At 39.2% G+C, this 288,358-nt stretch overlaps 2 protein-coding genes and 1 non-coding gene across 9 annotated transcripts; 2 read left to right on the top strand and 1 right to left on the bottom strand.

Moving 5' to 3' along the window:
* Nucleotides 1–8,392: 8,392 nt before the first annotated feature.
* Nucleotides 8,393–8,464, top strand: TRNAQ-CUG (transfer RNA glutamine (anticodon CUG)). Its single transcript has one exon. It is a non-coding gene; the product is annotated as a tRNA-Gln (tRNA).
* Nucleotides 8,465–67,407: 58,943 nt separating this feature from the next.
* On the bottom strand, nucleotides 67,408–79,157 carry TIGD4 (tigger transposable element derived 4). 5 transcript variants are annotated; one of them, XM_049852756.1, is made up of 3 exons: nucleotides 78,723–79,157; nucleotides 70,265–70,355; nucleotides 67,408–70,096 (listed from the first exon to the last, which is right to left on the bottom strand). In XM_049852756.1, exon 3 carries the CDS (start codon nucleotides 69,547–69,549, stop codon nucleotides 68,011–68,013), a length of 1,539 nt encoding a protein of 512 aa, XP_049708713.1. In that variant the 5' UTR covers nucleotides 69,550–70,096; nucleotides 70,265–70,355; nucleotides 78,723–79,157; the 3' UTR covers nucleotides 67,408–68,010. The 5 variants fall into 5 exon arrangements, with proteins under 5 accessions (XP_049708713.1, XP_049708715.1, XP_049708712.1 ...); XM_049852758.1 differs by having other exon boundaries at nucleotides 78,823–79,157; XM_049852755.1 differs by having other exon boundaries at nucleotides 70,265–79,157.
* An 81-nt stretch (nucleotides 79,158–79,238) lies between these two features.
* ARFIP1 (ADP ribosylation factor interacting protein 1) lies at nucleotides 79,239–283,432 on the top strand. 3 transcript variants are annotated; one of them, XM_049852760.1, is made up of 10 exons: nucleotides 79,239–79,479; nucleotides 108,893–108,972; nucleotides 150,300–150,401; nucleotides 198,578–198,686; nucleotides 202,261–202,356; nucleotides 203,933–204,045; nucleotides 213,064–213,285; nucleotides 225,729–225,886; nucleotides 233,137–233,311; nucleotides 281,585–283,432. In XM_049852760.1, exons 2-10 carry the CDS (start codon nucleotides 108,895–108,897, stop codon nucleotides 281,738–281,740), a joined length of 1,209 nt encoding a protein of 402 aa, XP_049708717.1. In that variant the 5' UTR covers nucleotides 79,239–79,479; nucleotides 108,893–108,894; the 3' UTR covers nucleotides 281,741–283,432. The 3 variants fall into 3 exon arrangements, with proteins under 3 accessions (XP_049708717.1, XP_049708718.1, XP_049708719.1); XM_049852761.1 differs by lacking the exon at nucleotides 108,893–108,972; XM_049852762.1 differs by lacking the exons at nucleotides 79,239–79,479; nucleotides 108,893–108,972 and adding an exon at nucleotides 183,419–183,544 and having other exon boundaries at nucleotides 150,326–150,401.
* Nucleotides 283,433–288,358: the final 4,926 nt, after the last annotated feature.

Here is a 288,358-nt window from a genome sequence, read left to right as displayed (position 1 = left end):
TTCAAGGTTGTCATTTGCCTCTCAATATTGTCAGTAGTGTTTTTTATATGCAGACATTTTTCAATTTTATTGATCTTTTCCTTTATGTTCTATCTTTAATGCCGTGCTTAGACTTTCCCTACCCCAAGAAAAGATAAATATTCACTTATATTTCAGCTCTTTCCAAACAAAGTCATTTAATGACTTTCCAATCAAGTGAGGGAGATTGCAGAAGATCATGACAACATATTCAATGACTTGATTGCTTGCTCAGGCATTATGGCATAGTGGTTAAGTGCTACAGCTGCTTACCAAAGGTCAGCAGTTCAAATCTGCCAGGTGCTCCTTGGAAACTCTATGGGGCAGTTCTACTCTGTCCTATAGGGTCTCTATGAGTCGGAATCAACTCAACGGCCCTGGGTTTGGTTTTGTTTTTTTCAGCCATTAAAAAAAAGTCCCCCTTGGGGGAAGGTTGAACTCAGTGCCATTTTGTGTGTCTCCTGGGATCAGCCTACCAGTCCCACTCAGAAGCTTTCATTGCTGGCATTCCCCTGAGGCTTGAATTCCTGTCTCAGAGGTTGCCTGCTTTAGTCAAAATGATATTTTCCTGCTGCTGACGGAAGCTGTGGCTTTACCATCTGTGTGCACTTGGGCCACTTTCTTTTTCTCTTCAGGCTTCCCCAAAGAATGTGGTTAGAAAAAACAAACACCTGGAGCTTCCAAAGACATTAGAAAATTGGCCCAAGGACTTCAACATTTAGGTTTTTTTTTTTTTTTAAAAGGATAATTGCTTTTATAAAAGTTCACTAATCCATGTCTCTCTGGGAACAACCCCACCCAGGGGACCACCCTCTCCCTGGCTGTGATCCTAACACAAAAGGGCTGTTTGCCAAGCCCCATCAGGGGTTCTTGCTGAGTGACAGGAAGGCTCAAGATACTGAGCTGCATTTTCTCAGCAATCGCTGGAAGAAAGAAAACATCACTCAAGTGCACAAGAGCCACGTACTGCTAGTATTTTTCTAGGCAAACATTAAAAAAAGATCACTCAAGTGCACAAGAGCCACGTACTGCTAGCTTAGAGTATTTTTCTAGGCAAACATTACCAGGTGGGAAATGAATGACATACCTCATAATGCCTGAGCAAGAATTCAACTGAAGCAGATGGAGCTGCTGGTTAGTTACGAAAAAAAAAAAAAAAAAATTTTTTTTTTTTTTAAAGAGCCTGTGAATTCCCTCTTCTTCCAATACTTCTCTCTCCCCATTCTGAGGAAAAGTAAAGAAAAATGTTTCCTCTGCATAATTTATCTTCATGCCCTAACCTTACTCTCATTTGTTTTTTTCTATTTAAAGTACAACCAAGGTCTTTCAAGAGGGTCCGCCCAGAGAACTTGCAATGACACAGGTACAAATGAAAGGAGCTTCTCCTGAGGTAGGACAGGAGGGACTAGGCCCAACCAGTTGCAGTACTTGTATTCTTAGGGAACTTTATTGTGTTGATGTAACAGTGTCCTCCCTACCTTTCCTGGCCAGGAGATGCGGGCCTGCCAATTCTTCAGTGTCTCTGCAACCCTGAGGTAGAAACTGTGTATGTGGAGTTAGCAGCTCCCTGTTCCTTCAGACTTAGAAGGAGAGGTTGCTTCAGCCACTTTCAGCTTCTTCCATTTACCAGTCTTTCTCATACAAACATACTTAAAGCTGTCTTTATGTAAGCAGTGAGGGATTGCTTGGAGGGAAAGAATAGAAGTAAAAGTAAGAAGTCCTGAGATCCTCAGAATGTCATCTATACCCATTAACCAATAGTTTTTATGATAATCTTTTTAAAATTTTAGAAGAGTTTTAGATTTACAGAATTATTGTGAAGGTAGTACAGGGTTCTCATATACCCCACACCTAGTTTCCCCTATGATTAACATATTACATCAGTGTGGTGTGTTTCTCATAATTAATGAACCAGCATTGGCTCGTTATTTTTAACTCAATCAAAACCAAACCCATTGCCGTCAATTCCTACTCATAGTGACCCTATAGGACAGAGTAGAACTGCCCCATAGGGTTTCCAAGGAACAGCTGGTAGATTCAAACTGTGGACCTTTTGGTTAGTAGTCAAGCTCTTAATCACTGTGCCACCAGGGCTCCATTATTAACTTAAGTCCATACTTTATTCAGAGTTCCTCAGTTTTTGTCTGATGTCCTTTATCTTTTCCAGGATCCAGGGCACCACATTACATTTACTCATCATGTCTCCTTAGGCTCCTCTTTGTTGTGACAGTCCTCAGACTTTCCTTAGTTTCAGTGATCTGGGTAGTTTTGAAGAAGTACTGGTCAGGTATTTTGTAGAACACCCCTCAAGTGGGCTTGTCTGATGTTTTTCTCACGACTAGACTGGGGTTACGTGTTTTGGGGAGGAAGGCCATCCTTTTCATGTTTTATCTAGGATACATACTATCAACATGACATCACTGCTGATGTTGACCTTGATCATCTAGCTGAGGTAGTGTTGGTCAGGTTTCTCCACTGCAATGTGACTCTCTTTTCCCCCCTCCACACTGTGCTCTTTGGGAGGAAGTCACTATGCCCAGCCCACACGTAAGGAGTGGGGAGTTATTCTCTGAGGATGGAGTATCTACACGAATTATCTGGAATTCTGAATGAGAGAGTTCTCTCTTCTCCTCCATTTATTGATTTATTCAATCATTTATTTACATCAGTGTGAACTCATGGGTATTTATTTTATACTTTGGGTTATAATCTACTATGTAGCCAATAGGTTCAAAACTTTATTACGATGAATTTGATCGTACACTAAAGTAGGCAAAATAGTGTAATGAACCCTCATGTATCAATCTCCTAGTCCCAATACCTGCTATGTCATGGATGCCCCTCTCCAACATCATATCATGGCATCCCCAAATATTCTGAATGTGTTTCTAAAAGATAAGGATTTTTAAAAATAATCATAATACAATGATCACAGCTAAAGCAGTTAACAATAATTCATTAAGAGCGAATATTCAGTAAATGTTCAAATTTCCAATTGTCTCATACTTGTATATCGTACGGCATTTCTTTTAAACCAGGATCCAAATGAGATCCACACATTGTTGTTGGTTGATGTGTCCTTTAAAACTCTTTGGTCCGTAAATCTTTCACTTTTTCTTTTTTCGAGTCTTCCAATTTATTTGTTGAAGGAATCAGTTGTGTGTCTTGAGAGTTTCCCCATCTGGGTTTTGCTGGTTGCATCCCTGTGGTATAGTTTAATATTCCTCTGACCTCTATTTTTCCTTTGCATTTGTAGTTGGACTTAGAATCACTAAGACTTTTTAAAGCATACATCATTTGTCAGCGAATAATGCAAAGCAAAATTATCTGTACTTGTTTATGTGACAAATGACACAAGAAGCTGATTTTGGCAGAGCCGTATTCAATCCTTGGACCTGCGTTGTACTGAGATGGGTGAGTGTTGTGTGCAGGACTCCAGAATGGTTCGTTCTGGTTTGAACCTCTGCTGAGAATTTGCATTTCCACCCCAGATATACTGAATCAGAATCTACAGTTTAACAAGATCCCCAGGTGATTCTTATGTATAATAAATTTTGAGAACGACTGCGGGGAGATTGGAACTCTTATGCACTGCTGATGTGAATGTAAAAAGCTATATCCACTGTGGAAAATGATATAACACTCCCTTAAAAAGCTGGAAATAGAAATACCATACAGTCCAGCAATCCCACTCCTAGGAATGTATCTTAGAGAAGTAAGAGCCGTCACATGAATAGACACATGCACACCCATATTCACTGCAGCATTAGTCACAATAGCAAAAACATGGAAACAACCTAAGTGCCCAACAACAGACGAATGGATAAATTATGGTACATACACACAGTGAATATTACGAAACATTAAAGAACAATGATGAGTTTGTGAAACATCTCATGACATGGATGAATCTGGAGGGCATTATGCTGAGTGAAATAAGTCAATCACAAAAAGGCAAATATTGTATAAGGCCACTATAATAAAAACCCAAGAAAAAATTTACACACAGAAAAAAACAATCTTTGATGGTTATGAGGGAGAGGAGGGGTTGAGACAGGAAACCAGTAACTAGATAGTAGGCAAGTGTCAACATTGGTGAAGGGGAAGACAACACATAACATAGGGGACGTCAGCACAGCTTGACCAAGGCAAAGTCAGAGAAGCTTGCTAGACACATGCAAATACCTTGAGGGACCTAGTTACTGGGGCTGAGGGCTAGGGATCAGGGTCTCAGGGACCGCTAGGTCAACTGGCATAACACAGTTTATGAACAAAATGTTCTACATTCTACTTTGGTGAGTAGCATCTGGGGTCTTAAGAGCTTGCAAGCACCCATGTAAGATACATCTACTGGTCTTATTCCATCCAGAGCAAAGGAGAATGAAATAAGTGAAAGACACACGGAAAATATTAGTCCAAAGGACTAACTGACCACATGAACCACAACCTCCACCAGCCTGAGCCCAGAAGAACTACTACCAACCACTCTGGCTACTACTACCAACCATTCTGACAGGGATCACAACAGAGCGTCCCAGACAGAGCAGGAGAAAAGTGTAGAACAGAATTCAAATTCACACACTCACAAAAAGAAGACCAGACTTACTGGTCTGACAGAGACTTTGGCCCCTGGACATCCTGTTAACTCAGAACCGAAGCCACTCCCAAAGTCCACCTTTCAGCCAAAGTTTAGACAGACCTATAAAACAAACAATAACCCACAGGAGAAATGTGCTTCTTAGTTCAGTCAGTGTACGAGACCAAATGGGCAATACCTGCCCTAAAGCAAAGATAAGAAGGCAGGAAGGGACAGGAAAACAGGATGAATGGACACAGAGAACACAAAGGGAAAGGGGGAGAGTGATGACACGTTGCGGAAATGGCAACATACGTCACAAAATATTTTGGTATACATTTTTGAACGAGAACTTAATTTGTGCTGTAAACTTTCACTTAATGTGCAATAAAATTAAAAAAAAAAGATTTCAACCTTGGAAACCCTGTGGGGCAGTTCTACCCTGTCCAATAGCGTCTCTCTGAATCAGAATTGATGGCAATGGGTTTGGCTTGGTTTGACTTGGCTCTACCAGTGGTTGTCAGAATTGGTCCCTAACCAGCAGTATTAGCATTGCCTGGGAATTTGTTCAGAACAGCATCCTAACCTGAAGCAGCTGAAGATGCTGGAAGGGCAGCTCTTAAGTGGTATCGTACAAACTTGGCGCACTCCGACAACATCCTTACCAGCGCCAGTTGCTGGTAAGTCCATTCTGACTCATGTTGACCATTGTGTGTCAGATAGAACTGTGCTTCATAGGGTTTTCAACAGCTGATTTCTAAGATGTAGGTAGCCAGGCCTTTCTTCTGTGGCACCTCTGGATGACTCGAACCCCAAACCTTTTGGCTAACAGCAAAACATGGCAACCATTTATACGGCCCTGGGATTCTTCTGACAACATAATCCCCACAAAATTCCAGGTTCAAAGTAGTATGGGTAGGTCACATTCTCCTGTTTTTATTAAGTTCAAAATATTTTGGGGGTTTTCCATAAGCAGCTGTTGTTATAAAAATGTGTTTCTTAACTATTAAAATCCCTGTGCCCTGTGATCAGAACTGTCAGCATAACTTTCAGGACCTACCGCAAAATGAAAATGCAGGGTCCCTTACCCAAAATTGTTCAGAATTTCAAGATGGCGACAGCTGAGCATTGAACCAAACACAGGGCCTTTCCAAGTGTGGGACCCTGTGTGACTGCACAGTCATGCACCCTGGAAGCCAGCCCTGCCTGTGACACTTCCTTAGCAGTTACACAGGGAGATGGGCGCTCTTATTATCGCCACCATTTACATAAACTGAAGTACAGAGTGCTTCTGTAGTGGGCTGACTGGTGGACCTGAAGATAACAAGTCCTAATCCCTGGATATGTAAGTGTAAGTTTGCTTGGTCTATTGTGATGAATTAAAAAAAAAAGTTCCGTCAAGTCGATTCTGACTTGTAGCAACCCTAAATGACAGAGTAGAACTGCCCCATAGGGTTCCCAAGGAGCAGCTGGTGGATTTGAACTGCCCACCTTTTGGTAAGCAGCTAAGCTATTAGTCACTGTGCCACCAGGGCTCCTCTGTAGCTGTAGATGTGAATAAACAGAATATTTAAAAGGATATCTCCCCAACAGTTGCATTGTACAAATTCAGAAAAATACTTCTAAACAAAATGTGACTATATTCATAAGCACAAATATTTACCTGAAAAAAAAGCTCTTTGTCCATTTCCTGGTGTTTCCAGTAATAGTGATATGCTCCATATTTATTTGCTTTGTTTGTTGGTGTTCACAAGCAGATAAACAATAGCAAATGTCAAAGGTTTGAGAAAAATTTATAGGAGAGTACGAAAGAATACCAGCTGATCAATGTAGAAGTGATATGTAAAAGAATATCCCCATTTGCAGACATCAATTGATTCTGCTAAGGATCAACAATGGATGCCAAACCATGTGAAAGACGGTTGAAGAACGGAATATTCACATGGTTTCAAGTATCATCCCACAGATTAGTTAGTAATTACAATGGGAAAGTCATTTCTTTACATCGGCAAAATCTGGTTGACACCACCTAAGCCAAGTAATCAAGCTTATCATCGTCAATAATGGGAGGAATCGACATTAAGGACTTCCTAGTATGATGAGCCACTGTTCATCTGTCAGTTTGTTGCACTGTGGTGGCTTGCAGGTTGCTGTGATGCTGGAAGCTATGCCAATGATATTTCAAATACCAGCAGGGTCACCCATGGTGAACAGGTTTCAGCAGAGCTTCCAGACTAAGTCAGACTAGGAAGGAGGACCTGGTAGTCAGGGAAAAAGAAGAAGACTTTCAAAGAGATGGATCGATGAAGTGGCTGCAACAATTGGCTCAAACATAACAATGATTGTGAGGATGGCACACGACCAGGCAGGGTTTTGTTCTGTTGTACATGGGTCGCTGTGAGTCAGAATTGACTTGACAACACCTAACAACAACAACAAGCATGATGTGAGGTCCCTGGGAGGCACAAATGGTTTGCTGTTGGCTACTAATTGAAAGGTTGGCGGCTTGTTCGGTTGGCAGTTCAAACCCAGAGGTGCCACAGAAGAAAGGCCTGGCAATCTGCTCTGTAACAATTATAGCCAAGAAGACCTTATGGAGCAGTTCTACTCTGTAACACATGTGTCACCATGAATCGACATCAACGAATTTTTTTTTTTAATATGAGATGGGAAGTGTACAATATCACCTGTGTAATATTCTTGCCAAAATGTTTAATCTGAATTTAATCATTGGGGATATAAACAGCAAATCCAGATTATGGGACATTCAATAAAACAATTGGCTTGAACTCTTAGAAAACGCCAGTGTCATGAAGGGGAAAAAAAAACCTACAGGCTTGCTCTAGATTAAAGAAGAAAGAAGAGACATGTAATCAAATGAAACGTGTGATCCTTGGTTGAATCCTGGGGCAGGAAAAAACCCCAGCAAAAATCCTGTAAAGAGTACTCGAGACAATTAGAAAAAATTGAGTAAGGACTTTATATGAGATCACTTAGTTGTATCGATTTTTAAATTTCTTGTGTGTGAAAATATTATTGTGGTTATGTAGAAAATTTTCTTGTTCTTTGGAGATACATGCTTAAATATTTTGAGATGGAGCACCATAATGCCTGCAACTTATTTTCAGATGGCTCGGAAATAGGTAGGTAGGTAGTAGATATGCAGATAGGTAGGTAGGTAGGTGAGTAGGTAGGTAGGCAGATAGATATGTAGATAGGTAGGTGAGTAGGTACGTAGGCAGATAGATATGTAGATAGGTAGCTAGGTAGGTAGATAAACAAATGTGAAAATTTGTTAAATAATTGGTGACTCTGGATGAAGGATATTGTATGATCATTGTACTATTCTTAAATGTTTTTTCCTGAACGTTTGAGATTTTTCAAAATGAAAAGTTGAGGAAAAAGATTAATATGAAAAGTTTATAGGCGAAAACCTTTAAAATGAGAAAATTCTATCCATTAATTTTATCTTTCCTGAAAATCAGGAAAGCACCACCTTTGTTCATTTTTAACTGTGGGATCCCTTGCTGGAAGAAGCATAATTTTTGAGGACCACAAAATGACAACAAATACAATGAGAAAGTTAGAAATCAAGTGTGTAAAATCCCAAAGGAGTTTAGGGTCCTGGACTCAGCACGTAGACTCCCTCTCCCCCACGGTCCCTGGCAGTGTGAACAGGTTGACCTACATAAATACTTTGTAAATTGGGGCCACCCATTTATGAAAATGTCAGTATGAAAAACAGACAAATTAAATTGTGATGATTTCTTTATTAGGTACATGCTTAGAATCTGAGATGGTTCCATGGTGTAATGATGAGCACTCTGGACTCTGAATCCAGTGATCTGAGTTCAAATCTCAGTGGAAACTTAGTGTTTCCTTTGGAAACCCTGGTGGAGCAGTGGTTAAGTGCTACGGCTGCTAACCAAAGGGTTGGCAGTTTGAATTCGCCAAGCTCTCCTTGGAAACTCTGTGGGGCAGTTCTACTCTGTACTATAGGGTTGCTATGAGTTGGAATCGACTTGATGGCACTGGGTTTTTTGGGTTAGAATCTGAGTCTTAAACTCTGTGACACAGAAAATCCTCTAAAACATCTCTGACAATGGCCATCCAACTGTTTGAATACTTAAGGTAAAGTGATTTACTTTGAAAGTAAATTCCTCTTGTTTGTTTAAAATGCTTACATAATTGTATTTATGAAAAATTACAACTTCTCAGACATGTCGTTTAAGTCATTACACGAACACTTGCTGAGCACTGACTGAGTGCTAGGCACTGTTTTAGCTGCTTGGGAGACAGCAGTAAACAAAACAGATGTACTTCCTGCCCATCATGGAACTTATATTTTTGTTAAATAAATAATTGAATTAAAGTAAATAATATAGCATGTGAGAAGGTGGTAAGTGCTATAGAGAGAAATAATGCAAGTTAGGAGGTGAGGGGTTGCAATTCTAAATAGAGTAGTCAAGGAAGACCTCTCAAAGAAAGTGATATTTGAGCAAAGACTTGGAGGGGGTCTTGGAAGACTTGTAGGGGAAGAGCGTTCCTGACAGAGGGAAGCTCAGGAGGAAATCCTCCAGGCAGGAGTATGTCCACTGTGCCCTAGGAACAGCAAGGCAGCCAGCGTGGCAGACCTTAAATCTAAATTTTGGGTTCCAAAACTGGACAGGTGTCCCTAACAGATTGAATTTTATTCCATTGTAACATTTATCACCATATGAACTTATCGTGTAATTTGTTTGATTTTTTGTTTATTAGAACCTGTGATGGTTAAGATTGTGTGTCTCCCTGGCTGGGCCGTGAGTCTCAGTGGTTTGGCAGTCATGATGTAGTTTGGCAGTTGTATGATGATGTGATCCACGATGAGATTTGATATAATGTGACCGCCTCCATGATGGGAACTGCTGTGAGTAGCCAGTCAGTTGAAAGGGAATTTCCTTGGGTGTGTGGCCTATAGTCCATATAAGTGGATTTTCTGGCAAGGCTCAAGGGCTTTTGCTCACTCTGGATCCTGCAGCGGCTCCTGTTTGTCTGACCTCCTGTTCTTGGGACTTGAGCTAGCAGCTTACCTGCAGTCTTGCCTACCGATCTGGGGATTCATAGATCTTCAAAGCCTGTGAGCAAGAGCCGTGCTCTCTGACCTGCTGATCTTGGGTTCCCCAGCCCCTGTGGCCATGTGAATCAGGAGAAGGCTCCAGCCTGATCCATGGACTTGGAACGTTTCAGCCTCTACAACCACGTAAGCCATTTCCTTGATATAAATCTCTCTATATATTTATATGCTTTACTGGTTTTGCTCCTCTAAAGAACCCAGCCTAAGACAAAACCTACTTTCCATTAGAGAAAGAACCCCGTTTTTCTTTTCACCTCTCTACCGCTGTATCCCAGGCTCCCAGAACAGTGCTACAGTAGTAGGTGCTCAACAAATACTTGTTGGCTTACTAACTGACTGACAAGGTATGCATAAATGGGCAAAATGGTCATATAAATCAAGACTGTCTCCAGAACTTCTTATAGTTGTTCTACCACATCCTGCTGGCCTGAGGGGATTTCAAAAAGGCATCAATAATGCCAATCACATTGATGTCCAGAGGCAGTTTCCCAGGAGTATGGGGCATTTCAGAGAAAGCAAGGGGAGAGGATGGTGCTACAAGCAGAACTGCAAACATCTGTGGAAGAGACAACTGGGGTGGGCAGAAGAGGACAAAAGAGGGGAACTTTCCTGCGGAAGGTGGGGTAGTTGCTGCTGGGTATTATTTCATCTTTGGTCAGCAGCCCTCTGTTATCAGAAACAGAAATTCAGAGGTCTACGGGTTAAAATACCACTAAGACCCTTCACCAGTCTCCCCAGCGGGCTTCCCAGCCTGTTGGAATTAATCTCCTAATGGTTAGGCATCACCTGCCTACTAATTTTATTATTATTTTTTTTCAGTCAGGAAATACACAGTAGCAGGACTGATTTAAAGGGAGATTTACATTGACCTGCTTAGAATGTTGATGACCTGGCAGAACACAATGGAATCCGGGACCATAATTTTTCATCATTTATAGCAGACAGGCCTATTCTGGTGCCAAGAAAAAAAAAAAAAAATGAAGACAAGTGGGTGGAAGTTAAATAAAAGGATAATTCCAGACCAAAAGAATCAGAGTGGGATCTACGCCACAGGGCTTAGCACTCCTGTCTAACATGTTTCAGGAACAGCAGTTCCTTAAGCACACCACCACATGCGGTGTTGGCAAACCTGCGAGGTTGCCTCCTGGCCTTGTGAAAATGTGTGCCTTTAATTCCACTTAAAACACCTTGAGACTATCACACGTTAAAAAGTAAAAATATGAGCAACTGCATCATATAAATAGGATTTATGACCCAAGTATGACTTCTTTGCCAGAGAGCAAAAACACTGGAAGCATCAAAGGAGCTGGAAGCTTGGAAATCTAAAGAGGTTTTTATATGATTCCCCAAAGCCAAGAAAACAAAATAAAAATGATGCCAAATTATTCCAAAGCTTCTCTTTGCCAGTGAGTTTAAAATCTTTCTAGGGAAAAGCTCAACAATTTAGACAAAAGTACATCAGTCCGTTGGCCTTGACACAGGTAAAACTTCTTAAAAGATTTGGTTCTTTGCCTCACATAAAAGCTAGACATGCCAAGTCCACAGATATATCAAAAGTGGAGGTGCTTCCCTTCCAGCAACAAATATTAGTCTAGGCATTTGGCAAATGAATAGGTAGGCGTCCTGTTGGCAGGCAGATAAAAATGGAAGCAAACAGACAGCTTGAACATCTCTGTAGCTTCCCTCACAATCAAAGAAACAGAAAGTTGGTCATACCAGCCAGCTTAATTTGGACTAGAAAAACTAGCATCAAATATGATAGCTTGTATCCTATAAATTGGAGAAAAAATTCAAGTTGTCAATAATTTCATTCTACTTGGATCAATAATCAATGTCCATGGAAGCAGCAGTCAAGAAATCAAACGACGCATTCCATTGGCAAAATCTGCTGCAAAAGACCTCTATAAAGTTCTAAAAAGCAAACATGTCACTTTGATGACTAAGGCGAGCCTGACCCAAGCCATGGTATTTTCAATCAGCCTTAGAACAAATACAACCAGAATGTTCCTTAGAAGTGAGGATGGCAAGACTAACTTGCTTACTTTGCACATGTCATCAGGAAAGACCAATGGCTAGAAAAGGGCATTAGCTTTGGAAAAGTATAGGGTCAGTGAAAGGGAAGGAAAACCTCGATGAGATAGATTGACACAATAGCCACAACAATGAACTGAAACATACCAAAAATCGTGAAGATGGCCCAGCACCAGGCAACGTTTTGTTCTGTTACAAGTAAAGTCACCGTGAGTTGGAACCAGCTTGACCACAACTAACAACATCATACAAATGACCAAACAATAAATACACACCCACTTTAGAAGAACGGTCACAGAGCAAACTTAAAGCTATTAGCAAGGTAAATCAAATAATTTGAGGTGGTAAACAAGTGTCTAAAGACGACCTTAGGAAATACAGATGTAAGAAAAGGCTGAGTTCATTTTCGTTTTTCTTTAGGTCTTTACATTTGTTTCTTTTGTTTCCAGACTGGGGCAAGTCCCTTCTAAATGACACCCAATTAACGTGTTAGAAACTAAGCAACAGGTAAGAACAGATACAAGGACATATACAAAAAGTTCAGATGTCGTCCAAAATATATGAGTTAAATAAAAGCATTTCTTAAAAATAGTTGGAAATCTGAAACTATTTTCTGAGACACAGGCCTAAACATGACTGTCAGACAACTTTTTAAAAGACCAGAATTTCATGCATTCACTTGAGAGATGTTTGAGACACATGTATGTTGGAATCAAGACATCTTTAATTTTTAATCTTCTTTATTCATACAAACTGAAAAGTAAATTCCGTTTTATTGTTCGTGCTGGAGAGAAAAAAATGCCCCCACACTAAAATTCTCAGCAGAGAGGTCAGGATCCACAGCCCCCAAGGTGTTCAGTGACAACATTTGGGGTCCATGAACTTGAATGGGGAAAAAACTACATTTTATCTCTACTAATCTCTAACTGGAGCTCTTGTGGTTCAGTGGTTAAGAGCTCAGCTGCTAACCAAAATGTTTGCAATTCGAATCTACCATCGACTCCTTGGAAACCCTATGGGGCAGTTCTACTCTGTCCTAGTGGGTCGCTATTAGTTGGAATCGACTCAATGGCAACAGGTTTGGGTTTTTTGTTTTTTTAATCTCTAACTTAAAACCAGCATTTCTTTTAACTGTGAACCTAGGTAACAAACCACAGTAGTGTTAGTAATGTGTTTGTTACCTGTGATTTGTCACAAATAGAAATCACAGGTATCTTCATGTTATATGACAATTGTTGAGGATATCTCAAAATATCATTTAGGCTCATCTCTACTTTGAAATTATGGTAGTTATTAGACCTGCCACTAGAGTTATTAATGTGTTAATAAAAAGCATATTATTACTATGTTAATATTTTATTTTTTAATATATTGATAATTGTATTGCGATATGATTTTGTTTGTAATCTTATGCATTCTATTTTATACATTTAAAAATATTGTGCGGAAAAGGGGTCTGTAGGCTTAGGAAACTGCCAAAGGGATTCATGACACCAAGAGATTAAAAACCACTTAAAAACCTCAAAGATGTTTTTCAGTTTTGAAATTCTATACTTCTCTGAAATGCAAAAGGAAGCAAGAGAAAAATAGATGTTTTATAAAATGGATAATACAGTAGGGATATTCAAGCCTTCAATTATATATTCACATTTTTTTCTAATAAAAAATTTTAACTGGTTTCGGAAATACTAAAAATGTTCTCTAAAGCCCAAGGAAGAACCACAGTATTATAAGCTCTTTGCTGCCCTTGCCTTCAAATGGTCACCTTGGCAGTCTGGCCAGGTGCCCTAAGAATGGTCTTAATTGTTGTTTATAGTTAATCAAACCAGATTTTTTTTCCCCCAACATTTATCAAGATACCATAGCAGACTAAGAACAAGGACTTGTATTGGATATCATTTCCATGTAGGAAGAAAGTGGAAAAGACCGTCCATCACTGTTTTGATATCTTGGCTTAAATTCAAATGGGAAGAAGAAAACAGCTCAAGTTAAGGCTGTTTATCTGTTCCAGCACTACAGGACGGAAACTGGAATACCAGCTTGACCCAGCCTTCTGGTGAGGTTTGGAAATTGTCCATTGCCTGCCCCAGCTGGTCCTGACACAGGAGACATGGGGAAGTTTTAGCAAAAAGCCAAAAGGGATTTTGCAGTGCAATGGATGGCTTTTGTATGGCCTTTCATGCCAAGTGATTGGGTGGGACTATGCAAATAAGGTCATTGTGGTCCACCAAGGGGATTGGTCAATTTTGCCATCCGCTAGGCTTAAAAGAGAGCCAGTTCCAGAGCAGAGGGAGGACCCACCACCACCAAGGAAGAAGGGCCAAGAGCAGAGCGTGTCCTTTGAACCTGGTATCTCTGAGCTGAGAAGCTCCTGGAACAAGGAGACTGAGAGAGAGAGCTGTAACACTGAAGACAGCAAGAAGCAATAGCAGAGACCTGGCAGCAGAGACCCAGCAGCAGGAGACGGCGTGGTGGGTTTCCCAGGCCAAGGAGCAAGAAAGCTGAGTGGTCTCGGGCAGGACGTTTGTGGGAGAAGTAGGGTGCCTCTGGGCACTTGGTGGAGCTAGGTTTGCTGACCCACTGAGCTAGAGCTGAGCGACTTTGGGCCGAGGCTTACTGGCAGAGCGGGGTGTCTCTGCATACTTATCAGCGGAGCTAAAAGAGTTTTGTAACACTTGCCCGAGCAGGGCAGAGGCTAAGGGCCAGGGAGAGGCGTGTCTGTGAGCACAGCTGGGAAAAGGCTGTCCTGATGGAAGAACTGTATCCTGAGTGTTCCTCAACCTGAATTGTAACCTGTTACTTCCCTAATAAACACCATAATCATCAGTATTGTCTGAGTTCTGTGTGGCCGTTGCAATGAATTATCGAACCCAGCAGAGAAGTAGAGAGCGCCATGGAAGGGAAGGTTGGTGTCGGAATTGGTAAAAGCAGCAGAGAGAACAGCCATGTCTGACCTGTGCCTCATAGCAATCAGCCTTAGGCTGTTGATTTTGATTCTCCTTCCGCCTTGAGAAGTTAGAGGAGGCCAGACATCGCTGTCACCACACCATTTTTAAAAAATTTCCTTCAGGAAAGACCTCTTTATCAATTCTGCTTCCCCTACCTGATCCCTAAAAAAACACACACAAAACCAGTTGCTGTCAATGCTGACTCATGGTGACCCTGTGTATCAGAGTAGAATTGTGCTCTGTAGGATTTCCAACAGCTGATTTTTTGGAAGTAGACCGCCAGGCCTTTCTTCCAAGGTATCTCTGGGTGGACTTGAACTTTCAACATTTCTGTTAGCAGCCAAGCACGTTAACTATTTATACTACCTTAAGGTTTTCTCTAACTATGTAAGCGATAAACACATCACTTTTAGTTCTAAAGGGTTTTTATATAAACTGCTAAATAATATTTCATTTGCGTGAGCTTTGTGTTCTACAGAATGCTTTTATATCCCTTATCTTAGTGGTTCTCACCCAGGAGAGATTTTGCCTCCCAGGGAGCATTTGGCAATGTATGGAGACATTTCGGGTTGTCATGACTGAGGAGAGGTAGGTAGAGGCCAGGGACACTGCTAAACATCCTACAATGCACAGGACAGCCTCCACAACAAAGAATTATCCAGTACAAAATGTCAATAGTGCCAAGATTGAGATTGAGACGTCTCTTAAGAGTCGTCCTGGGTGAGGGAAGGTGGACCAGGGAGAAAATATAATCATATTGGGCACTTTAGGCTTTGCTTGTGAATGCCTTTAGTGCTCACCACAACCATGTGTTTTATTTTACTTGTTTGTAAATGAGAACACAGGCGCCATGAACTTACGTCATTGTCTGGTTGTAAAGTAACGTCTACAATGAGCCTGGGTCAGTGTGGCACAAAAGCCTATGCACTGTCTATCACTTGTGCTGTAAATACTGAGAATTCAGGTAGGCTATTATAGAATGAAAGAACCTCAGAAGCAGTAGCCCATAATCTTTATTGAACCCTACCATGCCCTGGAGGGAGTCCCTGGGTGGTGCAAGCGCTTGACTACTAACCAAATGGTTGGTCGTTCAAACCCACTCAAAGGCACCTTGGAAGAAGGGCCTGGTGATCTGCTCCCAAAACATTACAGCCTTGAAAGCTCTATAGAGCACAGCTCTACTCCGACATGTGGTTGTCATGAGTTAAAGTCACCTTGACAACCACTGGTGTTTTTTTTTACCATGCCATGGACAGAAATCTAAGATTTTACATAACGTTCAGTCTAGCCTAACCCTTTGTTGCCAAGGTTATATATAAAAGAAATATGAGACTGTTTTAAAGTAGAAGTGAACTGAGAAGCAAAATGAATCTGTTATTAGCTGCTGTCAACAGAACGAAATGCTGACCACTGCCTGGTCCTGAATCATCCCTGTGATCAATTGTGCATCAAACAATCATGATCTGTAGGGTTTTCATTGGCTGACTTTTGGAAGTAGATTGCCAGGCCTTTCTTCCTAGTCTGTCTTGGTCTGGAAGCACCGCTGAAACCTGCTTAGCATCATAGCAACATGCAACATAGCAACATGCAGTCACCACCTGATAGACCATGCAGCCACCACCTGACAGACAGGTGGTGGCTGCACATGAGGTACACTGAGGAAGAATCAAACCTAGGTCTCTCACATGGAAGGCGAGAATTCTACCACTGAACCACCATTGTCTCCATGAAATTATTAAACAACAACACAAGACCGTATATTGGTAACTGTTGAATTACCTGGCATTGATAGTAAGTGCTCTAGGAGTTGAGAAGACCATTCAGGGTGCACTGGAATAGACAGGAGGGCTTCATGGAGAAAGTGAGACTTGGGCTTTAAGAGAGCCCTGGAGGGGTGGGGCCAAGATGGCAGAATGATTTGTGTCATCCCTCTTACAACAAAGACCCCAAAAAACAAGTGAACTGGATATATACGACAAGCTAGGAAACCTATGGACTAGAGGCAGAGCTAAAGAGTTGGTCTGAGCAACAGTTAGAAGGAAAGATAGTTCAAACACAGCAGAAATGGGGAATTATGGCTCACCGGTTTGCTGGCATCCTGCTAGCTAAACCTGTACAGCGCAGACATATTGAGGCAAACAACAGCATTCCAAGCCAAAACCCACTGTATCTGGTGAAGCTAAGCAGCACCAACTCTGAACTCACCTCCAGAACCAAACAGGAGTGACACCAGTGCTGCAAAAGCTAAGTGCAAGCTCCAAACTCACCATGCACCATACCCCTGACCCCACCAGAGCTCCACAGCCAAGAAGTATTCTCTCCTTCTTATCCATCCCCCTACCCACTCTGACACCAGTCCAGCATCATTCAACACTGCCACACTCCATAAGCCAGGAACTCACAGCCTGGTCAGGGGGTGCCTGCCCCTTCATCTAGCCACAGGCATGGGGGTCCATGGACTTGCAGAGCCCTTCACCCCTGTCAATCACTCATACCAGTACTTTGCTGACAGACCCACCATGGCATGCTCTCATTAGGACAAAGCGGGCAGGGCTTCCAGATGAAGCCCATTTTCACCTGCAGCAGCCAAGTGGGAGTTGCAGGTTTGTGGCATTCAACACTGCCCTAAGAAGGGGCCTGACCCACCCACACTGGAGGACTGAGTATCAGCAGTTTCACCCACTCCATCTAGCCACCCACGACAGGGGCCTGAGAACCAGTGGAGCTCCCTAGTCCCTCCAGCCAATGGCACCAGATGCCCAAGGACTGGCTGCACTACCCTCCCTCTATGCGCCCTAACAGACAGGGGCACACCCTCCATCCAGGGATCTGGGGGCAGCCAACAAACCCCTGCCTTGCCCTCACATCACCCCCTACTGAAACCAGAGAACTGTGCCTTCTCCAAACACCCCCATGCAGCACTGCCTGCCCAGGACTATAGGTAAGAGTCTCTACACCAAACACTCAGTGACTAATGATCCAGGCACCTGCACCCTGACCAACTGGTATGCAGCAGAGTGCACATACAACACCCAGACCAACAACCAAGGAGATCACCCCCTGTACCCATGGCCAGGTGACCAGCAGGACAGATTCATCACTTCACCAAAAATGCCACCTACATCTTCAGCAGCCCCACAGAACAGGCTCACACACCTAGTAGCTGCTCCAACCACCAGGAGACAGGAGGTGAGAGTTTCAACAAGGCCAGATTAATGACCAGAGCAGCACACACACCCAGCCTACTTGGATATATATAAACAAAACAAAACTTCAGGATGCAGTAAACAAAAATAAAGTAAATAAATGTAATAGCTTATTGATGCTTCAGTGACAATAGTCAATGTCAATATCAAATCACATAAGGAAATAGGACAAGATGGCTCCAGCAAGCAACCAAAATAAAGAACCAGAAAACCTTCCAGAGGCAGATAAGGCAATGAGACTACCTGATAAAGAATTCAAAAGACTAATATATAGAGCTGTCCAAGAGATCGAGGAGATCAGGCAAAACACAAACAACACCAAGGAACACACACAAAAGCAATAGAAGAATTCAGGAAAACAAAATGACAGAATAAACAGGCTGTTGGGAACCATACGAAAACAGCAAGTAGAAATCCAAAAGATTAACAATAAAATTTTAGAATTAAAAACTCAATAGAAGGACATAGGAGCAGAATTGAGACAATGGAAGTCAGAATTGGTGAGATTGAAGATAAATCCCTTGACACCAATTTGTTTGAGGAAAAATCAGAAAAAGAATGAAGAAAAGTGAAGAAAGTCTAAGAATTATGTGGGATACTATCAAAAAGAAAAACCTATAAGTGATTAGAGTACAAGAACAGGGAGGGATAATGGAAAACACAGAGAGAACTGTCAAAGATTTCCTGGCAGAAAACTTCCCTAATATCACGAAAGACAAGAAGATATCTATCCAAGAAGCTTAACGAACCCCATATAGGACAGACCCCAAAAGATAGTCACAAGACATATCATAATCAAACTTGCCAAAACCAAAGAATCCTGAGAGAAGCTAGGGATAAATAAAAAAGTCACCTCAAAGGAGAACCAATAAGACTAAGCTCTGATTACTCAGCAGAAACCATGCAGTCAAGAAGGCAATGGGAAGACATACATAAAGCCTTAAAGGAAAAAAATTGCCAGCCAAGAATTATATATCCAGCAAAATTGTCTCTCAAATACAAAGGCTAAATTAGGTTATTTCCAGATAACAGAAATTAAGGAAATAGGCAAAAAACAGACCAAATTACAAGAAATATTAAATGGAGTCCTTCAGTTAGAGAACCGACAACATCAACAACCACAACAAGACTAGGACACAGGACAGATCAACGAGATACCAGCCCATAGAGGGAATTCACAAAAACAAAACAAAGCTAAAAGACTGAAAATAGAGAACCAGAGACGTCAATATGTAAACAATGACAACATCAAAACAAAAAACAGGGGCTAAGCGGTATAGTCATAAAACTTCCATATGGAGAAAAAGTCAAGGCAAGATCAAGAAATAAAAGACTGGTGTAAACTTAGAAAAATAAAGGTAAATTTCAAGGTAACCACAAAGAAAGCTAACAAACCTACCCAACAAAAGAAAAAAAAAAAAAAATCTCAGCAAGCACAAAATCAACAGTAATGAAAGAGATGAAAAGAAAATCCATAAACAAAAAGGACTCAGCACAGAAAATTACGTAGGACAAAGAAACGGTAAACACCACAAAAAAAAAGCAAAAAAAAAAAAAAAGTCAGCAATAAACTCATACCCATCAATAACTACAATGAATGTAAGTGGCCTAAATGCACCAGTAAAGAGACAGAGTGGCAGAATAAATTGAAAACACACAATCCATCTATATGCTGTCTACAAGAAACACACCTTAGACACAAAAGCATAAACAAACTAAAACTCAAAGGTTGGAAAAAAATATATCGACCAAACAATAACCAAAAAACAGCAGGAGTGGCAATATTAATTTCTGATAAAATAGACTTTAAAGCAAAATCCACCAAAAAGGGTAAGGAAGGACAGTACACAATGATTAAAAAGTCAATACGCCAGGAAGACATAACCATAATAAATACATATGCACCCAAAGACAGGGCTCCAAAATACATAAAACAAATTCTAACAGCCTTAAAAAGAGAAATAGCAGTTCCACAATAATAGCAGGAGACTTCAACACACCACTTTTGGTGAAGGACAGAACATCCAGAAAGAAACTCATTAAAGATACAGAAGAGCTAACTGCCACAATCAACCAAGTCAACCTCATAGATATATAAAGAACACTCCACCCAACAGCAGCAAAGTATACATTCTTTTCCAGTGCACATGGAATATTCTCCAAAATAGACCATATTTTAGGCCACAAAGCAAGCCTTAACAAAATCCAAAATATCAAAATAATACAAAGCATTTTCTCTGATCATAATGCCGTAAGAGTAGAAATCAATAATAGAAACAGGAAGAAAAAAAAATACATGGAAACTAAACAATACCTTGTTTAAACTATTGGGTAATAGAAGAAATCAATGAAGGAATAAAAAAAATTCACAGACTCAAATGAGAATGAAATCACATCTTACCAAAACCTTTGGGACACAGCAAAAGCAGTGCTAAGAGGTCAATTTATAGCAATGAACACACATATCAAAAAAGAAGAAAAGGCCAAAATCAAAACATTAATCCTACAACTGGAACAAATAGAAAGAGAGCAGCAAAAGGAGCCCTCAGGCACCAGAAGAAAGGGAATAATAAAGATCAGAGCAGAAATAAATAAAATAGAGAACAGAAAAACAACAGAAAGAATCAATAAGACGAAAAGTTGGTTCTTTGAAAAGATCAAAAAAATGACAAACCACTGGCCAAACTGACAAAAGAAAAACAAGAGTGGAAACAAATAACCTGAATAAGAAATGAGACAGGTGAAATCACAACAGACCCAAATGAAATAAAAAGGATCATAACAGAATATTATGAAAAATTCTACTCCAACAAATTTGAGAATCTAGAGAAAATGGACAAATTTCTAGAAATTCACTACCTACCTAAACGAACACAAACTGAGGTGGAAAAATGAAACAGATCTATAACAAAAGAAGAGATTAAAGAGGTAATTAAAAAAAACTTGCAACAAAAAAACCCAGGCCCGGACAGCATCTAGAAAATTCTATTAAACTTTCAGAGAAGACTCACATCAATACTACTCAAACTATTTCAGAGCATAGAAAAACAAGGGACAATCCCAAATTCATTCTATGAAGCCAGCATAACCCTGATACTAAAGCCAATCAAAGATACCACAAAAAAAGAAAGCTACCGACCAAAATCCCTCATGACCATAGATGCAAAAATCCTCAACAACATTCTAGCCAATAGAAATCAACAATATACCAGGTATGCAGGGATGGTTCAACATTAGAAAATCAATCAATGTAATTCACCACACAAATAAAACACAAGAAAGAATCCCATGACCCTATCAATCGATGCAGAAAAAGCATTTGACAAAGTCTGACACCCATTCCTGATTAAAAAAAAAAAAAAAACTCTCAGCAAAACAGGAATAGAAGGGAAATTCCTACACATAATAAAAGGAATTTATACAAAACCAACAGCCAACATCATTCTAAACAGAGGAAGACTGAAACCATTCCTCTTCAGAATGGGAATGAGACAAGGATGCCCTGTACCACCACTCTTATTCAACATCATGCTGGAAATTCTACCTAGAGCAATAAGGTAAGAAGAATAAATAAAAGACATCCAAATTGGTAAGGAAAAAGTAAAACTATTCTTATTCGAAGATCAGATGATCTTATACAGAGAAAATCCCAGAGAATCCACAAGAATGCTACTGGAACTAATAGAAGATTTCAGCAGAATAGCAGGATACAAGATTAACACGCAAAAATCAGTTAGATTCCTCTACACCAACAAAGAGAACATCGAAAAGGAAATCACCAAATCAATACCGTTTACAATAGCTCCCAAGAAGGTAAAGTACTTACGAATAAATCTAACTAGGGATGTAGGAGACCTATACCAATAAAACTACAAAACACTACTGCAAGAAACCAAAAGAGACCTCTCTAAGTGGAAAAACATACCATACTCATGGATAGGAAGACTCAACATTGTGAAAACATCTATTCTACTCAAAGCAATCTACAAATACGGTGCAATCCCGATCCAACCTTCAATGGCCTGAGGGCTTCATAGGGAAAGGAAAGAGACCCTGGATAAGTAAAAATTACTGAAGAAGAACAAAGTCGGAGCCCTCACACTCCCTGATTTTAGAACCTATTATATAGCCACTGTATTTTACTAGTCAAAACAGACTGGTACTAGTACAACAAGAGACATGTAGACCAACAGAACAGAATTGAGAACCCTGACGTAAATCCGTCCATCTATGAGCAGTTGATATTTCACAAAGAGCCGAAATCTGTTAAATAGGGAAAATACAGTCACTTTACCAAATGGTGCTGGCATAACTGGATGTCCATCTGTAAAAAAATGAAAAGAGATCCATACCCTCACCATACACAAAAACTAACTCAAAATGAATCAAAGACCTAAAAATAAAATCTAAGACAATAAAGATCATGGAAGAAAAAAAGAGGGACAATGCTAGGCACCTAAATACATGGCAAAAATAGAATATAAACCATAACTAACAATGCGCAAACACCAGAAGAGAAACTAGATAACTGGATGCTCCTAAAATTAAAAACTTATGCTCATCAAAAGACTTCACCAAAAGAGTAAAAAGAGAACCTGCAGACTGGGAAAATATTTGGCTATGACATATCCTACAAGGATCTAATCTCTAAAATCTACAAATTACTTCAACACTGCAATAACAAAAAGACAAATAATCCAATTAAAAAATGAGCAAAGGATATGACAGACATTTCACCAAAGAAGGCATTCAAGTGGCTAACAGACACATGCTCACTATCATTAGCCATTAGAGATATCAAACCTACAATGAGAGTCCATCTTGTGACCGATGATATGGCAGTAATTTAAAAAAACAGAAAATAACAAATGTTGGAGAGGCTGTGGGGAGATTGGAACTCTTATGCATTGCTGGTGGGAATGTATAATGGTACAACCACTTTGAAAAATGATACAGTGCTTACCTACAAAGCTAGAAATAGAAGTACCATACCATCCAGCAATCTTGCTCCGAGGAATGTATCTTAGAGAAATAAGAGCCCTCACATAAATAGACATATGCACACCCATGTTCATTGCAGCACTATTCACAATAGCAAAAAGATGGAAACAACCTAAATGCACATGAGCAGATGAATGGATAAACAAATTATGGTACGTACACACGATGGAATACTACGAAACATTAAAGAACGATGATGAATCCGTGAGACATTTCAAAACATGGATGAATCTGGAGGGCATAATGCCAAGTTAAATAAGTCAGTCGCAAAAGGACAAATATTGTATGAGACCACTATTATAAGAACTCAGTTAAAGGTTTACACACAGAAACAAAAAACATTCTTTGATGGTCATGTGGGTGGGGAGGGAGGGACAGGGGAAACGACTAACTAGATAATAGACAAGTCTCAACTTTGGTGTAGGGAAAGACAATACATGATATAGGGGAAGTCAGTACAACTTGACCAAAGCAAAGGCATAGTAGTTTCCTAGATACATCCAAACACTTTGAGGGACCAAGCTGATGGGTCTGGGAGCTGGGGACCATAGTCTCAGGGGACATGTAGGTCAACTGGCATAACATAGGTCATAAAGAAAATGTTCTACATCCCACTTTGGTGAGTAGCATCTGGGGTCTTAAAAGCTTTCAAGTAGCTAAGATATATCTATTGGTCCCATCTTGTCCAGAGCAAAGGAGAATGAAGAAAACCAAAGACATAAGGAAAATAGCCCAAAGGACTAAAGGACCACATGAACCAGAACCTCTACCAGCCTAAGCCCAGAAGAACTAGATGGTGCTACTACTAACGATCACTCTGTTGGGGGTCACAACAGAAAGTCCCAGACAGAATGGGAGAAAAATGTAGAACAGAATTCAAATTCATGAAAAAAGACCAGACTTACTGGTCTGACAGAGACTGGAGGAACCCCCGAGATTGTGGCCCCCATTCACCCTGCTAACTCAGAACTGAAGCCACTCCTGAAGCCCCCTTTTCAGACAAAGGCTAGGCAGGCCTTAGAAGCAAGGTTGGTGAGACTACCTCTCATATACTTTGAATATGTTATCAGGAAGGACCAGTGCCTGGAGAAGGATACCATGCTTGATAAAGTCAAGGGCCAGTGAAAAAGGGGAGGATCCTCAACAAGATGGATTGACTCAGTGGCTGCAACAATGGGCTCAAGCATAACAACAATTGTGAGGATGGTGCAGGACTGGGCAGTGTTTCGTCCTGTAGTACGTGTGGATGCTTTGATTCAGAGCCGACTTAACGGTACTTAACAACAACATAAAACAACCACTAACACACATAAAGAACGTTCTTCTTAGTTCAATCAAATATATGAAATCAAATGGGCAACTCCTCCCCGAAAGCAAGACAAGAAGGCAGGAAGGAACAGGAACTGGACAAATGGACATGGGGAACCCCGGATAGAAAGGGGGAGCATGCTGTCACATTGTGGGGATTGCAACCAATGTCACAAAACAATATATGCAGAAATTTTTGAATAAGAAATTAACTTGAGCTGTAAACTTACACCTAAAGCACAATTAAACAACAACAACAACAACACGACAGAGAGCATAGGATTTGAAGGGGCAGAGTTCAATTCAGGAAAACAAGGCTACATATTGCCATGGGAAGGGTGTGCTCTGGAGTCAGATTCCCCAGGGTTTAAACACTGTCCCTAGCACCTCGCAAGCTGTGTGACCTTGGCAAAGCATATAACCGCTTTGTGTTTGTTTCTTCACCTGTAGAATGAAAATAGTACATTTTTCCTTGGTTGATTCCAGAAGTAATAAAATGCACATGAAATCTTAGCATAGTGCTTAAAAAAAAAAAAATTTTTTTTTTTTTTAGCCCATAGTAAATGTTCATTAAATGTTAAATTAAAAAAAAGAAGGCGGGTGTGCGTGTGTATGTGTGTGTATTTTATGTCAGTCAAAGTTTTTGTTTGAAAGCAATAGAAGTCTAGTTAACTTAAGCAGAAAACATTTTCTTGGAAGGCTACAGCCCAGGTAGCTCACAGAATTGACAGCAGGGAGGAAAGCCAGGAAGAAGAAATCAAGCATGAGCTAAGGGCAAGTGGGTAGCAGGAACTACAGCCACAGTCACATGGTGGCAGGTCAGTCCTGTCTTCCACCAAGACTCACACGATGGTGAAGTCTCCCAAGAAGGAAGGAGATTAAGATACTGGTAGCTCCTAGATTAGCAATTGTCTACTAAAGTGTATGTTACGTTACGGGGGAGTAACAATAGATTCTAGAGGTCTGAGTTCGATGGTGAGTACCACTGTTATTCCAATTTTACAAAAGAAAAAAATACTCAAAAAGAAAAGTAAATAAAATCAACAGGACTTGATGAATGAATGTTGCAGGGCAAGGCTTCCCAGCTCGGGACTAAACCCTGCCTGGTTTCTTACCTTCTTCTGACCAAGAATGACCAGGAGAGGCTCAGAGGTTCCACATGAACAAAGGTTTACTAGAGGCAGAAAGAAAGTGAAAGCCTCGCTAGGGAGAGAGGGAGAGGGGTTTCCACCTACACTAGCCTCCAGTCTCTCACTGAACAAAGGATTCCCTAGGGCTTAGAAAAGTTTTTTTTTGGGGGGGGGGGGAGGCATTATCTTTATTCATTAGATGGGTGGAGATTTCCAGGAGAAGGGGAGGGATTATGAAAATAAAATGCGCGTGCAGTTAGAATTCAAGATGGATTTCCTTCCAGAGGTTGCTGGAACTAAGATGGAGTCTGTCACAAAAGCTGCCAGGTCGTCGAACAGGACTTATTCTGGGATGTTGTGCATGCATGATGCCTCTGGATCTTGGTTTGAGCCCCAGCGACGTGTCCCTGTTCATGTTTGTCTCATGTGGAAGGTCATTCATAGGCCATGTTGGTCTTTACTGCGCACGCTCTGCACCTGGTGAGGCCTTGAAAAACAACTCAGGAGGATTATCAGTAATTTATAGCTGGTCGAGCGCGCGGGGCCTTGAAATGGAGCCCCTTATTTACTTCAGCCAGCCCTATCTCTTCCCTTTCTCGTGAAGACCTTAAATTGCAGGCTGGATTGGGTCTCATTCACCAATAAAGAAATTGAGATAGGAGTCTTTTCGGGTGTGGAAGCAGAGGGAAAGAAGGGACTGGGAAGTTGATTCTGATTTAATCTGTTGAATTTAAACTGTGGAAAGTGGTTGGAAATAGAGAACTGGGCTTGTTGGAGGTGTCAGAGCTGGGGAAGCTGATTGGGAAGTCAGCAGTACAAGCTGGAGCAGGTTTTTCAGCCCCAGGTCTCCCTCCACCGGTCTTACCACCACCAGGAGGATGGAATTATTTTCTAGGTCTGAGAAACAAGAAGAGATGAGAAGTGAATTTCAATTTAAGAACTTGGTCAAATCCCAGCTGTTGCCCTCAAACTACCTGGAGAATATCTTTTCACTCACAGTGTTCTGAAGTATGCTTTCTCAATTTTATCGCCTGAAATATTGCTTTAACAGTGACCTCTAGTGTTATAAATAGATCTCTGCTAACTGACGAGGCGGTCCGAAAGCTAAAATTCCCGTTACCGGCGAGCCCTTGCCTGGATTCACACTGCCAGAAGGTACCTTAATAAATTATTCAGTCTGCCTTTCTGCCTTTAGAGAGGGTCTCACTTGAACAATTCCAGGTCACTTCCCTTCAAGGAAGATGTAATGGAGCTTGAGAAAGTTCAGAAGATCAACAAGGAGGGAGATGTGCTTTCCTGCTAGAAGAAATGAAAAAAAAAAAAAAAGAGAGAGAAGACACTACAGACTAGAAAGTCGAGTATATAACATTGAAGCCATAGAACAAACAAATCTCCAAGCAGTAAATGTAAGAGGCACCCCTTTGAAACTATGAAGGGTGGTTTAGCTGCCACTTTTGAGCGTTTGCTTCAAGCCAGGAATTCTGACAACCTATAAGGTTTTTTTTTTTCCCCACAGTTGCCATCAAGTAGACCCCAACTCACGTGTGTCAGAGTAGACCTGTGATCCACAGGGTTTTCGATGCCTAATTTTTCATAAGTAGATGGTCAAGCCTTTCTTCCAAGGCACCTCTGAGTGGACTCGAACTGCCAACCTTTAGGTTAGTAGTGGAACTCTTAACCGATTGCACCACACTTATCTCCATTTTACAGATAAGGAAACCAAGGGGTAGCAATCAATTAATTAGCCAAGGTGACACAGCTATAAGCGGGCAAAACTCTAATTAGAACCCAGGCTATTTGACTTGCAATTCTGTGCTCCTAATCTCAATGGAACAACCCTTTAATAAACGGGAATGCCAATTTCTATAGCAATAAAAACAAATCATTAAATTGGGCAAAGGCTAAAAATATATACTTCTTCAAGATGCATTCAGGTGTGGACATGGCAGTGTGGGGAAGTCTGGGATAATTTCAGACATGGGTGGCTTCCCTTTCTCTTACCCAGAGTTCTTCAGTCCTAGAAAATCCCCTGATCTGACCTCACATGCTAGTTCTCATGACCATGTTATATATCAAATCCACAGACATTCAGAGGAGATACCTCATGCAGACTGAGCAGCGCATTTCAGTTTTTTAAAAAATCTCACTGGCAGAAAAAATTTTCACATCTGATCTAAATCCCTCCTGTTGACCCCCATTTTCTTTCATTCTGTTATCAGTGAAGGTGGGAAAGAGCTGGGCATAACCCTCTCCCACCTTTTCTGTATGAACACTATTGATAAGTTATTCTTGAACCTTCTAGTCTGTCTTCAAAATACAGAGCCTTCTATCCTTTTGATTATCTCCGTGGATCTTGTTGTCTATCTTGTGGCCACAACAATAGGCTCAATCATAGCAACGATGTGAGGATGGTGCAGGACCAGGCAGAGTTTCATTCTGTTGTACATAGGATCACTATTGAGTTGGTACCGATTTGATAGCTCCTAACAACAGTAATAACAACATGGGAGTGTTAAGGAGCCCTGATGGTGCAATGGTTTAAGTGCATTCCTGCCAACCAGAAGGTCGGCGGTTCAAACCCGCCAGCTACTCAGAAAGAGAAAGATGTGGCAGTCTACTTCAGTAAAGATTATAGCTTTGGAAATCCTATGGGGCAGTTCTACTCTGTCCTATATGATCACTATGAGTTGGAATCGACTTGACGGCAGTGGTTCTGGTTTGGTGGTGCAGTGGTTAAAGTGCTCAACTTCTAACCAGATTACAGCCTTAGAAACCCTATGAAGCAGTTCTACTCTGTCCTATAAGGTCACTATGAGTCGGAATCAACTCCATGGTAATTTTCTTTTTAATGGGAACATTTCCAATCCTAAAGAGACGTTTATGCTTATGTAATGAATAAATTATAAACATGTTCTTCTCTATAATATTTGCACAAAGCTTCTCATTTTCAAAATATTTTCATTTACCTCATTTTGCTTGATTCTCATGTTTGTCTCTGTTTTATAGAAGAGCAAGTGAGGCTCAAGGAAGGGAGGCGATTTGCCCAAGGTCGAAGAAGGAAATAGCGGGAAGAGAGCAAGATTGTCAGGAAAAGAGAGGGCAAAATATGGGATGACTCAGAATAGCAGAAAAAAAATTTTAGAAGGTGGTAAGGGCTGAAAAAGAATCCATTTTGTCTTTTCTGTTTGTATTTGTTAGCTATCAGCATCTGCAAATAGAAATATCCAGCAAACAAACCAAAAGGACAGCCTCCCCTGCCAGTCACCCTGGGGGCTTTCATCTTCATGACTGGAGCTCAGAGCATCTCCCTCAACTTACAGAGCTAGATTGTTGCCACCTCAGTGCCATCTAATTATTATTATGGTAGCAGGCACAGTTCTAACCATGCTATATATATTAAATCCTGTAATCTTTACAACAAGACTTTCAGGTAGGTGTTATCTCTCATTTTACAAACGAGGAAACAGGTACAGAGAGGCTAAATAATTTGCTCAAGGTCATGCAGATAGTGCTGGCAAATACAACGGGAAAGTTTAAGTAAAAGCCACTAAGTTCTGCTTTATGCAGTAAGTATTCAAGCTCCATAGAAGCAAGGATAGAGAGACTTTGTCTCACTTTGGACATGCCATCAGGAAAGACCAATTGCTGGAGAAGGACATCATGTTTGGTAAAGGAGAGGGTTAGTGAAAATGAAAAAACTCAATGACAGGAACTGACACAAAAACCTCAACAATGGGCTCAAATATACCAAAGGTCGTGGAGGTGATACGGGACCAGGCAACATTTTGTTCTGTTGTACATAACGTTGCCACGAGTCGGATCTGACTCGATGACACCTAGCAAAAATATTCACTGCAGAGTATGACCTGTTTTAATGTTGTAAGGTTGTTGTTGTTGTTGTTAGGTGCCATCAAGTCGGTTTTAGCTCATAGCAAGCCCATGTACAGCAGAACGAAACACTGCCTGGTCCTGCGCCATCCTCACAATCATTGTTATGCTTGAGCCCATTGTTGTACCCACTGTGTCAGTCCATCTCATCAAGGGTTTTCCTCTTTTTCACTAACCCTCTACTTTACCAAGCATGATGTCCTTCTCCAGGGACTGGTCCCTACTGATAACATGTCCAAAGTATGTGAGACATAGTCCTTGCTTCTAAGGAGCATTCTGGTTGTACTTCTTCCAAGACAGATTTGTTCATTCTTCTGGTAGTCCATGGTATATTCAATAATCTTTGCCAACACCACAATTCAAAGGTGTCAATTCTTTTTTGGTCTTCCTTATTCATTGTCCAGCTTTCTCATGCATATGATAAGATTGAAAATACCATGGCTTGGATAAGGTTCACCCTAGTCTTCAAGGGGACATCTTTGCTTTTCAAAACTTTAAAGAAGTCTTTTTTTTTTTTTGCAGCAGATTTGCCCAATGCAATGCATCACTTGATTTCTTGACGGCTGCTTCCATGGGTGTTGATTTTGGATCCAAGTAAAATGAAATCTTTGACAACTTCAATCTTTTATCCATTTGTCATGATGTGGCTTATTGGTCCAGTTGTGAGGATTTTTGTTTTCTTTATGTTGAGGTGTAACCCATAGTGAGGGCAGTGGTCTTTGATCTTCATCAGTAAGTGCTTCAAGTCCTCTTCACTTTCAGCAAGTACGGTTGTGTCAACTGTATAATGCAGGTTGTTAATAAGTCTTCCTCCAATCCTGTTGCCCATTCTTCTTCATACAGTCCATCTTCTCGGATTATTTGCTCAGTATACAGATTAAATAAGTATGGTGAAAGGATACAACCCTAATAAACACCTTTCCTGATTTTAAACCTTGTTCTGTTCCATCAACTGCCTATGGACCTATGTACAGAGTTCTAATGAGCACAATTAAGTGTTCTGGAATTCCCATTCTTTACAATGTTAGCCATAATTTGTTATGATTCACATAGTTGAATGCCTTTGCATAATTAATGAAACACAGGTAAGCATCTTCCTGGTATCCTCTGCTTTCAGCCAGGATCCATCTGACATCAGCAATTATATCCCTCGTTCCACATCCTCTTCTGAATCCAGCTTCAATTTCTGACAGTTCCCTGTTGATGTACTGCTGCAGCTGCTTTTGAATGGTCTTCAGCAAAATTTTACTTGTGTATGATATTAATGGTATTGTTTGATAATTTCCCCATTTTGCTGGATCACCTTTCCTTGGAATAGGCATAAATATGGATCTCTTCCAGTCAGTTGGCCAGATAGCTAGCTGTCTTCCAAATTTCTTGGCATAGACAAATGAGCACTTCCAGCTCAAGAGGTCTTGTGGACTTGTTTTAATTTTCTTCAGCTTCAACTTGAACTTGCATACGAGCAATTGATGGTCTGTCCCGCAGTCATCCCCTGGCCTTGTTGTGACTGATGATATTAAGCTTTTTCCAACACGTCTTTCCACAGACGTGGTCAGTTTGATTCCTGTGATTCTATTTGGTGAAGTCCATGTGTAGAGTTACTGCTTATGTTGTTGAAAAAAGCTATTTGCAATGAAGAAGTCACTGGTCTTGCAAAATTCTGTCATGTGATCTCCAGCATCATTTCTATCACCAAGGCCATATTTTCCAGCTACTGATCCTTCTTCTTTGCTTCCGACTTTCACATTCTGATCACCAATAATTATCAATGAATCCTAATTGCATGTCCAATCAATTTCAGACTGCTGAAGTTGGTAAAAATCTTCAATTTCTTCATCTCTGGCCTTAGGGATTGGTGCATAGATTTGAATAATAGTATTAACTGGTCTTCCTTATAGGCTTATGGATATTATCCTACCACTGACAGTGTTGTAAGGTAGACAGGACAAACATGATTCCTTTGACACTGAGGCAACTGGATCTCAGCAAGGCTAAGTCATTCAGTGTTTGCCACACAGTTAGGCTAGGCTAATGCCAGTTGGTACACACCAGTACGGGCATAACGGTTGTTAAAATGTTAAATATTTCTGTGCGGGTTGGCAATCACTGCTGCTCCAAGCCCTCCAAGTGCCGCCCACCCTCATTGAACAGCCCCCTCCCCTGCAAACCCTCCAAAGCTCGCATAGCTGGCCAACTCCAGGGGTGCCTGCTCCCATGATGACTGTGCTCAGCCCTGGCAGGCTCCCTGTAGGAACTGGGTAGAGGAGTGCAGATGCAGAGGAAGTACAGGGTAGGGGGCCAGGGCACAGAGGGAAGCCCAGGACAGGAGACTTGATGGGGCATGTGTACAGGCACCGTGTCTGCTGCACAACTGGTTTTCACTTTTCCCCTCTGCAGTAAGGAGCCCTGGTGGCACAGTGGTTAAGTGCTTGGTTGCCAACCAAAAGGTCAGTTTGAACCCATCAGCTGCTCCAAGGGAAAAAGATGTGGCAGTCTGCTTCTGTAAAGATTACAGCCTTGGAAACACTAGGGGGCTCTTTCTAATAGGGTCACTCTGAGTCAGAATCAACTAGATGACAATGGTTTTCCTCTGCAATGTTACCCAAAAGTCAACACTAGGGCTTAGGAACAGCAGAGAGAGTATCTTCTCCTTTGTTTTCACATTAGCTGGAGAAACTCTAGGTGTCTGAGCAAGTAAACAGTCCTTTTTCTGTGTGGTCGTGCCTTGGGGAGATTTAGAGAAGAGTGGGCTTGCGTTTGGGGAGAGACAGAAGGTTGGGAATGAAGGCTCAGGGATCTCTCTCCTTCCTATATGGTGCAGACATGATGATGCATGCGCGTGAAACCCTCCTATATGGTGCCGACCCTTACCTGGCGATGGTTAAGTGTGTTATGTGAGCTGTTCGAAACAGAGCAGTGGTGGTCTGCTTTAAGCCTTAGATTTAGTAGAGAATTGCTATAGCATCAGAGCACACCAGCAAGGGCCAGGGAGAGGTTGCCAAACAAGGGAACATTGTTTTAGTAAAAAAGAGTCTCTGAAATGGGCCAGTGGCTATAAAGATCTATGAGAAGTGCCTGGACACTGATATAAGAAGGCAAAGAGTAAAACCATGACTGTTTTAGAAAAGACCTGAGCATAACCGATTCTTCCATGTGTGAAATCACTGAGTAAGTTCTGAATCTACTTAGGCATCCATGGGGAAGAGGACCACAGGAAAGACACCCATCTAACTGCTCAAACACTCTTCTAGAGCCTATCAGGGCACAAGGAAGGGGCACACAGAAGCAAAAAGAGAATAAACTCTACATGGTGAGAAGTCAAGCTGATGAAAGACAGCTAACAGCCTGAAAAACAGGAGATAGTGAAGTGAAAAGTGTTACTTAGTCAACAAAGAGACTCCACAAAGAATCTTCAGTTTAGTAACCTCATTTTTCAAAGGATATAGCAGAAAGAGAGCCAATTCATAAAAAGAAAAAGACTTTTCCCGGGACCTAATTTTTCTAGGACTGCCGTGATAACGAGCACAAACTTGGTGGCTTAAAACAACAGAAATTTATTTGCTCACAGTTCCAGAGGTCAGCCACGCTCCCTCTGAAGGCTCTAGGGGAGAATGCGTCCTTGCCTCTTCTAGCTTCTGGTGGTTCCTGGCATTCTGTGGTTTGTGGGAGCACAACCCTGATCTCTCCCTTTGTTGTCATATCGCTTTCTTCCCTGTGTGGCTCTGTGTCCTCTCCTCTTCCTCTAAGGACAGCGGACACTGGATCTAGGGTCCACTCTAAATCCGGATGGTTTTAGTTTATGATCCTTGACTAATTACATCCGCAAAAACCCTATTTCCAATAAGGTCACTTTCTGAAGTTCTGAGTGACATGAATTTTGGGGGGACATGAATTTAATTACACTGTGTGACTACGCCACTCCATTGTGACTCATTGCATAAAATGGATGAAAGGGGGAAGATTTTGCATTTACAAAACAAAGGAAATTGGTTTACTCTTTGCAATTAACTTGTTATTCTTATTAAGGCTAGCCATCTAATGGTTGGTAATAATCAAAAGCAAATTTGACCTTTATCTATATCCCATAAAACCAAACCAAACCTGTTGCCATTGAATCGATTCCGACACTGTAGGACAGATCAGAACTGCCCCAAAGGGTTTCCAAGGAGCACCTGGTGGATTTGAACAGCCAATCTTTTTGTTAGCAGCTGTAGAACTTCACCACTATGCACCAGGGTTTCCTCCTATAGGACAGTGGTTCTTAAATGATGGACAATGGAACAGCGCTGGTGTGAGGGGAAGTTTTCACAGGCCAACACACCCTTTCCAATAAACCTTGCCTGCTGTAGTTGAGGAGTCCCTGGGTGGTGCAAACAATTAACACATTCTGCTGCTAACCTCGAGGTTGGACATTTGAATTCTCCCGGAGGTGACTCAAAAGAAAGGCCTAGTGATCTACTTTGGAAAATTCAGCTATTGAAAACCCTATGAGTCAGAACTGACAGCACCTGGTTGCTGGTTTTGACTCTGGTTGAGGCCCTAGAGTCTTCAGCTGCCCACTCTCAGCTAAGGAGAGTCACTGAGTGAGGAGCTTCCTACAGGCACCTGAGCTCCATCTCCCAGATTCTTCAGGGCCCGACAAAGAATAAGAGGAGTATCAGAGCTGTTGTCAGTGAGCATCTTCTTGTTTGCATAGAATATTCCAAACTGAAAGAAATGCCATTAAGAGTGTTACTTCCATTTTTGTTAACAAACCTATGGAAAAACAAATTCAATAGTGGATGATACAGGATAAGAACAAATTGAGTATTTATGTCTCACTCCTTGGTGTCCTACCGAATATATATAATTACAAGCTGATAAAAGAGTATCACTAACAATTCATACAATGCAATATTGTAAAGTAAAACTTCATACTGCAATTCTTCTAAACTCAAAAATTATGTATTATTTGTAAAAATATATCTATGTTATCAACTGTCCTTCTTTATGCTATGTCCTTTTTACTTTTTGGATGCCAAGGTGTTATTTCTTTCATGAAATAATGGTAAAAATAGGCTTTTACCACACAAAATATGAAGAGGGCAACTTTTTGTTGGTTCCCTGCCTTTTTTTCTCATTCAACAAAACTTTATTGCATACTTCTTCTTTCCTTTTTTTATTGTGGTGAAAACATGCACAGGCCATCTCAACAATTTCCCGTGTACATTTCAGCGTGATGGATTACGTTCTTCAAGTTGTGCCATCATTCTCATCACCCTTTTCCAAATCATTCCACCACCATTAACGTAAACTCAATGCCCCCTAAGCAAAGACTCCCTCTTTTCCCCTTTCTTCTGCCCTTGGTAACCACCAATAATCTTTGGTTTCTATATATTTGCTTATTTCATGTAAGTGAGATCATATGGTATTTGTCCTTTTGCGACTGACTTGATGTTTTCAAACTTCATCTATGCTATGGGATGCATTAGAACTTCATTTCTCTTTATGGCTGAGTAGTATTCCATTGTGCATATATACCATATTTTATGTATCCATTCATCTGTTGATGGATATTTCGGTTGTTTCTGCATTTTGGCTATTGTGAAAAGTGCTGTGGTGAACACTGGTGTACAGGTTTCTGTTTGCATTCCAGCATTCACTTCTTCTGGGTATATAGCTAGGATTGGAATGTCTGGGTCATATGATAGTTCTTTGTCAAACTTTTTGAGGAACCACCAAATTGTTTTCCACAGTGACTGTACCATTTTATATTCCCGCCAGCAATGGATGAGAGTTCTACTTTTTCCACAACCTCCCCAACATTTATTATTATTATTATTTTAATTATTGCCATTCTAACAGGGGTTGAAATCTCATACTATTATTGTGGAACTGTCACTTTCTCTTTTCAGCACTGTTAGAGTTTGCTTTATGTATTTTGGAGCCCTGTCATTGGGCGCATAGATATTTATTATGTTTATGTCTTCATGCTGGATTGTCCCTTTAATTATTACATAATGTCCTTCCTTGTCTTTTACGGTGGGTTTTGTTTTAAAGTCTATTTTATCTGAGATTAGTATTGCCACTTTTTGGGTTGCCGTTTGCTAGATATATTTTTGTCCATCTTTTGATTTTAAATATATTTATGTCTGTTTCTAAGATGTGTCTCTTATAGACAGCTCATTGATGGGTCCTGTTTTTCAATCCATTCTGTCACTCTCTGTATCTTTATGGATGTATTAAAGTCATTTATTTTCAGTGTCATTATTGATAGGTGTGAGTTTATTGCTATAATTTTGTACTGCTTTTTGTGTGTGTGTGGTGCTGATGTTTTCTTTGTTCCTCTTACTCTCTTGTACTGAATTCCTTTTGTTTGTGAATTTTTTTGTTTGTTTCTTTCGTTTCTGTAGATTTTGTGTTTACCGAGACTTTATGTTTTTCTTCTTTATTTTGATGAGTAGGTTCATTAACTTTCTTTGTGGTTGCCTTGAAACTTACCCCTTTCTTCCTAAGTTTGAACCAGTCTTTTATTATTTGATATCACTTTGATTTCCTCTCCATTTGAAACTTCTATACCTATACTATTTATTCCCTCTTTTGTTCCTCTGACATTGTTGGCATTTACAGATTTACCTCTGTTTCCCCATTGTAAATCTTTTAGTTTTGCTTTATCCCTGAGAGTTCATTACCTAGGTTGTTATCTACCTGGCTGATGCGGTTTTGCGTCCCAGATTCAGGATTTTGCCTCATGTTGTTGGTTCTCTAACCAAAGGACTCCCTTTAATAATTCTTGTAAGTTTTGCTTGGTTTTCATTATTCCCTTAATTTCTGTTTATCTGGAAATGTCGTAATTTTGCCATCATATTTGAGCAAGGGAAACCCTGGTGGCATAGAAGTTAAGTGCTATGGCTGCTAACCAAAGATTTAACCAGGTCAAATCTGCCAGGCGCTCCTTGGAAACTCTATGGGGCAGTTCTACTCTGTCCTATAGGGTCACTATGAGTCGGAATCGACTCGACAGCACTGAGTTTGGTTGCGGTTTATTTGAGCGAGAATTTTGCAGGATACATTATTCTTTTTCCATCAAGATTTTACATATGTCATCCCATTGCCTTCTTGCCTGCATGGTTTCTGCCAAGTAAGCAGAGCTTCATCTTATTGTTTCCCCTCTGTATGTGACTTTTTTACTTTTTCTCAAGCTGCTTTCAGGATTCTTTCTTTGTCTTGGTTTTAGCAAGTGGGATTTTGATTTGTCTTGGTGATTTTCTTTTGAGGTCTGTCTTACGTGGGGTTTGTTGAGCTTGGATGGTCAACTTTTCAGCACTCCTGATATTAGAGAAGTTTTCTGTCAGCAAATCTTCAATGATCTTCTCTGTTTTCCATTTTCTGCCCCTGTTTTGGAACTCCAATCACATGCAAATCTTTGCTTTTGATTGTATCCCACATTGTTCTCAGGGTTTCTCCATTTTTTTCTCTGATTTTCCTCAAAATGGTATCCAAGAATTTGTCTTCAATTTTGCTGATCCTGTCTTCTATTGTTTCAAATTTGCTTCTAAAACCTTCTATGGCACTCTCCATTTCTGAAATATTGTTGTGTATCTTTTGGATTTGTAATTGCAGTTTTGTATGATTTCTAGTTGTTTGCTTATTTTGACATTTTGTTCCTGTATTATTTTTCTGATTTATTCCATTGTTTTGTCTGTCCTTTCCATGATTTTGTCTATTTTTTCCTTGTTTTTTTGTGTGTTTTCCTTTATCTCTTGGAAAGCCCTGAATATTAGAGTTTTGAATTCTCTATCGGGTAGTTCCAGTTCCTTTTCTTCTACTGGAAGGTCATCTGGTGTTTTATTTTGGACACTTTCTGGAGCCTTCCTGTCCTGTGTTTTTATGTTTTGATATCGTCTGCTGTCTTTAGGACATTCAAGAATTATTTTCTCAGTTTATTGATTGTAAGTTTATTTGTTTCATCCTGCTTTTTTGTTTTATTTGATTATATCTGGGCAGGAGAGCTGGGCATTCTTTGTTGTCTGCTCGTCTATGGGCACAATACTTCTCAGCACCTTGTCCAGGTGGGCAGGGTAGGTGGCTCAACCATGGTGCAGCAGGGCAGGTCTAGCAGGGGGAGAGGCAGGGATGGGTTGTTTACAGCATGTACTAGGGCCAACGGGACAGAGCGGGGGGACAGTGCAGGGCAGGGTCTGATGGTCTGCACCTGTGCCACTCAGGGGTGCAGTACTCAACATGTGGTGCAGATAGGCAGGAGGGAAGGGGGAGGATGTGCTGTGTGGAGCGAAGTGAGGATGTGCTGTGTGGAGCTAAGAGCTAAGTTGGTAAGAAGAGAAAGAAGAGAGAGAAACAGAAGCAAAAAAAAGAAGAAGGAAGTGGTGCTGAGGGAGCCTGTCAGTGGAGTAGCATGGACCCAGGGAAGCTGTGTGCTGATGGCTTTCTAGCTGGACAGTGTGGCACATCCCATCAAGAAGGGGTGGTGACAGCACATGCAGCTAGGTGGGTGATAGGAAAGGAAGGAGGGGAGAGAGAGAAGACCTGAGAAAAAGATTAAAAAAGAAAAGAAAAAAAAATGCCCCAAGGGAGCTCACCAGCATGGCAGCACAGACCGGGGAAGCCACATGCTGTTGGATCCCCAGCTGAGTGGTGTGGCATACCCCATCAAAAAGCAGCGGGGATGGCACATGCAGCCAGGTAGCTGGGAGAAAGGAAAGGAAGGAAGGTGAAGTCAGTTTAGAAACTAAGGGGAAAAAAATGTCCTGAGGGAGCCCACCTGTGTGGCAGCATGGACCAGGGAAGTTGTGTGCTGGTAGCTCCCCAGCAATCAAAAAGTGGCAGGGACAGCACATGTGGCCAGGTGGTCAGGAGAAAGGAAAGGAAGGAAGGCGGAGGGAGACAAGAAATGGAGAAAAATAGTGCCTCGAGGGAGCCCACCAGCATGGAGGCAAGGACTGGGGAAGTGGCTCCCTAGCCAAGCAGTGTGGCACAGCACATCAAAAGGAGCAAAGACAGCACACGGCACCAACTGGGTGGGAGAAAGGAAAGGAAGGAAAGCAAAAAGAAGCCAAACAACAACAACAACAGAAAAATGGCACTGAAGGAGATGGCCAGTGGGGGCAAGGCGAATCCAAGTGGCAAGGAGCCAAGCGACTGTGGCCTGCCAGGAAGCAGCAGAGGCTGCACAGAAGGAAGAAGAGTGGGGGTAGAAAAGCATGTATGCCTATTTACCAGGCGCTCTCTCTTCTGCTGGGAGCTCCATGAAGTTGCCTTCCTGTACTCTCTGTTTGCCATTCTTGGTGGCTGAGGGGTCTAAAATGGCGTGTCTGTGCAGAGTTAGCTGGTAGAGGACCTCCATCTGTAGCTGTCCTCATTCTTTGCTCTCTATCAGTTTCTTATTCCATTCAGTGGTTGGTTGAGTTCATTATCCCTTCATTTGATGCTTAGTGTTCCAGGATTGATGTTTGTATCTGTTTTACTTAGTTTTTTGGGTCTTTGCTGTAGAGGGATGGCATGGTACTTCTGTCTGCAGTGCCATATGGACTCAGCCTCTACCATTCTAATAGAGGTGAAGTGGTTTCTCATTGTAGTTTTGATTTGCATCTCTTTAATGCACTGGGCTGCTAGCTGAAAGGTCTGTGGTTCAAACTCATGAACCACTCTGTGGGAGAAAATGCGGCAATCTGCTTCTGTAAAGATTACGGTCTTGGGAACCCTGTGAGGCAGCTGCCTTCTACTCTGGATCACTGTAGGTTGGAATTGACTTGATGGCAATGGATTTAGTTTGGAATGGCTAATGACTTTGAGCATCTTCCCATGTGCTTGTTGGCCACTGGAATATCCTCTTTGGTGAAATATCTGTTCAATCCTTTACCCATTTTTTTTATTGGGTTGCTTGTCTTTTTGTTAAGCTGTAGAAGTATTTTATGTATTTTGGAAATTAGACCCTTATCAGACATATTGTTCTCAAAATTTTTCTCCCAATCTGTAACTTGTCTTTTCACTGTTTTTTGATAAAGTCCTTTGATGCACAAAAGTATTTAATTTTTTATGGGGTCTCATTTATCTATGTTGTCTTTTGCTGCTTGTGCTTTTGTTGTTATATTAGACAATCCATTGTTAAACATTGGTCTTCACAGCCATGCTCCTATATTTTCTAAGAATTGTATTATTTTAGATTTCACATTTAGGTCCTTGGTCCATTTTGAAGTAAGTGTGTGTGTGTATGTGTGTGGTAAGGCATGGATCCTCATTCATTCTGCATATGGTAATCCAATTTTCCCAGCACCATTTATTGAAGAGACTCTTCCTTCCCGCATTGAATTGAGTTATTAGCACCCCTGCTGGAAATCAGCTGACCATAGATGGCCCCATGCTTTGTTTTTTTATGTTTTACTGAATATTTTTTGTATTTCAATGAGTTATTATTCTACTGTTCTGGAGTACAGGATAATTATAGAATTCAGAAAATAAAGGCATTTCACCATAAGAAAACCTGCTGTTTAAAAGTCAAACTGAAAGGACGTATTGGATAAAATACGAATACTTGTTTCGCTTTATAGTAAAAGCGTCTGCACTTAAAAGAAGGTACACCATGGGTTTTCTTTACACTCTAAACTTCTAAAGTGCATTTATAATATGATCCCATTTTATATTTAGACCCCAAATATTAAGAGTATAGACACCTTGCAAAGCAAATGTGATGGTTAAGGCTGTGTGTCAACTTGGCTGGACCATGATTATCAGTGGTTTGTAAGTTATGTAATGATGTCATTTGGCAGTTATGTGATGATATAGTTTGGCAGTTATGTAATGATGTAGTTATCTTTCATTTTGTGATGTAATCACCTCCATGATGTGATCTGATATGATTAGCCAATCAGTTGTAAGGGGAGTTTCCTTAGAGATGTGGCCTACATCCAATACATATGGATGTTCTGGCAAAGCTTGCCAGCTTTTTCTTGCTCCAAATCCATCATCAGGCTCATTATCAACTGACCTCTGGTTCTTGGGACTTGAGCCAGCAGCCTGCCACATTGCCTGCTGATCTTGAGATTTATCGGCTTCCACAGTCTGAGAACTAGCAGCCTGCAATCTTACCTGCTGATCTTAGATGAATCAGCCTCCACAGCCTGTAAGCCAGCACCCTGCCGTCTGATCTGCCACTCTGGGATTCATCAGCCCCTGCAGCTACATAGTCAGGAGAAGCCTCCAGCCTGACTATGCCTGACTCATGAACTTGCCAGCACCCACAACCGCATGAGTCATTTCCTTGAGATATTCATATACATACACACACACACATATATATGCTTATATACATACCCAGTCCCAGTGCCATCGAGTCGATTCCGATACATACACATAAATATATATATACACTTCTATATATTCTGTGTGCACTTCTGGTGGCGCAGTAGTTAAGAGCTTGACTGCTAACCAAAAGGTCAGCAGTTCAAATCTACCAGCTGCTCCTTGGAAACCTTATGGGGCAGTTCTAGTCTATCCTGTAGGGCTGCTATGAGTCAGAATTGACTCAACAACGATAGTTTTTTTTTTTTTTGGTTTATATATAAGCTTCACTGGTTTTGCTTCTCTAGAGAACCCAGCCTAAGACAACTAAGGTGCACCTGATCCAAGCCATGGTATATTCAATGGCCTCATATGCATGTAAAACCTGGACAGTGAAAAAGGAAATCGAAGAATAATTTACACATTTGAATTGTGGTGACGATGAAGAATACTGAATATACCATAGACTGCCAGAGGAATGAAGAAATCTGTCTTGGAGGAAGTACAGCCAGAATGCTTCTTGGACTTGAGAATGGCAAGACTTTGTCTTGCTTACTTTGGACATGTTATCAAGAAGGAACCTCCCCAAAGGGCAGTGATGAAGGGAAATCCTCCCAATGGGAAGAACTTTCAGCAGTGCACCTGGTTGTTCACTTTGCTTGGAAGGAGAAATGACCAGATGTGCAATTGTATACTGATTCATGGCTTGCAGCCAATGGTTTGGATGAATGGTCAGGGGCTTGGAAGGAACATGGCTGGAAAACTGGAGACAAAGAGGTATGAGGAAGAGGTATGTGCATCCTAAACCGGCTCACTGCTGTCGAGTCGATTCCTACTCATAGCGACCCTATAAAACAGAGTAGAACTGTCCTCATAGAGTTTCCAAGGAGCGCCTGGTAGATTCGAACTGCCAAACTTTGGTTAGCAGCAGTAGTACTTAACCACTATGCCACTAGGGTTTCCAGTATGTGGATATACCTTTCTGAATGGGCCAAAGAAGCGAAGATATTTGTGTCTCACGTGAATGCTCACTAAGAGATGACCTTGGCAGAGGATAATTTTAACAATCAAGTGGATAAGCTGATGTGTTATGTGGAAACCAGCCATCATCTATCCCCAGGCACTCCTGTCATTGCCCAATGGGCTCATGAACAAAGTAGCCACTGTGATAGGGATGGAGGTTATGCATGGGCTCAGCAACATGAACTTCCACTCACCAAGGCCAGCTTGGCTACAGTTACTGCTGAGTACCCAATCTGCCAGCAACAGAAACCAACACTGAATCCTCAGTATGGCACCATTCCTTGAGGTGATCAGCCAGAATCTGGTGGCAGGTTGATTACATTGGACCACTTCCATCATGCAAAAAGCAACATTTTTTTATTACTGGAATTGACACTTACTCTGGCTATGAATTTGCCTTCTCTGCACGCAATTATTATGCCAAAACTACCATCGGTGGACATACAGAATGTTTTATCCACTATCATGGTATTCAACACAGCATCGCCTCGGATCAAGAGACTCACTTCACAGCAAACAAAGTAGGGCAATGGGCCTATGCTCATAGAATTCACTGGTCTTACCATGTTCCCCATCATCCTAAAGTCACTGGCTTGATAGAATGATGAAATGGCCTTCTAAAAACACAATTATGTTGCCAAGAGGTTGTATATGATCTAAACCAGCGTCCACTATATGATGCTGCCCATAGCCCATGTCAAGGAATCAAGTGATGGAAATGGGAGTGGCACCACCTCACAAAATTTTTGCTTCCTGTCCCCACATCCCTATGCTTTGTGGGTCTAGAGGCCTTAGTTCCAAAGGGAGGAATGCTCCCAGCTTAAGACACAACACTAATTCCATTGAACTGCAAGTTAAGAGTGCCACCTGGCCACTTTGGGCTCTTTAGGCCTCTGGATCAACAGGCAAAGAAGGCAGTTATGTTGCTATATTGGCTACTGTGATTGATTCTGATATCTACATAATGGAGATAAAAAAGAGTATGTCTGGAATACAGGAAACCCCTTAGGGCATCTCTTAGTTTTACCATACCCATGATTAAAGTCAATGGAAAACTATAGCAATCCAATTCCGACATGTCTACTAATGACCGAGATCCTTCAGGAAAGAAGGTTTGGGTCGCCTCACCACGCAAAGAACCATGACCAGCTGAGGCGCTTGTTGAGGGCAGAAGGAATATGGAATGGGTGGTGGAAGAAGGTTACAACCACATGACTAGTTGCAGAAACAAGGACTGTAATTGTTATGTGTATAGGTTCCTTGTATGTGCATCAAATATTTCTGTTTTCTTCACTTATAATATGTAAGATGTAAATGGGGCTACTGAGATTTCAGTTTTATACATGTTAGTTTTATCATGTTAGGCACAAGTATGACTTTGTAATTGTTTTTATTTAGAGATTGTGTATAGTTTAAGGAGATGCCTGCAGGTGCCAAGCTGACAAGGGGTGGACTGTGATGGGTAAGGTTGTGTATCAACTTGACTAGACCATGTTTCTCAGTGGCTTGCCAGTTATATAATGATATAACTTGGCATTTCTGTAATGATGTAATTATCCTCCATTTTAGATTATAATGTAATCACCTCTATGATGTGATCTGGCCAATCAGTTGTAAGGGAAATTTCCTCAGGGATGTGGTCTGCATCCAATATATAAGAACATTCTTGCACAGCGCACTCTGGATCTTGCATCCAGCCCATCACCATCTGACCTCCAGTTCTTGGGACTTAAGCCAGCGGCCCACCACATAGCCTACTGATCTTGGGATTCATTAGCCTCTGTGGCCTGTGAGCTAGCAGCCTGCTATCTGATCTGCTGATCATGGGTTCGTCAGCCCCTGCAGCTATGTGAGTCAGGAGAAGCTTCCAGCCTGATGCCTGACCAATGGGCTTGGGACTTGCCATCCTCTACAACCATGTGAGCCATTTCCTTGAGATAAATCTGTGTGTGTGTGTATATATCTATATATATATATCTATATATGTATCTATATATCTATCTATCTATCTACATATGTATATAGTTGACTGGTATTGCTTCTTTTAAGTCTAAGTCTAAGACAGCAAGTTACACCTCCTTGTATTTTTTCTACCAGGCACATTGAGTCATGCAGGCAGACAGCAGCAGGGCAAAGAATGACTAAAGCACTGGGAGCTATACCCAGACTGGACATGGCCATTCTGCCCAGAACACTGGCTTTTCTCTTCTTTGGGCCTCTAATCTGACCACTGTTTGACAAAATCTGACAGCAATGGCAGGGTCACTAGGCAGTTACTACAATTGCTTTCAAATATCAGAAGACCTCCATCTTCCTTCCGATGGAAACTCTCACCCCTGTCATTTAGGGGAAGTAGTGAGCACCTATCTTGTCCAAGGTGTTCCAAGAGGTGTGGCTGACAATCCACTTGCATTTTGTCTCTAAATGAATAATTTCTTTTATAAGGATCAGCACAAAGCTGGTTCCTATGAGGTACGAGGCAGAGGTTAAAGATGTTACAAATGTGCAACTTCCCCAAACTGCTGTACCACTCCATCATTGTCAGCATCAAGTGCTCTTCCATGCACCTTATTTGTATTATCAGCAAGCTGTCCAATCCCCTTGGTGGGCCACAAGCACCTTATTTGCCTATCCCCACCCAATCATTGTGTGGCAGTCACAAAGACTACGCCTAGAAGGGCCTTATTAAGTAATTCACTGCACCATAGTTTCCATTAGCTCCTTGTTGTTCCTTTTGTGCAATTGGTTCTGGGCTACCTTCTCTATATACTTAGGAAGAAGGGAAAAAATTTCACGTGCCTTCATAGAAATCATTTTTTTACCTGCTTATGATTAGAAAAGCACTTTACCACATTGTCTTTTAGTCTTTCTGGAGATTTCAAGCTTCTAGAAGCCTGAGTCTTATTCATTTTTGTATTTTAAATGTTGTTTGAATTATAACAAGAGGCATTATTTACCAACATCCAGTATAAAGTCATGTTCTAAGAGAGGCCTATGCAATATGACTGACTTGCTTTCTAATTGTCGTGGAACAGTGATCATATACTTACATATATGAATGTAGGCTTATGCATATCTACGGCTGATATCTACGGCTGATATCTACGGCTGATTCCAATGGAAATCTCTTATTCCTCCATGGAGATCCACAGTCCAGCTTGATTCTTCAAAACTGCCTGTGTTCTGCCTTCAAGAGAAGGAGCTGGCACAGACACAAGGATGACAGGAGTCTGAAAAAGATGAAAAGCACTTATCAATTTCTTCTTGGTCTTTCTTGTGATTCTGCAATTCATACATAAAATATATTACATCCTTGGAAATGGCCTTCCTCTCCCCCTCTTCCCTCCCACTATGGTGTCAGAGTCTAATATATCATACTCTAAGCCAGATATAAGCATCCCTTTGAACTGAGCTGGCCAGTACATTAACTTATGCTAAATGGCTGTCTGCCCATGACTCAACTCTATCATCCTCGTCTGTCTGCTTTTCCCTTTCCCAGGCATTTCATTTCACTGTGGCTGATATTTCATTTCATTCTCAATGCCATTTCATCTCCTTGCAATGTATGAAATTTTCAGTGAACAGGATAGTCACAGATCCTTCTGAAACAACAAGGATACCTCTGTGCCCCAAATAAGCTAAAAAACACAACACCGCTTGGTTTTCCTTCCAGTCTCTTCCGAACTGGTCCACACTTCAGAGGCTGCGTTCTTTAAAGAGAGAGCCTGTCCCACCTGTACTCGAATCCCAAAACTGCCTTCCTTATAGTCACACAATATCAAGAATAAACTGTCACGTGGAGGTCCTTAATGGGCGCAGGTCATCTGGGAATCAACAGATATTTTCTGAGCACTTGCAACGTGACCTTGGGTGCTGGGCTGGTTTCAGGTCACCTTAGCAGTACATTTTTAAAAATAAGAAGAGATACATATTCCTAGTACAGCAACTTTCTGGAAGTCCTTTCTAAATATACTAAATATAAGGAGCCCTGGTGGCACAGCGGAAACCCTGGTGGCGTAGTGGTTAAGTGTTGTGGCTGCTAACCAAAGAGTCAGCAGCTCGGATCCGCCAGGTACTCCTTGGAAACTCTATGGGGCAGTTCTACTCTGTCCTATAGGGTTGCTATGAGTCGGAATTGACTCGACGGCACTGGGTTTGGTTTTTGGTGGCACAGTGGTTAAGAGCTTAGCTGCTAATCAAAAGGTTGCCAGTTCAAATCTACCAGCCGCTCCTTGGAAACCCTATGGGGCAGTTCTATCCTGTCCTATAGGGTCTTTAGAAGTCCAAATCAACTTGACAGCAATGGATTTGATTAGGTTACTGTGGTAATTACTCTCACACACCCACCATTCTAAACTAACTATAATTGATGACTTAATAGTTCCTGTTCTTCTGAAACTTGAGATGTAGTTTCTGGTCCTATCGCCCAGCCTTTCCAGCTCAGGTTTGTCCACGTTCTCTCTAGTCATCATAGATCTGGAACTCCAAGGGGAGGAATGCCTAACTCTTTTGTAGAGCAACAATTACCAAAATGACAGTCCTTCAACTGGCTAGCAGCGTGAACCTCAGTTCTATCATTTGTAATGTTGTTGTTGCTATGTGCTGTCAAGTAGATTCCGACTCATAGTGACCCCACAGGACAGAGTAGAATTGCCCCTTACAGTTGCCTAGGCTGTAATCTTTACAGAAGCAGATCCCAGGTCTTTCCTGTGGAGCGGCTGGTGGGTTCAAACCACAGACCTTTCAGTCAGCAGCCAAATCCTTAACCCTTGTGACAGCAGCGCTCCTTATGCTTGTAATAATGGGGCTAATAAACCCTCTTTAGAGGATTATTTTGATGAGGGACTTTGATTTGCTCCCTGCTGTATCCCTGAGGCCTAGAACAGTGCCTGGCAATGGTAGGTGCTCAATAAACATTTGTTGAATGAATGAATAAAATGAAAATTATGAAACTGTCTAACCTACCACCTGGTTCATAATAGATGCTTCATTTTCTTCCTGGGGAGGTGAGTCAAATGGATGGCGACAGAAAATGCTTTTGGAGAGGTATTAGAGTGAAATAGTAGTAATAGTGTACACTTAAATACTCTATGTGCTATGTGTTTTACCCCTATTTAGTCCTTAAATCCTGGAGACTTCACCAATTTCCTAACTTGTGACCTTAGGAAAGTTATTTAACATCTCTGTACTTCAGTTTCCACATCTATAAAATGGAGATAGTATTGACCACATAGCTTTGTTGAAGGAATTAAATTAGTTTATCTATATAAAATTCTTAGAACAATTTCTCTTGCATACTAAGCACTCAATACACTTTAACTGTTACAGGTAGTCCCCAATAGTTATGGAATAGTTGTGGCATATTCGACTTAATATTGAACCACACTTATGACCGTCATTTTTTTTTGCATCCTATCATTAGTAATATGCACTACCTACAATGTTACAGCGTGTAATTTGCTGATGTTATCAGTCTCAAATGTAATGTTGCCAACCCCCAAAAGACATATAGAGATCTGTTTATAAAGATACTGATAATAAAAGGCAATAATGAAAACCAAAAAAAAAAAAAAAAAAAGAAGAAGAGAGAGAGAGCTATTCAACTTATATCAGAATCGACTTACAACAGAGTAGTCATCAGAATGGAACCCCGTCATTAAGTCAAGGACTACTTGTATTAGGCTGTGGAATCTCTACTATTCCATGTTTTACAATGTGCTGATCTTCTGAGTTAAATTAAGAAAGGTTTTAGGAGTTTAGAGACTGAAGAAGTCAATGTAGACAGTAGAAACATCACTAGAAGACTCAGGATTTAGGCTTGGCTTTCAATAAATTTCAATGGGCAGAGTGGAGTGGGAAGGGCATTCCAGAAATGGCAGATACATAGCTAAGAATGGACTTACAGGCATCCTCCAAAGACTATGAACCCTAGCTCGACCATTTACTGTTTTCCCCACTTACAAAACTGGGAAAATTACATCTGCCTCACAGGGTTACTGCTATGGGAGTGTTACATGAAATAATAAACATAAAGAGCTTGGCACAGTACCTGGTACATTGTAAGCACCTGACATAGGTAGATAGCACTACTATTACTATTAAGAGCAGAAAGAGGTTTGTGAGACAATGAGAAAACTAGTCATTTCCATACAAAAATCAAGCTACCCCTGGCTCCTCAGGGATAACTCAATGATTTTTTTTTCTTACATAAAACCTTATTAATAACACAATTTGTTGTTGTTAGGTGCCATTGAGTCGATTTTCAACTCATAGCAACCCAGTTTCAATGGAGCTTTAAGTCCCTGAGTGGTGCAAATGGTTGATGCACTTGACCATGTTGGAGGGTTTTAGTCCACCCAGAGGCGCCTTGAAAGACAGCATTCTGTGTAAGAAGTTCTAATTTAATAGCCATCTACTTCTGAAAAATCAGCCACTGAAAACCCTACAGAGTACAGTTCTACTCGGATGCACGTGAGGTTTGCATGAGTTGAAAATGACTTGACAACAACTGGTTATGAGGCACTGGTGGTTCGTTGGTAGAATTCTTGCTTCCCATGTGGCAGAACTTGGTTCAGTTCCAGACCAACGCACCTCATGTGCATCCCTCGCCCATCTGTCGCTGGAGGTTTGCATGTTGTTATGATGCTGAACAAGTTGCAGTCGAGCCTCCAAACTGAGATAGACAAGGAAGAAATGCCTGGTGATCGACTTCCAATAATCAGTTAATAAAAAGCCTACGGATCACAATGGTCTCACCCTCGAATGCGCAGCATGTTGTTCCGTTGTGCATGGGGTGGGTTTGCTGTGCGTTAGGGCCGATTCGATGGCAATTAACCACAACAACAAAGTGTTAGTGGTTTGGATTTGTGGGGAGGAGTGTGGACTACTTTGAAGACAGACACTATTTAAAATAACTTTTATATTAAAGTTGGTTAAAGTTACTACGAAACTGAATTACTGGAAAGTAAACCAAAAATTAGGTTTAGCAGAGAGGAGGTTTGCTCTTTCTTCAAACCCTGTGGTGCAGACAGAAGTGTGCTCTTTTTGAGCCAACTTGCTGCCGCTGTGGCAAGAAACAAGAAGTAACATGAGCCAAGTGTCTTTCCAACCACTCCTTAGAATGCTTACTATAAACTTCTAACTCCCAAAATAATTCTCTTGACCTCAGTGCTCTTTTGGACTCTGGTATTTCCTACTTGTTCCTTTCATCCAACCCCACCCTAGATATCTTATAGAAGTATGAGCTCAGTCTTGTCTAACATTTCCTTTTGTATTTATGGAAGGAATCACTAAGAAAAAGCTTCTATAATTATCACCACCATCAAGAAGAAGCAGTGATTTGGACCACATGTTGGTGGAAGCACAAAGCAAACTGAAAAGAGAAACATTCTAAAAGCTGTGTGATTAGATTAACTGGAAAAATACCAGAAAAATTCTCCACCAGAGTAGCTCAGGATCCCTGGTGGTGCAGTGGTTAAGAGCTCAGCTGCTAACCAAAAATGTCAGCAGTTGGAATCCACCAGCTGCTCCTTGGAAAACCTATGGGGCAGTTCTACTCTGTCCTTTAAGGTCACTATGAGTCCACATCGACTCGGCCACAACAATTTTGGTTTTTTTTAGACTAGCTTATTTAGGATAAATTCTGAAGACAGAGCTGGGGCTCCTAGTGGAGAACAGGAAGGTGCATTTTCTCATGGGCGCTCTATGCGAGCAAGGGTGGAGTTTTGCAGTTTTATCTCCAACACACACGATCCCTTGGGGAATCCACGGACTCATCTTCTACAATCTACATTTGGAAATATTGTAAATGTACACTTATTTCTTCCTTACATGCAGCACATAAAATATCACATTAAAAAGCCTCTAGAAACTTTTTTCAAAATGCCTAGTTCTCACCTCAGTTCCTTTGCTGGTTTTCCGTGCCTGGTGTTTGTTCCTGTGCTTCACCTGTCTGGGCCTGGGGCCTCTTCAGGCAGAGTTCCCTGAATACAGCAGCTCACATCAACCTCTTTATTCTCTGAACTCCTGGAATTCTTCGGTCACAGTGATTTGAAACTTAGTGTATAATGGCTTCTATCGTCAGTATGTTTATCTTGACTTCCCAAACCAAACCTATTGCTGTTGAGTGAATACCAACTCATAGTGACCCTGTAGGCTGGAGTTGAACTGCCCCATAGAGTTTCCAAGGAGCACCTGGTGGATTTGAACTGCCAGCCTTTCGGTTAGCAGCCGTAGTGCTTAACCACTACCCCACAAGGGTTTCCTGGCTTCCCAACTAGGTGGTAAAATCCCAGATGGAAGCAGGTCTTTAACCCCTGAGTATCCTCTCTCAGTACCTAACAATACATTAGCGGAGAGGTCCCTCAAAATAACATTCTACCTTTATGTGACAGTTCTGTTCCCAGTTCAGAGACAGCTTGACCGATAGTGATTGTACAACTGAATTATTATTTTCTATGCTTCAAAACCAAAAAACATGTCATTGCTTAGAGGTTAGATTAGGTTGGATCTGTAGTCTTTAGTTTTTAGATTCATGTTTCTAATGCTTCATTGGGTCATAATATCAAATAGTGGCAAAGAGGGAGTCCTGGTTATGGGGTTTCGGCCTGTTGCTAATTCCAGTCTCTGTGTTCAGCTTCCAGAGCACCAAGCCTCAGAGAACTGAGTTCTATTTATTAATTGGATTTGGCAAGGGGAGTTAATTCCTTACAAGAATACACAAGGTGTTAAAAATAACATGCAAAGGCGAAAGTTAAAAATAATGTGCCACAGAAGCGCAAAGGAAGACTAAATTGCTTAAACCTGTATGTAACACAGCTAATTTAAATATAAATTTAGAAAACAAATTCTATTAAACATTCCTGAAGTATTTGATAACACTGAAGCACTTTAAAAAAAGGGGGTGGGGGAGTGTGGAAATATGAGATGCTGCCTAAATCTTCCCAGACACTGAGATTTTTTTTCTTTTCAGCATTTTGTACAACTTCTAATAATGAAGACTTTAAAAGCGGTAGCTAAATGAAGCAGAGGCTTTTAATCAGTGAATCTCCTGGAATTTTAAGTAGACGTTGCATGCATGTTCTTTTTCTGGAAAAAATCCAAATCTTTATTTGAATACTCAAAATTTTGAGATGAGAAAGCATGGCATTTCCGTTGGCTGTTGTTGTTAGCTGCCCTCAAGTGAGCCCCAACTCATGGCAACCCATGGGCAATGAAGCCAGGTCATTGTGATCCATGGGTTTCCATTGCCTGCTTTACTTCTCCCATCCACTGTTGTCGCTGTGTGCCTTTGTCGATCCTGACTCATGGCGACCCTGTAGGACAGAGTAGAACTGCCCCATAGGGTTCCCAAGGCTCTAATTTTCACAGAAACAGACTGTCACATCTTTCTCCCCCAGAGTGACTGGTCGGTTCAAAATGCTGACCTTTTGGTTAGCAGCAGAGTGCTTTAACCACTGTGCCCCCAGGGCTTCTTTCCCACCCACTACCCTTAGTTTAATAAGAGATGGAGACACTTCCAAATTATATTTATTCCAAGTACATGTCTCATGTTTCCATACACTTTTTTAATGTATTTCAAAGTAAACAATCAAATAAAAAAATCTCTACCTTTAACAATCTCAAAGTTAAAAAGAAATTGAAAAAAAAGAAAAACCACACAGGCTAAACTTAAATAATGATCTCAGGGGTCTATGAAAACTTGACAAGGATTTCTAGAGTTGCTCTTGAGAGCTTTGAACATCTGGAGTCCTCTAAGGAGGGGGGCTGCTAAGTCATTAAAACGTGTTAGCTTTCTAGTTTGCCCAATTGGTATCATTTCCCTCAGTCCCCACAAAACCCACTAGAAGCACTTAACTGATTGCCGCACAGTGAAGCCATTCTCTGGGCAGTTAATTAGGAACGGTACCTTTCTCACACTCAACGAAGTTTTCACCTGTTCAGTAGGTTTGTGTCTACCACACAAATGATTGAAAAAAAAGTTATCTGAGTTTGTGGGTGGGAAAATTTCTTACAGAAATAAAAATGAAAAGAACTGTCTTCTAACCTGGAGCATTATGTGGGGAAAAAGTCAATTTTTTTAAATCCTGGCTTCTTGCTAATTAAATCAGGTGGGGATGGAGCAGGGTGAAATGGAAAAAGCAAGTTTTGAATAAAAGTAATTAGGGTCACTGGGAGTCAGAATCGACTCAAGGGCAATGGGTTTTGTTGTCTTTTTTGTTTTGTTTTGCCCCTATTTAATATGCCTATAAAGCAGAGAAGAACACTCTATCTGAGAAAGTGATAACAGGATTTGGAGGGGTTGCTAATAATTCTGAAATATATTTTCTATTTTTTATGCTAAAGATAGTTGCAGAATATGATTAAAACATCAAAGAAAATATCCAAAATAAAAAAATTAAAGGAACTTATCTGTTGGGCTTCACTTCCTAAAATATAAAGGATTTTATGTTACTTTTCCTTCTTGACACCTAACCCCCAGCCTTGTCATTATGCTAGATAAGAAGGAAACCTTCCTAAAAATTTCTCTAGCCTTTTGTTTCCCCTTCTCCCCCAGCTGTGTTTTGAGGCTCAAATCTTAAAATGCATAGCTTTCAGGTAGCTTATTTTTACCTATTTTCTAATAGCATTGAGGGTGCTTTACTCTCCAGGTAGGGTGCTAATTCCCAAGAGGTCATTTGAGAGCCTTGGCCTGACATAATTCAAGCTCCCCAGGAAAACCACACTTCAAAGCAGAGAATCAGGAGAACTCTGATGGTTGTTCAGTCTGTGCTTCCTTATTACACACTATATTAATAAACATTTATAGAGAAGTGGCAGAAAGGGAATCAAGAATATTAACACAAGACTGTTAAAAATCTATTTTAGTGTTTTGTAAAGATATATGGCTTAGAGTATGACCTTATTTGGAGTCCCTGGTGCTACTGGATTACCAGCCCTAAAGGTTGGTGGTGCGAACTCACCTGGAGGTGCCTTGGAAGACAGGCCTGACAATCTGCATTCAAAAGGTGACAGCCTTGAAAACCCTATGGAGCAGCGCTAGTTTGCACACATGGGAGTTGACTCAACAGCAATTAACAACAAGACCTTTTCTCTTTTTTCTATATATACTCTCATTTCTTCTAGGTTATAATTTACATTATTAGCCTAAAGGAAATAATTTCACCACTGAGTGTGCGTGGTGGGTGGGGCAGTTACAGGATCCTTAAATGGGCATGGTTCAGATCCTGCTCCAAGTTCAGGTATAGCAGGATACCCCTCTCACCCCCAGGTCTCCAGGGCCCCACCATTATTCTCTTAGATAAAAGTAGGTTGCCCACATGGGGTAAGTGGAGATGATCCTCCAAGGTCTTGGGGCCAAGGCTGGAATCATTTCTGCAAGGTGGTCACCCAGAAAATTACTGGCTACTATTAAAGGAGGTCCTCCCACAGATCCTTGAGGAGGGAGGTGCACTGATGCAAGCCCCAGGCTGGGGCAACAGACACTGCTCATTTCAGTGCGGCTGGACCACCTGCAGAACCAACTCAGCTGCCATGCCTTGACCTTCAAATAATTTCCCTCTCAGTGACCTTGACTGTAATCTTCCTCATTACTGTGGGCCCCACTGATCTCTTTTCTCCTCACGGCCTTTCTTTCTCTACCTTTTTTCTCCCCACACTTGGGGAGGATCTTTTTTAATTTGGGGAGGAAACTCCACTTTCCCCAAACTCTACTTTCTAATTTTTTGCCTATGTCCTGAGTCCACTATTTAGCCAGTGGCCCAGGTCTTTGGAAAATGAAGATGGGAAGACTTTTTCCTTTCCTCCTGTGTTTTTCCCCTATAAATAAAATAGCTAATGCTTACCGAGAGAAGCCCTGGTGGCACGGTGGTTAAGAGCTTGGCTGCTAACCAAAAGGTCAGCAGTATGAACCCACCAGCTACTCCATGGGAGAAAGAAGTGACAGTCTGATTCTGTAAAGAGTACAACCTTGGGAACCTTATGGGACAGTTTTACTCTGCTGTATAGGGTCGCTATAAGTTGGACTCGACAGCAATGGGTTTGTGTGTGTGTGTTTAATTCTTACCCTACCCTAATTATGGGCCAGTCCACGCAAGGCTTGGCCTCTACTTATATCAGCACACTCTCCCTCACCCTAGGTGCTTTCTTTCAGTTTCTTAACTCATTCAGTCTCCCTTCTTCTCAAAGCCTTTGCCCAGATTGTCTCCTCCCCCTGCCTTTCTTGCCTAGTTAACTGCTATTTATCATTCAAATCTCAGGTCTCAGCTCCTGATATTTCTTCAGTGACTCCTTCCCTGGCCTTGTAACTAGGTCAAATTCCCCATGTTATACAATTTTATGGAAGCAGGTACGACTCCTTCAGAGTATTTATCGCAGTTCCATTTTAATTTGAGTCACTAGGCTGTCAATTCCATGTGTGCAGGGATGATTTTTTCACTGTCACCAGTAAATGTTCAGTGTCCAGGGTAAACAGCTAAGTAGACCCTTGCTGGATAAACAGTCATTTGTTCTCACTACAGCCTTTAGAGTCACTGAGCTTGGATCAGCTCTATTTGTGTAAGCCCCCTGAGTGACTAAATGAACTGGCTAAGACCAGTGTGGACTGCCTAGGCTTTGGTATGATTTCTTTAACAAAATAATTGATTCTGGAGGACAATGATCAAATCTGGAAGAAAAAGACTCAAAGCTGAAATTCCACACACTAAGTAGGTACTGTAAAAGGTGATTAGCCTTACAGAAGATTTAAATTTTACACAATACAATTTAGGAGTGCAGAAACATACTTTTTTTCCCCCAAAATTTAAATTTTACTTGTCCACAAGCTGCCATTTCCATTTCCATTAAGCAACAGAAAAACAAATAAAAACCTTAATCTTTTCATTTCAATGCAAGTGCTGTTTGCTTTAAAACAAATTCTTCTTGGTAATTACTCAGACATTGTATATTTGAACTTTTTCCCAGCACTGCCTCTGGGTGCAGGTACAGGAACTTGTATAATAGAAAAGGTATTTCAGAACAGTAAATTGGTCAATATATGGTGTGGATTTTCCCTATAGGAAAAATAAGATTAAAGCCTGGCTTAACACCACACACAAAAATAAATTTAAATATAAAAACAAAACTTTTAAACTAGTAGAAGAAAATATAGAGGAATATTTTCACGGTCTTCAGGTAGGCACAAGAATAATAAAACAATGGGAATAAAGAAAAGGAACAAAAAGATTAACTTATCTCTATTTGCAGATGATATGATTGTATACTAGAAAACGTACTTGAATTAATAATAAACTTTGGTGATGTGATTAGATACAAAACAAAGTCAAAGCCACAAACTTTTCTCTATAGTAAAAATCAGGAAATTAAAAAGGGAAAATATCCCATTTATTGCAGTAACTAAACATAAACTACTTAGGAATAAACTAAGAAAAGCAAAGGAGATACACATATACAGAAATCTGAAGCAGATAAAGTAACACTAACATTAACTATGTGAGTAGGTAGACAGATATTTCTTAGTATGTCTTTTCCGGCACTTTTTAATTAAAATTTTAAAGTTAGAGTAGGACTAATTAATGATTACTGTCTTGTGGTATTACTTACACATGAGTCTTCTTTTCCCAACCAGTAGTTTATGATTTTCTAACTTTACAGTAATTATAAGCAATTAATACGGCTGCAGTACACAGGTCTGAGTCTTTTTGTTGTTTTATTTGTTTTATTTCCTTACTTATTTAGTAACCAATTATTATGTGAGCTGTATGAAATTTTCTTAGCTATTCTGTTTACAGTGTAGGAGCAGAGCAAAAATCTCTGCAAACTACTCCAAGAGTTGACAGATAAAATTCTGGATCTTTTTTTGGTGTTTCCTCATTGGAGTAGGGAATGACATGGAAACAGCTCTTAACTGTATGCTGTTATCTTTTTTTTTTTTTTTTTTAATAATTTTTATTGGGCTTTAAGTGAAAGTTTACAAATCAAGTCAGTCTCTCACACAAAAACTTATATACACCTTGCTACATTTTTTTTTTACATACTCCCAATTACTCTCCCCCTAATTAAAAAAAAAAAAAATCTTTTTTTTTTTTAATGAGACAGCCTGCTCTCTCCCTCCACTCTCTCTTTTAGTGTCTATTCCTCCAGCTTTAACCCCCTCCACCCTCCCATCTCCCCTCCAGGCAGGAGATGCCAACATGGTCTCAAGTGTCCACCTGATCCAAGAAGCTCACTCCTCACCAGCATCCCTCTCCAACCCATTGTCCACACCAATCCATGTCTGAAGAGTTGGCTTTGGGAATGGTTCATGTCCTGGGCCAACAGAGGGTCTGGGGGCCATGACCACCAGGGTCCTTCTTGGCTCAGTCAGACCATTAAGTCTGGTCTTTTTATGAGAATTTGGGGTCTGCATCCCACTGCTCTCCTGCTCCCTCAGGGGTTCGCTGTTGTGTTCCCTGTCATGGCAGTCATTGGTAGTAGCCGGGCACCATCTAGTTCTCCTGGTCTCAGGGTGATGTAGTCTCTGGTTTATGTGGCCCTTTCTGTCCCTTGGGCTCGTAATTGCCTTCTGTCCTTGGTGTTCTTCATTCTCCTTTGATCCAGGTGGGCTGAAATCAATTGATGCATCTGAGATGGCTGCTTGCTAGCGTTTAAGACCCCAGACACCACTCTTCAAAGTGGGATACAGAATGTTTTCTTAATAGATTTTATTATGCCAACTGACTTAGATGTCCCCTGAAACCATGGTCCCCAAACCCCTGCCCCTGCTACACTGGCCTTTGAAGCATTCAGTTTATTCAGGAAACTTCTTTGCTTTCGGTTTAGTTCAGTTGTGCTGACCTCCCCTGTATTGTGTGTTGTCTTTCCCTTCACCTAAAGGAGTTCTTAACTACTATCTAATTAGTGAATATTCTTCTCCCACTCTTCCTCCCTCCCCCCTCTTGTAACCACAAAAGAATGGTTTCTTCTCAGTTTAAACTGTTTCTCAAGTTCTTATAATAGTGGTCTTATACAATATTTGTCCGTTTGCAACTGACTGATTTCACTCAGCATAATGCCTTGCAGATTTCTCCATGTTATGAAATGTTTCACAGATTCCTCACTGTTCTTTATTGATGCTTAGTAAGTATTCCATTGTGTGAATATACCATAATTTATTTATCCATTCATCCATTGATGGGCACCTTGGTTGCTTCCATCTTTTTGCTATTCTAAACAGTGCTGCAATAAACATTGGCGTGCATATATCTGTTCATGTAAAGGCTCTTATTTCTCTAGGATATATTTCAAGGAGTGGGATTGCTGGATTGTATGGTAGTTCTATTTCTAGCTTTTTTTAAAAAAAAAAAAGGAAGCGCCAAATCAATTTCCAAAGTGGTTGTACCATTTTACATTCCCACCAGCGGTGTATAAGTATTCCAATCTTTCCACAGTCTCTCCAACATTTATTATTTTGTGTGTTTTGGATTTATGCCAGCCTTGTTGGAGTGAGATGAAATCTCATTGTAGTTTTGATCTGCATTTCTCTAATGGCTAACGATCATGAACATTTCCTCATGTATCTGTTAGCTACCTGAATTCCTTCTTAGTGAAGCATATATTCATACCTTTTGCCCATTTTGTAATTGGGTTGTCTTTTTGTAGTTGAGTTTTTGCAGCATCATGTAGATTTTAGAGATCAGGCGCTGATCGGAAACGTCATAGCTAAAAACTTTTTCCCAGTCAGTGGGTAGTCTTTTTACTCTTTTGGTGAAGTCTTTGGATGAGCATAGGTGTTTGATTTTTAGGAGCTTCCAGTTATCTAGTTTTTCTTCTACATTTCTTTATATGTTTATGCCATGTATTAGAGCTCCTAACGTTGTCCCTATTTTTTCTTCCATGATCTTTATCGTTTTAGATTTTATATTTAGGCCTTTGATCCATTTTGAGTTAGTTTTTGTGCATGGAGTGAGGTATGGGTCTTGTTTCATTTTTTTGCAGATGGCTATCCAGTTATACCAGCGCCATTTGTTAAAAAGACTGTCTTTTCCCCATTTCACTGTTTTGGGGCCTTTGTCAAATATCAACTGCTCATATGTGGATGGCTTTATGTCTGGATTCTCAATCCTGTTCCACTGGTCTATGTATCTGTTGTTGTACCAGTACCAGGCTGTTTTGACAACTGTGGTGGTATAATAGGTTCTAAAATCAGGTAAAGCAAGGCCTCCCACTTTGTTCTTCTTTTCAGTAATGCCTTATTTATCCGGGGCCTCTTTCCCTTCCATATGAAGTTGGTGATTTGTTTCTCCATCTCATTAAAGAATGTCGTTGGGATTTGGATCGGAATTGCACTAAATGTATAGATCGCTTTTGGTAGAATAGACATTTTTATAATGTTAAGTCTTCCTATCCATGAGCAAGGTATGTTTTTCCACTTATGTAAGTCTCTTTTGGTGTCTTGCAGAAGTGTGCTGTAGTTTTCTTTGTATAAGCCTTTTACATTTCTGGTAAGATTTATTTCTAAGTATTTTATCTTCTTGGGGGCTACTGTAAATGGCATTGATTTGGTGATTTCCTCTTCAATGTTCTTTTTGTTGGTGTAGAGGAATCCAACTGATTCAATACTCTGCTGAACTCTTCTATTAGTTTCAGTAGTTTTCTTGAGGATTCCATAGGGTTTTCTGTGTATAAGATCATGTCATCTGCAAATGGAGATACTTTTACTTCTTCCTTGCCAATCTGGATGCCCTTTATTTACCTAGCCTAATTGCTCTGGCTAGGACCTCCAGCACAATGTTGAATAAGAGCAGTGATAAAGGGCATTCTTGTCTGGTTCCCGATCTCAAGAGGAATGCTTTCAGGCTCTCTCCATTTAGGGTGATGTTGGCTGCTGTTGGCTTTGTATAAATGCCTTTTATTATGTTGAGGAATTTTCCTTCTATTCCTATTTTGCTGAGAGTTTTTATCATGAATGGGTGTTGAACTTTATCAAATGCCTTTTCTGCATCGATTGATAAAATCATGTGATTCTTGCCTTTTGTTTTATTTATGTGGTGGATTGCATTAGCTGTTTTTCTAGTGTTGAACCATCCCTGCATACCTGGTATGAATCCCACTTGGTCATGGTGAATTATTTTTTTGATATATTGTTGAATTCTATTGGCTAGAATTTTGTTGAGGATTTTTGCATCTATGTTCATGAGGGATATAGGTCTATAATTTTCTTTTTTTGTGGTGTCCCTACTTGGTTTTGGTATCAGAGATACGGTGGCTTCATAGAATGAGTTTGGTAGTATTCCGTCCTTTTCTACACTCTGAAATACCTTTAGTAGTAGTGTTAACTACTTAACTCTTAGTAGTAGTGTTAACTCTTCTCTGAAAGTTTGGTAGAACTCTGTAGCGAAGCCGTCCTGACCAGGGCTTTTTTTTGTTGGGATTTTTTTGATTACCTTTTCAGTCTCCTTTTGCTATGGGTCTATTTAGTTGTTCTACCTCTGCTTTTTTTGTTTGTGTTACCTCTGCTTGTGTTAGTTTAGGTAGGTAGTGTGTTTCTAGGAATTCATCCATTTCTTCTAGGTTTTCAAATTTGTTGGAGTACAATTTTTCATAGTAATCTGCTATGATTCTTTTAATTTCATTTGGATCTGTTGTAATATCGCCCATCTCATTTCTTATTTGGGTTATTTGCTTCCTCTCCTGTTTTTCTTTTGTCAGTTTGGCCAGTGGTTTATCAATGTTGTTGAATTTAAAAAAAAACCAGCTTTTGGTCTTGTTAATTCTTTCAGTTGTTTTGTGTTTTCTATTTCATTTAGTTCGGGTCTAATTTTTATTATTTGTTTTCTTCTGGTGCCTGAGGGTTTCTTTTTTTGCTCTCTTTCTATTTGTTCAAGTTATAGGGATAATTCTTTGATTTTTGGCCCTTCCTTCTTTTTGGATGTGTGCATTTATTGATATAAATTGGCCTCTGAGCACAGCTTTTGCTGTGTCCCAAAGGTTCTGACAGGAAGTGTTTTCATTCTCATTGGATTCTCTGAATTTCTTTATTCCATTCTTAACGTCTTCTATAACTCAGTCTTTTTTGAGCAGGGTATTGTTCAGTTTCATGTTATCTGTTTTACAACACAGAAAACAAGGTGTGGTACCAGCCAGTAATGCAGGAGAGTTTAGTGGCTTACAAAGAGAAAGTGAGGAGAAAACAAAACAAAGGCCTGGTCTTTATTCCTAATACAAGAAACAAGACTACCTGCAACTTTTCAGTTAGTTCTTCAATTGAGCAAATATTTAACCATATCAACAGCCTGCTATGTATTTAACAGGTCAAAAGGTCGGCAGTTCGAATCCACCAGCTGCTCCTTGGAAACACTATGGGGTACTGCTCTATCATATACAGTCACCATGGAGTCGCCAGGAGTCGGAACTGACTTGACAGCAGTGGGTTTGGTTTTTTTAGCTTATTGGGGAGAGACATAGGGATTATACAACAGTCCCACTTTAAGAAATAAAAAACAAACTGCAATCTGTTGGCATTTGATAGCTAAGTACAAGTGGACTGAACAGGAACTTCTGTCTTCTCCCCTTTTGATTTTCTCCCTGACATATTGGCTAAGAGTTCTCTGACCAAGGAAGCTGGCTCCTTTGGATTTAGATTGGCCTAATGCATGAAGATGAACTTGTAAATGAGTAGTATGTTAAACCAGCAAGTCTAGTTTTTCACCAATTTGATACTATGTCATCGTTCCTGTTTTACTTGGCAGGAAATTTTCTAGCCCTGTAAGTTAGATACGCAACAAGGAGAATTACAAGAAGTAGAAATTTTAATTTAGACTTCATTTCAAATTTACAAAATATCCACTTCAGTTCAGGCAAGCAAATTAGTATACATACCCAAGTAAAAGAAGTAAAAAAATTTTGAGTCTGCATGTTTTATTTAATAAAAACATGTGTATTTAACCAATTCTCAAGTAAAAACATTAAATCTTTTTCAGTCTTTTGTTTTAGGCTATGATAAGACCAGAATCTTTTATCTGTAGTTCCGAAATACAAACATTCTGAAATTTTTTTTGTAATCCATTTGCAGGCAAACGCTGACCCAACACGTACTTATTTGTCAATACAGCCTATAACACTACCAAATGATTTATAATCTTCATTTATTTAATTTAGTGTAAATATTTGTTTCACTGCAAAATGATTGATGAGGGAATGCTGTTCTAGTACTCCTTGGCAGTGTTATATAATAAAGAGTATATGCATATACTATCTTTTTCAAATCCCAGGATTATAGATAAGGGACCATCAACTGCAATAATTTATAGTTAACATCTTTGTTTTGTTAGAATAAATTTATAAAATGTATACATAACTTTATGTCCTTGAGTCAGACATTTTGGGTTTGGCTACTAGTTGTCATTTACCGGCTATAACCAAAAACAGAAACAAAAAAACCCAAACCCATTGCCGTACAGTCGCTTCTGACTCATAGCAACCCTATAGGACAGAGTAGTACTGCTGCATAGTTTCCAAGAAGTGCCTGGGGGATACGAACTGCTGATCTTTTGGTTAGCAGTGGTAGCTCTTAACCACTACGCCACCAGGGTTTCCTTACCAGTTGTAGCTGTGCTTAAATTTCATCATTGGTAAAATGGGGATGCTAATAGTTAATTTTTTTTTTTTTTTTTAATAGTTAGAGTTATCCTGAGGATTAAATGAGGCAACACATGCGAAATTCTTAGAACAAGGCCTGGCAATTAGTAAGTTCTCCAGTACATGTCAGCTACAATTACAGTAACAGAGTGTACCAATTTGTACTTTCAACAACAGTGCACCCATTTCCCTGTTCTCTTGTTTACATTTAGTATTATCATTCTTTTTAATCTTGACCAGTAAGACAGGCCAAAAAATATATTTCACTGTTTTGCTTGCATTTGATTTCTGTTGTTGTTAGGTGCTGTTGAGTTGGTTCCGACTCACAGCGACCCAATGCACAACAGAATGAAACACTGCCCGGTCCTGTGCCATCCTTACAATCGTTGTTATGCTTGAGCTCATTGCTGCAGCCACTGTGTCAATCCACCTCATTGAGGGTCTTCCTTTTTTCGCTGACCCTGTACTCTGCCAAGCATGATGTCCTTCTCTAGGGACTGATCCCTCCTGACAACACGTCCAAAGTATGTAAGACGCAGTCTTGCCATCCTTGCTTCTAAGGAGCATTCTGGTTGTACTTCTTCTAAGACAGATTTGTTCGTTCTTTTGGCAGTCCATGGTATATTCCATATTCTTCGCCAACACCACAATTCAAAGGCGTCAATTCTTCTTTGGTCTTCCTTATTCATTGTCCAGCTTTCACATGTGTATGATGCGATTGAAAATACCATGGCTTGGATCAGGCACACCTTAGTCTTCAGGGTGACATCTTTGCTCTTCAACACTTTGAAGAGGTCCTTTTCAGCAGATTTACCCAATGCAGTGCGCTATTTGATTTCTTGACTGCTGCTTCCATGGCTGTTGATTGTGGATCCAAGTAAAATGAAATCCTTGACAACCTCTATCTTTTCTCCGTTTATCATGATGTTGCTCATTGGTCCCGTTGTGAGGATTTTTGTTTTCTTTATGTTGAGGCACAATCCATACTGAAGGCTGTGGTCTTTGATCTTCATCAGTAAGTGCTTCAAGTCCTCGTCACTTTCAGCAAGCAAGGTTGTGTCATCTGCATAAGGCAGATTGCTAATGAGTCTTCCTCCAATCCTGATGCCCCATTCTTCTTCATATAGTCCAGCTTCTTGTATTATTTGCTTAGCATACAGATTGAATAGGTATGGTGAAAGAATACAACCCTGATGCACACCTTTCCTGACTTTAAACCAATCATTATCCCTTTGTTCTGTCTGAACAACTGCCTCTTGATCTATGTAAAGGTTCCTCATGAGCACAATTAAGTGTTCTGGAATTCCCATTCTTCGCAGTGTTATCCATAGTTTGTTCTGATCCACACAGTCAAATGCCTTTGCATAGTCAATAATTTGATTTCTAGTGATGTTGAAAATACTTACATACTTTGAATAACCTTTAGTATTTTTATATACTCTGTTTTTCCTGAGTATTTTACTTATACTGTCCTATAGGGTCGCTATGAGTTGGAATCCACTTGACAGGAGTAGGTATTATACTTTTAAAAAGACAAGTTCTATTTATTAACTGGACTTGGGAAGGGGAGACAATTCCTTCTGAAAATACAAGGATTATTATTTACATTTACTTATATTTCCTCTTAGTACTTACAAGTTCCTTTGTTCCTTCATTGCTTTCTTTCCATTTTCCTTTTGCTTCATTTCCACCTTCCTTCCCTTCTTCCTGGCATCCCTCATTCCTTCCTTCCTTCCTTTTAAGAGTTAATCTTTTACAATTCATTTTGGTGTATGACTTGTTTTTTTTTTTTAGTCTCATATTGTTATCCAGTTGCCTTAACACCAGTTACTGAATAATCCACCTTTTCACTACTTTTAGTTTATAGCAAATTGAAAACTAAATTGATTAGTATGTCTTTTATTAACTTTTATTCGTACTAAATCAGGTGCCTTTGAGTTGATTTCAACTCATGGCAACCTCAAGTGTGCGGAATGGAACTGCACCTGCGTAGGGTTTTCAAGGCTGCGATCTTTTAGATCACCAGGCCTTTTGTCTGAAGTGTCTCTGGTTGGATTTTAACCACCAACTTTTTGGTTAGTAAACAAAAAACCATGCCATCGAGTCGATTTGGACTCACAGCAACCCTATAGGACACAATGGAACTGTCCCATAGTTTCCAAGGCTGCAAATCTTTTAATTTTTTATTGTACTTTAGATGGTTTACAGAACAAACTAGTTTCTCATTAAAGTCAGTACACACATTGTTCTATGACATTGGTTACCAACTGCACGACACGTCAACACTCCCTTCTCAACCCTGGGCTCTCTATTACCAGCTTTCTTGTTGCCTCCTGCCTTCTAGTCCCTGCCCCGGGTTGGTGTGCCCCTTTAGCCTCGTTTTATTTCACGGGCCTGTCCAATTTTTGGCTAAAGGGGGAACCTCAGGAGTGACTTTATTACTGAGCTTAAAGAGTGTCCGGGCGCCATACTCTCAGGGTTTCTCCAGTCTCTGTCAGCCCAGCAAGTCAGGTCTTTCTTTTTGAATTAGGTATTTGTTCCACATTTTCTCCAGCTCTGTCCAGGGCCCTCTATCGTGATTTTTTTTTTAGTCCCATATTGTTAGCCAATTGCCCTAATACCAGTTACTGAATAATCCATGTTTTCACTACTTTTAGTTGTCATAACAGTCAGTGGTGGTACCCGGGCACCATCTAGTTGTAGTGAACTCAATCTGGTGGAGGCTGTGGTAAATGTGGTCCATTAATCCTTTGGACTAGTCTTTCCATAGTATCTTTAGTTTTCTTCATTCTTCCTTGCTCCTGAACGGGTGAGACCAGTGGAGTATCCTAGATAGCTGTGCACAGGCTTTTAAGACCCCATACGCTACTCACCAAAGTAGAACGTAGGACATATTCTTCATAAGCTATGTTATGCTAATTGAGCTAGATGTTCCCTGAGACCATGGTCCCCACAGACCTCAGCCCAACAATACAGCCCTTCAGGGAGTTTGGATGTGTCTATGGAGCTTCCATGATCTTGCCAAGGTTGCAAATCTTTATGGAAGCAGACCACCACATCCTTCTCCTGTGGACCTGTTGGGTGATTATGAACCGCCAACCTTTTGGTTAGCAGCCGAGTTATTAACCATTGTGCCACACCAGGGCTCCTCTTTGAGCCACTGAGGGACTCCTTTATTGGTACTAGGTAGTGTATTTTTTCATTTAGCCTTGTTCTGGACTCTGGGTTATCCTAGGCTTCACAAGTTAATCACAGCCCAATAAAAACTGGACAATCAAATCAGTCAGTGTGGCAACAGAAAGGGCTACTTGGTGATGAGCACTTACTGCATTGCTTTGCATAAGAATCAATTCAGGAAAATTAAAAGTTTTTAAGTCACCTTATTCCCTCATTCAAAATGAAAAGTTTTTGATCTTTACAGATAAAATTGCATCACACTGCTTTCTCTTCACGTTGTCACTCAGCAATTCATACGCTTCCGCCAACTGGGAGAGCTTCTTCTTGGCTTTGGGACCATGCTTATTTGTGCTGGGTGTTGGCTTCCCTATTTTACTGGACAGAAGAGTGTCAATGAGAATTGTCACTGATGTTTAGTGACCACAGCATTAATATCTGGGCATATTTGGGAAGTAGTAAAAAAAAAAAAAAAAAAAATTTTTTTTTTTTTTTTTAGTAACATACAGGCACCTTTCCAATGACATAGTTGTGCTAAATACGCTCGCGTGTAAAATCTTATCCTCAAAATAAATTCAGATGAAGTATTATTAATCTTATTTTAAGGACAAGGAAAACTGAAATTCAGAGAAATTGAATGTCAGGTTAGCATAGACATAGGGCTAGATTTCATTTATTCCATCGAAAGTTTTTGAGAACACATTGTGTGGGGCTCTATGGCCCTCAACCTAGGCCTCTCTCTTCTGAGGTGATACAAGCTCCTCTCAGCAACCCAGTACAACTTCCTGACTGCCTTATGTCATTCTGTACTTAGCTTAGGCAGCAACTAATGCCCCAAAGACACAGTCCAACAGTGGACTCTGAACCTGAGTGCAGGTGTGTGGTGCAGCCTCTCCTAAGAGGCAAAACTCTCTGCTGGGTCCCTACTGGACCAGCAGCTGAAATGGGCCTCTTTTGGCAAGTGAAGTAGTTGCTTGGGAAGCTCTTCCCCAACTCCCACTCCCTTCCCACCCTCCCCCTCCCAATTATTCTGCTTTGTATACAGTGAGAGAGAGGTTGTCGACTTGATCTCAGGTGCAAATAAGAAGCCAGGCAGGCAACATGAAACCCATAGGCCTCGATTTACTTTGTCCTACTTTATTCTGAACCAAACCTTTCACTAGTAGTTCAGTAGCCATTCATAGTGAAACAATGTCCAAATTCAATATAAGATTTGTTGTTTGATGAAGTAGAAAGAAGCAAAAACATTGTTTAAACAGTAAGAATTTATAAGGAAAGAACAAGGTGGAAAGCCACATTTAATTGAAAAAAGGGCAAACTGTAAATCAAGTTGTATTTTGAAAAGACAAGTGACATTCAGTCCCAACTCTGTATTGACCATGCACAGAGACGAAAAATCGGCAGCAGTGATTGTCTATGTCCTAGGAAAAGGAAATTTTACAATTTTTGTTCAAAAAATTGTTTAAATGTATGTGTCTTGCAAACTACACAGAAGAGTGCACAATATCAACTTAAAGTTTATTTTGAATTTAAATGTGCAGGCATCTTCTTCATATACTTATTTAATAGTAGCCTTGTTTTATTATCTTTAGATTTATTATGCCTCATGAATACTTATAATAAGAAATGGATCATATCATCCAGGGGGAAGAAGAGTGGGTGTTTTCAACATTTTGGAAATATTAAAGTTGTTTTTTAATATTTTCAGTAGAACTAAACTGGAACGTCTGAGTTACCAAATCAGATGGTATTCCAGTGTTTCAGCAGTAACTGTGGTCTAAGAAGAGATCGTGTAGACAGTGCTATCAGTGTGGGCCCAGCATACTATCTGCAATACTTTGTCCTTGGACCCCTAAACCCAAGGGGAAAAACAACAGAATTCTCTTTTATCCTCTACGGTATACATAAGAAGCATTGTGGCATACAGTTAAGAGGAATGCAGGACTAGGTGGCGACCAGGGAACTACTGCGTTTTAGGTCTGGCTCTAAGATTTTAACCAGATCATTTAATCTTGCATGGTTTTAATATCCTCATTTGTAAAAATGGAGATAATCATGGAATATCTGGAAAATTAAAGAAAAAATACTGGATAGCAAAATGGCATATAAGAGGAGAAAGAAAGAAAAAGGATTTATTGAGGTTTCAATATATACCAGGTATTACAGTTACAGGTGAGGCTCTCTTAAGCTCCTTTAGGTCCATGAGTCTACCAAACTAAAATTTTAAGTTATCAGTAAATTAGTAATAAAATACCTTTAATTAATCTAACTAACTCTAAATGAAGTTTTCTTAATTTTAGTGCATTATTTAAGGCATACTATTATTAAATCTCGAAAGCTGACTAAATCAAGAGCGGAAAATAAAAATGCTTTCTACGAACATTCCCTCCAAATGTGTCTCCCGTAGGCAGACTAATAATACTTCATTAGTAAATAATCTGCATGAAGTCTTCCACTTTTTCAAAATCCTTTTCAAAGGGACCTAAATTAGTTGTAATAAGATAAACAAACATACATTTCATTTAACAATGAAAAAGTCTCATTTTTATGTTTTTCTACTGCTTAACTACTATACTTCATAGATAAAGATTAAATAATTTCATACAGTATTTTAAAACATTCTATAGGTAAAATTTCCTCAAAGAGAAATCTAATCCAAAATGTTACCTTAAAAAAAAAAAAAAAGGATTAAGTATATCAAAATGTGCTAAAAGGATATTCTGCTTCTCCTGAAAAAGATTCAGTAAAATCAAGAAAATAAACTTTGTAGATTAAAAGCTTAAGCTGGTAAAATTAGAAAATATCTAAGGACCACTTAAGATGTTTAATTTTAATAATTGCATATGTATTTTATATTTACCTTTAAAGAGTAATCTTATTAAAATATAAATATCATAAGCATTTAATAAGTATTTTAGTAATGTATTTTTCTATTAAACACACACATAGACACAAAAAAAATACTTAGGAAGAATCCATACATTCTTATGACAAAAAAAAAAAAGATACGGTTATGGTCTTCCATTTAACCTTACAAAGAAACAACTTTAAAGCAGTGAGACATATTTTTATCATTTTGGTATATTGTTAGGCCAGATTTTATTTTCAGTAGGTTTTGATAATTTCTTATTAGGAAGATGAGCTAGCTATGAAAACAAATAATTTAAAATTACTTTATTAATACTTGATACTTGAGAGTCTAGTTAGAATCTACCTGGCATAGATATGTCTTTATAAACATTTAAGCTATATATAGATGTTTTGTTTCTTAGCCCAGGTAGATAAATTAAAATATTCTAGAACATGATCTGAATTTAAGAAAACAATAGAAAAGAGCAATCACCAATTAGATCTGTATGAATCAAATATTTGGGGAATTCTTTTTATTTTTTACATATAACCCCTATGTTTCAAGTACAAGGCCTCTGAAATATATTTTTTCACTCCCCAAAAGTTAGCTAAACAGAAATTAATACTTTTTCATTTACTTAATCATTATTTAATTTAATCTACCTAGAAAAAAAAAAAAAAAAAAACTACCTAGGGAGCTTTGTTATTCAGACCAAAAACTTTTGCAATGAGACCAAAGACTACAAGTTTTTCATTTTTTATGTTTAAGTGGTATTTTCCCTTTACATACCTTATAGAATAAAACACATCAGGAAGACCTAGTACACTTCAGATGTTGTTCACTAAATAATTATTTAGATGATAAAGAGTTAATAAAATTCTCAAGGTCTGCTAAAGAATCATGAAGCAGATCATTCATATCTTCACTCCTGAGAAATTTTTTCAGGGTATCTAAAGCAGTTAGTGCCTCATTTTTTGAAGGCAACGGGAGTTCAGTTCCTGCAGATCCACTGTCATCCTCTTCGTCAGAAGTACAAAATCCGGTTTCGTCCGATTTACTGTCTTCTGTGCCTACTGACTCGTCATTTGCTGCAGCTTCACACGTCTCCACATCATCATCCAGGGCAGCATACTCCTCCAGAGATAAACCTTCAGGAAACTCCACCCCTGCCGCCAGAGCATGGGCAACCAAATCAAGACCACTATCTGTCTCTGCATTTGATGTGTCACCTTCTCCCTTTTGGGATTTGAATCCTGCCTCTTCATAGCTCTTAATAATAGTCTCTGGGGTTACAGTCCTCCAACAGAGGTGCAATGTATCAACTGCATCTAGTAGGGAAAACATAAATTCTTTGCTGTCTTCAACAGACCTTAAAAATTTCTTGATAAGACAATGTCGATATTTGATCTTAAGGCTTTTAATAACACCTTGTTTCATCGCTATAAATTTGGAAGATAAACATGATGGAAAGAATGCTAACTCGATGGATTTTAGGTCTTTTACCTCTGGATGTGCAGGAAAAGAATCAACAAAAATTACCACTCTTCTTTTTTGAGCTTGAAATTTTTCATCAAGCTTCCGCATCCATTGTTCGAATACTTCTGAGGTCATCCATGCCTTTCTGTTAGCTTCGTAATACACAGGCAATGATTTCATGCCTTTGAAACAATGTGGATTTCTGTTTTTCCCAATGACAAGCAAAGGAAGTTTCTCTGAGCCATCCATGTTTGTCCCAACCACCAGAGTTATTCTGTCTTTGCATAATTTTCCAATTGAGCATGTTTCTCCTTTAAATGCAAACGTATTCGTAGGTAACATTCGATAAAACAACCCAGTCTCTTTTATATTAAAGATATTTTTAGGATGATAATCATTTAAATAATAAGGAAGTACATTTTGACACCAGACAGTTGAAGGGTCTACAGGTGTAGCTGTAGCTTCTACAGGTTGAGCTCTGAATACTAAACCATACCTGGATTTAAAGCGATCCAGCCAACCATTGCTGCACTTAAAATCACTGTGTCCCAGTTTCTGGGCAAAATCATTAGCTTTTAGACGCAACATTGGACCATTAACTGGTACATTTAGGCATTGCGCAATTCGATACCACCTCATTAATGCTTCTTCCAGATCTGTATAAAAAGCAGTTCTCAGTCTTTTTCTCTTTGGATCAAATCTCAGAGATTCAAAAGCTTCTAGAACTTTGTCTTTATTCTTCATAATAGAAGACAATGAATTTTTCTTTATTCCATACTCAGCTGCAATCTCTGCTTTTTTCTTGCCACTTTCCACCGCATTTATGATGTCAATCTTTTCCTCGATGGATAGACTTTTCTTTTTCTTGGTTGTTGCAGCCACAGTTGAGGCATCCTCGGGAGCTTCTGCCATCTCTACCAGTGCTTATGCAGAGATTTCTCCTCTTACTTCCTGGTGTCTGGTTCTTTAATTCAATTTATTTTCCAGTAGGATTCAGATTGCTGCTTTCTATTCCACTTCATATGTTAAAAGTTGTTAAGTGTCTAACAGTTTTGCTCTTTAGGAAATTGATGACTAAATACACTTTTTCAAAAGACTTGACTAAGAAAAATACTATATGCAGTCAGAACATTTTGGAAGAGAAATGTCCTTCCCAGAGCTTGTGTAGCTCAGTTTAGTTTACTCAAAGTTCCAGAAGTCAGGCTAAAATAGAAATCTCATTATATCAAGCATGTCCAGTCTTGCCGATATATTTTTGGAACTTCAGTCCTTTAAGCTAATCCATTTTATCCATGTACACATTCGACCTCCTATTAATTCTCCACAGAAGGACTCAGAGATAAGAAAAAATTGTTTAGTAATTTTCATGCAAAACGTTACCTACTAATTTCCAAATCTCTTCAGGGTGAGGAAGAAAATGGTAAAATTCTCCAAGGATTTTAGGATGTATCTTCTGTCTCTTAAAAATATTAAGGAAAAAAAAAAGCAGCAATTTTAGAGAAGATAATGTCAATTGAATTATTAAAAATAAGATTTATACCAATTAGTTTTGCTCTTAATAATAATAAAACAAATGGAAACATGTTTCTGAAAATACCGTACCAAAGGTTCTAGAAGGAATGCTTACCTCCTGAAGTGCCTCTCTGTAAAAAGCTCTCTAGCTCTGCTGTGTGCATTTGAATTCTCACTTGCCTTTGAATGCTTTGTAATATATACTTCTGAAATAAATCAGACAAATTTAATCTGTTTTGAAAATATGGGCTTACCAAAATTAAAGAACTAAAAATGATGCTGGATAGATCCTTGGTGGCTATTTTTTACATGAAGTCACAGACTGCCCCCTCTGGCTTCTCTAAAAGAAAAACAGTCAGTAGTCACAAGGTCCAACTTTTAATACCACATGGGAGACAGTGTCTCCTTTGTAGGCGTCTGGGAGAAAATGCTTCACTAAAAAAATCGAATCAAGTAATTGATAATTCCATTAAAAAACTCTAGACCTCATTTTATCAAATGCTTAAAAAAACCAGTAACTTTTGCTATCATTTGACACATCAGCCACATGCACGAAGGCCAGGAATACTTCATAAAATGTACAGAATAGACAAATTGTAATGAGAATATAATACAGAAAAAGACCTAGACTAGGAGTGAGAAGGAGAATAACCACAGGTCCTAACCTCTCAGGGCCTCTACTTTCTTATTAACATAAAGGCTCTACCACAGCGTGAAATACAAGCTTTGGCACTAGACAGACCGGAATCGAGACCATTTAGTACGTATGTGACTCTGGGCAGTTCACTTAACCACTGGAAGCCTCAGTTTCCTTATCCATAAAATGAGGGTATCACCTACCTCATAGGGTTGTTTCACATTCAGTGAGATCCAACGACGTGAGTGTAAAGTACTTGGCACAGTATTTGTTACTGTTACCCACCAGCAAGTCGTGCCGGCTCATGGATGACCCCCTGCACAACTGACTAAAATGCTGGCTGGTCTTACACCGTCTCCATGATCAGTTGAAGGTTGGACCATTGTAAACCATGGGGTTTCCATTGGCCGATTTTCAGAAGTAAATCACCAGGCCTTTCTGCCTAGTCCATCTTAGTCTGGAAGCACCACTGAAACCTGTTCAGCATCATAGCAACACACAAGCTTCCACTGACAGGCAGGTGGTGGCTATACATGTGAATTCTACCAGTGAACCCCCACTGCCTCAACACAGGACTCAACACTTCACTAAAGTGTTCAATAGATATATGTTGATGATCTCATTGTTATTATCTTTGGCTGTGTGAATTTACAATTAAGGGGTTTGATTAAATCCCACTTGCAATAGAGGCAAAAATCCCATCTTAAATATATATTGAAAAGAGGGCTCTTCTTAAGCAAAATAGTCCTGTGAGACAGTCACAGTGCCCCAATGGGTGAGATAACAACAGGCTAACTGGATGAGCTGGTGGTGTTGCTAGTGAGGTAGTGGGGCACTCCATTCCTTAAGTTCTTCCCTCTGTCCTCCCACATTTCCCAGATGACATGGACACTGTAAGGGGGGGCTTTTGGACAAAAGTCCTCTGCCTTTTTTGTCCAACTCAAAGCAGTAATTTTTATCATAAGAATTACTACAAGTAAGGGGTTTTTTGTTGCTGTTGTCGCAAAAAAGACCTTAGTAATAATAATGATGGCCCAGGGCTTTAGTGTGCAAACTGCTTTACTACCAGTATTCCAAACAAACCAAGGAGGTAGGTAAGACTGGATCTCAGTGGTCACACAGTTATGGTGTGGCAGAGTGCAATCTGGGACTCAGGCGTTCTAATGTCAAGTCTACCGTTCTTTTCACTCTATTACCATGTCCCTGAGTCGCACTGGCAGGGCCTTCTCTGACCACAGTTACACTTTCTATGTCCCAGCAATAAGCTGAGTCGGCACTTTCAATGCCATTCCAAACGTTACCAACAACAAAAAAAGAAATGAAAAAGAAAGCAACTTCAGGTCTCTACTGCAGAACAGACCATTATGAATTCTGTGACCACAAACTGCAGCCACATACAACTGTTCAGGAGATCTGACCCTTCTAAGCAAGATTTAGCAATTCAACGACCAAAGGAAAAAAAAATCTTGCTCATACAAGGGACCTCCCTGTACATTTTTTCTTGTGATTTCCTATAAATCTGGGCCTTTTTTCAAAATAAAAAAACTCTAAAATCTTGTTCTTATTAGGAAGAAATCAACCTTCAGAAATTAAGAGTTAATAAGAATCATTTTTTCAAGAAAAGACAAAACCAACCAAAACTATCTCCAAGAGGAAAAGGCAATCTACTCAACTTCTTCTTTCCCTTTTCCCTCCTTTCCTCTCTCCTTATCTTCCTTCAATCGAATTTTATTTGTCAAAAATAAATTCCATCATCTCAAATGAAAAGAATTACAGAAAAAGTTAACTTGAATTTCCTCCCCTGCCTCATCCCAATTAAGGTAATTTAATATTCATAATCAAAGATTACTGATTATCTTGATCAAATTAAAAATAGTGATATCTTTATTTATCCCCTGAGTGATAACAATATGTATTTCTTTCTAAAACAGTAAGCTACAATTTTCTGTGAAAAGATCCAATGTATCTTTACTCCTGAAATAATAACACTTCTAATGCAAGACCAGACAAGTTAGACTTTTTCCTTAGAAAAAAATAAGGTACTAATACCATGTAAATAATGAAGCTAATATTCTCCATACTCCAGGGGGTAATGTCTGGGGGTCCCCCTCCAGCCCCCCAAGGAGTAATGGTAGCAGCTAGTAATTTTCAGAAGTATTCATTCTTTCCATTAAGCTCATTCACCATTCTATTCCTTTAAAACATTACAGCAGAGAAAAGCTGTACTACGTGTCAGAGAATATCTTCTCTTAGGTTAACAGTAAAGCCAGCCAAATAATAAAAATAGACGATTCACCAGAAGACTTACCAATTCAACCCCAAATAAAGAAAACAATGGTCAACCCTACTAGTAATAAGAGAAATGTAAATCTTCTTTTAAAAAGGGAGATCCTTTTTTTTTTTTCCCAGAATGGCCCAAAAGGGGGACATACAGAATCTATGTTTGCCAGGGTACAGTAACACAGATTGTTAGTTGGCACACAAATTGGTACGAAGCTTCTAGGTGGGGGCAAATTAACAAAATGGTACAAAAACCTTAAAAATGTGTATAACTTTTTATCCAGCAAGTCTATATCTAAGATTTTATCCTGAAAGAATATTGATGTAAAACTAGTTTAGCTTACAAGTATATTAATTCTGTATTGCTGTGTAACAAATTATTACACACTTGTTGTTAGAAGCTGTTGAGCTGTTTCTGATTTATAGTGACCTAAAAAAAAAAAAAAATTTTTTTTATGTACAACACAACGAAACATTGCTGAGTCCCGCACCATCCTTACAATTGTTGCTATGTTTTAGCCCGCTGTTGTAGACACTGTGTCAATCCATCTCATTGAGAGTTTTCCTCTCTTTCGCTGACCCTCTACCTTACTAAGCATGATGTCCTCCAGGGACTGGTCCCTCCTGATAATATGTCCAAAGTTTGTGAGACATAGTCTTGCCATTCTTGCTTCTGAGGAGCACTCTGGCTGTACTACAGCTTAAAACAATGCTCATTTATCATCTCATAGTTCTGTAGGTTAGAAGTCCAGAAAGGCCCTACTGGGTCCTCTGCTTAGGGTCTCACAAGGCCAAAATCAAGACTGGGCTGGGCTCTTATGTGGAGGCTCTGGGGAAAAATCCACTTCCAAGCTCATCTGGGTTGTCTGCAGAATTCAGTTCCTTGCCGTTGTAGGACTGAGGTCCCAGTTTATTTGCTGGATGTCAGCTGGGGATCATTCTCAGCTCCTAGAGGCCACCCTTCGGTCCTTGCCCCGTGAACCCCATCATTTCAGCAACGGAGAACCTTCGAATCTCTCTGACTTCCTCTGCTGCCACCCGCAGGAGAAAGCTCTCTGCTCTTAAAGGACTCGTGTGATTAGGCTGGGCCCACCAGATAATCTCCCTTTCGTTTAACTCAAAGTCAACTAATTAGTGAACTTAATTATATCTGCAAACCCCTTTTGCATGTAACATACCCATGGAAGTGATATTCCACATATTTTCAGGGGAGAGAATTATAACAAGGTGATGGTCATTGAGGTCATTTTAGAATTCAGTCTACCACACAAGAGCTTGCACTGTTGTTTACCATAGACAAAACTTGAAGTAACCTAAATCCTAAATGTATAACATAAAAGAATTGGTTAAATAAATTAAGTGATATCTATATTTTTTTTATATATTATATTCCAAAATACTACTGAGCCATTACAGAAGAATATTTACCAATATGAGGAAAATTCCATGATATATTAAGTGAAAAAAGCAAAATACAAAATGGTATGCCAACAAATACAACATATATTGTCAGCTCTGAGAGAAAAGAGGCCATGTCTGCACTGTTCCTGGCTATTCCCACAGTACTTTCACACCAAAAACCATACCCACTGCTGTCGAGTTGATTCTGACTCATAGCAATTCCAACTCATAGTGACCCTATAAGACAGAGTACAACTGCCTCATAGGGTTTCCAAGGAGCAGCTGGTGGATTTGAACTGCTGACCTTTTGGATAGTAGCCAAGCTCTTAACCACTATGCCATCTGGGCTCCCTACAGTGCTTACTGCCCAGCAAACAGTACGTTCTCAATAAGAACTTGTTAAATCAGTTAATGAAATCTATATCTATGCATTGAAAAAAATACATTGACCAAATGTTGAGTGTTTCCTCTAGGTAATGGAATTATGCATAATAAATTCAACTTCTAGAACTCTCACGTTCTGCTTTCGTACCAGGTTGTAAAAATCATTCAGAATATCATATCAAAGAATATAAAAAAATTATTTTTCCCATTCAGAATATCTGGGGGGTGGTAATAAGTTGTTCTCCTTTTATCAGTGGTTAACAGCCCCCTGCAGGGAATCAGCCACTTTCTGAACTTAAGAAAACATTCACTCATTATCTTCCACAGACAGACAGAAATAACTACGTCTACTTAATCCTGCCTGGTACTGTTACCCTAAGTATCAGCAGTTCTTGGTATTCTGGAGTTTGCCTGGTGTGCAGTAGACAATATATTTCTATAACTTAAGCAAAGTTAGACAGTTTCCTGGTGCTATGAATAAATAAGTCCAAAGTTCAGCACCCTTCCCGCAAGAATCTTATTTATCATGGGAAACTGATATGCACACACAGTCGTATAAGGCAGACTAAAATGGAGGCTCAAATCAAGCGCTATGGGATCAAAGAGGAGGTAAAAATTAATTCTCACAGGGAGGATAAAGGATGAGTTCATGAAGAAAGTAGCATCTGAGCTAACCCAGAGGGTGGGTAGCTATTTATAGATAAGGAGCATAGGAAAACATTTCAGCTGATAGGAACAGAGAGTAATAACACGAAGGCGGGAAATTACAGGTCAGTTTGAAGCATATTAAGCAGCTCTGTGTAATTTAAGCTACACACATACATATACGTACACAGAGAAAGGAAGACTGTTTATTTAGTTGACTATACACCAGAAAGGAGACTGGGGCAAGACCTTGGTGAACTTTGAATGCCAGGAAAAGGAATTGGACTTCATTCAGTAGGCCACAAACGCCACTCAAGGTTTTTGTGTGGGGGAGTAACAAGGTCATGTGAGCAGCTTTCCCAGTTACCATAATAAATGCATAAGAGAATTCTACTGCATTTAGAAATAAGTGAAACTCACAGTCTAATGACACAGTTCATCAAGCATGCAAGTGTAAAACAAACAAAAAAAACAAACCTGTTGCCGTCGTGTCTATTCTGTCTCCCAGCAACCTTGTAGTACAGGGTAGAACTGCCCAATAAGGTTTCCAAGGAGCAGCTGGTAGATGTGAACTACCGACCTTTTGGTTAGCAGCTGTAGCTCTTAACCACTGCACCACCAGGGCTCCAGGGTTTTTTTTTTTTTGATGCAAATATAGTCTATGCATAACTGAATGAGGCTGCCCACGCATCTACTATAATTTTTTTTTTTTAATGTAAAAAGTCCTTACACATCGATTTTGTACCTAACTTTTCCTGGGCTTCTTCAAATCTTGCGTTAATCAGCATCCTCTAATAAAAGGTTTGTTTCCAGAGGATTACACTGTGCAATCAGTAACGTAAATATCTCTCCATGAAAAGGGAGTTGCCAATAAAGAGTGATGAAATTTTTGAGGCATCACGAGAATCCCCTCAGAGAAGATATGAAAGTAGTAGTACATTTTCCTTTCGCTTCAGAAAACATAATTGATAAACACATATAATGTTCAATACCTAAAGCCACGTGGACATCTAATCCATCCAAAAAGGAATAAAAACAATATCCTTTAACTTGTTGCTGCCTTTCCCTCCTGGTCACTAAATAACAAAACAGCTACTAGCCGAGTGAATAAACAGTACCTGGTTTTTTGAAAGCTGAGTAAATAGCCAATATCCATGAAAAGGGGAATTAATAGATAATCCCCAATGTCACCAGCATATATGGCAGGTGGCTATTCCCTTTCTTCTCACTTCCTCGAACATAAATGCCAACTGTGAGGGAAGGAGTAATCTTTCATTCTTCCTAAAAAGAATGGGCAGGCAGAATTCCCCAAGCTCTAGGGCAAAGGGGTAGGGGGGGAGAAGGCAAGAAAGAAAATGGAAAAGAAATAAAGTGTCCTGCTAATTAGGATTAGGTTTAAAATCAGGTCTTTCTGCTAATTTTTCCCCAGATCCAAAGAACACTAGCTGCTGCTTCCTTTAACCCAAAGGATGCACAGGCTTTCATTATTTTCCATCAGCACCATCTGAAGTAGCTGTCAGGGTGTTCTTACAACTAGTCTGCATTCTAATTTCCCTTGGGGCAGTAGAAATCATGAGATTAATTCTGTGTAGCCTTGCACAGTCTACCATGTATGAAGATGATGATGCACAGTACCACAGCAGCACTGGACTGAAAGAGTACCTCACAGGATTAGTAGCATTTTCACCAAGCCAAAGTTAGCATAAGCTCCAAGTGGTTCCAAGTCCATCAGAATCCTCTATCAAATCTATCGGCAGTTATAGCTGCCAAGGAAACTATTCAGCTAGGGATGAATATCTAAAGCAACTATCTACCTTTCTAATAATAGAAGAAACACTTCTGCATCTAACAGGCTTAACCGAGAAACTTAAGTGAAGCTAAACTTCCCAAAACCCAGGGACAGCTAACAGGAATCCTCAAGGCACCAGGCAGGTCAAACAGTTAAATACTCATTGTTCACATCATTCAAGCACCGCTGAGCATTGTGTCACCTCTCACTAGCCAACTCTTACTGCTTGCCTTCCGAAACCCTAAGGATAACACTCGTACTCAGCTGTGGAGTTCTATTCTTATACAGTAAGAGCAGTAATTATTCTAGATTTGAATCCTTTTCCTAAAATTAAGAAGATTGATTGATTCAACACCAACACAACAGCTTTGAACAGAAAAATCCACAGTAAACTGAAGAGCAGAAGTTGCCATTTGAGTGAGTTGGCACATGTATTTGTTGTTTTCTTTTGTTAAGGACAGAGCCATTTAAGATAAGGGCCCTTGACACACAGATTTATGTTTGGGGGTTTCAGTACTCCTTTTTTAAGGGAGGTATCGCACTCATCCTGCAGGTCTTGGTAGATCTTAGAATTTACTTTTGAAACATTTTATGATGTCATAGATCTTTGCTCTTCATGGATAAGGGGATAGATATCTGTACAGGGATATACTTTTAACTAACTATATTGAAGCTGAATTCCCTGGAAATGTGTAGAGGCAGAGTTCTGTCTTTAGGCGTTTAGTCATTAAAAAATGTCTTGTGAGCTAATGTGTCAGGTAAAGAAAGGCAGGTGAGAACTCCTGTCTAAAGAGGGTAAATCCCACCATGTGCACTAAGTTACCATTCACATTTCTGTGAAATAGGAGTAAAAACAAACATTCAAGACTGCCAAAGGAAGAGGAGTCACAAAAGGCAGCTGGAAGGGAGATGTCAGCGGATAGGAAAAAAGGATGTTTTGTATGTAAATCAGCTTCAGGTATGTCTAGCACCACTGCGGGACCATACTTTCCTTCCATTCGGTGCTGGGGAGGGAAGAGTTTTCGAAGTACAAGCTGGGGCCTCGACTTAGGAAACTACAGCAGGTTCTGAGAGAAGCGGTTGGTCAGTGGTTTTTGTAGACAGGACAGTGATCTACGTAAGAAGTAACGGGACCCGCATGGAAAGCAGAGCTCGGTGATCTGTAAAAAGAAAGGAAGGAGGCGCAGGAATGAAAAGTATCAGAGATCCAGTGTCAGTGAGAGAGCGAGTAGGGCAGAAAAAGGCAGAGCAAGTAAAAGAGCTCCAGAATGCCAGGTGTGCGGGTCTGGTCTCCTTGAAGGGGGTGCGAGTGCGTGACGTAACCGGCGGGGGGGGGCTCTCCAGGCGCTGAGGAAGCGAGGGTGGGGCGCCCGAATCCTGTCTGCTCCCCTATCCCGCATTCCTCCACCCCCTCCCCCCCAGCGGGGCTGGAATAACCTTCTTCGTGCTCTCCGGTGGCTGAGACAGAAGATTTGGCTCTCCTGAAGTCTGCGTGGGCATGAGCTACGTCCACCTTCACCCTCCCGCACCAGCTCACCGTCTGTTGGGGGGACGCCTAATACGTGAGGCCAGGGGTGTGTGAGAGAACAGGGATGCTGAGGACTCCTGGAGACCTCCGACCATCCAACACCAGGCTGGCGCGCTCTTCTGCAAGCTTCTCGCTCCAGCAGGTGCCTCGATCGAGACGCGCAAAGTAGTCTACAATTCGGCGGCGGTCAGAAAACTACCCGGGCAACCGCACCGGCAGAGCCCCGGATGTGGTTGCTAGGGCCGCCGCGGGGGGGCGGGGCCAGCCTCCGGGATAGAGGCCAAGGGGGGGCCTCGTGGGTGGTGCCGCCGGCACCATCGAGACGTGGCCGGGTCAGGCCAGATTGAGAGACAGAGAGGCCGTCCAGGGCCGAGGACAACGCTACTTCCGGTCTCCTCACTTCCGCCTCCGCCGCTCTGTGTGCGGGCTGTAGAGGCCGGCTGGAGAGGCTGCCGGCCCGAGTGTCCGCGGCGGTTGGTCAGTGTGAGACTGTGACAGCTGCAGTTGCTCCCCGCCCCCGAGGAGCCGAAGTGCGCGGGGGGAAGGGAAGAAGGAAAAGGTCCGGGTCGCGTTTCCGCTCCCTGCTTGCCAGGGTTGAAGCGATTCCAGAGAGCAGCGGCAGGGATAATCCTCGGCGGTGAGAGTTGCCGGGATCTCCGCGGACAGGTGAGGGCGGAGCAGGCCAGAAGCCAGCAAGAAAGAGTGGGAGAAGGATGGTCTGAGGTGGTCGGCGGAGGCGGACACGTTGCCTCAGGAGTTCGCCGTTTTGGACTTTCACAGGGCACTTTATCCTTAGTCTGTGCCACTTCTGACCAAATATTCCTTTAGTTTCTGCCCCTGAAACGGCCCAGTGAAGGGAGGACCGGCCCTTCCAGGGCGGCACCCTCTCGGGCTTGCGTGCATTGGATGGAAAAAGGGGCTGCAGGATCCAGGTCTTCCTTGACTAAGTCTTGGAGCGGGCCACCTTCAGGTTCGGTGTCCAGCCTGTCTGTCTCCCCTTCTCTCCGTGCATCCCCCGCTTCCTCTCTCCCGCCGTGGTAGTCCCTCCGAGAGGTCCCCCGGCAGTGGTGAAGGGAGGAGCGATGCCTGTGAAATGTCCCAAGTCTGAGTGTACTTGTGAAGCCGTCCAAGGATTGCTGGAGTTTGGGAGGGAGTTGTTCTGTGTCGCGTCCGTCCCGCTTCGCCAACTTACTACCGTTTACGTGTCTAGGAAAAGGAAAGTGGTTTTTTTTTTTTTTTTTTTTAAAGAGCAGTTTCTAGACGCGCTTTCCTTTATTTTTATTATTACGTCTTTCGTTTTTTCTCGTCTCCTGCTTGAGCCCTTTGATCCCCAAAAGTTTGTATTTTACGCTTCCTGCAAATCCTAGAGGATCCTCTTTTAGGATTTCTAAATTCCCCCTCGTTTTCTCTCTGATAAAAGTATATAAAACCTCTATCTCTGTTCTTTTTTACAAGGAAAAATGGAAAATTTGTAGGACTTTTCATAAACTTGTGCTTTCACCTGCAAGGGCGTGTTCACGTTGCAATTTTTAGTTAACTTCATTGACATGGAAATGTGGGCCAGGATTGGTTAAGTTAAATCAGCCCTGTGTTAAAACCTTGTGCAGTCGATCCAACTCATAGCGACAGAGTAGAACTGGCCTATACGGTTTCCAAAGCTATGGTCTTAACAGAAGCGAGCTGCCACATCTTTCTCCCGGAGCGGCGGGTTCGAACCGCCTACCTTTCGGTTAGCAGCCGAGGGCATTAACTGCTGTGCCACCAGGCTCCTTTTAGCCCTGTGTTAAGGCGGCAGAAACTGGTCATTTCATTGCTGCTATCTCAGAGTGGCTACAGCAGACCGTGGTACTCTTCTAATTCTACTTTTCTTCAGTTTGTCCTGTGTTGTTTTCTTGCTCAACGTGACCAACACCCTCTCCTCATCCCCGCCTATGAAGTCTGACTCTCATTATCTGAGGAAATAGAATATATTTCTAATCTTATTTTCTGACTTAAAATCTCTGCCTCAGTTACTTTGCTTCATTTTCAAATTGATGATTTAGTTTTCTTTGGATTAATGGTTTGCCTTAAACCTCGGTCTTGATTTGGGGTCCGTGGTCTAGGGGTTAGTATCTTTCAGGATTCTTCTCATTCCCACCTATGAAATTATATGCAAAGTTGTGTTTGAGTGCATCCCTTCCTCACCCCGCATAAGGTCCATTCTTTTAATGAAATTCCCAAAGCGGGTATATGACCTTTAGAAAATGGTTAAAAACGTTTTACTCCTTAGACAGCGAGGTTGGTTGAGGCTTGTGAAAACATTTTTTGTGGAGCTGTTGTTTTTCCAAACTGTAAATGACTTGTTTTGGTACCTAGGAGAGTCGAATGCAGGGATTCTAGCTTTATAGTGCAATCTCTACCTCTAAATGTGTTCCTGAGTTCCTTCCTGGACTTAGAGAAGGAAGTAAGACTGCCTCCTTATTTAGTCCCTGATTTGTGGTTTTGAGGTTTCTTTTTAGGGTGGTTAAGAGCTCGGCTGCTAACCAAAGGTCAGCAATTCGAATCCACCACCTGCTCCTTGGAAACCCTGTGGACCAGTCTGCTCTGTCCTGTAGGGTTGTTAAGAGTTGGAATCAACTTGAGGGCAACAGGTTTTTTTTACGAGTTTGTTTGTGGCCGGTGATCTGGAGATCTGGTAAGTTTATAAATCAATGTGTTTGTGGTTGTTTTATACATACTGAATATCATCAGCCTACTAGGTGTAGCTCAGAGTAAAAAGTTTAAATTCTGCTTGTACTTTGCTTTCATTTTCTTACTTTTCATCTAAGGCATATGTCTTGGGCTTCAGCTTTGCTAACCCACCCACTGCCGTTGAGTCGATTCCAACTCATAGCGACTCTATAGGACAGAGTAGAACTGTCCGATAGAGTTTCCAAGGAGTGCCTGGTGAATTTGAACTGCTGACCTCTTGGTTAGCAGCCATAGCACTTGCTAGGAAGGGCAAATAGGGTGTTTCAGTGGCTGGTCCCTAAGCCAATGGTATGTTGCTGTTTATCTTGACATCCCCTTTCCCTCCGTTCTGTATTACATATTTTAATGATTGTTTCTCTCTTGTGAATAACTTAATATCCTTTCAAATTAAAGTTTGGAGTGCATGTTTGAATTTACTGATTTGGCTCGGAAGTATTTGTTGACTGAGAGTCTGAAATTCTAAATGTTAGACTCTTGTTTTTCATAGAATCTTAGAACTTGAAACCTGTATACCTCATAATAATCTATGTACAGTAACCAGTTCTTTCTGCCTACAAAAATGAAATTTTTCCTCTGTCTAGCATCCTCACTTGGGGAGCAACCATTATCACTTTATAAAAAATATATTATGCTCAACTAGTCTCCTACGGTAATAACAAATTCAAAAGATAGATTATATGTGACACCATAACAGCAATTAACATTCATTTACTTACATGTGCAAAGCCTTAAGCTAAGTGCTTTACATGATTATCTCATTTAATCCTCACAGCAACCACATAAGGTGGCTAAAGCCCCCAGTTTTATAGATAAAGACATTAAAACTAAATGATTAACTGAAGCTAAAGTCAGTTGCTCACAAATACGCTGGTGGAGCCATAATTTGAACTTAAGTTTTTTAACTCCAGGCTGTGAGCTCTTAGCTGCTATCCTAGACTGCTTCTACCATACTTCCATTGCATCCTTTTTTTGAATGATGCTCACCTGATTTTCCATCAGATGTTAAGAAAAGGAAGTCTTTTCTTTTAGTGAATGAATACGTGGTTTGAGTATCATACTGAAAAGTATGATAAAAAGGAATGAAGTTGGAGAAGGCCTGGGGAGTGGTGTTTGATACTGTTTTGCCATGGGGATGGATATGTGTCTTTCTGCCTGACTCTTCCTCTCTCTGTGTTTGTATGTGTCTGCTTATTATATTGGAGCCCTGGTGGCGCAGTGGTTGAGAGCTCAGCTGCTAACCAAATGGTAGCCAGTTCGAATCCACCAGCCTCTCCTTGGAAACCCTATAGGGCAGTTCTCCTCTGTGCTATAAGGTAACTGTGAGTCGGAATTGACTAGATGGCAATGAGCTTGTTTTTTTTTTTTTAAACTCGTTATATGAAGAATGGAAGTGGGAAAGTAAGGATTATAAATAATAAACTTGGCATTCTGAGTCTGGGGGTATAAATAAATTTTAGAATGAAAAATTGGGGATAGAAGAAGGAGGTAATTCAACAAGGAACTTAATGTGATATGACTATGGATGAAAAACTAACAATATGTGTACAGACTGGAAAAGGAAATAGTTTCGCATAATATGGGAGGTGATGACTTAAAGACCATGACCGTTTAAAAGTCAGATATGTCAAGTATTGGTTCTGGGATATATAAAAAGACTGTAAAACGAAAGGATGTGAAAGTAATCTTGTTATACTTGGTCTTTACTAGCTTTAGGCAGTCATAAATGCCACTGAATAGCCCTTGCAGATTCTCAGCTCTTCTCTCCAAGACAAAAGTATATATTTTCTCTTTCCTTTATCCTTTTCATTTCCTTCTTTCCCCTATTTGTCATTCTCCTTCCCTGCATTTCTTCTCAACTTCTGTCTTAGGATGAACATAGGCAGGTGTGACTTAGCCCTGTTAGCAGTTGATTCCTGAAAAAAGAAAATAAGGTTTCTTTATGAAGTAATTAGCTTTTTCCTTAAGAAACATACTTATTTAAGTGAATACTGTTCTTCAAAGTAGGTACTCTGCCTTGAAATGCACTTCTGGAACGACTTTTAATTCAGAGTAAGACATACAACAGTCAAAAGTTCTTGCCTGGCTTTATCACCTCACTTTAGTTATGCAGTCGGACTGAATGACTTTGGTTATTTGGAAAAAAAATCATCTTTTCTCAAAAGAGAAAGACTTGCCACCTAAAAGGATTCATAGACTATCTGGGGCTCTGAAAGTGGTCATAAAATTGAAAATTATTCAAGTTTTGTGAAAATGTGGCAGTATCTTTAGAATAATCTCACCTATTTTTTTTTTTAAGGTACTTAAATTTTTTTAAATAATATTTTATTGTGTTTTAGGTGAAAGTTTACACAGTAGATACCCCTTTAACAATTTTTATTTTTTAAAATATCTTTTTTAATGTACTTTAGATGAAGGTTTACAGAGCAAACTAGTTTCTCATTAAACAATTAATACATGTATTGTTTTGTGACATTGGTTGCCAACCCCATGACATGTCAGCACTCTCCCTTTCTTGACCTTGGGTTCCTTATTACCAGCTTTCCTGCCCCTTCCTGCCTTCTTGTCCTTGCCCTTGGGCTGGTGTGCTCATTTAGTCTTGTTTTGTTTAATGGGTCTGTTGAACCTTGGTAGTGACTTCAGTACTGAACTATAAAGATTTTTGGGGGCCATTCTCTTGGGGTTTCTCCAGTCTCTTGTCAGACCAATAAATCTGGTTTTTCTTTTTTTGTGAGTTAGAATTTTGTTCTACGTTTTTCTCCAGTTCTGCATGGGACCCTCTGTTGTGATCCCCATCAGAGCAGTTGGTGGTGGTAGCCGGGCACCATCTAGTTGTGCTGGACTCAGTCTGGTGGAGGCTGTGGTACTTGTGGTCCATTAGTCCTTCGGACTAATCTTGCCCTTGTGTCTTTGGTTTTCTTCACCCTTTAACAATTTTTAACTTGTTCAGTACCATTGGTTACAATTTTTACAATGTGTCAGCATTGTCATTATTTCCATTCTGTTTGTTTTGTTTCCGTTGATCTAGATTCCCTTTCCCTCCTTGCCTTCTCATCTTTGGTTTTGGGTAAAGGTTGACCGTTTGGTTTCATATAGTTAATTGTTTAAGGCAGAACATTACTTACGGGTGTTATAAGCCAATGTGTTATTTGGTTGAAAGGACCTGCAGAAATAGCTTCAGTTCCAAGTTCAAAGAGGATCTTAGGGCGATAGTCTCAGGGGCTTCTCTAGTCTCTGTCAGTCTAGTAGGTCTGCCCTTTTTTTCTTTTTTTTTAGGAATTTGAGTTTTGTTCTACATTTTTCTCTCATTCCGTCTGGGACCTTCTATTGTGTCCCTGGTCAGAAAGGTCATTAGTGGTAGCCGGGCATCATCTAGTTCTTCTGGTCTCAGGTTAGAAGTTGTGGTTCCTGTGGGCTCTTAGTCCCCTGGACTGGTTTCTTCCTTGAGCCTTAGATTTTCTTCACTATCTTTTGCTGCATGCGAATAGAGACCAATAGTTGTATCTTAAATGGCTGCTTGTAAGCTTTTCAGACCTTAGATGCTACTTACCAAACTAGGATGTAGAACATTATCTTTGTGAACTATGTTATGCTATTTGACTAAGTTGTCCCCTGAGACCGTAATCCCAAGCTTCTTGACCCAGTAAACCAATCCCATAAGTTGTTTGGATATGTCTAGAAAGCCTCTGTAACTGTACCCCCTATGTGATTTGTTATATATGTGGATATATATGGAGCACACACAAATGTGTATATACTTACGCCTACAGATACGCCTATACATGCATGTGCATTTACTCACATATGTCTTCCGAGGTACATATATGCATCCATATCTACCTCTGCAACTGCACACGTATTCTTTGGTTGTTTTACTGTTGTTACAAAATTGTACATGTTGTAGCATTTACTGAAGTTGTCCCTCTATCTTGTGTACTTCCTAGTGTCTTTATTTACCTTGGTCAAGTTGTGCTGACTCCACCCATACTTGGTATTGCCTTTCCCATCAATTAAAGCAACAAGTGTCTACCCTTTAGAAAGTGATTCCCCCTCCTTCTCCCTCCCATACCTGGTAAACATCAAAGAGCTTTGCTTTCTGCGTGTCTGTCTGTTCTTGACTTTTCGTAATAGTGGAACCATACGTTATTTGTCCTTTTATGATTGACTTATTTCACTTAGCATAGTGTCCGTGTTATAAGCTGTTTTGTGGACTCCTCATTATTCTTTATGGTTGTGTAGTATTCCATTGTATATATGTGACACAATTTGTTTATTCATCCATTGATGGGCACTTAGGTTGTTTCCATCTTTTTGCTATTGTCAATAATGCTGCAGCGAACATAGTGTGCATATGTCTGTTCATGTCACTGCTTTTGTAGCTCTGGGATGTATACCTAGGAGTGGGATTGCTGGATCATAAGGTATTTCTATTTTTAGCTTTTTGAGGAAGCGCTGTACTGTTTTCCATAGTGGTTGTACCATTTTACAATCCCACCAGCAATGTATAAGAGTTCCAGTCCCTCACAATCTCTTAAGTGTTTGTTTTTTTCTGTTTTTTTGATCATTGCTGTTTTTGCAGGGGCAAGACGGTATTCCATTGTAGTTTTGATTTGCATCTCTTTGATGGCTGAAGATCGTGAGCAGCTTTTCATGTATTTATCGGCTGCCTGAATGTCCTCTTTAGTGAGGTACCTGTTCATGTCCTTTGCCCACTTTTTTTTTTGAATAATTTTTATTGTGCTTTAAGTGAAAGTTTACAAATCAAGTCAGTCTCTCACACAAAAACCCATATACACCTTGCTACACACTCCCAGTTACTCTCCCCCTGATGAGACAGTCTGCTCTCTCCCTCCACTCTCTCTTTTCGTGTCCTTTTCACCAACTTCTAACCCCCTCCACCCTCTCATCTCCCCTCCAGCAGGAGATGCCAACATAGTCTCAAGTGTCCACCTGATCCAAGAAGCTCACTCCTCACCAACATCCCTCTCCAACCCATTGTCCAGTCCAATCCATGTCTGAAGAGTTGGCTTCAGGAATGGTTCCTGTCCTGAGGTGACAGAAGGTCTGGGGGCCATGACCACCAGGGGTCCCTCCAGTCTCAGTCAGACCATTAATTCTGGTCTTACAAGAATTTGCCTTTGCCCACTTTTTGATTGAATTGTTTGTCTTCTTGTTGAGTTGTTGAAGTTTTCAGTATATTTTAGAGATTAGATGCGTGTCAGGTATGTTGTTGCAAGATTTTTTCCCAGTCTGTAGGTTTTCTTTTTTACTCTTTTGGTAAAGTCTTTTGATAAGCGTTAACTATTTAATTTTTAGTTTTGTTTGATAGGGTATTTATGCCAAAAATAAGATGCCTTAATTTTTTTGTTGCCGTTGCTCTCTCCCCCACTAGGTGGAGATCCCTGTATTTACTATTCACTTGTTTCCTGAAACTGATTAAAAACTGATGTGCGTTCTGTGGGATGTCTCTTTACAGGAGAAATAAAAGTATGGACCTTAAGCTTAAAAATCCATGGGATTGCCATGTCTCAGAGAATTATTTAAAAAAAAAAAAGAAAACTTTCTCAGAAAAAATACAGAAATGATAAAAACTCTAAAAAACTTAGAGATTTGTTTTTCTTTACACTGTTTCAATTTCCCCACTTAAATTAATTTCAATAAAGATTGCAGTGTATAGGAGGGATAGAGAAGTCTGCTTTTTATCAAAATACTTACTTTAAGCTAGAGAACTAGTTAGCACCCCAAGAGGGTGCTTATGTAATTCGTCAGTCATGAAGAGAATTGGAAATTAAGTTTGAGTATGGTTTTATACAATTTGTTTTTGTGAACTTCCATCAAATAATTTCTACATCTGTTATTACTTTAATAGGCTCTTGGGCAAATCCAGTTTGTTTCAGAAGTATCCTGAAGTTACTTTTAGTGGAATTTGATCCAAGACTTTTTTTTTTTAATTGTACTTTAGATGAAGGTTTTCAGAACAAACTAGCTTCTTATTAAACAGTTAATACACGTATTGTTTTGTGACATTGGTTGCCAACCCCACGACATGTCAGTATTTTCCCCTTCTTGACCTGAGGTTCCCCATTACCAGCTTTCCTGTCCCCACCTGCCTTCTTGTCCTTGCCCTGGACTGGTGTGCCCATTTAGTCTTGTTTCCAGATTTCTTTTGTAAGGTAACATAAATAACAATGCCCATTTATCCTATTTTTTATCCATAATTCTAATGAATAATTTAAAATGAACATATTGGAATTTAACTTCTTTTTTTCCTGGGAAGACCTTTATTGCTCATTATATTTTTCTTTCATTGCAAGGTGATTTGAAAGCAGGGAATAAATTGTATCTGTCTCTTTATTCTAGCTACTAGTCTAGTATGGACTATATTAGAGCTCGTGCAATCACTTTCTTTATACTGTAATGAAAAAAAGTAACATTAAGTGATGGAAGAGTTTTCAAATTGGTCTAATCATCAAACCCTTTCTCCTGATATGAAGAAATGCTTTAGTAGGTTCAGTGGCCCAAGATCACAAAGCCCATCGGTGTCAGAAACATGATTAGAACTAGTTCTCCTTTTTGGATTTTTTCATAACCCAGTGTATTTTTATTTATATTTTCAAACTTTCAAACTTGTTTTAATTGTACTTTAGATGAAGTTTCATAGAGCAAATTGGTTTCTTATTAAACAATTAACACACATACTGTCTTGTGACGTTGGTTGCTAAACCTGGGACGAGTCTACATTCTCCCTTTCTTGGGTTCCCCATTCCCGTTTGTCCAGCTTTCCTGCCCCCTCTTGCCTTCTTGTCATTGCTCCTGAGTTGGTGTGCCCATTTAGTCTTGTATGTATGGTCGAGCTACGTGTATTATTGTTTGTTTTGTGGGCCTATCTAATCTTTGCCTGAAGGGTGAACCTCAGGAGTGACTTCAGTACTGATCTGTGAGGATGTTCGATGCCAATACTATTGGGGTTTCTCCTGTCTCTGTCAGACCAGTAAATCTGGTTTTTTTTTTTTTTTTTTGTAGGTTAGAATTTTGTTCTGCATTTTTCTCCAGCTCTGTCTAGGACCGTCTTTTATGATACCTGTCAGAGCAGTCAGTGGTGGTAGCCGGGCATCATGTAGTTGTGTTGGACTCAGTCTGGTGGAGGCTGTGGTGCTTGTGGTCCATTAGTCCTTTGGACTAGTCTTCCCCTTGTGCCTTTGGTTTACTTCATTCACCAGACAGGGTGGGACCAGTGGAGTATTTTAGATGGCCTCTTGCAAGCTTTTAAGACCCCAAACGCTAGTCACCAAAGTAGAATATAGAATATTTTCTTTATACATTATGTTATGCCAGTTAAGCTAGGTGTTCCCTGAGACCGTGGTCCCTAGCCCTCAGCCCAGTAATTCAGTTCCTCAGGGAGTTTGGATGTGTCTATGAAGTTTCCATGACTTTGCCTTCCTCAAGTTGTGCTGACTTCCCAAGTATTGTGTACTGTCTGACCCTTCATCAAAGTTACCACTTTATTATCTAGTTAGGATTTCTCCCTCATCATAACCATCAAAGATTGTTTCCTTCTGTGTGTAAACCTTTTCATGAGTTTTTATAATAGTGGTCTCATGCAGTATTTGTCACATTGACTTATTTCACTCAGCATAGTGCCATCCAGATTCATCCAAGTTGTGAGATGTTTCACAGATTCATCATTGTTCTTTATCATTGCATGGTATTCCACTGTGTGTATGTACCACAGTTTATCAGTTCATCTGTTGATGGCCAGTTAGGTTGTTTCCATCTTTTTGCTGTGGTGAATAATGCTGCAGTGAACATGGGTGTGTATATATCTATTCATGTGACAGCTCTTATTTCTCTAGATATATTCCTAGGAGTGGGAGTAGGTTCCTTGGCTTTTTTTTTTTTAATTAAAAAAAATTTTTTTTAATTGTGCTTTAAATGAAAGTTTACAAATCAAATCAGCCTCATACAAAAACTTATTTACACATTGCTATTTACTCCTAGTTGCTCTCCACCAATGAGACAGCACACTCCATTTCTCCACCCTTTGTTTCCGTGTCCATTCAGCCAGTCTTGGCCTTCACATCTCCACTCCAGACAGGAGCTGCCCACATAGTCTCATGTGTCCACTTGATCCAAGAGGCTCACTCCTCACCAGTATCATTTTCTATCTTATAGTCCAGTCCAATCCCTGTGTGAAGAGGTGGCTTTGGGAATGGTTCCTGTCCTGGGCTAATGGAAGGCCTGGGGACCATACCTCTGGGGTCCTTCTAGTCTCAGTCAGACCATTAAGTCTGGTCTTTTTATGAGAATTTGAGGTCTGCATCCCACTGCTCCTTCAGGGATTCTCTGTTGTGTTCCCTGTCAGGGCAGTCATCCATTGTAGCTGGGCACCATCTAGTTCTTCTCTTTATTTTGCTCACTTGTTTGAGCCATCTTATCCTATTTTTTTCATATGATTTGTTATTGTCTGCTGTCTTGTGGGCATTAAGGTGTTATTTATTTGTTGTATGTTTGTTTTGTCCTAATTTTTTGTTTCGCTTTGTTTTGATACATTAGGGTGGACAGGGCAGGTTTGCGTGTCTGATAGCTCATCTCGTGGCACCTCTCGCCAGGTGGGTGGGGCAGTGGCGAGCAGGATGTGCGTGTGTTGCTGTTCACTTGGTATATGGGCCAGCTGGCAGAGGACTGGGCAGGCGTGGGCTGCCATCTTTTGTTGGTCTAGCAGCACGGGAAGGCGATAGTGCTCTACCAGTGGGTGGGATGGTGGGTGGGATGGGTGTGACAGGTGACCAGCAGCACAGGAGCACTCCCTGCCTCTCACCGGGTGGGTGGGATGGTGGGTAGGAGTATGTGGCGGGCAACCAGGAGAGCAGGAGAGCTCTCCAGTGTGCTGTGTGGGCCAAGGTGGCGGATGGGAGGATGCGGCAGGTGACCAGGGGCACAGGAGCGCTTACTCCCCCAAAGCCTACACTCCCACCTACTTCTCCCACTTAATTCGCAAGGTAGTTGTTAAGAATAGTGTTGGAATATATTAGGAAATGATAAACCTGCTCTGTCTCACATGGTACCACTAACTAAAATGTGGCTGTTTTATTGGTTAAAATTTAAAAATTCACTTCCTTAGTCATACCAGCCACGTTTCTAGTGCTCGGTAGCCATGTATGGCTAGTGGCTACTTTACTGGATAGTGCAGATACGAAATGCTTCTATCACGGCAGAAAGGTCTATTGGCCAGCTCTGCTAAAACTTTAAAGTGTGATATGATCGGTGATATAGTTATTATATTATTGAGCCAAGTTTTTAAAAATCTCTCTTCCACATGGTGCCTAGTAGTTTTTATTTTAGCTGATAAAATATTTATTACCATGCCTCCCTCAACTTTTTGTTCTACCTAACCTGGATAGCCGTAGTCTTAAGTGTGTTTTTCTTGGTTATTTGGGGATTATACTTAGCCACTTTTGTAAGATGGAGTCCCTGGGTGGTTAACGTGCTTGGCTGCTAACTGAAAGAAAGGTTGGTGGTTTGATTCCACCCAGAGGCACCTTGGAAGAAAGCCCTGGTGACCTGCTTCTGAAAAATCAGCCATCGAAAACCCTGTGGAGCACAGTTCTACTCTGACACACATGGGGTCACCATTGATTGGAACTGACTCAATGGCAACTTGTTCGGTTTTATTTTTTTCTAAGATAAAACTGTCAGCTTTTCTAAGGGCATGAATGTTTTCTCTCTCCTCTGAGCTCTAGATCTATATATCTTGCTGCTTAGCTGATATTTTCTCTTGAATAACTTAAAAGGTACCTCAAATCCAATATGTCTAATACTGAACTATTCCTCCCCTCAAAAAAAAAAAAACCTAAAACATTGGTCTTCTTTCTTTGTTCCTTATTTCAGTGAATGATGCCATTAGTTGTAAGATTCAGAAAACTAGAAGTGATCTTTAATACCTCCCTTTATTACCTGATATGTTCAATCTTTGAACAAGGTTTATTAATTTTACTTTCTAAATGTCTCTTGAATCTATGTCTTCCTATTTCTACTACCACCAGTTTAGTTTGTTACCATCATCTTGCCTGAAACTTCTACAATAACCTCCATTCTTGTCCTCCCACTTCTCTTTGGCCTCACTCTAATCCATTATCCATCCTAAAGGCACAGCAATTTATTTTGAAACTGATTTTTACTTTCCCTTCTCCACATCCTTTTTTGGTTTCCCATCTCATGCATAGGCGGTAAGATAAAAATTGCTTCTATGATAAAAATATAACTCCTTAACAGTGCTTAACCCTCCAGCCTTGTTTTGCCCATTTCTGCTTAACTCTGCACTTCAACCATGCTAGCCTCCTTTAGTCCTTTGTACTTGTCTCCTTCCCTGCCATTGCAGGCCTCTTCACATGCTTTTCTGTGGACCACTGTTTTTCCCTTTTCTTACCTTGTTGGCTCCTAGCCACCATTCACACCTCAGCTGAAGTTTTGCTTCCTTAGTTCCCTAAGGAACTTCCAGATTAGGTCATAACAGCAGACATTTACCACAGTTGAAATTTACATGTATTTGTGTGAGGCATTGGTGGTTCAATGGTAGAGTTCTCAAATACTGTGCAGGGGACCCAGGTTTGGTTCCTAGCTATTTCACCCCTTGCAGAGCCACCATCTGTCTCTCAGTGGAGGCTTGCGTGCTGTTGTGATGCTGAACATGTTTCACTGGAGCTTTCAGACTAAGGTAAATTAGAAAGAAAGGACTGGCAGTCTGCTTCTGAAATCAACCATTGAAAATCCTGTGGATCACAATGGCCCGATCTGCAACCGATCACAGGGATGGCCCAGGACTGGCACCGTTTCATTCCACTCTACATGTGGTTGCCATGAGTTGGGGGCCGACTCCATGGCAGCTAACAGAACAACAGGACAGTATGATTATTGGATTGTCTTTCTTTAACTAACCTCTAAGCTCTATGAAGGCAGGGACCCATCTTTTTTGTTCTGTTTTTCTTTTTTGACTCATTATTGAATTCCTAGGACCTAGCTCATTGCCTGACTGATTGAATTGAATATTCAGGTTGTTTATATTAAAGATTTCAGTTCATGGAGTTTTGTAATATAAGATTTATAGTACTTAAAATAGTAGTAATTAAATTGTCATTTATATAGTTTTTTTCGAGTGCATGGAAATAAATTATTAATAGTGATGTAAAATATGGTACAGTATTCTGAGATGAATATTTTTAAAAATTTAGAACTTTAGATTTACAGAGTTATTGCAAAGATGGTGCAGAGATGCCCGTATACCCCACACCCAGCTAACATCTTACGTTAGTATGGTACATTTGTCGAAGTTCATGAACCAATGTGGATACATTATTATTAACTAAACTCTGTATTTGGAGCCCTGGTGGCATGGTGGTTAAGAGCTTGTCTGCTAACCAAAAGAGCAGCCATTCAGATCCAGCGGCCGCTCCTTGGAAACCCGATGGGGTAGTTCTACTGTGTCAGAATTGACTCGATGGCAACAGGTTTGGTTGGTGTTATACTTTATTCAGGTTTCTTCAGTTTTTCCCTTAACGTCCTTTTTCTGTTCCAATATCCCGTCTAGGACACCATATTACATCATTTGTCATGTCTTCTTAGGCTCCTCTTGGTTTTGACCATTTCTCAGACTTTTCATGTGTTTGATGATGTAGCAGTCTTGAGGATTCCTGGTTCAGCATTTTGTAGACTAACCCTCAGTTGGAATCTGTCTGATGTTTAGCTTGTGATTAGGCTGGGAAAAAAGCCCTGGTGGCGCAGTAGTTAAGCACTTGGCTGCTCTCTAAAGGTTGAGCAGTTTGAATCCACCAGCTGCTCCTTGGAAATACTATGGGGCAGTTCTGCTCTGTCCTATAGGGTTGATGTGAGTTGGAGTCGACTCGACAGCAATGGATAATATGGTCTTGGGAGGAAGATCACAGAAGTAAAGAATCATTCTTATCATATCAAATCAAGGATACATACGATCACTGTGAATTACCACTGTTGATGTAAATCACCAGGCTTGAGGTTGTGTTTGTCGGGTTTCTACACTGTGAAGTTATTCCTTTTTCCCCTCTCTTTCTGTATTGTATTCTCTGGAAGGAAGTCACTATGTATAGCCCACACTTACGAAGTGGAGAGTTTGGCTCTACCTTCTGAAGAGTAGACTATGTACATCAATTACTTGGAATTCTTCTGCATGGGAGATTTGTCTGTTACCCACCATTTATTTAGTCAACCTTTAATTATCTCAGTATTGACTCATGGGTATTTATTTTATACTTTGGGTTATAATCCAATACTACTTTATTTGTTGTGTTGCTCAAATCATTCCACCTTTGGCTATTGGGGGCTCTTTTAGTTGACTCCTGTACTCCTTTAACATATCCTCATCATAGTGGGTTTTTTTTTGTTTTGTTTTTGTTTGTTTTGAGCACTGTCTTACTTGCTGATAGTATGAGATGCTCCACGCTCATCTTGTATATTTCCTGCCTTAGTCCTGAATCAGCCATTTTTTCAAGAAACCCTGGTTTCTTTTATTGGAGAATAGTATTGGAAACCAAGATCTGGGCACTAGGTGTGCTTGTTGCTACTAGGGTGTCATCGTTTCTAGGCCCTCTCAACTGACCGGGTATATGTGTGTATACTAACTTGTGTCTCTCTACACACCTGTAAATATTTTTTGATATAACTGTATTTATATTAAACCATATTCTTAGATTATTTTGTTGTTGTTAGGTGCTGTAGTGTCGGTTCTGACTCACAGTGATACTGTGTACATTGGTCAGTCCTGTGCCAGCCTCACAATATTAGGTGTGTTTGAGGCCATTGTCACAGCCAGGGCATCAGTCCATCTCTTTAGGGTCTTCCTCTTGTTCACCGACCGTCTACTTCATCATGCATGATGTCCTTCTCCAGGGATCGGCCCCTCCTGATAACATGTCTAAAGTAAACAAGATCAAGTGTTGCTGTCCTCACTTCCAACGAGATTTCTGGCTGTAATTCTTTCAACACAGATTTGTTTGTTCTCCTGGGAGTCCAGGATATATTCGATATTCCTCTCCAACACCATAGTTCAAATGCATCAGTTCTTCATTGGTCTCTTTCATTGTCCAGCTTTTGCATGCATATCAGGTGATTGAAAAGACCATGGCTTGGGTCAGGTGCATCTTAGTCATCGAAGTGACATCTTTGCTTTTTTAGATTTTAAAGGGGTCCTTTGTAGCAGTTTTGCCCAGTGCAGTATATCACTCGATTTCTTAACTGTTCCTTCCATGGGCATTGATCATGGGTCCAGGTAAAATGAAATCCTTGACAACTTCAATATTTTCTGTGTTTATTGTGATGTTGCTTACTGGTCCACTTGTGAGGATTTTTGTTTTATGTTGAAGTGTAATCCATACCGAAGGCTGTAGTCTGTGATCTTCAACAGTAAGTGCTTCAAGTTGTCCTTGCTTTCAGCAAGCAAGATTGTGTCATGTGCATAATGCAGGTTGTTAATCTTTCTCCAATCCTAATGCCGCATTCTTCTTCATATAGTCCAGCGTCTCAAATTATTTACTCAGCATACAGATTGAATAGGTATGGTGAAAGGATACAATCCTAGTGCACACCTTTTCTAAATCACTTGGCATCTCTTTGTTCTGTTCAAACGACTATTTGTAGTATTTACTCTGAGCCTTTTTTTTTTTTTCCGTTAAAAATAGTACCTATGAATATTGAGGGGCATATTTTATATGGTTTTGAGAACTTAGTAGCAGAATTAGAGTAACTCCCCAAAATCAATTGTCCATTCTTAAGGGAGAAAATCAGTTCAGATAACACCAAACAACACGTAATGAAGTCAGTTACTGCAAACACTGAAAACAGATGACTAGCTCTCCCAGTTCGTGGTTGACTTCACTGCTAATATTCTGGAACTCAGCTCGCCATCTATGGAGAATTAGGCCACAGTACACTACATAATTTAGAATTTATTTATAACCAGTTCTCTTTTCAGAGAGTAATTTAGTTTTTGAGAGTTTTATCATTTTACTTCTTATTAATTTCTCTTTAACACAATGTGAGTTGGGAAAAGAAAAAAAAAAATTCTCCAAACAGTTAATTTTGTTACTTGGTTAAAAGTTGGTAAGGGAATAGTTGAATATCTGTTAGGTTGACTTTTAAATTGTTTCTTATTACTACCTATAATTGAGAATTAACCATATTTTGTCAAAGCTTTCTACTTTTGATAGATCTAGACTCCTGTGTTTATCTTAATGAGCAACCCGCACTTAATTTATCAGTTTGCAGAAAGAATTTATAAGTGTCTAGCACAGTAGCTCTTACAGGTATCAGATAGTTTTTGAAATAAAGACAGAAACGTATTGTAAATGATTCTTTATTAGCTTATTTCTATTTATCTGGCTGTTCTGTTTATGAAAGGAGTTTTAATACACTTTGAACTGACTCTGGTAAGCCATATTCAGTTCAATATGATTTTGTTGGATAGTAAGGAAAGGGATTTTTTTCCATGTTAGGAAAAGTGTCATAAAAAAAAATCAAATTATTTTAAATTGTTTAAACTGAAACAGAAAGCATCTATATTTCAGATATTACTTTTCAACTCTAAACATATCTGTAGTCCCTGGGTGATGCAAACAATTTATGCATTTGGCTGCTAAACCAAAAACTGGAGATTCGAGTCCATCCAGGTTTGAGTCCGTCTCCTTGGAAAAAGGCATGGCGGTCTACTTCCAAAAAATCATCTTTTGAAAACCCTATGACTCACAGTTCTACTTTGACACACATCAGGTCGCCATGAGTCAATATTGACTCAATAGCCACTGATTACAGGTTAAATGTATTCTGTTATTTAATTAAGTCACTCTGTGTTTTAACTGGAAACCCTGGTGGCGTAGTGGTTAAGAGCTATGTCTGCCAGCCAAAAGGTCAGCAGTTTGAATCCACCAGGCACTCCTTGGAAGCTCTATGGGGCAGTTCTACTCTGAATCGATTTACAGCAGTGGTAGGAGTCCTGGTGGCATAGTCATTAAGTGCTAGGCTGCTAACCGAAAGCTCAGCGGTTCAAACCCACCAGCCGCTTTGTGGGAGAAAGATGTGGCAGTCTGCTTCTGGAAATATTTACAGTCTTGGAAACCCTGTGGGGCAGTTCTGCTCTGTCCTGTAGGGTAGCAATGAGTCACAATCGATTTGATGGCAGTGAGTTTTTTTTTTTTTTTTTTTGGTGTTTTAACTAGTTTTTAAAATTACTAACAAGTCAGTTTAACTTAAAAGTTAATGTTGAGTAATGAAATCAAAGCAGATCTTACCATTCTCTTCCTGTTTCTTCACGAGTGAGAAAAAATACACATATTCTGATAGATTTGATGCCAAATCGTCAGCATGGTAACTGGTGTCTGGAATACTGTTGATGCAATACTCTAAAAATCTAAGCAAGATCAGATCAAAGTAAGCCCAAGTTTTGCTACTTTTTGTGCTCAGTGTTCTGTATTTACCTGCTTAGCATGGTCCTTAACTCACCCGTCAGAGCTCATTAGTTGCTTAGATTGTAATTATTTATAAACCTGTTGCCATCGAGTCAATTTCTACTCATGGTGACCCCATGTGTTACAGAGTAGAACTACTCCATAGTGTTTTCTTGGCCATAGTCTTTACGGAAGCAGATTGTCAGGCCTTCTGCAGTGCTGCTGGGTAGGTTCAAACTGCCAACCTTTAGGTTAATATAGGAACGCAAACTTTTTGTGCGACAAACCAAACCGAACCCATCCGAACCAAACCAAACCCCTTTGCCGTCGAGTTGATTCTGACTCATAGCAACCCTATAGTACAGAGTAGAACTGCCCCATAGGGTTTCCAAGGAGCGCCTGGTGGATTTGAACTGCTAATTTTTTGGTTAGAAGCCGAGCTCTTAACCACTGTGCCATCAGGGCTCCTTTGTGCCACCCAGGGACCTTTATTTATAAGCACCACTGCCCTGGAGTCGATTCGATTCCAACTCACAGTGACCGTGTAGGTCAAAGTAGAACTGCCCTATAGGGTTTCCAAGGCTGATGACGAGACTGTGTATCACATACTCTGGACGTGTTATCAGGAGGGATCAGTCACTGGAGAAGGACATTATGCTTGGTAAAGTAGAAGGTCAGCGAAAAAGAGGAAGACCCTCAACAGTGGCAGCAACAGTGGGCTCAAGTATAACAACGATTGTGACAATGGTGCAGGACGGAGCAGTATTTTGTTATGTTGTACATAGGGTCGCTATGGGTTGGAACCGACTCCAGAACACCTAACAGCAACAACAGTAACAACGACAGCCTTTATGGAAGCTGACTGCCACATCTTTCTCCCTAAGAGCAGCTGGTAGGTTAGAACTGCCAACCTTTCGGTTAGCGGCTGAGTGCTTAACTACTGTACTACCAGGGCTCCTTTATTTATTTATAGTACTTCTCAACTTGTTTTACTTTTTACTAAAGTGTCTGTAGAAAGAACAACTCTTGAGACATTTCTTTAAAGACTCATTTTATTAGAAAAACTCAGGAAATTTGTTGAAGATTTATACGCATTGTTTTATTAAAGTGAATTTTGCTTTATATTCCGTAGTATTGTACTTTTTGATAAAAGAAATGTAAGTTCCCACTCTAGCATGATGTTGCATGTTCATCCTGTTTCTGTCTGCCTTCCTGTACTTCGGGCATACCATTGCAGACCTCCTTGGAAACACTCACATGATTTTTGTTCAACAGCAGTCACCCGATAGATCATTAGGATTAGATTTCTGATCCATAAGCTAATGGGCACCTTGGAGGCTGTAAAGGCAGTTTTCTTCTTTTCTGGTATCACGGAGTCTTTTGTTTCCTCTTATCTTCAGGGATCCTGTCATATCTAGCACCTTCTCCTTCCCATTCCCTGGGTCCTAAGGAGAGGTTAAATGCATCTAAGAGTTGTAGGGTATGTATATCTTTCTCATTAAATTTTGATAAAAGTCCTAACATGGTTTCCTTCTGGATAACCACTTGTCAAATTGAGTCACTTCTGACTTGTGGTGACCCCGTGAGTGTCAGGGTAGAACTGTGCTCTGTAGGGTTTTCAACAACTGATTTTTTGGAAGTAGGTTGCCAGGATTTTCTTCCAGGGCACCTCTGGGTGGATATGAACCCCCAACCTTTCAGTTAGCTGCTGGGCACATTAACCATTTGCACCACCAAAGGAGTCCTCTTTCTGGATAGATCTAGTCTATTCAGTGTACAGAGATCAAAATGTGATTTTTATAATAAAATTTAAAAAATCTGAACAGTTGGATGAAGCATAAACCTCAGGAGATGCTATTTATACAGTTTTACAAATGCTAATTAATAGTTCACTTTATAGGTCTTTGGTTATTTTTATTAGTTAGTGAACACCACTGGCAGATTTATAGAAGCAGAGCCCCAGAGATGACCTGAGACATTTTTGCCTCCTATGTAACTGGGTTTTGAGGCCTAAACATTAGTGGTAGTTTTGTAGTAGTTTACTAATTTATCATTCTGTTTTGAAGACAACTTTTAAAGATTTGACAGACTGCCCAAAGATGAGAAAAAACAATTTGTGAATTCATGTAACAATCAGAAAACACATACCTTAAATAGCAAAAATTATGTTAACTTTTAAAATTTGTGTGATGTTAAAAAATATTATCCCCCTCCTTTTTTTTTTTTTTTTATGATTGTTAGTTATCAATGTTATAAATAGGTAAATCTCTTAATAGTAAATACGGAGTAGGTCAGCGCACTTAAAGAGTATGAATAACACAAATCTGTAATTTGTAGAAATGTAATTCCCTTTCTGCTTGGGGTTGTTTGGTCTTTTTAAGAGCTGGACAATAACGATATATTTTCCCAATGGTACTATTGTGTAACATAGAACCAAAAAACCAAACCAAACCCACTGTTGTCAAATCGATTCCAACTCATAGCGACTCCACAGGGTTTCCAAGGCTGTAATCTTTAGGGAAGCAGACTGCCGCATTTCTCTACCAGTGGCTGGTGGTTTCAAACTGCTGATCTTTCGGTTAGCCAAGCGCTTTAACCGTTGCGCCACCAGGGCTCCTCTAATACAGAGCAGCAGGTGATAATGCCTATTTCACAAGAAAGTAGGAGACTGCAAAAATGAACTGCCTTAATATTCTTTCATTTTCCATTTCACTCTTTTCTGTCTCCGCTGTTCTTTCCTTCATTCTGTCTCAATGTAAGCAGTTTGTTCCTTCTATTTAAACCTTGACCTTTGCTCAGAATTCCTTACTATTTTTTTTTTTCTGACTTTTACTTTGAACTAATTTTAGACTTGCAGGACGGTTGCAAAAATAGCACAGGAGTTCTCTTATATTCCTCACCCTACTTCCCCTAATGTTAACATCTTACACCATAATGTAATTATCAAGAATAGGAAGTTAACATGGATACAGTATTATCAACTGAACTACAAATCTTATTAGAATTTCCCCAGTTTTTCTACTACTGTCCTCTTTCTGATCAAGATTCTATCCAGGAACCCACATTGCGTTTAGTTGTCCTTTAGTCTTCTCCACCCTGTCACAGTTCCTCAGTCTTTCCTTGTCTTTCATGATCTTGACACTTTTGAAGAGTACTGCTCTCTTTGAGTTTGCCCAATGTTTTCTCATGATTGGACTGAGCTAATGCGTTTCTGGCAAGATACCAGAAAAATGACGTTGTCTTCTTCTCAGTGCATCGTATCAAGGGGTTTACGATGTTGATATGTCTTGTTACTAGTATTATTTGCCTTGATGGCTTGGTTAAATTGGCTTCTGCTGAGTCTCTGCTCTATAAAGTTACTATCTTTCCCTTTGTAGTTGATAAGCACTGTCTTGTAAGGGGCAGTGGTAGAATTTTCGCCTCCCGTGTGGGAAACTCAGGTTCAACTCCCAGCCAGTGCGCCTCGAGCACAGCCACTGCCCATCTGCCAGCGGAGGTTTCTGTGTTGCTGTGACACTGAACAGGATTCAGCAGGATCCCTTTATGCATGGAGCTTGCTTGTCAGTAGCTGACAACTCAAAACAAGCCTTTCTTTTCAGTTCAATTTGATCATTTAGCTACAGGGTATGCAAGAGGCAGCTAAAATCCAATACATTACAAAATTCTTTCACTGTAATTTTATGTACATGTGGATAAATATCTTATGGGAGGTATTTTGAGACTATGTAAAGTTTCTTCACAAACTTTAGCCCCTCTAATTTTAGCATCCATGAGTAAATCCCTTCTGCAACTTTTATGAACATGGTGTTTTTGCCTAATGGTGATCCTTTTTTCCTCTTTCTTTCTATATTTATTTCTTGCAATTCTGTTGTGAGGAAGACATCTCTTTTCCCCCATTTGTTTATGTATTTGATTATTTGTATCAGTATGAACTCATGAATATTTATTTTCTTCAAAGGTTTAAGTCCAGTAGTATTTTTTATTTTGTAGCTGAAATCGTTGCAGCTTTGGCCATATAGGCATTCCTTCAGGTTGGCTCCTGTGTTCTTTTGACAAGCGCCCATCTTTTTTTGAACCTTTTTTTACTTACTGACACCAGAATATGTTTCAGGGTCGTCTGTCATCTTGTATTTTCCCTGCCACACCCTAGAATCAACCAGTTCTAGAATCAACCAGCCTTGGTTTCTTTTACAGGAGAATGGTGTTTAAAGATCAAGATCTGGGTGCTAGGTTTCCTTATTTTATGGGGTGTCGTTGCTTTTAGGCCCTCTGAGTGGGTGGAGCTAGGACATTACACACACACACATTTCTATGTCTGTATTAAAAATCATGAGTTTATACTGATCCCACTTATGTCGAGTTGATCTATCCTAATACCTCTGATTCCATTCTAACACCACAGGGTTCATTTAAGCCTTTCTCCTTTCTTTATGTATAAGTTCTTTCTTCAACAATGAAAAACATATTTCTCAGTATGTATAGTCTGTTTACTTATTTGTTCAGTTATATTGTACACATAACATAGATTCAGAATTACTAACTCATGCTGCTGTAAGAAGTACTTTTACTGACTAGGTTATAGCATTTATGTACAGTTCTTTTTGTCTTTAGCCTTAATAGTGTCCAGTTAAGGTACTGTTTCCTTTTTCTCTCTTTCCTTTTCCCTTTTCTTTTTTTCTGTTGTTCATTTATAACATAGATTAGGTAGTTAGGTTCTTTTGTTGGTGTTTATATTTCATTTTCGGTTTCCCCCACATTCTGCTTGGTTTTTATTATTTATTGCATGCGTGTTTTAGCATAGGAAAGGTATGTGAAAATTATGGTTGTAAAGTCCGAATTATTGAAAATATGTATACTCAGAGAAATGTAAACCAAAGCCAGTTGCTGGTGAGTCGACGCTGACTCCTAGCGACCTGTATGTGTTAGAGGACAACTGTGCTCCAGAGAGTTTTCAGTGGCTGAGTTTTCAGAAGTAGATTGCCAGGCCTTTTTTCTGAGGCACCTCTGGGTGGACTGAAACCTGCAACCTTGTGGTTAGTAGCTGTATGTTAACCATTTGTACCATCCAGAGAAGTGTACCTCCCTCCTTTTCCCTGTTAATACACTGTTCTCATTTCCTCATTTCCTATTGCTTTCCACCTGTCCTTAATAGATAACCAGTCTCCTTTTGTTTTTGTTATTGTTGTTGTTTAGTTGTCATTGAGTTTGCCTCTGAACTCATGCAACTTTACGTGTAACAGAATGAGAGGTTGCCCAGCCCTGTGCCATCTTCATGATCACTGGTATGTGTGAGGCCATTGTTGTGGCTTTTGAGTCAGTCCATCTCATTGGGGGTTTCCCTTGTTTTCACTGACCCTCTACATTACCAAACATAATGTCTTTTTCTAGCTACTGGTCTTTCCTGATGACGTGTTCAAAGTAAGTGAGCCAGAGTCTCACCATGTTTTTGCTTCTAAGGAGCATTCCGGTTGTATTTCTTCTAAGATTGATTTCTTTGTTCTTTTGGCAGTCTACGGTGTATTCGCTATTTTTTGCCAACATCATAATTTATTTGCATCTATTCTTCTGTCTTTTTCATTGTTCTGCTTTCACATATATATGAGCTGATTGAAAAGACCCTGACTTGTGTCAGGTGCACCATAGTTCTTCGTTTCTGGTTTATCTTTCCTGTATTTCTTTTGCTGTAATGAGTAGAAATGTACATTTTCTTATATTCCCCCTCTTTCTCACATGAAGGCAGCATACTATAGATACTCATTTGACCTTTGCATTTTTCTCTTAAGTGTGTGTTGTGGAAATCACCTCATATCGTGGAGGTCTTATTCATTCTTTTTTAAAGCTACATAGTGTTCCATTGTTTAGATGCACCATAGTTTATGCAGTAACTTTCCTATGTGTGGACATTTAGGTTGTCTCTAATATTTTATAATTACAAAGAATTCTGTGATGTATGTGTATTTTTGTATTGTTGGAGAATACTGAGTAAATTCCTAGAAGTGAGAATACTGGGTCCAAAGATCAGTGCAGATGTAATTTTGTTGTATATTACCAAAGCTTCCTCCTGAGTGGTTGTGGTAGTTTGTATTCACATCAGCAGTGTCTGTTTCCTACAGCCTCACCACCAGAATGTGTTGTTATATTTTTAAATTTTGCCAGATACAAAAACTTATAATACCCTTGCTATATACTCCTAATTGCTCTCCCCCTAATGAGACAGCACACTCCTTCCTGCCTCTGTTTCTTTTCGAGTCCATTGGGCCAGCTTCTGACCCTCTCCACCCTCTCATCTCCCCTTCAGACAAGAGATGCCAACATAGTCTCATGTGTCTACTTGATCCAAAAAGTTCATTCTTCACCACTATCATTGACTATCCCATAGTCTAGTCCAACCCCAGTCTGAAGAGTTAGCTTTAGGAATAGTTCCTGTCTTGGGCTAACGGAAGGTCTGGGGACCATGACTTCCGGGATCATTCTAGTCTCACTCGGACCATTAAGTCTGGCCTTTTTATGAGAATTTGGGGTCTGCATCCCACTGCTCTCCAGCTCCCCCATGGGTTCTATGTTGTGTTCCCTGTCCAGGGCAGTCATCTAGTTCTTCTGGTCTCAGGCTGATATAGTCTCTGGTTTATGTGGCCCTTTCTGCCTCAGGGGATCATAATTACCTTGTGTTTTTAGCATTCTTCATTCTTCTTTGCTCCACGTGGGTTGATACCAATTGATGCATCTTAGATGGCTGCTTGCTAGCATTTAAGACCTCGGACACCATTCTCCAAAGTGGGATGCAGAATGTTTTCTTAATAGATTTTATTATGCCAATTGACTTAGATGTCCCCTGAAACCAATCACTCGTAGGTGTTTTCTCTTGATAGAGTCCCACGTGATTCTTAAGGTTTCTTAATTTTTTAAAATTCTTTTATCTGATTTTTCTTCAAATATATTAGTGCCAAGTGATTTATCTTCAAGTTCAGAAATTCTGGCTTCTACTTGCTCAGTTCTGCTCCCCTGAGTTTCTATTGAGTTGTCTACTTCTGTAATTTTATAGTTAATCTTCTGAATTTCAGATTGCTGTCTGTCTATGGATTTTTCCAGCTTATTAAACTTTTCATTATGTTCCTGAATAATCTTTCTAATTTCATCAAATGCTTCATCTGTGTGTTCCTTAGCTTGTTCTGCGTATTGCCTTATTTCCTTCCTGATGTCCTGAAGGGTTCTGTATATTAAACTTTTGTATTCTGGCTGTGGTAATTCCAGGAATGCACTTTTATCTAGAAGATCCCTGGATTCTTTGTTTTGATAGTTTGTTGAGGTGTTCATAGTCCGTTTCTTTATGTGACTTGATATTGACTGTTGTCTGCGAGCCATCTATAAGTTATTGTATTAGTTTATGCTTGCTTACTGTGTCGTAGCTTCTTGCTTTGTTTTGTTTTGATATACCCAAATGGGTTGCTTGAGTGGGCTAGCTTGATTATTTTTGCCTTTAGAGCTCGGACATCCTGTCCGCAGATGGCTAGAGCTGTTTTCAGGTATATCAGTCTAGGAGTTCATTCACTTTTCTTGTATGAATTCAGCTCAGGTTTCCAGGTAGCTGATTATCAAGTGTGTGGCACAGGCTCTGTCCTGCAGCCTTAGAGGGGCAGGGGTGATTGGTGTATATACCGGTATCTGATTGCAGCAGGGGGTCATGCTCTGAACAAGGGAGGGGGCTGAGGACCGACCCCTGAGTGTCTCTGAGGAAAGTGCATCCATGTTCCCTAGAGTGTGCAGGTGGGCGGGATCTGTAGACGGACTGTGGGCACCCAAAGGATTTGGTTGTAAGGACTGGGAGGTACCAGTTATCCTTGGACCCCTGTCGCGTGTGACTGGGTGACCTGAGTGGAGCTACCAGTCCTTAGGTCCCTGATGTGGGTACGTGAGGACCCTGTTGAATGGTCAAAGCAACATCAAACATCAAACAACCACACCTCCACCACACAGCTGAAATGGTTGGAGTCTGCCAACAAGGGCCTGTTCTCCCGAAATAGGCCCACACAGGTCCATTCAGACGGGAAAGGTACTCAGAGTCCACGAACCATTTATGCGTGGACAGGACCCGCTTCTGTCCTGAGCTCACCCAGTTAGTGGAGTTAGCAAATTATCTTTTCTCCCAATTGCAATTTTTTTCCTTCCCCAAGGCCGGGAGGATGGCTCTAGGTGCTCAACAGTGCCTATCTGAGGCCCAGGGAATTCAGCCGCTAAAGCCGGCTTGGGGGTGGAGGGATGCATTAAAATATACGCAAGTATTTAGCTTTTGACGAGATTGCCGTACTTTTCTGGTTCTGGAGGTGTGAGCAGGCCGTGTGGCTGGCTGGTTCTCCCTGAGGAAACTGCGGCCGAACGCTAGTACCAGCCCCAGCCTGCCGCCGCCGCCGCTCTGGGAATGGTGCCTGAGGGCTCCCCGCGATTCAGGTCCGGTAACACCTCTCTGCTTCGGTATGGTCTCGTCCTCCCCATGCCCCTCAGTTCGTTTTCTAAGCTTGCCTTTGAAGCTCAGGGCTACCAGCTTGTCACAAATGTACTCGTTTCCCTTGTTTTTTTTGGGACTTTGTTGTAAAGAGGGCTCGCAGGAAGCGTCTGTGTATTCACCCTCTTGGCTCTGCCTCCGGTTTAACTTTAAAGTCCATTTTGTCAGAAATTAATATTGCCACTCCTGCTCTTTTTTGATTGTTGTTTCCTTGATATATTTTTCCTTCCTTTGAGCTTTGATTTCTTCATGTCTCTAAGTCTGTCTCTCGTAGGCAGCATATAGACATAGCTTGTTTTTTTTTAATCCATTCTCCCACTCTCTGTCTCTTTATCGGTGCATTTAGTTTATTAACATTCAGCATAATGATGGATAGGTATGAGTTTAGTGCTGTCATTTTGATGTCTTTTTTTGTGTGTGTTGCTGACAGTTTCTTTTTCCCGCATAATTTTTTTAGCTGAGTAGTTTATATATTGTCTTTTCCTCTTATTCGTTGTTGATTTTGTTTCTGCTGAGTCTCTATTTTTTTCTTGTATTTTATTTTGATGAGTAGGATAGTTAGTCTCCTTTGTGGTTACCTTAGTATTTATCCCTATTTTTCTAAGTTTAAACCTAACTTTTATTTCTTTGTATTGCCTTGTCTTCCTCTCCATGTGAAAGATCTATGACTACATTTCTTAGTTCCTGTATATTATTTTAATGTGGTCTTCTTTTACATAATGACATGACTCTTTTCCCGTTTTGAGTGTAATTTATATTTGTAATTTCTTGTTATATATTTGTAATTTCCCTGTCTGGGTTAACATCTGATTACCCTGTCTAGTGTTCTGGTCCTGGGCTAATACCTGATATTATTGATTTTCTAAGCAAAAAACTCCTTTTAATATTTCTTGTAGTTTTTATATGGTTTTTATGAAATCCCTGAACTTACGTTTATCTGGAAATGCCCTAATTTCACCTTCATATTTGAGAGATAGTTTTGCTGGATATGTGATTCTTGGCTGGCAATTTTTTTCCTTCAATACTTTATATAAGTCATCCCATTGTCTTCTTGCCTGCATGGTTTCTGCTGAGCAAAAAAAAAAAAAATTTTTTTTTTTTTTTTTAAGTCCGAACTTATTGTTATTGACTCTTCTTTGTAGGTGACTTTTTGTTTATCCCTAGCTGCTCTTAAAATTGTCTCTTTATCTTTGGTTTTGGCATGTTTGATTATAATATGTCTTGGTGACTTTCTTTTAAAATCTACCTTATGTGGAGTTCCATGATCATCTTGGATTGATATCGTCTCATCTTTCATGATACTAGGGAAGTTTTCTGCCAACAAATCTTCAACAATTCTCACTGTATTTTCTGTTATACCTTCCTGTGCTGGTACTGCAATCACTCGTAGGTTGTTTCTCTTGATAGAGTCCCAAATGATTCTTAAAGTTCCTTCATTTTTTTTTTACATTCTTTTATCTGATTTTTCTTCAAATATGTTAGTGTCAAGTGTTTTATCTTCAAGGTCTGTAATTCTGCCTTCCACTTACTCTGTTCTCCTCCTCTGCATTTCTATTGAGTTGTCTCTGTAATTTCATTGTCAATCTTCCGAATTTCTGATTAGTATCTCTCTATGGATTCTTGCAGCTTATTAAACTTTTCATTATGTTCTTGAAGAACCTTTTTAATTTCTTCAACTCTTTTATCTGTGTTCCTTAGTTTGTTCTGTGTATTGCCTGATCTCTTTCCTTATGTCTTCAAGAGTTCTGTATATTAGTCTTTTGAATTGTGCATCTGGTAATTCCAGGAAGGCACCTTCATCCAGAGGATCCTTTGATTCTCTGTTTTGAGAGCTTGTTGAAGCGATCATGGTCAGTTTCTTTATGTGGTTTGATATCGACTCTTGTCTCTGAGCCATCTGTAGTATTAGTTTATTTTAGGTTTGCTTACTATATCCTAGTTTCTCGTTTTGTTTTGATATGCCCAAATGGGTTTCTTGAGTGAGCTAGCTTGATTATTTTTGTCTTTGGGGCTCTGATGTCCTGCCACCAGATTGCTAGAGGTGTTATCAGGTATATGAGCTTTTGAGTCCATTCACTTTTCTTGTGTAGATTCAGCTGAGGTGTCCAGGTAACTGGTCATAAAGTGTGGTACAGGCTCAGTCCCGCAGTCTTAGAGGGGCGGGGGTGTATGGTGTAGGTACCGGTATCTGATTGCAGCAGGGGCTCACGCTCTGAACAAGGCAGGGGGCTGACAACTGTCCCCTGAGTGTCTCTGAGGAAAGTGCATCCCTCTTCCCTAGAGCATGCAGGTGGGTCGGTTCTGCAGACATACCGTGGACACCCAGTGATTTTGGTTGTAAGGACTGGGAGGTACCAGTTATCCTGTCATGGGTGGCCGGGTGACCTGAGAGGAGCCACCAGTCCTTAGGCTCCTGTTGTGGGTAGGTGAGGACCCTGCTTAATGGACAAAGCTGTTTAAAATGTCAAACACCCACTTCTCTACCACACAGCTTTAACAGTCACAGTCTGCTAGCAAGTGCCTATTCTCCTGGAATAGGCCCACACAGGTCCATGCAGGGGGTAAAGGTATTCAAAGTCCACGGACCTTTTATGCCTGGACAGGAGCCACTTACGTCCTGAGCTCCCCAGGTTGGTGGAGCTGGCAAATTAACTTTTTCCTTTGTTGTGAATTTATTCCTTCTCCAAGTCCAGGAGCATTGCCCAGGGCACTCAGATGGGCCTACCTCAGGCCTAGGGAAATCAACAGCCACTGAAGTCGGCTGGGGGTGGGGTGGTGCGCGGTAAAATATACGCAAGTACTTAACTTTTGCTGAGAGCGCCGTTCTTCTCTGGTTCTGGAGGTGTGAGCAGGCTGTGTGGCTGGCTGTTTCTCCCTGTGGAAACTGCGGCCAAACGCTAGTAACAGCCCGCCACAGCCGCTCCCGGGAATGGTGCCTGAGGGCTCCCTGCTATTCAGGTCTGGTAACTCCTCTCTGTTTGTGAACCGTGTCTTCCCCTGCCCCTCAGTTTGCTTTTGATGTTCAGGGCTCCTAGCTTGTCATAAATATAATCGTTTCACTTGGTTTTTTGGGTCTTTGTTATAAGAGAGATTGCTGGAAGCATCTGTCTATTCCGCCATCCTTGCCCCACCTCCACAACTTGTTTTTAATTTGAAGTGTGCATTTTCACATTCTGTGTAAGTACTTTTCCTGAATTTCCTTTTGTTATAGTTGTTTAACTGTTGTAATCATTAGATACTTAAGATTGTAGATAGTTTTGTAAAAGCCAATTTTGATTTACATGTAAGTCATTTATATTGTAGAATATTTGTAACAATATTGGTGAGGTGATACAGCTCTTTTAACTAAATTATTTAATGTGTGCTTAACACATTTTACTTTTAGGTATGTCTGACTGCAGCAATGATACCACAACTCTTGATGCATCTAAACCAGCCACAGAAGATATCGAGTCTAATTCTGAGGTGATTGGGTAGTATTTATATGGTTTTTTAAATCAGTCTATCGCAATCAAAGACTTTCTCAGTTTTGACTTAGTTCTTCTAAACACGTGGCATTCTAAATAAACTCTTCACCACATGTATACATAGGAAAAGGTGGTTGGGAGAGGAGAGAGAGTTTTTTTCATAATGCTAATTAAGTTATCATTTGCCTTTGAGCCTTCTGGAATTTAGAGGATAGCTTACTTGCCACATAAAAATCAACATGAGTTGTGGGTCAGCTTTTTGTATTTAAAACTTCTACTTGTTTAAATATGAAATATGACAATGGCTAAAGGTTTCTGTTGAAGTAACAGTGGTAATACACTCATATTTGAACTCATCCAACTCTCATTTGCTTTCTCTACTTTGGGTGCATCAGAATCCAAGCATAGAGCTTTCAAGAAAGTACTGAGTTCCATACTTCATCTCAGACCCATTGAATCTACATCTGCAGTGAGGGATCTCAAGCCATGTATATTTTTTCCGGTTTGAATGTTCTAATATATACTATGTAAGAACCACTATTCTGACTCATTAGAATAAGAAGAAAGATAGTAAATAATTTTATATTGAATTAAAATCAACCCTGGTGGTACAATCAGTTACTAACCGTAAAGGTTGGTGGTTTGAACCCACCCAAAGGAGCCTTGGGAGACAGGTCTGGAGATCTGCTTCTGAAAGGTCACGACCTTGAAAACCTTATTGAGCAGTTCTACTCTGCACATGTGGGGTTGCCATGAGTCAAAATTGACTCAATGGCAACTAGCAACAACAACAATAGTATTTTGTTGAATGACTAATACTAGTAATACCTCTCATATATGTAGTGCTTAAGGCTGCCTGTCAGTTTGTCATACTGTGGTGGCTTGTGTGTTGCTGTGATGCTGGAAGCTATGCCACCGGTATTCATATAACAGCACGGTTACCCGTTGAGGACAGGTTTCAACTGAGCTTCCAGACTAAGACAGACTAGGAAGAAGGACCTGGCAGTCTACTTCTGATAAGCATTAGCCGGTGAAAACCTTATGAATAGCAGCGGAACATTGTCTGATAATAGTGCTGGAAGATGAGCCCCCCAGGTTGGAAGGCACTCAAAAGATGACTCAGGAAGAGCTGCCTTCTCAAGGTAGAGTCGACCTTAATGACATGGGTGGAGTAAAGCTTTTGGGACTTTCGTTTGCTGATGTGGTGCGACTGAAAATGAGAAGAAACAGCAGCAAACATCCAGTAATAATTGGAACCTGGCATGTACGAAGTATGAATCTAGGGAAATTGGAAATTGTCAAAAATGAAATGGAATGCATAAATATCGATATCCTAGGCATTAGTGAGCTGAGTATTGGCCGTTTTGAATCAGACAATTATATAGCCTACTATGCTGGGAATGACAGCTTGAAGAGGAATGGTGTTGCATTCATCATCAAAAAGAACATTTCAAGATCTATCCTGAAGTACCACACTGTCAGTGATAGGATAATACCCACACACCTACGAGGAAGATCAGTTAATATGACTGTTATTCAAATTTATGCACCAACCACTAGGGCCAAAGATGGAGAAATAGAAGATTTGTATCAGCTGCTGCAGTCTGAAATTGATCGAACTTGCAGTCAAGATGCATTGATAATTACTGGCAATTGGAATGCAAAAGTTGGAAACAAAGAAGGATCAGTAGTTGGAAAATAAGGTCTTGGTGACAGAAACAATGCCGGAGATCGAATGACAGAATTTTGCAACACCAACAACTTCTCCGTTGCAGATAGCTTCTTTCACCAACATAAATGGTGACTATACACATGGTCCTCGCCAGATGGAACACATAGAAATCAAACTGACTACATCTGTGGAAAGAGATGATGAAAAAGCTCAGTATCATCAGTCAGAACAAGGCCAGGGACTGACTGTGGAACAGACTCGATTGCTCCTATGCAAGTTCAAGCTGAAACTGAAGAAAATCAGAGCAAGTCCACGAGAGCCAAAATACGACCTTGAGTATATCCCACCTGAATTTAGAGACCATCTGAAAAACAGATTTGACACATTGAACACTAGTGACCGAAGACGAGATGAGTTGTGGAATGGCATCAAGGACATCATAAATGATGAAAGCAAGAGGTCATTGAAAAGACAGGAAGGAAAGAAAAGACCAAGGTGATGTCAGAGGAAATTCTGAAACTTGCTCATGAACATCAAGCAGATAAAGTAAAAGGAAAAAATGATAAAAGAACTGAACAAAAGATTTCTAAGGGTGGCTCGAGAAGACAAAGTAAAGTATTATAATGACATGTGCAAAGAACTGGAGATGGAAAACCAAAAGGGAAGAACATGCTCAGCGTTTCTCAGGCTGAAAGAATGGAAGAAAAAATTCAAGCCTCGAGTTGCAATAGTGAAGGATTCCATGGGGAAAATAGTAAAAGATGCAGGAAGCATGAAAAGAATATGGAAGGAATACACAGAGTCATTATACCAAAAAGAATTAGTCGATATTCAACCATTTCAAGAGGTAGCATATGATCAGGAACTGATGGTACTGAAGGAAGAAGTCCAAGCTGCTCTGAAGGCATTGGCGAAAAAACTAGGCTCCAAGAATTGATGGGATATCAACTGAGATGTTTCAATAAACAGATGCAGCGCGGAGGTGCTCACTCGTCTATGTGAAGAAATATGGAAGATAGCTTCCTGGCCAACTGACTGGAAGAGATCCATATTTATGCCTATTTCCACAAAAGGTGATCCAACCGAATTTGGAAATTGTAGAACAATATCATTAATATCACACGCAAGCAAAATTTTGCTGAAGATCATTCAAAAACGGCTGCAGCAGTATATCAACAGGGAACTGCCAGACATTCAGGCTGGTTTCAGAAGAGGACATGGAACCAGGGATATCATTGCTGATGTCAGATGAATCCTGGCTGAAAGCAGAGAATACCAGAAGGATGTTTACTTGTGTTTTATTGACTATGCAAAGGCATTCGACTGTGTGGATCGTAACAAATTATGGATAACGGTGCGAAGAATGGAAATTCCAGAACACTAAATTGTGTTCATGAGGAACCTTTACATAGATGAAGAGTACAGCTCAAGGGGATACTGATTGGTTTCAAGACAGGAAAGGTGGGCGTCAGGGTTGTATTCTTTCACCATACCTATTCAATCTGTATGCTGACCAAATAATTCGAGAAGCTGGACTATATGAAGAAGAACGGGGCATCAGGATTGGAGGAAGACTCATTAACAGTCCACGTTATGCAGATGACACAACCTTGCTTGCTGAAAGTGACAGGACTTGAAGCACTAATGAAGATCAAAGACCACAGCCTTCCGTATGGATTGGACAAAAAACATAAAGAAAACAAAAATCTTCACAACTGGACCAGTGAGCAACATCATGATAAATGGAGAAAAGATTGAAGTTGTCAAGGATTTCATTTTACTTGGATCCACAATCAACAGCCATGGAAGCAGCAGTCAGGAAATCAAAAGACGCATTGCATTGGGTAAGTCTGCTGCAAAGGACCTCTTCAAAATGTTGAAGAGCAAAGATGTCACCCTGAAGACTAAGGTGCGCCTGACCGAAGCCATGGTATTTTCAGTCGCATCATATGCATGTGAAAGCTGGACAATGAATAAGAAAGACTGAAGTAGAATTGACATCTTTGAATTGTGGTGTTGGTGAAGAATATTGAATATACTGTGGACTGCTAAAAGAACGAACAAATCTGTCTTAGAGAAATACAACCAGAATGCTCCTTAGAAGTAAGGATGGCGAGACTGCGTCTTATATAATTTGGACATGTTTTCAGGAGGGATCAGTCCCTGAAGAGGTACACCAGGCTTGAGAAAGCACAGGGTCAGTAGAAAAGAGGAAGACCCTCAGCGAGGGGATTGACGCAGTGGCTGCAATAATGAGCTCAAGCATAACAACTATTGTAAGGATGGCGCAGGATCATTCTATTGTGCATGGGGTCGATATGAGTTGGAACTGACTTGATGACACCTAACAACAACAACAACAACAACAACAATTTCTCACCCTCTAGTATGCAGATGTTTTACCATTAAGTTCAGATTCATGGACATTTCTTCCTTTGTAGGACCCGTCAGCATAATGCCATCAATGTAATGGACCAGTGTGACATCTTGTGGAAGGGAAAGGCAATCAAGGTCCTTGTGCACTAAATTATGATATAGGGCTGGAGAGTTGATATACTGCTGAGGTAGGACAGCAAAGGTGTATTAGTGGCCTTGCCAGCTGAAGGCATACTGCTTCTGGTGTTCCTTCAATGCCTGAATCGAGAAAAAGGCATTAGCCAGATAAATAGCCCTGTACCCCAGGTACCAGGAGATGTATCAATGGGATCAAGTAGTGAATCCACATCTGGAACAGCAGCTACGGTTGGAATCACCACCTGATTAAGTTTACATTAATCCACTGGCATTGTCCAAAATCTGTCTGCTGTTTGCACAGGCCAAATAGGTGAGTTGAAAGGGGATGTGGTGGGAATCACCACCCCTGCATCCTTCAAGTCCTTAATGGTGGCAGTAATCTCTGCAATCCCTCTCTAGGAATGCAGTATTGCTTTTGGTTTAATATTTTCCTAGGTAGGGGCAGTTCTAATGGCTTCCACCTGGCTTTTCGTACCGTAATAGCCCTTATTCCACTTGACGGAGATCCACCTTGGGGTTTCTGCCAGTTTCTGGGTATATCTATTCCAATTATGCATCTGGAACCAGGGAAATCACTACAGGATGGGTTCTGGGACCCACTGTGAGGTGAACCTGAGCTAAGAGTCCTTTAATAACCTGACCTCCATATACCCCCACTCCAACTGGTGGTGGTCACAGTGATGTTTTGGGTCCCCTGGAATTAGTTCAGAGCCAATGTGCAGTACTCACTGAAAAGTCTGATTATTTCCTTTTCCCCAGTGAACAGTCACTCGCATATAAGAATGCAGATCTCTCTGGGGAAGGCTGGAAGAAAGATTAACAGTATAAATTTTTGGCAGTGTATTGGGGCTCTTCCTCAAGGGGACGTAACCTCCCCTTCATTCGAGGGATTGTGGGTCTGCAAGCTCACTCAACCATGGGAATTGATTAAGGGGCCTTGACTCTATTATGGCGATTTGAGTTGGACTGCTGACCTAGAATTCTTCCACTTGTATGCATCAAGTAAATATTTAGTAGGTTTCCCGTCTCTTTCACTTCTAAGGCCACCATGACTAAGTAGCCACCGTCATTAGTCCATATGAGTCAGACTATTCTGATTACTGCTTTGACTCCACTGTTGATTACTGTAATCATGCCCACCTTGTCTTTTTTGAGTGGTGACACTTAACCATTACCACCACAGGGTCCAATAAGCCCCATTGTGGTTAGGTGTCTTACTTCAGTTAGGGCAGTTCCCACCGTCAAATCTGACTTACATAAAATAGCAATCACAACAGTCTTCAAGGATGCTGGGGTTCCCTTTACAAATTCGTTCCTCACCATTGTGGCAAAAGGTGTGTCCTCTGGGCACTCTATATGTGGGTCTGTGGGTGTAACCTGATAAATCCATTCTAGCATGCCAGTTTCCCTAAGTCTTTGGATACTTTCTTCTACAGTATACTAAGGCAGGTCTGGTACTTCAGCTTGATTTAGTGTAGGCCACCATGTAATCCATGCTTCACTGAACCAACCAAATACCCTATTAGATTCTTTCCCAACTTCTCAAGCTGAAGCATTGAATGCAGAATCTGTGCTTAGTGGGATCATATCACCAAACTCAGACTGACCCAACTTTATGTTCCTTGTGCTGTTATCCTACACCCTTAATAGCCATTCCTACATATATTCCCCAGGTTTCTGTTTGTACATATTAGAAAAGTCAAGCAGTTCTTTTGGAGTGTAGTGTACCTCTTCCTGGGTCACACTTTATACTTCACTTTTTGGGGCCTGCTGGGACTTTAGTTATAGGTCCATAAGCCAAAATGGGTAGAGGGTGTTGGTCCTGGGAACGTTGAGCAATGTCTTATAAGGCATCTACCTCAGGTGATAACCCAGGCACCATCCCAAGTGATATCTCAGTCATGACTCTTCTGGCACAGCCTGGTTAATCTTATCAGATGGGGGTGGAAGGGATAATGGTTTTACTGGGGAGGGTGACTTAGCAAAGATGGAGTAATCTCTTCAGATGGGACAGAGAGGGATGTTCTGTTGGCAGAAGTGATTCAATGGAAATTAAGGGGCTCTGTGTCCCCAGCTTCCTGATCATCTGCCCATGTCTGCATTCCAAATTTCGGAGTCTTCAATCTTTCCAATCAGTGCCCTCACTTTAACTTAAGACCACATTCCAGGCTGAGAATTCAGTTGGCATTGTAAATCACTCTTACAGTAAGACTCTGAGTTGGGTTTTCAGCAATACCAGCTGTGTTACTATAAGGCTTTCTTTCAGGGCACAAGTGGCAACTCTGAGGTCTTTTATGTGGTGCTTGAACTGTGACTCTGAAGCCCTGAGCTCATCTCTTTCTTTTGCCACTTTGCCTGTGGAAAGTAGGACCAACCATATTTCCTATACTCTTCATTCTGACAAAACTGTAGAAATGTATCAAACACGTGATCACCCAGAATCTCACTTCTCACCAATACTGTATCTATTGGTAGTGATACTTTGGGTGTTAATACTGCCACCTGCTGACATGTAATAATAGTATCCTTTTTACTACTGGAGGCAAAGTTATCAGTGCCTTTAAGACTAGTCAGACTTGAGAACCAGTTCAGAAAACTCATCCTTATGATTTTGTTTCTTTAGACCCACTCTTGGTACCAGTGTTTTAGGCTAAGTTCTCTAGAGAAGCAAAATAAGTGAAGCGTGTACATATACATGTTTGTATATGTATATATGTGTATGTGTATAGGAGCCCTGGTGGCACAGTGGTTAAGAGCTCACGCTGCTAACCAAAAGGTTGGCAGTTTAAATCTACCAGGCATGCCTTGGAAACCGTAAGGGGTAGTTCTACTCTGTCCTGTAGGGCCGCTGTGAGTCAGAATTGACTCGATGGCACTCAACAATGTATGTATATACACATATATACATGGAGATCTATTTCAAGGAAATGGCTTATGCAGTTGTAGCTGGCAGGTCCCAAGTCCATGGGTGAATTGTCAGGCTGGAGGCTTCTCTTGACTCATTGTAGCTGCAGGTGTTACTGAGTCCAAGATCGTCAGGTCAGACGGCAGGCTGCTGGTTTGCAGACTGCGGATCCGGATGAATCCAAGATTGGCAGGTAAAATGGCAGGCTGCTGGCTCACAAGCTGCAGAGACCGACGAATCCCAAGAGCAGCAGGTTAAGATGGCAGGCCGCTGGCTTCCAGTCTGCTTAGGCTGATGAATCCCAAGATCAGCAGGCAGCTAGCACAAGTCTCAAGAACTGGAGGTCAGATATGTGACGTGCTGGATACAGGGACCAGACCAAGCAATTGAGATTTGCCTGAATGTCTGTATATATATAGAATGTAGACTGCACCCCTGAAGAAACTCCCATTACAACTGATTGGCTGATCACATCATGGAGAATAACTACATCATTGCATAACTGCCAAACTATGTTATTAGGTAACTGCCAGACCACCTGGCAAGTTGATAGACAACCCTAACCATCACAGTGACCGTAAATACATTGTTTGTGGCTTACCTCTATGAGTTTCCTCTATGTGAATGTCAGTCTAATCGATGCTAAACTAGAAACTATAGTCTGGATGATGATGCAAATTACTGCCAAGTAACTGATTATTCAAATTTCTTCCTTGTTCTACATTTTTAATGATATCAGTTTGTGTTTTTTACCTTTCAAATTAAAAAAAAAAAAAGGAAAACTTTTTTTTTTTTTTTTGCTTTGTATGGTCCAGTCGTTATTAAAGGAGATAAAGGTGGGTTTTGTTCTTTATATTTTTAATATTTGCACTTTATACCTTGAAATGTGTTTAAACAGATGCTTCTTCATCTTTAGAAGAAACGAATGTCTTAATAGGCCCCATTCACTGAGAGCCTGTTATGTGCCAGGCATTGTACTAAGAGTTTACTTTTTAACTTATTGCTATAATAACTGTTCGCGTTGGGGTTTTTTTTCCCCCTATTTTATGTGTTTTGCAACTGAGACCTGGAAGGGTTAACATAACTAGTAAGAAATAGAGGTGTGATTTTTAACCCAGGTGAAAGTTGAAAAGATGGGTGAATTTAACGAACTAAACTGAAAAAAAAAAAAAAGAAAAAATTAAAGGTAGAAGCAAGAAAATTGGAAAACCAAGCAAATAAGGTGTATTTTTAACAACAAAGAAAGAAAAGTAGTTGTGTTAGGTATTCATTAGCATATGTTAAGATTATAGCCTAAATTCTTCCTTTCCATCTGCCCTTCAAGATATTAACACTAATATGTATCCCATATCAGAGAAAAGAATATACACATATTTTTGTTTTTTTGTGTAAGGAACTCGGAAAGCTAAAAAATGAATTAGGTACATATTCTGTCCTAAAGGTGCGTGTTGATTAATAGAGAAAATTTTGTGTAAGTAAAATCAGTGTAGTATAATGCCTTAAGAGTGGTACCCCTAAAGAACTCTCAGTTCAGTGGAGTCTAAGCAGGAATATCAGTGAAGGTGGGACTTAAACTGGGTTTTATGGCATGACAGAATTTGAGCTTATCACGATGATCATTGCTTGAGCAAAGACATAGAGAAAGGAAATTGAGAAACATGTACAGGAAGAATGAGTAAGCTCAACTTAAGGTGTCTGAAGAAGCATAAGTTGGTGGAAAGGATACTTTGGGTCATGGAAGGATTTTGAATGTTAGACTAAGGAGTTGGCTTTTATTTTGTAGACAGATTGGGGAGGGAGACATAAATATGTTGAACACACACATAAGTTATTTTGTAGTATGATGTAAGGTAGTAACTAGTACTATAAAGCATGGTAACATCCTTCTAAGAAGATGATGTTTGAGCAGAAACCTGAATGAAATGAGGGAAGGAGACATGTGAATGACTGAAAATCTGTGAAGTCATCTGAAAATCTGGGAGTAAGAACCTTCCAGGAAGTGGGAACAGCAAGATCAACAATAAGATTTGTGTGTTTGAGAAACAGTGAAGTGGCTGGAGCTGAGTATCAGCGAGGAAAAAGTGGGAGGAAATGTAGTTAGACAGGTAACTAGCAGCTAAGAACGGCTTGACAGAAATGAGAATAACAGCAGAAGATGAAAAATTTCGGGGATTGTATACCGGTGTCCATTGTAGCACTTTTCATGATAACCCAAAGGTGGAAACAAGCGAAATGTCCATAAACGAATGGATAAACAAAATGTACTATATACATACCATGGAATATTATCCAGCTGTAAAGAGAAATGAAGTTCTGATGCATGCCACAACATGGATGAACCTAGAAAACATTAAGCTGAGTGGAATAAGTCAGTCATAAAAGGACAAATGCTCGATGATCTCACTTATATAAAATAAGCAAAATATAGAAGCCAAAGATAATTAATTGCATGGGAGGGAAGAGGAGTGTTTGTTTGGGAGGTATTGAGTTTATGTCAGTGGTGTTGGGATATTTTGGAAAAGGATAGTGATAGTGGTGGCACAACATGAAAATTATAAACATTGTCGTTGAATTGTAAATGTAGAAGTTGTGTTGGCACATGTTTTGGTGTGTATATTTTCACCACAATAATAAGTTTGGGGAAGATTTGAAATGTTAGTATTCAGATAGCAGGTGGTTGAAAATATAAGACAAATCAGTGGTTGATACTAATAGATTAAGGTATTTATTAAGAAAAATTTGTAACATATGCACAAAAAGATAAAATAGTAAGTTCTCATATATCCACCATCGAGATTCAATAATTATGTCATTTTGCCACATTTGCTTCGTCCAACTTTTTATAAGGTTTGACAGTCATCTGCCTATAAAGACATGAACTTGCCAAGATAGGTAGAATAAAGAAAAACAAATCTGTAAACATTAACATTTATATTCATATTTTAACTGTCTTAATTGTGGTCTGTTTTAGAAAAGAGTAGTTAGGCTACCTGTGGTGATAAAGTTAGGAGGAATAGCTCTGCTGGTAGATACTCGTGATGACAGAACTACTCCGATACTTGTCCTATTGGTCTTGTACTGAAATCAGTGTGCTATAATGATAATATCTTTATATAGTGCTTTTTAGTTTTTTTTTTTTATTGTGCTTTAAGTGAAAGTTTACAAATCAAGTCAGTCTCTCACACAAAAACTTATATACACCTTGCTAAATACTCCCAATTACTCTCTCCCTAATGAGACAGCCCGTTCCTTCCCTCCACTCTCTCTTTTCGTGTCTATTCCGCCAGCTTCTAACCCCCTCTACCCTCTCATTTCCCCTCCAGACAGGAGATGCCAACATAGTCTCAAGTGACCATCTGATCCAAGAAGCTCACTCCTCACCAGCATCCCTCTCCATACCATGGTCCAGTACAATCCCCATCTGAAGAGTTGGCTTTGGGAATGGTTCCTGTCTTGGGCTAACAGAAGGTCTGGGGGCCATGACTACCGGAGTCCTTCTAGTCTCAGTCAGACCATTAAGTCTGGTCTTTTTACGAGAATTTGGGGTCTGCATCCCACTGCTTTCCTGCTCCCTCAGGGGTTCTCTGTTGTGTTCCCTGTCAGGGCAGTGTTTGGTTGTAGCTGGGCACCATCTAGTTCTTCTGGTCTCATACTGGTGTAGTCTCTGGTTTATGTGGCCCTTCTGTCTCTTGGACTCATAATTACCTTGTGTCCTTGGTGTTCTTCATTCTCCTTTGGTCCAGATGGGTTGAGACCAATTGATGCATCTTAGATGGCCTCTTGCTAACGTTTAAGACCCCAGACCCCATTCTCGAAAGTGGGATGCACAATGTTTTCTTAATAGATTTTATTATGCCAATTGACTTAGATGTCCCCTGAAACCATGGTCCCCAAGCCCCCGCCCCTGCTATGCTGGCCTTTGAAGCATTCAGTTTATTCAGGAAACTTCTTTTCTTTTGGTTTAATCCAGTTGTGCTGACCTCTCCTGTATTGCATGTTGTCTTTCCCTTCACCTAAAATAGTTCTTATCTACTGTCTGATTAGTGAATAACCCTCTCCCACCTTCCCCCCCCCCATAACCATCAAAGAATATTTTCTTCTCTGTTTAAACTATTTCTCGAGTTCTTAAAATACTGGTCTTATACAATATTTGTCCTTTTGCAACTAATTTCACTCAGCATAATGCCTTCCAGATTCCTCCATGTTATGAAATGTTTCACAGATTCATCACTGTTCTTTATCAATGTGTAGTATTCCATTGTGTGACTACACCATAATTTATTTATCCATTCATCTGTTGATGGGCACCTTGGTTGCTTCCATCTTTTTGCTATTGTAAACAGTGCTGCAGTGAACATGGCTGTGCATGTATCTGTTTGTGTAAAGGCTCTTATTTTCCTAGGATATATTCCAAGGAGTGGGATTGCTGGATCGTATGGTACTTCTATTTCTAGCTTTAGCTTTTTAAGGAAGCGCCAAATCAATTTCCAAAGTGGTTGTACCATTTTACATTCCCACAAGCAGTGTATAAGTGTTCCAGTCTCTCTACAACCTCTCCAACATTTAGTATTTTGTGTTTTTTGGGTTAATGCCAGCCTTGTTGGAGTGAGATAGAATCTCATTGTAGTTTTGATTTGCATTTCTCTGATGGCTAATGATAAGTGAGCATTTCCTCATGTATCTGTTAGCTACCTGAATGTCCTCTTTAGTGAAGCATCTGTTCATATCTTTTGCCCATTTTTTAACTGTGTCTTTTTGTAGTTGAGTTTTTGCAGTATCTTGTAGATTTAAGAGATCAGGCGCTTACTGGGAATTTCATAGCTAAAAGCTTTTTCCCAGTCTGTAGGTAATCTTTTTACTCTTTTGGTGAAGTCTTTGGATGCTTTTTAGTTTTCTAAGCAGTTTTTTCACACTTGATTCTCAAAATAGCTGTATATAGGTGAAGATAATAGTCTTGTGTTATATATGAGGAAATCGAAACTTAGGAAAGTAAAGTAACTTCTATAAAGTCATAATAAGGAACAGAACTGGTCTGTAAATTCATGTCTCCAGATACCTAGGTTAGTTTTCCTGCCACATCACTTTTGAATGGTGATGAATTAACCCTTTTTAAAGCAATGATAAAACCAAAAATAGTGATGGTTCAGTGGTAGAATTCTCATCTTCCATGTGAGAGACCTGGGTTTGATTTCTGGTCAGACACCTCACACACCTCATGCACAGCCATCACCTCTCTGCCAGTGGATGCCTGAGTGTTGCTGTGATGCTGAAGAACCTATACCCAATCCTGGGGATGGTGCAGTACAGGGCAGTGTTTCTTTCCATTGGGGATGGGATTGCCGTGAGTCAGGGCCTGATTCCATGGCAGCTAACAACGAGGCAGTGGTGGTTCAGTGGTAGCATTCTTGCCTTCCATCCAGGGAACGAGGGTTAGATTTCCAGCCAGCGCACCTCATGCAGAGCCACCACCCTCCGTCATTGGAGCTGGTGCGTTGCCAGGCTTTTCCACTCCAGAAAATCTGCCAGTGGAAACCCTATGGGTCACAGTGATTCCTATCCACAACTGATCATGGGATGGTCAGGACCAGGCAGCTTTTCATTCCGTTGTGCATGTCCTTCCCATGAGTTGGGGGCCACTCAACAGCAGCTAACAACAATAACGATACTAGATACACTCACCATTTTTAAAAGGTCATAAGTTTGCTAATACAGAAGGCAGTTTCAAAGACTATTTGAATTATGAGTTTAATGGAATTGCTTTCTGTTTTTGTAGGCAAACAAAAATCTAAATAATTTCACTTGACACAGAAAGCATTTGTGCTTTTTGATATTGGAACAAAATGCGTGTCTGTTGACACACATAATTAGTCCACTAAGCACTGCAGCTTTCATTGTCTGGAGCCATAACCAGAACAGAGTTGAATATTTGCAACTTCTTTCTTTTCTTTTTATGTACTGTTTAATTTACTCACAGCTCTTTTGCCTAGAATTGGCTTAAACCAAGAATTTAGTCCTTTAAATTAAAAGAAAATATAACTACTTGATAACAGAACAAAATACCTACTGAACATATGTGGCCAGTGAGCTGAGTATTGGAAATTTTTCACAGTACAATTTAATGCATTTTCAGATAACTTTTTTTTAAATAGGTTTAAGAAACAACTGGAAAAGCTTTAAGCCTATTGTAATACCGTTTAGTTTTGGTCGATCAGTGGTAAACTGGATTAAAGAACATTGTTAAATATGTGTTTTTAGAAGATATTATGCCTTATATAGTTCCACAAGTTTAATTAAGGGTGAGACATGTTCTTTTACATTCCTTATAGAAAGTTTCTAAGCATTTAGAAATTTTTTCCATAAATAATGTAATATATTGGTAATAGGAAGAAACTTGTTTCCATGCCTCTTTTTTGCATTATTAAGATAGTTTTTTAGACTTTGGATAAGCCTGTGTAAATAATACATCTTTTATTTTCCATAGAGTCTTCACCTATAAATGAGGAACTGTCAAATATAAAGCTTTTTGTTATGTTAATTTCAAGATTTTGAAAAACCTAAATAGTGCTAGAAAAAATTACATGAGCTGTTTTCTTTTAGTCCGAGGTCTTGGGCAGCTACAGAAAAGGCTGTAGACTAGGAATTGAATTGACAGGAAGGAGGGTGAAGATGAAGTTAATGGACATTTGGTTGTCTAATTAGCTAGTATGGAGAGAGTGGGGGTAAGTATGGTATGAGAAGCAACTGGAAAGGTAGGTAGGGGTCAGACTGCAAATAGTTTTATGAGCCATTTATAGCTGTTGTAGTGCAGAGAAAGTTTGCTGGAGTGATGGATAGTCTAAGTATGTCGTCCACCAAAGGGGGGTTTAGGGGAGGTATTCTCTTCCAGTGCAGTTGGTCTCATGCTTTAAAATGGGTCACATTATGACATTTAAGTGAATAAACATTAAGACCAATGGGGCCTGCTAGTGTACAAGGCAATTTATAGCATCAGGCTGTTTACAGAGTTTCTCAGCCATACACTATGGGCATTTTTGGATGGAACTTTGTGAGGAACTGTTCTGTGCAATGTAGGACGTGTAGTAGCATCCCTAGCTTCTATTTTCAAGATACCAATAGCACATCACCCCCAGTTGTAACAACCAGAAATGGCTCTAGACATTGTTAAATGTTCCCTGAAGGGCAAACTTGCCACTGATGAAAAACCACTGGGTGATCAGGGTCAGTGATAGCACATGTACTTTTTCTGGTAGTTGATGCCATTTTCAAGAATGGGCTTAGTCTCATGGAGCCCCTGAGTCCCAGGTGTCATAGTTTTATTCTGCGTCTGTCCACTGCCAGGTATAGGAGATTTCCAGATGAAATTGTCTCTCGAGTTCAGGTGGGGACAGAAGACAGAGATAATGATATAATTGGAGGCTGATGTTTCAGTCTTGAATTGTTGAAAGGGAAGGTCGGAGTAAATTAAGATATTGAAGTAGCTGCTACTCTTTAACTGTGCATCATGATGTAGAAATAGAATGGAAGAAACAGCAGTGTAAGTTGTCAGCATGAAGAAAGCAATGAGTTTAACCCATATAGGTGTTTTATATATATATATATATATATATATATATATATATATATATATATGTATCTTGGTTGCATGGTCCATTGATGTATTTTAGGCACCTCTTAGAGAGGCAGTGTAATGTAGTGGTTAAAAATGAGGACTCTGAAGCTAGACTGCCAGATTTTAAGCCCAGTTTCATTGCTTGCTAGCTACATGGCATTAAGCAAATTTATTAATCTCTCTATTTTCTTCCCTGTAAAACAGGAATAATAATGGTACCTAGGTTAGAGAGCTATTGTGAGGTTAAATGAGATAATGCACGTGAAGAAATTAGGAATAAATTAGTTAATATGTGAAAATCACCTAGAAGGATGCCTGACACATGGTAAATACTCAGGTGTTAGCTCTTATTGTAATAGGGTTCCATTTGCAAGAGGATATATTATAAATATGCCAGTTTAAATTCCTTAGTATTCCTGGGACTTGGTCTTCTCATCTGTAAAACGGGGAAATCATATTTACCTCACAAGTCAATTGTAAGGGTTAAATGAAATAATTCATGTAATGTTCTTAGCACAGAAGTAATGTAGTAAACACTCGATAAAGGTCAGCTTTTTAGTGATTATTGTTAGTATTAGAATAGGGAACCATGAAGCTGCCAAACAAGTTTCATAGCATTCTAATATTCTGAAAAGTTGCTAGGCCATTTCACAGTTATCACCTGTGTAAAAATGACAGCATGGGGCACCTGACCTCCTCTAACTTGAGGAGGGGATGGAGAGAGAATCACTATCAGCAATCCATGGGTGATTCCTATGAAGTGGAGGTCAAACATACCTCCACCCCCCAACCTTTTTAGCAACTCTGACACCAGCTGTCTCTCTGCTGGGTTTGATAATGCATTGCAGTCGCCATGCAGAATTCACAGAAAATACTCAGCGATTATGGGATTTATTAGGGAAGTAACAGGTTATAATTCAGAAACAAGAAGAACAGGCTACAACTTGGTATCAGGGTCAGGATCAAGAAGCACGTAGGCAAAGTCTCCCTTCTTCAGTGCAAGACAGCTCTCTCAGCTTCTCTCAGCCATGCAGGGCTTCTCTCAGCCCCCTGATGCCCTGTGGGTTGGCAAGTCCACTGTAGCCACCTCTCTTAATGGACTGGGAAGCCCTCTGCGTTATCTCGTGCCCATCTCCTGGTTCTGCTGCTGCTGTATCTCTGCCACCTCTTCTTGCTGTCTCTGATGTCACAGCTCTCTGTCTCCTGGGCCTAAAAAGTTCTCAGCACAGTGACCCTAGGGTCCAAAAGACACGCTCCAGTCCTGACTCTTCTTTCTTGGTGGTAGTGAGGTTCCCCCTTTCTGCCTCTGGGATGGCTCATTTTAAGCCTAGCAGAATGGCAAAACTGACCAATCCCCTTGTTAGGGTTCCATACACCTTATTTGCATGGTTCTACCCCTACAAGGGTTCCTGGCACCTTATTTGCATTGTTAGCAAGCTGTCCGATCCCCTTATTGGGCCACAAGCACCTTATTTGCATAGTGCCACCCAGTCACTGTGTGGGAGTTACAAGACTTGCGTGGTTTAGAGGGCCATATTAAGTAATTTATTGCACTGCAACCTGATACTAAAAAACATAAAGCTATTGGAAGACCATTTAGTCTGTTTATTCATTAACATGTCAATAGGCATTTGTTTTCTAGTTTTATGAGTAAAGCTGCTCTATGTACCTTTTCTCAAACTCTGGATCAAACTGGGAATATATATCAGCATCTTACACTGCAAGCTAAGAAGCTCTGGTGGGACAGTGGTTAAAGCGCTCATCTGCTAACCAGAAGGTCAGCAGTTCAAGTCCACTAGCTGTTTTGCAGGAGAAAGATGTGGCAGTCTGTTTCTGTAAAGATTTACAGCCTTGGAAACCCTATAGGTCAGTTCTATGAGTCGCCGTTGACTCAGTGGCACTGGGTTTGGTTTGTTATTTTTTTTAATTTTTTGTATGCTACATGCAGGAAAAACCAGCTCCAGCTGATTTAAACAGAAAAGGGATGTCCTAAGAGGATATGAGGTAGCTTAGAGAAATTGTTAGAAGGGTTGGATCCAGGCTACACATCTAAGAATATTGCCCAAAATCATGGTTCAGTACTGATCCAGTGAGGGTACCGTTGTTGCCACGGCCAAGCACCAGATGTGGTGGCTTGCACTGCCAACACTGCTAGCTCTGGTAAGTGCATGCTGCCACTTGTCATGGCCGCTGTAGACCCAGGAGTTTGATCTTGCTACAGTTACTTCCCCCTCCCCCCAGAGTAGGTCCCTTGACATCCCTCCTTAACACTAATTTCTGATTCTAAGTTGAGGCAAATGCTTTTGATTTGTCAAAAGTGTAAGTTACATGTCACAGAGTCTCTGGGTGGCATGAATGGTTAAGTGCTTGTAAAAACAGCATGGGGGCAGTGTCTGACCTCCTACAAGCCCACAAGGGAGAAGGAGAACCAAAATCAACAGCCAAAGGCTGATTCCTATGAGGTGGAGATCAGACATGCTTCCTTTCTCCTCCATCTGTACCATAGCACTCTCTCCTGGGTTCGATAATGCATCGCAATGGCCACAGAGAACTGACAGACCATACTCACAATTATGGGGTTTATCAGGGAAGTAACAGTTATAATTCAGGCTCAAGAACACTCAGGAATGTTTTTCCATCTGGACAGCCTCTCCCCAAGCATGCTTGCAGGCACGCTTCTCTCTGGCCCTCAGTCTCTGCCCAGAGGCACTCGGCTCTCTGTCCCTGTGGGCTGGAAAGCCCACTGTGCCATCTCCTGCAGTCAGGTCTCTGCTGCTGGGTCTCTTCTGCTGGCTTCTCCTTCCTTGGTGGTGGTGGGCTCCTCTCTGCTCTGGAATTGACTCTCTTAAGGCAAAACTGATCAATCCCCTTGAATTAACCTATAACACAATCTCTCCCAATCACCTGGTATGGAGTTAGAAGACCATGGCTAGAAAGGCCACCAAAAGTAATCAATCAGTTATTGATTACACTGCACTGGTCAACTGCTAGCTGAAGGGTTGGCAGTTCAAACTGACCCAGAGACACCTCGGAAGACAGGCCTGGTGATCTGCTTCTGAAAGGTCACAGCTTTGAAAATCCTCTGGGGTAGTTCTACTCTGCACACATGGGGTCACCATGAGTCTGAATTGATTTGAGGGCAACTAACAACAACCAGTTATATGCCTGTGCTCTAGAGGCTGGGAAACAATACTAGCATAACTGATAATAGCACGTAATATATGCCAAGCACTTTTGTAAGTACTTTATATGTTTCTTATTTTATCCTTACAACAATGCTATGAGTTAGGTACTACTATTATTATCATCCTTTTTAAGATGAGGAAAGAGAGGATTAGGAACTTGCCTAAGGTTACACAGCTAAGTAAGTGGAGGGACCAGGAGTTGAATCCAAGCAATCTGTTCAAAATATTTTTTGCTTGATTATCTGGCATTTTGAGCCTCTGTTTAATAATAAGAAGCAGGCTCCAAGCCCCATAATGAGAAGACTTTCTCTAGCATTGGAAGGGGCTGTGATTGGGCAGGCAAAAAAAAAAAAAAAAAAAGAGATATACCACACTTGGGTAATGTCTGACTTAGAAAACCAGAAATGCCTCTGTTGCTGTTTTAAAAGATGTAGAATAAGGAACACTGGATCTAAGGAACAGAGAGATTTTTTCCTCATGATTGCATTTCATCCTCTGCCATTCTTTTTTTTCTAAATTTTTATTGTGCTTTAAGTGAAAGATTACAAATCAAGTCAGTCTCTCATACAAAAATTTATACATACCTTGCTGTATACTTCTAGTTGCTCCCCCTGTAATGAGACAGCACACCCCTTCCCTCCACTCTATTTTCGTGTCCATTCGGCAAGCTTCTGACCCCCTCTGCCCTTTCATCTCCTCTCCAGACAGGAGCTGCCCACATAGTCTCATGTGTCTACTTGATCCAAGAAGCTCACTCTTCACCAGTATCATATTCTATCCCATAGTCCAGTCCAATCCCGGTCGGAAGAGTTGGCTTTGGGAATGGTTCCTCTCTCGGGCTAACAGAAGGTCTGGGAACCATACCTCCGGGGTCCTTCTAGTCTCAGTCAGACCATTACCTCTGGTCTTTTTATGAGAATTTGAGGTCTGCTTCCCACTGCACTCCTGCTCCTTCAGAGGTTCTCTGTTGTGTTCCTTGTCAGGGCAGTCATTGGTTGTAGCCAGGCACCATCTAGTTCTTCCGGTCTCAAGCTGATGTAGTCTCTGGTTTATGTGGCCATTTCTGTCTCTTGGGCTCTTGGTGTCTTTCATTCTTCTTTGGTCCAGGTGGGTTGAGACCAATTGAGGCATCTTAGACAGCTGCTTGCTAATGTTTAAGACTCCAGATGCCACTCTCGAAAGTGGGATGCAGGATGTTTTCTTAATAGCTTTTATTATGTCAGTTGACTTAGATGTCTCCTGAAACCATGGTCCCCAAACCCCCGCCCCTGCTACACTGGCCTTTGAAGTATTCAGTTTATTCAGGAAACTTCTCTTCTTTTGGTTTAGTCCAGTTGTGCTGACCTCGCCTCTATTGTGGGTTGTCTTTCCCTTCACCTGAAGTAGTTATCTACTATCTAATTAGTGAAAACCCATCTCCCTTCCTCCCTCCCCATCTTGTAACCATCAAAGAATATTTTCTTCTCTGTTTAAACTATTTCTCGAGTTCTTTTAATAGTGGTCTCATAAAATATTTGTGCTTTTGCAGCATATTGCCTTCCAGACTCTACCATATTATGAACTGTCCCACGAATTCATCATTGTTCTTTATTGATGCATAGTATTCCATTCTGTGAATATACCATAATTTATCGATTCATCTGTTGATGGGCACCTTGGTTGCTTCCATCTTTTTTGCTATTGTAAACAGTGCTGCAGTGAACATGGGTGTGCATACATCTGTTTGCGTAAAAGCTCTTATTTCTCTAGGATATATTCCAAGGAGTGGGATTGCTGCATCATATGGTAGTTCTATTTCTAGTTTTTTTAAGGAAGTGCCAAATTGATTTCCAAAGTGGTTGTACCATTTTACATTCCCACCAGCAGTGTGTAAGTGTTCCAGTCTCTCCACAACCTCTCCAGCGTTTATTTTATGTTTTTTGGATTAATGCCAGCCTTGTTGGAGTGAGATGGAATCTCACTGTAGTTTTGATTTGCATTTCTCTAATGGCTAATGATAGTGAGCTTTTCCTCGTGTACCTGTTAGCTGCCTGAATGTCTTCTTTAGTGAAGTGGCTGTTCATATCCTTTGCCCATTGGGTTATTTACCTTTTTGTAGTTGAGTTTTTACAATATCATGTAGATTTTAGAGATCAGATGCTGATTGGAAATGTTACAGCTAAAAACCTTTTCCCAGTTTGTAGGTAGTCTTTTTAGTCTTTTGGTGAAGTCTTTGGATGAGCATAGGTGTTTGATTTTTAGGAGCTCCCAGTTATCTAGTTTCTCTTCTGCATTGTTAGTAATAGTTTGTATATTGTTTATGCTATGTACTAGGGCTCCTAACATTGTCCCTATTTTTTCTTCCATGATCTTTATCATTTTATATTTTATATTTTATATTTAGGTCTGTGATCCATTTTGAGTTAGTTTTTGTGCATGGTGTGAGGTATGGGTCTTGTTACATTTTTTTTGCAGGTGGGTATCAGCACCATTTGTAAAGAGACTGTCTTTTCCCCATTTAACTGATTTGGGCCTTTATCAAATATCAACTGCTCACATGTGGATGGATTTACATCTGAATTCTCAATTCTGTTCCATTGGTCTATGTATCTGTTACTGTACCAGTACCAGGCTGTTCTGACTACTGTGGTGGTATAATAGGTTCTAAAATCAGGTAAAGCAAGGCCTCCCACTTTGTTCTTCTTTTTCAGTAATGCCTTACTTATCCAGGGCCTCTTTCCCTTTCATATGAAGTTGGTGATTTGTTTCTCCATCTCATTAAAGAATGTCATTGGAATTTGGATCGGATTGCATTGTATCTATAGATCACTTTTGGTAGAATAGATATTTTTACGTTGTTAAGTCTTCTATGAGCAAGGTATGTTTTTCCACTTATGTAGATCTCTTTTGGTTTCTTGGCAGTGTCTTGTAGTTTTCCGTGTATAGGCCTTTTACATCTCTGGTAAGATTTACTCCTAAGTATTTTATCTTCTTGGGGGCGTACTGTAAATGGCATTGATTTGGTGATTACCTCTTCAGTGTTCTTTTTGTTTTGTAGAGGAATCCAACTGATTTTTGTATGTTTATCTTGTATCCCAATACTCTGCTGAACTCTTAGTTTCAGTAGTTTTCTTGAGGATTCTTTAGGGTTTTCTATGTATAAGATCATGTCATCTGCAAATAGAGATAATTTTACTTCTTTCTTACCAATTTGGATGCCCTTTGTTTCTTTATCTAGCCTAATTGCTCTGGCTAGAACCTCCAGCACAATGTTGAATAAGAGTGATGATAAAGGGTATCCTTGTCTGGCTGCCAAGCTCAAGGGGAATGCTTTCAGACTCTCCATTTAGGATGATGTTGACTGTTGGCTTTATATAAATGCCCTTTATTATGTCGAAGAATTTTCCTTCTATTCCTATTTTCTTGAGAGTTTTTATCATGACTGGGTGTTGAACTTTGTCAAATGCCTTTTCTGCATCAATTGATAAGATCATGCCGTTCTTGTCTTTTGTTTTATTTATATGATGGATTACATTGATTGTTTTTCTAATGTTGAGCCATCCCTGCATACCTGGTATGAATCCCACTTAGTCATGGTGAATTTTTTTTTTTTTTTGATATGTTGTTGAATTCTGTTGGCTAGAATTTTGTTGAGGGTTTTTGCATCTAAGTTCATGAGGGATTTAGGTCTGTAATTTTCTTTTTTTTGTTTCTTTACCTGGTTTTGGTATTAGGGATATGCTAGTTTCATTGAATGAGTTTCGAAGTATCCCGTCCTTTTCTATGCTCTGAAATACCTTTAGTAGTATTGGTGTTAACGCTTCTGTAAAAGTTGGGTAGAACTCTGCAGTGAAGCCGTCTGGGCCAGGGCTTTTTTTTATTGGGAGTTTTTTGATTACCTTTTCAATCTCTCCTTTTGTTATGGGTCTGTTTAGTTGTTCTACCTCTGTTTGTATTAGTTTAGGTGGGTAGTGTGTTTCTAGGAATTCATCCATTTATTCTAGGTTTTCAAATTCGTTGGAGTACAGTTTTTGATAGTAATCTGATATGATATGATATAATTTCAGTTGGGTCTGTTTTAATATCGCCCACCTTATTTCTTATTCAGGTTATTTGCTTCTTCTCCTGTTTTTCTTTTGGCAGTTTGGCCAGTGCTTTATCAATTTCGTTAAATGTTTTCAAAGAATCAGCTTTTGGTCTTACTCTTTCAATTGTTTTTCTGTTCTCTGTTTCATTTAGTTCTGCTCTAATTTTTATTATTTGTTTTCTTCTGGTGCCTGAGGGTTTCTTTTGTTGCTCTCTTTCTATTTGTTCAAGTTGTAGGGATAATTCTTTGATTTTGGCCCTTTCTCCATTTTGGATTTGTGCATTTATTGATATAAATTGACCTCTGAGCACTACTTTGACTGTGTCCCAAAGGTTCTGCTCATCGGATTCTGTGAATTTCTTTATTCCATTCTTGATGTTTTCTATATCCGTCTTTTTTGAGCTAGGTATTGTTCAGTTTCCAAGTGTTTGATTTGATTTCTTTTCCCTGCTTTTTCTGTTATTGATTTCTACTTTCATGGCCTTATGGTCAGAGAAGATGCTTTGTAATATTTTGATGCTTTGTGTTCTGCTGTGACTTGCTTTATGACCCAATATGTGGTCTGTTCTAGAGAATGTTCCACGTGCACTAGAAAAGAAAGTATACTTGGCTGCGCTTGGGTAGAGTGTCTGTGAGGTCAAGTATATGTCTGTGAGATCAAGTTGGTTGATTGTGGCATTTAGATCTTCCATGTCTTTATTGAGCTTCTTTTTGGATGTCCTGTCCTTCACCGAAAGTGGTGTGTTTGTCTCCTACTATAATTGTGGTGCTGTGTATGTCACTTTTCAATGATGTTAGAATTTATTTTGTGTACCTTGTAGCCCTGTCATTGGGTGTATAAGTATTTAATATGTTATATCCTCCTGGTATATTGTCCCTTTAATCATTATATAGTGTCCTTATCCTTTGTGGTGGATTTAGCTTTAAAGTCTATTTTGTCAGAAATTAATATTGCCACTCCTGCTCTTTTTTCATTGTTGTTTGCTTGGTGTATTTTTTTTTTTTCATCCTTTGAATTTTAGTTTATTTGTTTCTCTAAGGTGTGTCTCTTGTAGGGAGCATACAGACGGATGGTGTTTTTTTAGCCATCCTGCCACTGTCTCTTTATTGGTGCATTTAGGTTGTTTACATTCAGCATAATTATGAATAGGTATGAGTTCAGTGCTGTCATTTTGATGCCTTTTTTTGTATGTTGTTGACAGTTTCTTTTTCTGACTTAATTTTTTGTGCTGAATAGTTTGTCTTTATATTTTGTCTTTTCCTCTTATTCGTTGTAGTTGATTTTGTTTCTGCTGAGTCTCTATGTTTTCTTGTATTTTATTTTGATGAGTAGAATAGTCTTCTTTGTGGTTACCTTAATATTTACCCCTATTTTTCTAAGTTTAAACCTGTCTTTTATTTCTTTGTATTGCCTTGTCTTCCTCTCCATATGAAAGATCCATGACTACATTTCTTCGTCCTTTATTGTTTCAATGTTTTCTTCTTTTACGTAATGACATCGCTGTTTCCCTGTTTTGAGCATTTTTTCTTTATCTTGATTTATATTTGTGATTTTCCTATCTGGGTTGACATCTGATTGCTCTGTCCAGTGCTCTAGTCTTGGGTTGATTTCTGATATTATTGATTTTCTAACCAGAGAACTCCTTTTAGTATTTCTTATAGTTTTGGTTTGGTTTTTATGAATTCCCTAAACTTCTGTTTATCTCGAAATATCCTAATTTCAACTTCATATTTGAGAGACACTTTTGCTGGATATATGATTCTTGAGTGGCAATTTTTTTCCTTCAGTTCTTTGCCTTCTTGCCTGCATGGTTTCTGCCAAGTCGTCCGAGCTTATTCTCATTGACTGTCCTTTGTAGGTGACTTTTAATTTATCCCTAGCTGCTCTTAAAATTCTCTTTATTTTTGGTTTTGGCTAGTTTGATTATAATGTCTTGGTGACTTTCTTTTAAGATCTACTTTATGTGGAGCTTGATGAGCATCTTGGCTAGGTATCTTCTCATCTTTCGCAATGTTGGGGAAGTTTTCTGTCAACAAATCTTCAACAATTCTCTTTGTATTTTCTCTTATCCCTCCGTGTTCTGGTACTCCAGTCAACGCGTAGGTTATTTCTGTCAATAGAGTTCCACATGATTCTTTGGGTTTCTTCATTTCTTTAAATTCTTTTATCTTGTTTTTCTTCAGATGTATTGGTAACAAGTGTTTTATCTCCTGTCTCACCAGTTCTGCCTTCCACTTGCTCAATTCTGGTCCTGTGACTTTGTATTGAGTTGTCTAATTCTGTAATTGTATTGTTAATGTTCTGAATTTCTGATTGCTGTCTCCCTGTGGATTCTTGCAGCTTGTTAAATTTTTCATTATGTTCTCGAATAACCTTTTTTAATGTCTTCAACTGCTTTATCTGTGTGTTCCTTGGCTTGTTCTATATATTGCGTGATCTCCTTCCTGATCTTGTTCGTGATGTCTTGAAGAGTTCTGTATATTAACCTTTTGTATTCTGCATCCTGTAATTCCAGGAAGGTACCTTTATTCAGTAGATCCCTAAATTTTTTGTTTTGAGAGCTTGTTGAAGCTATCATGGTCTGTTTCTTAATGTGATTTGATATTGGCTGTTGTCCTGGAGCCATCTATAAGTTATTGTATTAGTTTATACTTGCTTACTGTATCCTAGCTTCTTGTTTTGTTTTGATAAGCCCAAATAGGTTTTTTGAGTGAGCTAGCTTGATTATTTTCACCTTTGAAAGAGGCCCACACAGGTTCATGCGGGGGGAAAGGCATTCAAAGTTCATGGACCATTTGTACCTGGAGGGGAGCCACTTCTGTCCTGAGCTCCCGGGGTTAGTGGAGCTGACAGATTATCCTTTCCCCCTGTTGTGAATTTATTCCTTCTCCAAGGCCAGGAGAATGGCTCAGGGTGTGCAGCAGGACCTATCTCGGGCCCAGGGAAATTGAGAGTCTTGGGAGCTGGGGGCATGGTAAAATACATGCAAACACGTAGCTTTTGCCGAAAGTGCTGTTCTTCTCTGGTTCCGGAGGTGTGAGTAAGCTGTACGGTTGGCTCTTTCTCCCTGCGGAAACTGTGGCCAAATGTTACCACCAGCCTGCCGCAGTCGCTCCTGAGGATGGTGCCTGAGGACTCCCAGCGATTCAGGTCCGGCAGCTCCTCTCTGCTTCTGAACCATCTCTTCCTCCCCCTGCTGCTCAGTCTGTTTTCTAACTTTGCCTTTGATGTTCAGGGCTCCTAGCTTGTCATAAATATAATTGTTTCATTTGTTTTTTCAGGTCTTTGTTGTAAGAGGGTTCACCGGAAGTATCTGACTACTCTCCCATCTTGGTCTCACCTCCTCTGCCATTCTTTACATACTCACCATTCTTTCGCTGTTATCTCAGTGGTAATGCTTGTGATTTTCACACTCTGGATCAAACAAATTGGAATATGTATCTGTAAATGACACTTAAGGCTGTGCAACAGTTTTTATAGTGAGAAACTATTGATCCAGTTTGGGAGTGTGGGGCTTGGGGGATGTGTGTTGAACATTGCCAAAATTCTTTTGCTGCTGTGTTACAGAGCAGAAAGTCAGTCCCTCCTTGTAGATGGGCACTATGATCAGGGACGTATTTCTCCCCACCACACTGGTGTGGTCTCTTTGTGGTTGGATTTTGCACTTGCAGGAAAAACAGGTTACCTGCCATTATACATGATCAAATGAAATTTTACCTTTAAAGAAATAATAATTTAGGTAAAATTTGCATACAATAAAATTCACCTACTTTTTTTTTTTCCACAGAATATCTCTCAATTTATATTTAGTCTTTGATTTTTTTTCATCAGAGTTTTTTCTTTTTCTATTGTGCTTTAGGTGAAGGTTTACAGAGCAAATTAGTTTCTCGTTTAACAATAAATACATATATTAGTTTGTGACATTTGTAAACATGGTGTGGGGGCAGTGTCTGACCTCCTTTCTGTTCACAAGGGGGAAGGAGAACCAAGATCAACAGCTAAAGGCTGATTCCTATGAGGCAGAGGTCAGACATGTCTTCTTTGTCTGCCATCTTTAACAATTCTGCCACCAATCATACCTACTACAGCAGTCTCTACCTCTTTGCTGGGTTCAATAATTCATTGCAGTAACCCACAGACTCACAGACAGTAGTCACAATGGGGTTTATTAGGAAAGTAACAGGTTACAATTAAGGCTCAGGGACACTCAAGAATACGGGTTCTCTATCAGGACAGCCTTTTCCCATCCGTGCTTGCAGGCACTCCTCTCCCTGGCCCTCAGTCTCTTCCCAAAAGCACTCAGCTTTCTTGCTTTGTGGGCGGGGAAACCCACTATGTCATCTCCTGCTGCCGGGTCTTGCTCCCTTCAGTGTTACATCTCTCTTTCTCTGCACCTCATGTTCCAGGAGCTTCTCAGTGTAGGAATCCTGGGTTTAAAGGACATTCTGGATCTTGGCTGTTCTTTCTTGGTGGTGGTCAAATTTTTCTTTTCCTCACCTCTGGGGTGACTCATTTCAGGCCCAGCAGAATGATGAAACTGAACAGTCCCTTTGGTGGGCCATAATTACCATATCACACAGTCCCACCCAGCCACCTGGGTGGGAGTTACAGGACATGGCTAGAAAGGCCACACAAAGAGCAGCCCACTACACTGCAGACCACCCTCTGACTTTTCTTGCCATGGTTCTTTTATATTTGGATAATAGCATCCCTTGCCCAATCATTTTACCAGTCCAAAATAGTTATTAACAATTAATCCTTCAATAGGCCAGAGTCCAAAAGGTGAGTTTACTCAGGAACCAGCCATTCAGGTATGCTGTGGGTTTCTATCTGATCTGGTCAGGTTCTCCAGAAGTCATCTCGTTTTTACACTTTCTGACCTCTGATAAAATTTAACTGAGAGGAGATTATTCCCTTGCTGTAAGCCTCACAAGATATCAGTATAGCAAAACCTTTAAGGGACTTTAGGTTTGGCCACTGTACTCCAGTCCAGCAGTGCCTTTCTCTTAGTTCACTCACAGTTACAGCTTCTACAATTACAGTTTTTACAGTCACAATTAACCTTGTTAACAGGCAGCAGTCACAGCTGAATCATGTAATTCTTATCAACATCTTCCTCCACCCTCTCTTTCCTAGACTCATCAGAAGAGGAGTCTATTCAGTGAGGATCCTCCTTTGTCCCCTTCATTTTGAGTATAAGTACACCTATGAAAGTGTGTAAGCCAGCCACTTCATGCCTTTATCTCCTCCCATTTTGGACAGCCAATGTTTAAATTGCCTGTCTCTATCAAACCAGTTGGAAACCCTGGTAGTGTAGTGGTTAAGTGCTATGGCTGCTAACCAAAAAGGTTGGCAGTTCGAATCCACCAGGCAGTCCTTGGAAACTCTATGGGGCAGTTCTACTCTGTCTTAAAGGGTTGCTTTGAGTCAGAATCGACTGGACAGCAGTGGGTTTAGTTTTGTTTTATCAAACCAGTGGAAACCCCGGTGCCATAGTGGTTAAGAGCTACAGCTGTAAACCAAAAGATCGGCAGTTCAAATCCACCCGGTGCTTCTTGGAAACCGTATCGTATAGTCCTATAGGGTCACTATGAGTCGAAATTGACTCTAGGGCAATGGGTTTTTTTTTTTTTTTGCCTTGCCTTCAAATGCAAATCTTCCATTCTCTCAGCAATTCGGGGTGGTTCTGCATGTCTTTTCAAATGCAAATCTGGGTGGGGCTCAGGCTTTCAACCTAAGCAAGCCCCCACTCTTTACACAGGGCTACTGTATTGAAACAGCCTGTGTTTCCCTAGGGTAACTTCTAGATCCCCTTTTAGCATATCCAATCAGGTATTCGCTGAAGGGGGAGTTACATGCCCTCTGTAGTCTCTAATACTTAATATTCATTTCTATCGTACATTCAGGTCTGCTTTACAACAGTAGGTAGGAGAAGCATTCAATATCCATAGTACATTCAATCAAACACATAATTCTAAATGCATAACCTTTTAGAACATTCCAGTTTTGTCTTTTCTTCTTCACACCTTAACTATCTTCACATTCATATGCACATGGCCCTGGGCCTCTGGCTGGGTGGAACCAGTAGACCCTGGCCCCCTATCAGTCATCCTGCTTATCTGGTCTGGCTTTGGCCCCAGGCCACTTCAACTGTGGTTTTTCAGCTGTTACAGGTAACAACAACCAAGGTAACCATCTAAGAATCAAAAGTTTCACTTCCCAAGCCCCTTTGTTCTTTCTCTTACAAAGTTCCATGCTCTCATGAGTTTGGAGCCATTGCAAAGAATCCTGCTTCTGACACCAACTGCAAAAATGGTGTAGGGGCAGTGTCTGATCTCCTCTGTCTTCACAAGGGGAAAGGAGAACCAAGATCAGCAGCTCAACACTATGAGGCAGAGGTCAGACATGCCTTCTCTCTCTGCCATCTTTACCAATTCTGACACCAAGCATCCCTCCCACAGCAATCTCTACTTCTCTGCTGAGTTTGATCATTCACTGCAGTGGTCACAGAGAACTCACAGACAATACTCAACGGTTGTGGGGTTTATTAGGGAAGTAACAGGTTACAATTCAGGCTCAGGAATACTAAAGAATACAGTTCTTCCATCGGGACAGCCTTTTCCCAGCTGTGCTCGCAGACATGCCTCTTCCTGGCCCTCAGCCTCTGCCCGAAGGCATTCAGCTTTCTTGCTTTGTGGGTGGGTTAGCCCACTATGCCATTTCCTGCTGCCTGGTCTTCTGCCTTCAGTGTTACATTTCTCTCTTTCTGTCTCCTGGTTCCAGGTGTTTCTCAACACAGGCATCCCAAGTCCAAAGGACATTCTGGCTCCTGGCTGTTCTTCCTTGTGGTGGTTGGATTCTTCACTTTCCTGCCTCTGGGGTGGCTCATTTCAAGCCCCGTGGAATGATAAAACTGACCAGTCGCCTTGGTTGGCCACAATTACCCTATCACACAATCCTACTCAATCACCTGGGCAGGAGTTAAAAGACTGTGGCTGGACAGGCCACACAAAAAGCAGTCCATTACCCTGCAACATTGGTTGCCAACCCCAGGACGTGTCAACACTCTCGCCTTCTTGACCTTGGGTTCTCAGTTACCAGTTTTCCTGTCCCCTCTTGTCTCCTCATCCTTGCTGCCTGGGCTAGTGTGAAAATTCACTCACTTTAAGTATATAATTCAGTGAGTTTTGACAAGTAATATTCAATACAGATAAATAACTCCTAGTTGGGAAACTGTGATCATCATAAAGATACAGATTATTTTCATCACTTCAGAGATTCCTATGCTCCTTAAGTTAGCCCTCCCCTACCCCACCTCCCTTTTCAGGCAACTGCTTGTGTTTTTGTTCTTGAGTTGTTGAGGTTTTCTATATATTTTAGAAATTAGACCCTTATCGGTTATGTTGTTCCCAAGATTTTTTCCCAACCTGTAGGTTGTCTTTTCATTCTTTTGATGAGCATAGTATTTAATTTTTATTAGGTCCATTTATTTGTCTGCTGCTGTTTATGTATATGTAGTTGTTTGATAATCCGTTTTTTAATAAAATTAGGTCCCTTAGTTTTGTCCCTGTCTTCCAGGAGCTTTATAGTTTTAGCTTTAACATTTAGGTCTTTGATCCATTTTGAGTTAGTTTTTGTGTATGGTGTGAGATATGAATTCTGTTTCGTTTTTCTGCAAATGAATGTTCCATTTTGCCAACATAATTTGTTAGAGACTGTTTTTTTCCCCACTGAATGGACTTTGACCCTTTGTCAAAAGTCAGTTGTTCATAGACGAATGGATTTATTTCTGGGTTTTCAGTTCTATTCTATGGCTCTATGTGTCTATCATTGAACCAAACCAGTACCAAGCCAATTTAATTACTATGGCTGTATAGTATGTTTTGAAGTCAGGGAGCATAAGGCCTCCTACTTTGTTCTTCAGTATTGCTTTGGCTATTTGAGGCCCCTTTTCTTCCCATGAGAAGTTGGTGATTAGTTTTTCCATTTCTTTAAAGAACGTTGGCATTGGATCGGGATTGCATTTATCTATAGATTGCTTTGGGTAGTATTGACATTTTCACCATGTTAAGTCTACCAATCCATGAGCATGGGATGTTTTTCCATTTATGTAAGTCTCTTTGTCTCTTGTGGTAATATTTTATAGTTTTCATGGTAAAGGTCTTTCACATCCCTGGTTAGGTTTATTCCTAGGTATTATTTTGGGGCTATTATAAATGGTATTGTTTTCTTGATTTCCTTTTTGGAGTTCTCATTAGCTTAGAGGAACCCAGCTGATTTCTTTGTGTTGATCTTGTACCCTGTACCTTTGCTGAATTCTTCCATTAGACCTAGCAACTTTCCAGTGGGATCTCTGGGATTTTCTATGTATAGGATCATGTTATCTGAATAGAAATAGTTTTACTTCTTCTTTTCTGATTTGGATGCTCTTTATTTCTCTTTTTTGCCGTATTTCTCTGACTAGGACTTCCAGTACAATATTGAATAAGACTGATAATAATAGGCATCCTTCTTATTTCCATTCTCAAGGGGAAGGCTCTTGGTCTTTATCCATTGAGAATAATGTTGACTGTTGGTTTTAAATATATGCCATTATTTATGTGGAGAAATTTCCCTTCTACTCTTATTTTGCTGAGAATTTTTATCAGAAAAAGGTGTTATTTTATCAAATGCCTTTTCTGTATCAATTGCGATAATCATCTGGTTCTTTTCCTTTATGTGGTGAATTACATTGATTTTCTAATGCTGAACAACCCTTGCATTCTTGGTATGATTTTCTTACTGTGTTGTTGAATTCTATTCGCTAGAATTTTCTTGAGAATTTTTGTATCTACTATATATTCATGAGGGGTATTGGTCTGTAATTTTCTGTTTTGTGATAACTTTACCTGATTTTGGTATCAGGGTAATGCTGCCTTCACAGAAAAAGTTTTGGAAGAGTTTGAGTAGAATTAGTGTCATCAACTCTTCCCTGAAACTTTGGTAAAATTCCCCGGTGAGGCTTTCTGGTCTGGGGGCTTTTTTTGTTGTTGGGAGTTTTTCGACGACATCTTCAGTCTCTTCTTTTGTTATGGGCCTGTTTAGATTTTCTACCTCTGTTTGTGTTAGCTTAGGTTGAAGTACTCTTTTACATTCCCAGTAGCAATGTATGTGAATTACAGCTGCTCTTCAACAATAGTTGGTAATATCAGTCTAACTTTAACCATTCTAGTGGATGCGTATTGCTGTCTCATTGTAGTTTTAATTTGCATGTTCTTGATGACTAGTGCATCATTTCATGTGCTTACTAACCATTCATTTATTTTCTTTTGTGAAGTGTCTGTGAAAATTGTGGCAATGTTTTTATTTGGGTTGTTTGTCTTCTTAATGACTCGTAAGAGTTATATATATATATATAGAATATATACATTGAGTATCAGTCATTTGTCAGAGACATATATGGCATATATAGTCGGCACTCTGTTTCTGCACATTCCAGATCCGCAGATGCAACTATGGATGGAAAATACTAAAAAAAAAAAAAAGAGTTCCAAAAGGTATAACTTGAATTTGCCGTGCATCGAGCACTATGCTAAATCTACACAAATGAAGTGATGTGTAGGCATACCCTGTTGTAGCCTCCTGCCATTTCACAAATCTTCAGTCTCTCTCCAGCACTCTTTCCTTGAGCATTGTTCACCTCACATCTCTCCTTCATTCGCTACTTCTGTGCCCCCTTTGTTTCTGTAAGAAAATGGCTCCTAGAAAACAATGAATTGGTCAAAGCAATCCTTTAAGTGTGAGGGGGTTGAGGAGAGTGAGGAAGGGAGGAGTTCCAGGCTAGTAAGGGGTGGCTGGCTAGCTTTGTAAAGTGATGCAGCCTCAAGAACTTCAAGGTCATGGGCGAATCGGCATCGACTGATGTCCAGGGTGCATCAGCGCTCCCAAAAGAGCTCAAGAAACTCAGAGAAGAGAAAGGCTGTCTTCCAGAGCAAGTCTTCGGTTGTGAGGAAACAATTATTTACATAGCGTTTACGTTGTATTAGGTATTATAAGTAATCTAGAGATGATTTAAAGTCTACAGGATCATGTGCATAGATTATATGCAGGTACTATGCCATTTGATATAAGGGACTTGAGAATCTGCGGGTTTTGGTATCTGGGGGGGATCCTGGAACCCATCCTTGATATAAGGGACTTGAGAATCTGCGGGTTTTGGTATCTGGGGGGGATCCTGGAACCCATCCTCTGTGGATACCGAGGGACAAATGTGTTACTTGTGGCTTGTCTTTCCATTTTTTAAATGTTGTTTTTGGAGAGCAGAAATTTTAATTACGATGAAATCCACTTTATTATTTTTTTTCTTTTATGGCCTGTGTTTTTTGTGTCCCTTCTAAAAAATCTTTGCCCACCCCAAGGTTATAAGCAATTTTCTCCTCAGTCTTCTAGAAGCTTTACAGTGTTAGCTTTGTGTTTAGATTTATGATCCTTTTGAGTTAATTATTGTGTATGGTTTGACTTAATGTTCAAAGTACATTTTTTCCCAGATAGATATCCAGTTGTTCCAGTACTACTTGATTAAAGACTATGCTTTCCACAATGTCTTACTTTGACACCTTCATTGGAAATCAGTTGACCAATCAATATTTCTGAAATTTCTCTTTTGTACTCTCTTTCCCTTTTCTCAAGGGGGGAGGCAATATCACACTTTCAATTACTGTAGCTTTGTAGTTAATCTTGAAATCAAGTTGTAAGTTAACTAACTTTGCTCTGAATTTTAAAAATTATTTTGCATTTTCATATATATATTTTGGAATGAACTGGTGAATTTCTACAAAAAAAAAAAAACCTTTGATTTTGATTGTAATTGCATTTATTTGGGGAGAATTGGCATCCTAACAATATTGAGTCTTCCTACTCATAACTGTGGTATCTCTCCATTTATCTTGGTGTTCTTTAAATTCTGTGAGCATTGTATTGTAGTTCCCAGTGTACAGGTCATACACTTTACATTTACTTAAAAATATCTTATCCCTAAGAATTTCATGTTTATTGATATTACTGTAAACAGTATTTTTTAGTAATTTATTTTATTTTGTGTTGTTTAAAATATACACAGCAAAACAAACACCAATTCAACAGTTTCTGCATGTACAATTCAATGACATTGATTACATACTTCGAGTTCTGCAACCATTCTCACCCTCTTTTTCTGAGTTGTTCATCCCCCATGAACATAAACTCACTGCCCGTCTAAGGTCCCTATCTAATCTTTCAAGTTGCTGCTGTCAATTTGATCCCATTTAGATAGATTTTAAAAGAGCATAATACTGAAGGCAGACATTCTTTACTAGTTAAACTAGTGTTTGGTTTTAAAAAGACTTAAGAGGGTGTTTTTGGTTTGAGGTTTAAGTAGTTTTTTTTTTTTTTAATTTCATTTTCTAATTGTTTGTTGCTACTATTTAGAAATATAAGTGGTTTTTGTATATTGACCTTGTATCCTGTGACATGCCTAAACCTTATATTAGTAGCATTTTTATAGATTTATTTTGATTTTCTTCATAAATAATCATGTATCTATAAATAAAGTCATTTTTGCTTCTTTCTTACTAATTTATATGCTTTTTTTTTCCTCCCTCCTTGCCTGATTGTACAGGATAGGACCTTAGTACAAGGTTGAATAGAAGTGGGATGAGTGGACATTCTTGCCTTGTTTCTGAATTTAGGGTGAAATAATTTAGTCACTCATCATTATGTGTGATATTAGCTGTTAAGTTTTTTGTAGAAACAGTTTATCAGGTTGAGGAAATTTCTTTTTTTTCTTAGTTTGCTGAGAGTTTTATTTTAAAAATCATTAATGAGGGTTAAATTTTGCCAGATGGTTTTCCTGCATCTGTTGAGGTAATCATTGTTGAGTCTGGCATTTGATTTTACCACTTCTTACAAGCTACTAAGTTACCCTGTTACTGTTTGATGGATTCTGGCAGAAGACAGGAGACTCCTGAGTTAAAACCGAAGAACCTTATTGCGTGTGACACAGCGTGCAGTGTGAACATGCCTAGGGAATGCTTCTAGACGTGGTGCTCAACTCTGGCTGCAAATTGGCATCACTTAATTTGAGCCTCAAAAACTGTGTTTTTGCTAGGGCCTCATCATTAAATCATGATTTTTGTGGGGTGTTAGTTTTTAAAGCCCTCCACGTGGTTCTAAGGTACAGCTATGGTTGAGAATCATTGCTATATAGGAATAAAGCATTCCAGAACTTCCTGTGTTAGGCATGAAGCACTAACCATAAATCTTTATTGGACGTACACCATGTTAATTTATTCTCAACTTTGACCCATTGAAAACAGCTAGTATACAGCTTTCACTTTTTTCCCCCTTAGAATGTATTAACTCTTCATTCAGGTCAGTTTCTTGCCCATTTTTTTGCTTTTGCAGTTCTCTTTACATTACCAGGCTAAGTCTGTTTCTAATATGCAGTCTACTACATGTGAATTAAGAAAAACCACCCTTAATAGGCATTCAACTACATGTGAGTAGAGAAAACAACTGCTGTAAAATACACTTTTTCTGTTAGCACGTAACGCAGTGTTGCAGACACATTATCTGCTCAGCTTTGATCTTCTCCTCAAACGTAACTGGGAACTTAGAATGTGCTTGGGGTTAACTGGGAAGAAAAGGAAAAGGACATGATTTGGTTGTTGCTTTTTAAGTAGGAAGCAGAGTTCTGTCATCATACTTCTTATTTTCAGAACGTTGTTTCCTACTGAAGGTCATAACCAGAACAATACATAATTTCATTGTTGCAGTTTACTGTGTCTGCATCAACAGTTCAAATCCGCCAGCTGTTCCTTGAAACCCTATGGGGCAGTTCTACTCTGTCCTGTAGGGTCGCTGTGAGTCAGAATTGACTCAACGGCAATGAGTATGGCTTTTTTGTTTGTTTGTCTTCATCATGTGTTATAGGGTGCTTCTCTTTGCCTCCTTCTCTTGTCATTCTGTCAGTTCATGCCATCTGTATCCTCTCATTGAGAACACAGTAGACCCGAACTTTGAAATTCTTAATTTAATGTAGACGTGGATGCTCCACAAATGTTCTCAAATTCAGAATGTCTAAAACTGAGCTCATTCTCTTACCTTTCCAAGCCAGATCACCTCCTGCTTTTCCCACTGTGGTGAGTGGCACTTTCATCTTCCCAAGCCAGAAATTGGAGTTTCAGGGGCATGGGATCATCCTAGATTCCTCTTCATTTTTCATCCCCCACAGTCCATTCACTCTGCAAGTCTCCTTCTTCTGGGTCTTAAAGATCTCTTGAGTTCACCTGTTTTCCATTCCCACTACCTTAATTTAGAACTTTATTTTTTCTTACCTGGACTGTAAAATAGCCTCCTACATAGATTTTCTACCTCCAGTCGTTCCTTCTTTCCTTTCAACCTAATCTCCCTCCATACTGTTCTCTAAAATAAGTTGATGAGATTCTTCTGCTGCTTTCTCCTCACCCCTTCAGGATGACGGCTACACTTCTTAGCCTGGCATTGTAAAGCTCAGCATGATAAGCTCCTGCATACTTTTCTAGCCTCCTTTTTTGTTTTTATTTTTTGAAACTTTTGATAAAATTTCATACAGAAACCTCTTTTAACTCTTTACCCAGATTCACCAATTTTTACATTTTGTCCTATTTAACTTTTCTTCTCCCTATAAATTTTTTTTTTAACCATTCGAAAGTGATTTGCAGACATCTTTTTTATTCCTAAGGACAGGAATTTTTTCTTACATAATATCAGTATATTTATCAAAATCAGGGAGTATAATGTTACAATACTATTTAATCCACAGTTGTCCCAGTTATTCCAGTAATGTCCTCTATAGATTTTTTTTTTTTTTTCCTGGTTTGGGGTCTAATCCAGGATCATGTATTGCGTTTAACTGTCGTTTATCTCAAGCTTCATTTTATCTGCCACAGCTCATGAGCTTGTCTTTGTTTCTCATGAGCTTAAACTTTTGAAGGATAAAGCCAGTTTTGCTGTTATTGCTCTCACTGATTTTTGCTCTTATCTTTTTTAAATTTTAATTTGTTATTGTTGAGAATATACACAACAGAACATGCACCAATTCAACAATTTTTACCTGTGCAGTTCATAGACATTGATTATATTCTTCGTTGTACAGCCATTCTCTCCTTTTCTGTATTGCCCCTCTTCCATTAACATAAACTCACTGACCCCTAAGTTTCCTGTCTAACCTTTTAAGTTGAAGTTCTCAGTTTGAACCCATTTAGATAGATCTTAAGAGAGTAGAATGCTCAAGGCAAATATTCTTTACTAGTTAAGCTAAACTAGTGTTTGGTTTCAGGGGAATATTTAGACGACTTCAAGGGATATTATTAGTTTAAGGTTTAAAGATTATTTCAGGGCAATTAATTTTTGAGCTCCTGTGGCTCCAGAAAGTCCAGATTCCATGAGAATATGAAAATGTGTTCTACATTTTTCCCCCTTTTGATAAGGATTCATCTGTAGTATCAACTCTGATCAAAATGTTCAATAATGGTAGTCAGGCACCATGCAGTTCTGGTCGCATTGCAAATGAGACAGTTGTTCATGGAGGCAGTTAGCCACACATTCCGTTTCCTCTTCCTATTCCTGACTCTCCTTCTTCCTCTGTTGCTCTAAGTGAATAGAGACCAATTGTTGTCCCTTAGATGGCTGCTTCTAAGCTTTTAAGACCCCAGGTACTGTGCAATGAACTAGGAGGTAGAAAAAAAGCAGTTCACAACAGTATTTTATAAGTATCAGTCAAGTATTTTAAAAATATCAGTTTTTGAAGGATATTTTCACTACATACACAATTGTGGGTGGGTAGTTTTCTTCTTTCGGCACTTTTGGCCATTATAATTTATGATGAAAAGTCAGCCATTAATTGGATTCTTTTTCCTTGAAAATAATATATTGTTTTTCTCTCGCTCTTTACAAGATGAATCCTTTATCTTTGGCTTTAATAAGTTTGACTAAGATGTGCGTTGGCATGTATTTCTTTGCATTTATATCTGCCTGGTGTTCACTGAGTATCTTGTATCTGTGTATTTCAGTCTTTGATCAAATTTGGGAAATTTTTGGTAATTGTGTTTTTCAGATACTTTTTCTGTACTATTTTTTCTCTCGTCTACTTTTGGTGTTTCACTTGCACATATGTTGGACCATTTGATAACATCTAACATGTCCCTGAGGCTCTTCTCTCCCACCCCTCCCCATCTTCTTTGTCTCTGTTTTTCACCTTGGATAGTTCCTGTTAATTTAGTTTAGGCCTATTTATTCCTTCCTCTGTCATTTCCATTTGGCTGTTAAGTCCATCCAGTGATTTTTGTTGCTGTTTTGAAAAATTGTAACTTTTCAGTTTTAGACTTTCTGCTTGCTTGATTTAGGAAACTACTACTTGTCAAGTTTTGGTATAGTAGCAAAGTAGATTATTCACATTTATCTGAAAAGACAACAACCATATAAAGTCAGATTTTCTTCATACACTTCTACCAAAACAACATATTACAACAGAATGAATGCAGAAGGTGAATGAGAAGCCAACTATCTTCTTATAAAGACAAACATTAAAGCAATTTGCAAAAACTTTAAAACCATGCCACTCTTTTTACTGTTGTAGAAAATACTTATTCTGATAAAAACTGTTATTTTGTTAACAGGCATAGATTTACAATTTTTCTTAAACTGGGTTAATAAATTTTTTTTGATTCTCAGCATTTATTTGAAGAACAGTAAATATTAATAGATATATAACCTTCCTAAACAAAAACTCTGTGGAATACTTAATGATTTTTAAGAATGTAAAGGAGTCCTGAGAGTAAAAAGTTTGAGAATTGCTGGTCTATACCATATTTTTATGCGAATAACGTGTGTGTTATACATTTTCTTGCCATTCATCCCCTCCCACCATGAAGTCTGTTTGTAAGGGCACTATGCTAATTTTTTCATAGAACATGTAAAAAAAATTAGCATAGCATGCTTACAAACATACTTCGTGGGAGATTTTTTGCAGTTGGCAAAAAATACATTTAACACGTGCTTTATTTGCATAAAAATGAGACATAGTGTTGAGCAGATTATTTTAATCATACCCCCATACACTTGACAGTGGTGTCTTCTATCTCATATACTAAATGATACACAAACGTACAATATGAAAAGTGTTGTTGTCATCCAGTGTATATTCTTACATTTTAATAAGCCTTTTTATGTTTCATACAAATAGATGCTAGTCCACAAACCTATTTGCATTTAATGCTTTCTTTCAGTGACACAACCCAGCCTGTAATAATTCCCTGATAAAAATTATAAAAATATAGTGCAGTTTTTTTCTTTGAAAAGTTTTTCTTGGCCTTTCACCTTTCCTTGACCTCTTAAAAAAGAGTAATGCTTGAGCTAGATGTGATAACTGTATCTAGTTGTTGTAATCTCTTTTAGAAAAAGTTCTTCCAGAGAAAATCAGAGAACCTCTTAAAGTTCTTGGCAGCAGATTCAGGTCTGTAGGTTACACACATACACACACACTCATTTATTCATTCACTTGTTCATTCATTTATTTTAGTTCAATCTGGGTTTGTGATTCAGTGTAATGAGGTACCAGGGATGGTAGCAAGATTCAGGTCTGAGCATTAAATAGAACATACATTGTTAGGTACTAACTCAGTTTTTAACATATTGCTGTCAAGGCCTTTATTCTAGTGAATATCTTTGTGTGTGTGAGAGAGAGGAGGAGGATAAAACACTTTGAAACCACTACTGGTTAAAAAACAGGAGGGGAGAGGGGGCCTCTGTTCTCTCTGACAAAAGGAATAAGTTCTTTAATTTGTTTACTCTGAAGTTTCTTAATTTGATGCTTTGAAGATTCTGTCTTTGGCTTTTGACAATTTTATTATAATGTGTCTTATTGTGGATTTCTTTGAATTTATCCTTCTTGAAGTTTGTTGCACTTTTTGTGTTCATGTCTTTCATCGGATTTGGAAAGTTTACAGCCACTCTTTATTCAAACATTCTGCCTTTTTCTCTCCTTTCCTTTTGGACTCTCATTATGCATGTATTGTTATGCTTAATGGCGTCCCACAGGTCTCTTAGGCTTCCTTCATTTTTCTTTATTCTGTTCTCTTTCTGGTTCTTAGACTAATAGACTTATCTTCAAGTTCACTGATTTTTGTTTCTGCTGCCTACCCAAATTCACACTTGGAACCCTGTAGTGAATTTTCTGTTTCAGTTATTGTATTTTTCAGTTGCAGAATTTCTGTTAGTTCTTTTTTATAATCTTTAACTCTTTATTGATAGTCTCTTTTGAGCATTATTCTCCTGTTTTTCTTTAGCTATGATTTCCTTTAGCTCTTTGAGCATATTTAAGACCGTTGATTTAGAGTTTTTGTCCAATGACTGTTTCTCAGAGACAGTTTCTGTTAATTTATTTTGTAAATGGACCTGTTTCTTCGCATGCATGCTTTATAATTTTTGGTTGAAAACTGAATATTAAAAAAATTATAATGTGGTAATTCTGGGCATCAGGTTCTTCCCCCTCCTCAGGGTTTGTTTTTTGTTGCTTGCTGTGGGTTGTAACTTTATTTTGTGATTTTTTTTTTTTAAACTATTTTTGTAAAGCCTGTATTTTCTGTCATGCGTTGTCCCTGTGGTCTCTGTTTTGTTAGGTGGTGTGACCTAGTGTTTTGATAGAGATTTCCTTCAATGTCTGGAGAAAAAAAAATAGAGGAGAGGAAGGAAAGAAAGATAAATAGAAAAAAAAATTTTTTTTTTTTTTTTTTTTTAAAGATAAACAGAGAGGGGGTGAAATAGGAAGGAAGAGGAAGGGATGGAGAGGATGGAGAAAAAAACCTCTCCCTGTCTTTGCAGATTGACTCTATGCTGGGACACTCCTTCAGTGCTTAGTCAGGCCATTTGTAACTCTGTTCTTGTGTCCCTCTTGTGCTGAAGCTAAAAAATAGCCAGAGGTGAAAGCTTAGGGCCATCTTGGGTCTTTCTGAGCTTGCATTCTGCCCTGGGCACATGTGTGGCATTCTAAATACCCCAAGATACATGGGCACTTTTCAGTTTGCTAATTTCCCAAAAGAACTCTTCAGCTTTTCCTTCCAGCCTTTCCCTATGTCAGATTTTTAGTTCAACTGTAATCTTTTGCTGCAGGCAGCATTGGGTTGTTCATTCGCCTTAAGACGCTTTTAAGAAATGCCCTGATAAAATTCTGAGTTAGGTGACACATTGGCAGATGCCCTGTTTCTTTTCAGGTAGGCCCAGACAGGTCAAAACAGACAAACACAATTCTTCAAGTATAAGGTCTGTTCTGCTCCCTCTGGAACCAGGAACCAGGGTCCCCCAGTGGGAACACAGCTGCTCTCTTCAAGATCACTGACAAGTCAGGGAGGGGGGTTGAACAAAGGCAAGTAAAAAAATGCTGCAGAGCTTCCCTACAATTTTTAAGTTGCCTTTTTCTTCATTTAGCATTCACTTGATTGCTATAAATCTTTGACTATTGTCCAGAGTTCTGACAGTGTTGCTCATGACAGATTCTGCTAAATTTTTCGGTATGTCTGTGGAAGGATAGACCCTTGGAGCTACGTACCTCGCCATTTCACTGATGCCACTCTTGATGGTCTATTATTGATTAACCATATTTAGTTTCTGAAAAAAATTTACATTTTCCATGGTTATGAAATCAAAGAATGTGGTTTTAAGAATTGTTTTACTTTTAGAACTGTAAAGCCAAAAGCCGGAGTGTAAAACTTAATTTTCCTATTATAGAGGTTAAAAAAATAATGTTTCTTATATCAGGGAGACCTTCTTTAGACAAAAACTGACCTAGAAGCCCGTTATATAAAACAGGAAACGTAGAACTCCTTTAGTTACCAAACCTGGATTTCTGTGATGATTTTTGTAGTGGTACATGTAGTCCCTCATAGCACTGTTTCAGAGGCAAGGATATTCTACAACACGGAACTCATTTTCAGTCAAGAAATTTAAGTTGAGTGCGTTTTAAAAAGCCAGATGAATTTTTAATTGTATTAGTATCGTTTTTATCGTGTAAGTATTAAACCAAAAAAACCAAACCTGTTGCTGTCGACTCCAACTCATAGCTGCCCTATGGACAGAGTAGAACTGTCCCATAGAGTTTCCAAGGAGTGCCTGGTGGATTTGAACTGCTGACCTTTTGGTTAGCAGCCATAGCACTTAACCACTATACCACCAGGGTTTCCATATAAGTATTAGGTTAAAATTTTTTAAAAATACTAAAATTATGGTTTACAATTGCATAAACATGCATATGAGTCTTTCGAGTATTTGCATGTTGTGATTTGATATTATTTATGACTTTATTTTTGTTTTTCATTTTATAGGAGTCTACCATGTCTCAAGAATCTCCCAAAAATTCAGCAGCAGAAATTCCAGTGACTAGTAATGGAGAGCTTGATGAATCTCATGAACATGGCTTTAATAGGGTAAGAACATTTTTTCTTTCTCTTAATGCAAAAAATCATGATAAGCTCTTAAATGTTGAGGTGAAAGTAACGGACAGAGATTAATATAAATACCGGGGAAGCCAGCACAACTTGTACAGTCGAAGTCATGGAAGCTCCATAGACACATCCAAACTCCCTGAGAGACCGAATTGCTGGGCTAAGGGCTGTGGGGACCATGGTCTTAGGGAACATCTAGCTCAACTGGCATAACATGTTTATAAAGAAAATGTTCTACATTCTACTTTGGCGAGTAGTATCTGGGGTCTTAAAAACCTGTGAGTAGCCATCTAAGAAGACACTCTGCTGGTCTCACCCCTTTGGGGGCAAGGAAAAATGAAGAAAATTAAAGATACAAGGGAAAGATTAGTCCAAAGGACTAATGGACCACATCTACCATGGCCTCCACCAGACTAAGTGCAGTACAGCTAGATGGCACCCAGCTACCACCACTGACTGCTGTGACAGGGATCACGGTAGAAGGTCCTGGACAGAGCTGGAGAAAAATGTAGGACAAAATTCTAACTCACAAAAAAAAGACCAAACTTAACTGGCCCGACAGACTGGCAAAACCCTGAGAGTATGGCCCCCAGATATCCTTTTAACTCAGTAATGAGGTTACTCCCGAGGTTCACCCTTCAGCCAAAGATTAGACAGGCGCATAAAACAAAATGAGACTAACGGGGCATACCAGCTCAGGGGCAGGGACCGGAAGGCAGGAGGGGACAGGAAAGCTGGTAATGGGGAACCCAAGGTCGAGAAGAAAGAGTGTTTACATGTTGTGTTGACATGTCATGGGGTCGTTAACCAATGTCATAAAACAATATGTGTACTAACTGTTTAATGAGAAGCTAGTTTGTTCTAAAATACAATTTAAAAAATAAATAGAAATAATAAAAATTTTTTCTTAGATTGACTGAAACGTCGGGAATCTGTTATCACATAGGGATGACTAGGCCAGCCATGTTACTGATTTGTCAAGATTAAGCTCCAGGACAGTAAGCAGTTAGATTTTGGTGTTATTATCAGTGGTTCTATTTTATGACCAGAACAAGAATGTGTCTGTCTTTGGCATATAACTTTATAAAACTACTTTTTTATGTGATAAGACAAATAGATATATCCAATTAAAAATCTTATTTCTTTTCCAGATGTCCTTAGTATATAAGTCCTAGGTAGGTTTCTCTTATTCATGTCCTAAAGTGGCATAATTAGTGAGAAGTGAAATTTGGGGTTCTTTTAATTCTTATCTGCTTCTCAACTGAAATTGAAATTTAGTGCTATTTAATGGAAACAGCATGGGTTTGGAGATAATCTGGGTTCAATTTCAGCTGTGTCATTTTTACCTGTGTAACCTGGGCAGGTATTTCATCTCTTCTGGTATTTGTTTTCTAATCTCTATAATGAGAATCATATTTACTTTAATTGGGGATATTAATATTAAATGAGATAAGGTAAATAATATGCCTAATACAGTCTTAGTGATGATTATTTCTGGAGATATTTATGTTAAACATCCCCTTTTAATGGCATTTGATATATGTGCATACCTTTAAGTAACTTTAAAGATAATAGTCTTTATATTCTTGAGAAAGTAGCAGTTGAAAGATATTTGAATTATTTTATAGTTTCATTAGGACTTTCTAAAAAACTTTATTATGTTTAAGAATAAAATTCCTTAATTTAATAGACATTATTAACTTAGTTACGATTGACATTTTGGGCCAGATAATCCTGTGTTGTGGGAGGCTAGTCTGTGCTTTGGAGGATAGTTAGCAGCATTCTTGGCCTCTTCCTGCTAGATGCCAGTAACACTCTCCAGTGTGACAACCAAAAATGTCTCCAGACGTTGCCAAATGTTTCCCCCTTGGGATGGGGCAGCAAACTCACCCCGGTTGAGACCCACTGTGTGGTCATTTTAATTTATATTTTAAAATTCCATTGAATTTTATTTATTTTTTGCCTTAGCAGTCTTTTGAAAGGGACTTGAGTTTTCTTTAAGTGCACCTAACAACAACAGCAACAACTTGGTTTTTCAACACCCATGGATCAAAATATGAAGTCTCTGGTTGGTGCAGGCAGTTTGTGATCATGTGCTAACCTAAAGATTGGCAGTTCCAACCCACCCAGTAGTACCAAGGAAGAAGGGCCTGGCGATGTACTTCCACAAAGATTATAGCCAAGCAAACCCAATGGAACAGTTCTACCCTGTAACATGTGGGGTCTCTATGAGTTGGAATCAACTTGATGACTATGGGTTTGTGGGTTTTTTTGTTTGTTTATGGGCCAATGTGAAGGCATTGGTGATTCATTGGTAGAATTCTGGCCTTTTATGTCATGTGGGAAACCCAGGTTAGATTCCCAGCCAGTACACCTCACGCACACCTGCCACTAATCTATCAGTAGAGGCCAGCATGTTGCTGTCATGCTGAACGGGTTTCAGACCTTCCAGACTAAGACTAGGAAAAAAGGCCTGGTGGTCTACTTCCCAAAACAGCTAATGAAAACCTTATGGATCATAATGTTCCAATATGCAACCAACTGATGGTGGGAATGGCGCGGGACCAGGCAGTGTTTTGTTCATTCGTGCGTGGGATGGCCACGATCGGAAGTCCACTTGAAGGCAGCGAACAGCAACCATGGGCCAATATAGAGGGACTCATAAAGGTGACTTCAATCTTGAGTGTAAAAAAGGATATGTTCCCTTCAGGTTTTCATCTTTCTAGTGTTTGAAAACACTGAGACGCATCTTCACGTAAGGAAACTCAACGTCACTGCGGTCTACCATTTACTGTGCAAGCTTCTGTTAGTTCAAATACTCATTATACCAAGATTTTAGTTAATGATTTCTTCATCTTTTGGTAGCAGCTCCTTTAGCAAATTTATTCTGCAAATATTTATTGAGTATCTGCTGTGTGCCAGGCACTGGGGATAACGCAGTGAATAAAAATGACAAAAATACCCGCCATCAAGGAGTTGGTATTCTAATGAATCATCTGATAAAAGCTAAGGACCTTTGTCCAAAAAAAATACAGTATGTACAAAATGTTACATTCAGTTTTAGGGAATTCACTTGCCACCTTAAGTGTTCTGTGTTCTTTTTTACTGAGATATAGCTTACATATGGTAACAACCATAAATCTTAAGCATATAGCTCAATGGAACTACCACCCAGAACAAGATGTAGAACATTTCTAAGACCTCAGAAGATACCACGTCCCCTTTAGACATCCCACCTCCCAGAGTACCATTACTGTTCTAACTCTACCGTAGATTGCATTTGACTGTTCCTGAACTACATATAAATGGAATCATATAGTACATACTTTTTTTGGGGGGGGGGGGCTAGCTTTCGTTCAACATTATGTCTTTGAGATTCAGATTATTGCTTGTATAAGTATTTCATTCTTTTTCATTGCAATATAGTATTCCATTATGTGTATACCACAATTTTTGTATATCTGTTCTTTGGTTGATGGGTACCTAGGTTGTTTCCAGCCCATGGCTATTACAAATAAAGCCACTATAACCGTCTTGTACAGGTCTTTTGGTGTACATGATTACCTGTTTCTGTCTGGTGGGCTGTGGGATATATGCATGTTTGGTTTTCAGACTCGGTGACAATCCTACCAGCAGTGAATAAGTGTTCTAGTTATTCCACATCCTTACCAACTCCAGAAAATTGTCACACCTTTTAATTTTAGCCATTATGATGGAGGCATAATGGCATCTCATTGTGGTTTTAATATGCATTTCCCTAATGACTAATGTCAAGCACCTTTTCATATTCTTACTGACCGTTTGGATATTCTTTTTTGCGAAGTGTCTTTTCAAGTCTCTTGCCTATTTTTCAGGTAGATGGTGTGCCTTTTTCTAATTCATTTATAGGAACTCTTTATACTGGATCTAAGTTAGTTGTTTGGATATATGTCTTGTACATATCTTCTTCCAGTATCTGATTTGCTTTTGTACTCTGTTAATGACATCTTTTTATGAACAAAAGTGCTAATTTTAATGAAGTTCAGTTTATCAATGCTTTCTTTTATACTTAATGATTTTTGCACCCTGTTTAAGAAATCTTTGCCTACCTTAATATCGTGAAGATTCTGTTTTCTTCTAAAAGTTTGTTGTTGATTGTTTTACTTCTCACACCTAGGTATGTGGTTCATCTTGAATTGATTGGTGTGTATGGTGTGAAGTGAGAATCAAAGTTAATTTTTTTCTTATATGGATATTCAGTTCACCCAGCACTGTTTATTGAGAAGAGTATCCTTTCTGCACTGGGGGCTTTTGCTGTTAATCAGGTGATCATATATGTGTAAGTCTATTTTAGACTCTCATTTTTTGGTCTTTTTGTCTATTCACAATACTGCACTATCTTAATTACTTACTATAAGAGTTCGGCTGTTAACCAAAAGGTCAGCAGTTCAAATCTACCACCTGCTCTTTGGAAACCCCATGGGGCAGTTCTGCTCTGTCCTGTAGGGTCACTATGAGTTGGGATCAACTCAGCAGCAACGGCTTTGGTTTGGTTTCTATAGTAATTGAGATTGGAATACATATTAGCTCTAACCTTGATACCTCCAGCGTTGCTTTTCTTCAAGGTTGCCTTGTACCTTAATCCCGTTTGTGAGTCTTTAGTTAAGATCCTATATTTGCCTTGAAATGTCACTGAAAAAAATTTTTTTCTCATCCTTTCAAATTTTAACTGGGTTTAGAATAAATAAAATTTATCACAGTGAGGCGAATTAGACTATAACCTATCACAGTACAGGTTCTTTGCTTATGCAGTGAAAGCCAATAATTTAATGCTTTGTAAGGTTATTTGTTGGTTAATATCAAATTCTTCCATTGGCAATTACCCTGCAATGTTATTTCACTTTCTATCGGGATGTACAGAAGGAAAAAAGGAGGTGTTAACTTGGGGGTCTCCCTTACTGGATGTGAACTATACCAGTGGGCAAGGCTCCTTCGTAGAAGCAATAATCCACTTCTACCAGTGTACCCCCTTTGACCTCCCTCCATCTGTCTAACTTAATTGTTTCTTTTTGTATCTCCTCTTACTAAAATAAACACTTCATGAGAGTCTGTTACATGTTAAATGTTCTTTAATGAAAATAAACATTGGCCTTGTGCTCCCTTTGCTGTGAGTGAAAACAATATTTCAGAAACATCTTTTGACTGTTTTGAATAAATTACACTGAAGTTCTATTAGGTATACATTTATATTCACCTGATGTTTGACGTACTTTCTATGTTTGATCTCAACATTTTACTATAGAGAGAATACTTCTACTATATATTTTACTATAAATAAAATTTCATAGAGAAAATAAGTATTGAAATGTAATACTTAGGATTAGACTGTTTTATAGATTAGTAAAGGGCTTTCATATGTAAAACTGAAACAGAACTAGAGTTTTCTGAAGTACCTTACTTATGTACTGTCTTCCTCTTACAGCTATTTGTTGTTTAAAATCTTACAATGGCTCTTATTTAATATAAACTACATAATGCACTTTTTTTTGGAAACCCTGGTGGCGTAGTGGTTAAGTGCTATGGCTGCTAACCAAAGGGTCGGCAGTTGGAATCCACCAGGCACTCCTTGGAAACTTTGTGGGGCAGTTCTGCTCTGTCCTATAGGGTCGCTATGAGTCGGGATCGACTCGACGGCACTAGGTTTTTTTTAATGCACTTTAGAAGTAAAAAGCCAACCAAACCAAATCTGTTGCCATTGAGTCGATTTCAACTCATATGGACCCTATAGGGTTTCCAAGGAGCAGCTGGTGGATTTGAACAGCCGACCTTTTGGTTAACAACTGAGCCATTAACCACTGTACTACCAGGGCCCCATAGAAAATTAAGGCAATAGGTTATTCAGTTGTTATAACTTGGCTGGCCAGCTGGTGTCACTTTGGTACAGACAGTGAAATTGTAAATTTTTTTGTTGTTCCCTCTTTTCTTTTTTGTTTCTCATTGCAGATGTTTGATTTTTCATTTGATTTCCTTTCTTACACCGTCCTAAGAGAAGTCACGGTTAGACTTATACTCAACGTTCACATTTGTATAGCGGTTATGATGAGAGAAGTCTTTCTAGAAATCCCTTGCCAGCAACATAGTCATTGCCTTATATTGGTTGTGTTAATGCTTCTAGGTTTGTTATTCTTTTTTTAAAGGTAAGGACAACAGCTAGATGTAGAGAGATTCGGATTATCATCTTAGTATTATCTCAGTTTTCTTACAGCAAAAATATTTTGCTCTAAATAAAAAAATTCTTGCTTTTTAAAATTAGAAAAGCCTTATCTCTAAATAATATGACTTATTCTTTGAAAGCTGCATATTATTTATAATGAATGCTATTATGATGCTGGTTAAAGTATTCAGTTAGAAATTTTGAAACTCCTCCCATGAGTTAAAGAGAGAAAGCAAATATTAACTCTGTGTGGTTGAAACTTCTCATGAATTAAGTTATAGTTTGCAAATTTAGAGAGATTACTTCATTAAACATAGCTAAAGTGAAGCTTTTTCTGTGGAAGGCCCAAAACAAAAATCTATAATTCAAGTGTTTTTCTACCAATAGACATTTTCTCTAGAAAAGTGTGCATGTACACAAAAATACCAAATTTTGCATGCAATTTTAGGGAGTTTAGGACTGCCTGAGACCTACCTGTCAACCTTTAGGTTCCCCACATCTTAAAAACCCCTGGTCTACAAGTATTGAGTTAAATCATAGGATATTAGTTCAGGAGGAGTACCTTAGAGATCTCCAGGTCTCATTATTTTACAACTGAGAAAGGGCCCTTGAGGTTGTGACTGAATTATTATACTCAAGTCAGCTCTGACTCATGGTGACCTTATATATAACAACAAGATGTCTAGTCCTGCACCATCTTCATGAGTGTTGGTGTTTGAATTCATTTTTGCATCCATTGTGTTAGTCTATCTCATTAAGGGTTTTCCTTATTTTCTCTGGCCCTCTATTTACCAAACATGATGTCTTTCTCCAGAGATTGGTCCTTCCTGATGACACATCCAAAGTAAGTCGAAGTCTCAGAAGGTATTCTATGATTCATAGGGTTTTCATTGGCTGATTTTCAGAAGTACATCACCAGGCCTTTCTTCCTAGTCTGTTTTAGTCTGGAAGGTCTGCTGAGACCTGTCCACCATGAGTGACCCTGGTGGTATTTGAAATACTGGTGGCATAGCTTCCAGTATCAGGGAAACACACATACCACCACAGTACAACAAAGTGACAGACAGGTGGTGGTGTGATGGAATCACCCAGTATTCAACAGCTGCACCAAAAGCTTATGTGATTTGGCTGTAAGTGCAGCAAGGGCAAGAATTCCCTCATTTATCATCTTTTCTCTCGAGGGCTAGGCAACAGTGCCTGGCACAAAATAGATGATAGAAACTTTCAATAAATGCTTGGTGAATGCATGCATCAATGAGCGGCTACATGTCAGAGCCAAAACCAGAGTCAAGATTTCTAGACTTTTATGGAACCACAAGGAAGAGATACTGTAATCATGATCAATCTCGTGTCCTTAATTTCCCTGCATGCATTGCTGCTGTGATTGTTTGGGTTTGTGTGTATGTGATTTTTGTTGTTACTGTTATTTTATAGTTTCTTCATTTGCCTGTCCTTATCAGTCTGGAATAACACACTCTAGTGGTCTGTGCACACAGCATAGTTTATGAAGTACAACAGTTGTTCAGTGAAAGAATAAATTCCAGTAAAAGGACTTTTTAATGTATTTTTTACTTCAATCATCCTACCTTGGAGTTTGAATAGCACGTGATGATAGTTTACTTTCACACTATATGTTGTTGTTCGTTGCCATCTAGTCGGTTCTGACTCATGGCGACCCAATGGGTACAGAGTAGAATTATTCCACAGGATTTTCAAGCCTGTGACTTTTCAGAAGCAAATTTCCATGATTGTCTTCCGAGGTGCTTCCAGGTGGGTTTGAACCACCAGCTTCTCGGCTAGTAGTCGAGCACTTAACTATTTGTGCCACCCAGGGACTCTTGCACACTATGTAGTAATACAGTATACAAAGTTTCTGCATTAACTCATGTTTTTTAAATTTTTTAGCTCAGTCAGTGGGAACATTGATTTGATAAGAGACTCTTTCAGAAGGTCACTTTTACCATACATTTGTTGTGGATGCTTTTCGGGTTATGGCAAATCTTTTTCAAGTATTAGTTAACCCATGCAAATCTTAGATTCATTTTAATATTTACTTTTCATGTATAGTGCATTTAGTACCATTACCACAAATTAAGTTTTTAAAGTATTTGTGTTTATTATATATACATATACTTAATTAACTGTAGGTTGGGATTCCTGTTGAAAATTGTGAGTGTATATATAATTTATAATGAAAGGCTGAAGCCTTATTGTCATGGATTGAATTGTGTCCCCCAAAAGTATCTGTCAACTTGGCTAGGTCATGATTCCCAGTATTGCGTGATTGTCTACCATTTTGTCATCGTCTGTGATTTCCCTGTGTGTTGTAAATCCTATCACTATGATGTAATGAGATGGATTAGCAGCAGTTATTTTGATGAGATCTACAAGATTAGATAGTGTCTTAACCCAGTCTCTTTTGAGATATAAAAAAGAGAAGCAAGCAGAGAGACCGAAGAATCTCATACCACCAAGAAAGCAGCACCAGGAGCAGAGTGCATCCTTTGAACCCGAGGTTCCTGTGCAGAGAAGCTCCTAGACCCAGGGAAGATTGATGGCAAGGACCTTCTTCCAGAGCCGACAGAAAGCTTTCTCCTGGTGCTGACGCCCTGAATTTGGACTTGCAGTCTACTAGACTGTGAGGGAATAAATTTCTGTTTGTTAAAGCCATCCACTTGTGGTAATTCTGTTATAGCAGCACTAGATGACTAAGTCACCTGTCTGTCTTAAACACAGTCTGTAGATCTTGCCCTTATTTATAAACAAATGGTACAATGAGTAAGTTTTTTGGATTTCTAGAAAGAATTATTTTGAATATAGATACATACAAATATTTTCGCAGTGATAGTATTTGAATGAATTCAGCATTTCATTGATGCAAATTGATGCAGAATTTCATTGTTATCTAACTATATTACTACTTAGAGTCTAGACTAAGGGAGGGAGTGAGGTGGCCAAGAGGGTAGGCAGTGAACTCCAAAAAGATAGTGGTATTTTACGTTCTTGTTAAACGTTAGTTGAATGAATGAGGGGTGAAGGGAGTGTGTGTGTATGCATGTGTGTATGTATGGAGATAGGTTGTAGGGTGATAAATGGAGGAAACGAGTAAGTCAAGAGACTGACCATCTTGATCAGGCAGAGTAACGTAGTAGGAGCGAGCTAAAAGTCTAAATGAGTTACTAGACTTAAGATTCCAAAGTGTTGTCTCCTGAGTGATAAGGTGCAAGGAATGGCCATTGGAGCTTGGGTTGCCTAAGTAGAAAGGGATATGAAAGAAAGGCAGTTGAGATAAAGCAGTCGATGGAATCTGAAACTAAGGTGTAGGTTGGGTTGTATATCTTTCATCTGCTCTCAAACAGTTTGTCCAACTACAAATTCCCAAGCTTGAATCAAATTACTGACTTTAGCCATTCCTACATGTGTGAGGAAAAAAGTCATACACCTTTACAGATTGTTAGTGCTACACCCCATCGTTTTGTATCAACATAGGTATTGCATAAAATTTATGCAATAGATTTTATTTCCTTTGAAGAATTTTAAAATTTTTATTTAAAAAATATAGCAACCTACTATTTACCATGTCATTAGTAGACTATATTTTTCATGCTATGAGAAAACGTTAAGCTCAGACAGCTTGTATATCGACCTGGAAGGAATTGCTAATGGAACATATAATCATTCCCTGAAAGCATACCTAATGGCATTACCAAAAAATGGCATTAACAGATAATGACAAAACCCAGAGATGCCAAAACCCTCAGTAAGCATTAGGGATTGGCTGGCTAGATAATAATATTGAGGCAGGGAAGAGGGCAGCGAGGTAGGGTGGCACGCAAGAACAGGGAGGTATTGCACAAGCTGGGAAAGAAGTTCTCTACCACAGCTTCTCAGCATGTCACCTGGCTGGCTATTTGAGATTCTAATTGCCGGGCTGAAAGAGAATCACAGGGGTGGGAGAGGAAGACTGTGCATTTTTAACAGGCTCCAAGGAACTGATAGTTTAAAAGTATCAGTGGAGAGCTGAGAAAATGCTGACCTTGCCTTCTAGCCACTCCATAAGTGGGATGTTGGAAAATAATCAGCTTTGTCCTCAAGATGATTTTAGAGAGGCAGAAGGGCCGCTGTGAGTCTGTTAATGTCTGCTTACTGTAGAACTGGGGATGTGAAGGCCTGTTTGAACAATAGCTCTGCCTCTGGAAGATACTCCTTACAGGTAGCTAACTTAAAAAGGGGGGGACGGTATGTTAAGCTACCAAAATTCATAAAACATTGAACATAAATTTGTCAGTTTATTTCTGTAAAAATTATATAACATAAAAGCTTTGGAATTTTTTATTCATTTTGAAGAATGAGATGAAATGTTTAAATGGAGAAAATTTCTCAGTAAATGAGGTAATAGGCACTTTGCTAGATGCTGGGAATACAAAAGGGGACCAAGATAAAACTCCCTGCCCTAGAGAGCTTACAGTGTAGCGTAAGAGAGAATATAGGCTAATTAATTGTAATACTGAGTGAGAAGTGAAGTGCTAAGCCAAGTACAGCATGATCTGAGTACGGAAAGATTCTCTGAGGAATTGCTCTCTGAGCCAAGATCTGAAGAGTGACTAGCCAGATGGAGGTGGGTGAAGAATGTTCCCATCAGAGGGAACTGTAAAGACCTGAAGGAGGTGAGAGACCACGGAATTGAAAATTCACTATGTTTAGAGTGGAGAATGTAAGGGCATGTATATGAGAAAGGAGGCTGGGGGTAAGCAGGGACCAGATCCTGCAAATCCTTAAAACCATGTTGAGGAGCATGGACTTGACCTAAGAGCAATGGGGGGCCACTAAATGGTGTAACAACAGGAGTAAATCAATTACATCACAGTTTAGAAAGCTTTCTCTGGCCACAGTTTGAAGAATGGTTTGTAGGGATGTTAAGACTGAAGATAAAGGAGACAAGTTAGATCACCAAGGCCAGAGGAGAAGACTTAGGACTTTTTCTGTTATAGAAACTAATAACCAGTAAAGAACAATGAAGCGATTTTTAAAGATGTAGATAGGAGGGAAACTGGGAGGATATAGTGTAAGGAAACCAAGGGAAAAGAAAGTTCATGTAATTTATAGAGTATTTGGAGATGCCTCATAGATTGTTGGTTGTTAACAGATATGCTTTGAAAATCACTCCTTTAATCAAGATTTCTCCTCCTATTCCTAAATAACAGGGGAAGATTAATTAATAACTTTCTAGTTTTACTTAGTTTAGTGTTGTACATCTTATTAAGGATGTATAGGAGCCCTGGTGGCACAGTGGTTCAGAGCTCAGCTGCTAACCAAAAGGTTGGCCCTTGAGATCCACCAGTCGCTCCTTGGAAACCTTACGGGCCAGTTCTACTTTGTCTTGTAGGGTCACCGTGAGTCGGAACGAAATTGACAGCAATGAGTTTTTATTAAGGATGTATATTTTACAGCGCATTTGCTGAACATTTTTGTTCTTTATGTGTTGATTTCAAACTAACTTTTGGAGCCCTGGTGGCGCAGTGGTTAAGAGCTTGGCCACTAACCAAAAGGTTGGCAGCTTGGATCCACCAGCTGCTCCTTGGAAATCCTGTAGAGTAGTTCTACCCTGTCCCATAGGGTCGCTATGAGTCAGAATCGACTCGACGGCAACGGGTTTGGCTTTGGTTTGGGTTTCAGTTCAAAAGTAGATTTCCATGATAAATTTAACCTCTTCCATATGTTTATCTCTGCTAAAATATGCAAAATGGAGGCAGATTATTTTGGTTGAAAATGAATACCCTTTTTCAGCTTTATCGAAACTGTAACTACAATTGTTATTTAGTGTCCTTTGAAAAGGACTTAAAATATACATGTAACTTATTTGAGCTTCTAGCATTTTTTGTTTTAGCTTAATTGCTTGCAAATTTACGCTTAAGAACTTTATTGAATATTTTAGTGTTTTCTTAGTAGTTTGAGTGGAAGGTTAACTTTATTCTACTTTATTGTACAATTGTTAAGGATGACTTTGCAAAGCCTTAAAAACTTTGAGTTGAAAGTCAGGGTCATAAAAATGCAAATTCGAAATTTTATGCTCTTTAGTATGTAGTTATGAATGAGCTCATTGTCTCTCAAATATATTCAGAAAACTATAGGGGTAAATTAAGTAGCGGATATTTAAAAAGTTACTAGGCTAGGCACCACCTTATCATTCAGGCACTTTAAAATAAAAACATTTAAGGGTTATGGAAAAAAGGCTTGTTTTAAATTTATGCAAACTACGAGGTTAAATTATATTACTGAGAGAATATGTATTTTAAGAAAAACAGTCTTCCATCAAGTTCATAAAATACTGAGTGTTGTTTCACAAGTCATACATTTCTTTCACATACAGCATATCATTTTGTGTTGTCCTTAGTTGCCAGGCCACTATTATAATGACAGTTCTCTGGAGAACCCACGTGGACCCATTTATACCACTTTAGGTTAGGCTTCTCTGTTAGTAGTAGTTTAGGCATAGGAAGGCCTTAGCTCTTTTCACATTTTTGTTGTTAGGTACTGTTGAGTTGATTCTGATTTACGATGAGCCTGTCTATGTACAACGGAGTGAAACACTGCCCAGTTCTCCACCATCCTCACAATCATTGTTATGCTTGAGCCCATTGTTGCAATCACTTTGTCAGTCCATCTTCTGGAGGGCCTTCCTCTTTTTCGCTGACCCTTTACCAAGCATGATGTCTTTCTCCAGGGGCTGATCCCTCCTGATACCATGTCCAAAGTATGTGAGACGTAATCTTGCCGTGCTTCCTTCCAAGAATCATTCTTTCAGATTTTTTAGCTGTATTACTTAAAGGACACTAGTTTTTTTTTGTTGTTGTTTTTCTTTTGGAAGAACTTATGTTTGTCAAATAAAGGAACCTGGCAGACCTTTGGTAGGGCTTTTTTTTTTTTTTTAATTTTTATTGTGCTTTAACTGAAAGTTTGCAAATTAAGTCAGTCTCATATAAACATTTATATACTCCTAATTGCTTTCCCCCAATGAGATAGCACACTCCTTCCCTCCACTCTGTCTTTTCGCATCCATTCAGACAGCTTCTGACCCCCTCTGCCCTCTCATCTCCCCTCCAGACAAGAGATGCCAACCTAGTCTCGTGTGTCTGCTTGATCCAAGAAGCTCATTCTTCACCAGTATCATTTCCTATCCCATTGTCCAGTCCAGTCTCTGTCTGAAGAGTTGGCTTTGGGAATGGTTCCTGTCTTGGGCTAACAGAAGGTCTGGGGACCATGACCACTGGGGTCCTTCTAATCTCAGACCATTAAGTCCGGTCCTTTTATGAGAATTTGGGGTCTGCATCCCACTGCTTTCCTGCTCCCTCCGGGGTTCTCTGTTGTGTTCCCTGTCAGGGCAGTCATTGGTTGTAGCTGGGCACCATCTAGTTCTTCTGATCTCAGGCTGATGTAGTTTCTGGTTTATGTGGCCATTTCTGTCTCTTAGGCTCATAATTACCTTGTGTTTTTGGAGTTCTTCATTCTCCTTTGGTCCAGGTGGGTTGAGACCAATTGATGCATCTTAGATGCCTGCTTCCTAGCGTTTAAGACTCCAGACAGCACTCTCCAAAGTGGGATGCAGAATGATTTCTTAATAGATTTTATTCTGCCAGTTGACTTAGATGTCCCCTGAAACAATGGTCCCCAAATCCGCGCCCCTGCTATGCTGGCCTTCGAAGTGTTCAGTTTATTCAGAAAATTTTGCTTTTGACTTGGTCCAGAGTGCTGACCTCTCCTGTATTGTGTTTTGCTTTTCCCTTCACCTGACATAGTTCTTCTCTACTGTCTAATTAGCGAAAACCCCTCTCCCCCTCCCTCCCCCTCTAGTAACCATCAAAGAATATTTTCTTCTCTGTTTAAACTATTTCTCGAGCTCTTATAATAGCGGTCTTATACAATATTTCTCCTTTTGCATCTGACTAATTTGACTCAGCATAATGCCTTCAAGATTCCTCCATGTTTTGAAATGATTCATGGTTTCATCATTGTTCTTTATCAATGCATACTATTCCGTTGTGCGAATATACCATAATTTGTTTATCCATTCATCCGTTGATGGGCACCTTGGTTGCTTCCATCTTTTTGCTATTGTGAACAGTGCTGTAGTGAACATGGGTGTGCATGTATCTGTTCATGTAAAAGCTCTTATTTCTCTAGGATATATTCCAAGGAGTGGGATTCCTGAATCGTATGCAAGCTGTATTTCTAGCTTTTTAAAGAAGTGCCAAATGGATTTCCAAAGTGGTTGTACCATTTTACATTCCCACCACCAGTGTATAAGTGTTAGAGAATCTCCACATCCTCTCCAACATTTATTATTTATGATTTTTGGGTTAATGCTAGCATTGTTGGAGTGAGATAGAATCTCATTGTAGTTTTGATTTGCATTTCTCTAATGGCTAATGATCATGAGCATTTTCTCATGTATCTGTTAGCTATCTCAATGTCTTCTCTAGTGAAGTTCCTGTTCATGTCTTTTGCCCATTTTTTAATTGCGTTGTCTTTTTGTAGTTGAGTTTTTGCAGTATCATGTAGATTTTAGATACCAGGCGCTGATCAGAAATGTTGTAGCTAAAAACTTTTTCCCAGTCTGTAAGTAATCTTTTCACTCTTTTGGTGAAGTCTTTGGATGAGCATAGGTGTTTGATTTTTTTTTTAATTAATTTTATTGTGCTTTAAGTGGAAGTCAGTCTCTCACACAAAAACCCATATACACCTAGCTACACACTCCCAATTACTCTCCCCCTAATGAGACAGCCCGCTCTCTCCCTCCATTCTCTCTTTTCATGTCCATTTCGCCAGCTTCTAACCCCCTTGACCCTTTCATCTCCCCTCCAGGCACGAGATGCCAACATAGTCTCAAGTGTCCACCTGATCCAACAAGCTCACTCCTCACCAGCATCCCTCTCCAACCCATTGTCCACACCAATCCATGTCTGAAGAGTTGGCTTTGGGAATGGTTCCTGTCCTGGGCAACAGAAGGTCTGGGGGCCATGACCACCGGGGTCCTTCCAGTCTCAGTCAGACCATTAAGTCTGGTCTTATGAGAATTTGGGGTCTGCATCCCACTGCTCTCCTACTCCCTCCGGGGTTCTCTGTTGTGTTCCCTGTCAGGGCAGTCATTAGTTGTAGCTGGGCACCATCTCATTCTGGTCTCAGGATGATGTAGTCTCTGGTTCATATGGCCCTTTCTGTCTCTTGGGCTTATAATTACCTTGTGTCCTTGGAGTTCTTCATTCTCCTTTGACCAGGTAGGTTGAGACCAATTGATGCATCTTAGATGGCTGCTTGCTAGCATTTAAGACCCCAGACGCCACTCTTCCAAGTGGGATGCAGAATGTTTTCTTAATAGATTTTATTATGTCAGTTGACTTAGATGTCCCCTGAAACCATGGTCCCCAAACCCCTGCCCCTGCTACACTGGCCTTCAAAGCATTCAGTTTATTCAGGAAACCTCTTTGCTTTTGGTTTAGTCCAATTGTGCTGACCTCCCCTGTATGGTATGCTACCTTTCGCTTCACCTAAAGTAGTTCTTATTTTCTGTCTAGTTAACGAATGCCCCTCTCCTATCCTCCCTGCCTCCCCACCTCGTAACCACAAAAGAATGTTTTCTTCTCAGATTAAACTTTCTCTCAAGTTGTTATAATAGTGGTCTAATGCAATATTTGTCCTTTTGCAACTAACTGATTTCACTCAACATAATGCCTTCCAGGTTCCTTCACGTTACGAAATGTTTCACAGAATCGTCACTCTTCTTTATCGATGCGTAGTATTCCATTGTGTGAATATACTGTAATTTATTTATCCATTCATCTGTTGATAGGCACCTTGGTTCCTTCCATCTTTTTGCTGTTGTAAACAGTGCTGCAGTAAACATGGGTGTGCATGTATCTGTTCGTGTAAAGGCTCTTATTTCTCTAGGATATATTCCGAGGAGTGGGATTGCTAGATCATATGATAGCTCTATTTCTAACTTTTTAAGGAAGCGCCAAATCGATTTCCAAAGTGGTTGTACCATTTCACATTCCCACCAGCAGTGTGTAAGTGTCCAATCTTTCCACAGCCTTTCCAACATTTATTATTTTGTGTGTTTTGGATTTATGCCAGCCTTGTTGGAGTGAGATGAAATCTCATTGTAGTTTTGATCTGCATTTCTCTAATGGCTAATGATCGTGAGCATTTCCTCATATATCTGTTAGCTACCTGAATGTCTTCTTTAGTGAAGTGTCTATTCATGTCTTTTGCCCATTTTCCAATTCGGCCATTTGTCTTTTTGTAGTTGAGTTTTTGCAGCAGCATGTAGGTTTTAGAGATCAGGCACCGATCAGAAATGTCATAGCTCAAAACTTTTTCCCAGTCCATGGGTGGTCTTTTTACTCTTTTGGTGAAGTCTTTGGATGAGCATACTGGTGTTTGATTTTTAGGAGCTCCCAGTTATGTAGTTTTTCTTCTACATGTCTTTATAATGTTTAGTATACTGTTTATGCCATGTATTAGGGTTCCTAACGTTATCTCTATTTTTTCTTCCATGATCTTTATCGTTTTAGGTTTTATATTTAGGTCTTTGATCCATTTTGAGTTAGTTTTTGTGCATGGAGTTGAGGTATGGGTCTTGCTTCATTTTTTTTTTTTTTTAATCCAGTTATGCCAGCACCATTTGTTAAAAAGACTCTTTTCCCATTTCACTTTTTTGGGGCCTTTGTCAAATATCAACTGCTCATATGTGGATGGATTTACATCTGGATTCTCAATTCTATTCCATTGGTCTATGTATCTGTCGTTGTACCAGTACCAGGCTGTTTTGATGACTGTGGCGGTATAATAGGTTCTAAAATCAGGCAAAGTAAGGCCTCATACTTTGTTCTTCTTTTTCAGTAATGCTCGTTTATCTGGGGCCTCTTTCCCTTCCATACGAAGTTGGTGATTTGTTTCTCCATCTCATTAAAGAATGTTGTTGGGATTTGAATTAAATGTATAGATCGCTTTTGGTAGAATAGACATTTTTATAATGTTAAGAATTCCTATCCACGAGCAAGGTATGTTCTTCCACTTATGTAAGTCTCTTTTAATTTCTTGCAGAAGTTTACTGTAGTTTTCTTTTTATAAGTCTTTTACATCTCTGCTAAGATTTATTCCTAAGTATTTTATCTTCTTGGGGGCTACCGTAAATGGCATTGATTTGGTGATTTCCTCTTCAATGTTCCTTTTGTTGGTGTAGAGGAATCCAGCTGATTTTTGTATGTTTATCTTGTATCCCAGTACTCTGCTGAACTCTTCTATTAGTTTCAGTAGTTTTCTTGAGGATTCCATAGGGTTTTCTGTGTATAAGATCATGTCATCTGCAAATAGAGTTACTTTTACTTCTTCCTTGCCAATCTGGATGCTCTTTATTTCTTTATCTAGCCTAATTGCTCTGGCCAGGACTTCCAGCACAATGTTGAATAAGAGTGGTGATAAAGGGCATCTTTGGCTGGTTCCCAGTCTCAAGGGGAATGTTTTCAGGCTCTTTCCATTTAGGGTGATGTTGGCTGTTGGCTTTGTATAAATGCCCTTTATTATGAGGAATTTTCCTTCTATTCCTATTTTGCTGAGAGTTTTTATCATGAATGGGTGTTGAACTTTGTCCAATGCCTTTTCTGCATCAATTGATAAAATCATGTGATTCTTGTCTTTTGTTTTATTTAAGTGGTAGATTCCATTAATTGTTTTTCTAATGCTGAACCATCCTTGCATACCTGGTATGAATCCCACTTGGTCATGGTGAATTATTTTTTTAATATGTTGTTGAATTCTGTTGGCTGGAATTTTGTTGAGGATTTTTGCGTCTAAGTTCATGAGGGATATTGGTCTATAATTGTCTTTTCTTGTGGTGTCTTTACCTGGTATTGGTATCAGGGATATGGTGGCTTCATAGAATGAGTTTGGTAGTATTCCATCCTTTTCTATGCTCTGAAATACCTTTAGTAGTAGTGGTGTTAACTCTTCTGTAAAAGTTGGGTAGAACTCTGCAGTGAAGCCGTCTGGACAAAGGCTATTTTTTGTTGGGAGTTTTTTGATTACCTTTTCAATCTCTTCTTTTGTTATGGGTCTATTTAGTTGTTCTATCTCTGTGTTAGTTTAGCTAGGTAGTGTGTTTTTAGGAATTCATCCATTTCTTCTAGGTTTTCAAATTTGTTTGAGTATAGTTTTTTGTAGTAATGTGATATGATTCTTTTCATTTCAGTTGGATCTTTTGTAATATCGCCCCTCTCATTTCTTATTCAGGTTATTTGCTTCCTCTCCTGTTTTTCTTTTGTCAGTTTGGCCAGTGGTTTATCAATTTTGTTGATTTTTTCAAAAAACGAGCTTTTGCTCTTGTTAATTCTTTCAATTATTTTTCTGTTTTCTATTTCATTTAGTTCAGCTCTAATTTTTATTATTTGTTTTCTTCTTGTGCCTGAGGGTTTCTTTTGTTTCTCTCTTTCTATTTGTTCAAGGTGTAGGAATAATTCTTGGATTTTGGCCCTTTCTTCTTTTTGGATGTGTGCCTTTATTGATATAAATTGGCCTCCGAGCACCGCTTTTCCTGTGTCCCAAAGGTTCTGATAGGAAGTGTTTTCATTCTCATTGGATTCTCTGAATTTCTTTGTTCCATCCTTAATGTCTTCTGTAATCCAGTTTTTTTTTTTTTATTAACTTTTATTGAGCTTCAAGTGAACGTTTACAAATCAAGTCAGACTGTCACATATAAGTTTATATACACCTTACTCCATACTTCCACTTGCTCTCCCCCTAATGAGTCAGCCCTTCCAATCCAGTCTCTTTTGAACAGGGTATTTTTTATTGTTTAGTTTCCAAGTGTTTGATTTCTTTTCCTGTTATTGATTTCCACTTTTATGGCCTTATGGTCAGAGAAGTTGCTTTGTAGTATTTCAGTGTTTTGGATTCTGCTAAGGCTTGCTTTATGACCTAATATGTGATCTATTCTAGAGAATGTTCTGTGTGCACTAGAAAAGAAAGTATAGTTCGTTGCTGTTGGGTGGGGTGTTCTGTATATGTCTGTGAGGTCAAGTTGATTGATTGTGGCATTTAGATCTTCCGTGTATGTATTGAGCTTCTTTCTGGATGTCCTGTCCTTCACTGAAAGTGGTGTGTTGAAGTCTCCTACTATTATTGTGGAGTTGTCTATCTCAGTTTTCAATGCTGATAGAGTTTGTTTCATGTATCTTGCAGCCCTGTCATTGGGTGCATAAATATTTAATATGGTTATATCTTCTTGGTGTATTGTCCCTTTAATATTATATAGTGTCCTTCCTTATCCTTTCTGATGAATTTAACTTTAAAGTCTATTTTGTCAGAAATTAATATTGCCACTCCTGCTCTTTTTTGATTGTTGTTTGCTTGATATATTTTTTTCATCCTTTGAGTTTTAGTTTGTGTCTCTAAGTCTAAGGTGTGTTTCTTGCAGGCAGCATATAGATGGATCTTGTTTTTTAATCCATTCTGCCACTCTCTGTCTCTTTATTGGTGCATTTAGTCCATTTACATTCAGGGTAATTATGGAGAGGTATGAATTTAGTGCTGTCATTTTCATGTCTGTTTTTGTGTGTTGTTCATAGTTTCTTTTTTCCCACTTGATTTTCTATGCTGAGTAGATTTTCTTTATATATTGTCTTTTCCTCATATTTGTTGTTGTTGACTTTGTTTTTGCTGAGTCTCTATTTTTCCCTAGTGTTTTATTTTGGTGAGTAGGATAGTTTGTCTCCTTTGTGGTTACCTTATTATTTACCCCTATTTTTCTCAATTTAAAACTTTTATTTCTTCATATTGCCATATCTTCCTTTCCATATGGAAGGTGTATGATTACATTTCTTATTCCTTCTTTATTATTTTAATGTTGTCTTCTTCTATACAATAACATTGCTGTTACCTTGTTTTGGTCTTTTTTTTTTTTCATAATCATGCTTTGTTTTTTTGGATTTCCCTCTCTGGGTTGACTTCTGGTTGCTCTGCCCAGTGTTCTAGTCTTGGATTGATACGTGATATGATTGATTTTCTAACCAAAGAACTCCCTTTAGTATTTCTTGTAGTTTTGTTTTTACGAATTTCCTCAACTTGTGTTTATCTGGAAATGTCTTAATTTCACCTTCATATTTAAGAGACAGTTTGATGGATATATGATTCTTGGCAGGCAATTTTTTTCCTTCAATTTTTTAAATATGTCATCCCATTGCCTTCTTGTCTGCATGGTTTCTGCCAAGTAGTCCGAGCTTATTCTTATTGGCTCTCCTTTTTAGGTGACTTTTCTTTTATCCCTCCCTGCTCTTATAATTCTATCTGTGGTTTTGGCAAGCTTGATTATGATATGTCTTGGTGACTTTCTTTTAAGATCTATCTTATGTGGAGTTCTATGAGCATCTTGGATAGATAACTTCTCATCTTTCACAATATCAGGGAAGTTTTCTGCCAACAAATCTTCAACAATTTTCTCTGTATTTCCTGTTATCCCTCCCTGTTCTGGCACTCCAATCACTCGTAGGTTATTTCTCTTGATAGAGTCCCACATGATTCTTAAGGTTTCTTCATTTTTTTTTTAATTCTTTTATCTGATTTTTCTTCAAATATATTAGTACCAAGTGATTTATCTTCAAGTTCAGAAATTCTAGCTTCTACTTGCTCAGTTCTGCTCTTCTTACTTTGTACTGAGTTATCTAATTCTGTAATTTTATTGTTAATCTTCTGAATTTCTGATTGCTGTGTGTCTTTGGATTTTTCCAGCTTATTAAACTTTTCATTATGTTCCTGAGTAATCTTTCTAATTTCATCAAATGCTTTATCTGTATCTTCATTGGCTTGTTCTGCGTATTGCCTCATTTCCTTCCTGATGTCTTGAAGGGTTCTGTATATTAAACTTCTGTATTCCGCATCTGGTAAATCCAGGAATGCACTTTCATCTAGAAGATCCCTGGATTCTTTAAGAGCCAGTTGAGGTGATCGTGGTCTGTTTCTTTATGTGACTTGGTATTGACTGTTGTCTGCAAGCCATCTATAAGTTATTGTTTTAGTTTATGCTTGCTTACTGTGTCATAGCTGCTTGCTTTGTTTTGTTTTGGTATACCCCTATGGGTTGATTGAGTGTTGAGTGAGCTAGCTTGATAATTTTCGCCTTTGGAGCTCTGGTGTCCTGTCCCTAGCTGGCTATAGCAGTTATCCAGTATATCAGTCTAGGTGTCCATTCAGTTTTTGTGTATGAATTCAGCTCAGGTTTCCAGGTAGCCGATCATCAAGTGTGTGGTACAGATTCTGTCCTACAGCTTTAGGGGGCAGGGGTGATTGGCATATATACCGGTATCTCATTGCAGCCGGGGTCATGCTCTGAATAAGGCAGGGGTCTGAGAACCAACCCCCACGTGTCTCTGAGGAAAATGTGTCTCTGTTCCCTAGAGCGTGCTGATGGGTGGGTTCTGCAGAGGGACCATGCGCACCTAGAGTTTTTGGTTGTAAGGACTGGGAGGTACCAGTTATCTTTGGACCCCTGTTGCGGGTGGCTGGTTGACCTGAGTGGAGCTACCAGTCCTTAGGTCCCTGATTTGGGTAGGTAAGGACCTTGTTTAATAGCAAAGCAATGTCAAACGTCAAACACCCACCTTTCCACTGCACAGCTGAAATGGTTGGAGTTTGTCAAAGGGGCCTACTGTCCCGAAATAGGCCTACACAGGTTCATGCAGAAGGGAAAAAGTGCTCAAGGTCCACGGACGGTTTATGCTTGGACAGGAGCCGCTTCTGTCCTGAGCTCCCCCAGTTAATGGAGCTAGCAAGTTATCTTTTCCCTCCAATTGCAACTTTTTTCCTTCCCCAAGGCTGGAAGGATGGCTCTAGGTGCTCACCAGGATCTATCTCAGGCCCAGGGATTCAGCTGCTGAAGCTGACTTGCGGGTTGGAGGTGGGGGGTGCGTTAAGGTATATGCAGGTACTTAGCTTTTGCTGAGAGCGCCATTCTTCTTATATTCCGGAGGTGTGAGTAGGCTGTGTGGGTGGCTGGTTCTCCCTGAGGAAACTGAGGCCCAACGCTAGTACCAGCACACTGCTGCCACTGCCACAGCTCCGGGAATGGGGCCTGAGAGCTCCCCTCAATTCAGGTCTGGTAGCTCCTCTCCACTTCTGAACAGTCTTTTCCTCCCTCTACCCCTCAGTTCGTTGTCTAAGCTTGCCTTTGATGCTCAGGGCTCCCAACTTGCCACAAATATACTCGTTTCACTTGTTTTTTCGGGTCTTTGTTGTAAAGAAGGCTTGCCAGAAGCATCTTGTCTATTCCGCCATCTTGGCTCCGCCCCGGTGTTTGATTTTTAGGAGCTCCCAGTTATCTATTTTCTCTTCTGTATTGTTGGTAATGTTTTGTATACTGTTTATGCCATGTATTAGGGCTCCTAACATTGTCCCTATTTTTCCTTCCAAGATCTTTATCATTTTAGATTTTATATTTAGGTCTTTGATCGTTTTGAGTTAGTTTTTATGCATGGTGTGAGGTATGGGTCTTGTTTCCTTTTTTTTTGCAAATGGGTATCCAGTTATGCCAGCACCACTTATTAAAAAAACTCTTTTGCCTGTTTAACTGATTTGGGGCTTTTGTCAAGTATCAACTGCTCATATGTGGATGGATTTATATCTGGCTTCTTAGATCTGTTCCATTGGTCTATGTATCTGTTGCTGTACCAGTACAAGGCTGTTTTGACTACTGTGACGGTATAATAGGTTCTAAACTCAGGTTGAGTGAGGCTTTGTTCTTTTTCAGTAATGCTTTCCCTTCCATATGAAGTTAGTGATTTGTTTGACCATCTCATGAAAAAATGTTGTTGGAATTTGGATTGGAATTGCATTATATCTATAAATTGCTTTTGGTAAAATAGACATTTTTACAATGTAAGTCTTCCTATCTATGAGCAAATTATGTTTTTCCACTTATGTAGGCCTCTTTTCGTATCTTGCAGTAGTGTCTTGCAGTTTTCTTTGTATAGGTCTTTTACATCTCTGGGAAGATTTATTCCTAAGTATTTCATCATCCTGGGGGCTACTGTAAACGATAATGATTTCCTCTTCGATATTCTTTTTGTTGGTATAGAGGAATCGAACTGATTTTTGTGTGTTTATCTTCTATCCTGATACTCTGCTGAACTCTTCTATTAGTTTCAGTAGTTTCCTTGAGGATTCTTCAGGGTTTTCTGTGTATAAGACCATGTCATCTGCAAACAGATACTTTTACTACTTCTTTGCCGATCTGGATGCCCTTTGTTTCTTTATCTAGCCTAATTGCTCTGGCCAGGACCTCCAGCACAATGTTGAATAAGAGTGGTGATAAAGGGCATCATTGTCTTGTTCCGGGTCTCAAAGGGAGTGCTTCCAGACTCTCTCCATTTAGGATGATGTTGGCCATTGGCTTTGTATAAATGCCGTTTGTAATGTTTAGGAATTTTCCTTCTATTCCTATTTTGCTAAGAGTTTTTATCATGAATGAGTGTTGAACTTTTGTCAAATGCCTTTTCTGCATCAGTTGATAGAATCATGTGATTCTTGTCTTTTATTTATATGATGGATCACATTGATTGTTTTTCTAATGTTGAGCCATCCCTGCTTACCTGGTATGAATCCCACTTGGTCATGGCGAATTATTTTTTTTTGATGTGTTGTTGGATTCTGTTAGCTAGAATTTCGTTGAAGGTTTTGCATCTGAGTTCATGAGGGATATAGGTGTGTGATTTTCTTTGTTTGTGGTGTCTTTACGTGGTTTTGGTATCAGGGATATGGTGGCATCATAGAATGAGTTTGGTAGTATTCTGTCCTTTTCCATGCCCTGAAATACCTTTAGTAGTAGTGGTGTTAATTCTTCTCTGAATGTTTGGTAGAACTCTGCAGTGAAGCCGTCTGGGCCAGGGCATTTTTGGTTGCGAGTTTTTTGATTATCTTTTAAATCTCTTCTTTTGTTATGGGTCTATTTAGTTGTTCTACCTCTGTTTGTGTTAGTTTATGTAGGCAGTGTGTTTCTAGAAATTCATCCATTTCGTCTAGGGTTTTCAATTTGTTATAGTACAGGTTTTCGTAGTAATCTGATATGATTCTTTTATTTTCAGTTGGGTCTGCTGCAGTATCGTGCATCTTATTTCTTATTCGGATTATTTGCTTTCTCACCTGTTTTTCTTTTCTCAGTTTGGCCAGTGGTTTGTCAATTTTGTTGATTTTTTTCAGAGAACCAGCTTTTGGTCTTGTTAATTCTTTGCATTGTTTTTCTGTTTTCTATTTCATTTAATTCTGCTCTGATTTTTACTATTTGCTTTATTCTGGTGCCTGAGGGCTTCTTTTGTTGCTCTCTATTTGTTCGAGTTATAGGGATAATTCTTTGATTTTGGCCCTTCTTTTTGGATGTGTGCATTTATTGATATAAATTGACCTCTGAGCACTGCTTTTGCTGTGTCCCAAAGGTTCTGATTGGAAGTGTTTTCATTCTTACTGGATTATATGAATTTCTTCATTCCATCCTTAATGTCTTCTATAATCCAGTCTTTTTTGAGCATGGTATTGTTTAGTTTCCAAGTGTTTCATTTGTTTTCCCTGCTTTTTCTATTATTGATTTCTGCTGTTCTGGTCTCATGGTCAGAGAATATGCCTTGTAATATTTCAGTGTTTTGGATTGTCCTAAGGTTTGCTATCACCTAATATGTGGTCTATTCTAGAGAGTGTTCTGTATGCACTAGAAAAGAAAGTATACTTGGCCTCTGTTGGGTGGAGTGTTCTGTATATGTCTATGATGTTAAGTTGGTTGATATGACATTTAGATGTTCCGTGTCTTTATTGAGCTTCTTTCTGGATGTCCTGTCCTTCACCGAAAGCAGTGTGTTGAAATCTCCTACTATAGTTGTGGAGCTGTCTATCTCACTTTTCAATGCTGATAAAGTTTGTTTTATGTATCTTGCAGCCCTGTCATTGGGCGCATAAATATTTAATATGGTGATATCCTCCTGGTGTATTGTCCCTTTTATCAGTATATAGTGTCCTTCCTTATCTTTTTTGGTGGATTTAACTTTTAAGTCTATTTTGTCAGAAATTAATATTGCCACTCCTGCTTTTTTTTGATTGTTTTTTGCTTGATATATATATATATTTTTCCATCCTTTCAGTTTTTGTTTGTGTCTCTACGTCTAAGGTGTGTCTCTTGTAGGCAGCGTATAGACGGATCATGTTTTTTAAATCCATTCTGCCACTCTCTGTCTCTTTATTGGTGCATTTAGTTCATTAATATTCAGCGTAATGATGGATAGCTATGAGTTTAGTGCTGTCATGTTGATGTCTTTTTTCGTGTGTCGTTGACAGTTTCTTTTTACCAGCTAATTTTTTGTGCTGAGTAGTTTATGTATTGTCTTTTCCCCTTATTCATTGTTGTTGATTTTGTTTCTGCTGAGTCTGTATTTTTTTCTTTTATTTTATTTTGATGAGTAGGACAGTTAGTCTCCTTTGTGGGTACCTTAATATTTACCCCTATTTTTCTAAGTTTAAACCTAACTTTTATTTTTTTGTATCGCTTTATCTTCCTCTCCATATGAAAGATATATGACTACATTTCTTAGTTCTTCTTTATTATTTTAATGTGGTCTTTTTTTACATAATGACATCACTGTTTCCCTGTTCTGAGTACTTTTTTATCTTGATTTATTTTTGTGATTTCTCTGTCCAGATTTACATCTGATTGCTCTGTCCAATGTTTTAGTCTTGAGTTGATACCTGATATTACTGATTTTCTAACTGAAGAACTCCGTATAGTATTTTTTGTAGTTTTGGTTTGGTTTTTACGAATTCCCTAAACTTTTGTTTATGTGGAAATGCCCTAATTTCACCTTCATATTTGAGAGACACTTTTGCTGGGTATATTTTTCTTGGCTGGCAATTTTTTTTCCTTCAGTGCTTTATATAAGTCATCCCATTGCCTCCTTGCCTACATGGTTTCTGCCAAGTAGTCTGAGCTTATTCTTATTGACTGTCCTTTGTAGGTGACTTTTCGTTTACCCTAGCAGCTCTTAAAATTGTCTCTTTATCTTTGGTTTTGGCATGTTTGATTATAATATGTCTTGGTGACTTTCTTTTAACATCTGCCTTATGTACAGTTCGATGTCCATCTTGGAGAGATATCTTCTCATCTTTGACGATATCAGGGAAGTTTTCTGCCAACAAACCTTCAACAATTCTCTCTGTATTTTCTGTTATCTGTCCTTGTTCTGGTACTCCAGTCACTCGTAGTTATTTCTCTTGATAGAGTCCCACATGATTCTTAAGGTTTCGTCATTTTTTTTTTTAATACTTTTATCTGATTTTTCTTGAAATATATTGGTGCCAAGTGCTTTATCTTCAAGCTCACCAATTCTGGCTTCCAGTTTCTCAATTCTGCTCCTCTGACTTTCAAATGAGTTGTCTAATTCTGTAATTTTGTTGTTAATCTTCTGAATTTGTGATTGCCGTCTCTCTATGGATTCTTGCAGTGTGTTAAATTTTTCATTATATTCTTGAATAATCTTTAATTTCTTCAATTGCTTTATCTGTGTGTTCTTTGGCTTGCTCTGCATACTGCCCAATCTCCTTCCTGATGTCTTGACGGGTTCTGTATATTAGTCTTTTGTATTCTGCATCCAGTAATTCCAGGAATGCACTTTCATGTAGAAGATCCCTTGAGTCTTTGTTTTGAGATCTTGTTGAAGCGATCATGGCCTGTTTCTTTATGTGATTTGATATTGACTGTTGTCTCCAAGCCATCTGTAAGTTATTATATTAATTCATGTTTGCTTACTGTATCCTAGCTTTCTGGTCTTTTTTTTGTTTTGTTTTGATATGCCCAAATTGGCTGCTTTAGTGAGCTAGCTTGATTATTTTTGCCTTTGAAAAGCTCTGATGTCCTGTCACCAGATGGCTAGAGCTGTTATCAAGTTTATGAGCCTAGGAGTCCATTCACTTTTCTTGTATCGATTCAGCGCAGGTGTCCAGGTAGCTGGTCATTAGGCATGTGGTACAGGCTCTGTCCTACAGTCTTAGAGTGCAGGGTTGATTGATGTAGGTCCTGGTATCTGGTTGCAGCAGGGGGCTATGCTCTGATTAAGGCAGGGGGCTGAGAACCATCCCCCAAAAGTCTGTGAGGAAAGCGCGTCCCTGTTCCCTAGAGCATACAGGTGGGTGGGTTCTGCAGACAGACCATGGGTCCTCAGTGCTTTTGTTTGTAAGGACTGTGAGGTACCAGTTATCCTTGGACCGCTGTCGCGGGTGGCTGGGTGACTTGATTGGAGCCACCAGTCCTTATTCCCCAGATATGGGTAGGTGTGGACCCTATTTAATTGGCAAAGTGGTGTGAAATATCTAACAGCCATCTCTCCACCGCACAGCTGAAACAGTTGCAGTCTGCCAGCAAGGGCCTATTCTTCCGAAGTAGGCCCACTCAGGTCCATGCAAGGGGGAAAGGTGTTCAAAATCCATGGACCATTTATGCCTGTGTAGGAGCCGCTTCTGTCTGGACCTCCCAGGTTAGGAGAGCTGGCAAATGATCTTTTCCCCTAATAGCGAATTTATTCCTTAATGGTTCCCGGTGCTCAGCTGGGCCTATCTCCTCTCAGGTATAGAGAAATCAACAGCCTCTGAAGCCAGCATGGGGGTGGCGGCATGGTAAAATATATGCAAGTCCTTAGCTTTTGCCGAGAGCGCCATTCTTCTCCGGTTCCAGAGGTTTGAGTAGGTTGTGCAGCTGCCTGCTCTTCCCTGAGGAAACTGCGGTGGAATGTTAGTACCAGCCTGCCGCAGCCACTCCCGGAAATGGTGCCTGAGGGATCCCGGCCGTCGGGTAACTCCTCTCCGTTTCTGAACCGTCTCCCTTCCTCTGCCGCTCACTCCATTTTCTAACTTTTCCTTTGATATTCAGGGCTCCTAGCTTGTCATAAATATAATTGTTTCACTTTTTTTTTCGGTCTTTGTTATAAGACGGATTGCCAGAAGCGTCTGCCTATTCCACCATCTTGGCGACACCTCCCCATTGGTAGGGATTTGAGTGAGATGTAACTATTTAAAAACCTAGGTAATCAAAGATAGCGATCATTTCTACTACTTAGCCTATTAATAGTTCCCCTCCTCCCAAATGCTACTAGTGTAATATTTCTTTTCTGGGAATTTACACAATATTTTGTGACAGGAGATTGATGCCAATGATATTCTTTCAGATAAGTTCCAGAAATACAGTAAACACAACTATCCTGGACCTCTGTGCCATTTGTATGTATTCAGACATTCAAACCATTCATTCTTTTCATTAGTATTATTCCTCGTATTTTGAGTGGAGCTTTGGTTCCTTTTTTCCTAAGGGGAGCTCTTTATTATCTTCTCTGAAGCAGAAGCTGCTAAAAAAAACGTTCAAGACTTAGAGCAAGCCAACATCGAAGGAAACTATTCTAAAAAATGGATGAGCTTGATGACCAAACTTGCAAATCTAGAAAATATTTTCTGGTTGGTCTGTTTTATTTTGTAAGTGATATATTTCTGTTTCAGAGAAAAAATTTTCTCGTTTTAATATAAATGTGAGTAAAAGGATCACTAATCTTTAAATCTAGAAACCATTGATTTAGACAGTGAAAAAATAAACTGGGAAAGTAAAGGCCACTTAGGGAAATGAACAGACTCAGAGACTTGTTTTAAAAAGTAGGAAGTAAATAAAAACTGAGTCTGAATAATGTTTTCTTTTTTATTCTAAGTGCTCTTCAAAATAATTTACAGATGAAAAGGTTGTTGTGCTGTGAGAGCTATTCAGGAGGTTTTATGTGACTTTAGGAGATGAGTAAGATAGAACAAAGGTGACTCATCTGTGTTGTACCAGTAGGAAATTAGAAGTTGAGAATGCATTTTTGTTAGTGTCTTTAAACTTTAGCAGGTGCTGAAGTGATGATTTCTTTAAACACACCTTTTTTTTTTTTTTAAGGAACCATACTAGCTAAAATGAATTCCAAGTTTTTGTAAATTGCTTGTGGCTGTTTAAATTTACCATCTGTTAGGGTTTATATTGCTTCTTGAAGCTTACCATATTGCTAGTTAGTGACTAAACGACACACTTCTGTGCCCCTGTTTCCTTCTCATCAGTAAATGAGAGCAGTAGTAGCACTTAAGATGTTATTGTTAAAATTAAATGAGACGATATACAGGCCATCTCTGCTTTGTATAGTTTCAGTGTTCGTGAATTTCAATTACAGTGGTTTAGTCAAGTAGAATGTGTTATAGGTATCTAGTGCTGCTGTAACAGAAATACCAGCAGTGGATGGCTTTCACAAACAGAAATTTATTTTTTCACAATTTAGGAGCCTAGAAATCCAAATTTAGGGTGCTGGCTCTAGAGGAGGGCTATCTCTCTCTGTCGGCTCTGGAGTAAGGCCGTTGTCTCTTTTGAGCTTCTGCTCCTGGGTGATCTTCATGTAGCTTGGCATCTGTCTTCTCCCATCTCTGCTCTGCTTGCTTGTTTAATCTCTTATATCTCAAAAGAGATTGACTCAAGCTACTTCCTACATGAATCCTTCCTCACTGACGTCATAAAGACAACCCATTCCCAAATTGGATATTATCAGAGGCCTAGGAGTTAGGAATTGCAACACATATTTTGGGGGAACACAGCTCAATCCATAATACCATGGTTTTAGATAAATAACACCAATCCCCAAACAGCAGGGCTCAAATTTCAGGTATAATTCTGTGATTGCATAAAGTACAAACTTCAGCGCCAGCACTTCAGTCCACAAATTACTACATAAATAACAGATGGGCATCATGATCAGTGACCAGTCATGTCACTTCTTACAAAATCTGCCAGTGATTGGTCACTGTATCTGTTATTCACTTTATACCCAAAGAGCAAACTGTATGGTAGTGTTGGCTTCTAGCCTCACAGTTATAAACCTGGGTGACATTTTACAAAAATAGGTAATCCAAAGGGAATGGATGAACAAAAATGAAAATGCAGCGGAGAAATGACATTGGAAGTAGTGACATTCAAATCAAACTTATATGGAATTATAGAAGATATGGTTAAGCATAGAATGTTGACACTGGCCTGTTTGAGAGATTCTAGATATGCAGTCAGAAGAACTTAGTGAGATGATACTAGAGTAAGGTGGGCCCTAATCCAATATGATTGGTGTCCTTGGAAGAAGAGGAGAAGAGACACTGAGACAGAGAAACACAAAGGGGAAGAGTGCCACATGATAACAGAGGCAAAGATTGGAGTGCTGCATCTCCAAGGGACACCAAGGAATGCTGGCCACCACCAGAATCTAGGAAAAGACAAAGATTTTACTTAGAGTCTCAGAGGGAGCATGCCCCTTCTGACACCTTGAGTTTGGACCTCCAGCCCCCAGAACTGCGAGAGAATGTGTTTCTGTTTTTAAAGCCACCGATCAACTCGACGGCACTGGGTGTTGGGTGTTTGTGGTACTTTGTTACAGCAGCCCTAGGAAACTAGTACAGATGCCAAGACAATTTAATGCAGGAAAGAACAGTCTTTTCAACAAATGGTTCTGAGACAACTAGATAGCCAGGTAAAAAGGAATGAAGTTGAACCTGTACCCCACACCACATACAAAAAATAACTCGAAATGGATCAAAGACATATTAAGAGCTAAAACTATATAGCTTTACAAGAAAACATAGGCATAAATATTTGTGACCTTGGAATACGCACCTTAGTTTCTTAAATACAATACCAAAAGCACAAACAACTAAAGAAAAAATAAATTGGACTTCATCAAAATTAAAAAGTTGTACTTCAGAGTACACCATGAACAAAAGGTAACCCACAGAGTAGGAGAAAATATTTACAGTCGTATATCTGATAAAGGGACTTGTATCTTACAGTTCAACAACTAAAAAAACAAATAACTCACTTAAAAATAGGGCAAAGTATTCGAATAGATGTTTCTCCGAAGGAGATACACAAGTGGCCAATAAGCACATGAAACAATGTTCAACATCATTAGTCATCAGGGGAAAAAAAATTCAAAACCATAATGAGATAACCACTTCACACCCAGTAGGATAACTGTAATTAAAAAGACAGACAGTAACAAGTGTGGAGAAATTGGAACCCTCATACGTTGCTGATGGGAATGTAAACAGTGCAGCCCCTTTGGAAAACAGTCTTGCAGTTCCTTAAAAGGTTAAACATAGAGTTACTATATGAGGACCCAAAAACTTAATATACTAATGTTCATAGCAACATTATTCATAATAGCCAAAAAGTGGAAACAACTCAAATATCCATCAACTGATGAACGAATGAACAAAATGTGATATCAATATACACATCCCCTTGTGTAGATATCACGTTTTGTTCATTTGTTCATGAGTTGATGGATATTTGAGTTGTTTCCACTTTTTGGCTATTATGAATAATGTTGCTATGAGCATTAGTGTATTAAGTTTTTGGCTGTGTCATATGATGGAGCCCTAGTAGCGTAGTGGTTAAGAGTTCTGCTGCCAACCAAAAGGTCGGCATTTTGAATCCACCAGTTGCTTCTTGGAAACCCTATGGGGCAGTTCTACTCTGTCCTGTAGGGTCACTATGAGTTGGAATTGACTTGATGGCAATGGTTTTTTTTTTTTTTTTTGTATACAAAGGGATATTATTCAGCCCTAAAAAGGAGTGAAGCATTGATACATGCTACAACATAATGAACCTTGAAAACAGTATGCTGAAAGACCACATTTCCATTTCCATAAAATGTCCAGAATAGGCAAACCACAGAGATAGAAAGTAGATGTGTGGTTGTTAGGGGCTGGAGTGAGGGTAGAATGGGGAATGACTGCTAATGGGTACAGAGTTTCTTTTTGCAGTGATGAGATATTTAAAATTAGATAGTGGTGATGGTTGCACAACTCTGTAAACATACTAAAAACCACTGAATTGTACACTTTAAAAGAGTTAATTTTATGGTCTGCAAATTATATATCAGTAAACGAATAGACAGTAAAATGAATACTGAATGTTTCAGTTAAGAAATAGAATATTACTGTTACCTTTGAAGTCATTGTTCTTTCCTCTCATAGCCACTTGACTCACTCCCTCACTTCGTTCAGAACTCTGCCCAGATGTCACCTCCTCAGAGAGGCCTTTTTTCTTTTTTTTTTAACTACACGACATATATTTATTTGTTACTTTCAGTCTCTCTCTTTTCTGTACCCAGTAGATTGTGAGTCTGTATAGGCAGGGACTTTATCTGTTACCTTCACTTCTGTGTATCTAGTATCTAGAGCAGTGACTGTCAAGAAGTTGGTGCTTATTAAATGTTGGTTCAGTGAATAAGTAAATGCTTTATCCTTAGAGCTCAAGTGCTATCTTCTCTTTTACTGTTTGGTTTTCATGGAGTTAGTCCCTATTTTAAATTTATTTGATACTGTGATCATTAAAGTTATGTGTCAACTTGACGGGGCCATGATTCTCAGTGGTTTGGCAGTTATGATGTAGTTTGGCAGTCATATGATGATGTGATCACTTCCATAGTGAGATTTGATATAATGTGATCACCTTCTTGATGGGATCTGCTGTGGGTAGCCAATCAGTTGAAAGGGAGTTTCCTTGGGGGTATAGCCTGCATTGAATATAAGTGGACATTTGGCAAGGCTCGTGGGGTTTTGCTCGCTCTGGATCCAGCAGCTGGCTCCTGTTCATCTGACCTCTGGTTCTTGGGACTTGACTAGCAGCTTACCTGCTGTCTTGCCTGCTGATCTTGGGAATCGTCAATCTTCGCAGCCTGTGAGCAAGAGCCTTGCTGTCTGATTGGCCAGTCTTGGGTTCGCCAGCCGCTGCAGGTACATGAATCAGGAGAAGCCTCTATCCTGATCCACGGACTTGGGACGTTCCAGCTTCTACAATCACGTGAGCCATTTCCTTACTATAAATTCTCTCTATATCTATGTATATGCTTTACTGGTTTTGCTTCTCTACAGAGCCCAGCCTAAGACAGATACTTACTCTCTTTACTTTGGCACCAAGTTCGACTTTTATGTTAATGTTTATATATCTTGTCTCCTTAATGAGACAAGGACTACACCTTTTTTGTTACCTAGAAAGTCTAGTATATAGAAAGAATAAGCCAATACTAATTAGATTAAATTTAAATAATAAACCGATTGCTGTTGCAACTTTTCAATTTATATGGTGTTCAGTTATTAAGTCCTTTAGTTCATTCAACAAGCTTGCCCATTCATTCAGTAAATATTTACTGAATGCCTACTATATCGTTGCTGGTGTCAGATGGATCTTGGCTAAAAGCAGAGAATGCCAGAAAGATGTGTTTACTTATATTTTATTAACTATGCAAAGGCATTTGACTGTGTAGATTATAACAAATTATGGATAACATTGTGAAGAGTGGGAATTCTAGGACACTTAATTGTGCTCATGAGGAACCTATACATAGACAAGAGGTAGTCGTTCAAACAGAACAAGAGGCTACCATGTGGTTTAAAACCAGGAAAAGTATGTGTCAGGGTTGTATCCTTTCACAATACTTATTCAATCTGTATGCTGAGCAAATAATCCAAGAAACTGGCTATGTGAAGAAGAATGCAGCGTCGAGATTCGAGGAAAACTCTAATAGCTGGTGATATGCAGATGACACAGCTTTGCTTGCTGACAGGGAAAGACTTGAAGCACTTACTGATGAAGATCAAAGACTACAGCCTTCAGTATGGATTACACCTTGACATAAAGAAAACAAAAATCCTCGCAACTGGACCAATAAGAAACATCATGATAAATGGAGAAAATTTTGAAGTTGAATTTCATTTTACTTGGATCTACAATCAATGCCATGGAAGCAGCAGTGAAGAAATCAAACGACATACTGCATTGGGCAAATCTGCTGCAAAAGACCTATTCAAAGTGTTAAAAAGCAAAGATGTTACTTTGAGGACTAAGATGCACCTGAACCAATCATGGTATTTTCAGTCACCTCATATGCATGCAAAAGCTGGACATGAATAAAGAAGACTGAAGAAGAATTGATGCATGTGAATTATGGTGTTGATGAGGAATATTGAACATACCATGGGCTGCCAGAAGAATGAACAAATCTGACTTGGAAAAAGTATAGCCAGAATGCTCGTGAAAACAGTGTGGGGGCAGTGTCTGACCTCCTTTAACTTCACCGGGGGAAAGAGAATCAAGATCAACAAGCCCAAGGCTGATTACTATGAGGCGGAGGTCAGACCTGCCTCTTCTCTCTGCCTTTACCAATTCTGACACCAACCATCCCTCCCATGACACTGTACTTGTCTACTGTGTTCGATAATTCGTTGCAGTGTCCATACAGAACTCACAGACAATACTCACGATTATGGACGTTAAAATAACAGGTTACAATTCAGATTCAGGAATGCTCAGGATACAGTCCCTGGAGAAAGACATTATGCTTGGTAAAGTAGAAGTCAGCAAAAAAGAGAAAGACAGAAGATGGATGAACACAGTGGCTGCAACAATGGGCTCAAACATAGCAACCATTGTAAAGATGACTCAGGACTAGGCAGTGTTTCATTGTGTTGTGCATGGTCTCACTATGAGTTGGAACCGACTTGATGGTACCTGTCATGGATTGAATTATGTCCCCCCAAAAATGTGTGTATCAGTTTGGCTGGGCTACGATTCCCAGTATTGTGGATTTTCCTATATGTTGTAAATCCTGCCTCTATGATGTTAATGAGGGAAGATGGACGGCAGTTGTGTTAGTGAGGCAGGACTCAATCTACAAGATTGGATTGTGTCTTGAGGCAGTCTCTTGAGATATAAAAGAAAGAAGTGAGCAGAGAGACAGGGGGACCTCATACCACCAAGAAAGCAGTGCCAGGAGCAGAGCATGTCCTTGGGACCCGGGTCCAGGGAAAGATTGATGAGAAGGCCGACAGAGAGAGCAAGCCTTCCCCTGGAGCTGATGTCCTGCTTTACTGTGAAGAAATAAATGTCTCTTTGTTAAAGCCTTCCACTTGTGGCATTTCTGTTATAGCAGCACTAGATAAGTGAGACAGCACATAACAACAGCAATAAGGGGAATAGGAAGTTCAGGGTAGGGGTGGACGCTGCTAGTTTATATGTTGTCAGGGTATCTTCATTTTCTAGTGGTGCTACAACAGAAATACCACAAGTGGATGGTTTTAACAAAGAGAAATTTATTCTCTCACAGTCTAGGAGGCTAGAACCTGGAATTCAGGGTACCAGCTCCAGGGGAAGGCTTTCTCTGTCAGCTCTGGGGGAAGGTCCTTGTCATCAATCTTCCCTGGTCGAGGGGCTTCTCAGTGCAGGGACCCTGGGTCCAAAGGACATGTTATTCTCCTGGCTCCTTTTTCTTGGTGGTATGAGATCCCCCTGTCTCCCTGCTCACTTCTCACTTTTTATCTCATAAGAGACTGATTTAAGACAAAACCTAATCTTATAGATTCAGTCCATCCTCTTTAACATAACTGCCTCTAATCCTGCCTCATTAACATCATAGAGGTAGGATTTATAAATCACGTCAGATGACAAAATGGTAGACAGTCACACAATACTGGGAATTATGGCCTAGACAAGTTGACACATATTTTGGGGGGACACAATTCAGTCTATAACACAGGGGAAGGCCTCTCTGGTTAGGTGATATTTAGAAGTAAAGAAGAAAGCTCTGTGGATTTCTGGGAGAAGAGCATTCCAGGTAGAAGGAACAGCAAGTACAAAGACCCCAAATAGAAGTAGGTTTAGTGTTTTTTTGAAGAAACAGTATTGCTGAAGCAGAGTCAGCAGGACTGGGGCTAGTAGGAGATAAAGTCAAATCATGTCATCCCTTGAAAACATTTAATGGTTTGGGTTTTACTCCAAGTGAAATGGGGGCTATTGGAGAGTTTTCAACAGAGAATGACGTCATCTGACTTTTGTATAGGGGCTGGCTGATATGTGGAGTTAGGAGTCTGTGTCAGGGTAGTAGCAGGGAGGAGACCAGTTGGGAGACTCTTGGAATAATCCAGATGACATATGGTATTGTCCTAGTCCAGGGTGGTAGCAGTGGAGGTGGTAAAAATTGGTTTATCTTGCCTTTAGTTTAAGGGTAAATCTGGTAGGATTTGCTGATGGTTTGGATGTGAATATGAGAGAAAAAAAAGAGTCAAACATAACTCTTTAAGATTTTTGGCTTGAGTGATTGGTAGTAGAGATGCCGTTAACTGAAATGCGTGAAAACTGTAGGTGATGGTGGTGTTTTGGCTTTGTTTTGTTTTGTCTGTTTTGGAGGGGGTGACTGTGGGATCAATCAGTTTTGGACATACTAAGTCTGAAATCCTTATTTGATTTCTGGGTTGAGATGACAAGTATGTGGTTAGATATATTCGTCTGGAATTAAAGAGAGAGGCCCAAGTTAGACACATAAATTTGGAAGTTGCCAATCTGTAGGTGATCTTTAAAGCCAGGGGCTGACTAAGATCATCTAAGAAGTAAGTGTAGGAGCAGAGGTCCTGTGACTGAACAATGGGACACTCCAGTACTTGGCGGTTGGGAAGATGAGGAGGAATCAGCAATGGAAACAGTAGGATACATCTGATGTTGCAAGAGGAAAATCGAGAGAGAATAATGTCCTGAAATCAGGGACTTCAAAAAAGTGTAACATGTAGGGAACAATCACCTGTGTCAAATGCTGGCCGTAATTGACAGTTGACCACTGGATATGGCATGGTTGAAGTTTTTGATGACCTTATCTAAAACCTTGTTAGTTAGTAATTCAGGTCCACCACACCAGTCGAGTAATTGCCTGGGCAAAATTAATGAGATTTTCAAGAAAAACCATTCTTGACACTTTTCAGGTGTGAGAGACTATATAATTACTTTTTTGAAAAATATCTCAACTTTATTTTTTTTTTTTGCACTTTAAGTGAAAGTTTACAAATAAAGTCAGTTTCTCATACAAAAACTTATACACACCTCGCTATGTAACCCTATCTGCTCTCCCCCCAATGTGACAGCACACTCCTCCTCTCCACCCTATATTCCCGGTGTCCATTCAACCAGCTCCCGTACCCGCTCTGCCTTCTCATCTCACCTCCAGACAGGAGCTGCCCACATAGTCTCATGTGTCTACTTGAGACAAGAAGCTCACTACTCACCAGGATCATTTTCTATCTTGTAGTCCAGTCCAATCCATGTCTGAAGAGTTGGCTTTGGGAATGGTTCCAGTCTTGGGCTAACAGAGGGTCCGGGGGCCATGACCTCTGGCATCCCTCCAGTCTCAGTCAGACCTTTAAGTCTATGTAACTTTTACTTTACAAACTCAAAAAGTTAGTTCTAAGTTTTGAAATTATAACTAACTGTACGTTATATATGGTGGAGTATAGTGTTGAGAAAGGATTTCAAAGTCATACTTAACTTCTAGTGTATTCCTAACTTGTATCCATATTCAAACCAGAGGAAAGAAAGGGCCTTTATTTGAAAATCTAGTGTTTCAAGAAACTCATTTGAGACTTAAGACCCATTTTTTTCTTTTCCTGTATAAAAGCCTTGTTAGTTTATCTCTCTGAAAGAAGGAGTTTCAGTTGGATTTGGATATTGTGGTGTAGTGGATTGCTTTTATATGCCCTTTCTCTTCATGGTCTTGTAACTCCCACCTAAGTGATTGTGTGGAACTATACAGATAACGTAATTGTGGTCCACAAAGGGGATTGAATAGCTTACTAATACTGCAAATAAAGTTCATGGCACTCGTGTGGGGGTGTGACCATACGAATAAGGTCTATGGAACCCTAATGAAGGGATTGGTCAGTTTTTTCCATCCCGCTAGGATTAAAAAGAGCTATCCCAGAGGTGAAAGGAGTGGATCTCACCACCACTAGGAAGGAAGAGCCAGGAGTAGAGTGTATCTTTTGGACCTGGGTCTCCTGAACTGAGAAGTTCGTGGAACCAGGAGACCAAGTAAGAGAGAACGATAACACCAAAGGCAGTGAGAAACTCGGCAGAGAAATGGCGGCAGCAGAACAAGGAGACCAGCAGGGGACGGCCTAGCCTACAGAACAAGGAAGCTGAGAGCCTTGGGGCAGGAAGCTTGCTGGCAGAGTTGGGTGCCTCTGGGCACTTGGTGGGAGCTAGGTTTGCCAGTCCAAACTAGAGCTGAGTGCCTTTGAGCTGAGGCTTACTGGCAGAGTGGGGTGTCTTGGGGCATTTATTGGCAGAGCTGAAAGAGTTTTTTAACACTTGACTGAACAGGGCAGAGGCCAAAGGGCCAGAGAGAGGCGTGCATGTGGGCACGTTTGGAAAGAGGCTGTCCTGATCAAAGAACTGTATCCTGAATGTTCCTTTACCTGAATCGTAGCCTGTTACTTCCCTCATAGACACCATAACTGCAAGTATGGTCTGTGAGTTCTGTGTGGCCATTGCAATGAATTATTGAACTCAGCAGAGAAACAGACAGTGACGTGGGAGGGATGGCTGGTGTCAGAATTGGTAAAAAGGGCTGCCCAGAGGAGGTATGTCTGATTTCCGCCTCTTGGCTATTGGTCTTGATTCTCCTTCCCCCTTGTGAAGTTAGAGGAGGTCAGACACCTCAGCCATACCATTTCTACAGATATGTAGTAGGTAACCAGTTATAATGGGGAGAAAGATGTGGCAGTCAGCTTCTATAAAAATTACAGCCTTGGAAACTTTATGGGGCAGTTCTACTCGCAATGAGTGGGATTTGAATTGATGGCAGTGAGATGGGGATGGAACCAATTATATAATGTACCAGAGCCTAGAACGTCTTAGACACCTGACTTGTTACGCAACGCAGGGTGGTGTTCTCAGGGATGCACAAACAAGCTTTGGTCTTTGAGGATCTTCAGAAATGTTTCATGTCTGAAAGAGCTCCATCTTTAAATTTGTCTTTAACAGTATTTAATTATGAAAACTTGCTTAACTATCATTACTTAAAAGATTCCTTTTTAATGAAGTTCATCAGCTTCCAACTGGCCCCCCCACACTTTTTTGTTTGTTCTTTATATATTCCTGACTTTCATATTAAACTTATCACTTTCTCTTTATTTAAAGCGTGCCTTTCCCACCTTTTTCTCTCCCTCCATAATCACATACAATTTCTGTTAAAGATACTATCATTTTATACACCGAGACTTTCTAACTCAGATCTCTCAGACTAGTACTTCTAGTTGCTTTATTTAGAGTCGGTGGATGTCAAAAGTTAATTATGTGGTTGTTTTCACATATAGGCATGCCTAATAATGTGAACAAAACCCTGGTGGCATAGTGGTTAAGTGCCATGGCTGCTAACCAAGAGGTCTGCAGCTCAGATCTGCCAGACGCTCCTTGGAAACTCTATGCGGCAGTTCTACTCTGTTCTACAGGGTAGCTATGAGTCAGAATTGACTCGACGGCAGTGGATAATAATGTGAAGATGGTATTGTACATCTTCATGTACAATACAAAGGGTGGGAATGTTTACAATTACGTGTTTGGGTGATAAAATGTACAGTAATGACTATGATTTTGTTCCACTGTCTTTGTCACTTAAATAAAAACCACTCAGCCTAAATGCTATGAAAACACATTATTACATAATATTGAGGTTTAAGTATAACACAACAATTTTTTATTGCTGTGATTTATCTCCGAAAGAGTTCTGCTTACAAATTGGGATAAAGAGAAGGAAGGAAATGAATATTTGAAGCTCCAGAAATTACACTGTATACTTTTTGTGTGTTGTCTGTAAGGTATAAGAATTATTATTCCTTAACATCCTTGTTTTATGGTAAAGAAACTCAGCAACTCGGTGGTTAAGATACTTGTCTGGGAACATGCAGCCACTAAGTAGCTGAGCCAAGATTTCAGACTCAGGTTTATCTGACCTGACTTCAGAGCCCACATTGTATCCATTATACCAAAATGCCTGATGAAATAATTACTAATTATTATTGTTTTTAAATAATGGATGAGTTTTGTATCTGAGCTGATTCTCAGGCTTTTTCACTGATACCTGAAGTGCTAAAAATCTTGTTTGCCTTCTGAAACTCCATCATCAGTCCAAAAACTACTCTTAGTAACAAATCACTTGACACATACACACTTCACTGCCAGTGAAGACCACTGGTATGATGATGTTCCAAGGTTGAGAACTACAAGATAAAGGAACTGTTCCCAGATACAATCGCCTCTGTTTAATTTATTCCCAAGAATAACTCACCTAGTGTTTGGACAAATATTTGTTTATCCATAAAAGGGAAACCAAGCTGCACATTTGGAAATTTGAGACTGAATAGTTAAAATTAAATTTTCTAGAACTAAACAAAGATGCTTTAAAGCTACCACGTGTGATCATTTACATTGTGACCAGGTAGCTTTTCAGATTCAATACACAACCTAGAATGCCAGAAAGATAGTAGGAGGGTATTTGATTTTCCATTTTCAGGATAGTTAGGATCTAGAGGAGTTTTTTAAAACATTTTTAATTGAATTGAAGCAAATTGGCTTTTTAATACTTCAGTTATTAAAATGAGTTTTGTGACAATATCTAAGAATAGTTTTAAGCAATATCAAAATTGAAGGGTATCCTGAAATGGGGGTTATTTTAGTCAGAATCAACTCGACGGCAACAGGTTTGGGTTTGTTTTTTTTTTTTTTACGTATTTAATTTGAAATCATGTATACCTATAAATGTGTGTAGTTAAACTAAGAAAGTTTAATAATAAAGATGTAGCAGTTTTTGGACCTGGGTTTCCAATCTTAGTATAATCCCAGATGTTTCTCCAAAAACGATCTCAAAGTAGAGAAAAGCATGGAATCCATGCTTAGTCACCTCAGAAGGTCGTTTTCATTTTCAGCAAGTGTTTTGTTTCAGCTCTCAAACTACATAACTATTTTCATATACAACATATGCCTTTTCCCAGAAGTATATGGATAATAAACCTAGTTGTTCTCACTGTATTTCTGCCACTTTGTGTAAGTTGAAATGGTCCACACTGATATTAGTAAAAACACTAGGAAAATAGGTTAATCGTGCATTGTTAGAATTCAGTACATTGATCAAGAAAAACATCATGGATAAGTTTTAGGGTAGAAAAATAATAGATTCCAGATAGAAACTTCTTCAGCAAACATTCCAAAATCATGTGTGTTAAGATTATATCAAACAGCATAAATGTTACTTAACCTGCCGTACAACCTTTTTTTTTTTTTTAATAACTTCAGTGGCAGAGTAGAAATAATTGTTCACAGTCAAGTCTTCTTGACTTGTGATTTAAATGACCTCTTTATATCCTGGTTTGTGATTATGGAAATTAACGTCTCTAAGGGCCTCTTATATGGAAATTAACTTCCATAGGACCCTCTTCCACCACTCATCTGTCACTGTGTCATCTTTAAAGTGTGAAAAAGTAAAGATGCCATCTTGAGGACTAAGGTGCGCCTGACCCAAGCCAATGGTATTTTCAGTTGTCTCATATGCATGCAAAAGCTGAACAATGAATAAGGGAGACTGAAGAATTGATGCCTTGAATTATGGTGTTGGCCAAGAATATTGAATATACCATGAACTGCCAGAAGAACGAGCACATTGGTATTGGAAGAGAACAGCCAGAATGCTCCTTAGAAGCAAAGATGACAAGATTTCGTCTTTGGACATGTTATTAGGAGGCACCAGTCCCTGGAGAAAGATGTCGTGGTAAAGTAGAGGGTCAGCAAAAAAGAGGAAGACCCTCCACGAGGTGGATTGGCACAGTGGCTGCAACGATGGGCTCAAGCATAACAATTGTGAGGATGGCACAGGACTGAACAGTGTTTCTGTTGTGCATAGAGTCACAATGAGTCAGAACCAACTTGACTGTACCTGACAGCTACAACAACAGGACCCTCTTAGTTCAGTTGTATATATTATTTTAGCTATTCCACTTTATTGTTACATTTAACACATGGCTGTATTCTGAAATTTTGTTAAATTATTATATTTCATTATTATTTTAATTATTTGTAAATTTCATCCTTTTGGCCACTGCTAGGGGGTGTGTATGGAATACCTAAGATAAAGTGTCATTTTATGATTAATCTTACCTTTAATTTTTAACCTTTCCAAGCTGTTCTCACAAGTCTACCAAATTAACATTCTCAAAATAGTACTTTAACCAAGTCCAGCAGATCTCCTCTTTAAAGTTTGTAACTTTGTAATTCCATCCAGACCAGATTCCCTGGACATTTTGTCATCTGGCATCCTAATTAACTTAAACCCATCTGTCTACATAGACCCTTAGCTGCTTTGGCCATGGTAGCCTAGTTGTTGGCCTCCATGCTATGCTAATAATATGCTAATAATTTCCTAGCACCCCCTCTCCCCCCAGTATTTGTATTAGGTTGAGAATGCATCTCTCCTCACCCTTATTTTGTTTTTTCATCATTCCATATCTTCCGTATTGGTCACTGGTACAACTCAGGATCTATCTCTTAAGATTTTTCTTTATTTAGTGCACACTAATAATTCCTTCTTCTGAATTCTTAACTACATTATACGTTCTTACATACTTTCCTTTTTTTTTTTCATTGTGGTTTAGGTGAAAGTTTACAGCCCAAGTTAATTTCTCACTCAAAAATTTATACACGTTTTGTGACATTGGTTGCAATCCCCATAATGTGACAGCACAATCCCCCTTTCCACCTTGGGTTCCCTGTGTCCATTTGTCTAGTTTCTGTCCCTTTCTGCCTCCTCATCCTGCTTTTCAACAGAAGCTGCCCATTTGGTATTGTATATTTGATTGAACTAAGAAGCACATTCCTCACATATATAATTTTTTGTTTTATAGGCCTGTCTAATCTTTGTCTGAAGAGTGGGCTTCGGGAATCGTTTCAGCTCTGAGTTAATAGAGTATATAGAGACCATAGTTTCAGGGGCTTCTCCAGTCTCTGTCAGACTATTAAGTCTGGTCTTTTTATGTGAATTTGAATTCTGTTTTACATTTTTCTCATGCTCCGCGCTGGACTCTCAGTTGTGTTCCCCCTCATGGCAGTCATTGGTAGTAGCTGGGCACCATCTAGTTCTTCTGGTCTCAGGCTAGTGGAGTCTCTGATTCATTTGGTTTCTTTAGTCTTTGGGGCTAGTATTTTCCTTGTGTTTTTGGTTTTCTTCATTCTTTTGCTCTGAGTGGAATGGGACCAATAAATGTGTCTTAGATGGCCACTCACAAGCCTTTAGGACCCCAGCTGCAGATACACGCACAAAAGTCAGTTGAATTCCTATACACCAATAAAGAGAACAATGAACAGGAAATCAGAAAAACAATACCATTTATAATGGCCCCTAAAAAAAATAAAATACTTAGGAATAAATTTAACCAGGGATGTAAAAGACCTATACACAGAAAACTATAAAACACTACTGTAAGAAAGCAAAAGAGATCTACATAAATGGAGAAACATACGATGCTTATGGATAGGTAGTCTCAACATTGTGAAAATGACTATTCTATCCAAAGCAATTTACAAATACAATGCAGTCCTGATCCAAATACCAACATTTTTTTTAAAGAGATGGAAAAACTTATGGATACATTGACCAATGGAACAGAATTGAGAAACCAGATGTAAATCCATCCACCTGTGGGGAACTGATCTCTGACAAGGGCCCAAAGTCCATCAAATGGGGAAAAGACAGCCCTTTTAACAAATGGTGCTGGCAAAACTGGATGTCCATCTGCAAAAAAATTAAACAGGACTCATACCTCACACCATACACAAAAATTAATTCAAAATGGATCAAAGACCTAAATATAAAGCCAAAAACTATAAAGTTCATAGAAGAAAAAATAGGATCAATGCTAGAGACCCTAATACATGCCGTTAACAGTATACAAACCATAACCAACAACACACAAACTCTATAAGATAGGCTAGATAACTGGAGTCTTCTAAAAATTAAACACTTAGGCTCATCAGAAGACTTCACCAAAAGAATAAAAATAGAGCCTACAGACTGGGAAAAAACTTTTGACTATTATAAATCAGACGAATGTCTAATCTCTAAAATCTACAGGAAAATCCAACACCTCTACAACAAAAAGACATATAGTCCAATTAAAAAATGGGCAAAGAAAATGAACAGACACATCACCAAAGAAGACATTCAAGTGGCCAATAGACACATGAGAAAATGCTCGCCATCACTAGCCGTTAGAGAAATGCAAATCAAAACCACAGTGAAATATCATCTCACCCCAGCGTTACTGGCATAAATCAAAAAAAAAAAAAAGGAAATAACAAATGTTGGAGAGGCTGTGGGGAGATCGGAACTCTCACGCACTGCTGGTAGGAATGCAAAATGATACAACCATTTTGGAAAACGATTTGACAACTCCCTTGGAACACTAGAACTACATATACCATGTCATCTAGCAATCCCACTCCTAGGAATATATCCTAGAGAAATAAGAGTTGTTTCAGGAATAGACGTATGCACACCCATGTTCATTGCAGCATTGTTCACAGTAGTAAGAAGATGAAAACAACTTAGATGCCCATCAACAGGTGAATGGATAAACTATGGTATATACACAATGGAGTATTACTCAGTTATAAAGAACAATGATGAATCTGTGAAATGTCTCATAAGATGGATGAGTCTGGAGGGCATTATCTGAGTGAAATAAGTCAATCACAGAAGGGCAAATACTGTATGAGACCAGTCCTGTAAAAACTCGTGAAAAGGTTTACACGCAAAAAAGAAACAATCTTTGATGATTACAAGGGAGGGGAGAGGTGGGGATGGAAAAACACTAAATAGGCAACAGATAAGTGGTAACTTTAGTGAAGGGTAAGACAGTACACAATACTGGGAAAGCCAGGACAGCTTGTACAAGGCAAGGTTATGGAAGCTCCATAGACACAACCAAACTCCCTGAGGGACCAAATTGCTGGGCTGAGGGCTGTGGGGACCATGGTCTTCAGGAATATCTAGCTCAACTGGCATAACTTAGTTTATAAAGAAAATGTTCTACGTTCTACTTTGGTGAGTAGCGTCTGGGGTCTTAAAAGCCTGTGAGCGGCCATATAAGATAATCCACTGGTCTCACCCCTGTGGGAGCGAGGAATAATGAAGAAAACTAAAGATACGAGGGTGAGATTAGTCCAAAGGACTAATGGACCACAACTCCTGGCCTCCACCAGACTGAGCCCAGTACAGGTAGATGGTTCCCAGCTCCCACCGCTGGCTGCTCTGACAGGGATCACAGTAGAGTCTCACGGACAGAGCTGGAGAAAAATGTAGAACAAAATTCTAACTCACAAAAAATGACCAGACTTACTGGCCTGACAGACCAGAGAAGCCCCGAGAGTATGGTCCTCGGACACCCTTTCAGCTCAGTAATGAAGTCACTCCTGAGGCTCACCCTTCAGCCAAAGATTAGACAGGCCCATAAAACAAAGGAGACTAAAGGGGCACAACAGCCCAGAGGCAAGGATTTGAAGGCAGGAGGGGACAGGAAAGCTGGTAATAGGGAACCCAAAGTCAAGAAGTAAGAGTGTTGACATGTTGTGGAGTTGTTAACCAGTATCATAAAACAAGACGTGTATTAACTGTTTAATGAGAAACTAGTTCTGTAAACCTTCACCTAAAGTAAATAAAATAAAATAAAAGACCCCAGACGCTACTCACCAAACTAGGATGTAGAACATTTTCTGTATAAACTGTGTTATGCCAGTTGACCTAGATGTCCCCTGAAACTATGGCCCAGGCCCCAGCTTCAGCTACTTTGTCTCTCAAAGTATTTGGATGTGTCTAGGAGATGTGTTTGCTTTTGCTTTGGTCCAGTTGTGCTGACTTGCCCTGTATTGTATGTTGTCCTTCCCTTCATGGAAGTTGACTCTTGTCTACTATCTTGTTAGTGATTTCCCCTCCTTCTCCTTTCCCACCCTTGTAACTATCAACGAATGCTTTTTTTCTGTGTGTAAACCTTTTCTTTAGTTCTTATAATAGTGGTCTCATACAACATTTGTTATTTTGTGACTGACTTATTTCACTCAGCATAATGCCCTCTAGATTCGTCCATTTTGTGAGATGTTTCACAGATTCATTGTTGTTCTTTATTGTTGCTTAGTTTTCCATTGTGTGTATTTACCATAATTTGTTTATCCATTCATCTGTCGATGGGCATTTAGGTTATTTCCATAGTGCTGCAATGAACATGAGTATGCATATGCCAGTTTCTGTGACAGCTCTTATTTCTCTCGGATATATTCCTAGGAGTGGGATTGCTGGATTGTATGATATTTCTATCTCTAGCTTTTTAAGGAAGCACTTACATACTTTCCTGTCTGATTATGTATTGCCTTCAACTACTGATTAAGATGTATATGTCTTGTCCTAGGTAAAAAGTGTAACTCCCCATGGAGAAATACCCTGTAGCACTGCTATTAGGCTCTGTGTTTTACCATTACGTTAAAAGAGGTTTGATAAATTAGTACAAGTATATAACACTCTAGCATACTCTTGATGATCCAAAATCTGATGTCTCAAACTATCATCAGTCTAAAAATTTAGCTTAATTATTAGCTGTATTTGCTCGTAACTTGTCATAGCCCTGCAGGTTCCGTTAATAAAGACAAATAGAGAAGCGATTTTATTTTAGATGTGTTTATTTTATTTTACTTCATATCAGTTTAATTTTTCTGAAGCCCTAGTCATGTGGGTAGGTCAGCTTTAAGTCTGTGTTACTAATGTATTTTCATCTTATAGAGCTAGCCTTGCTTCTTGGTGATTTTGGATCATTTCGCTTGGTCTTTTTCCCTAGTCACAACTAACCATTGAGAATTAAAAAAAATTTCTGGGCGAAATTTTTTTAGAGTATATGAACTTGTCCTTTTTAGAGAACATTGTGCTTCTTGGGCTTTAGTCTTCTTAAAGTGTAAGACTCAGCGGTGAATATTGCATTTATTACACTTAAGGTTCAGTTATAAGCTAGTTTGCAGTAGGTTGACAAACTGCTGTCTAATATAAATCTATATTGGAAGGAATCTAGTAGAAGGAAATCTAATAAACTCTAAACAGAAGGAAATTTCTTTTACCTCTCTCTAACTGAAGTCACAGTGAAATCCAGTTCACCTAGCTAACCCTGAAATCAAAGTGTAATTAGCACTGCAAGTAAATGACTTGTTTATACTGACCATTAGACTGATCAAGATTATATTCGATGTCACTCAGTTTTTTAGTATTGTTGTTGTTGGGTGCTGTCAAGTCGATTCCGACTCGTGGTGACACTGTAGGACAGAGTAGAGCTGCCGCATAGCATTTCCAAGGAGTAGCTGGTGCATTCGAACTGCTGACATTTTGGGTAGCAGCTTATCTCTTAACCAGGAAAACCCCCAAACCCATTGCCGTTGAATCAGTGCCGACTCATAGCAACCCTACAGAACAGAGTAGAACTGCCCCGTAGAGTTTCCAAGATTGAAATCTTTTTACAGAAGCAGATTGCCATATCTTTCTCCCGCGGAGCACGTGGTGCATTGGATCTGCAGACCTTTTGCTCCTTCCTTGATGTACACTAAGCTGGTTGCTGTCAAGTTGATTCCAGCTCATAGCGACCCTATAGGACAGAGTAGAACTTCCCCATAGGGTTTCCAAGACTGTAAATCTTTGCGGAAGCAGACTGTCACATTTTTTTCCCCTGCAGAGCGGCTGTTGGGTTAGAACTGCTGGCTTTGAACTGCTGACAGTTCGGTTTGCAGCCAAGCTTATAACCATCGTACCTCTGAATGGCAAATCTTGCTGTATTTGCTGTTGATTATACATCATTACAGAATGTCATGACAACATAAGCGAATACTACATAGTAAAGAGAAAATACTTTAACATGTGACTAAAGGACACACTTATATTGAACTGTTATGTGATGTGGGGTTTTTTACAAGAGTTTTCTCTTTTATTCAAATGCTAAGGACTTGAAACGTTCGTTACCAGCTGGCCTTGGTCTCTCGGAAACCCAGATTACATCTCATGGCTTTGACAGTACCAAAGAGGGAGTTACTGAAGCAGGAATGTTTCAAGGTAAGAGCTCATTTATTTTTAAAGAGTGCTGGGATGGAGGATGGAAGATGTTCACCAAATGCTACTTTTATTAATAAATAAAACACAAGGATTGAGCCCTTTGGTCTGTGATAAAACATTGATTATAAACATAATGCTTTTTTTTTTCTCTTCAGTTTAAGTAATTTAGGAATTGTTTTGTCTTCTTTATATAAATAGAACAATATGTAAACAAAGTTTCACTGATTGTTATTTCAGGATAGATTTTAGAATATCGAAATAAAGACTCAAAAATTGTATCAGAAATGCAAATTTAGATTGCTTTAGCTACAAAATTTATAGCTACAAATCAGTATTGATTTGTCTAAATATACATTTCCTGTTTCGAAGCAATTAAAAAAATAAGCTGTTCCCTACTATACATGCTGGGTAGGAAGTCCCCAAGATGACCCTCAGGCTCTTTATCACCAGGACCACTAGCAGGACTGAGCATACAGTCAGACCCCTGGCTATGATTTATTACGGTGAAAAAATACCAAGTACAGTCAGCAAAGGGAAAAGGCACCTGAGGCAAAGTCTCTGGGGTAAGCCAGGTGGGAGCTTTCACGGGTCCTCTCCCAGTGAAGTCACCCCCTCTTTTTCCACCTCTGCCTACTGCGGAATTAGAAGAAGTTATATTAAATTCAACCCTAACAACAAATGCTGTAGAATTGATTATAGTGAAAATCATGAATCAATCAAAGATTTAAGAGTAAAGTATACTTGATACCTGGGTTTTGTTGTAATGTGAATTTCAATCAGTGTGTGTGGTATGTGTGTGTGTTTATTCATATTCCTAGATTTCTGTTGCTGAAATGAAACAGAGTTAACTCTAAATTTAGACAGTTAGCAAGATCCTGTTTTTTTTTTTTTAATTATTTTTTTGTTGGGTATTGGTGAATGATTTTGGTAGCTAAATTAGTATTTTAAAGGTTAGAACATTGATAATATATTTATATTCATATTCCTAGATTTCACTTGTTGGGTTGAAACAGAGTTAATTCCACGTATTTAGACAACCAGCAAGATCCTGAATTTTTACAATTACTGTTTATGAGTATTAGTGAATGATTTTGGTGGCTACATTAGTAGTTTAAAGGACTAGAATATTGAAAATACAGAAAAGTGATAATTACCTTGAAGGTAAAGCAAAAAAGCTGAGGTGGCCAGTTACCAAGCATCACGTCATTCGTGCTTTTAGTTTAGAAAGTTGTACATCGTTTGTTATATGTGTTATAGAAATCTCATGTTGCTTCATGGGATTGTTTCTTATGCAAGATAAAAAATCTATAATAACCAGAAAAACAGAGCTCTGCTCCAGAGTTCATCAAGACATGAAATTATAGTAGTCTGCCTTTATTTAACACTTCTGTATAATAGAAATCTTTGTGTCTTGGATCGCAGAGATAGTCTTTGTTTAATATGGTGATTGGACTGGATAACCTATTAAAATGCCTTTCAGCTCAGCAAGGAACTTGGGGTTAGTGCATTCTATATTGAATTTAATAATGGAGATATTATGGTATGGTACAAAGAGCACAATTCTAGGATTCAGAGTCTCTAATAAGAAGCTGTGTTAATGTTTCTGTGCCTCATTTCTCCTATAATTAAATAAGGGGGTTCAGACTAGTTGATTTCAGTTACCTCTCCAGTTTCAAATTTTATAGTCAACAGATTTAAAGAAACATACTTTGAAAGACAGGGGCAATTTATTTAGGTCTGTTGCATGTTTGAATATTAATGTGAGATCCAGTCCAAATTAAGGTTTTAATTCTGTTGAAACTGGTGACTGATTCTGCATCAGAACTTACTACAGTAAAACGTGCAAAAGCCAGAACCTGTGTAAGGTGGAAACTTGTCAGAAAAGGAAAACAGATATTTTCCACTAATAGAGAGCAATAGAAAAATGGTAAGACTGCACCCTGTCAAAGGCCAAAACTTGCAAGACCTGGAAAAACAAGGCAGTCCTGTTGAGTTCCAGCTCTCACAGATTTCGCAGTATATCTGAGATATGATCAGTTATTACTAATTATAAATAAATAAAATTGATGTTCATTACATCCTATTAACCTATTGCCGTTGAGTCGATTCTGACTCATAGCGACACTATAGGACAGAGTAGAACTGTCCTGTAGGATTTCCAAGGGGCAGCTGGTGGATTCAAACTGCAGATCTTTTGGTTAGCATCCCAGTTCTTAACCACTCTACCACCAGGGCTTTTATATCCTATTAGAACATTTATATTATAAAATCAATACATTGCATGATTTTTCTAGAGAACTAGATTGAAATTAAAGTACCATATAACCTGTTGCCGTCAAGTCGATTCCATCTCATAGCTACCCTATAGAGCAGAGTAGAACTGCCCTATAGGGTTTCCAAGTAGTATCTGGTGGATTCGAACTGCTGACCAAGAGCTCTTAACTACTGTGTCACCAGGGCCCCAAAGCACCATACAGACATTTGAATTCTCAGCTAAACATGGAAGGACTTCTGTAATTTTTTTCTACATTAATTCCCACTCTCCTGAAAATGTACAAGCTTTCAAATTTAAGTAAAGAAAGCAAATTGAAGCTATGCACTTTTCTTTGGTGTAATGCTAGGCAACACCAACAATGTTGGGTAGTTACTTTGTAGATGACTAAAGCTCAGAAAAAAAAAGGCTCAGAGATGTTAGTAATTTGCCAGAGTTTTTCTGATACTAACTGGTTGATATAGCCAGCATTTCAAACCCAGAGTTAGAATTTAAAGCTCAGTCATGTTTCATTCAAATATTGTGTTCTTTCCTCTGGTTTTCAAACTTAGCTGTGTTTGAGAATCATCCAAGTAGTTTTTTATAAAAAATAGGGATGCTTGTATCACTGATAGTCAGTAAATCTTGAGGGGAATCCCAGGTATGTTCAAAAAGTGCCAGGAGTGATTTTTATGGTTAGTCAGAACACCAGCACTTCTCAGACTTCCTGGTACAAATAAATCACCTGGGGATCTTGTTAAAATGCAAATTATGGTTCAGTAGGTCCAGGGCAGGGCCTGAGATTTTGCATTTCCAACGAGCACCCAGGTGACATAATTAATGTAAGTCTCCTGAATCCACACTATGAATAGCAGGGACTACACTATGTGAGAAGTCCCTGGGTGATAAAGAACGTTAGTGATTAACTTGCTGCTGCTCACTGAAAGTTTGGAGGTTCAAGCCCACCCGGAGGCACCATGGAAGAAAGGCCTGGTGATCTGCTTCTGAAAAATTACTTAATCCTATTCTTTTGACTTTGGAAGTAGGAGAGTCTAGGTAAAGTCCTGTTAAACGTGATCTTGCCAAGTTTCTTCATATAGTTATGTTTTTGTTGGTTTTGATAGTTTGATGAAAAGTTTATGCAGGAACTCAGCCTGGGAGTCTCCATCTACTATTAGTCCTTTCCTGCAAGAAAGCGAGTCTATTAATTCCATTTTTTAATTGTAGTGTTTGAGTATCTTAAAGAATGTCAGTAAACCAACATTCAAAATGTACAGTACGTGAAGGAAAAGGATTTTCACAGTAAATGTCTACCCTTTTCAGGTTCCCCAGCACCACCGTTGCCATCTGTTATGTCTCCTAGCAGGGCTGCAGCTAGCCGGCTGACTCACCAAGGAAGCGATTTAATGGTTCCTGCAGGTCGAGTAAAGCCCTTCTTGCTACTGCTGCTGAAGCTAAACTCACTCACTCAGTTTCATAATCACTTGCTTTATATTCTTAAAAAATCTTATATTCTTAGGTGTATCTTATTCTGACTTCTTTGGTGGCTGCTACTTCTTTTTTTTTTAAACAGTAATGGAAATAGTCTTTCTCATCATAGCCTGTCTGTCTTTTCCGTGTTGCTAGGCTGTATCTCAAACCTGAAATTTATTTCATTTTAAGGTTTAAGACGATTGTAAAATATGTACTTGTTTTAAAGCATTCTTTCTTTGCTCTGGAAAATGTTGGTTCACTTTATTTGATTATAAATTCCCAGCTTTGCACCTCTGCCCTCTGTTTGCAGTTAAACAAAAAAAATGGGTTTTGGGGGCTTCCAACATTTAGGCTGTTTATGTTGGGAATGGGTCAAGTGGAAAGGTTTGTACCTTCCTATTTTCAGCCTCAGTTTACAAAATTTACAGATTGTAACAAAACTATGTAATGTACCAGTTATACCAAATGAAAAATTCTTGGGAATAATCAACTTTTTGACATTGAATTTGTGCTACACTTTAATATAAATAATATAGCTAGACTATAAAAACAGGAAAAGAAAAAGTAGAACTCCACATTTCTTTTTATATGACGTGTTAGTATTTTATATTTCGTTTTTATGAGAATTTTGTAAATTCTTAAATGTGTTTGATTTTATGCACTATTCTTGGTCTTGCACTGTGATAAAGCTGTGGTAAAGGCTGGTCTGACTAGGAAAGAGAAGAAATTTTTCTTCTTATTTCTCTTCTCCTTATTTCATTGTTCTTAAATCATTAAAAAGTTTCCATCGCAAACCACTAGTGTCATAAACATTTAAACACCTTTCTACTATTAAAAATATTTTACCACTAGAAACTAGTTGTAGTGTTGCTCTTATAATTAATTGTTGGAGCAATACATTGTCAGGGCTTTAGCACTGCCTTTATTAATTTTTTTTTATTAATTATGACTTTTTTTTTTAATCTCTTGAGAAAAAGGAAGTAGAATGTAGATCTTTTTTCAACTCTGCATTTTATACTGGTGGTAAGATGTGTTTAATGACTGTTTAAAATTTGAATTAGGTTTTCAAATCTTCCACAATTATAGCAATGTTCTATTTTTGCTCTGGTCTCCATAGTACAGTGAAGGGAGATCACTGTAGGGGATACGTGGCTTTTCAGACTCTTATTGGTAAAGACTTTTCTTTAAGATCATTAGGTTATAAGATTAGTTGTGGAGATTTTATTTTTCTTGAAGTGACCAGCAGCTTACACAGAAAAGAAGATTGATTGCGGCAGAATTTTATTTTTTATTAGAAGATAGCTAAACCACATGGCATTTGTTTTTAATGAACAGAAATGTTTTCTAAGTGATTAGGAAATTATCGTCAAGGATTCCAGGAAGTTCTATTCCTTCACTTTGTGAGAACCTTTTTATTTTTTAAATGCATAAATAGTTTAATGTGAATAGGCATCAGTGTTTTACCTTCTTTCTCTATTTGCCTTTATCTGGTTTGTTTTTATCTTTTGTTATAACCATACAGGTGGCCAGAGAACACAGACAAAAAGTGGACCAGTTATTTTAGCTGATGAAATTAAAAATCCTGCAATGGAAAAATTAGAACTTGTTAGAAAATGGAGTCTAAACACCTACAAGGTTTGTAATTTTTTACTGTTTCTACCCTAAATGGCTCTAGGGATTTTCATTTGTATGTTGTCCAAATTATTATATTACAATTATATGAACATTTAGGGGAGACTGATACCATTTAGGAGCCTGGTGGTGCAGTGGCTTAGTAATATGGCTGCTAATCAAAAGGTTGGCAGTTCAAATCCACCAGTCGTTCCTTGGAAACCCTGTGGGGCAGTTCTGGTCTGTACTGTAGAATCACTTTGAGTCAGAATTGACTCAATGGCAATGGGTTTGGCTTTTGGTTTGGTTTAATGCCATTTAGCAGCCCTGGTGGCACAGTGGTTAAGCGCTCGGCTGCTAACCAAAAGTTGGCAGTTTAAACCCACCAGTCGCTCCACTAGAGAAAGATGTGGCAGTCTGCTTCTGTAAAGATTTACAGCCTTGGAAACCCTATGGGGCATTGTACTCTATCCTATAAGGTCGCTGTGAGTCGAAATGGACTGCAATGAATTTAGTTTTTAATACCATTTAAACATGAAAATTCAATTAGAGAATAAAGTTTTATGATTTTGATTTTAGCAGCTTGTAAAATTTGAAATTTACTCTTTTGCTACTGACTTTCTCAACAACATTTTCAGATTTTACAAGCTACTAAAATGCTTATTAACTGATAGATGATATACATAATTGAAGAAATATATTGCTTTGGAATATATTTAGATGTAGAGCTACTATAGATGCATTTTTCTCTTAGACTCCATTTTCTACTCTGCCTGATGTAATTCACTCCAGCTTAAAATCCTTCCATGGATCTGTATTGTATTTACAGTTTCATGAATCTGACCCATATTACCTTTTCATCCTCATCTCCTACTGCCCCTCTCTTCCATCCATGGATCCAGTGATCCATACCAAATTGTCAGAGATTTCCTAAACAAGCTATGCTTTCTCGCGTCCCTATAGATTTGTTCATGAGGCCACCTTTGCCTGCTGCTTGGAATTCCCCTTCATGCCCCCTTTTTATTTTGTTTATCTTCCATACCAGACCCAGCATCATTTGTTTGTTCACTCAGCCGTTCCTTTGTTCATTTATTCATGAAATTTACCTCTGATTATTACCATTCTATGTCTGTACATTTTGGACCTAAAGAACATAGGTCTTCTTTCTGAACCAAATCCTACTAATTGCTAATTGGGTATTTTTTTTTTAAGTTTAAGCTTTTGTTCATTTGAGCCTTCCTCTGTTGTGTCGCTTAGTTGGTGTTTTCCTTGTTCCTTATGTGCTTTTTCCTATATTTGTGTGTTATTATCTGTCTGTTCCTTATTCTTCTGTCTCTTACCTCTGTAATAATTTGTGTCAAATAACTTTTAAGACCCAAAATTTATCTCTTGTGTAATTAGCATACCACATTCAGTCTTCCCCGCCCCCCAAAAAAAGTTTGTGTTAATAAAAATGGCCAGTCTTTAAAATGTTCTACCCGTGGTATAAGTTAATGTGAAAGAAGCATAATTTTTTCAGTGATCATTTTGTTTATTTTTAAGTGAAAAAATTTTTTTTCTTCAGAGTTTATTTTGGATATTTCAACTATGTTGAAAGAGGAAAAGAAAGTTCTGACATACATGATTTTATGGAGCTGATAGCTGAATGAGGTGGCTGGGGGTGCAGTTAAGTGCAGAACTACTAGGGGAAACATTGGGGTTTGAACCCACCCAGAGGTGCCTTGGAAGACTGGCCTGGCAGTCTGCTTTGGAAAGGTCATTGCCTTGAAAACCGTATGGAGTAGTTGTACTGTGCACATATGGGGTTGCCATGAGTTGGAACTGATTTGAGGGCAACCACCACCACCAATACCTGGGTGTATCTAGACTGACATAAGCTTCTCCCAAAAGAAACTCAGAGTGTAATGACCTTATTGGGTCTAAATGACTCTGTTCTCCCAGCTTTTTGGCCTTTTTGGTCCATATTGTGAGCTAAATTAACATTTGGATAATCTTTCAGGTACTGATTCTGATTTGGCTGATTTTAGGACTGTGCTTGTTATCCATTTTCACTCTTGGGAAACTTGATTCTGGCTATAACTTTGATCATTTCTGTCTTGGGACTTCAGGTCTCTAATGATTCCTACCTTTAATTTCTTCTATCTGTTTCTGTTCTCTAGCAAATACTTTAAGGTTTTTCCTCAAAAAGAATATTGAGCATTGCATTCATTGGTTGTTACTTCCAATAGTCTCTTCAAGGCACTGTAGGCTTTTACTATTAAGCACTTTAAAACTCTTCCAGCCTCTGCCCATTCACAGTTCCACAACTTCTTCTACATTTTAGGGCACCCCATTCCTGGTACCAAATTCTGTCTTAGTCATCTAGTGCTACCGAGACCCAAAAACCGCTGCTATAACAGAAATACTACAAGTGGATGGCTTTAACAAAGAGAAATTAATTCTCTCACAGTTCAGGTGGCCAGAAGTCCAAATTCAGGGTGCCATCTCCAGGGGAGGGCTTTCTTTCTCTGTCAGTTCTGGGGGAAGGTTGTTGTCATCAATTTTCCCGTGGTCTTTAGGAGCTTCTCAGCGCAGGAACCCCAGGTCCAAAGGATGCACTTTGCTCCCAGCAGTGCTTTCTTGGTGGTGTGAAGTCCCCCTGTCTCTCTGCTTGCTTCTCTTCTTTGTCTCAAAAGAGATTAATTTAAGACAAAACCCAATCTGGCAGATTGAGTCCTGCCTCATTAGCATAACTGCCACTAATCCCACTTTATTAACATCATAGAGGTAGGATTTACAACACATAGGAAAACCACATCAGATGACAGAATGGTGGACAATCACACAATAATGAGAATCATGGGCTAGCCAAGTTGATACACATTTTTGGGGTGGACACAGTTCAATCCATAACAGAGCAATTGTAAGTTTAGGCCTTAAACCTACCATTTTTTACTCACAAAATTTAAATCTAAAATTCACTTATTTTCTTATTTATACTCATCTGCAGGAATAGTTGGGAATCATGAGCACTGGTCTTTCTTTCTTGTTTGTTTTTGTTTTTTCCTAGTTTAGAATAGGGCACTTTTTAAAATCTATCAATGTTTTTGAGAATAATTTTAGTTTTAGCATTTAGAGCTGCTGGCATCTTTTCCAAACATTAAATTGTTATTAGAAATGTTTAAGAATTTGCCATCGGTGTTCACACCCTTAACAAATTAATCTCTGCTAAAGCCAGTGTCTTCTAAACTTTCATTCCTGTTCTTCTTGTCATATTGACTCATTCATTTATTGATTCACCTATTTCCCCTGGTTATTTTCTGATATTTCCTTCTGTGTTCCCATCTTCCTTATCCTTTTTAAAGTTCAACACCCATTCCTGGTAAAAATTCTCAATAAAACAGGGAAGGGAAATTCCTCAACATAACAAAGGGCATCTATACAAAACCAACAGCCAACATCATTCTTAACAAAAAGAGGCTGAAAACATTCCCTTTGAGAACAGAACAAGACAAGGATGCCCTTTATCACCACTTATAGTTAACATTGTGCTGAAAGTCCTAGCTAGAGCAATAAGGCAAGAAAAAAAATAAATAAAAGTCATTCAAATTTGAAAGTAAGAAGAAAAACTATCCCTATTAGCAAATAATATGATACTTTACATAGAGAACCCTAAAGATTCCACAAGAAAACAAATAGATTCAGCAGAGTAGCAGGACACAAGATCAACATATAAAACTCAGCTGGATTCCTGTACACCAACAAAGAGAACTTCACAAAGGAAATCAGGAAAACAATAATAGCCCCTAAAAAAGATAAAATACTTAGGAGTAAATTTAACTAGGGATGTAAAAGACCTATACAAAGAAAACTACTAAACACTACTGCAAGAAACCAAAAGAGACCTACATAAATAGAAAAACATACTGTATATTTTTGGTTAGGAAGAGTCAACATGTGAAAATGTCAGTTCTACCCAAAGCAATCTACAGATATGTTGCGATCCTGATCCAGATACCAACAGCGTTCTTTAAAAAGCTGGAAAAATTAATCCCCAACTTCATATGAAAAGGAAAGAGGCTTCAGATAAGCAAAGCATTATTGAAGAAAAAGAACAAAGTAGGAGGCCTCACACTACCTGATCTCAGAACCTGCTATAGATCCACAATAGTCATAAGAGCCTGGTACTGGTACAATGACAGAACGTAGACCAATGGTACAGAATTGAGAACCCAGACATAAATTCATCTACCTATGGTCAGCTGGCGTTTAACAAAGGACCGAAGTCCATTAAATGAGGAAAAGACAGTCTTTTTAACAAATGGTGGTGGTGAAACTGGATATCTATTTGTAAAAAAATGAAACAGGACTCATATGTCACACCATATCCAAAAACTGACTGAAAATGGATCAAAGACTAAATATAAAACCTAAAACATTAAAGATCATGGACAAACAAATAGGGACAATGCTAGGAGCCCTAATATGTGGCATAAATACAACATAAACCATAACTAACCAGACGATAAACTAGATATCTGGGAGCTCCTAAAAATTAAATACTTAGGCTCTTCAGGACTTCACCAAAAGGGTAAAAAGAGAACCTCTAGACTGGGAAAAAATTTTTTGACTGTGACATATCCAACAAGGGTCTTACCTCTAAAATCTATAGAATACTTTAATTCCTCAACAAGAAAAAGACAAATAATCCAATTTAAAAATGGGCAAAGGATATGAACAGACAGTTCACCAAAGAGGGCATTCAGGCAACTAACAGACACATGAGGAAATGCTCAGGATCATTAGCTATTAGAGAAATGCAAATCAGAAGTGCAATGAGGCACCATCTCACCTTGATATTACTAGCACTAATCAAAAAGACAGAAAATAGCAAATGTTGGAGAGGTTTCGGGGAGACTGGAACTCTTATGCACTGCTGGTGGAAACGTAAAATGGTACAACCACTATGGAAGACGATATGGTGCCTTCTTAAAGAGCTAGAATAAATAGCATGCAACCCAGAATCCCTCCCACTCCTAGGAATATATCCTAGAGAAATAAGAGCCGTCACACAAATAGACACTTGCACACCCATGTTCATTGCCGCATTATTCACAATAGCAAAAAAGATGGAAACAACCAAAGTGCCCATCAGCAGATGAATGGATAAACAAGTTACGGTACATACACACAATGAAATACTACGCGGTGATAAAGAACAATGATGAATCCTTGAAACATCGCACAACATGGGTGAATCTGAGGACATTTTGCTGAGTGAAACACATCAATCACAAAAAGAGAAATATTGGTTTGATGGAGACTGGGGGACAAGACAAAATGGGCAACATCTGCCCAAAAGCAAAGATGAGAGAAGGCAAGAATGGACAGGAAAACTGGTGGAATAGACACAGAGAACACAGGGGGAAAGAGAAAGGAGAGTGCTGACACAGTGAGAGGACTGCAGCTAATGTTACAAAAACAATTTTTGTATAGATTTTTGAATGAGAAACTAATTTGAGCTGTAAACTTTCACCTAAAGCACAATAATTTTTTTTTTAAATAACGCTTTTAGTATCTGTCAGTTGTCATGAATTATTCCTTTCCTGATACTTAAATATGTTTATTCATTTTTTGGCATTATAGAAAAACTCTTGGTGCTATCAGTAACTATCTTGTAAATTTATGACTCAGTATGATGGTGATTTATTGTGTTTTGTACACGCTTCGTCACTTTATTTCAACTACCCTTCCCGAAGTAAGATAACTGCATAGGGCAATAATTTACTTTAGCTTCCTCTTCTCTTTTAACTTTGATTTGTTTGGTCCTTGTCGTTGTTGTTAGGTGCCGGCGAGTTGATTTTGGACTCTTAGAGTATATCACCAAGTCTTACTCCTGCAGACCTGATGGGTGGGTTCAACCTGCCCACATTTTGGTTAACAGCCAAGTGCTTAACCATCGCACCACCAGGGCTCCTTCATTTGGTCCTATTACCTTCGAAAATGAATTCTTAATTTTAAGTGTGAAAAACAATTGTACTAGTTTTATCCTCCTTCTCTGGCTTTGGCCTTTCACCCATCCTGTCATTTTCTATAGCGTTAGAACTTTCTCTGCTTTTTAAAAGAGAACTCCTCTGTAAGAAATGTTTGTTCATAAAGAGCCTTGTAATCAGCTCTTTGTAAATCATTTTCGTTTTAAGAACTTTGGAAGATAGAGAAGTGAAATACTTAATCCTCTTCCATTTTAATTTTAATTTGCTTGCAGTATACTCTAATCTCCAGTATATGGTTTGTATTTTAATTTCAGTGTATACTAGGAAGCAATTTAAATAAAAATCTCTCCTTCACATATCATGTGAAAAACTTGCTCTGGGTCCCTGATGAGTGGGAAAATGGCTAGCATCTTTATTTCTTCTCAGTACAGCTTTCTTTACAAAGCTACTTGTAGGCAATCTGAAGCACTATGTCCAGATTGTTTAGATTTCCTTTAAGAATATATATTTATCGGTATTGGAATTACAAGCTCTGTAAATCAGTTTCAAAACTTGTTTCAAGTAACCAGATTTATCTGAATATGCCTCATGTCTTAGTTTCTTAGTGCTGCTTCAACAAAAATACCACAGTGGGTGGCTTTAAAGAACAGAAATTTATTTACTCACAGTTTGTTGTTGTGGTTGTGTGTGCCATCAAGTTGACTCCGACTCACAGCGACCCTATAGGACAGAGTAGAACTGCCTGATAGGGTTTTCAAGGCCATAAATCTTTACAGAAGCAGACCGCCACATCTCCCCGCACCCCCCGCCCCCTGCCTCCCCCCCAGCACCTGGTGGGTTCTAACCAAGGATCTTTCCTTTAGCAGCCTAGTGCCACCAGGGCCCCTTTCCTCACAGTTTAGGAAGCTAGAAGTCTGAGTTCAGGTACCAGCTCTAGGGGAAGTTGCTCTCTCTCTCTGCCCTAGGGGAAATCCTTGCCTCAGCTTCCGTAACCCTGATGTTTCTCCACTCCTTGTGGGTCCTCACATGTACTTCTGTCTTCCCCAGTTTGTGCTCACCTCTATGTCTGGTCTGCTCTTCTTATGTCTCGGAAGTGAATAGGTTTATGACACACCCTACACTGATATGACCTCATTAAAGTAACAGAGAAAACCTTATTTCCAGACAGGATTACATACACAGGGATGAGTTAGGATTCCAACACATATTTTGAGGGGACAATCCATAACACCTTACAGTCAGTATCCCCTCTCTTTTCCCCTTCCTTAGCTTCCTGGAAACAAGAAACATTTCCTTATTAAACCTTCGACCCTATTGTCTGCTTTGAATCATTATTTCTGTGAATAAATGGTCATTCAGACATCAGTAGACGTTTCTTTCATTTTGCCCAGTCTACAAAGCTCCTTCAATGAATTCTGGCTTTTTACTTTTTAATAGCTGATTCCATCTGAGTTGCAATGGAAGGTACTTAGAGTAAATGTCTCTGATAATATTGCACAGGGAAGGTCCTGGTGTGGATAAAAGGTCTGGGAATGAATGACGTATCTTGTTATCATTTCAGACATTATCTCTTGCTGATGTTTTTCTCATTAAAATCACAACGTCTCCAGCTAAACTTATCTCTTGGTGTGCTTTTCATCTCCCAGGACTGTTCGTGTGTTTTCTATGGTGCTAGTTTTTTTTTTTTTTTTTTTAGTTTTATCCTCTTTTTTTCCAGCTTTGGCCTTTCAACCATCCTGTCATTTTCTATAGCATTAGGACTTTCTCTGCTTTTTAAAAGAGACCTCCTCTGTAAGAAATGTTTGTTCATAACGAGCCTTGATTCATGAGATCAGAATGTGTGTCAGTGGATTGGTTTCCATTTTAAATTGAAAAATGTATGAGTAGTGTGCAAACTGCTAACTTTAGAAAGATAAGTATAGATTTCTGTATACTGAGAAGTAAAAGTCTCAAGATAGTTTTAGAAAAAAATGTGTAGGGTATGTATAGCATAACATGGTGTCATGTTGACTTTAAAAATATTATATGTGTGGCTTTATATGTAAAGTCTAGAATACCCATCAAACTAAATAGCAGCTTTCTACTATTTAGTGAGCTTAAAGATTATTTCATATATAATACTGCATTATTTTAATTTTACAGCAAATAATTCTGTAGCCAAAACTTTGAAAGACAAGATTAAAAAAAAAAAAAAATACTATTTAAAAAATCACAATTGGCAGTATCCACCAAATTCTTATTTACTGCTTTTCTAGAATATATTTGATAACTTTCAATGATGTGTTGAGTCTGTTAATGTTCTGATTTCCCTTGAAACATATTCTTGAGTAACAAAGTTTCTTATAATTTTTGATTTCCAACAAAAATTATTACTTAGAAAACTTACTTTGCAAGTTCTGAAATTGGGTACTTTTTAAAAATTGCAAGTTCCTGCACCATTATTTCTAGAGCACAATAGAATAACAATTTAGTATCATGCTGTCTGGGTAAAGGTTAAAAAAAAAAAAAACTTCAGAAATGTGTAATCGATTAAAACCAATCTCTTTTCTCCTCTCTTTCTCCTTCCCTCCCTTTCCTTTCTTTCTCTCTTTCGCCCCTCTTCTTTTTTTCCCTGTCTCTTCTCTTCATCCCCCCCCCCAACAAATACATCCAAATTATTTAAGGGGAAAAGAAAAGGAAAAGACACTCCAACATTGTTCCTAAGTCAATGCCTAGTATCCCTGTTATTTTAAATCATCTACCTGAGTACACTCGACTCGATGGTACTGGATACCTGAGTACACTAAGCTTAAAATATGAGTATGTGAGAGATCTCATCTAGCAGTATATAAATTAGCTAGATGACTTTTAAACTAACTCTGATTAGTAATAGTTGAGATATGTCTAATAAATTTTCTTTCTGATGATGAACTTCTAAGGTAGCTGGCAATTTTCAATTTGTTAGGCCAGATTGTTGAAGCCAAAAAATGGTGTGTGGCATATACCCTAACATTTATACTTTTGGATTGCTGTATTATTTTTCCCTTTTTTTTTCCCCCTCCCTAAACAAAGTACATCTTTTCACTTTTAGTGCACTCGACAGATTATCTCTGAGAAGCTAGGCCGTGGCTCAAGAACTGTGGACCTTGAACTGGAAGCTCAGATTGATATTTTAAGAGATAACAAGAAAAAATATGAAAATATTCTAAGACTGGCGCAGACATTGTCTACCCAGCTTTTCCAGATGGTGCATACCCAAAGGCAACTTGGAGATGCGTTTGCTGACCTGAGTTTGAAGTCACTAGAACTCCATGTAAGATTATTTTAATTAGCTATTAGTGGGGAAATGGTAGTAGAATATCTAAGAGATAATTTGTTACATTTATGATTTGGTGAACTAATAAGATTGGAGTTTCGAGGTGTTCTTTTAAGATGTTTCATATAATCTTTAAGAAGCCCAAACTTAGCCCTGCCAACTCAGTGATCCAGTGCACCCTTATCGCACACCGCCGGACCAGCGGCAGGTTGGATTCTGAAAAAAGAGGCAGAAAAAGCCAGGTCGATCAGACAAGGCTTTGACAGGGAACTTACAGACAGGCTGACACCAAGATTCTCAGGACAGATGCTTCATCAAGTCACGTGAGTAGAGGTCCACGCAGAGCAGCATGGGGTGTAGGTTTATATACTTGGTCCTTACGTGGAAGAATATGTACAGGGGAACGAGGAAAAAAACATGTCTTATCTATAATGAATGGAGTTGCTTTTGTGCTAGTTAATGGATTTCAATTGACATTACCGTGAAGTCAGGTGTTTGGTATGCTTTTTCTTGGCCCAGATCACTTGCTCATTAAGATACTCTGGCTGCCTCCCAGAATCCTATGCAGGCAGGATTGTTCATGGCCCTTACAACCCTAGCAAAGATGTCAGTTTCGGGGAAAGGGAACTTGATGAGAGAGCAATAAAAAGAGTACTCAACTCACCTTCTTTTATAGATTGGGAGATTAACCCTCGGTATTCAAGTCCATGGGACTCAGTGTTAATTTTTATTAGTTTCTTGTTTGAGTATTTCTAACCCTCTATAAAAAAAAAAAATTTTTTTTTTATAAGGACTGATGTTTCATGAGTTTTAGTCTTTCTTAGATATCTTTCAATGAGAGCATTTACTTGTTTTTTTTTGTAATAGAATAAAGCTGTTTATCATGCAATTATGAACCCCGAAGAAACCATCTTTGTAGTCTTTTTTCTGTAACGTTCTTGCAACACAGTTGAGAATTTAGAATTTTTCAGTTTCTGCCTGTAATGGAAAAGAGAATACAGTAACAGAGTAAGACATTACACATCACTAGATAAATCAGAAGATGACTTCAAAGAGACAGCACTGTAGACTCTAATAATGATGGGAAAATCAGTAATATATGTGCAGTCTCAGACTATGAATCTTCAGATGATGGATATCCCAGATGAATTTCCTTAAATACAAGAATCAATAAGTTTACAATGTATGTTTAAAAACAAAAAGGAAACCTGGTTTTTTAAAATCCATTAAGTCATTCAACAGGAATAACTCCATCACGCAGTATTTTTTTTTATAAGAACCTGAATCATACTATTTTGCTAAAAGGACATGTGATATATTCCCTCATCATTTTTATGATGTTTGTGCCCCAAACTATTTGATAGGGTTTGTTAGTGGACAAATGCTGAAGGCAGGTATGTATACAAAGGTGATTTGCAGAAAATAGATAACGTAGAAACAGATTTCATTGAATCGAACATTCTAATTGGTGTTTATGTATCTAAGAATGACAATTGTGGAACAAAGAATATGGCCATCTTCCTTTCAACAAAATTATGGGCTGTCACAGCTTTGAGAAATATTGTGTTTTGATGATGTGAGTTTAACAAGATCCAGAAGTATTGATAAGTTAGAGATGTATTTGAAATGAAGAATCAGTATTTAGAAGAATGTATTCCAGGTTCTTTATTTTTAATAATAGTTTTATTGAGATAGATAATTCACATACCATAAAGCTCATCCTTGTAAAGTGTACACTGAAGAAAATAGGCATTCATTAAAAGATAATTTTCTATCCCCTTCAGGAGATTTGCTTTTTTACTTCTTAGTATATTTACAGAGTTGTGCACTGATCACGACTATCTAATTCCGGAACATTTTCATCACCCCAAAAAGCAACCACTAATCTACTTTATGTCTCTATTGATTTGCCTATTCTGGATATTTCAGACAAATGGAATCATGTAATACGTGGTCTTTTCTGTCTGGCTTCTTTCACTTAAGATACTGTTTTTAAGGTCCATGTTACAACATGTATTAGTATTTCATTCCCTTTTTTAACCAAATAATATTCCATCATATGGATATACCACATTTTGTTTATTTGTTCATCAGTTGATGGAATTTTGTTTCCACTTTCTGGATATTATAAATAATGCTGCTGTGGTCATTCCTGTACAGGTTTTTGTATGGACATATGTATCATTTTTTTTAAGTATATTTGTAGAAGTAGAATTGCTGAGTCAATAGTAATTCTATGTATAACGTTTTGAGGAACCGTTAGATTGTTTTCCAAAGCGACCTATTTTGCATTCCTACCAGCAATATATGAGGGTTCCAGTTTCTCCACATCTTCACCAACACTTGTTGTTTTCCTTTTATTATAGTCATCCTAGTGTGAAGTGGTATCTCCTTGTGGTTTTAATTTGTATTTCCCTGATGACTGATGATGTTAAGCAACTTTTCATGTCCTTATTGGCCATTTGCATATTTTTTTGAGAAATATCTATTCAAGTGCTTTGCCATTTTCTAGGTTCTTGTGTGACAGTTGGTGAACAGTTAGTTGTGTTCAAAGGACATTGTCTATTGGGGGTATATATAACTTCAAAACCAGGAAAATATGGAATAAAAATTTGGCCTTGTTATATTTAAATTCTTCTTAAAATTTCTGATGCAGTTATTCTTCACTTTTCCTGCATTTCTTCTGTAAATTGTTTATAAAGTTACTTAAAAACACAAAATATAGAGAGGGTCCATTGGAGCCAGATGGTAAATGGTAGTTACTCATTTTCCTGGTCTACTGAGTATTAAGGAGCGTGCACAAGGCCCTTTAACTAGTAGTGGTCGAACTGTAACTCTAATTCAAGGTATCTTGCTCCTGTGGCCTTAATTAACCTCCATGCAATTTGAGGCTGCATACTAACTTGACCTTTTCCTTATTTTGACTGTTTAGAGTCTCTCTCTTGCCTCCCCTCCCCACTGTCCAGTGAACTTACTTCTCTGAAATTTCCATGACTGACCATTTTTGAGGTAAAGTTTGTAGAAGTGGTTAAGGATCTAGGGTTCACTGCCTTCCACCTTATGCCGTATTAACTGAGATCCATGGGAAATAGCACAGTGCCTGGCACATAGTGGCACTGAATACATGATGATGGTTGTGATAGCTGTTGTTGGGCTTGTGGCATTTGGAAATTGAGGAAGGATTTGAAAATTAGTCTAATTCCTTAACTTTGTAGAGGAACAACTAACATCCAGCAGTAAAAAAAGCAAATCTCCTAAAAGGGGAAACTGTCTTTTAATGAGTGCCTGTTACCTGTTAGACAATTTATATACATTATCCAGTTACCCACGTGTCTGTCAGTTTGTCGTACTGTGGGGGCTTGTGTGTTGCTGTGATGCTGGAAGCTACGCCAGCGGTATTCAGATACCAGCAGGGTCACCCATGGAGGACAGGTTTCAGCTGAGCTTCCAGACTAAGACAGACTAGGAAGAAGGGCCTGGCAGTCTACTTCTGAAAAGCATTAGCCAGTGAAAACCTTATGAATAGCAGCAGAACATTGTCTGATATACTGCTGAAAGATGAGCCCCCCAGGTTGGAAGGCACTCAAAAGATGACTGGGGAAGAGCTGCCCCCTCAAAGTAGAGTCAACCTTAATGACGTGGATGGAGTAAAGCTTTTGGGACCTTCGTTTGCTGATGTGGCACGACTCCAAATGAGGAGAAACAGCTGCAAAAATCCATGAATAATCAGAACCTGGAATGTACGAAGTATGAATCTAGGGACACTGGAAATTGTCAAAAATGAAATGGAATGCATAAACATCGATATCCTAGGCATTAGTGAGCTGAAATGGACTGGTATTGGCCATTTTGAATCAGATAATCATATAGCCTACTATGCTGGGAATGACAACTTAAAGAGGAATGGTGTTGCATTTATCATCAAAAAGAACGTTTCAAGATCTATCCTGAAGTACAGCACTGTCAGTAATAGGATAATATCCACACGCCTACAAGGAAGACCAGTTAATAAGACTATTATTCAAATTTATGCACCAACCACTAGGGCCAAAGATGAAGAAATAGAAGATTTTTATCAGCTGCTGCAGTCTGAAATTGATCAAATATGCAATCAAGATACATTGATAATTACTGGTGATTGGAATGTGAAAGTTGGAAACAAAGAAGGATCAGTAGTTGGAAAATATGGCCTTGGTGATAGAAACAATGCCAGAGATCAAATGATAGAATTTTGCAAGACCAATGACTTCGTCACTGCAAATACCTTCTTTCACCAACATAAACAGCGACTAATCACGTGGACCTCGCCAGATGGAACACACAGAAATCAAATTGACTACATCTGTAGAAAGAGATGATGGAAAAGCTCAATATCATCAGTCAGAACAAGGCCAGGGGCCGACTGTGGAACAGACCATCAATTGCTCATATGCAAGTTCACGCTGAACCTGAAGAAAATCAGAGCAAGTCCACGAGAGCCAAAATATGACCTTGAATATATCCCACCTGAATTTAAAGACCATCTGAAGAACAGATTCAACGCATTGAACACTAGTGACCAAAGACCAGACGAGTTGTGGAATGACAACAAGGACATCATCTATGAAGAAAACAAGAGGTCACTGAAAAGACAGGAAAGAAAGAAAAGACCAAGATGGATGTCAGAGGAGACTCCGAAACTTGCTCTTGAGCATCCAGCAGCTAAAGCAAAAGGAAGAACTGATGAAGTAGAAGAACTGAACAGAAGATTTCAAAGGGACTCTCGAGAAGACAAAGTATTATAATGACATGTGCAAAGAGCTGGAGATGGAAAACCAAAAAGGAAGAACATGCTCGGTGTTTCTCAAGCTGAAAGAACTGAAGAAAAAATTCAAGCCTCCAGTTGCAATAGTGAAGGATTCCGTGGGGAAAATATTAAACGATGCAGGAAGCATCAAAAGAAGATAGAAGGAATACACAGTCATTATACCGAAAAGAATTGGTCTATATTCAACCATTTCAAGAGGTGGCATATGATCAGGAACCGATGGTACTGCAGGAAGAAGTCCACGCTGCTCTGAAGGCATTGGTGAAAAACAAGGCTCCAGGAATTGTTGGAATATCAGTTGAGATGTTTCAACAAACAGATGCTCACTCGTCTATGCCAAGAAATATGGAAAACAGCTTCCTGGCCAACTGACTGGAAGAGATCCATATTTATGCCTATTCCCAAGAAAGGTGAGCCAACCAAATGTGGAGATTATAGAACAATATCATTAATATCACAGACAAGCAAAATTTTGCTGAAGATCATTCAAAAGCAGCTGTAGCAGTATATCAGCAGGGAACTGCCAGAAATTCAGGCTGGTTTCAGAAGAGGGCATGGAACCAGGGATATCATTGCTGATGTCGGATGGATCCTGGCTGAAAGCAGAGAATACCAGAAGGATGTTTACCTGTGTTTTATTGACTATGCAAAGGCATTCAACTGTGTGGATCATAACAAACTTTGGATAACACTGCGAAGAATGGGAATTCCAGAACACTTAATTGTGCTCATGAGGAACCTTTACATAGATCAAGAGGCAGTTGTTCAGACAGAACAAGGGGATACTGATTGGTTTAAAGTCAGGAAAGATGTGCATCATGGTTGTATTCTTTCGCCATACCTTTTTAATCTGTATGCTGAACAAAAATAATCCAAAAAGCTGGACTATATGAAGAAGAACGGGGCATCAGGACTGGAGGAAGATCCATTAACAACCTGCATTATGCAGATGACACAACCTTGCTTGCTGAAAGTGAAGAGGACTTGAAGTACTTACTAATGAAGATCAAAGACCACAGCCTTCAGTATGGATTACACCTCAACATAAAGAAAACAAAAATCCTCACAACTGGACCAGTGAGCAACATCATGATAAACGGAGAAAAGATTGAAGTTGTCAAGGATTTCATTTTACTTGGATCCACAATCAACAGCCATGGAAGCAGCAGTCAAGAAATCAAAAGACGCATTGTATTAGGCAAATCTGCTGCAAAGGACCTCTTCAAAGTGTTGAAGAGCAAAGATGTCACCCTGAAGACTAAGGTGTGCCTGACCCAAGCCATGGTATTTTCAATCACATCATATGCATGTGAAAGCTGGACAGTGTATAAGGAAGACCGAAGAAGAGTTGACGCCTTTGAATTGTAGTGTTGGCAAAGAATATTGAATATACCATGGACTGCCAAAAATCGAACAAATCTATCTTGGAAGAAGTGCAGCCAGAATGCTCCTTAGAGGCAAGGATGGCGAGACTGCGTCTTACATACTTTGGACATGTTGTCAGGAGAGATCAATCCCTGGAGAAGGACATCATGCTTGGCAGAGTACAGGGTCAGCGGAAAAGAGGAAGACCCTTAACGAGGTGGACTGACACAGTGGCTGCAACAATGAGCTCAAGCATGACAATGATTGTTAAGGCTGGCGCAGGACCGGGCAGTGTTTCGTTCTGTTGTGCATAGGGTCGCTATGAGTCGGAACCGACTTGATGGCCCCTAACAACAACAACAACATCTAGTTACATGTCCTATCAAGTCTATGAGGGAATTAGCTCCATTTTGTTAGTAAGGAAATTGAGGTACAAAGAATTTGAGTAATTTATGAAAGTCACAAATCTAGTCAGTGGCAAAATCAAGATTCGTACTCAAACCTATGAATTCTAAAACTAGACTTTTGCCATTTTATCACATGCCTTCTCACTCCTAGCTCTGTTATACCATATTGCCTTAATCATGTTCTGTTTTCTCGATCTAGGTAGTGATATCTACATCAAGATCAGAAAAATCCACTCAAACCATATTGTTTTCAATTATCAGCTAGTACTTGTGCTTCTACTTTTTTACTGCTCTGTATTATTATTGTTTAAAATAACTCATTCATTATTTGTTAGGTAATTTCTTTTTTTTTTTTAATTGTACTTTTGATGAAATTTTACAGAACAAACTAGTTTTTCATTACACATTTAGTACACATATTGTTTTATGACATTGGTTAACAACCCCACGACATATCAACACTCTCCCTTCTCAACCTTGGGTTCCCTATTACCAGCTTTCCTATCCCCTCCTGCCTTCTAGTCCTTGCCCCTGAGCTGGTGTGCCCCTTTATTCTCATTTTGTTTTATGGGCCTGTCCTACCTTTCCTGAAGGGTGAACCTCAAGAGTGACTTCATTACTGAGTTGAAAGGGTATCCGGGGCTCATACTCTCAGGCTTTCTCCAGTCTCTGTTAGGCCAGCAAGCCTGGTCCTTCTTTTTGAGTTAGAATTTTGTTGTACATTTTGTTCCTGCTCTGTCCAGGACCCTCTATTGTGATCCCTGTCAGAGCAGTCAGTGGCGGTAGCCAGGCACCATCTAGTTGTAATGGACTCAGTCTGGTGGAGGCTGTGGTAGATGTGGTCCATTAGTCCGTTGAACTAACCTTTCCCTTGCATCTTTAGTTTTCTTCATTCTTCCTTGCTCCTGAAGGGGTGAGACCAGTGCAGTATCCTAGATGTCTGCTCACAGACTTTTAAGACTCCAGGTGCTAGTCACTAAAGTAGAATGTAGAACATTTTCTTTATAAATTATGTCACCCAGTTGAGCTATATGTTCCCTGAGACGATGGTCCCCACAGCAATTCGGTCCCTCAAGGAGTTTGGATGTGTCTGTGGAGCTTCCATGACCTTACCTTGTGCAAGTTGTGCTGGCTTCCCCAGAATTGTGTACCCTTTACTAAAATTACCAGTTATCTATTTTCTGTTTAGTATTTTTCCATCCCTACCTCTCCCCTCCCTCATAACCATCAGATATTGTTTCTTTTTGTGTGTAAGCCTTTTCAGTACAGTAGTGGTCTCATCCAATATTTTTCCTTTTATGATTGTCTTATTTTATTCAGGATAATGCCATCCAGATTCATCCATGTTATGAGATGCTTCACAGATTCATCATTGTTCTGCCATTGCGTAATACTCCATTGTGTGTATATACCACAGTTTGTTTATCCATTCATCTATTGATGGGCATCTAGGTTGTTTTCATTGTTTTGCTATTGTGAACAAAGCTGCAGTGAACATGGGTGTGCATATGTCTATTCGTGTGATGAGTCTTATTTCTCTAGGATATATTCCTAGGAGTGGGGTTGCTGGATCATATAGTATTTCTATTTCTAGCTTTCTAAGGAAGCGCCATATCATTTTCTAAAATGGCTATTATCATTTTGCATCCTGATCTCCCCACAGCCTCTCCAGCATTTGTTATTTTCTGTTGTTTTTTATTTGTGTCAGTAATGCTAGGTGAGATGGTATCTCATTGTGGTTTTGATTTGCATTTCTCTAATGGCTAGTGATGGTGAGTATTTCCTCATATGTCTGTTGGCCACTCAAATGTCTTCTTTGGTGAAGTGTCTGTTTCCTTTGCCCATTTTTTAATCGGATTATTTCTCTTTTTGTTGTAGAGGTGTTGGATTTTCTTGTGAATTTTAAGAAATTAGAGCTTTGTTTGATTTGTAATAGCCAAAAACTTTTTCCCAGTGTGTAGGTTCTCTTTTTACTGTTTTGTTGAAGTCTTTTGATGAGCATAAGTGCTTAATTTTTAGAAAAGCCTTAATTTTTAGAAGAGCCCAGTTATCTAGCTTATCTTCTGGAGTTTATGTGTTGTTGGTTGTGGTTTGTTTCCTGTTAATGCTGCCTGTGTATCAGGGCCTGTAGCATTGGTCCTGTTTTTTCTTCCATGAGCTTCATAGTTTTTGGCTTTACATTTCAGTCTTTGATCCGTTTTGGATTAGTTTTTGTATATGGTGTGAGGTATGGGTCCTATTTCATTTTTTCTTTTTGCAGATGGACATCCAATTTTGCCAGCACCGTTTGTTAAAAAGACTGTCTTCTCCCCATGTGATGGGCTTTGAGCCATTGTCAAAGATCAGTTGACCATAGGTGGGTGGATTTACATCTCAGTTCTCAATTCTATTCCATTGGTCAATGTATCTGTCATTGCACCAGTACCAGGCTGTTTTGACTACCGTAGCTGTATAGTAGCTTTGAGGTCAGGTAATGCAAGTCCTCCTACTTTATTCTTCTTCAGTAGTGCTTTACTTATATATATATATATTTGTTGTTGTTAGGTATCATCAAATCAGCTCCAAATCATAGTGACCCAATGTACAGCAAAACACTGCCCAGTCCTGTGTCTTCCTCACAATCATTGTGATGTTTGAGCCCATTGTTGCAGCTACTCTGTCTATCTCGTTGAGGGTCTTCCCCTTTTTTGCTGACCCTCTACCAAACGTGATGTCCTTCTCCAGGTCCCTTCTGATAACATGTCTAGACTATGTGAGATGAAAGTGTCAGCAGCCTCGCTTCTGAGGAGCGTTCTGGCTCCAGTTCTTCCACGACAGATTTGTTCATTCTTCTGGCAGTCCGTGGTATATTCGGTACTCTTCACCAACACCATAATTCAAAGGCATCAATTCTTCTTTGGTTTTCCGTATTCATTATCTAGCCTTCGCATGCATTTAATGCGATTGAAAATACAATGGCTTGGGTCAGGTGCACCTTAGTCCTCAAAATGACATCTTTGCTTTTTAGTATTTTAAAGAGGTCTTTTGCAGCAGATTTGCCCAGTGCAATATGTAGTTGGTGTTCTGGACTGCTGCTTCTACGGGCATTGATTATGGATCCAAGTAAAATGAAATCCTTGAGAACCTCAATATTTTCTCCATTTATCGTGATGTTGATTATTGGCCCAGTTTTGAGGATTTTCATTTTCTTTATGTTGAGGTGTAATCCATTCTGAAGGCTGTGGTCTTTGATCTTCATGAGTAAGTGCTTCAAGTCCTGTTCACTTTCAGCAAGCAGTTGTGTCATTTGCATATCACAGGTTGTTAATGAGTCTTTCTGCAATCCTGATGCCCCATTCTTCATGTAGTCCAGCGTCTCAAATTATTTGCTCAGCATACAGATTGAATAAGTGCGGTGAAAAGATACAACCCTGCTGCTCACCTTTTCAGATTTTAAACCTTGCAGTATCCCCTTGTTCTTTTTTGAATGACTTGATATGTATACCCTTTGTTATGCGTACACTTTGATTATTTTATGCTTAGTTTATTTGTAATTGCTAAAGCAATTGATAATAATGTGTAGAATACCCCTGACCACCTGTGCATTCTAAAATAATTAACTTATCTTAACTAAAAAAAAAGTTTTGGGAGTCGTATTTTATTTTCAGCATCAATTATGTATATTAGTTATTGTATATAACACCTAATTCATGTATCACTTGTACACGAATTATATATATATATATATTTAATGCACGTATATTCATTTCTTGGTAACTAGTCTGAATTTTTTATATTCTTCTACTACTCTATCTTTTTTACCTTACCATTTTTTTTTACGGTACCCTGGTGGTACAGTGGTTAAGAGCTTGGCTGCTAACCAAAAGGTCAGCAGTTCGAATCCACCAGCCACTGCTTGGAAACCCTGTGGGGGCAGTTCTATTCTGCCTTTTATTCTAGCCAGTTAAGTTTTCAAATTATACACTAAAATCTTAAGTGCCATACACATTTCCTCCCCAGGATTATAGATGAGATTTATACTTAGGAAACAGAACAGTGTCGGTTTACTCTTCTTGTCTGCTTTGAGTTTAAGCCTATTTTTCTCCTTTGTAGATACAGGATTCCATATTCTGCTATATAACTTCAGCTTGCTGCTATTTCGTCTTACTATACTCTAGTTGGTTTTTGTTTCATTTTTTTTTTTTAAAAAAGAGCAGCCTTATAAGTTGCATAAATCTCCTGTGGTTAAATTTTGGCATTTTCAAAGTTAATAATGTGGAATTGTGGATATTGAGAACTTTTAGAAATGAACACAGTGTTACAGGGATGTGGTGTAATGATATGTGTTTTGTTATATAGTAAGCAGAAAAAGTTTCCTTCCATCTTATGAACTATGGTATTTATATCAAACCCAACTTTTGTATTTTTAGTCTTTTTGTTTATTGAGTCTTTATTTTGCCTGTGAACTGTCCATGAATACCAAATGGAATAAGCACAGTTGTAATATGTTCTGTTGACTTCTCTGAAAGTTGTAAAAATGTTTCCTCCTGCACTATTCTCAGTAAGGTAATTCAGCATGTAGGAATTTGGTGCCCAAAATCTTCAGCTGTTCTGCCTCTCAGTTTAGTTGATTGATAGACTAATTGATTGATTGATGCTCTTTTTGTGTAATCCTGTATTTGGAAGTCAAGGTATAAAATTTTGAAGGTCGAGTCCAGAGTAAAGTGTTACATGAACCTTTCTTAAATGGAAAATGTTTTCAGCATAGTAAAGATAGTTTTAGTTTTCTGCTGTTTACTGAGTTGCCAATTACTTTATCATCTAGAAATTTAATTATAGCTACAGCCCCAAAAACCCATTGCCATCGAGTCGGTTCCGACTCATAGCGACCCTATAGGTCAGAGTAGAACTGCCCCGTAGGGTTTCCCGTGAGCGCCTGGTGGATATGAACTGCCGACCTTTTGGTTAGCAGCTGTAGCACTTACCCACTACGCCGCCAGGGCTTCCATAGCTACAGCAGTAACATTAAATTTTCGTCAAGATTCTAGGTAATTAATATTATATTTTTTTCAGCTGAAATTGAAAAGTTCTTTATACCAAACTCTAGGTTTCTCAAATTGAATGATACATCTGACAATAAAATATGATCAGTTTTTTAATTGGCCACATGTGTTCATGATTTATCTGGTAATTAATCAAACTTGGACTACAAAGCTTTCCCTGGTGGAAATTTAGGGTTAGTTCTTGCCATATTTGAAGGAGCTGTATGTAATATTGGCTGAGCCAAGACTCCGTTTATTCAAAAAGAATGAATTGAAGCTGGTGTTGAGTGATCCTTCCTCAGCTGTGTGCCTATATAAAATTTAGCTTGGGAGTCAACTACTGGTCAGTAAGTTTACAAAGTAGTCTACGTTGTTAATATTTATACTCTGAGAGGATTCCGTTAAAACACAGAAAATGCAATCTATTTTATCTTTGAAAGTTTTAGCCACTTATTACCTAATATGGTTATGAAAGTTATAGTTGTTTCTCTGATTAATAATCTGCTATATTTTTCTTCCTAACAGCTGTGTTTATAGTATAATAGAAATAAAGAAATGAAAATATTTTTTCTAGTACAAAGTAGCTTATCTTTTTAAATTATTAACATCTTATCTGTATGTCTCAGCTCATAAAAATCTTGGTTTTCTAGATTTTTAAAAATAATTACCTAGCTTGTTATGATATAAATTCTTAATTATTTAAAGACTGAAAGGAAAAGTAAAACTTCTGTAGCTGTATTTCTAAATCAGATATTTTCCCACTAGTGATAAGTTGAAGATTTTTTCAATCACGTTTGCTAATTTGTTACTGGATAAGTTAAGGCAAGTTCTTTGTTTTAGGAAGAGTTTGGCTACAATGCAGATACCCAGAAGCTACTAGCTAAAAATGGAGAGACTCTTCTTGGAGCCATTAATTTTTTCATCGCCAGTGTGAACACTTTGGTGAATAAAACTATTGAAGATACCTTAATGACTGTGAAACAGTATGAAAGTGCCAGGTAGGTGTAAATTTTCAATGTATTGTCTGTTTTACAAATTGTGTATAATTCTGTTAAGAATTTTGGTTCCAAACAACAAACCAACTCTGGTCAGTATGAGCAGAAAAAGAATACACCAGGAAGTTATAGGGTAGCCCACAGAACTAACAGAAAGATGGTAGAACAAGATTCTGGAAACAGACAGGAACTGTAGCAGAGTAATGCCTCAGAAAAATCTAATTAGGACCCCGATTCTAGGTGCCTCTGGGACTTGAGGAAACCCTGGTGGCGTAGTAGTTAAGTGCTTCAGCTGCTAACCAAAAGGTTGGCAGTTCGAATCTACCAACTGCTCCTTGGAAACTCTATGGGGCAGTTCTACTCTGTCCTGTATGGTTGCCATGAGTTGGAATAGACTTGACGGTAACGGGTTTTGGGTTTCTGGGACTTGATGTTTCCACAGCAACCACAAATCATTTCTAAACTGCCGTGGAAACTTTGCTTCATTACATTGAAATTCAACGTTGTGGGTGAGAATGTACAAGTAATTGAGCCCTGGTCATGTGCCCAAACCCTGCCTGCTAAGGAATAGAAAAATGGAGGATCTCTCAGCTCCAGCTTCCTTAGAGGAAGACTAGTCCCTATGTTCTACCAGGTAGATACTAGATGGCCCTCCATAATCTGGTCTAAGCCTGCCTTTTCACCCTTCTTACCACTGTTTGCCAATGTAATCCCCCCACAGCACCCAGACCTATAGTTTCAATTTCTCTTGAATACCAAGTTCACTTCTGCCTCCATGATTTTGTCTATGTGTGGACATCAACTCACCTTCCATTTCTCCAGAGTATAGCCAACCTTCAAACCTTTTTAAGCTTTCCCTTTTACATACATAAAATATTTGTCTTATATTTTGATAGCTATTTATGATCCAGTGTTTTCATACATTGTGTTTCATGTATGTATTATTTCCTATGTCATAATCATCCTGATAAGTGAACAAAGTACATAGTAATAAATACTTATAGATATCTAAAAAGTAGCAGTCCTGTGATAGCATTTTTCAACTTTCAAGCCAGGGTCCAATTTTTTCTGCATATGCCGTGCTACTTTTATTTAAGTATGAGAACCCTTTGAGTTTTTTTTCCTCTGAACGCTTGAAACACTTATTATTTTCTGTTATACTTTGTATAGCATAGTTGAAGATAGGTGTAAACTTTACCTTTAAGAAACATAAGTTTACTTTTTGGCCTCTCCTTAGTATAATAATAGTGTGACAGATACCTATTAAAACTCTAAACTCATCTTTCCTTTTTGTAGTTGAATGCTTATTCTTAAGTACATATTTCTTAAAAGCCCAAATCACTTGGAAAAGTTCATTTATGATCTTTTTCCAAAAAGAGATGCTTCTGTCCTATGCTGTCTGTGATTTTCAGTTTAGTATTAACGTATAGGACTCTTACTGACTCTTCATATTTGAAAATGAAGATCAAGGCAAACAGCCATGGTCGTCTGGTGAAAAAAAAGTAGAGGATGGGCCTGTGTGGCTTATTTAGGTTTTGGACATGGTTTTTTACTTTATTTGAATTATTTGCTAACACAGTATTAAAATCAGGAGATGGGAAAAAAAAGAAAAAGAAACAGAAGGAATCCATACTCTTGGATAAATCCCTTCAATAACATTCCCAGTAATTGGTTTTCAGTCTCTAAATTCTATCATGGACCTTGTCTCTGTTCTTTAAAGGATTCATTATGCACATTTTTCATTTCTACTAGTTCTGTTTTGTTCTTTTCCAAATCATCTTCCTTATTCATTATGTCCACATTTGTTCATAATTGATAACTCTTCTTTTTATCTCCTTAATAACTTTAAGCACTCTTATTTTCTGGCTGTTCAGATTGTTTTAATATTTCTGGGTTTTGAAGGTGAAAATTGTTCTGTTCCAAAAGTATCCCCTGCCACCTCCTAATTAAGAACTATGTGAGTTAAGAACTATGTGAATTAAGAACTATGTGAATAGTTCCATGTCTCTGCTTTAAAATTGTTCCTGTATTCTGAAATAATGCTAGTCACTCCACATATAATAGCCTTCCCTTCAGCTTTTATTTCTTGCATGCTTTAAAGAAAAAATCCATGATAAGGTCAGGTTTTTTAGAAAAGTTACTGTTCATACATAAAACATTTTAATTTAATTTACAGAGAAGAAAAACGAGATTCTGTAGGTTAAGTAATTTCTCACTTCTGGTCAGTTTCAAAGCCAAGATAATAATTTTTGACTTGCTGCCTTCTACTCTGATCAATGGACCTTAAGCTTGAACTTAACCTAAAATTTTCACATCTAATTATGTAAAATGACTTTCACATTTTATAATGAGAAATATTTTTTAAAGTATAAAGATCTCAGTTTTACAGGACATGTAGATTTGTTTGATGTTTTTGAACTAAGTTATAAATCAAGTTATATGGACTAGAGAGCTGGTTATTTAAAGGAAACCAGTAGACATTCTCTGTGTGTACCTTAAAAACCAACAAACATAATCTCCCTCCGTAATTATTCGTTTTTTGTTCAAATTACAGTTTATGATTTTATTCATTAAGCTTAGCTTGAGTTTTGACTTTTCTGCCCTGTTTAGGAACTAGCCGAGGAATTAACTGGTTCTAACAACTGTTTTTAACAACTGTAGATAATAACTCCAAGAGTGAAACACTGCCTGCTGAGAGATAATATTCTAAAAGAATCCCAGATTAACAGTTTCTCAGTAGCTGAATTTTCTTCTCGTCAAAACTGGAATTTACTGACTTTTAGATCAAGGGTCATCTTTTTGGTCAGCATAAAAAGTGGTAGTTTAAGCAAATGGCCGAGTGGCCTTTTAATGCTCCCTATTATGCATTGTACAACCATTTCCTAGCCCTCTGGTGCTTCATGTGTAGAAAATCTTACAACAGCCCTTGCAACACTTCCCTGCAGCAGCCGAGTCAAGGGAGTAGTCGGTTGTGGTCAAGACTTTTGAGATGTGGACAGGTGTTCTCTACTGGTATTACATAAGCCGTAAAGTAACCAGTTGTCATTAACTTTATCGATATGAACTCAATTCAGACTGAGAACCTTGAAGTAAGGAGTTAAACATTTTGAAAACTTAGTGTACTTTTCTTCCTGGTGTTGATGAGCGCTGTTAGAGAAACTCTTAAGGGAAGTTTTATTTTAATACTACTTGCAAACATTGAATGTAAAAATTAAGGAAAGTAAGGTCAGCGTTATAAATTTTATTATATTAAAATTGATCAGTATTGTGTAGAGATGTGCTCAGAGGCTGTTGAAGGATGTCATGCTATTTTTGTCTTTATAGTAAATCACTATATATTACTATTATAGTTCCACCTTTTTTATTTCTTATTGTTTTAGCATATTTGCTTCTGGCTTGCCCCTCTTTGAATTTAATCATAATAATAAGTACTCTAAAGATATTAGTTATTACCAGGCATCCTAAGTGATTTATATATGTGAGGTTTTTGTGGCGATTAAACTATTATTCTCATGTACAGATGAAAAACTGAAGCACAAAGAGAATAAATAACTAGCTTGTAGCCTTAGAGCCAGTGAAGGGCAGAGTAAGCATTCAGTTTGGCTAAGAATCCATAGATTTAACTGATTTTTCCTCACCAAGCCGTTCTTGCCTCCTAAATCTTTTTGTCTCCTTCTTAGCTCTACTCCCATTGTCCTGATTCATAGACTCATTTCTTGCCCACGATCTCCTTGGTTTTTATTTCAGTTTCTACCCCAGTTCATCCTTTGTTCCTTACACTACCATTAGTCACCTTTCTAACCTGAACAAATAGAATCATGTCACTTTCTAAATCAAAGTTCTTTAATTGCCTCCCATCACCTATCCTACTCGATTAAATCTGATCTCTTTAGCATATTCTGTAAGGCCCTGCTTAATCTAGGCCCTGTTTAGCTTAATTCCTTCCATTCTCATGTTCCAACTTAAGGCTCCAGCAGCACTGAATTGCTTCTCAAATGTGTCATGGTATCTTAACAAATCTGTGCCTTACTCCATACTATTCTATCTGGAATGTTCTACCAACTTCTCTGCCCCGTCCACATAGTAAATTTCTGCCATCCTTCAAAATATAATTCTAATATTTTTATTTTATTCTCAGATGCCTTTTCAGATACCTAATTAGGCACTTCTCCCTCTTAAAAGCTTTGTAGTACTGATATTAATTAGAGTCTCTTTGCTTCTTCTTAGCTGAGTACTGAATAGTTGAGGCTGCTGGATAAGTCACTGTTTAATAAGCAAAGTAGTACTATACTCACACTGGTGCTGTGATAGAGGCCCATGTGAGGTGCTGTGGGAGCACAGAGTAGTGGTGGTGGTGGGGAACTATTTCAGTTAGTGGTGGGAGATTAGGCAGAGATGTCTCAGAGAACAAAAGACGATAAGTGCTCTGTAATATATGCTGTTGTCACATTTAAATACTAATGTTACAGAAATCTGTTTAGAGCTGTGCTGTCCAGTAAGTAGCCACTAGCCCTTTGACATGTGGCTAGCCTGAATTGATGTGTGCTGCAGGTGTAAAATGCACATTGGATTTCAAAAACTTGATACAAAAACAGAATGTAAAATAGCTCAGTAACAATTTTTTTGTAATCATTTTTACTGTGCTTTAACTGATTTTTTTTTAACTGAAACTTTACAAATCAAGTCAGTCTCTTACACAAAAACCCATATACACCTTGCTACACACTCCTGATTACTCTCCCCCTAATGAGACAGCCTGCTCTCTCCCTCCACTCTCTGTTTTCATGTCCTTTTCACCAGCTTCTAACCACCTCCATCCTCTCATCTCCCCTCCAGGCAGGAGATCCCAACCTTGTCTCAAGTGTCCACCCTGATCCAAGAAGCTCACTCCTCACCAGCATCCCTCTCCATCCCATTGTCCAGTCCAATCCATGTCTGAAGAGTTAGCTTCGGGAATGGTTCCTGTCCTGGGCCAACAGAAGGTCTGGGGGCCGTGACCACCAGGGTCCTTCCAGTCTCAGTCAGACCATTAAGTCTGGTCTTTTTATGAGAATTTGGGGTCTGCATCCCACTGTTCTTCTGCTCCCTCAGGGGTTCTCTGTGGTGTTCCCTGTCAGGGCAGTCATCGGTTGTAGCCAGGCACCATCTAGTTCTTCCAGTCTCAGGATGATGTAGTTGCTGGTTCATGTGGCCCTTTCTGTCTCTTGGGCTCGTAATCACCTTGTGTCCTTGGTGTTCTTCATTCTCCTTTGATCCAGGTGGGTTGAGACCAATTGATGCATCTTAGATGGCTGCTTGCTAGCGTTTAAGACCCCAGACACCACTCTTCAAAGTGGAATGCAGAATGTTTTCTTAATAGATTTTATTATGCCAGTTGACTTAGATGTTCCCTGAAACCATGGTCCCCAGACCCCTGCTCATGCTCCACTGGCCTTTGAAGCATTCAGTTTATTCAGGAAACTTCTTTGCTTTTGGTTTGGTCCAATTGTACTGACCTCCCCTGTATTGTGTGCTGTCTTTCCCTTCACCTAAAGTAGTTTCTTATCTACTATCTAATTAGTGAATACCCCTCTCCCACTCCCCCTCCCTCCCCCCTCTCGTAACCACAAAAGAATGTTTTCCTCTCAGTTTAAACTATTTCTCAGGTTCTTATAATAGTGGTCTTATACAATATTTGTCCTTTTGCAACTGACTAATTTCACTCAGCATAATGCCTTCCAGGTTCCTCCATGTTAGGAAATGTTTCACAGATTCCTAACTGTTCTTTATCGATGCTTAGTAAGTATTCCATTGTGTGAATATACCATAATTTATTTATCCATTCATCCATTGATGGGCACCTTGGTTGCTTCCATCTTTTTGCTATTCTAAACAGTGCTGCAGTAAACATGGGTGTGCATATATCTGTTCATGTAAAGGCTCTTATTTCTCTAGGATATATTCCAAGGAGTGGGATTGCTGGATCATATGGTAGTTCTATTTGTAACTTTTTAAGGAAGCGCCAAATCGATTTCCAAAGTGGTTGTACCATTTGACATTCCCACCAGCAGTGTAGAAGTGTTCTGATCTCTCCACAGCCTCTTCAACGTTTATTATTTTGTGTTTTTTGGATTAATGCCAGCCTTGTTGGAGTGCGATGAAATCTCATTGTAGTTTTGATCTGCATTTCTCTAATGGCTAATGATCGTGAACATTTCCTCATATATCTGTTAGCTACCTGAATGTCTTCTTTTGTGAAGTGTCTATTCATACCTTTTGCCCATTTTTTAATTGGGTTATTTGTCTTTTTGCAGTTGAGTTTTTTTGCAGTATCAGGTAGATTTTAGAGATCAGGCACTGATCAGAAATGTCATAGCTAAAAACTTTTTCCCAGCCTGTAGGTAGTCTTTTTACTCTTTTGGTGAAGTCTTTGGATGAGCATAAGTCTTTGATTTTTAGAAACTCCCAGTTATCTAGTTTTTCTTTCTATGTTCTTTACAATGTTTTCTATACTGTTTATGCCATGTATTAGGGCTCCTAACGTTGTCCCTATTTTTTCTTCCATGATCTTTATCGTTTTAGATTTTATATTTAGGTCTTTGATCCATTTTGAGTTAGTTTTTGTGCATGGAGTGAGGTATGGGTCTTCTCATTAACAATTTATTTTTGCATTGGTTACATGTTGCAACGATACTGTTTTGGATATATTGGATAAAATGACATATTAAAAGAAACAGGTGAAATCAATTTCTTACTATTTTAATGTAGCTTTAGTGCAAAATATTTTTTAGTAGAAAATATTAAATTACGTATGTGGCTCACATCATATCTGTCATGTAGTGCTTTAAGGACCACTGACCCCCAGTGTAACTTCTTTTTACCAGGTACTTTAGTATGCCATCCTAAAGAGTGCTTTGCCTCACCAAAATTAGCCAGTCTGCATGGGGAATAGATCTCAACTCTTGGTCTTGTTAGATTTAGGTCTCGAGATCTGTTTTTTCAAACTGGTTTTTAAATTTTGGAATTTTTACTTGTCAGTTAATACTGTTCTTTGGATAGTTAAGAGATTAAGATGAAGCTTTTCTCCCCTTGCTTATATTAATAGTTCTTTTATATTTTAAAAAAACGCATGATTTCAAAAGCATAAGATATATAATATATATGAGAATTTTTATGTTATTGTGTAGTAAGAGACTATTCCATCTTTCCAGCCATCTCCTAAACATAATTCACTCTGTTTTTGTAGTACGTGTCACTTGTTGTCTTCTTTCCAGGATTGAGTATGATGCCTATCGCACTGATTTAGAAGAACTGAATCTTGGACCGCGTGATGCAAACACTCTGCCAAAGATTGAGCAGTCACAGCAACTGTTCCAAGCACACAAGGAAAAATATGATAAAATGCGCAGTGATGTTTCTGTCAAATTGAAATTTCTAGAAGAAAATAAGGTAAATTTATTCTTTATCTTCCGAGATCTCTCTGTGGACTTTAAAATAAAGTACCATGACAAAAGAGAGATGAATAGGAAGTTCTCGGTTCTATTATCTCTCTCTTTCATGACAATTGCAAAAAGGAACTCCATTTACAATTGGTGTTTGTTTTTAAAAGAACACACAGTATTTTTACCTTTCTTTCGTTAAAGCCATCATCAACTCCACTGTCCTAGCCTTTCCACATTTAACAGTTGGCAAAAAATACTTGATATTCAACCACTGAACTTAAGATAGGTGTTGGTAGCGAGTGTTTAAAAGTTAAATAATGATAAACTCTGCTCTGAATATTCGAAACCTGTTTATTAGCAGTAGGTCCCTGAATGGTCCAGAGTTTGCTCTTGCTACTAGCTGAAATGTTCACAGTTTGAATCTACTTAGCAGCACTGTGGAATAAAGTCCTGGCGACTACTTCTGTAAAATTACAGCCACTGAAAACCCTATAGATCACAGTTGTACTCGGAAACACATGGGGTGGCCATAAGTCAGAATCGACTCAGTGGCAATGGGTTTTGCTTTTGGTTTTTATTAGTGGTGGGTGTAGATTTCAGGAAGAAAACGGAACTCTTCCCGGTAACTGATAAATGAGGAATGAATGACGAGAAGGTCCAGCTTAGGGCTGTATTTAGTGTGTCCTAGAATAGAAGATTGATGCCTTTGAATTGTGATGTTGGCAAGGAGTATTGAATATATACCATGGACTGCTGGAAGAATGAGCACATCTCTCTTGGCAGAAGTGCAGCCAAAATGCTCCTTAGAAACAAAAATGGCAAGACTTCATCTCATGTACTTTGGACATATTATCGGGAGGGACCAGTCCCTGAAGAAGGATATCAGGCTTGGTAAAATAGAGGATCGGTGAAAAAGAGGAAGACCCTCAATGAGATGGATTGACACAGTGGCGTAACAGTGGGCTCAAACATAGCAACAACTGTGACGATAGCACAGGGCCAGGCAGTGTTTCGTATTGTTGTACATAGGGTCGCTGTGAGTCGGAACCAACTCGACAGCACCTAACAACAACAGGAAGAATAAGCCAGGGAATCAGTCGTCCACATTGTTTTCATGCAAGGAGAACACACCCTAGGACTAAAAACAGTGAGAGCTGAGAGGACCCACTGTAGACGTCACCTGGAGATGGATTCATGACGAACAGGCTCATGAGTTTTGGTTTAAGTGAAGGACAGTTTTCCATGTTTAATATTTCTTCAATTACATGCTTATTCAATTTCAAATGGAGAATTGTAGTTCTGAAAATGGCAGAGCCAGTAGTGAGCATGGTGCTGTCGACCAGTCCTGAGGAGATGGGGTCTTACCATTGCACGTTAGCAGTGCCTCCTCTTCTGCTCCTCACATCCTCTGAAGTCATGACATGCCTTCAACCCTAGTTTCTTCTCCAGCTACCCCTCTTAAAATTATTTTCCAGTCATCCCAGAAAACAGTATTATCTACATTCTCCTTCATAACATTCAGAGGGCTTTATTGAATTCCCAATAAATTGTTTGTGGGTATCTTTTTGTTTTCCTGAGTATTTTCTTAGAAACTCTTCTGGATGCCCTAAAAACCTACAGAATACATTTCCTTGGGACCTAGCAAGTCTAGCGCTGTTACTTCCTTTAGCTACTATGAGTCAAAAATTACTCACCAAAAAACATAACAATGACAGTAAAGGAGATCTCAGTAGAGTTATCAGACAGATTTTGCCCAGCCTCATTTAGACAACAGCCTGGTGCAGCCTTTTAGCATTCGTTTGCTCAGCACATAAGATTATGTTCATTTTCAACTATGAGATGACTGATCATGAGAAAAATATAAATTTCTCTTCAATATTTTGATGCTTAGGAGTATATCAATATTTATGTACCAAACCCATTGCCATGGAATCAATTCTGATTAATAGCAACCCTGTAGGACAGGTAGCGTTTCCAAGGAGCGGCTGGTGGATTCAAACTGCCAACCTTTAGGCTAGCAGCCAAACCCGTAACCACTGTGCTGCCAGGGCTTTTGTGCAGGCATCATATATTTTAAGTATAAAAATGTTTTTGGTGTTCTGCTCTGTAAAGAATCAGTACTTTACAATATAGTGCTAAATGAGGTATATCAGCATTTTATAGACTCTATTCAAAGCTAATTTGAAGGGATAGAAAGGAATCCACCTAATCTGGAAGTTAAAGACCTCTAAAAAAAAAAAAAAAAAGACCTCTAGAGATAGAGAAAATGACTTTGGGAAATCTGTAAAGTATCAGTCGTTTTCTCTGGATGGTGAGATTATAGGTAATTTTTGTGTTCTATGTATTTTTTTATATTATAGAAATGTTCTATGAAAGGTAGTATTACCTTTATAAAAGGGGGGAAAGTTAATTGGAAAGAATCAGTACCCCTAAACCAGCTATATGGTTCTTTCCATAATAAGTAAAAATTAGCAAGTTACCACAAGGAGAAAATGTCTTCATGACTGCTGCTTGTCTTACTGAAACGATTTTGAAACTTGGGAATGGATCTCCAGATTTAGACATAAATCAGGTAGTCACTTCTTAATTTTCAGGTGCCATGCATTTTACCTCTCACTTAATCCTCATAACCTTCATTTTTCATTCTTTCAGTAAACATTTATTTAATACTTTTTGTGCTGGGGATATATCAGTGAACAAAAGAGGCAAAAATCGCTGTTATTTTGAAGCTTACCTTCTTCTTATGAGTCAGATACTCTCATTACCTTCATTTTATAGTTGGGTGAACCAGTTTTGCATCCTATTCTGGGTTCACGTGCCCTTCAGTTCTCCTCTTTGGTAACTCTGTCTCCCTGACTTGAGTACTAGAAAGATGTGCTTCACATGTCAGGAAGGGGTACAGGACATACCTGGGCTCTTGTTTTTTCTGTATCCAGTTCTCCTAGATCCTAGGGACAACAAGATCAATATTTGTGCCGTGGAAAATGTGCTGAACAAATGACATGGGGCCTGTCTAAGTCTAGTGTCGATATTGCCTACAACAGCTGTGGTGTATCTGGAAGGCAGTTGTGATGCTAATGCTGAGGCATAAGAGAGAGGAACAGAGGTGGCAAAAAAAAAAAAAAAAAAAAACCTTTTGCCGTCATCGAGTCAATTCCTACTGAAAGCAGTTGTGTCCTTTTTCCTCTGCCCTTCCTTTGCCCACTTGTTTTATTGTCTCCTCCTCTGCTCCAGACTTGAGCAGTTTAGTCAGATGACTGATCTCAGTGCACAAAACCCTGGGTTAGGAATATGAGCCACCACCACGCATCTGTCAGTTTGTCATACTGCAGTGCTTGTGTGTTGCTGTGATACTGGAAGCGATGCCACAAGTATTTCAGATACCAGCAGGATCACCCATGGTGGGCAGGATGCAGTGGAGCTTCCAGACTAAGACAGACTAGGAAGAAAGGCTTGGCAGTCTACTTCCAAAAATTAGCCAATGAAAACTCTATGGATCACAACAGAAAATTGTCTGACATAGTGCTGGAAGATGAGCCCCCTCAGCTGGAAGGCAGCAGTGGACTCGAGCATGCCAGTCATCATGAGGATGGCGCGGGATCGGGCGGTGTTTCTTCTTGTTGTACATGGGGTCATCATGAGTCAGCTGACTCGACAGCACCTAACAAGAAAGAATTTGAAAACCTGGATTCCACACCCACCTCTCCCACCTACTAGCTTTATGACAAGGTGCATAATCTCTCCAGGCTTTTATATTCTCCTCTGAAAAACAGGTAAATTATACTTTCTGGTGAGCAAGTGAAAAAAAAATGGAATGTCCTCTGTAAAGCGTAAGATGCTGTTTGCAGATATTGTGGGATTTCTACTATATGCCAGCTACTTTGCTAGGGGAGGGGATGGAGGAGAAGGAAGGTAGGTTCATGATCTCAGGGAGTTACAAAAGTATAAGATGGTGTTGTTTTCTAGAAGTTATTGTCTTCGCACCTTCCCCTGGTGGCTTTTTACCTTTCCTGTGTCCTAAATGCTTTCTGTCTTTTTGGCTGGTATGGACGGGAACAAGATTGGGATGTGACAGGAGACATGAACTATGTTGGTGTGAAATGTTGAATCACATACTTTGGCATTGTATGAGCAGTCGTTTCTCCGTGTAAGTGAGGATAATGAGTTATCTGAATGCATTTAGCTGTGTACCTGATCAGCATTCCTACTTAAAATAACCAAGTTAGTTGCCAGAGGAAGATGATATACTGCTGAAGACAAATACATGGATCATTTGACAGTGAAATACGGTTTGTTTTGCCATAATATTTCAGGCTTGGAATTTACAGCAGTTTCTTAGTCCTTTGTCATTTCTTGAGATACCTTTTTGTGCTCCTTCTAGTGATTCTTCACCTAACATTGTACCATTTATTTCTATAGATAATTGAAGAAACACAGCACGTTGCTTTAGTGTCTGTAGTATTCTCTGTTCGTAGCAATGAACAAATAGCTATTACCTAGACATACATTAAGCCCCTGCTCTTTTAAATACATTAGTGGTAGTAACTAAAGCATTCCAGTAAACCCCCTGACAACAACTTAAAAACGATAACTGGGAGCTGCTGGTATTGGAGGTGATAGTGTTATTATTACAGTCTAGTTGGGGAGAAAGTACATGTCCAGTGAAATATTAAAAAATAGTCCGAAGAAGTATGTACAGAGTTCCAAGAGTTCAGATGCAGAAGTAATCACTATGGGCTGGGCTGTTGAGGGAAATCTTCAAGATCCATGGAGGAAAGAGGACTTCATCTCAGCCTTGAGAGATCAGAAGGATGGGCCTAGAATAATTGAGGGGAGACCCTTCTTGGCAAGGGGAATGGCCTGCATGTCAGAATACAGGAATATATGTGTCTTATAGACAAGTAGACTGGCATAGTGGAACATAAGGTTTATGTGCTTTAAAGGAAAAGAGAATCAGAAAGGTAACCTGAAAGCAGATTGAACCAAGTGTTAGCCACATGAAGACCTCAAAGAATGCACATGAACAGGGAAGGAAGAGAGGGACACCTTCATGGCTAGCCAGATCGTCTCTTGCATTTTAAGTGTCAGTCGCATGACTCTCACACCAACTTTACCTTATAAGCACTGAGGAATTTTTAAAGTTGGGAGTGACAGAAAAACACTTGTGTTTTGGAGAGATTCTTCAGACAACATAGTTTAAAGGAAGAAAGAAAGTAGAAGCGTACAAACCAGTGAGGAATCTTTTATAGCCAAACGGAATGTATTTAAGACCTAGAACTAGGGTCCTGGCAGTAGCAGTAGAAGGGAAAGGGCACAGTGATTTCAAGGCTGTATGACGGGAACTGGGAAGTCAAAATAGGAAGCTGGCTTGGCTTGAAGGGATGAGAATTTGCTCTGTGTGACCCAGTATTTAGTTTGAGATGATGACAAGACATTCAAGTGGAAATAAATGGTAGGAAGCTGACGACGTGGGTTTGGAGTTTGAAAATGGCCAGGGCTTCAGAGATAAAGAATTGAAAGTCATTGCTTTGAAAGTATCTTTGTCATTTTCATATCTTCTCTTTGTTTGACCTTTTTTACTATTAAATAAAAATAGAAAATTGCCTTTTTTCTCAAGGATTTTGTTTTTATATGGCCTAGAGATACTCTTTGTTTTTCCTTTCCACAATTGTCATCAAGCCAAGTTTCAATCTGAAGTCAGTATAATCAGCTGTGTTTAAAAGACAATCTATTAAAAAAAATTTTGGTGTTACTTTTTTTCCCTGAGTTCTTCAAAACTATAAAGAGGTATTGTTGATTTGTTATTTTAAGCTGTAACTATAATTTCGATGAAGACTTAGATCTATTGCAGAACTTTCCTTTGTTTTTTGTTCTTGTTGTTGAGCAACTTTTACCCATTCCTCTTATATTAACAGCTTTAAAAAAGGGAGGAAAAAACAAGGCTTTAGGCCTACAAGTATTTATCATCCTTGTTTGCTTTCTTGGCATTTTGAAATGCCTCAAAGCTGGAAGTGTTTTTGGTTTTGTCTACAAACTACAACTGAATTTGAGCCTTAGCATCTCTCTTACATACGGTTGTTAGGTAATCTACTCAGTACTTGATTTAAACAGAATATAGTACTTTTCCTAAATCTTGTATATTGAATTTGTTAAATACATAAATTATCTGAAACATCAGTGAGTGTGTGGTTTTGTGATTTTATGATGACCTGCGGGCTACCGCAGTATGTGGAGCTGTTTTTGCAACTTTTTGTTGTTGTTATTGTTGCCTTTTCTTTTTGAGTGTCTTCCCACAGCAACAGTTCTCTTCTAAACTGAGGCCAGATAGCCAAACAATTAGAAGAGTACATACAATAAAAGCAAATAGTCCTTGAGTAAGGACGGGACTAAGAGCCTGTCCTGTGACTATAGTCATACATTTTAGAATTTTAGTGACCAAACGTTATGAGAGTGTTTGTTTCTGTATTAGTACCTTTAAAAAAAAAATTTTTTTTTTGTGGGAGATGGGACAGTAGATCCTTAGCCATATTTAGAAATACTTGAGGTGTTTAAATATAGTTAGTCTAGCCTTCCTTCCCTCTGGCAAAACAAAGGGGGTAAATGTAGAAGATACAAACGTACCTGTGTAAGTACATGAATTAATGATGAGTGATGAATGAAAATATCTTTTTCACTTCCTCTTAATAGAAAAACTTGCATTCTTCTGCTACTTAATATATACTTTCCATTCCTCTATCTCCTTAATATAGGTGTGTTTACCTTTAGCCTTAAAAAATAAATAAATAAACTCTTCTAATATTTCTTTCTTTCATCAATGTTTCTCTTTTAAATAATGCAACTTGGGCTACTTTGTGGCTTAAATCAAATTGTTTACCTTTTACTGTTCCATTCAAGGTTCAAAACAAAACATAGGGTGTTTTAGTGATGAGGAAGAAAACAGACATTTCTGGTGCTTTGTAGACTTTGTGAAAATGGGCACCATGTCCTCTTTTATAGCCCTGGCTGTGTGCGTGTCTTACATACGCTAGCGGTGGTGCTGGGTGTGCAGTCATTCAGCAAATCCATGTCTGCGTGTCTCCCCAGGATCTGAAGTGCACTGCAGGGAAGTGAAGGAGATGGAAATGATAAAGGGCAGGAGAATGAGTCAAGTGGGAGGGGACAGAGGGGTGAATACTCATTACCTCATTCTTTGCTTTTGTGAGGGCAAAGCACACACACTCAGAAAAAACTCTATTGTCTCTAGTGTTGACTGTTTGCCTGGGAGAGGAAGCGAAAAAGAGAAAATAGGCAGGTCAGAGTAAACAACTCATGTTAATTTTGTAAAATAACTTTTTATATGGCTTAGAAGTGCAAAGAACATCGAAACAATAAGATTAGTATTTCCATAAAAATGGCTATAATCTACCTTACCAAGCCAAACGCATTGTCACTGAGTCGATTCCAACTCATAGCAACCCTGTAGGACAGAGTAGGGCCACCCCGTGGCGTTTCCAAGGCTATAAATGTTGACACAAGCAGACTGCCACATCTTTCTCCCACAGAACAGCTGGTGGGTTTGAACCACAGACCTTTGGTTAGCAGCCCAGCACTGTAACTACTGTGCCACCAGGGCTTCTTAAAATCTACCTTACCAAAAAAACCAAACCAAACCCACTGCCATTGAGTCAGTTCTGACTCATAGCGAGCGACCCTATAGGACAGAGTAGAACTGCCGCATAGGGTTTTCAAGGAGTGCCTGGGGGATTTGACTGCAGACCTTTTGGTTAGAGCTATAGCTCTTAACCACTACGCCACCAGGGTTTCCATAATCTACCTTAAAAAAAATCGTAAATCTTTTTTCAGGGCTGCTAATGTGTTTTTTTGTTTGTTTGTTTGTTTAATGTGTTAGGGGAAAAAAAATGACAGTATTGAAAGATTCAACAAAGCTGTTGAGGGTATAAATAAAAATCAACTTACTCTTTTATTATAATTATATTAATTTTATTGTATTTTAAGAAGGATAAACTATGGTCTTTAATGTCAGTTAATTAGCTATAACCATTAAATGCATTTTTTTTTCTTTATTTTATATTTTTGTTCCTTAAAGAATGACAAGAGGGGCAGAAAAGTTTATCCCGATTTGGGATCTATCTTGGACACACATTTGATTAATGTAGTTACTGAATTTAAAAATTGTTTTTCTTAAAAGTCGTATCATTCTGAATTTAGGGTGATGAACTGTTTGTTGTTTTCACTCACAGTTTTGTATACATAATAACGATAGCAACATTCCTTAATATTAGGATTTTTTTTCTAGTGCATTATTTTTCTAACACATTACTCCAATACATTGTTTAATACATTATTTCTTTTCTAATACATCCCAAACTTATTTCATATGTATTTTGATAGTAAACTAAAGTGGTGGGGCAGATATTAGCATAGAGGGGAATACAAAGAATAAAAAAAGCTAGAATGAGGTAAACATACACATATAGTATGAGACAAATAGTTGTGATAATTCAGTAGTTTTCTGCTTATACATACTGTATTAGGAAGTACTCAAAGCCTAGTGCTTTCATGTAAGAATATATTATCAAGGTTTGGAAAAGCCTTTAAGGACAAAGATGTTATTTGTTTACTGAAGTTGCTTTTTGAGAAGAAAAAGTATAAACTGAATTTAAAAGTTGCCAGAGTTTAAGGAGGATATTTGTCATTACCTAATATGTGCATGCAGATTCATTCTTAAACCTCTCCTTCTCATTGTCAAAAGAAAAGAACCCCAACATCTTGCTGTTTAAACTCTTAAAATATTCATGCCAATTACTTGATGTGATGTTTATTTCTGTAACTGGAGATAAAAATAATATTACCTCTTCACATTGCCGATCAGTCAAGTGAAATTAATTTATATAGGTAAAAGAACCCTAATGAACCGACTTGCCAGGAAGTTGATTCTGGCTCATGGCAACCCCATGTGTGTCAGAGTAGAACTGTGCTCCCTAGGGTTTTCAGTGGCTGAGTTTTTGGAAAGTAGATCTCCAGGCCTTTCTTCCAAGACGACTGCATGGACTCCAATAGCCATCCTTTTGGTTAGCAGCCAAGTGTATAACGTTTTGGGCTACCCAGAGACTCTTACATAAATACAAACTGTGGTAAATGTTGTAAAGGGAAACTAGAGAATGTCATAAATAGACAAAGAGGATCTGGCCTGCTGTGAGGGATCGTGGAAGACTTCCCTAGGAAATGACATTGAGGCCGAGATCCAGAGTGGAGGAAGGGGATGTTAAATAGAAGAAACAGCATATGCAAAGGCTACTTAAAGGTCAGTGTGGCCAGAATATAACGGGGACAAGAGAAAGTAGCTCTGGATGAAGCTGGAGAGGTAGATAGGGGCTAGGTCATACAGGGCTTTTAAGAGAAGGACTAAATTTTAGTGAGATTGGTCAAAAGCATGAAATTGACTTGCCTTTGCAGTTCTGAAGAAGAAATAATTCAGTAGGAAGTTGAATATATGAGCCTGGGCTAGCGATATTAATTGTGAGTCTTCAGCCAATTCGTGTAAGGTAACTGAATCCATTAGAATGGATGAGATTGCCTAAGGAGAGATGATATAGTGAAAAGAAAAGGTCTAGGTCTGAATTTTGAGAAACAAGTAGAAGAGGATGAACTGGCCAAGAAAAGAGGGAGTGGTCAGTATTGTCACATGCTATGGAGCTATCAAGTAAGGTAAAGTCTGAAGTGGAATTTGGCAACATGGGTGTCATTGGTGAGAGGTCCATGAGAGCTTTTTAAGGGAAATGATGAAATAAGAAACCAGATTTGGCTGGGGTGGGTGGTACAGTAGAAATAGAATGTGAACAGCTGTTTTTTGGGAAGGTTGGTTGTGTCAGGAGGAGAGACTGGGCAAAAACTGAAGGGGGAAAACCTTCTCCAGGTATGGCCAAGCAGAGGCCCCCTTTATGAACACTAACTTTCGGAAAGGAATGTTCAAAATTTATCCTGAAAACTGTAGTGAACAAAATTGCCTTGAGAAATACAGAGGACATTTGTTTTAACTATGGAACGAATATATGCTACTTATTATTATAAATATGCAGCTCAGTCTTGATAATTTGAATTATGGAACTGCAAAAGGCTGATTATAAAGTTTGTGCTTTTACCAATTAGTCCATTTCTAAGGCCTAAAGCAGAGGTTCCATATTCTTGAATTTTAAAGACTAGTTATGTTTCCCCCTCCCAACCCCTTGTCCCCTCCGCCAGCACACACACACACGTATATTTAAGCACACTCACACATATTGACACTCACATATGCATGCACATGTGTACACATGCACGCACAACAGAGTGGGAAGGACATGATCTCACAGTGAGGGGCAGTCCTTTGAATTGAGATTTTATTATGGGCTTAGCCAACACTCAGGTATTTGAGAATTACTGGTCTAGGGTAATAGTGTCTATAGTATTGCTTTGTGAGAAATAATGAACATTTTAATTATGGTTCTTTATTATTATTATTTTAGTCTTTGTCTAATAGCTTATCACAAGTAGTAAATGTTTCCAATTTATATTGAAAAAATTGGAAAATACGTATAAGCCTGGGGAAAAAATTTAAACTAGATAATAAACTCTAGGAGGGCAAGACCTATTCTTTTCAGACTCCTAGGTTTTGCTTTAGAGTCAGATGAGAACTTAAAAATCATCTAATCTGACATTCTTTTAGATGAAGAAAAAAAAAAAAAGCCCACAAGTGAAGTGCCTTGTTTCACCCCAAATATTTGATTCTGGCTTAGAATCAAGGACAGACATAGAATCCAGGTCTCCATATTTCTGTATAGGATATGCCATATTCTACATTAACCATAACTGTCCTGAAGATTAATTTTTCCTCTGTGGAAGAGACTGTCGTTTTCTACGATTCAGGACTAGTCTAATCTTATGTATTTCTTTTTGTGTTTGTTTGTTTTTAAAATGGTCTGCCTTGTATTTTTCCAAAGCGGGCCTTTATTTCCCAAACAGGTCCAAACATAGTCAGAACCCATAATTTCCCTCTTAGCTTAAAATCAAATGGTTGACTTTGTGTTGGAGAGAATAGAAAAACAGTTCACTTGCTAGGACATGAGTTCCCTATATCATTCTTAAATGCAGATTAAATAGTGTGCTGTGTTACCTATTATGTAAGAAAATGTTTTTACATATGGTACTTTGTTTTCCACTGCTAGTGGTTTGGCATCCAGGTCCCTTTAAAAAAATTTTTCTAAGCCCACATGGAGGAGGAAAAATTTGCCTGTGGTTTGCATTGCCTCCCTTTTTCTTTAGAAATGAGACAGAAATTAACTGTCTTCATATATTCCATGCAACCAAAAAGAATTGCTAGCTGTGGGTTGATTTTGAAATTAGAATCATCCAAACCTTCCCTATCTAGAATCAAGCACTTTAATTTACATTGTCAGTGGGTGAGTAGGGATGAGGGCATATTAGGGAGTGCCAGGGAGAGAGCACACCTAGCTAACCAATTCATGGAGTTTCTTTTTTTAGTTGTGTTATGCTTTCCAGAAGTATTTTCTACTCAAAATTTGAAAGTCTTCCAGGAGGGATAGCTTAATAATCATGATTTGCTGTTTTGTGGATTTGACTTGTTTCTTTTCTGCAGTTATAAGGTCTGTTTTCTGAACTTTCTAGTTAGAAACTACCAATTTATATGGAGAGTAGGGATGACAGTTTGTCAGTATGTCGTATTGTAGTGGCCTGCGTGTTGCTGTGAAGCTGGAAGCTATGCCACCAGTATTTTGAATACCATCAGGATCACCCATGGTAGACAGTTTTCAGCAGAGCTTCCAGTCTAAGACAGACTAGGAAGAAGGACCTGGCAGTTCTGGCCAGTGAGAGCCTTACGAATAGCAGTGAAACATTGATATAGTGCTGGAAGATGAGCCACTCTGGTTGGAAGGCACTCAAAATACGACTGGGGAAGGGCTCCTCTTCAAAGTAGTTGGTCTTAGTGATGTGAATGGAGTAAAGCTTTCAGGACCTTCATTTGCTGAGGTGACGGGACTCAAAATGAGCAGAAACAGCTGCAAACACCCGTTAATAATCAGAACATGGAATATATGAAGTATGAATCTAGGAAAATTGGAAGTCATCAATAATGAAATGGAACACAAAAAGATCTTTATCCTGGTATTGGCCATTTTGATAGACAATGTTTTGGTCTACTATGCCGAGAATGACCAATTTAAGAGGAATGGCGTCGCATTCACGGGCAAAAACAATATTTCAAGATCTATCCTGAAGTACAGTGCTGTCAGCGATAGCATACTATCCATACGTCTACAAGGAAGACTACTTAATGTGACTGTTATTCATATTTACACACCAAGCACTAATGCCAAAGATGAGGAAGTTGAAGATTTTTACCAGCTTCCGCAGTCTGAAATTAATCAAACATGCAATCAAGATCCATTGATAATTACTGGTGATTAGAATGCAAAAGCTGAAAACAAAAAAGAAGGATCGGTAGCTGGAAGATACGGCCTTGGTGACAGAAACAAAACCAGAGATCTCCTGATAGAATTTTGCACTACCAAAGACTTATTCATTGCAAATACCTTTTTTCAACAACATAAACAGCAACTATACACATGGATCTCATTGAATGGAAAACGCAGGAATCAAATCGACTGCCTGTGGAAAGAGACTATGGAGAAGCTCAACATCATCAGTCAGAATGAGGCCAGGGGCGGACTGCAGAACAGACCAGCAGTTGTTCATATGCAAGTTCAAGTTGAAACTGAAGAAAATTGTTTTAAGTCCGTGAGAGCCAAAATATGACAGTACATCCCACCTGAACTTAGAGACCATCTTAAGAATAGATTTGACACATTGAACACTGATAACTGAAGGCCAGGTGAGTTGAAGCTGAAGAAAATTGTTTTAAGTCCGTGAGAGCCAAAATATGACCTTGAGTACATCCCACCTGAATTTAGAGACCATCTCAAGAATAGATTTGACACATTGAACACTGATAACTGAAGGCCAGGTGAGTTGTGGGATGACATCAGGACATCATACACGAAGAAAGCAAAAAGTCATTAAAAAAACAGGTAGGAAAGAAAACACCAAAATGGGTGTCAGAACAGACCTTGAATCTTGCTCTTGAACATAGAGCAGCTAAAGCTACTGGAAGAAATGATGAACTAAAAGAGTAGAACAGAAGATTTCAAAGGGCAGTTCAAGAAGAGAAAGTATTATAATGAAATGTGCAAAGACCTGGAGTTAGAAAACTAAAAGGAAAGAACACACTTGGCATTTCTCAAGCTGAAAGAGCTGAAGAAAAAATTCAAGCCTTGAGTTGCAATAGTGAAGGATTCTACGGGCAAAATACTGAACAACGCAGGAAGCATCAAAAGAAGTTGGAAGGAATACACAGAGTCACTGTACCAAAAAGAACTGATCAACACTCAGCCTTTTCAGGAGATAGCATATGATCAAGAACCAATGGTATTGAAGGAAGAAGTCCAAGCTGCACTAAAGGTATTGGCAAAAAACAAGCTTCCAGAAATTGACGAAACACCAGTTGAGATCTTTCAACAAACACATGCATGGCTGGAGCTGCTCACTGGTCTATGCCAAGAAATTTGGAAGACAGCTACCTGGCCAACCAATTGGAAGAGATCTATATTTGTGCACATTCCAAAGAAAGGTGATCCAGTAGAATGCAGAAGTTATGGGACATTGTTAATATCACACTCAAGTAAAATTTTGCTGAAAAAAATTCAAAAACGGTTGTAGCAGTACATCGACAGTGAACTGCGAGAAATTCAAGTTTGATTTAGAAGACGACATAGAACAAGAGATATCATTGCTGATGTCTGATAGATCTTGGCAGAGAGCAGAGAATAGCAGAAAGATGTTTATCTATGTTTTGTTGACTGTGCAAAGACATCCGACTATGTGAATCTTAACAAATTATGGATAATATCACAAAGAATGGAAATTCCAGAACACGTAGTTGTGATCACGTGGAACCTCTCCATAGACCAGGAGGCAGTTCGTTGAAACAGAGCAAGGGGACATTGCATGGTTTAAAATCAGGAAAGGCGTGCATCAGGGTGTACATCCTTTCACCATACTTATTTAATCTGTATATTGAGCAAATAATCCAAGAAGTTGGACTATATGAAGAAGAACAAGACATCAGGATTGAATGAAGACTCATTAACAACCTGAAATATGCAGATGACACAACCTTGCTTGCAGAAAGCGAAGAGGAAGTGCTTACTGATGAAGGCCCAAGACTACATACAGCCTTCAGTATGGAATACACCTTAACATAAGGAAGACAGATAAGCAACATCTTGATAAATGGAGAAAAGATTGTAGTTGTCAAGCATTTAATTTTTCTTGAATCCACAATCAATGCCCATGGAAGCAGCAGTCAAGAAATCAAACAACATACTGCATTGGGCAGATCTGCTTCAAAAGACCTCTTTAAAGTGTTAAAAAGCAAAGTGTCACTTTGAGGACTAAGATGCAACTGACCCATGCAATGGTATTTTCAATTGCCTCATATGCATGTGAAAACTAGATTTTGAATAAGGAAGACCAAATAAGAGTTGAGGCATTTGAATTATGGTATTGGTGAGGAATATTGAATATACCATGGACTGCCTGAAGAATATATAAATTTATCTTGGAAGAAGTATAGCCAGTTCCTTAGAATCAACATTGGTGAGACTTCGTCTCTTGTACTTTGGACATGTTACGAGGAGAGACCAGTCCTTGGAGAAGGACATCATGCTTGGAAAGTTGTTGTTGTTAGGTGCCGTCGAGTCAGTTCCAACTCATAGCAGCCAAATGCACAACAGAACAAAACACTGCCCAGTCCTGTGCCATGCTCACAATCGTTGCTGTATTTGAGTCCATTGTTGCAGCCACTGTCAGTCCATCTCCTTGAGGGTCTTCCTCTTTTTCACTGATCCTCTGCTTTACTGAGGATGATATCCGTCTCCAGGGACTGGTCTTTCCTGATAGCACGTCCAGAGTACAAGAGATGAAATCTCGCCATCTTCACTTCCAAGGACCACTCTGCTGTACTTCTTCCAAGACAGAGTTGTTTGTTCTTCTGGCAATCCATGGTATATTCAGTATTCTTCGCCAGCACCGTAATTCAAATGCATCGTCCTTATTCATTGTCCAGCTTTCTCATGCATATGAGATGATCGAAAATACCATGGCTTAGGTTGGGCACACCTTAGTCCTCAAAGTGACATGTTTGTTTTTCAGCACTTTAAAGAGGTCTTTTGCAACACATTTGCCGAATGTGATATGTCTTTTGATTTCTAGACTGCTGCTTCCATGGGTGTTGATTGTGGATCCAAGTTAACTGACATATTCATCTTTTCTCCATTTTTTATCGTGTTGCTTATTGGTCAAGTTGGGAGGTGTTTTTTTTTTTTTTTTTTCTTTATGTTGATGTGTATTCCATACTGCAGGGTGTGGTCTTTGATCTTCATCAGTAAGTGCTTCAAGCCATCCTCTCTTTCTGCAAGCAGAGTGGTAGGCGGTTGTAGCTGGGCATCATCTAGTTCTTCTGGGCTTGGGCTGCTGGAGGCTGTGGCTCTTGTGGTACATTATTCATTCAAATCAATATTTTCCCTCTATCTTTGGTTTCTTTCATTCTCCTTTGCCCTGAATGGGATGGGACCAAGAGATGTATCTTAGATGGTCACTCTCAAGCTTTTAAGACCCCAGACACTACTCACCAAAGTAGGATATAGAGCATTTTCCTAATGAACTTTGTTATGCCAATTGACCTTGATATCCCCCAGGACCATGGTCCCCAGCCCTCAGCCCCAGTAACTCAGTCCTTCAAGGTGTTTGGATGTGTCTAGGAAGCTTCTATGACATTGCCTTGGTCAAGTTGTGCTTTCTATATTGTGCGCTGTCTTTCCCTTCACTAAAGTTAATGCTTGTCTACTGTCTGGTTAGTGATTGCCCCTCCCTAGTATTCTCCTGCTTTGTAACCATTAAAGTTTTTTCCCCCCTTGTGTAAACCTTTTCTTGAGTTTTTATAATAGTGGTCTAGTACAGTATTTGTCCTTTTGTGACTGACTTATTTCCCTCAGCATAATGCCCTCCAGATTCATCCATATTGTGAGATGTTTCTCGGATTCATCCTTGTTCTTTATCATTGTGTTGTTGTTATGTATCATAGTTTGTTTATCCACTCATCTCCTGATGGGCACTTAGGTTGTTTCCATCTCTTTGCTGTTTTGAATAATACTGCAGTGAACATGGGTGCATATGTCCATTTTTGTGACAGCTCTTATTTCTCTGGGATATGTTCTTAGGAACAAGGTTGCTGGATTGTATGGTATATCTGTTCCTGAATTTTTAAGGAGGTACCATATAGCTTTCAACAGTGCATGTACCATTTTACATTCCCACCGGTAGAGCATAAGAGTTCCAATCTCCCCACAATCTTTCCTACAGTTGTTATTTACTGGTTTTTTTGATTAGTGCTAGAAATGTCAGGGTGAGATTCCTTCGCCCATTTTTTAATTGGATTATTGGTGTTTTGGTTGTTGAGGTATTGAAGTATTCTATAGGTTTTAGAGATTACACCCTTGTCAGATATGTGGTAGCCAAAACTTTTTTTTTCCCCCCCAATCTGTAGGTTCTCTTTTCACTCTTGGTGAAGTCTTTGGATGAGCATAAGTGTTTAATTTTTACGAGCTCCCCGTTATCCAGTTTCTTTTCTGGTGTTTGTGTATTGTTACTTATCGTTTGTATTGTATTTATGCCATATATTAGGGCCCCTAGCATTGTCCCTTTTTTTTCTTCCATGATCTTTATCATTTTAGGTTTTCTATTTAGATCTTTGATCCATTTTGAGTTAGTTTTTTGTGTGCACTGTGAAGTATGGGTCCTGTTTCATTTTTTTATAGATGGACATCCAGTTTTGCCACCACCGTTTGTTAAAAAGACTGCCTTTTTCCCATTTAATAGACTTCGGTCCTTTGTCAAAGATCAGTTGACCACAGGTGGGTGGATTTACATCTGGATTCTAGATTCTGTTCCATTGGTCTATGTGTCTATCATTGTACCATCACCAGGTTGTTTTGACTACCATGGCTGTATAGTAGTTTTTGAGATTAGATAGTGTGAGGCCTCCTGCTTTGTTCTTTTTCTTCTATAATGCTTTGCTTATCCAGGCCTCTTTGCTTTCCATGTAAAGTTGGTGATCAGTTTTCCCATATCATTAAAGAAGGCTGTTGGTATTTGGATCAGGATTGCATTCTATCTGTCAATCTGTATTTTTTACAATGTCGAGGCTTTCTATCCATGAGTATGGCATGTTTTTCTGTTTATGTAGGTCTCCTGGTTTCTTGGAATAGTGTTTTATAGTTTTCTTTCTATAAATCTTTTACATCCCTAGTAAGATTTATTCCCAAATCTGTTATCTTTTTAGGGGCTATTATACATGGTATTGTTTTCCTGATTTCCTTTTCAAAGTTCTCTTTGTTGGTGTATAGGAATCTAACTGAGTTTTGTATGTTGATCTTGTATGCTGCTACTCTGCTGAATCTTTCTATTAGTTCCAGTAGTTTTCTTGTGGTATCTTTGGGGTTCTGTATGTATCAGATCATATCATCTGCAAATAGGGGTAATTTACTTCTTCCTTTCCAATTTAGATGCCCTTGATTTCTTTTTCTTACCTATTGCTCTAGCTAGGACTTCCACCACAGTGTTACCTAGGGGTGATAATAAGGGGCATCCTTTTCTTGTTCCAGTTCTCCGGGGAATGCTTTCAGCCTATCTCCGTTGAGAATGATGTTGGCTGTTGTTTTTATATAGATGCTGTCTTAGTCATCTAGTACTGCTGTAACAGAAATACCACTAGCGTAACAAAGAGAAATGTATTTCCTCACGGTAGAGTAGGCTACAAGTCCAAATTCAGGGTGTCAGCTCCAGGCGAAGGCTTTCTCTCTCTCTTGGCTCTGGAGGAAGGTCCTTCTCATCGTTCTTCCCTTGCACTAGGAGCTTCTCCACGCAGTAACCCCAGGTCCAAATGATGCACTCTGCTCCCGGCACTGCTTTCTTGGTGGTATGAGGTCCCCCTATCTGTCTGCTCACTCCTCTCTTTTATATCTCGAAAGAGATTGCCTCAAGACACAATCCAATCTTGTAAATTGAGTCCTGCCTCACTAATACAGCTGCCACCTCTTCCCCCTCATTAACATCATAGAGGTAGGATTTACAACACAAGAACAGCAGATCAGGTAACGAAACGGTGGACAGTCACGTAATGTTGGGAATCATGGCCTACCCAAATTGATACACATATTTTGGGGGACACAATTCAGTCCATGACAGATGCCCTTCATTATGTTGAGGATTTCCTTCTATTTCTGTTTTATTGAGAGTTTTTATCAGGCGTGGGTTTTGGCGGGACTTTGTCAGATGCCTGTTCTGCTTCAATTGGATGAACAAGTGGTTCTTCTGTTCTGTTTGTGCGGTGGATTGTGTTGACCGATTTGCTGATGTCGAACCACCCTTGCGTACTTGGTATGCATCCCTCCTGGTCGTGGTGTATTATTTTTTTTTATATGATGCAAATTCTGTTGGCGAGAATTTAGTTGAGAATTTTCGCATCTGTATTCACGAGAGATATTGGTCTGTCATGTTCTTTTTTTTTTTTGGTGTCTTTGCCTGGCTTTGGTATCAGGGTTGTGCTGGCTTCGTAGAATGAACTCTGGAGTATTTCGTCCTTTTCTGTGCTCTGAAATGGTCTGAGTAGTCCTATGGTGAGCTCTTTGCTGAAGCTTAGTAGAATTCTCCAGTGAAGCCATTTGGGCCAGAGCCTTTTTTTGTTTGGAGTTTTTTAAATTACTTCTTCAGTCTCTTCTCTTGTTATGGTTCTGTTGAGATTTTCTTCCTCAGTTTGTGTTAGTTTAGGTAGGTAGTGTGTTTCTAGAAATTTGTCCATTTCCTTTAGGTTTTCAAATCTGTTGGAATACAGTTTTTCATGGTGTTCTGTTAATGATTCATTTCGTTTGAGTCTGTGGTGATGCCCTTCCATCTCATTTCTTATTTGGATTGTTTGTTTCCTCTTCTGTTTTTGTTTTGTGAGTTTGGCCAGTGATTTTTCGATTCTGTTTATCTTTTCAGAGAAACAACTTTTGGTCCTGTTGATTCTTTCCATAGTTTTTCTGTCCTCTATGTCATTTATTTCTGCTCTAATCTTTATTCTCCTGATGCCCGAGGGCTTCTTTTGCTGTTCTCTGTTTGCGTTGTACTGCTGACATTTTGATTTCAGTCTGTTCTTTTTTTATATGTGCATTTATTGCTATAAATTGACTTCTGATCAGAGAGAATGTTTTGTATTATTTTGATGTTTCGAATTTTATTGAGGGCTGCTTTGTGGCCTCAAATTAATCTATTATATAGAATGTTCCATGTGCATTGGAAAAGAATGTATACTTTGCCATTGTTGGGTGGAGTGTTCTATATATGTCTATGAGGTCAAGTTGGTTGATTGTGGCCTTTAGGTCTTGTATATCTTTTTTGAGTTTCTTTCTAGATGTTACGTCCTTTAGTGAGAGTGGTGTTCTGAAGTCTCCTACTATTATTGTCAAACTTTCTATTTCTCTTTTCAGTGCTGTTAGAATTTGTGTTATGTATTTTAGAGTCCCATTGTTGGGTGCATAGATATTTATTAAGGTTACATTGTCTTTGAAGATTGTCCCTTCAATCATTATATAATATCCTTCCTTGTCTTTTATTGTGGATTTTACCTTAAAGTTTATTTTATCTGAGATTAGTATTACTATTAGTGGCCTTTTTTGTTTACTCTTTGCTTGATATATTTTTTTCCACCCTTTCATTTTTAATATATTTATGTCTTTTTGTCTAAGATGTGTCTCTTATAGACAGCATATTGGTAAGTTGTGGGTATTTTGTTTGTTTATCCTGCCACTCTCTCTTTACTAGTGCATTTGAGCCGTTTACATTCAGTGTGATTATCAATAGATAAGAGTTTATTCCTGTCATGTTGTCATTTGTTTTGTGTGTGTGGTACTGTTGTTTTCTTTGCTCCTCTTTCTTTCCTGTTCTGAATTCCTTTTGTTTGTAGATTTTCTTTTCACTTTTACCATTATTATAGATTTTGTGTTTACTGAGTCTTTTTGTTTTCCTTTTATTCTGATGAGTAGGTTTTGTAACTTTCTTTGTGGTTACCTTGAAATTTACCCTTATCTTCCTAAGTTTGAACCAATCTTTTATTACTTGATATTGCCTTGAGTTCCTCTCCATTTGGAAGTTCCATACCTACACCATTTAGTCCCCCTTTTATTGTTTTTGACATTGTTATCATTTACAGATTGGTGTTTCTGTCTCTCTGTTTTAAGTCTTTTAGCTTTATTTTATTATTGAGAGTTCTTTATCTTTTTTATCTAGGTTGATACCTGGCTGATGCTGTCCTGTTTCCTAGACTCTGAATGTTGTGTGATGATGTTAGTTCTCTAGCCAAAGGACTCCCTTTAATATTTCTTGTGATTTTCGTTTGGTTTCTACAAATTTCCTTAATTTCTGTGTACCTGGAAATGTCCTAATTTCACCATCGTATTTGAGAAGGAGTTTTGTAGCATGTATTATTCTTGGTTGGCAGTTTTTTTTTGTTTGTTTCTGTCAAGGTTTAATATATGTCATCCCATTGCCTTCTTGCTTACATAATTTCTGCCGAGTAATCAGAGTTTGGAGCCCTGGTGATACAGTGGTTAAGAGCTTGGTTGCTACCCAAAAGGTCGGCAGTTCGAATCCACCAGCTGCTCCTTTGAAAGCCTATGGGGCAGTTCTTCTCTGCCCTGTAGGGTTACCTTGAGCCTGAATTAACTTGAGGGCAACAGGTTTGTTTTTGGAATCAGAGTTTAGTCTTATTATTTCCCCTTGTAAGTGACTTTGTTTTTCTTGAGTTGCTCTCAGGATTCTTTCTCTGTCTTTTTTGACAAGCGTGATTATGATATGTCATTGTGATTTTTTTGGGAGGAGTCTGCCCTAAATGGGGTTCACTGAGTTTATTAAACAGTCAGCTTTTTGTCCTTCATGATATTTGGAAGTCTTCTGCCAGCAAATTTTTACCATTTCTCCTCCTTTTCTAGAATTCCCATTACATGCAAATTTTTACTCTTAATTGTGTCCCATGTAAGTCTTAGAATTTCATTTTTTTCTCTGATTTTTCCTCAAAGCAATGTCCATATATTTGTCTTCAATCTTGCTGATTCTGTCTTTTATTGTCTCAAATTTGCTCCTAAAATTTCTATTTAATTGACCATTTCTGAAATTTTGATGTTTATCTTTCAGATTCATAGTTGCTGTTTTTGTTGTTGTTGCTGTTTTTAATTGTACTTTAGGTAAAAGTTTATGGCTCAAAGTAATTTCTCATACAAATTTTATAATCATATTATTATGTGACACTAATTGCAATCCCTATAGTGTGACACCACACACCCGCTTTCCACCCCAGGTTTCCTATGTCCATCTAACCACTCCTGTCCCTTCCTGCCTTCTCATCCCGCCTCCAGACCAGAGCCCCCCATTTGTTCTTCTGTAAATGTATCTCGTGTATCTGTTTGAACTGGTGTATCTGCACACTCTTCATAAGTATTAGTTTATGGTTTACAGTCCTGTCTAATCTTTGAAGAGCAGGCTTTGGGAATGGTTTTAGTTCTGGGTTAACAGAGCATCCGGGTGCCATGGCTTCAGGAGTTCCTCCAGTCTCAGCCAGACCATTAAATCTGGTCTTTTTACTAGAATTTGAGTTCTACTCCACACTTTTCTCCCACTCTGTCAGGGACTCTCTGTTGTGTTCCCTGTCAGGGCAGTCATTGGTGGTAGTTGGGCACCATCTAGTTCTTCTGGTCTCAGGCTGTTTTAGTCTCTGATTTAAGTGGCCCTTTTGTCTCTTGGGCTAGTATTTTCCTTGTGTCTTTGATGTCTTCATTCTCCTTTGCCCCAGGTGAGTTGGGAACAATCGATGTATCTTAGATGGCCAGTTGCTAGCTTTTAAGACCCCAGACACCATTCACCAAAGTGGGATGCAGCACGTTTTCTTAATAAAATTTCTTATGCCGGTTGACCTCCTAGATGTCCCCTGAAACCATGGTCCCCAGACCCCAGCCCCAGCTACTATTTCCCTCAAAGTGTTTGGTTATGTTCAGGAAACTTCTTGGCTTTTGGTTTAATCCAGTTGTGCTGACTTCCCCTGTATTGCACATTGCCCTTTCCTTCACCCAAGATGATCATTATCTACTATCTAGTTAGTGAATTCTGCTCTCCCTCCCTCCCTACTCTTGTAACTGTCGAAGAATGTTTTCTTCTGTGTTTAAACCTTTTCTTGAGTTCTAATAATACTGGTTTCATACAATATTTGTCCTTTTGCAACTGCCTAATTTCACTCAGCATAATGCCCTCCAGATTCATCCGTGTTTTGAGATGTTTTGTGGATTCTTCATTGTTCTTTATTATTGCGTAGTGTTCCATTGTGTGTATGTACCACAGTTTGTTTATCCATTCTTCTGTTGATGGGCACCTAGGTTGTTTCTGTTTTTTTGCTGTTGTGAACAGTGCTTCAGTGAACGTGGGTGTGCATATATCTATTCATGTGACAGCTCTTATTTCTCTAGGATATATTTCAAGGAATGTGATTGCTGGATCTTGTGGTAGTTCTATTTCTACCTTTTTAAGGAAGTGCCAAATCAATTTCCAAAGTGGTTATACCATTTTACATTCCCACCAGCAACGCATAAGTGTTCCAGTCTCTCCACAACATCTCCAACATTTTTATTTTTGTATTTTTGGATTAATGCCAGCCTTGTTGGAGTGAGATGATATCTTATTATAGTTTTGATTTGCATTTCTCTAATAGCTAATGATCATGAGCATTTCCTCATGTATCTGTTAGGTGCGTGAATGTCTTCTTTGTGAAGTGTCTGTTTCTATCCTTTGCCCGTTTTTTAATTGAGTTGTCTTTTTGTTGTTGAGGTGTTGCAGTATCTTATAGATTTTAGAGATTAGACCCTTTCTGGATATGCCATAGCCCCCAATTTTTTTCCCAGTCTGTAGGTTGTCTTTTTACTCTTTCGATGAAGTCTTTTGATGAGCGTAAATGTTTGGTTTTTAGAAGTTCCGAGTTATCTAGTTTCTTTTCTGGTGTTTGTGCATTGTTAGTTATGGTTTATATTCTGTTTATGCCACATATTAGGACTCTTAGCATTGTCCCTATTTTTTCTTCCATGATCTTTATCATTTTAGATTTTACATTTAGGTCTTTGATCCATTTTAACTTAGTTTTTGTAGATGGTGTGAAATATGGGTCTTGTTTCTTTTTTTTGCAGGTGGATACCTAGTTATGCCAGCACCGTTTGTTAAAGAGATTGTCTTTTCCTCATTTAATGGACACTGGGCCTTTGTCAGATATCAGCTGCTCATAGGTGGAGGAATTTACATCTGGATTCTGAATTCTGTTCCATTGGTCTATATATCCATTGTTGTACCAGTATCAGGCTGTTTTGACTACCGTGGCAGTATGATAGGTTCTAAAATCAGGTAGTGTTTGGCCTCCCATTGTGGTCTTCATCTTCAGTAATGCTTTACTTATCTGAGGCCTCTTCCCTTTCCATATAAAGTTGGTGATTTGTTTCTCCATCTTGTTAAAAAATGTCATTGGAATTTGAATTAGGATTGTATTGTATCTGTACATCACTTTAGGTAGAATTGACATTTTCACAATGTTGAGTCTTCCTACCCATGAGCATGGTGTGTTTTTCCACTTATGTGGGTGTCTTTTGGTTTCTTTCAGTAGTGTCTTGTAGTTTTCTTTGTATAGGTCTTTTACCTCTCTGGTTATACTTATTCCTAAGTATTTTATCTTCTTGGGGGCATTGTAAATGGTATTGATTTGGTGATTTCCTTTTCAATGTTCTCTTTTTTGGTGTAGTGGAATCCAACTGATTTTTGTATGTTAATCTTAAATCCTGATACTTTGCTGAAATCTTTTCTTAGTTCTAGTAGTTTTCGTGAGGATTCTTTAGGGTTTTCTGTGTACTTAGTTGCTGTTTTTGTCTGTCTTCTAATTATTTATGTTGACATTTTGTTGTTGTATTGTTTTCCTCAGTTTTTCTGTTGCTTTGTCTGTGTTTTACTTGATTTGGCTATGCTTTCATCTGTAGTTTTCCATGATTTTGTCTATTTTTTCCTTGATTTTTTCTGTATTTTCCTTAATCCCTTTCCGAATCTCTTGGAAAGCCAAAAATATTAGTCCTTTGAATTGCATATCAGGTAGTTCTAATCCCTTTTCTTCTACTGGAAGGCTACCTGATTTTTTTGTTGGTGTTGTCCACTTGCTAGAGGTATCTTGTCCTGCTATTTTATGTTTTGATATTATCTGCTGTCTCTGAGACAATAAGGTACGATTTTCTTTATTATTGATTGTATGTTTGTTTGTTTCATTATGCCTTTTAGTTTTGTTTTGATATGTCAGGACGGGCAGGTCAGGCATGCTTTGCTGCTTCCTTATCTCTGGGTATGGTAGCTCTCACCATCTTATCCAAGTGAGCAGGGCAGCAGCTGGCAAGGCAAGCCTGCTTCACTTCATGCTGGCTTGGCAAGGTAGCTGAGATTGGATGGGGCAGGTACTGCCTACCTCCTGATTTTGGTCCAGCCGTGTGAAAGCATTCACAGCCCTTTGGCAGATTGAGGGGGTGTTGAATGGGGAGTGGTACAGGCTCATTTCTCACCATTCAGCAGCTGGTTGAGTGGCAGGATGGGAGGGGCAGTGTGGGCCCAGCGTGTGATGAGCCTGAGTGCATAACGGCGGAGGCTGGCAGGAAGAGGGGGGAGGTGGCATATGGGACAGAAGGGTGAGGGGTGGGAAAAACAGGTTACCATGTTCTGTGTCTCCTGTTGGAAGGTCCCCATCCAGCATCATTGCTGGCTGTGTTTGAAGATGGTGCTACTGTGTTGTGTTAGTTGGTAGGGGACCTCTATTCCATAGGTCTCCTTATTCTCTGTTCTCTGTCAGTTTCTTCTTCCATTCAGCGTTTTATCTAGTATTTTATGTCTTCATTTGATGCTCGGGTTTCCAGGATTTACGTTTGTATCTGTTTTACGAGTCTTTGCTGCAGAAGGACAGCATGGTTTATCTTTCTAAGACGCTATATTGACTCCTTCTCCCTGCAATATGGAATTTGATGAAGAAAAATGTTACTGTGAGTTGCAAGTATCTGCTAAGTTAGTTGGCAGTGTGACTTGAGCAAGACCACACAAGAGTATGCAACGTGTGCATAGGTGGGGAAAGGTCAGGAAAAGTTTTTTTTTTTTTTATAAGAGATTCTGGATCATATGTTTAATAGATTCATAAACTTTTGTTCAATGGTCTTTTCTCTTCTTAAAGCAAAACATACTATGACTGCTTATGGATTTTTTTTTTTTAAGAAAATAGTGGTTTTATAACAAATTTGGATAAAGCTTTTCCATCAAGTTTTTAAGCAGTTGTTAGGCACATCATAGTATCAGAAGTTTTTATAAAGTTGTATAAAACATTGGATTCTTAAAGAAAAAATTTCCAAGATAAAATGCAGTGCCATGCTTACTTATAAAAGAAAACTATTTCATATTTTGTGAGTACAAAGATGAGTGTGGACGGGCCACTAATTTGACTGTAAGGTCCTATCGCTCAGTGTCCAAAGGCCAGTGAGCACAGGGCCTGGGGATCTGTGTAGTGACTTTATGGTCCACTCCTGACCCCAGTTTGCCACTTTGCAGATCACTCCATCAGATCTGCACTCCTGGGCTTTCTTTTCTTGTTATGTAAACTTAGAACTTAGCGACCCACCAAGTGTGCAACATCTACCTACATATTTCCCTCTTGTTTCTGGATTTCATGTTCATTTTGTGAGTACTTGAAGAGACGGGGACTACTTCTTCACTTGAGAAAATGGGTGGAATTAGCATGTGAGAGAAATTGTACACAGATAAAGGGAGGAAAGTATTGGTGAAAGTTCCTCCACTTTTTACTTACTGTAACCTCCTGTACCTCCCTGGGGTCATCCAACCCCTGGGACTATACCTGTAGACTTCTGTGTGGTTTTGTGGAAGTGTATCCAGTGCTCTCAAGTCCTTGATTCTCAAACTTATCTTTGGGTTAATGATAGTTTCCTAACTACTTACCCCGATGGTGTAGTGATTAAGAGTTCAGCTGCTACCCAAAAAGTTGGCTGTTCAAATCCACCAGGCGCTCCTTAGAAACCCTATGGGGCAGTTCTACTCTGTCCTGTAGGGTTGCTATGAGTCAGAATCAACTCAACGGCAATGGGTTTTTTGGGTTTTGAACATAACCTTTACATCTCTCACTTAATTGATAAAAGGAAATATCCAATTCCTTAACAACCTTTCTCTACCTGAATTAATATTGAACTAGGAACTCAGATGCTAATTGAATAATTTAAACTACTTAATGTCTCCTTTGGAAACCCTGGTAGCGTAGTGGTTAAGAATGGTGGCTGCTAACCAAAAAGTTGGCAGTTCAGGTCCACCAGGCACTCCTTGGAGACAGTATGAGGCAGTTCTACTCTGTTCTGTAGGGTTGCTATGAGTCAGAATCAACTCGAGAGCAATGGATTATGGGAATGTCTCCTCTATGAGCCCTGGCGGCCCAGTGGTTAAGCACTCAGCTGCTAACCAAAAGGTCGGCGGTTCGAACCTACCAGCTGCTCCATGGGAGAAAGGTGTGGCAGTTTGCTTCCATAAAGATTACAACCTCGGAAACCCTGTGGGATAGTTCTTTTCTGCCCTGTAGGGTAACTATGACTCAGAATTAACTCAGCAGCAGTGGGTTTGGGTTTGGTGTCTTTTCTAGCAACTTGAAAGTTACTTTCTTTTGCATGTATTACCGTAGTTCCCAGGGACTTTCTCCCGTTAAAGAGTGTTACCATTGCCTGCTAGTCTGCTTCTTCCCCTAGAGGCAAACTGCCTGGGTGCATCTGAAAAGCATTCTCTTCCTACAGTAATTACTGAGTGAATAATGGCTGAACACTGATCTTTGAGTAGTCTGTATTTGGAAGATGCTCTCAATAAAGATTTTGAATATTTTACATATATATATAAACCAGTGAATTAGACAATCACATACCAGTGAACAGGAGCCCTGGTAGCACAGTGGTTAAGTATTTGGCTGCTAACCAAAAGGTTGGCAGTTTGGATCCATCAGCCACTCCTTGGAAATCCTGTGGGGCAATTCTACTCTGTCCCATAGGATTGCTATGAGTTGGAATCGACTCGACGGCAGTGGGTATACCAGTGCGCACAAAGATGATACTGAGGCTCGGAGGGGTTAAGTAACTTGCCCAAATTCACACAGCTAGCCCAAGATTCAAATTCAGGTCTGACGCCAGAGCCCTATTTTTAGTTAAGCACAATGCTATAATGCTACTCAAGGTAAGGTTCTTAAGATAGCAGAGGGAGAAGTTGAGAGGGTAACATTGTACAACAGAAGCTATAGGGGTCATCTAAACCTAGAGCTGTGGAAAGGAAGGAAGAGAAGGAGGGAGGCAGGCAGGTGGGAATAGAAGGAACTAACACTGTAAAACATAGAACAAAAGGTGGTAGAGATTTTTGCTAAGGCTGAAAAATCTGCTTTCACAATTTGAATGTATCATTGGATAAGAATTATAAGACATTACCTCAGCTTTGTGACCTACTGTTACTGGAGTTCCCAGATTATGTTTCATCAGTTATCTTTTTTTTTTTTTTTTCCAAAACAGGCAACTGCCTTTTTTCCACCTCTGTCAGACTTTTTTTTTTTTTTTTTAACATTCTGCTTGTCAGTGATTTGTTGAAACCTATCCCAGTGAGTCAGAAAAATAAAATCTATTCCTCTACCCCCACTCGTAGTTCATATTTCCCTTTCCTTTTCTTACTCCTTTCCCATTGCCCACACCCATTTTTCTGATAGTGCTTTTCTTTCTCACCTGGCAGCTGCTTTGCCACGATAGGCATTTCTAAGGCTGTAATGAACTAATAAAATTGTACCTCATAAGCTTAATAAGAGGCAAAGACGGGCATACTTTCCTGCTTCTTTCTTACTGGAAAAAGATCAGTGGTGGGCAGGGAAAGCATATAATTGTACGTTTTTAAACAGTTGAGGGTAAAGGAATTAATACTTTATGTATCACGGGTTGGGAACTTATTACTAAAGAATGATTTTTGTTCTTGCTTTTCCTGATATTTACAAGCCAAGTTACTTGTCCCAATTCTTTTGTACACCTCATATAAACCCCTGTTTTATAGAACTGTTGGAAGAGTCAGTAATTACTTTGAAGAACTTGGCAGTTATAAATATATTAAAACTTTTTTTTATTTTAACTGGAAATTACGTCCTCTCTTTTTATTTCTTTAGTGTCTTTGAATAAATTTGATTTGGAAAAAAGTTCATCTGGTAGAAATAAAGTCTCTTTTTTATGATTTTAATGCCTACAAAGTAATGTTCCTTTTTAGGTTTTTCCAGCAGTAACTTTGTAAGTGGTATTTATCTTCTGTTGTTGCATGCTGCGCAGGCAGGAGGAAGTTGTCAGTGTAACTCCCTTGGCATCATCTATCAGTCTGGCTCTTAAATTTCTCTTTCCCAGCTTCCACTTAAACCTCCGGCTTGTCTCTCTGCCGTAGCAGTCGGTGTCGGAGTTTGTTTTGCCCTTTAACAGTTAAAGTACTGTATGGTATGTTCTAGGTCACTCAGCAGATATTGCTGTAGTGGTTTTTGCTTATATCTGGTGTGGGTTGGTCCTTGTTTGGCAGATCTTTATGAAAGTTCTCTGTAGTTGAGTTCACAATGATTTAGTGTATTTCTAAATTACTGTAATTGTTTCTGATGGTAGGTTTTGAAAATTTGTCAAATTTGTCATTATCTACTTTCTGTTTGGAATTGTTAAACATCCTCTTTTGCTCCTATTTGAAACTTCTGCTTTCCGATTGTATTTTATTTAGCCTTGTAACCACTCTAAATCTTTTCTGTTATAAGGGCGTGCATAAGTAAATAGTCGAATAATAATTTCATCATACTCCGTAAATATGGAACAATTTTATGAAATTTAATGATTTCAATACTTCAGTATTCCTCACAGTTTTAGAAAAAAAATTAACTTTTATTTATCTGCCCCAACTTGTGTTCGATCCTCATCCCAAGGATGTTTAAATGCTAGGGCCAGAGACAAAATTAAGAAAGAGGCTGAAGTATATCTTGTCTATACTTCTACCCTTTAAGTGTTCTCTCACACCTTTTTTGTTTGTTCATTTGTTTGTTTGTTTCAGCCTTTGTTCAGAAGCTTTCCAGAATGTTTATTGGCTTACGAATAGAGGCAGGTTGGTATAGGTGAAAGAGCCTGGACTAGCCTTGGCATAAGACATTCCTGTGTTTCCCAAATCCTAGACCCCCCTACTTTCTAGCTAAGTTACTTAACTTTCTGAGTCCATTTCCTTAACTATAACATGGAGATAATAACGACTATACAAAGTACAAAGTAGTTGTAAGGGTAGCATGTTATCTGTCACATAGTAAGTGCACCACAAAAGGTAGTGTCACCTCACCATGTCGGAATACAAGCCAGTTGCCATCAAGTCAGCTCCAACTCATGGTGAACCCTGTGTGTGTCAGAGTAGAACTGTGCTCCACAAGGTTTTTTTAGTGGTTGATTTTTTGGGCATAGGCCACCAGGCCTTTCTCCCACGGTACCTCTTGGGTAGACTTGAACCTCCAACCTTAGCAGCCAAGTGCATAACCCATTTTTACCACCCAGGGACTCCATATTAAAGTACCAAACCAAACCCAAACCATTGCCATTTAGTTGATTCTGACTCATAGTGACCCTATAGGACAGAGTGGAACTGCCCATAGAGTTTCCAAGGGGAGCCTGGTGGATTTGAGCTGCTGACCTTTTGTTTAGCAGACTTAGCTCTTAACCACTACGCCACCAGGGTTTCCCATTGAAGTACCCAACCCAGTACCCAGTTCCGTCGAGTCGATTCCAACTCATAGCGACTCTATAGGACAGAGTAGAACTGCCCCATAGAGTTTCCAAGGAGCGCCTGGCAGATTCGATCTGCCAACCCTTTGGTTAAAGTACAGTCTACCAAAAATACTTGAATCTTTCTTTGATTTTGTATGCTTATCACTTTTCACAGTCCAACAGTGTAAATTAAGAAGTGAATTGAGAAAGTATAATAAAAATATGTTGTTCGGTGCTGTCAAGTCAATTTCCTACTCCAAGCAAGCCTATTTGACGTAGTAGAGCTGCCCCAGAGGGTTTCTTAAGTTGTAATCTTTACAGGAACAGATTACCAGGTCCTTTTCCTGCAGAGCCTCTGTTGTTGTTGTTGTTAGGTGCCACTGAGTTGCTGCCAACTCATAGTGACCCTATGTACCATAGAACGAAGCACTGTCCGGTCCTACACTGTCTTCATGATCATTGTTAGATGTGAGCCCACCATCGCAGCCACTGTGTCAGTCCGTCTCGTTGAGGGTCTTCCTCTTTTTTGCTGATCTTCTGCTTTACTAAGCATGATGTCCTTCTCCAGGGACTGATCCTTCCTGATAACGTGTCCAAAGTAGGTGAGACAAAATCTCACCATCTTCACTTCTAAGGAGCATTCCGGCTGTAAATCTTCCAAGACAGATCTGTTCGTTCTTCTGGCAGTCCATGGTGTATTCGATATTCTTCACCAACACCATAATTCAGATCCATCAGTTCTTCTTCGGTCTCACTTATTCATTGCCCAGCTTTTGCATGCATATGAGATGACTGAAAATACCATGGCTTGCGTCAAGTGCACCTTAGTTTTTCAAGTGACGTCTTTGCTTTTTAACACTTGAAAGAGGTCTTTTGCAGCAGATTTGCATACCGGTGGCATAGCTTCCAGCATCACTGCAACGTGCAAGCCCCTACAGTATGACAAACTAACAGACACGTGGGGGCGGAGCCTCTAGGTGGGTTCAACCACCAACCCTTCAGCAGGTGAGCGCTTAGCTGTTGCACCAGCAGGGCTCCTTCCAGTGAAAGTATAATGACTCCAAAATATTTCCAGGAACATTATTTCTAAAACGAGAAAGGGCAAAACCTCTACTTCACTTTCTTCATCATTCTCCCTAAGCCAATAATTTGAGAAACCAGAATCTTTCCTAGGTTTGCTTTTTCAAAGTCATCTTGATCTGTAAGCAAATCCTATCAGCTCCACCTTCAAAAGACTCAAAATCCAGCCTCTTCTCAAAACCTCCCCTGTTACCATCCCAGTCCAAGGCACTGTCATCTCACCAGGATGGTCGTCTCACCTGGATTATTGCTGTAGCATTCTAGCAGTTCTCTTTATTTCCGCTTTTGCACGTTTTATTAAGTCAGACATTGTGATGTTTCTACTTAGCCTCCCAATGGCTTCTTATCTCACTCAGAGAGCCAGAGCCTTTATAGTAACTTGTACAGTTGTACCTAATGTAGCCCCCATTACCTGTCTGATCACATCTCCTGCTGCTGTCCCCCTCTCTCTGCTCCAGTCACACTGGCCTCCTTGCTGTTTCTCAAACACATCAAGCACATTCGCCACCTCAGAACTTTTGTACTTTCTATTTGGCTGTCTGGAATGTTCTTTCTCCAGGTAACTTAAATCTCGTTCTCTTCCTTTTAGGTCTTTATTCAAATTTCACCTCAGTAGGAGGCTTCTCCTGCTCTTCCTATTAAATTACAATACCCCCTCCCCATATAACACATTTTATCTTCCCCATTCCTGCTTTCTTTTTCTACATAATACTTTTTCACCTTCTAACATTATATATTTTACTCATCTTGTTTCTCTTTCTCTCCTCAGTAGAGCAGAAGCTTCTTGAGCAGAGATGTTTGTCTTTTGTGTTGATTGCTTGCCTTCCCTGCTCCTAGACCCAAAAAACCAAACCCGTTGCCATTGAGTTGATTCCTATTCATAGCAACCCTGTAGGGCAGAGTAGAACTGCGCCATAAGGTTTCCAAGGAGCAGCTAGTGGATTCGAACTGCTGACCTTTTGGTTAGCAGCCAAGCTTTTAACCAATGTACCACCAGGGCTCCCAGCTCCGAGAGCAGTGCCCAATATATAACAGACCCTCAGTTATATTGAATAACTGAATGGATAAATGTAAGTAACATTTTAGGTGGTATTTTTTTTTTCCTGAGAATGTAAAATGTGAATGTCTGTAGTTCATTAGAAAATTATGAACAAAAAAGCAAGTCCTCAACAGAGTTATGATATGATAGACTTTATCTTTCATAGCCTTTCCCTTTTTGTATAATTTAAAAAAAAGAAAGTAAGATACATTCAAAAAGTAACAGACCCTCAGCAATATCAAATGATTGGATGAATATAAGTAACTTTTTAGGTGGTATTTTTTTCTCTGATCACAAAACGGGAATATCTGTAGTTCATTAGAAATTATGGACAAAAAAGCAAGTCCCAGCAGAGTTATGATATATGACAGACTTTATTTTTCATTGCTTCCCTTTTTTTTATAATTTAAGGAATGTAAGATACATTCAAAAGGTTGTTTAACATATAGGCAAGATATAAAGTAACAGCAACAAGAAATCAAAAACAACAACAGCCGTGTTCCCCACCAGCCAGGTTAAGAAACAAAGCATTGTCAATACTTTTGAAGCTTCCTTCATGCTTTTCCTAATGTCAGCCTTCCTCTTCTCCTACCTCCATAATCTCTGTTCCGAATTTTGTGTTTATTGTTCCTGTTGGCTCTCTTTATAGTTTTTTACATACAAACGTATCATTAAGGTATGCATTTTTTAACCGTATATAAATAGAATCCTAGTAAGGGTCATGCACTGTGACTTGTTTTGTTTTGCTTTACCTGGCATTCCTGAAGTTCGTCTACGTTCATGCCTGTAGCTGCAAGTCATTCATATTCACTACTGTAGAGTATCCCCATTGCACGACAAGGCCACAGACTGTTTATCCACTTTCCTGTACATAAAACCTTGGGTTGTTTTCTTGTTTTTTGAGGCTAAAAGCGGTGCTGCTGTGAACGTAATTGTACATGTCCGAGGGAACACATGAGCAAGTTTCTCTAGGGTGGGATCTTAGGAAAGAAATTGCTGTCCCATAGGGTATATGCATGATTCCTTTTACTAGATAGTGCCAGATTGCTTTCAAACGTAGTCGTGAAAATTTACACACCAGTCAGCAGTGTATATGGTTTCTTATTGTTGGCACAGTGGTTAAAGCACTTGGCTGGTAACTGAAACATCGGTGGTTCAAGCCCACCAGCCACTCTAGGAGAGAAAGATGTGGTTGGCTGTTTCTGTAAAGATTACAGCCTTGGAAACCCCATGGGGCAGTTCTGCTCTGTCCCATAGGATCACTGTGAGTTGGAATTGACTCCATGGCAGTGGGTTTTTGGTTTAATATGGAGGGTACAAAATGACATCTCATGTTTTAATTTGCATTTCCTGTTTTCTAATGAGGCTAGGTGTCTTTTCAGAAGCCTAGTGGCTTCTCTTGTTTCCTCTATGAAATGCCCATCTATGTCATTTGCCCTTTTTAATTTGGGTTGTTTTTTGGTTTGTGGGGATTCTTCACATTTTCTAGATACGTGTCCTTCGTCAGTTACATCTAATACAAGTATTTTTTCCCACTTGTAGCTTGTCTCCTCACTCCCTTTTGATGAACAGAAATTCTAAATTTTAATGTAGTTTATCAACATTTTTCTTTATAATTTGTTTTTTTATCTTTAAAGAAATTCCTCCATTTTTAAGGTAATCCAAAGCTTTTCCACGCTCTGTCAAAACATACTGTCCTAGGTATTCTTTGACCAATTCCTGGCAGTCTGCCCTCCCAAGGAGATCTGAAGCCCATTCACACTAGCAAATGATGACTAAGAATAGCTCAATTTTAGAAAACATTTTTATATGATGAGATTAAATAGGAGCTAGCTATAATTTTTTGTTTTGTTAATTTTTATTGTGCTTTAAACGAAAGTTTACACATCAAGTCAGCCTCTCATACAAAACCTTACATAATACACCTTGCTGTATACTCCTAGTTGCGCTCCCCCTAATGAGACAGCACGTTCCTTCTCTCTACCCTCTATTTGTGTGTCCATTCAACCAGCTTCTGTCCCGCTCGGACTTCACATCACCCCTCCAGACAGGAGCTCCCCGCATAGTCTCATGTGTCTGCTTGATCTAAGAAGCCCACTCCTCACCAGTGTCATTTTCTGTCTTATAGTCCAGTCCAATCCTTGTCTGGAGAGTTGGCTTCGAGAATGATTCCTGTTTTTCTTGGGCTAACAGAAGGTCTGGGGACCATGACCTCCGGGATCCCCCGGTCTCAGCCAGACCATTACATCTGGTCTTTTTACTAGAATTTGGGGTCTGCATCCCACTGTTCTCCTGCTCCTTCGGGGATTCTCTGTTGTGCTGTCTCTCATGGCAGTCATCTAGTTCTTCTGGATGCAGGCTGATGTAGTCTTTGATGTATGTGGCCCGTTCTGACTCTTGGACTCATACTTACCTTATGTCTTTGGTGTTCTTCATTCCCCTTTGCTGCACGTAGGTTGAGAGCAATTGTTGCATCTTAGATGGCCACTTGCAAGCATTTAAGACCCCAGATGCCAGTCTCCAAAATGGGATGCAGAATGTTTTCTTAATAGTTTTTATTATGCCAGTTGACCTAGATGTCTCCTGAAACCATGGTCCCCAAAACTTTGCCCCTGCTACTCTGGTCTTTGAAGCATTTGGTTTATTCAGGAAACTTCTTTGCGTTTGGTATAGTCCAGTCGTGCTGACCGCTCCTGTATTGTGTGTTGTCCATCCCTTCACTAAATTAGTTCTTGTCTGCTATCTAATTAGCGAGCCTCCCTCTCCCTCCCTTTCTCTTCCCCCCCCTTTTGTAACCATCAAAGAATATTTTCTTCTCTGTTTTAGACTATTTCTTGAGTTCTTATAATAGTGATCTCATACAATATTTGTCCTTTTGCAACTGACTGATTTCACTCAGCATAATACCTTCTAGATTCCTCCATGTTATGAAATGTTTCGTGGATTCATCATTGTTCTTTATCGATGCGTAGTATTCCATTGTGTGAATATACCATAATTTATTTATCCATTCATTCGTTGATGGGTACCTTGGTTGCTTCCATCTTTTTGCTGTTGTAAACAGTGCTGCAGTGAACATGGGTGTGCATGTATCTGTTCGTGTGATGGCTCTTACTTCTCTAGGATATATTCCAAGGAGTGGGGTTGCTGGATTGTATGGTAGTTCTGTTTCTCTAGCTATAATTTTTTATTTCATTAGTTTTTTTTGCTAGCTACAATTTTAATTGACAAACATCTCGCAGGATAAAGATTTGCTCCTGAAATCAAACCCCACCCATGTAAGGTGAATGCTGGTTATACACTTAGTTAAAATAGCTCTATGCTTTACTTGGGAGATATTTAGGCAAATTGATTTATAAGATTAATGCTTGTTTTAAAAAGTAAGGCCCCTAGGTGGCGCAAACAGTTTGCACTCGACCACTAACCGAAAGGCTGGTAGTTCATACCTACCCAGCAGTGCTGCAGAAGAAAGGCCTGGCAATCTGCTTCTAGGAAGATTACTGCCAAGAAAATCCCATGGAGCAGTTCTGCGGTCACGCATAAGGTTGCCATGAGTCAGAATTGACAGCCCTGGGTATGGGGTTTTTTTTTTTTGGTTGGTTTTGCTTATTTTTAAGTAAAATTTTTATATCTAGACTTAGAGAAAGAAGGCCAATATGAATTAGTAAAAAGACTATGTTAAGAATGTTTCTTAAAAAACTTCACATGGAATACAGTTAGCTCAAATGGTGTTAACCAATGAATAAAAGAAATTAAGTGCCTCTCTGGTGCTTGAAAAATCACAGAATCATGGAGTTGGAAGGCGGCCCTTAAAGGTTCATCTGAGGTGATCTCTCAGGCAGAGGAATTCCTTATGCAGCATCCTGGTGGTTTTCTGCCCTTGGGCTGGAGGACATTTCAAGATAGTCAGTGTTGATTATTCTTTTTTGAAATTATTATTATTTTACAAAATTTGCTTGCCTAGCACACACCTTTTTTTACTGTGCTAAGGTAAACTTCACTTCAGTTCCTGTCTTAGGTCTCTTAAGTTCCCAGTCAGAGCAGTCAGTAGTGGTTGCTGGCCACTATCTAGTTCTTCTGGTCTCGGGATTGTGTAGACTGTAGTTCATGTGTCCGTTAGTCCTTTGGACTAGTTACTCCCTTGAGTTTTTGGTTTTCTTCACTCTCCTTTGCTTTGGAAGAAAAGACACCAATAGCTGTGTCTTAGCTGGCTGCTCGCAAGCTTTCAAGATTCCAGATGCTACTTAGCACAGTTGGATGCAAGACGTTGTCTTTATGAACTATGATGTGCCAATTGACATAGATATCCCCTAAATTGAAGGTCCTTTCCCCTCAAGCCAAGGAACGTCATGCCGTGAGCTTTTCTTATGTCCAGAACTTTTCCCTGACTGTGCCCTTGTGTGCTCTATGTTCCTTTCTTTGTATTTTTTTTTATTGTGCTGTAAGTGAAAGTTTACAAGTCAAGTCAGTCTCTTATACAAAAACTTATACACACCTTGCTACGTGCTTGTAGTTCCTCTCCCCCTAATGAGACAGCACACTCCCCCTGTCCACCCTGTATTCCCTGTGTCCATTCAGCCAGCTCCTGTCCCACAGCGCCCTCCCATCTCACCTCCAGACAGGAGCTGCCCACATAGTCTCATGTCTACTTGAGCCAAGAAATTCACTCCTCATCAGTATCATTTTTTGTCTCATAGTCCAGTCCAATCCCTGTCTGAAGAGATGGCTTTGGGAATGGTTCTGGTCTTGGGCTAACAGAAGATCCAGGGACCATGACCTCCAGGGTCCCTCCAGTCACAGTCAGACTGTTAAGTCTGGTCTTTTTATGAGAATTTTAGGTCTGCATTCCACTGTTCTTCTCCCCCATCAGGGATCCTCTGTTTTGTTCCCTGTCAGGGCAGTCATTGGTTGTAGCTGGGCACCATCTAGTTCTTCTGGTCTCAAGCTGATATAGTCTCTGCTTTATCTGGCCCTTTCTGTCTCTTGGGCCCATATTTTCCTTGTGTCTTTCGTGTTCTTCATTCTCCTTTGCTCCAGGTGGGTTGAGACCAATTGATGCATCTTAGATGACCACTTGCTATCATTTAAGATCCTAGATGCCACTCACCAAAATGGGATGCAGAGGATTTTCTTAATACAATTTGTTATGCCAGTTGACATAGATGTCCCCTGAAACCATGGTCCCCAGATCCCTGCCCCTCCTACTCTGTACTTCGAAGTGTTTGGTTGTATTCAGGAAACTTCTTTGCTTCCAGTTTAGTCCAGTTGTGCTGACCTCTCCTATATTGTGTGTTGTCTTTCCCTTTACCTGAAATAGTTCTTGTTTACTGTCTAATTAGTGAAAACCCCTCTCCTTCCCTCCTTACCCTATAACCATCAAAGAATATTTTCTTCTGTGTTTAAACTATTTTTTGAGTTCTCATACTAGTGGTCTCATACAATATTTGTTCTTTTGCAACTAACTAATTTCACTCAGAATAATACCTTCCAGATTCCTCCATGTTAGGAAACGTTTCGTGGATTCCTCATTGTTCTTTATTGTTGCGTAGTATTCCATTGTGTAAATATACCATAATTTATTTATCCATTCATACATTGATGGGTACCTTGGTTGCTTCCATCTCTTTGCTATTGTAAACAATGCTGCAGTGAACATAGGTGTGCATAAATCTGCCCATGTGAAGACTCATTTCTTTAGGATCTATTCCGAGAAGTGGGATTGCTGGATCCTATGGTAGTTCTAGTTCTGGCTTTTTAAGGAAGTGCCTTAAAAAGCTAGAAACTGGTTGTACCATTTTACATTGCCGCCAGCAGTGTAAGTGTTCCAGTCTCTCCACAGCCTCTCTAAAGTTTATTATTTTCTGTTTTTTTCAATTAATGCCGACCTTGTTGGAGTTAAATAGTATCCCATTGTAGTTTTGATTTGCATTTCTCTAATGGTTACTGATTGTGAGCATTTCCTCATGTATCTGTTAGCTGCCTGAATGTCTTTGTTGGTGAAGTGCCTGTTCATATCCTTTGCCCATTTTTTAATTGGGTTGTTTTTTTGTTGAGTTTTTGCAGTACCATATAGATTTTAGAGATCAGATACTCATCAGAATTGTCATAGTTAAAAACTTTTTCCCAGTCTGTAGGTGATCTTTTTACTCTTTTGGTGAAGTCTTTGGATGAGCATAGGTGTTTGATTTTTAGGAGCTCCCAGCTATCTAGTTTCTCTTCCGGTGCATTGTTAGTAACGGTTTGTATACTCTTTATGCCATGTATTAGAGCTCCTAATGCTGTCCCTATTTTTTCTTCCATGATCTTTATCGTTTTAGATTTTTTATTTAGGTCTTTGGTCCATTTTGAGTTAGTTTTTGTGCATGGTGTGAGGTATGGGTCTTGTTTCACTTTTTTGCAGGTGGATATCCAGTTATGCCAGCACAATTTGTTAAAGAGACTGTCTTTTCCCAGTTTAACTGATTTCGGGCCTTTGTCAAATATCAACTGCTCATATGTGCATGGATTTAGGTCTTGTCTGGTTTTTCAGTTCTGTTCCATTGGTCTGTGTATCTGTTGTACCAGTACCAGGCTGTTTTGACTACTGTGGTGGTATAAACTAAAACCAAACCCAGTGCCATCAAGTCGATTCCAACTCATAGCAACCCTATAGTAGGTTCTAAAATCAGGTAGTGTGAGGCATCCAAGTTTGTTCTTTTTCAGAAATGCTGTACTTATCTGGGGCCCCTTTCCCTTCCATATGAAGTTGGTGATTTGTTTCTCCATGTCATTAAAAAAATGTCATTGGAACTTGGATAGGAATTTGTAAATATAGATTGCTTTGAGTAGAATAGAGATTTTTACGATGTTGAGTTTTCCTATCCATGACCAATGTATGTTTTTCCACATATGTAGGTCTCTTTTGGTTTCTTGCAGTAATGTCTTGTAGTTTTCTTTCAATAGGTCTTCTACGTCTCTGGTTAAATTTATTCCTAAGTATTTTATTTTCTTGGGGGCTATTGCAGATGGTATTGGTTTGGTGATTTCCTCTTCGACATTCTCTTTGTTGGTGTAGAGGGATCCAGCTGATTTTTGTGTGTTTATCTTGTATCCTGATAATCTGCTTTTCTTGAGGATTCTTTACGGTTTTCTGTGTATAAGGTCATGTTATCTGCACATAGATATACTTTTACTTCTTCCTTACCAATCTGGATACCCTTTATTTCTTTATCTAGCCTGACTGCTCTGGCTAGGACCTCCAGCACAACGTTGAATAAGAGTGGTGATAAAGGGCATCCTTGCCTGGTTCCTGTTCTCAAGGGGAATGCTTTCAGACTCTCTCCATTTAGAATGATGTTGGCTGTTGGCTTTGTATAAATGCCCTTTATTATGTTGAGAAATTTTCCTTCTATTCCTATTTTGCTGAGAGTTTTTATCATGAATGGGTGTTGGACTTAGTCAAATACCTTTTATGCATCAGTTGATCAGATCATGTGTTTCTTTTGTTTTATTTTTGTGATGGATTACATTGATTGTTTTTCTAATGTTGAACCATCCCTGCATACCTGGTATGAATCCCATCTGGTCATGGTGAATTATTTTTTTGATAATGTTGAATTCTGTTGGCTAGAATTTTTTGAGGATTTTTGCATCTAAGTTCATATAGGTGTGTAATTTTCTTTTTTTGTGGTGTCTTTACCTGGTTTTGGTATCAGATATATGCAGGCTTCATAGAGAGAGTTTGGGAGTATTCCGTCCTTTTCTATGCTCTGAAATACCTTTAGTAGTAGTGGTGTTAACTCTTTTCTGAAACTTTGGTCGAGTTCTCCAGTGAAGCCATCAGGGCCAGGGCATTTTTGTTGTTGTTGTTAGTTTTTAATGACCTTTTCTATCTCTTCTTTTATTATGGGTTTATTTAGTTGTTCTGCTTGTGTTTGTGTTGGCTTAGGTAGATAGTGTGTTTCTAGAAATTCGTCGCTTTCTTCTAGGTTTTCAAATTTGTTAGAGTACAGTTTTTCATAGTAATGTGATATGATTCTTTTAATTTCAGTTGGGTCAGTTGTAATATCACCTGTCTCACTTCTCATTCGAGTTATTTCCTTCCTCTCCTGTTTTTCTTTTGTCAGTTTGGCCAGTGGTTTATCCACGTTTTTAACTTTTTCAGAGAACCAGCTTTTGGCCTTGTTAACTCTTTCAATTGTTTTTCTGTTCTCTATTTCATTTAATTCTGCTCTTATTTTTATTATTTCCTTTCTTCTAGTGCCTGAGGGCTTTTGTTGTTCTTTCTGTTTGTTCAAGTTGTAGGGATAATTCTTTGATTTTGGCCCTTCTTTTTGGATGTGTGCATTTATTGCTGTAAATTGACCTCTGAGGACTGCTTTAGCTGTGTCCCCAAGGTTCTGATAGGAAGTGTTTTCATTCTCATTGGAGTCTATGAATTTCTTTATTCTGTGCTTAATTTCTTCTATAACCCAGTCATTTTTGAGCAAGGTGTTATTCAGTTTCCAAGTGTTTGATTTCTTTTCCCTGCTTTTTCTGTTATTGATTTCTACTTTTATGGCTTTATGGTGAGAGAAGATGCTTTGTACTATTTTGATGTTTTGAATTCTCTTAAGGCTTGCTTGTGACCTAATATGTGGTGTATTCTAGAGAACATTCCATGTGCACTGGAAAAGAAAGTATACTTGGCGGCTCTTGGGTGCAGTGTTCTGTATATGTCTGTGAGGTTAAGTTCGTTGATTGTGGCATTTAGATCTTCTCTGTCTTTGTTGAGCTTCTTTCTGGATGTTCTGTCCTTCACCACAAGTGATGTGTTGAAGCCTGCTACTATTATTGTGGAGCTGCCTATCTCGCTTTCAATGCTGTTAGAGTTTGTTTTATGTATCTTGAAGTCCTGTTGCTCAGTGCATAAATATTTAATGTGCTTATATCCTTCTGGTATATTGTCCCTTTAATCATTATATAGTGTCCTTCCTGATCCTTTGTGGTAGATTTTAAAGTCTACTTTGTCAGAAATTAATATCGCCACTCCTGCTCTGTTTAGATTGTTGTTTGCTTGATATATTTTTTTCCATGCTTTGAGTTTTAATTGGTTTGTGCCTTTAAGTCTAAGGTGTGTATCTTGTAGGCAGCTATAGACGCATCGTGTTTTTTAATCCATTGTGCCACTCTCTGTCTCTTTATTGGTTCATTTAGTCCATTTACATTCAGTGTAATTATGGAAAGGTATGAGTTGAGTGCTGTCATTTTGATGTCTTTTTTACTGTGTTGTTTACAGTTTCTTTTTTCCATTTAATTTTTTGTGCTGAGTAGTTTTCTTTATATGTTGTCTTTTCCTCTTTTTCATTGTTATTGCTTTTGTTTTTGCTGAATCTTTATGGTTTTTTTTTTTTGTATTTTATTTTAATTAATAGGATTGTTGTCTCCTTTGTAGTTACCTTAATGTTTACCCTTATTTTTTAAGTTTAAACCAAACTTTTATTTCTTTATGTCACCTTGACTTCCTCTCCATATGAAAGATTTGTGACTACATTTCTGTCCCTCTTTATTGATTTAATGTTGTCATCTTTTACATTATGACATTGCTCTTTCTCTGTCTTGAGCATTTTTTTTATCTTGATCTATTTTTGTGATTTCCCTAACTGGGCTGGTATCTGGTTGCTCTGTCCAGTGTTCTAGTCTTAGGTTGATATCTGATGTTATTGCTTTTCTAACCAGAGAACTCCGTTTAGAATTTCTTGTAGTTTTGGTTTGGTTTTTGCAAATTCCCTAAACTTCTGTTTATCTGGAAACATCTTAATTTTGCCTTCATATTTGAGAGACAGTTTTGCTGGGTATATGATTCTTGGCTGGCAATTTTTTTCCTTCAATGCTTTTTATAAGTCATCCCATTGCCTTCTTGCCTGCATGGTTTCTGCCAAGTAGTCTAAGCTTATTCTTATTGACTCTCCTTTGTAGGTGACTTTTCGTTTATCCCTAGGTGCTCTTAAAATTCTTTATTTTTGGTTTTGGCAGGTTTGATTCTAATATGTCTTGGTGACTTTTCTTTTGGGATCTACCTTATGTGGGATTCAATGAACATCTTGGGTAAATATTTTCTCGTCTTTCACGATATCAGGGAAGTTTTCTGCCAACAAATCTTCAACAGTTCTCTCTGTATTTTCTGTTTTCCGCCACGCCCACCCCCCCCCCACCCCCCAGTTCTGGTACTCCAGCCATGTGTGGGCTATTCCTCTTGTTAGAGTCCCACATAAATCTTAGGCTTTCTTCATTTTTTTTTAATTCTTTATCTGATTTTTCCTCAAATAAGTTCATGTCAAGTGCTTTATCTTCAGTCCCACTAATTCTGATTTCCATTGCCTCAATTTTGTTCCTCTGACTTTCTATTGAGTTTTCTAATTCTGAAATTTTATTGTTAATCTTCTGAATTTCTGATTTCTATCTTTCTGTGGACTCTTGCAGCCTATTGGATTTTTCATTGTGCTCTTGAATAACCTTCTTAATTCCCTCCACTGCTTTACCTTTGTGTTTCTTGGCTGTTTTTCATTATTGTTGATATTGTTTTTGCTCAGTCTTTATGTTTTTCTTTTTTTTTTTTTGATGTGTAGGATTGTTATTCTCCTTTCTGGTTGCCTGATCTCCTTCCTGATCTCTTGAAGAATTCTGTATTCTGCCTCTGGTAATTCCAGGAAGACATCCTCATCTGGAAATTTCGTGATTATTTGTTTTGAGAGCTTGTTGAAGCCATCATGGTCTGCTTCTTTATGTGATTTGATATTGACTATTGTCTCTGAGCCATCTATAAGTTATTGCATTAATTTATGTTTGCTTACTCTGTCCTGGCTTCTTGCTGAGTTTTGTTTTAATGTGCCCAAATAGGCTTCTTTAGAGAGCTGGCTTGATTATTTGCTCCCAGATGGCTAGAGCTGTTACCAGGTATATGAGCCTAGGAGTCCATTCACTTTTCTTGTATGGAATCAGCTCAGGTATCCAGGTAGTCAGTCACCACATGGGTGGGTCAGGCCCTGTGGGGCAGGGGTGATTGGTTGCAGTAGGGGTTGCGCTCTGAGCAAGGCAGGGGGCTGACAACCTTCCCCCAAGTGTCTGTGAGGAAAGCATGTCTCTGTTCCCTATAGCGCACAGGTGGGTGGGCTCTGCAGCCGGGCCTTGGCCACCCAGTGCTTTTGGTTGTAAGGACTGGGAGGTACCACTTATCCTTGGACCACTGTCGCAGGTGGCTAGGTGCCATGGGTGGAGTCAGCAGTCCTCAGGCCCCTGATGCGTGTAGGTAAGGACCCTGTTTAATAGGCAGAGCAGTGTCAAACATCAAAAAACCTGCCTCTTCACCATACAGCTGAAACAGTTAAAGTCAGATCTCAGGCACATACTCCGCTGCAGTCTGCCAACAAGGGCCTACGTTACTGAAATGGTCCCACACAGGTCCGTGCAGAGGTGAAAGGCATTCAGAGTCCATCGACTGTTTGTCCCTGGACAGGAACTGCTTCTGCCCTGAGTTCCTGGCTTAGGGGAGCTGGCAGATTATCTTTTTCCCCAGTTGTTAATTTATTACTTCTCCAAGGCTGGGAGAATGGTTCAGGGATCGCAGCAAGACCTATCTCAGGCTCAGGTAAATTGACCGCCACTGAAGCTGGCGTGGGGGCTGGGGACACGGTAAATTAGACGCAAGTACTTAGCTTTTGCCGAAAATGCTGTTCTCTGATTCTGGAGCCCTGAGTGGACTGTGCGGCTTGCTATCTCTCCATGAGGAACTGGCATCCCGAACGCCACCAGCCTGGCCACAGTCACTTCAGAGGAACGTGCCTGAGGTGTGCTGGTTCTCAACAAGACAGGTCCAGCAACTCCTCACTGCCTCTGAATCATCTCTCCCTCCCTCCACTGCTCAATCTGATTCCCTAACTTTGCCTTTGATGTTCAGTGCTCCTAACTTGTCATACATATAATTGCTTCACTTGTTTTTTCGGGTCGTTGTTGTAAGAGGGATCACCAGAAGCATCTGACTACTCTGCCATCTTGGCCCTGCCTTCTGTTCCTTTATTTCTCATCCAGCTTAGCCTTTCTTCTTCCCAAGCCTGTGCTACCCCTTCTGATTTTCCTCCTTTTCACTCTAGTTTCTGTAGCCTTTTTTTTTTTTTTTAATTGCTGGGGCCCTGCATTCTTAACCTTTTTCGTAGATGTACCACTAATTTTCTGCTGCATAACGAACCACTCAAAACTTAGTTGCTTAGAACCACAGTGATACATTATTTCTGACAGTTTTGTAGGTTGGATAGGTGGGTTGTTCTGCTGGTTTCACTTGCAGCTGTAGGGCCTGCTGGGCATTGGGCACAGCTAGAATGACTGGGCCTCTCTCCCTATGGGCTTTCATCTTGAAGGAGGCTAACTGGGCTTCCTTACAAGGTGGCAGCAGTAGTCCAAGAGGTCATTCACTTGCTTATCAGGTCTCATTTTTTATGTTACATTGCCAAGCCCATTTTCATTGTAGGATGTGTAGGGCGTGGATACTGAGAGGGGTGATTCATTGGGGGCCATTATAGTAACAGTTCACAACAATAGAATACTTACCTCATCTTCTAAACTGCCTTCTTATAACCTGCCTTTATGTGATTACCCTGTTTCCCTAGTGATGACCTCTAGGATGAGGCTCCTTATCCTTTCATATATCCGCCATATCTAAGAAGTAGAGGGTAAGGCAGTGAGAGCTCTCCTCTACCAATGCTCTCTTCCAACCTTTCTTGAAAAAACTCTGTTCTCCCTACCAGCCCTTTTTATAACCCAGTGTATTTTCACTGCCTCTACCAATTTATCATGCCAATTGCCATTTTCTGCTGTCCTGTGCCTTACTTACCCTAGTATCCCTAGTACAGCGCCTGACACATAGTAAGTGGTGAATGTTTTTTTGTCACCCTTGCACCCAGCACCGAAGGTTTTCATTTGGAAAGATTTGCAGGCCTTGAATGTCTGAACAGATAAATTCAAGATGGACTTCTTTCAGTTTGTACAGACATTTCTTAGTTTTCATTGTTTCATGCTATTTGGTCTTCTTAAACTTTCTCGTCTGTGTCAGAGGAAGAAGAAAAATTCTTTTTGTTGTAAACAGCTTTTGGGTGAATCAGTAGTGCCAGTGCCCCAAGGTTTGAATAGTTAGAGAAGTAACCCAACTCGTTCTCAAGGCTTGACATGTTAATTCCCTGGGGTGTCAATACTGTTTGGGTTGCTGGGTAGAAATCATATTTACTTCTTCACCAGTTGATTTTTGCCATCATAGGATCAAAGACATTTGATTTTTCCCTCTTCCCACAAAAAGTTCATATGGGTGAATACCTCAATTAAAAGAGGATCCCATGCAGGGCTGTGTTTACAATGTGGCTACACTGGGCTGTGATGCAAGCCTTGATCTCTGATTAAACAGTCTCAAAGTATGTGCGCCTGGCCCTGGGTTGTTACTAGAAGAGTCGGCTAGCCTCTGAGCTGTGCTCGTTATTTGTTTTTTCAATTCTGTTGCTGTTCTGAAGAGCATGCAGAGTTTGCATGCAGTGCACAGGAGAGCGATGGATCTGGAAGTGCCCAGGACCCAGTCAGAACAGTTATCTCCCTGGAGTCTGAAGAATGCAGCTCTGCTTCTCCGCCCAGATCGCTCTTGCAGTGTTGGGAGGCAGGGCTGTGCGGAGGAGGATGCACTGGGCAAGAAGTCACAAGACTCAGATTTCAGTCCTAACTCTGCTACTCACTCATCCCATGACACAGAGTGAATCACTTAATACTCAGTTGAGTCCCAGCTTTCCATATGTAAAACCAGATGGTTGGTTATGATAATCTGTAAGGATCCCTGTAATTTAAAGTTTCTCTGATTTTATTCTCAGCTAAATACTTCTTCCAGTGTTAGAGTGGGAAACAAGTAGGCTCTGCCTCTTTGTAAGCAGTAATGTTACCCTCACAGATGTTATACCTGTCCATCTCACTCTCACACAGTTATGTACTGGCACACACAGTGTACTGCCCTGTGCCATTCCACACCACTTTATAACAGCAGACTCAGGAAGATTCTTTTTCAGGAAAGAAGCTTTGTTTGTTCCTTTGTGATTTCTTAGTTCTACTTGCTAAATCATCTGGTCTGGTGAGGTGACTTAGACGTTTAAAAATGTTAGTGGTCACGGTGGATTCTTGGTGTTTCATGTAACTTAGTTAAATGCTGATTAAAATCACAAATGAAACCAAATTTAAATTATGTCTAATCTTTATACAGTTTAATATTGCTTGCAAATTGTAGTGGCCAATATTAGTGCTCTTTACTGAAATACTACCCTTTTGTTAATGGAAGTATTTTTTTTTCTGATTGTAAAATGTGTACTTACTGTTTTTAAGGATCTTAAGAAAGTATAAAGAAGAAAAATACCCATAGTTCCTTCATTCAAAATTTAACCACTAAAAAAAAAAAACTGCTGTCAGCTCTTCCACCAAAATATATCCACTTTTCACCTTATCCACTGCCAGTTCCCTAGACTAAGCCGTGGACTCCCTCGCCTGGACCATGGCAATACTCTCGTAACTGTTGCTTTGTTTCCACTCTGATCCTCCTAGGCTCGTTCTCCACATAGTAGGTAGCTTTTTAAAAATTACATTATCCACCCTGCAGTCACCCACAGGCACTGTTAGTGTCCTCGTTTTCCAGATGAGGGAGTGGAGGTGCAGAAGCAGTAGGTGATTCGCCCAGGATTCCAGAGCTTGTGCTTTTGCCCACTGTCCTATATGCCTCTCAAGTGAATGGCTGTCCTTCGACGTATTTCCTGTGCACAGAAGCATGTGCACACTCATGCTTTTAAAACACAGAAGTGAGATCAAGCTATACATTTTGGTAACTTGTTTTTTGAAATTTTACATTCAGACTATACCTTAGCAGATATTATTTTTTTTCTTTTTCATGCTTCTGAGTTTCACCCATCTAGGGGTTTGTTCGGTAGTTAAAAATTTTTTAAATGGCATTTTTTTCCTGACAGTATGGGTTTGAGCTTGGGAATTTTTTATATTAACGTATCAAGTAAGTGGGGCGGGGAGTAAGTGTGGCAAACGGGGAGTAAGTGTGGTGAATAAATGGGGAGACGTCTACTTTTCCCATCGTACTCGTCAGTGCTGCTTGAATTTCATAATCTTGAGCATGCTTTATTTTTATGATATTTTAATTTTTAAAAAAATAAAGGCTTTACAAATAAAAATAGCTAATATAATTGGTTTTATTGTTTCCTTTACTGAGGAAGAAATGACTAGCGAGAATATGTGTGTAATGAACACAGATATTGTACTGTATATAAAATTTTATATCCTATATTTCACTTAGCATATTTTAGACATTTTCATATCATTAAACATGTTTAAACCTCAGTTTTCATGATAAATAATATTGTATTGGATGAGTAAATCAGAATGTGGTTTTTTATATTTTCTTGTTTAATATTTTGCTGTCATATATAAGACCACAGAAAACAACTGTATTCTTAACTTTTTGTGCTGCTTTGCTGATTTCTTTAAGAAAGATTTATAGTGTTGCTTTGTTAAAACATACTGTTGATATCAGAAGTAATAAGCAGATGAGAATAACTGAGAATCATATGAGCTTAAAGTAAATCGATTTTCTGGACAACACTTGCTGCCACTTGGGGATTCTTTACAAATACCACACTTAAAAGTATCCAACCTACTAAGTTTTACATAAAGCATAGTCTTAGTATGTCCATACTTGGTATCTGGCATATGTTATATAGGGATTATTTATATCAGATATTCCCTGTTTGATATCTCATGATTTTTAATATACTTACCTTGGGGGAGAATTTAACGATAATAATATTTGAAATTGGTTAGCAGAGTATATATTTAGCTTCATAAACTGACCTGTTATTAGGTATCTTCTCTCTCAGTGGAGGTTGGGGGATGGGGAGCATTAGAAAGTCATCAACACTCAGAGACCCTGCGAGGCAATGTGCACTTGATGTGTGTGAAATACTTTATATTCTTAAAACAGCCTTTCTTGAGGAGAGATTCACTAATTGAGGCATGTAACGAATCACCTCATATCTCATTGTCCTTGGCATTAATGCTTGGTCTTATGACTCTGCTCTGTCCACAGGTTAAAGTATTGCACAATCAGTTGGTCCTTTTCCACAATGCCATTGCCGCTTACTTTGCTGGGAATCAGAAGCAGCTTGAACAGACACTTAAACAGTTCCATATCAAGTTGAAAACTCCAGGAGTGGATGCCCCATCTTGGCTGGAAGAACAGTAATCACATCTCTGGGGAAGAGTTGCATTGTTATATTTCTAAACAAACCTAATAAGAATTAAGCAGAGTTGGGGGAAGTGGGAAGGGGTGACAACCATTGTAGTGATTCTTGTACAAACAGCTTTAATTTTTCCCTTTTTCATACTTTTAACAATTAAACTGCTAAATTTAATGGGAATGTGGGTGGCTTTAATGTAAACATAATTTCTATAATCTGGACACAGTAATTTTCCTTTTTGAGAAATCCTCTTGTATGGTGAGGATTGATGGCTATTTCTTTAGTTTGAAAACATCTAACATAGATTTGCACTGACAAGATAAAAATTCGAGGTTTTTGGTCCTGGAAATGAGGGCCAGTTGTAACTTTTCCAAAGGGAGGTTTACATGATTTATATCAACATCAGATATTTTATATAAGAATATATTCAACATCTTTAAGAGATTCATTTTCATGTATTAAAGAAAAAAGAAACTATTTTGCAGAATAAAATTATATGGTGTTCCTGCAGCACCCGCACAGAGGCAACAGCCCTCATGAATGACTGGTTGGCTGTGGAGTTGTGGCAAATACCTTTTTAAAAACGAATCTGTACCAGTGTAAGTTGTTTACACTTTTTCTAAAGACGCAGGAGTCACACTGTCATTTCGTGAGGTGTTTTCAGCTTGTGAATCTGCATTACCCAAAGCCACTGGGCAGTTATGTTACCAATTTGTTTTGATTCGTAGTGAAACCTTCTTAAGAGAATTTTTTAACAGGAGGACTTAGGAATAGATTCTTGACAGTTTCTGGAGTAGAAATTTGAGTTAGGAAAGTTAGTTTTGGGGTAAATTCCATTTTGATAGAAGCGAATTCCTAGACAGCTTTTATTGACTTCCGTATATAACAATACCATTTAAGCCTTAAATCACAGATATGTGCCTTCTCAGATACAGTAATTCTTGTTTAGCCTATGTACATAGCCCATAAAGAAACCCCTTTCAGATAATGTTTAATGTATCTGTTCCTTTTTTGGAAAGGAATACTGTGTATAAATTTTAGGTTTCTTTGTACTCATTAAACCAGGTTTAAAGTTCATGGTGAAATCAACTTTTGAGTTTACTTTTTTGTTTTTCTTAATTCCTTTTGAGGAATGGAAACTGGAAGGGGCTTTTTTGTGTGGGTAATGAAGAGGTATGTAGGATAGTGTGGTGGTACAGGAAGAAGGGAGATTGGAAAGGCCAGCACTGTTTTAGTTGCTGAGCAGTGTTGATTATGTGTTATGTGGGTGGCTTGTCCACTGTGTGGTTCTGTCAGTAATATAATCTTTATTAAATGTAAAGGTTTCTTAATTTTTGTCACAGACATAAATTAATATTTTGAGAGTTCTCTCTTTACCGGTTCATTTCTTCTGTGTTGAAATGAATTACTTAAAATTACCATTAGACACAAATTTTGTGGACTGTAAGATTTGTTATATATGTTCAGACGCCTTTTAGCTGGCTTTTTAATTATTATGCCTGTTTTCAGTGCTTAATACAGTGTAATATGATTATAAACTATAAACTTATTTTAAATCATTCCTTCCTGTATATTTGTACTCTGAGAGAGCCTTATTTTATTCTTCCAGCAGAATTCTTGCGATAGTTCATTTACATTCCCCAGAATGTGCCTCTGGTGTGAATTTTGTATTCTTATTAAAAGTGTTTACTGCAGTACCTTGTTTCCCTGGCTCTTCATAGTTTAAAATAATAAGCAACTATTTAGGTTTTCTGAAGACATAGGATTTGTCTTTTCAAACTCTAAAAATAACAAAAAATTGTGTTCTGTCACTTGTTTTATCTCAGTAAGTTTTTCTTTTCCTTGCAATTGCAATCTCTCTTGGGAGTTGAACATGTCCAGCCTTACCATATTTCAGTAACAATTACAGCACCAAAGGGATTAAATAGTAAACTAAATATATCAGTGATTCTCAATAGCACGAAAGAAATTTAAAAAATCGAATTATTAACCAGTGACACATTTACTTTGTAAGGAAAGTAACTCACACTCATTGTAGAAAAATTAGAAAATTAATAGGCCAAAAAAAAAAAAAAATCCACTATTGAAGACAATGTTACCACAGTTTTTTCTGTAATGTCCTTACATATTTTTCTATGAATGTCTCTACAAAAATATACAATTTTATAGAAATGACCACCTCTCCTCATTAAAGATAACAAATACCTTCTCAAGTCAAAAGCTGCTGCACAGAACCACATTTCTTCAGTGAATCTCCTGAAGTCAGGTATTTTAGTTAGTAATTATTTTGTATCATAAGCTGTGTATTGAATATCCATTAATAGGTATGTATTCATCTTTCCACCATTACCTTGTTACTCCCTTAGGTTATGTTCCTAAAGTGAAAATGGACCCTCAAAGTACATACACACTTTTAAGACTTTGTTATATATTGCTAGTTTGCTTTCAAAAAAGATTGTACCAATTTATACCTCCAAAAGCAGCATACACAAGTGTCTATTTAGCATATTTTTAAAGCCAGAATGCATAAAAGGAAATGTTTATAATCAGCAGAACACCACTTAATAGATGTTTTGGGTTGAAAAGGAAGGCAAAGGCTGAGCAATCAGGATCTGGAACGTTGTGGGATGGAAGGCAGAGGATGGAGGAGAATGGCTTTCACTCATTAGAGATTATTAAAGGACAAAAATAGCTGGCCTGTGAAATTGAACTCTTTATCCCCAAACTCCCAAGTCTTAGGGTCCAGGAAGAACATAGGCAATTTAGCTGAAATCTAGACATTCGAAACACATTGATACGATAATGTTATTGGTGCTTATCCCTAGAGTGTGAAACTAGAAAATTCCTTAGAAATTACCTGTTTAACACCTTTTTTTTTAAAACAGATGAAGACACCAACACCCAAAAATATATTAGCTTGACTTAGCCAACCCCCATCTCCAAGTATAATGCTAGATGAGTATTTGCAATGAAGTACATGAATTCCCCATTAAGCCTTGCCATTTCACTGCATAATTAAGTCAATGTGTCAAAAGTGTCAAATTTCTTCTACTAAAGTACAATGTGTATTTAAATGTCTTTCAGCTTATTTAAAAAAAAAAAAAAAATCCATCTATCCCAAATGGATTTATATTGGATACATTTCAAAATATGCAAGATGTTCATCCTTTCTATCCACTGACCTTTTTTAATTGAAATATTGTTATATATTTTTTCTTTTTTAATATATTTTTTCTGTTTTAGGTGAAAGTTAACAGCAAATTAGATTCTCACTTAACAATTTTTATACATATTTTTTCATGACATTGGTTACAATTTTCACAGTATAAAACATTTTCATTATTTCCATTCTGCTTCCATTGATATAGACTCCCTTTTCCCCCTTGGCGTCCCATCTTTGCTTTTGGGTAGATGTTGACTGTTTGATCTCCCATAGTTGATTGTTTAAGGGAGCACATTTCTCACGGGTTTTATAAGCCAATCTGTTTTTTGGCTGAAAGGTGACCTCCAGAAATAGCTTCAGTTCCAAGTTCAAACGGTATCTTATAGTAATAGTCTCAGGAGTTCCTCTAGGCTCTATCAGTCCAGTAGGTCTGGGAATTTGAATTAGGAATTTGAATGTTGTTCTACATTTTGCTCCCATTCTGTCCAGGTCAGAATGGTTGGTAGTGGCAGCCGAGCACCATTTCGTCCTTCTGTGGTTCATGTGGGCTCTGAGTCCTGTGGCCTAGTTTCTTTTTTGATTCTTTGGTTCCCTTCATTCTCTTTTGCTCCAGATGAATAGCAACCAATAGTTGTATCTTAAATGGCCACTCGCAAGCCTTTAAGACCCCAGATGCTACTCACCAAACTAGGATGTAGAACATTATCTTTATGAACTATGTTATGCCAGTTGACTAAGTTATTCCATGACACTGTGGTCCTAAGCATTTTTAACCCAGTAAACCAATCCCGTGAGTTGTTTGGATATGTCTAGGAAGTCTCTGTAACTGTTCACCCTATATGCTTTATTATGTATATGGATATAGATGTAGCACACACAAACATGTATATACACATGCCTATAGTTACACCTATACATCCGTGGGCATTTACTTGCATATGCCTTCCTATATACATACGCATTATATCTACCTATGTAACCACACACATTTTTAATTGTTATTACTGTTGTTGCAAAATTGTATGTTATAGCATTTATAGAAATTGTCCCTTTATCTTGTGTACTTCTTAATGTCTTCATTTACCTTAGTCAAGTTGTGAAGACTTCACCCATATTTAGCATTGCCTTTCCTATCACCAAAAAAACAAGTGTCTGTCTAGAAAGTGATTTCCCCTCCCATCCCTGGTAAGTATCAAAGAACATTACTTTACGTGTGTGTATCTATTCTTGACTTTTTATAATAGTGGGACCATACAATATTTGTCCTTTTGTAATTGACTTATCTCACTCAGCATAATGTCCTACCGATTCATCCATGTTATGTTTCACGGACTCATTATTTTTTATAGTTGCATAGTATTCCATTTATGTATGTACCACAGTTTGTTTATCCATTCGTCCATTGATAGACACTTAGGTTTTTTCCAGATTTTTGCTGTTGTGAATAATGTTGCAGTGAGCATAGGTGTGCATATTTATTCATGTCACTGATGTTATATCTCTTGGGTTTATACCTAGGAGTGGGGTTGCTGGATCATAAGGTGCTTCTATTTCTGGCTTTGTGAGGAACCACCATACTGTTTCATACCATTTTAAAACCCATCAGCAGTGTGTAAGAGTTCCAACCTCCCTACAACCTTGCCAGCATTTGTTGTTTTCTGGGTTTTTTATTTGTTGCTTTTATCATTACTGTTTTTGCAGGGGTGAGATGGTATCTCACTGTAGTTTTGATTTGCATCTCTTTAATGCCTAATGATCATGAGCATTTTTTCATATATTTGTTGGCCACCTGAATGTCCTATTTGTTAAAATGCCTGTTCGTGTCCTTTGCCCATTTTTTCGTAGGATTGTTTGTTTTTTGTTGTTGAGTTACTAAAGTTTTCCATATATTTTAGAGATTAGACCCTTGTCAGATATGTCCTTGCCAAAGATTTTTCTGAGTCTGTACGTTCTCTTACTTTTTTACTAAAGGCTTTTTTTTTGTTTAATTTTTATTGTGCTTTAAGTGAAACTTTACAAACCAAGTCAGTCTCTCATACAAAAACTTATACTCACTTTCCTACATACTCCTAGTTGCTCTCCCTCTAAAGAGACAGCACACTCCTTCCTTCTGTTCTCTATTTTCACGTCCATTTGTCCAGCTTCTGACCCCCTCTGCCCTCTCATCTCTTCTCCAGACAGGAGTAGCCCACAGTTTCATGTATCTACTTAATCCAAGAAGTTCACTCCTCACCAGTATCATTTTCTACCCCATAGTCTAGTCCAATCCCTGTCTGAAGAGTTAGCTTTGGGAATGGTTCCTGTCTTGGGCTAACAGAAGGCCTGGGGACCATAACCTCTGGGGTCCTTCTAGTCTGTCAGACCATTAAGTCTGGTCTTTTTGTAAGAATTTGGGGTCTGCATGTGCTACTCTTCTGCTCCTTCAGGGGTTCCCTGTTGTGTTCCCTCTAAGGGCAGTCATCGGTTGTAGCCAGGCACCTTCTAGTTCTTCTGGTCTCAGGCTGATGTACTCTGTGGTTTATGTGGCCCTTTCTGTCTCTTGGACTCATAATTACCTTGTGTCTTCATTCTCCTTTGCTCCAGGTGGCTTGAGACTAATTGGTGCATCTTAGATGGCTGCTTGCTAGTTTTAACACCCCAGGCACCACTCTCCAAAGTGGGATGCAGAATGTTTTCTTAATAGATTTTATTATGCCACTTGACCTAGATGTCCCATGAAACTATGGTCCCCAAACCCCCACCCCTGCTACTCTGGCTTTCAAAGCAGTTTATTCAAGAAACTGCTTTGCTTTTGCTTTAGTCCAGTTGTGCTGACCTCCACTGTATTGTGTGTTGTCTTTCCCTTCACCTAAAATAGTTCTTATCTACTATCTAATTAGCGAAAACCCCTCTCCCTCCCTCAACCCCACTCTTGTAACCATCAAAGAATATTTTCTTCTCTGTTTAAACTATTTCTCGAGTTCTTGTAATAGTGGTCTCATACAATATTTGTCCTTTTACAACTGACTAATTTCACTCAGCATAATGCCTTCCAGATTCCTTCATGTTATGCAGTGTTTCATGAATTTACCATTGTTTATCGATGCCTAGTATTCCATTGTGTGAATTCCATTCATCCCTTGATGGGCACCTTGGTTGCTTCCGTCTTTTTGCTATTGTAAACAGTGCTGCAGTGAAGATGGGTGTGCACGTATCTGTTCATTTGAAGTCTCTTATTTCCCTAGCGTATGTTCCAAGGAGTGGGATTGCTGAATCAGATGGTAGTTGTATTTCTAGCTTTTTAAGGAAGCGCCCAATCGATGTCCAAAGTGGTTGTACCATTTTACATTCCCACCAGCAGTGTATAAGTGTTCCAGTCTCTCCACAACCTCTCCAACATTTATTATTTTGTGTTTTTTGGATTGATGCCAGCCTTGTTGGAGTAAGATGGAATCTCATTGTAGTTTTGATTTGTATTTTT

Source organism: Elephas maximus, chromosome 13 (assembly GCF_024166365.1).
Source record: "Elephas maximus indicus isolate mEleMax1 chromosome 13, mEleMax1 primary haplotype, whole genome shotgun sequence".
NCBI lineage: Eukaryota > Metazoa > Chordata > Mammalia > Proboscidea > Elephantidae > Elephas > Elephas maximus.
This window is presented reverse-complemented; position numbering and strand designations above follow the sequence as displayed.

What these genes read in the sequence shown, in the direction of transcription:
- ARFIP1 (XM_049852760.1), top strand. Translation starts at nt 108,895, where the DNA reads ATGTCTGACTGCAGCAATGATACCACAACTCTTGATGCATCTAAACCA. An exon ending in ATGAACATGGCTTTAATAGG is followed by an intron (nt 150,402 to 198,577) that starts GTAAGAACATTT and finishes TCAAATGCTAAG; the next exon opens with GACTTGAAACGTTCGTTACC. An exon ending in CGATTTAATGGTTCCTGCAG is followed by an intron (nt 202,357 to 203,932) that starts GTCGAGTAAAGC and finishes ATAACCATACAG; the next exon opens with GTGGCCAGAGAACACAGACA.
- TIGD4 (XM_049852755.1), bottom strand. Translation starts at nt 69,549, where the DNA reads ATGGCAGAAGCTCCCGAGGATGCCTCAACTGTGGCTGCAACAACCAAG.